This window comes from Panthera pardus, unplaced genomic scaffold (assembly GCF_024362965.1).
Source record: "Panthera pardus isolate Hobbes unplaced genomic scaffold, ASM2436296v1 HiC_scaffold_18, whole genome shotgun sequence".
NCBI classification, from domain to species: Eukaryota; Metazoa; Chordata; class Mammalia; order Carnivora; family Felidae; genus Panthera; species Panthera pardus.
Window position 1 is genome coordinate 14364979 of NW_026526743.1, and position 278483 is coordinate 14643461.

General features: G+C 50.6%; 12 protein-coding genes and 4 long non-coding RNA genes across 35 annotated transcripts; 10 read left to right on the forward strand and 6 right to left on the reverse strand.

Moving 5' to 3' along the window:
* Nucleotides 1-703: 703 nt before the first annotated feature.
* SERTAD3 (SERTA domain containing 3) lies at nt 704-4060 on the forward strand. 6 transcript variants are annotated; one of them, XR_002075735.2, is made up of 3 exons: nt 704-836; nt 2825-3616; nt 3720-4060. XR_002075735.2 is itself a non-coding variant. In XM_019432181.2 (3 exons), the coding sequence occupies exon 3, from the start codon at nt 2831-2833 to the stop codon at nt 3425-3427; it is 597 nt and encodes a 198-aa protein (XP_019287726.2). In that variant the 5' UTR covers nt 715-836; nt 2211-2232; nt 2825-2830; the 3' UTR covers nt 3428-4060. The 6 variants fall into 6 exon arrangements, 5 of the variants coding, with proteins under 5 accessions (XP_019287723.2, XP_019287726.2, XP_019287725.2 ...); XM_019432181.2 differs by adding an exon at nt 2211-2232 and having other exon boundaries at nt 715-836; nt 2825-4060; XM_019432178.2 differs by having other exon boundaries at nt 2825-4060.
* A 7966-nt stretch (nt 4061-12026) lies between these two features.
* On the forward strand, nt 12027-15303 carry SERTAD1 (SERTA domain containing 1). Its single transcript, XM_019432185.2, has 2 exons — nt 12027-12141; nt 14233-15303. Exon 2 carries the CDS (start codon nt 14233-14235, stop codon nt 14956-14958), a length of 726 nt encoding a protein of 241 aa, XP_019287730.1. The 5' UTR covers nt 12027-12141; the 3' UTR covers nt 14959-15303.
* A 5709-nt stretch (nt 15304-21012) lies between these two features.
* On the forward strand, nt 21013-35592 carry PRX (periaxin). 4 transcript variants are annotated; one of them, XM_019431992.2, is made up of 7 exons: nt 21013-21092; nt 25329-25372; nt 25456-25554; nt 25678-25803; nt 27808-27964; nt 30850-31046; nt 31686-35592. In XM_019431992.2, exons 1-7 carry the CDS (start codon nt 21050-21052, stop codon nt 35385-35387), a joined length of 4368 nt encoding a protein of 1455 aa, XP_019287537.2. In that variant the 5' UTR covers nt 21013-21049; the 3' UTR covers nt 35388-35592. The 4 variants fall into 4 exon arrangements, with proteins under 4 accessions (XP_019287537.2, XP_019287542.2, XP_019287543.2 ...); XM_019431997.2 differs by lacking the exon at nt 21013-21092 and adding an exon at nt 22046-22097; XM_019431998.2 differs by lacking the exon at nt 21013-21092 and adding an exon at nt 22064-22097 and having other exon boundaries at nt 25460-25554.
* Nucleotides 21687-37581, reverse strand: LOC128778026 (uncharacterized). Its single transcript, XR_008423343.1, has 4 exons — nt 37450-37581; nt 26281-26569; nt 22394-22531; nt 21687-21820 (listed from the first exon to the last, which is right to left on the reverse strand). It is a non-coding gene; the product is annotated as an uncharacterized LOC128778026 (long non-coding RNA).
* A 179-nt stretch (nt 37582-37760) lies between these two features.
* HIPK4 (homeodomain interacting protein kinase 4) lies at nt 37761-44207 on the forward strand. Its single transcript, XM_019432012.2, has 4 exons — nt 37761-38377; nt 41047-41403; nt 42133-42981; nt 43726-44207. Exons 1-4 carry the CDS (start codon nt 37913-37915, stop codon nt 43903-43905), a joined length of 1851 nt encoding a protein of 616 aa, XP_019287557.2. The 5' UTR covers nt 37761-37912; the 3' UTR covers nt 43906-44207.
* Nucleotides 44208-44957: 750 nt separating this feature from the next.
* Nucleotides 44958-63627, reverse strand: PLD3 (phospholipase D family member 3). 3 transcript variants are annotated; one of them, XM_019432005.2, is made up of 12 exons: nt 63519-63627; nt 52762-52854; nt 52587-52661; nt 52356-52498; nt 51668-51851; nt 50192-50312; nt 49987-50114; nt 48674-48874; nt 46814-46953; nt 46164-46329; nt 45541-45640; nt 44958-45456 (listed from the first exon to the last, which is right to left on the reverse strand). In XM_019432005.2, exons 2-12 carry the CDS (start codon nt 52786-52788, stop codon nt 45269-45271), a joined length of 1473 nt encoding a protein of 490 aa, XP_019287550.1. In that variant the 5' UTR covers nt 52789-52854; nt 63519-63627; the 3' UTR covers nt 44958-45268. The 3 variants fall into 3 exon arrangements, with proteins under 3 accessions (XP_019287550.1, XP_019287552.1, XP_019287551.1); XM_019432007.2 differs by lacking the exon at nt 63519-63627 and adding an exon at nt 62260-62283; XM_019432006.2 differs by lacking the exon at nt 63519-63627 and adding an exon at nt 53415-53542.
* Nucleotides 63628-63802: 175 nt separating this feature from the next.
* On the forward strand, nt 63803-99796 carry CUNH19orf47 (chromosome unknown C19orf47 homolog). Of its 6 annotated transcripts, XM_019432004.2 has the most exons (10): nt 63803-63914; nt 65266-65372; nt 67963-68014; nt 72079-72166; nt 72322-72436; nt 74273-74354; nt 78560-78697; nt 81374-81526; nt 82899-82969; nt 84614-85144. In XM_019432004.2, exons 3-10 carry the CDS (start codon nt 67996-67998, stop codon nt 85106-85108), a joined length of 1161 nt encoding a protein of 386 aa, XP_019287549.1. In that variant the 5' UTR covers nt 63803-63914; nt 65266-65372; nt 67963-67995; the 3' UTR covers nt 85109-85144. The 6 variants fall into 6 exon arrangements, with proteins under 6 accessions (XP_019287549.1, XP_019287548.1, XP_019287544.2 ...); XM_019432003.2 differs by lacking the exon at nt 65266-65372 and having other exon boundaries at nt 63873-63914; XM_019432002.2 differs by lacking the exons at nt 63803-63914; nt 65266-65372 and adding an exon at nt 99590-99796 and having other exon boundaries at nt 67838-68014; nt 84614-84962.
* Nucleotides 74236-77212, reverse strand: LOC128778027 (uncharacterized). Its single transcript, XR_008423344.1, has 2 exons — nt 76950-77212; nt 74236-74580 (listed from the first exon to the last, which is right to left on the reverse strand). It is a non-coding gene; the product is annotated as an uncharacterized LOC128778027 (long non-coding RNA).
* LOC109256572 (uncharacterized) lies at nt 99495-100939 on the reverse strand. Its single transcript, XR_008423345.1, has 3 exons — nt 100640-100939; nt 99961-100066; nt 99495-99626 (listed from the first exon to the last, which is right to left on the reverse strand). It is a non-coding gene; the product is annotated as an uncharacterized LOC109256572 (long non-coding RNA).
* On the forward strand, nt 100152-150278 carry AKT2 (AKT serine/threonine kinase 2). 4 transcript variants are annotated; one of them, XM_053905935.1, is made up of 14 exons: nt 100153-100308; nt 120178-120307; nt 128773-128901; nt 130526-130641; nt 140570-140719; nt 141133-141264; nt 142720-142785; nt 143789-143857; nt 144677-144799; nt 146255-146383; nt 146610-146824; nt 147302-147389; nt 147492-147594; nt 148628-150278. In XM_053905935.1, the coding sequence occupies exons 2-14, from the start codon at nt 120262-120264 to the stop codon at nt 148705-148707; spliced, it is 1446 nt and encodes a 481-aa protein (XP_053761910.1). In that variant the 5' UTR covers nt 100153-100308; nt 120178-120261; the 3' UTR covers nt 148708-150278. The 4 variants fall into 4 exon arrangements, with proteins under 4 accessions (XP_053761913.1, XP_053761910.1, XP_053761911.1 ...); XM_053905936.1 differs by lacking the exon at nt 100153-100308 and adding an exon at nt 116822-116951; XM_053905937.1 differs by lacking the exon at nt 100153-100308 and adding an exon at nt 119309-119443.
* Nucleotides 150279-154746: 4468 nt separating this feature from the next.
* CCNP (cyclin P) lies at nt 154747-158729 on the forward strand. The gene is made up of 7 exons (XM_053905939.1): nt 154747-154856; nt 154941-155138; nt 156424-156513; nt 156591-156746; nt 157289-157447; nt 157524-157675; nt 158526-158729. The coding sequence occupies exons 1-7, from the start codon at nt 154851-154853 to the stop codon at nt 158689-158691; spliced, it is 927 nt and encodes a 308-aa protein (XP_053761914.1). The 5' UTR covers nt 154747-154850; the 3' UTR covers nt 158692-158729.
* Nucleotides 158730-161054: 2325 nt separating this feature from the next.
* Nucleotides 161055-163355, forward strand: TTC9B (tetratricopeptide repeat domain 9B). The gene is made up of 3 exons (XM_019432141.2): nt 161055-161523; nt 162072-162254; nt 163132-163355. The coding sequence occupies exons 1-3, from the start codon at nt 161109-161111 to the stop codon at nt 163257-163259; spliced, it is 726 nt and encodes a 241-aa protein (XP_019287686.1). The 5' UTR covers nt 161055-161108; the 3' UTR covers nt 163260-163355.
* A 180-nt stretch (nt 163356-163535) lies between these two features.
* On the reverse strand, nt 163536-180776 carry MAP3K10 (mitogen-activated protein kinase kinase kinase 10). Its single transcript, XM_019432140.2, has 10 exons — nt 179136-180776; nt 175212-175392; nt 172005-172153; nt 171378-171553; nt 170077-170323; nt 168364-168480; nt 166354-166525; nt 166137-166249; nt 165125-165778; nt 163536-164137 (listed from the first exon to the last, which is right to left on the reverse strand). Exons 1-10 carry the CDS (start codon nt 179815-179817, stop codon nt 163815-163817), a joined length of 2814 nt encoding a protein of 937 aa, XP_019287685.2. The 5' UTR covers nt 179818-180776; the 3' UTR covers nt 163536-163814.
* Nucleotides 180777-193235: 12459 nt separating this feature from the next.
* On the forward strand, nt 193236-237680 carry LOC109256651 (zinc finger protein 780A-like). Its single transcript, XM_053905933.1, is given in 6 exon segments — nt 193236-194561; nt 219021-219093; nt 222502-222634; nt 224267-224362; nt 233098-235802; nt 235804-237680. Coding segments are annotated over 6 exon segments (3198 nt in total). The 5' UTR covers nt 193236-194466; the 3' UTR covers nt 235900-237680.
* Nucleotides 237681-239220: 1540 nt separating this feature from the next.
* On the forward strand, nt 239221-255217 carry LOC109256644 (uncharacterized). Of its 2 annotated transcripts, none has more exons than XR_002075727.2 (3): nt 239221-242491; nt 243133-243191; nt 254969-255217. It is a non-coding gene; the product is annotated as an uncharacterized LOC109256644 (long non-coding RNA). The 2 variants fall into 2 exon arrangements; XR_008423346.1 differs by lacking the exon at nt 254969-255217 and adding an exon at nt 249337-250405.
* PSMC4 (proteasome 26S subunit, ATPase 4) lies at nt 250961-259835 on the reverse strand. Its single transcript, XM_019432156.2, has 11 exons — nt 259704-259835; nt 258796-258894; nt 258473-258659; nt 256445-256591; nt 256247-256356; nt 256057-256150; nt 252099-252266; nt 251939-252015; nt 251627-251795; nt 251375-251430; nt 250961-251197 (listed from the first exon to the last, which is right to left on the reverse strand). The coding sequence occupies exons 1-11, from the start codon at nt 259737-259739 to the stop codon at nt 251084-251086; spliced, it is 1257 nt and encodes a 418-aa protein (XP_019287701.1). The 5' UTR covers nt 259740-259835; the 3' UTR covers nt 250961-251083.
* Between the last annotated feature and the right edge of the window lie 18648 nt (nt 259836-278483).

Consider the following 278483-nt stretch of genomic DNA (forward strand, 5'->3'; position numbering starts at 1 on the left):
GGAGTGTGTTTCAGGGACCAGACCGTGAAGGGCTTTGTGGCAAAAGGGAGGAGTTTGGATTTTGTCCCCAGGGGAGTAGCGAGCAAGTAACGAGTTCCCAGCAGTGCCATCCTGAGAGGGGAAGGATGGGGCGTCGGGGGTTGCAGGAGAGACCACCACAGGACGTGCTGAGAAGTCCTGAAGATTAAGAAAGGGGCCTCGGGGTAAAGTACTGGGGGGCGGGAGCACAGGAACTGGGCTGCGATCGCCCAGGCAACGTAGGCCGCGCCAAACTATTGGCTGGTCTTCAGCTACGTCATCCTCCGCCCCGCAGCGTCCGCCCTCGGAACCCCGGGGGCGCGGCCTCCGCGAGTGGCTCAGCCCCGCCCGCCTGGAAAACAGGGTGGGGAGGGGCGTGCCGACCAGCCTCGCTCCCCGACAGGGTCCTCACCTGGTATAAAGGCATCGCAGAGATCAATGTTGACGACTTTGGAGCGAGGACAGTGGCTGAATTGAAGGAAGCAGTTCTGACGTCCCCGCCACCCTCCACCCAAGAGACGTGGCCCCTCCCCCGGGCGAGTCGGAATCCTTTAAAAGGTCCGGGGTGTAAGGAAAGGGAGGGCCGGCCGGGTGTCTCCTGGCGACGGACCGGTGGCTCCACCCAACCAATCCGCGCCCCGCAGCGGGCAGGGCTCCAGCCAATCGCGGCTCGCAGTTCGGCTCCTGGGCGGAGCGGGGTGGGCCGGAGGCCAAACCGAGAGGCCCTGGGGAGGTGAGCGAGGCTCGTACCCAGCACTGTTGGGTTGTAAAAGCTACGGACGTTCCACGACTTGGTCATTGCGAACCTGGCAGCTGAGGTGAGAGAGTCCACCTGGCTTGAGATTTGCCTTAGTTTAGGGAAGGTGGAGGCGTGCCCCCCGAGAGTCCTGGAGGCGGGGTCTGGGCGTGAGTCGGGGGCGCAGATAAGGGTGACTGATAGGGTTGGTGGGGCTTCGAGACTGAAATCGAGATCCCGGACTGAAGGCGAAGTTGTTGGGGTAAGACCTTCAAGTGGAGGGAGTTTGAAGCTGGGACATGGGGTGTTTGGAGAAGCGAGAGAACCGAGGAAGGAACTTTTGGGGCAGGAAATCTGGAGATTAGGACAATTCGAGTCTCCCGGACGGGTTGAATTCGGGGCTCTAGTGTTCTGGAAAAGGGGTGAGGGGTTGGGGCTGGGATCCTGAGCATTTGGAAAAACGGAGATAACTACGGGCAAGGAATCTTGGCAAGGGAGATGCAGTGGCTGTGAGGAGGTGCTGGTGAGAGTCCCATATTCAGGTCTTGGAGTCAGAGGGAGAGTTTGGAGGTGAAGTCGAAAGGCATTTGAAAGACGGGAGAAAAGGGGAAAGTTGACGGGTGAAGGTATCAGAATTAGTCTCCCAAACGGAATAAATCAGAGAGCATTTGTAGTTTTTGAGCGATGTGTTGGAGTCTGGGTTTCTGGACCCGAGAGCAGTTTGGGGAAAGAATCTAGGACCTCCTTGGGGTGCGAAACCCGAGAGAAAGCAGTTTTAGGGCCGGAGTCTGGGGTGGGGGAGGGGCGTCCCGGGCTTGGAGCTCAGACCCGCAGCCCTAGAGGCAGCAGAGGGCGGGGCTCGGCAGGCGCCGGGCAGCTGGACGTCCGGGTTCCCTTCCCCCACCCGCCCCGGGCACTTGTGCGCATGCCTTAAGGGAGGGCGGGGGAGGTTCGTCCCAAAGGCGTGCGGCACCCTCTGGGTATTGTAGTGCAAGCTCAACGTTAACGCACGTGCCAGGCGGCTATTGGCCCACATTTCCCAGAAGCCCCTGGGCCAAATTGTTGCCTGCCTGGACGTTGAATAGAGATCCAGGGAGGAGGCGGAGTCGGGCGTTGAGTCAAGTTTTAGCAAGTTTCTTGTGGGGCGCGCTTTGGGGGAAGTCGAAGGCGCGGGCTAAGAGAATGAGGGAGGCTCCTTCCCTGCTCTTGGGAGAGCTCCCAGTCGGTTAGGAAGAGGGCATGGTCAGAAATATACTCCCTGTAAAAGAAGAGTTTCGACAAATTGGTGTCCTAACAGGGCTTCGGTGGCAACAGGCAATAATAGATAAATATTGAATGAATAAATGGCAATTAAATTCTTCTTCGTTAAGCGTTAACTGTAGATGGGTACCGTGTATATTACACATCGGATCTCCTTGAGAATACGGTGAGAATTTTTACATTCCTCTTTTTACAGATGGGGAAACAGACCCAGAGAGGTAATGTCACATAACTTACAAAGATCAAACAGCTGAGCAGTGTCAAAGGCAGAATTCAAATCCAGGTTTCCCTGCCTCCAGTCCAGGTCTCCGTACTCCACAGCTGTCATACGTGACACTGTTGAAGAACCGAGTATTGTAAAAAGAACAGTGTTAAAGCTCAGGAACTTGATCCTCATCTTACAGCTGAGGTAATTGAGTCTCAAGGAGGCAAATTCACCATTCAAGGCCACACAGGCAAGTAGGGGGATGCAAACCCACCTATGTTTCAATCCAGATCTTGTTTTCTTAGTCATTTACATTTAGTCTCCTCCTCAGCCCTGTGGAATTCATATCATGTCCATTTTATAGATGAGGAAACAGGTTTAGATCATAAAAATGAACAACAACCGGGAGGTGCCTGGATGGCTCAGTCGGTTAAGTGTCTGATTCTAGATCTCCACTCAGGTCTTGATCTCAGGGTCCTGAGTTCAAGTCCTGCATTGGGCTCCACACTGGGCATGGAGCCTACTTAAAAACCAAACAACCATACAGGAAATTCGGGATCTGAATTATCCCTGCGGTGTCTGACTTGCCCCTCTTCTCTCTACAGGGCATCATGGTAGGAGGCTTGAAGAGAAAACACTCAGATTTGGAGGAGGAAGAGGAGGATGAGAAGTGGGACTGGGGTCCAGCAGGCCTGCGGAGCTACCAGCAAGCCCTGCTTCAAATCTCCTTAGACAAAGTCCAGCGGAGTCTGGGCCCCCGAGCACCCAGCCTACGCAGGCATGTCCTCATCCACAATACCCTCCAGCAGCTCCAGGCCGCCCTTTGCCTGGCTCCAGCACCTGCCCTACCCCCTGAGCCCCTCTTCCCGGGCGAGGAGGACTTCTCCCTGTCCGCCACCATCGGCTCTATTCTCAGGGAACTGGAGACCTCCATGGACGACACGGAGTCCCCTCAGAATCCAATAGCTCCCCCGGGCCCCCAGAACGAAGTGCTGCCCCAGCCTGATCCAGTCTTCTTGGAAGCTCTGAGCTCCCGGTACCTGGGGGACTCTGGTCTGGATGACTTCTTTCTGGACATTGACACATCTGCAGTGGAGAAGGAGCCTGCACTGGCCCCACCGGAGCCTCCTCACAACCTCTTCTGTGCCCCAGGGTCCTGGGAGTGTAATGAACTTGATCACATTATGGAAATCATTCTGGGATCCTAAAACTTCCAGGGGCTGTTTCTCATCTCTGCCTCAGTGGGCGGGATCCCTGGATGCAACTCTGTGTGTGTGTGTGTGTGTGTGTTGCAGGGGCTCTAAGCAGTGACTGTGGCCTCCTTTCCTCCCATTTCAGGGTTCCACAAACCGTCTTGCATGTGTGTGTGTGTCTGGTTGCCACAGCCTTCTGTGAAGGTGGGTCTTCCTGAATTAATTTATCTGTTCCAAATGCCTTAACGTGACTCTTTCTGGGAGTCTGATTTCCCACTTCCCACATTTCTTCTGCCTTTTCCTCCAGTTCCTACTCCCCTGGTGACCACTGGGGCCTCAGGGAAGATAAAGCTGGGCCTGTATGTTGATGACTGGGATGTGCTGCCTGGTTGCTATGGGAACTCAGACTTTGTCACTTGCACCTGGAGGGAGCAGGAGGGACGGACCTCCTCCCTCAAGGCTGATCCCCACCTCATTGGCAAGACCCCAGTCCCAGCAGTCTCCTGATGCATAACCAGGCCGGACCACGTGCAATAGGGTGGAAATCAAACCGCTCCATGCCACATTATTTAAAAGAAAGGCGGGTTTTGTGGTGGGTTTTGTTTTGTTTTGTTTTTGATTGTTTGTAATGACTTTTTTTTTTTTTTTTTTTTTAATAAAAGTATTTTGGAAAGGGTGATGTTGCCTGAAGTTTCTAAACTTCAGCGGGTCGATGAGAGGGACCTGGTAAGTTCCCTGGACACCTGCACCACCTCCCCACACCCCCCGCCAAAGCTGGGGCAGGCATATTATTAAACATAATATTTATAGAGTATTTGTTAAGAGTACTGTTGTATCCACTTTGTTTGGATTAGGTCATTTAATCTTCATGATAATACAGAATTCTGTTAACAGGTTTTACATAGGAGGAACCTCAAGTTCAGAGAGGCCAAATCACTTGCCCTAGGTCACACAGCAAGGAAAGCAAGGACCAGGGAGCTAGGACTCAAACTCAGTTTGCCTCCAGGGATTGGTTTTCAACTATTGTGTTTGTTGCTCCTTGGTAGACTTAGACTCCCCAGCCACGTGGGTGCACAAAGAAAGGAGAAACTAAGTCCCATGAATTACCAAACTGTCAAAGGATAGGTGACTCTAGCAACTAAAAGTCATTTTTTTCATTGCATGCAATGTGTTGCTGGGACCCAGAGGGGAAAGAAAATGCCTAAAGATAGTCTGCATTAAGAGTAGATCTTTCTAGGGGTGCCTGGGTGGCTCAGTGGGTTAAGTGTCTGACTCTTGATCTCAGCTCAGGTCATGATCTCACACAGTTGTGAGTTTGAGCTGTGGGTCAGTTGGTCCCTGCACTGACAGAGGGGAGCCTGCTTGGAGTTTTCTCTCCCTCTCTGCCCCTACCCCACTGGTGTTCTCTCTCAAAAGGTGGGGGGGGGAAGCTCTCTCTAGAAAAATTGGCTAGGAAGTAGAGACCAGGTTGAAGTTAAAGTGCTAAGGATTTGGGGCTTTTGGGTGGCTCAGTGGGTTAGGTGTCCACCTTTCGCTCAGGTCATGATCCCATGTTTCATGGGTTTGAGCCCTGCTTCGGGCTCTGTGCTGACAGCTCAGCCTGGAACCTGCTTTGGCTTGTGTGTCTCCCCTCTCTGCTTCTCTCTCTCTCTCTCTCTCTCTCTCAAAAATAAACATTTAAAGTGCTAAGGATTTATTTGGGAGGTACAAGCCCAGGCCTGTGAGAGGAGAAGAGAGAGGGGGGCCAGGAAGATGCAATGCTTAGCACTGGCTAAGCCTCTTGCAAAGACCTTTGAAGACAATGCAGCAGGTGAGTTTATACAGCACTAGGGACTCTTCTAGAAGGTTTGCAAAGAGGAACTACACCGGTGGAGTCCACAGGCAGGGAAAGGAGGGGGATTTTGCTTGTGCTTTCTGGCCCAAAGCCAAGGTTCTCAGCTTAAGAGGGGCTTTGCATCTAAGTCTGAAAGCATTGGGGTAACTGACAGGTGCCAATGGGGAGAGAGAGAAGAAATGGTCATGAGAGCCTCAAGGCACATGCGTTTCACATCTCATTGTGGATGCCCATGTCTTACTCCTACTTAAAACTCTCAGTGACTTCTCACACTCAGAATAAAACCCCAACTTCAAGGCCTGCAATACAGCAATCTTGGGGCACCTGGGTGACTCATTTGGTTAAGCAGCCAACTCTTGATTTTGGCTCAGGTCATGATCTCAGGGTTTGTGAGATCGAGCCCCACATTGGGCTCTGTGCTGACAGCAATGAATCCCTACTTGGTATTCATTCTCTCTCCCTTTCTCTCTCTCTCAAAATAAATGAATAAACATTAAAAAAAAAACAAAAACCTGTCAATCTTGCTCCTAACTTCCCCATTTGAATCTCCCACTCTTCCGCACCACCAGTCACCCTGGTCTCATTTGACTCCATGCTCATAACCACCCCAGGCCCTTTGCACTTATTAATGGCCCAGAGGATATGTCCCCTCTAGCTTCACCAACATAAATGTCCCTTTCTCAGAGAAGTCTTCTCTGCCCTTCCTAGCTCAACGTGTCTTGCTGCACCGAACATTCACCCCACTGTTTGATTTTCTTGGTAGCATCTATCCTATCTCAAGTTATTTATCACCTGTTTATGGTTAGCCTCCTGGTCTATAAAAACTCTGAGAGGGAGGGGTTTTGGTGGTCTTAGCCCAGCTGTGTGCCCTAGTGTACAAAACTATGCTCAGTACAGGTGTGCACTCAAAAACAATTTTTTTTGGCTATTAAAAAAATTTTTTTTAATCTTTATTTATTTTTGAGAGAGAGAGAGACTGAGCATGAGTGGGGAAGGGGCAGAGAGAGACGGGGAACACAGTATCAGAAGCAGGCATCAGGCTCTGAGCTGTCAGCACAGAGCCTGGCGTGGAGCTCGAACCCACGAACTGAAAAATCATGGCCTGAGCCTAAGTCGGACACTTAACTGACCGACCCACCCAGGCGCCCCTTTTTGGGCTATTGTTGAAAAAATGAACCGACCTTGCAACGGTCAACCCTCCCTCTTACCTCTCTGAATTCACCTTCCTCACAGTCTCCCCACTACTATGCTCCAGCTATACTATTCTCTACAGTTCTTCAAACAAACCAGCATGTCCCAACCTTAAGACTGGATTCACACCTGCCTCCCTGAGCGATTGTGCAAACTGGAAAGGAGGGCCTGATGCATGCGAAGGATTCCAATAATTGCTCAAATTTATTGTCTACGGTGGGCCTGGTGCTCTTCCAGGCATATGAATAAAACAGACAACTCCTGCCCTCATACAGCATGGCAGTTGGGGAAGGCTGCAACACACAAATAACTAAAACGGAGAGTCTGTCGGGTGGTGACAAATGCTGTAGAGAAAAAGAAAGGAGAGCGATGGGGGTGTTAACTATTTCAATGGGATGGCCAGAGAAGGCCTCACCGACAAGGTGACATTTGAGTCAAGACCTGAGGGAGGTGAGAAGTGAGTCATGCCAATCTGAGGGGGAACGGATGTCGATGCAGATGCAGACAGAGGTAACAGCCGGTGCGAAGGCCCTGAGGTGGGAGCCTGAGTGGAGCGTTTGAGGGACCTGAAGAGGTCAATGTGGCTGGAACAGTGCAAGAAAAGAGCATCCTAGGAGATGAGCTGAAAAAGACGTATGGTCTTGAGGGACTGAATTTTACCGAGTGAGATGGAAGCCATGGGAGGCTGTTGAGCAGAAGAGGGATGAGACCTGACTCACCTTTTAACAGGTCCTCCTTGCCCTAAAGATAATCGAGTGAAAAGGAATCAAGTAGCTTTCTAGTACCACAGTGAGGCCACTATAAGGAGCATCCCCACTTTCCAGATGGACAAACTGAGGCTCGGAGAGGCCCGGTATCCCCCGCACCCCGTTAAAGAGGCTGATGAGAGAAGTAGAAAGCCCGGCCCGCAGAGGGACCGGGTATCTGAAGACAGAGTCCACCTTCCCCAAACTGCGCTCTTCCGGCCCGCGGTGGGGGGAGGGGGCGCGGCCGCCTCGGGGCGTGGCCGATGGGACAGGCCCCTCCCACCTGCCCACTCCCCATCCCCAGCCGGCCGGGCGGTGGAATACTTCGGAGGTAGCGGCTGCGGCTGCGGCGGGAGCCGGCCCGGCGCCTGCTCCCTCCCTAGAGGCCGGGTGGGGCGGGGTGGGGCGGCCGGCGGGGGGCGGGGCGCTCCCCGACCCGCTTCCCCCTCCTCCCGCCGCGGGCGGAGCCTCCTCCCCAGGCCTGCCGGGCGGGCCTCCTGCTTCTGGTTTCATTTGCCGAGGCCTGACCTCTCTCCCTCTCCCTTCCCCCAGCCCTTTGAATTCCTGGCTCCTTCTGCACTCTCTGGTCTCAGCTCCAGGGTCACCTCCTCAGGGAGGCTCTCCTGGACCATCCCGCCACAGGCCTCCCTATTATACCGCCCTGTTTTGTTTTCCTCAAGGCACTGAACAGGGGCCGAAATTATCTTCGTCATGTATTCATCTTCTAGGGTCTCAGAATAAAACACAGTGTTCCATAGAGGGCTCTAAACCGCCTGAAAGCTTCTCTGACCTCCCAGGCAACACAGTCCAGCTACACTGGCCTTGCTGCCTGGCAAACTCCCTCCTCGGGGCCTTTGCACTGGCCCTTCCCTCTGGCCAGAACACTCTTGTTCCAGAGCTGTAGTACCTCTCTCGTTTCATTGGGTCTACTCAACGTCACCTCTTCAAGGAACTTCCTACCAGCACCAACCAGCATCCTATCTACACCACGCACCCTTTCACTATTCTCGCCCTGCTCTGTTTTATTCTTTTCCTTTTCACTTCACCTTCTAAGATACTAAGTAATTTCTTTATTGTATTAAGTGTATTGTCCACCTCCTCATGTCAGGGGTTTTTGTCTTTGTAGTTTTACTGCCGTATCCGTGCGGTATCATCCACGGTACCTGGCACACGGAAGGTGTTCAATCCATGAATGTTTGTGAATCAATGAATGTCTTTGTTTTCATATTTCTTTTCTTTGTTTACCTCCTCCCCTGAGCCATGAAAAGAGAGACCCTGTGAGGCTTATCCTCACGTATCCTTGCTGGATCCTTATTGACTGTAACAGTGCCCAGAATATAGTAGGTGTTCAATAAATACGGGTTAATCAAGCTCTTGCGATTTCTGTGAGCTCTCCAGCATGCGATCTGGAGCAAGCCACTTGGAGACTCGGAGCCTCCTGTTTCCTTAGGCCATAAAGATAGGTTATGGGAGAAATTATGTGAACTTGCCTAGCAGGGGCCTGCTTCTAATTAGCATTTTACCCTCCTTTTATTATGAAAAATGGTAAGCATATAGAAAAGATGGGGGGTGGGATGTATTCTCAGTGCCTGTATAGCCTCCCATCTAGATTTAATTGTTAATATTTTGTTTCCTTTATCTACATATGTATATATGCATATGTATATTTTTTCTTTTGCTGAACCATTGGAAAGTAAATTGTAGACATCTTAACATTCTACCTCTAATAGCTCAGCAGGAATTTCTTTTTCTTTTCTTCCTTTTTTCTTTTTTAATAGGAAAGGAGGTTTTGTTTGTTGTTGTTGTTGTTGTTGTTGTTTAAGTTTATTTATTTTGAGAGAGAGAGAGAGAGAGAGCAAGCACTTGCAAGCAGGGAAGGGGCAGAGAAAGGGAGAGAGAGAATCCCAAGCAGGCTCCAGGGGGCCACCCGCATAGAGCCCCAGTGGGGGCCATGAGATCATGACCTGAGCTGAGATCAAGATTCTGATGCTTAATTGACTGAGCCACCCAGGCACCTCGGTATTTCTTAAGATTAAGGACACTCACCTACAAACACAACATTTCACATCTAATAGAATTAACATTTCCAGGGGCGCCTGGGTGGCTCTGTCAGTTGAGTGTCTGACTCTGATTTTGGCATGATCTCATGGTGCGTGAGTTCGAGCCCTACATCGGGCTCTGTGCTGACAGTTTGGAGCCTGCTTTGGATTTTCTCTCTCCCACTCTCTGTCCCTACCCCACTTGTTCTCTCTCTCTCTGTCAATAAATGAAAAACCTTAAAAAAAAAAAAAAAAAAAAAAAAGAGCACCTCGGTGGCTCTGTTGGTTAAGCGTCTGACTTCACCTCAGGTGATCTTGTAGTTGGTGAGTTCAAGCCCCACATCAAGCTCTGTGCTGACATCTCAGATCCTGGAGCCTGCTTCAAGTTCTGTTTCTCTCTCTCTCTGCCCCTCCCTTACACTCTGTCTCAAAAATAAATAAACATTAAAAAAAATAAAAAAAAAAAAAATTCCAGGGGCGCCTGGATGGTTCAATCAGTTAAGGGTCTGACTCTTGATTTCGGCTCTGGTCACGATCTCATGATGGTATGTGAGAACGAGTCCCATGACAACTGGCTCTTCGCTGACAGCAAGGACCCTGATTGGGATTCTCTCTCTTCCCCTCCCCTGCGTTCTGTCTTAAAAAAAAAAAAATGTAATAAGTAAACATAAAAAGAATTAAGAATTCCACAAGTCATCTGATATCCAGTCTATATTCAGATTTCCCCGTGAATATCTTTTGTAGCTGTTTCTCCAACACCGCCCCCCCCCCCCCCAGTCAGGATTTCGTGAAGGTTCATACGCTTATTTGGTTGTAATAAAGACATTATACAGTAATTTTCATTCTGGAAAATCCTCCACCATCAACCCCACCAAAACCTTTTTCTGTTTTCTTGAAATTGAATTGTTGGTGGAACAGCACAGTTGTGCTGCAGATGTTCCACATTTTGTATTTGTCTGATTGTGTTCATGTTTAATTTGTTCCTCTCTGTTTCCTATAAGCTGAAGGTTAGGCTAGAGGCTTTGTGAGATTCAGTTTATGAAATTTAACAGGGAGACTCCACAGGGAGTGTGCGTACTTCCTAACGCATCATATCGGGTGGTGCCCAGTATTGGGGTGTCCCTCTCTTGTGGGTAGAGAGTTTCATTACATGGTTAAGGTGGTGAGAACCACATCTCCACATCATAAAAGGATATTTTCCCCTTGCAGTTAGCAAGTAACCTGTGGGGTGATGTGTTGGAGCCTGCCAAGATCCTGTTAACCTTTCACCCTAAGGTTTGAGCATCCATTGATAATTGATGCCTGAATCGAATCGTTTAGTTAGCATTTTCTAGAGCTTACTTTGGCCAGAAGCTTTATTTACAACTAACAATTCTTCCCAGAACTCCAGAAGAGTTAGCAAATGAGCTACTTGGAGAAGCTAAGTCCCATTGTCAGTTTATCAGACAAGTGTTAAACTCCTGTCTACCTATACCCCACCCCACAAGTCCCCCTCTCCTTGAATTAAGTACCTGTGCTATGCCAACCGCTAGTGCTACCACCAAAAGGACATGTCGAGCACCATTCTGAGCATTTCGTGCGATTACTTTTTTTGATATTAATTAATGAATTAATGTATGTATTGATTTTTAAGTAGGCTCCAAGCCCTACTAAGGGCTCGAACTCATGACCCTGACATCGAGAGTCACATGCTCTACAGACTGAGCCACATAGGCACCCCGTCCCCCCCAACCCCGGCCTTTTTTAAAGATTTTGTTTTTAAATAATCTCTACACCCAACGTGGGGCTTGAACCCACACTCTCAAGATCAAGAGTTGCATGGTCTTCCAACTGAGTCAACCGGGTGCCCTTATATGATTATTCTTTTTAATCCTCAAAATAATCTCATTTTAAAGGTGAGGAAACAGGGGCACCTGGGTGGCTCAGTTGGTTAAGGATCTGACTTTAGCTCAGGTCATGATCTCACAGTTCGTGGTTTTGAGCCCCCCTTTGGGCTCTGTGCCGACAGCTCAAAGCCTGGAGCCTGCTTCGGATTCTGTGTCTCCCTCTCTCTCTCCGCCCCTCCCCCACTTGAGCTCTGTCTCTCTCTCTCTCTCAAAAATAAAATACACATTAAAAAAAAATTTTTTTTAAGGTGAGGAAACTGAGACCCGAGGGGATTCAAACACTCGCCCAAAGTCACAACGTTACTTAGGGTATGAAGCCCAGGATATGTGACTCCAGTGCCATCCACTCCTGCCGCCTCCCTCCACGCCTATAACCACCATATAACTGCCCAGCATTTGCTGAACGTGCTATAGTGCTCTTACAGATACAAACTTATTTTAATTTTCCTAACTCCCAAGGGGTAGGTAAGAAGATGCCCATTTAACACACTGTGTGGCTCAGAGAGGTTAAGCATTTTTCCAAGGTCACACACACATCTAATGAGTGGTTAGAATTTGAACCCATGCCTATCTGGCTTACAGTACAGACCCGTTAGAGTTGGGTGTGTAAGAAGCTCAGTTTGGGTTTGGCAAGTGCATGGGCAGGTGTGAGGGGCCTGCACTTTGAGAGGTTAAAAACCCCTCCCCTCTACTGTCCCGCAGGGAAAACGGCCACCCCACCTGGCCCGGTCCCTTCACGCAGTAGCCGGGCATGCGCCCTGGAGCCAACCTACCCTCCTTTCGAACCTTCCCTCTATAGGCTCCGCCCATCACCGTCCAGGCCCAATCCCTGGGTGGAGGGCGGGGCCGCCACGGGAGTGGGCGGTAGTTAAGGAGAGTCAGGAGCCTGGAGTCGTGCGCCGGAGTCAGAACTGCGTCTCACGACCCAGGCGCCGGTTGCTGAAGGAAAGCGAGCGAGCGATGCTGCCGTCGCCGCTTCCTGATTGGCTGTGCGTTGATCCCTCTTCGTTCTGATTGGCAGCGGGTGAGCTAGGTATGTAAATGAAGTGAAGGGGCCTGAGGAGAGACGGGAAACCCTCGGCGGGGTCGTTTGGCCGGTTCGATCCCCGGGTCCTGCCGGTACGCGCCGGGGCTGCCCGGGATCGAGATGCGCGGGCCTCTAAGTGTCGCCCGGCCGGGTTGGGTGAATCACGTCGCAGCCCAGGAAGGGGGCGGAGGCGCCGGCTTCTGGCTCCGGCTGCGTGACTCACCCGCCCCCGCCGCCGCCGCTTCGGAAGGAGCCACCTCCACTGCCTGCCGGAAGCGAGCGCAGGCAGAGAAGGCGGAATAGTCCTCCGGGGATCCCAGCCCGCACGGTCCTGGGCGGCAAGCTGGAGCGACAGCCAGGACGTGGGGGCAGTGTCGAGGATCCCGGGGTCTGAGGAGCCGGAATCCCCGGGGAAAGCCGGCCTGGCGCCGCTAGGGGGCACCGGGACCAGGGGGCGGAGTCGGGTGGGGGCAGAATTCCTGCGGTTCTGAACTCCCGGGTCTGCGGGGAAGGAGGCGAGGACCGTTTTTAGTAGGGTGGGGGGTTACTTCTAAGGTCCTGTTGGGCAACTCCCCGGGGACTGGACCTTGTAAGCTTCCAGTCTGAAAAAAGCAAGTTGGGGCTGGGGTCCAGAACTCCAGGGGCCCCTACCTCGGGGAAAGTGTGGGTCCTCAAAGTTCTCTCAGTGGCCCCCTGTGCCCGTCAAGATTTCCCGGCAAGCTCTGTCTACTAGGCCTCCCAAATAAATCCTGAATCGATCAACTTCCTTCCACGTCCACTACCAATCACCTTCTACTCCAAGCTACCATCATCACCCCAAGAGTGCACTAGCCTCCAAATGGAGCTTCCGATCACGCTCTTCCCCGTCTCCACTCCTCCCCACTCATCTTACTCCAAGCAGCTGAGGGGGATCTTCTGGAAACCTAATCCACAGCACCACTCTATTCCCTGCTCAGAACCCTTCAGTGACACTCACAGTAAAATCCAAACTTCTTGCCTCTGCTTGCTCTCCAAACCCTGTTCCCTCCCATGTCACTCTGTGCGCTGACCACACGGGTGTTTTTTCAGTTCAAGCTCATCCAGCCTCCAGGTCTTTCTTTGCTTTTGTTGTTGTTCTCTCTTCTCTGAATGCTCTCCCCCTGGTTCTTCTATAGCTGACTCCTTCTCCTGCTTGAGGGCTCCACTCAAATGTCTCTTACTCAGAGGAGCCTGCCCTGACCACCCCCCAGAATCTTTTAGTGTCTTCCTAGCACCATCTGTACATTTCCTGTATTTAAATTTTCTTTTTTTTTAAATGTTTATTTATTTTTGAGACAGAGACAGAGCATGAATGAGGGAGGGTCAGAGAGAGAGGGAGACACAGAATCTGAAGCAGGCTCCAGGCTCTGAGCTATCAGCACAGAGCCCGACGCGGGGCTCGAACTCACAGACTGTGAGATCATGACCTGAGCCGAAGCCGGTCGCCCAACCGACCGAGCCACCCAGGCGCCCCTACATTTCCTGTGTTTATGTATGTATTTGTCTGATTTATAGACATTCAATAAATGTTAGGTTAAACTATGTGAAACAGCTGCTTTCATGGGTTAAAAAAAGGTTGAATATTGGGCATTTCACATGGTTCACTGAAGAAGTACATAATAATAGCTATTAAAAGTACTTGTTAATAAGAATAGTTACAATGTAGGGGCGCCTGGGTGGCTCAGTCAGTTAAGCATCCGACTCTTGACTTCGGCTCAGGTCATGAGATCGAGGCCCGAGTCAGGCTCTGCGCTGATATCAGAGGGACTGCTTGGGATTCCCTCCCCCCTCTACCTCTCTCTCCCCCCTCTCAAAATAAATAAACTTAAAAAAAATAGAGTGTACTAGGCACTGTTGTAAGTGCTTTTTGTATATTATCTCATTTACTCCGGAGAACAACTCTATGAAGTAGATACTATTATCATCCATTATCTTAAAGTTTCCCTAAGGAAGCACAGGCTCAAGAAGTTAAATGACTGGCCCGAGATCACACCAGACACCAGTTACCAGAGCCAGGGTTTGAACTTGCCACGGACTTTCTATAAGTGAATGACTCGCCCCACCCCCCACCCCCTGCAGATGATGCTGAGCAAAGGTCTGAAGCGCAAGCGGGAGGAGGAGGAGGAGGAGCCGGAGAAGGAAGCCTTGGCAGTCGACACCTGGTGGCTGGATCCCAGGCTCCCAGCAGTGGCACAGGCACCCCCGGCTGTGCCCTCCAATTCCCTCTTAGACCTCTCGGTGCTCAAGCTCCACCACAGCCTGCGGCAGAGTGAGCCGGACCTGCGGCACCTGGTGCTGCTAGTGAACACCTTACGGCGCATCCAGGCATCCGTGGAGCCCGAAGCTACCCTGCCCTCCGTGCCCAGCCCGCCTGAGGCCCCTGGCGTGGCGGCTGACAGCCTGCTGGCCAGCTCAGACGCTGCCCTCTCAGCCTCCATGGCCAGCCTTCTGGAGGACCTCAGCCATATCGAGGGCCTGAGCCAGGCCCCCCAGCCCTTGGTGGACGAAGGGCCGCCGGGCCGCCCCAGTGGCGGGGCCCCACCCGGCCTGGGTGCCTTGGACCTGCTGGGCCCAGCCACTGGCTGTCTGCTGGACGATGAGCTCGAGGGCCTGTTTGAGGACATCGACACCTCTATGTACGACAGCGAACTTTGGGCACCAGCGTCTGAGGGCCTCAAACCCGGCCCTGAGGATGGGCCTGGCAAGGAGGAAGGTCTGGAGCTGGATGAGGCCCAGCTAGACTACCTGCTGGACGTGTTGGTGGGCACACAGGCGCTGGAACGGCCACCGGGGCCGGGGCGCTGACCCCCACAGCGGAGATGGTGGTTTGGTGTCCAAACTGAGCCTGGTTGCTGGACTAACTGTCCTTGGAAAGACACAGCTAACTTCCCTAGAACGGAGAGAGGGGCTTTGGAGAGACAATCCATTCCTGAGCAACTTCACCTCTGTCCTCTTGTCTAGGGCTAATGAGGGGAGTCTGGGACTGGCCCTTGGGAGGGGATGACAGGGCCCGGTGGCTGGAATGTGATTTGGACCAGGCCCTGTGCTGGACTGAATCGGCGGAGGTCGTTCCCGGGGATACTTTTTCCGTGATGTGGGACGAGACTGCACCATTTTCTGGAAATTAAAACCAGTCCTGGGTTATTTCAAGTCTGTGTGCTTTGTCTCTGGGCTAAGGCAAGGGTCAGTTAATAACCTCCAAATTTTACTGAGCGTGGACTGTGTGTGCTAAGCACCTGACGTGTGTTCACTCTTTTCATCTTTGAAATTAGATGGCCATTATTACTATCCCCATTTTACATTTTGAGAAAACTGAGGCTCCGACAGGACATCGCATGAGGGGGTGGGTTTCAAGCCGTGAACTTTACTGCTTTCTTGTTCTGGTAAGCGGATGAGTTAGCTCTGGTAACTGGCCCTCTAGAAAACTCCCCCCAACATACTCAGCCAGGTTTCCCTGATTGTGCATGATGATGGTGGTCGTGGTAGCAGTGGAGGAGCCCCAGGCCACCAGAAATCATGGCCTTGCCTGAAGTCTACCTGTGTGTCTTGAGGCTGGGGGTGGGGCAAAAGGGAGGTTTCAGAATGAGCCAGAAATAAAAGCACAAAGCTGAAGGCTTGATGGAGCTTCTCCAAAGAGCTTTGAGAGCCAGCTCTCCAAGAAAATGGGGAAAGGCACGGGAGACTCCAGCAAGTTAAGGAAAAAAAAAAAAATCCACTCGGGGTCTCAAATCTGCCTTTGGGCAGGGATAGGGCAATTTGGAGGGTGCCTCTGAAATAAAGCCACCGGGTTTAGCGGCTTGACCGCAAAGCAGAGGCGGTCCTGCTTTCCTTCTAGAAGAAACCCAGGCCCTGGCGAGCTGAGGCCACCTGCCCCACTGCTCGTGTGATAGGGCCCGCCCGAGCGCCGCGCCGGGTGTCTGCGCCGCCCCCGCGGTCCAGCCGCATTCCTGGCCCGGCTGGGAGGGGCCGCACACTCAGAGGCCTGGCACGGGACCCAGGAGGCGTCCTTCCTGGCGGCTGTGGGGGCAGGGCAGCGCCCCGGGTGCGGGCGGGGGGAGGGGCACGGTGAAACCCACGGGCGGCCGGGGGGCCGGGGGCCGGACGGTGACCTGCGAGGCCCGCTGGGCCTCCAGTGGGGTAACGCCGGCAAGAGGACACCGAAATCGCCGGGCCCCAGAGCCTCCACCCTGGCCGGAAGCTCTAGGGAGGCTGAAGCTGGGGTGGAACTGGGGGAGGCGGGCAGCTTCGGCGGCCCCTCGGGCCGGGAAGGGGCGGGCAGAGCGGAGCTTCCTGGAGGAGGAGAGGAAGTCGTGCCCATTTCTGGAAGTGGATGGGGCGGCCCGGGGAGGGGGAGTGGAAATGGCCCGAAGGGAGCTGGTGCCCTGGCTGAGGGTCTTCGGGTGCCTGACTCCTACACCGGGTGACTCCAATGGGATTCAGACCTTGAGAGTGTGGGTTGAGCTCTGCAATGCCCCCTGGTGCTCAGTCTGGGGGTCTGAGATGCCACTGCCTTAGTTCCCTGGAGATCTGTCCAGTGGTCAAGTAATCTCCCAGTGTAGGGCCAGCAATGCCCTCTGTTTACAACACTCTGGGGGCCTGTTTCCGTTGTCTCTGGGTGCCAAACTGGGGGACAATCTGTGATGCATACTGATGCAGACAGCCTACCCATCTGTCAACGATGCTCGCATCTGCCCCTGTGCCTACTTGGCCAGCGATGCCCCCCCTCTCCCCAGAGCCTCTGTATACAGTTGCACAGGTTGTGGGCTGCGCATAGACTCCATGTTTAAGGGGCTACTATGCGTGTTTCAGGCACCATTCATTTACATATTGACTGCAACAGTTTCCCAGCAGATGGAGGTCAAACGCCTTGGGGAAGGAGTATGCCTTTTGCACAAAAGCACCATATGGGCTGGATCAGCTCTAGTCCCATCCCACTGGTGCCCTCGGGTCTGTGAGCAGCTCGTGCCTGAGGACCTATTCCCCCCCACCCCCTACTCTCCCCATGTCTGCCCCCCAGATGATTGCGCAGGCTCCCAGGCTCTAGTGTGCCCCACCGCCCTCAGGCTCAACCCCAAGAGGCCGCCCTACCTCAGCCAGCAGATTCCAGGGCCCACACCATTCCGAGCTGAGCCACCAGCCCTGGCGCCGTTACTCCTTTTCACAGAGCCTCTGTGTTCCTGCCAGGACACTCCCCAGCCAGGCTAGCTCCCCTCCAGGGGCATTCTCAGGATCCCCCATCACACACACACCTCTGTCCTCAACACCTGGGACAGTTGTCCTTGCTGTCCTTTGCTCCCCTCCCTTCGTTCCTTCTCTTATTCAGAAAAGATGTATGATGGCCTACTGCGTGCCTCGCTAAATCTGTGTCTGTCCTCTGCTCCTCTGAGATCTGAACTCTGCCCCTACCAAGGCTCATCTCCCCCACCTCCCCGTCCCATTCACGCACTTAAGGAACGTTTACTGAGCACCTGCGGTCCCAGTGCAGAAATCTAATTATGCTTTTTTTTTTAACATTTATTCATTTTTGAGAGTGAGAGAGACAGAGCATGAGCGGGGGAGGGGCAAAGAGAGAGGGAGACACAGAATCCGAAGCAGGCTCCAGGCTCTGAGCTGTCAGCACAGAGCCCGACGCGGGGCTTGAACTCACGAACCACGAGATCATGACCCAAGCCGAAGTCTGACGCTCAACCGACTGAGCCACCCAGGCGCCCCCAGAAATCTAATTATGCTTAAGTCGATGATTATTGATGCAATAAGCCATTGAGCAGAGGTTGTGCTGAAAAGCCAGATCACCTGCATTTGAACCTCTCTGCTTTGCCATCCTGTGGCTCTGTGACCCTAAGCAAGGGACTTCACGTCTCTGTGCTCATCTGTAAACTGGAACAGTAACAGCCTACCTCCAAGGGCTGTTGTCCCAAGGTGGATGTGGGGGGGGGGGGGTGTTGTAGGCAGAGGGAACAGTATAAGCAACGGCTAGCCCCTGAGGGACCCTAAAACTTTTTCTAGCATCTGGAAGCTCTGGGTTTGGCTGGAAAGAGGGAGAAGCAGTGAGGTAAGTAATGGGGCTGGAGGGGTCTGCAGGGGGCCAGGGCGCAAGGGACACTGGGTGAGGGACTTTACTGCTAAGGTACTAGGGAATCACGAAGTGAAGGAATCCCTCTGGCTGCCATGTGGACGCAGTGGTACAGAGGTGAGACTAAAGGCCAGGAACCCCGAGGGGAAGCTGGGAAGGGACATCACATCCGTGGCAGGATGGTTGGGAGGAAGGGGAGAGGGGTTTGAAAACCAAGAGGACAGGCTCCGGGATTGATGAGCCTCGATGGGGCAGGGGCCTCACACAAGGCCCAGGGCTCTAACCAGGAGACCCATGGGGACAGTGGGGCTGCCTTGGGATGGTGACTGGGGGGACAAGTAGGTCTGGGGTTGATGCTGAGGCCAGAGAGGGACACAGTGGGTGAGAGGGGCTGGTGGGGGGACACCCAAGGAGAAGGCATCTGGGTCTCGAGGCCTGTGGGACTGGGCTTAATAGGGAGGGTGGGAGGCAGGAGCAGGCAGAGGTGATGTGAGTGAGGGAGAGATATTGGCTGTGTTGCTGGGCACCCAGCTACCACTTGGCTCAGAGTGGATCGGAGAGGGTGGTCCCTGAGGACAAGCTTCCACCTCTTTCCCCAGCCGCACAGGATATCCTGTGTTTACTGAGGTGGCCTTGGCCGGAACCGGGACACTGGTGCCACCCCCTAAACTCAACTTCCCATGGCCACACCCCCTGGGGTGAGGGAAATTGAGAGACACAGAGAGAGACAGAGAGAGGGACAGAGACGAGGAATGAGGATAGAGACAAAGAGAGGAACAGAGAGGTACAAAGACACACAGACACACTGTTCATGACAAAACACGGCAAACTAGAAAAGGAAGCTTCCTCAGCTTCCCCTGCCTCTTTTTCATTCCCCGATTTCTCCAAGGGGCCCCTTGCACAGGCTGTCCCTCTACTTGGAACCCACTCTCACTGACCCACCACCTACCCAGCAGCCTTCCGTGAACTTTTTTTTTTAATTTTATTTAGTTTTGAGAGAGAGAGAGAGAGAGAGAGAGAGAGAGAGAGAGAGAGAGAGGTGGGGCAGAGAGAGAGGGAGACACAGAATCAATCCTTAGCAGGCTCCGTCCAGGCTCTGGGCTGTCAGCAGAGAGCCTGACACGGGGCTCAAACTCACAAACTGCAAGGTCATGACCTGAGCTGAAGTCGGACACTCAACCAACTGAGCCCCCCAGGTGCCCCTCCAGGAACTCACTCCTACATATCCTTCAGGTGCCAGTTCAAATGTCACTTCCTCCAGGAAGCTCTCCCTGCCCTTTCTGGTAGTACCAGAGTGCCAGGCCCCTCTTATAGACCTAGATCTGTCCCTCATAGTGCTTAGCTCAGTATGTAAGTATACACTCATTTCACTGATCACTTCTTTAATGTCTGCCCTCATACCCCCCCGCCCCCCCCCCCCCGCCCCCCCCACACACACTGGGAGTCTTGTGAGGGCAAAATCAGGGTCACTGCTGTGTCCTAAGCACCACTGAGCCCAGGGTTGGATACAGAAGAGGTATCTGTGAACAGCTGCTGAATGAATGTATACATGAGGAGGAGATATAAGGGGCATGTTTGGCCCGGGGACACAGCCATGAACAAGGAAGGACATAGTTGTCAGCTCCTAGAAATTTCACATGTGCTGACCTCTCTCTGGATTCAGATCCTCCTCACAGGCTGTTCCCTCTGCCCATAAAACTTCCCCTCCCTCTTCTCTTGCCTCGCTCCTGTAGGTCATCCAAGTCTCAGTTCACATGTCCCCTCCTCCAGGAAGCCTTACCTGACCTCCCTTGGGACCTTTCCTGGGCTCCCCCGTCAAGGCCCTGACCTTTTTCCCTGTGACTCTCTCACCCCAATCCTGGGCCATGCTGGGTCTGTGTCCCTGTTGGACTGTGAACTTTGTGAAAGCAAGCCCGGGCTATCTCAGTCACACTGTGTCCCCGGCACCATCCAGCGTAGGGCTGGACTCACTAACTGCTGACACTGGATAAAGACTGCTCCCTTTCTCCCCTCTGGTACACTTTGCCTGCATTTGTCCCCTCTCCCTGGAAGCCCCTTCCTACACTTTTACCTGACTCCCCGCTTCTCCACCATCCAGTTTGACTTCAGAGGTCACGCCTTCCAGGAATCCTTTCCTGAGCCTGCCCCCCACCCCCACCCCATGGTACACGGTAAATGTAAGTCTGTCGGTATCTCCAATGCCCAGCAAAGAGGCTGCTGGCAAGGGCTTGTGAATGTTTGTTGAATGAATAAATGAACAGGTGAATGGTTGGATGAATCAATGAGAGAGAGAGAGAGAGAGAGAGAGAGAGAGAATGCACTGGGGTGAGGGGCTCCTCAGGACCATCAGCAGCCCCATTCCTTCCTCCCTTCCCAGGAGAAGGGTTCTGGCAGGGTTCTGGCCACACCCCAACCCTTGGTGGCTGCCAGGCCTGGATGGCATTTCCCAGAGCTCAGCACATTCCTGCCTTCCCTGGCGGCTGAGAGTGGGCAGGGGGCATTTTGGAGAGAAGGGGGGAGGCCCCTAGAATTCTGGGATCCTGCCAACTTGTGCCGGGTCCCCATGCCCTCAGGGAAGTAGGCCCCAAACTCTCGGTGTGGCGGGGAGGGGTACAGGTCCACAGAGGGGCCAGGGGGCTGGTGTGAGGGGCAAGGTTGACAACTGAGGGGAAGGCCTGGTGGCCGTGCCTGGCCAGACAATGGGACAGAAGCTGCTGACATGCATTTTGGGGGTAATCCCCAGTTTCATCCCAGCCCTGGCCCCAGGCCTGGGCTCAGAGAGCCCGGAGCATCGGAGCCAGCGGCCGGGTGGGCGCAAGGGGCATGTGGGGGTACTTGTGCTCTCTGTGCCGCCCCCCGGGGTCTGGTGAGTCAGGGCAGGCTGGGGCCGGGGGCTGAGGGATCAGGGTGAGGCCTGGGGGCCTTGGTTTGGGAGTTGGGCAGGTCGGGGTTCAAATCCTGGGGCTACCAATAACTTGCTATGGGTGACTTTGGGTTTCAGTTACCCTCTCTGAGCCTCCTTGTCTGTTTTATGAAGGGGACAGAAGAGAGTTGCAGGGTCTCTGGGCCTAATGTGTTCCCCGTGTACCCTGGATTCTGGGAGCAGAGCTCTGGGTGCCCAGCACATTCTTTAGCACATGATGGGTGTCCCCCCAGCAGAGAAACTCCATTAAACAGAGAAGTGGGGCTCCCCTGTGCCCAGGCCAAAAGCCCCTCCCCCAACAAGTCTAGCCGGCCCCCTAATTTGTGTGACTAATAATGCAAAATTCTTATAAGGAGCACTCACTCTGTGCCAGGCACTTTTTCAAGTTTTTAGCCTCTTTTAACGCATCTCATCTTCACAACAACCCCATGAGGTGGGCGCTTTTTATCACCCCTGTTTTAGAGACAAGGAAAAGGGGGCCCAGAAAGATGCCGTGGCACAGCCAGGAGGTGACTAGACTGGGATCTGAACCCAAACTGACCGGGAGAAGGAGTAGAAGGAGTTTATTTTAGGGGCCCCTGGAACCAGTGGGGCCATGCCCGGGTCTGGAACCAGGAAATAATGCCTGTCGGGTGATCAGCCTCCCAGTGGCGGGAGCAACGTCCAAGTCCCTGGAACAAGGCTCCTGGTGAAGGTCTCAGCCCAGTCCGGGGCGCGCAGCCTGTCTGAGCCGTCTTATGGCTCCCCACCCCCTTGCCTGTGGATGTAGCTGGGGGGGTGGGCAGGGATGTTTGTTTCCCCACCACCCACTCCCTGGTGATGTCATGCCTCAGGAGCCAATGGCTGGGGTCTCTCCCTCCTCCCCCTCCCCATTCCTTTTCCCCCCCAGCCTGGGGCTGAGGCTGAGCAGACGGACTGGGAGCTCTCGAGGTGTCTGGAGGCTTAGGGGTAAGAGATCAGCCTGTCTAACCCGATCCTTGGCCAGGCTGAGAAGCCAAGGGAATGAGACCCAGGGTCCTGGGAGGTGCTGGCAGGTGCTGGCAGATACTGGGAGGGTACCTGGGCTCAGGAGGCAGTGTGGTGTAGGAGTTAAAGGCACAGACTTTGGAGCCAGACCCTGGGTTCGAATCTCAATGTTCCCCTCTTTCTGGCTATGCAGTCTTGGGCAAGATGCTGCACCCTTTGTACCTCTGCTTTTCCATCTGTGAAATGGGCTGATGGAGAGTAGATGAATTGCTGCTTACAAAGAGCTGGGCAGGATGCCTGGGGTGGAGCAGGCTTTTTGGTGCTCGGAATAGGGCGCTGGGGAGGCGGCACTGATCCCGTTGGTAGGAGGCAGGTGCCTGAGCTGGGTTTTGTCCCTCACCCAGAGTTCCCGTTGGCTAAGAGAGAAAGTGGGGCCACTGGTTAGCAAAACCTGGATACGAGACACTTGAGATGGACAGCGTACCCTCCAACTGCTGTCAGAGACTAGTGTATATTACCTGGGCACTTACTCTATACCAGGAATATCCTAAGCACCTGCTGTTATTTTGTGACTCCTCAAAGCCACTCTTAGTGGCTCCATCTCACAGATGAGGAAACTGAGGCCCTGGGACGTGAAATACTTTGCCCAAGTATTCAAACCTGAGAAATGTTAGAGCGGGGACTAACTGAGGGAGCTGGGAGGCCCCTGCCAGCACGCCTCCCCCTCTGCCTCACAGATGGTCTAGGGGCCAGGATGAGTCCGGTCAATTCCTCACTCCCACTGCTGAGGGCACCAGATCACTGGCAGTTAGGGAAGCTGAGGCTCTGGGTAGGCAGAGCTCCTAAATGGGGTTGGCACCAGCCATGGGGAGAAGAGGGTACAGAGGGGCAAATCTAGGGATTTCCTCAGCAGGCCCAGCTCAGCTGAAGGGCCCAGGGCCCAAATGACAGGCACTCACCCCAGCCGCTCTGAAGGGCATTGGCGGCATCGTAAATGGGAATCTAAGTGGCACCTTCCTCCGGGAGGTATTGTGAGGATTTAATGAGCCACGGTAGGGAAGGATCTTTGCACATAGTAAGTGCTCAAGAAATGGGGACTCCGAGAATTCTGGAAGCTCAGGAATGTGCCAGGGGAGTGCCAAAGGAACCACTCAAGAATGGCTCTTGGCACCTGGGAGGCCCTGCCTGGACTTGATTCACCGGGGGAACCCCATTAGATCTTCCCCTAACACAGTCAGGGACCCCCAGGAACCTCCCCCTCCCCTCCCCTGCCTAATGGGATGGGTAGGGCTGGGAACAGAGAGTGCCCAGGGTGGACGGGGTTTCCTTCCGAAGCCACCCCCACCCCATGCCAGGACCTGGGTATGTGGCTCAGGAAGGGCACAGTTAGGCTAAATATAACCTGGGTTGGGCGGCTGTCCCAGGCAGGGATGAGGAAGGAGGGCACTCTCTCTTGCTCCCGCCCCAGCTAAGCTTCCTGTGCCAGCCTCTGGGTGTGACCCTCGCTGCCCTGGCCTGAAACCGGGAGCTTGCGGTCCAGGAGAGCCTCCCCTCCATCTCTACCACCTCCTACACGTACCAGGCTCTCCCACCTCCAGCTCAGGATGCTATGTTGTGTCAGGGACTCAGTTTTGCAGACCCGAGTTGTCTGTTACCGTCATATCCTGTCACTGTGCTATCTTAACCCTAATTTTCTCGTAAGTAAAATGGGGGTACTGAGGCCACATCTGTAAAGTGCCTGCCCAGCCCAGAGTTGGCACCAAAGAGGTCCTTCTAAAAATGCCCGTTTCGGGGCACCCTCAATCCCCATGCCCTCCCCAGTTGTTTTGCTGCTTGGGCTCCTCCAGTGCTCAGAGCCATCAATACGAGTTCAGTTACAGAGTTGGGGGTCAAGGGCAGGGTCTTGGCTGTGTGACCCCAGACAGGTCACTTCCCCACGCTGAGCCTCAGTTTCCAACTCTAAAACAGCCACCGCATTCAGGGTGATTTTGAGACTTATGGGTGCCAGCCCTGGGTCCTGTTCAGAGGAAATGCCACAGATGTGGGAGCTGAGGGCTCAGAGGGGAGCCTGGGGAAGGCCATGGAGACCAGGACTCCTAGGAGCACCAGAGAGGAGCCCTCTGCTACTGTGGGGTGCCTGCCAGTGGAGTGGGTACAGCTGGAGCATTGAGGGGTCCCTGTGTCCTCTATCTTGGCCAGTGGTGGGCTATGAAGAGCCATTGTGCGGCTGGGGGTGGGTGGGCAGGGGCGGAATGTGACTGGGCCCAGCAGATGGGCCATTGTTTGAGGGAATGTGCCGCGTGAGGCCTGACCTTTCCCTGTAGAGTGGGGGTTGGCGGGTTGGCATGCCAGGTGGGGGCTGGGAGGACAAGGCCAGCGTTGGCATGAGGAGGGGTAGAGAGACAGTATCCACTCCCCAGAAAGGTCTGTTGGGGAGTCTGCATGGGAATCCCAGTTCTGCCTCCTTCTCACTGTGCTGTGTGACCTTATGCAAGGTCCTTGGCCTCTCTGAGAGGCTAGGGTTTTCTGCAGTGAGGAGCACAGGGCTGATGAAGAGTAACCACTCCAACACCCATTAGTTATTATCATCCGTATAAGAGTCTGGAACTCTCAGATAAGTTCAAGTCCTGGCTTAGCCATTTGTGACCATCCGTGCATGGCTTCCCTTCTCCCAGCCTCAGGTGTCTTTTCCGTTAATGGGCTCAACGATTGTCTTGACCTCACAAGAGTGTTCTGAGGTTTATGTGCCATGACCCCTGTGGGACATCTGACGCAAGATCGGGACCATGGGAAGTTCTTAGTAACAATGATAGTAAGTGCTTCTGAAGCCCCTCCATGTACCTGGAATTTTATATTTGCTAGCGTATTTGACAAAGTAGGTGCTCTCCTTCTCCCCCATTTTATAGACGAGGAAGCTGAGGCACAGAGAGATGAAGTGATTTGCCCACAGGGAGTATGTGGGAGTGGTTAGGATGGGTTTATACTGAATGTGGCTCCCTCGCTCAGCCCCGGTGTTTGGTGGAGTGGCTCTGCTGTCGGACAGTCCTAGGAGTCAGCTCTGGCTTTACTGTTTGCTGTAAAAAAGTCTTCTAAGCCTCAGTCTCCCTGCCTGCGCTATGGGGATAGAATATTGACAGCACGCAGGAAGGGGCAGACACGTAGGAAGCAATTGGTGGGGTCAGCTGATGGTAATGCTCACCTTCTTCTTCTTAGAGCCCCGGACCCAGGAGGCCCAAGGAGCTGGAGGTGATCCTGAGGTGAGCATTGGCCGGTGCCACATGCCCCTCCCTGTCCCTCCCTGGCCTGCTTGGAGCCTCATGCCCTGGTCTCTTCCTGGCAGGCAGCAAGACCCCAGAGGAAGGGCGCGAGCCCCGCAGACGACTGCGCAGTATCCCAGGCTGGGCTCCTGTTAGGAGGGGGTGCCTGTGCTCAGGCAGCGGTGAGAGGGCAGGGGTGGGGGGCCCTGCTCCCCTTCTGATACCAATTTTGACCTCTCCCTCCATGCCCAGCCTCCTTCTCTCATCCCTTCCCGGCCTCAAGCCTCCACCCCTGCCCCCCACAGGCTCAGAGGCAGCTGCTCCATGCAGAACTGAAGCTGGTCCTGCAGCAGAAGGGAGAGAGGAAGCAGGAGCCTGGGGCCCAGGTGACTCCCAGCAGCGCCATGGAGGCCAGGAGCCGGAGTGCTGAGGTGAGTTCCAAGGGGGACTTATGGGGCCTGGTGGCGGGGCTGCACAGGCTAAGGCAGCTGGAAGACGGACACTTCCTGATTTCTCTGTGCCTCAGTCTCCCCATCTGTGAAATAGAAATAGCAACGGTGCCTATTTTATAGGTCGCTGTGAGGGGAAAAATTAACATATGTAAAGCACTTAGCACTGTGCCTGGGAGAGACTGAGAGTCAGAGGAGCTCATTCATCTGGAGATCATGGAGTTACAGTAATAACGGGCTAAAGACAAGTAGGCAGGATAGTAGAGGGGTTGTTAAATGCATGAGCTTTGAGCCCATGGGCTTAAGTCCCAACCTTACCAGTTTAGCTCTAAACAGGTGACCTGACCATTCAAGCCCTGCTTCCCCATTGGTGAAATGGGACAATGGTCCTCACCTCTAAGGGTGTTGAGGACTCACTCTTGAGCCATGTGCACAGGGCCTGGCATCCAGGAAGCCTACCTGAATGTTAGCTGTGGTCACTGTTAAGGAGATAGAGGACTGGTACCAACTGCTTCCAGGGGATGCTAGGCACAGAGCGGGTCCGCTTTTACAGGAGCCAAGCTGAAGCTGAGGGGTGGCCGGCAGGGAGTTAAGGGCAGGGCCACTGCCTCCAGGCCAGCCTATGGGCTCTGAGGTCACAGACCTGGGGTTCAGGCCCAGCAGCTTAACTTGCCGTGCGGCATTAGGCGAATCACTTTGCTTCTCTTTACTTGGTGTCCTCCTTTGAGTCTGTCCAAGCTGTGGGAGGCTGAAATGAGATGCTGGGCATAGAATGCTTAGCCCAGGCCCTCAGGGTGGTGGTGATGGGCATGCCATTCCCTGCTGCCGTTACAACATGTTCCTCCCAGCTGTCTAGTCCCGGGACCACTGCTGGGCCCAGACTTGCTTTCCCCTCTCCAAGCCCTATGCTCAACCCCAGACTATACCAGCCTTGATGCCCTGCCCATTAGAGGATCCTCTCAGATCCCTGTGGCTTCAGGCCTCAGCTCACAGAGACTCCTTCCGGTACACCCGGAAGGGAGTAGGGAAATGGGCCCAGAGAGGGCAAAGTTCTCGCCTAGAGACACACAGCAGATTGAGTTCTAAGATGGTTGTGGAACTGAGGTGAGAGTCACTGCCTTTTCTAAGCCGGGAAGTGAATCCCGGAGTGCGTCGCTGGGCCGGGGCCAGGGCAGCACCATTTACAGTGAATACCAGGAATGCCACGTCTGCTAGTCCACCACTCATTACCCACGCACCCCCCCCCCATCACTTGATTCCCTCTCCCAAAGGCGTTATGCAGGTCTTGGGGTCACAGAGTCCACAAAAGGGAACACTCTCACATACATTCAAGCCTCCAAGAGCCCAGTCCCATCCTCACCCCTCCGTCCTGCACCACTTAAGACGTCCAGCCCTTTCCCCAGAATCCCCTTCTCACACCACCCCTTGTTCTGCTCTTATTAAACCCCCTTCCCATACCTCAATCCCATCCTTAGACTATGGGTCGCCGCCTTACTTCCAAGTATGGCTCTCTAGCCACACCCCTCTCAGATTTTTGGCCCCTCCTCTGTGACTGTCCGCGCATGCAGTCTGACTAGGCGCCAAACCCCTAGTCCCGCCCCGAATTGGCCCCGCCCCCCGAGGGCACAGCCCCGCCCTATCAGGCTCGCCTCTTTACATCTCAGGTTCCCTCGGGCCTACCTACACCGCCCCTCCTCCATAACCCCGCCCCCTAACCCCGCCCCTTTAGACGGCGGCCACAGGGCTCCTCCCGGCCAAAAAGTGGACGGAACCGTTGAGCCTTGCAGCGGTTCCGAGAGATCAGGCGGCCCTCGCGCTTCCTTAAAGGGAAGATGCCGGAGTGGGTGGGACCGCATGGCCGGCCTGAGTCGCGCCTAGGGGCTTGTAACTCGAGGACTCGTTTAAGAGCCGTTTTTAAGCGCGATGCCGGGCTCTGGGTGAGGTCCGGTCATAGCGCCCCATGCGATGCCTCGCCGTCCTCCGCAGGAGCTGAGGCGGGCGGAGTTGGTGGAGATCATCGTGGAGACGGAGGCGCAGACCGGGGTCAGCGGCATCAACGTAGCAGGTGGCGGCAAGGAGGGAATCTTTGTCCGCGAGCTTCGGGAGGATTCGCCCGCGGCCAGGAGCCTCAGCCTGCAGGAAGGTGGGCGGGGCGGATGCATGGGGCGGGACGTCTCTGAGGGGGCGGGGTTAGGAGTGGGCCCTTGGTCCGGGGCGTGGCTGGCGGCCAGGAGGCGGGGAGAAGGGCTTGGGGCGGGGCTTTGTGTGTAGGCCTTGCAGTGGCTCGGAGCGGGCTCTGGAGGTTCATAGTGTCGGTTTGACTCCCAGATCTGCAGTTTAGTAGCTTGTGAATTTCTGTGCCTTGGTTTTTTTCATCTCGAAAGTGGGAATGATTTTAGTACTCACGTCACAGGGCTATGACTCGGATTAAATGAGTCAGTATTTGAAAACAGCGCTAAGTGGCACATAGCACCATGTAAGCATTAGTTATTATTTTTGTTGTTGGGACTGGAGAAAAGAGGTGGAGTTAACAACTTGGAGGGGTGTGGAGGGGAGCTTAATAAGTAAGGGATGTTTTAGGTGACATGGATGAGGCTGATGTGGTATATTCATGCAACAACTATTTACTAAGTGCTTGCTATTTCCAGATATTATTCTAGGGGCTTGGGCTACTGCAGTGAACAAAACTCTCTGCACTTAAGGAGATTACCTTCTAGTAGGGAGAGACATATTTGAGCAAAGTTTGTAAAATACATAGTAAGTTAGAAGGCAATATGTGCTATGGGTGCCAGGAGGACAGTTATTATTTTTTTTCTTTTCTCTTTTAGAGAGAGAGAGAGAGCACGTGAGAGAGCCAGCAGGGGAGAGGGGCAGAGGGAGGGAGAGAGAGCGAGAGAGAGAGAGAGAGAAAGAGAGAGAAAGAATCTTAAGCAGGCTCTGCACTCAGCACGGACCCTGACGCGGGGCTTGATCCCAAGACCCTGGGATCATGACCTGAACCCAAATTAAGAGTTGGATGCTCAACTGACCCAGGTGCCACCCAGGTGCTGCAGGACAGTTGTCTTTTTAAATAGGGTGAGCCAGGGAGGGAGAAAAGGCCTGGTGGAGGACGGGGAGTGAGCTCTGTGGCCATCTGGAGGAGCATTCCATGCAGAGAGAATGGCCAGTGCAAACATCCCAAGGTTGGGGTGTGCCTAACTTGATGGAGGAAAAGCAAGGAAGCCAGTGTGGATGTAATAGAGTTAGAGAAGAGGAGAGTAAGAAAGGAGGCCAGAGAAGTAAGGAAAGGGCAGTTTTTAGAGGGCTACATAGACCATGGTGGGGATTTTGGCTTTTAATCTGGGAGGGTTGTGAGTGGAGGAGGAACATGAGTTGGCTGTGTTGAATAGCATGCTGTGGTAGCAGTAGGCTGAAGGCAGCAGGGTGGGGAGCAGGGAGCCCAACAAAGAAGCTATTCCGGGGCACCTGCTGGCTCAGTTGGTAGAACATGCGACTCTTGATCTCAGGGTCATGAGTTTGAGCCCCACATTGGGTGCAGAGGTTTACTAAAATAAAATAAAATAAAATAAAATAAAATAAAATAAAAAAGAGGCTACTCTGATTATCCAGGTAAAAGATGGTGATGCTCAGGACCAAAACAGTGATAATGGAGTTGAAGAGAAAGGTTTGCATTATGGATGTATTTTGAAGGAGAGGAGCCTTCAGGGCTGGATATGGGGTATGATGAAAAGAGAGGGGTCAAAGATGTGTCCAGGGATTCTTGACCTGAGGATGGAGTTGGCAGTTCCACAGATGGGGAACACTGGGGCTGGAGCTTGCTTGGGGTAAGACCACATTTGCAGTTTGGATCTGTAAAGTGAGGGGTATCTATTGGATACCAAGGTGAAGATGCGGAGGGGTAAATGGGTATATGAGTCCTGGATGGAGGGGAGAGTGCTGGGCTGGAGACATACACTTGGGAATTGTCAGCCCATTTCTGTTCTTTAAACTCCTGAATCTGGATGAGCTTCCTAAAGAGGTACGTGTAGCATGTAGATAGAGATGAGAAGAGGTCCCAAGCCTGAGCTCTGGGACAGTGTGTCTTTAAGAGATTCGGGAGATGGGAAGGTGCCATCCCAGGAGTCTGAGAAGGAACCTCCAGGGAGGTTCTAGAGGGTGTATGGCACAGGGGGGCCTGTCTCGTAGAGGGTATGTGGCACCCTGGAGGCCAAGCCAAACAAGTGGATGAAAGGGAGAAGGTCAAGTTGGGTCGAAGGTTGTGAGGTCCACTCAGATGAAGTCTGGGACTTGCCCATTGGACTTAGCTACACAGAGATATGGGACCTTGAGAGGAGCAGCTCAAGGTTCTGGAAGGGGGTGTCAGAAGTGTGACTGGAGATGTGGAAACAATGCAGCTGGATAACTCAATGCATTTGCCATTAAGGCGAACAGATATGTGGAGCAGGAGCTCCAGGAGTGAGGTCAAGACAACTTTTCTTATGGGAAAAGTAATGGTATGCTGATGAGAATAACATACAAGAGAGGGACAAAATGATGATGTGGGGAGAGAGGGGAGAATTGCTCGAGGATGTCCCTGAAAATGTGGTGGAAAGATTGACCTGGGGGAGAAGTGAGGACAGGTGGAGTAAATTACCACAAGGGCAGGTGGGGGGGGGGGTGAGTAAGGGGGTGGGAGTTTCTAGAAGTTCTTTTCTGATTCTGTTCTCTCAGTAAAGGGAACAAAGTCTAGTGTCTAAAAGGTGAGAATGGGAGAGGGAAGTGGAAAGCAATGGGCGTGGTTTGAATGGGTGTGGATTTGCTGGGGGAGGCGGAGCTAAGGCCATGGGGCGGGGCTTCACGCTTGAGTGTCTGCACCTTAAACTGGGAGGAACTTAGCTTCTCAATTCTGGGCTGGGGGTGGGCAGGATAGGCGGGGCCAAGGTTTGGGGCTGGGCCTCGCTAGCTCCAGGGAAGTGGGTGGGACCAGGCCTGGATGGAGCCAAGCGGATGCCCAGCCCACGCCCTGCCCATCTCCCGCCTCACCTGCAGGGGACCAGCTGCTCAGCGCCAGAGTGTTCTTCGAGAACTTCAAGTACGAGGACGCACTACGCCTGCTGCAATGTGCCGAGCCTTACAAGGTCTCCTTCTGCCTGAAGCGCACTGTGCCCACCGGGGACCTGGCGCTGCGGCCTGGGACCGTGGCTGGCTACGAGATCAAGGGCCCACGGGCCAAGGTGGCCAAGCTGGTACGCGTGCTTAGCCCGGTCCCAGCTCTGGACTGCCCCAGCGATCCAGTCTCTGCGCCGTGAGCCCCACTCTTCCACACCCTGGGCCAGCCTTGCCCTCTGTCTTGTCACTAACCCAACTCTAATCCCACCTTCTGCCTCCTGTTCCCCACTCCTAAACTCCTCCCTGGGGAGGGAGACCCGCCCATCTCAGACCTTCACTCACTTTGGAGAGGAGGCAGCTCTAGGCATGCGGGGGGTCCTGAACCGAAGGGACTCCAAACCAGGGAGGCCAGGTTCAAACCTGAGTGCTGCTCACTTACTGCTGAGTGACCCTGGACAAGTTTCTTTCCCTTTCTGGGCCTCAGTTTCCCCATTTCTAGAATGAAGGTATTGGGGAGAATCCTGGATGAGGACCTAGAAGTCTTGGGTCCCAGTTCCCACACTCCTGTGGACTCATTGTCAGATGCTAAATGAAAGTCTTTGCCTTAGGGGGCTAGTAATGGTGAAATGACAGGAAGGAAGTGGGGATGGTGATTTGGGGACGAGATGCTTCGTCCGACACGTCCCCAGCCTGGTGTAATACCAGATGGGGATCCCCCCGTCTACCCCGAGCCTCCCACTGTCCCACCGCCTCCCGCATCTCTCCTCTCTCCCCAGAACATCCAGAGTCTGTCCCCTGTGAAGAAGAAGAAGATGGTGGTACCCGGGGCCCTGGGGGCCCCTGCAGACCTGGCCCCTGTTGACGTCGAATTCTCCTTTCCCAAGTTCTCCCGTCTACGTCGGGGCCTCAAAGCTGAGGCTGTCAAGGGTCCTGTCCCAGCCGCCCCCACCCGCCGGCGCCTCCAGCTGCCTCGGCTGCGCGTCCGGGAAGTGGCGGAAGAGGCCCAGGCAGCCCGGCTGGCCGCCGCCGCTCCCCCACCAAGGAAAGCCAAAGTGGAGGCTGAGATGGCAGCAGGAGCCCGTTTCACAGCCCCCCAGGTGGAGCTGGTTGGGCCCCGGCTGCCAGGCGCCGAGGTGGGTGTCCCCCAGGTCTCAGCCCCCAAGGGGCTGGGAGAGGTGGCCCTCCACCTGCCAAGCCTTGGACTAGGCGCCCCAGCCCCACCTGCTGTGGAGCCCGCGGCCCTAGGGATCCAGGTCCCCCAGGTGGAGCTGCCCGCCTTGCCCTCGCTCCCCGCGCTGCCCACGCTGCCCTGCCTGGAGACCCGGGAAGGGGCTGTGGTGGTGACAGTGCCCACCCTGGACGTGGCAGCGCCCGCCGTAGGGGTGGACCTGGCCTTGCCGGGTGCGGAGGTGGAGGCCCGAGGAGAGGCACCTGAGGTGGCCCTGAAGATGCCCCGCCTCAGTTTCCCCCGCTTTGGGGCTCGAGCAAAGGAAGTTGCTGAGGCCAAGGTGGCCAAGGCCAGCCCCGAGGCCAGGGTGAAGGGGCCCAGACTTCGAATGCCCACCTTTGGGCTTTCTCTCCTGGAGCCCCGGCCCGCTGCCGCTGAAGCTGCTGTCGAGAGCAAGCTGAAGCTGCCCACCATCAAGATGCCCTCCTTTGGCATTGGGGTCTCGGCCCCTGAGGTCAAGATGCCCAAGGGGCCGGAGGTGAAGCTGCCCAAGGCTCCTGACGTCAAGCTCCCGAAGGTGCCCGAGGCGGCCCTTCCAGCCGTGCAGCTCCCCGAGGTGGAGCTCCCCAAAGTGTCAGAGATAAAGCTCCCGAAGGTGCCAGAGATGGCCGTGCCCGAGGTGCGGCTTCCAGAGGTGCAGCTGCCGAAAGTCCCCGAGATGAAGCTCCCCGAGATGAAGCTCCCGAAGGTGTCCGAGATGGCCGTGCCGGAGGTGCGACTCCCGGAGGTGCAGCTCCCGAAAGTCCCCGAGATGAAGCTCCCGAAGGTGCCCGAGATGAAGCTCCCGAAGGTGCCCGAGATGGCGGTGCCCGAGGTGCAGCTCCCAGAAGTACAGCTCCCGAAAGTCCCGGAGATGAAGCTCCCGGAGGTGAAGCTCCCGAAGATGCCCGAGATGGCCGTGCCCGAGGTGCGACTCCCGGAGGTGCAGCTGCCCAAGGTCTCAGAGATGAAACTCCCGAAGGTGCCCGAGATGGCCGTGCCCGAGGTGCGACTCCCGGAGGTGCAGCTGCCCAAGGTCTCAGAGATGAAAGTCCCTGACGTGAAACTCCCCGAGATAAAACTCCCCAAGGTGCCGGAGATGGCCGTGCCTGATGTCCACCTGCCAGAGGTGCAGCTGCCAAAGGTGTCCGAGATGCGGCTGCCGGAAGTGCAGGTGCCGAAGGTCCCAGATGTGCATCTTCCAAAGGCACCCGAGGTGAAGCTGCCCAAGGCTCCGGAAGTGCGGCTGAAAGCCGAGCAGGCAGAGGCAGTGGAATTTGGCTTCAAAATGCCCAAGATGACCATGCCCAAGCTGGGGAGGGCAGAGTCCCCACCACGAGGCAAGCCAGGCGAGGCCAGGGCTGAGGCCCCAGGGAAGCTGATAACGCTCCCCTGTCTGCAGCCAGAGGTGGGCGCCGAGGCTCGGGTGGTTGTCCCCTCTCTCTCACTGCCCTCGGTGGAGCTAGACCTGCCGAGGGCCCTCAGCCTGGAGGGGCAGGTCCCAGCAGCCGAAGCGGGCAAGGTGGAACGGGCAGAGAGCCCCGGGGCAGCGGCAGGGGTCGGGGAAGTGGCCTTCCGGATGCCCTCCGTTGAAATCGTCACTCCTCAGCTGCCCACGGTGGAGGTGGAGGAAGGGCGGCTAGAGGCGATGGAGATGAAAGCCAAGCCCTCCTCCAAGTTCTCTTTGCCCAAGTTTGGACTCTCGGGGCCCAAAGTGGCCAAGGCGGAGGCTGAGGGGGCTGGGCGAGCCACCAAGCTGAAGGTGTCCAAGTTTGCCATCTCACTCCCCAAGGCCCGAGCGGGGACTGAGGCCGAGGCCAAAGGGGCAGGGGAGGCAGGCCTCCTGCCCGCCCTCGATCTGTCCATCCCGCAGCTCAGCCTGGATGCCCATCTGCCCACGGGCAAGGTGGAGGTGGCCGGGGCTGACGTCAAGCTCAAGGGGCCCAGGTTTGCCCTGCCCAAGTTTGGGGTCAAAGGCCGGGACACTGAGGCGGGAGAAGCAGTGTCAGGGGGAGCTGAGTTGGAGGGCAAGGGCTGGGGTTGGGACAGGAAGGTGAGGGCGTCCAAGCTGAAGATGCCCTCCTTTGGGCTGGCTCGAGGGAAGGAAGCCGAGATCCAGGGCGGGCGTGGCAGCCCCGGAGAAAAGCCAGAGTCCCTGGCTGGCCAGCTTAAGATCCCCGAAGTGGAGCTGGTCACCCTGGGGGCCCAGGAGGACGGGGGCGCCGAGGGGGCAGTGGCCGTCAGTGGAGTTCGGCTACCAGGCCTGCAAGTATCCACGACCAGGCAGGCAGGTGCCGAGGGCCAGGAAGGGGGGCTGAGGATGCCCCTGGGTATCTCCCTGCCCCAGGTGGAGCTGGCCGGCCTCGGGGAGGCCGGCCTGGGTGCCACCCCCGGGCAGCAGGTCAAGGGTGCAGCCCCTTCAGCAGAGGGCACAGCAGGCTACAGGGTCCAGGTGCCTCAGGTGACCTTGTCTCTGCCTGGAGCCCAGGTGGCAGGTGGTGAGCTGTTGGTAGGTGAGGGCGTCTTCAAGATGCCTGCTGTGACAGTGCCCCAGCTTGAGCTGGACGTGGGGCTGAGCCGGGAGGCGCAGGCTGGGGAGGCAGCCACCGGCGAGGGTGGCTTGAGGCTGAAGATGCCCACACTGGGGGCCAGGGCCGAAGCTGGGGAAGAGGGGCCTGGAGACCAGCCCCCAGGGGCCGAGCGCACCTTCCACCTCTCGCTGCCCGACGTGGAGCTCTCGCCACCTGCTGTGGGCAGCCATGCGGAGTACCAGGTGGCAGAGGGCGAGGGGGATGCCGGACACAAGCTCAAGGTGCGGCTGCCCCGGTTCGGCCTGGTTCGGGCCAAGGAGGGCGTGGAAGAGGGTGAAAAGACCAAGAGCCCAAAACTCAGGCTGCCCCGAGTGGGCTTCAGCCAGAGCGAGGCAGTCACTGGGGAAGGCTCCCCCAGCCCCGAGGAGGAGGAGGAGGAGGGCGGCGGGGAAGGGGCCCCCGGGCGCCGAGGCAGAGTCCGAGTCCGCCTGCCCCGCGTGGGCCTGGCCACCCCTTCCAAGGCCTCTCGGGGACAGGAGGGCGACGCAGCCCCCAAGTCCCCTGGCGGGGAGAAGTCACCTAAGTTCCGCTTCCCCCGGGTGTCCCTAAGCCCCAAGACCCGGAGTGGGAGCGGGGACCGGGAGGAGGGTGGATTCCGGGTCCGGCTGCCCAGCGTAGGGTTTTCGGAGACAGGGGCTCCAGGCCCTGCCAGGATGGAGGGGGCGCAGGCTGTCATCTGAAGCCCCGGGGGCTGAGGGAGAGTTCCCTCCCATCTTCCCATCCCTGCCTCGTCCTCGTTTTGTGTGTGACATAACTAGCACTAACCCTCAGAGGGCCGGGAGGTGGGTGACTGACCAGGAGAGGGCCGGGGAGGCCTCATGCCCGGCTCACTGGCTGGACTGCCTGTATCTTGCCAAGCCATGTGAATAAAATAATCCAGAGGTAGGCTTGTGTTCTGTTTCCTCTGTGCGTGTAGGGGGGTGGGTTGGGGAGGGATGGGGGACAGGGGAGGGTGGAGAGGGTGCAGGAAAAGAGGTCCCCAAGGAGGAAGAAAGGGGACTTGAGCCTGCCCTGCGGAGAGTCTGTGTTCGGGAGAGACACAGGCCACCCCTGGTCTGAAGAGAGTCAGGGAAGCCTTGCGGTGGGTGGGTTGGGAAGGGGCCTGCCCTAGCCATTCCGAATTCCCTAGGGCCTCTGAGCAAGACCCCTCTGCTGGGAACTCTGCCAGTTCTGGGGGAAACACTCCCACCAGACCTCCCTGGGGTCGTCCTAAGAGAGCACAACGATTGCTACCCATCTGCCCTCTGCTGGCCACCTTCACATCCACAAGAGCGCTTCCACATCCTGGCGATCCTTTCCTGTCAGGCTGGTTTGACTGCCCCGGCCACCCGGGGCCCCACCCAGGGAGGCCCCTCCCTGTCCCCTCTCCCGGCTCATGGGTTCAGAGCCTCCACCCCAGATACCCGGCTGCCTCTTGGGACTAGGTCCCAGGGTCCTCAGCTCCCATCAGGGCTGGGCCTCGGCTCCCGGGGACCCTTCCCCACTCAGGATCTAAGCTCCCCACCGAGGCTTCCAGACTCTCCCTCATCGGCTGTGCCCTCCAGTTGTCACAGACCCTTGATGTATCCTAGCCCCTTCCCCTTTAAAGCTGGCCTCCCTCAGGTCCCTGCCTGGTCGTGCTTTCTCTTCATTCCCACCAAACATGGCCAGACACGGCAAGAATTTACACTCACGGTGTGCACCCTTTGCCTAGCGCCCCGGCATTTGGGGTTTCCGTCCCACCACGGCCGTCCTGTCAGGGTTCTTAGTGACCTCTCTGTGGCCACGCTGAGGGCTTCCTCTGTCCCCCTTTTCCGGACTTCTCAGTGTCCCTTCCTCCTCCCTGAACACCCTCTCCTGTCTCTTCCCCACTCCCTCTCTCTCTCCTCATGCCCTTTGGGCCCTCAGGACTCCTCCCAGGCCCTCATTCACCCCCATACACTCCCAGGTCATGTCACCCCTCCCCGTGGTCCACATGGGAATGCAGTGCACCACCCGTGGATGTCTCCCGGGCACTGGGAGCTTGGCTCTAGAACCAGACTGCTGGGGGGTGGGGGGGAGGCGGGGGTGGGCGGTAAGCCTGTATCTGGCACCCAGCTGGGTGACCGTAGGCATTTGTTCAACTTCTTTGTGTCTTGATTTTCTCTTTCATAAAATAGAGCTATTGAAACGTATGTCATTAGGATCGGCTAAGGCTTGTAAAGCACTCAAGACATGTCTATATGTTTCGGTGTCCAAGCTTCTAATCTGACATCAGCATCTTCTCCCTTTAAGTGCTCCTTATCTGAGGGACCGTGTCCCTGTCTGAGGGACCATCCCTGAGCCCTGGGCCTTGTTCTGGATGGTTCCCTCTTCCCCCCCTCCCCCAACCCGTCAGTCCCACAGCTTGGCCTCCTGTCTCATACACCAGCCTCCTCCCCGACACCCCACCCTCTCTCACCTGGGCCCCGCTCCAGGCTCAGGGTCTCCAGTTTCGTCCCCTCCACTCTTATTCACACAGTAGCTTTCTGATACTTCAATCTGATGCTGTCCTGCCTTGCTCACAGCCCTTCTGTGGCTCCCCAGTACCCTGTACCCAGTACCCCAGGACCCTAAATGACTCCAAACTCCTTAGCCTGTCAGTGAAGACCTTTTACCACCTGGCCCTGCTTCAGTCACACCTCTCCTACTGCAGCCACCGGCAGGGGTGGGTGTTTGCTGAACACAGACACACACACACACACACACACACACACACACACACAAATCCCCCCAGCCCTTCACCTCTGTTGAGGAATGTCCCTGCCCTCCGGCCTAGAGGTCCAGGATCAGACTTCCTTCTCAGTCAACCCTTCACCCGTCCAGCCCCTCCAGGGTTCCGCCACTGGGTGGGGGAGGGGGCTCTACCTGCCACCCCACCCCCCATTCCAGCCTGGGGCTCAGGTCTCCGACAACAGAACCAGAGCCACTCAGCAACGCCGGAACCCATTCAGGGGCGCCTGGGGCCCCTCGTCCCAAGCCAGGAGGGCTTCGGGGGAGGGGTGTGGCCCCTGGCAGACTGGCAGTGAGGCCCAGGGGGCTGGGGGGTGCCAGGGAGGTAGGGACGAACCTCCCAGCTGGAGATACAAGTGCGGTTCTCTTTCCCCCACTGGGGGGGCCTCGGAGCCGGTGGCGGGGCCAAAGGCTTCAAAGGCAAAGCCTGTGGGGTGAGGGCGACAGCAGGGCAGTGCCCGGTGGCAGGGGCACCATGGCCACCATCCAGTCCGAGACCGACTGCTATGACATCATTGAGGTGCTAGGCAAGGGCACCTTCGGGGAGGTGGCCAAGGGCTGGCGGCGAAGCACGGGGGAGATGGTGGCCATCAAGATCCTCAAGAACGATGCCTACCGCAACCGCATCATCAAGAATGAGCTTAAGCTTCTGCGCTGCATGAGAGGCCTGGACCCAGAGGAGGCCCACGTCATCCGCTTCCTCGAGTTCTTCCATGATGCCCTCAAATTCTACCTGGTCTTCGAGCTGCTGGAGCAAAACCTCTTCGAATTCCAGAAGGAGAACAACTTCGCACCCCTCCCTGCCCGCCACATCCGCACGGTCACCCTGCAGGTGCTCAGAGCCCTGGCCCGGCTCAAGGAGCTGGCGATTATCCATGCCGATCTCAAGCCCGAGAACATCATGCTGGTGGACCAGACCCGCTGCCCCTTTAGGGTCAAGGTGAGTGGGGTGGCCCTGGGGTGACGGTGTCCCTCGTTCCGGTCTTCTCCTGGCTTTCCCAGCCCTAGACGCCCTCCTGTCACCATGGGCTCCCTTGTCCCGCCTACCCCACCCCCACGCCCCTGAAGTCTCCCCTGCCCTACCCTGCCCTTGATGCCTGTCCCCACCTCCTAGTCCTAAAATCCTCATCTCCCTGTCCCGATTCTGACATCCTCTCTCTCTCAGACCTGAGGCCTCTCGTCCTTGTCCAGTTCCTAGTTCACCTCCTCGAGGCCCAGTCTTGTCTCTGCGGGGCTGACATTCTGGTGGGGGAAACGGAGTCGCCAAGACAAATGAGTCAAATATGGTATATGAGTGAGAAGGAGAAAAGATAAAGTAGGGAGGAGGATGTGGGGTGTTGACTGGTGGTGCTGAGTGAAACTGTCGACAAGGAGGTCAGGGAGGCCTCATTGGGAAGGTGACATTTGAGAACAGTCCCAAAGGAGGGAGGTAGCCATGTAGACATCTGGGGAAAAGCATCTGGGTAGAAGGAAAAACTAGTGCAAAGGCCCTGAGGTAGGAGTGATCTGAGTCTATGTGTTTGAGAAGCACCCCAGAGCCCAGGGTGGCTGAAGCAGGGTGAGAAGAGGAAGGAAAGGGGATCAGGGAGGTGACGGGGCCTGGTCACACAGGGCCTTGCAGGCCACAAACCCCTGGTCCCCTCCATCTCATTCCCAGCCCCTCTGCCTGCCTGTGTCCCCTCCCATCCCAGCCCCAATCCCTCTGCCCTGGCCCCCCTGTCTGTGCCCCCCAATCCCAGCCCTGGCCCCTCGGTCCACTTCTGGGTTTGCTACTGTCTGGGATGGGTCTGAACTAGAAGCTCCGTGAAGGCAGCCACGTCAGATCTGTCGGCATCTGCCAGCACAGCCCTGTGGCGGAGACAATGCTAAATGAATGTCAGAGTCACAGGGAGATATAGAGACATGAAAAGGCAGATCATTTTGCCCTAAGAGATGGAAGGACAGAGACCCAAGGAAAGAGAGACTCCCACGAACACAGCAGGAAACAGGACAGATTCACAACACCTGGCCAGTGTTGGCACCCCTCCCGTGTTTGTGGAATGGATGGATGGATGGATGGATCCCATGAACACTGAGTGCCCAGGGTCCCTCAAGCTCTGAGATTCGGGCCTCAGCAGTCTGTATTTAGAGTCCGGATTAAGAGCCATTTCATCATACCACCTCCTGCACCTAGAAAGTGAGGGGTAGCTGAATGAAAAGCAGGGAAACTCGGAGAGGGAAACTGAGGCAGGGACCAAGATAGAGTCTTGGACATTCAGAGTGAAAATGGCCCATGGCCCTGAGAGAGACAGACTTTCAGCCACATTCCCAGTGCTGGTTCAGCAGGTGCTCGTCGAGCCCCTGTCATGTTCCGAGGGCCTGCGAGGGATGTGAACAGTGTCTGATGATAAAGACAGAAGAGGGTCAGGGCTTCAGGGAGGTGTCTTCCTAGCAGTGACACAGAGATGGAGACAGAGAGACGCTGAGAGATGAGAGGCACGATGAACAGGCAAACAATGAAAAGGCAAAAAAAAAAAAAAGAACAAGAGAGTTACAAACAAGAGGCAGAGAGAATGGCAGGGACATAAAGCTGATTCATTCATTCATTCATTCATTAACTCACTCTTGACGGAGCCCTAGCTGTGTGCTGGGTACTGTTCTAAGTTTCTAGGGAGGCAGCAGTGAAACAGACAAAATCCCTGCCCTGATGGGACTGACATCCTAGCTGGGTAGAGAGACAATGAACTCAACTGAAAGGTAAAATGTATGGTGTGTGAGGTGGTGTTCAGAGCTCTGGAGAAAAGCAGAGTGCTGGGAAGGAGGATAGGAACGGTGGGGGAGGCTGTTTTTCATAGGATGGGCAGGGGAGTCTCACTGAGAAGGTAACATTTGAGACCTGAGAGGAGGGAACTGTGTGGACATCTGGGGGAGGAGCATTCCAGGCAGAGGGATCAGCCAGTGCAAAGTCTCCGAGCTGGGAATGCACCTGGCTTATTTAAGGGACAGTGAGAGGCTCATGCGAGGGGGAAAGGGGGAGGAGCTGAGAGCAGAGAGGTGATGGGGCAGATTGCTCAAGCTTTGGGGGCCACACTGAGGACACTGGCTTTCATCACAGGATGTGATAAAGCCACAGGGGGGTTCTGAGTAGGGGAAGGACGTGATCTGAGTCAGGTCTTCATAGGATCTCTCAGGGTGCATCTGATGCAGAGATTGGGGCACCGAAGGAGGAGCAGGGAGACCAGAGAAGAGGCCCTTACATTGGCCTCAGTGGGAGACGATGGAGGACAGGACGGGGCAGCGGGGGGGCGATGAGGCTGGGATATAGAGCGGGCAGATTCTGGATCTGTTCAGAAGGCGGAGCCAACAAGATTTGCTGATGGCCAAAGAGAGGGATCCTAACCCTCACAGACATAGGTTCTAGTGGAAAGAAACAGACGGAGAGACCAACATGCAAACCAGAGACACAGACTGGCAAAGGCAGGGACATAAATGAGAGATAAAGACTCCCAGACACGGCGATGGCCAGGTGGCAGCTGCAGAAAGACACTGGCGAGAGACACCGGGGAGGCCTCGATCGATCGGCTGTCCCTGTCCCTCGCCCTGCCCACCTGCCTCCCTCCCCCGACACAGGTGATTGACTTCGGCTCAGCCAGCATTTTCAGCGAGGTGCGCTACGTGAAAGAGCCATACATCCAGTCGCGCTTCTACCGGGCCCCCGAGATTCTGCTGGGGCTGCCCTTCTGTGAGAAGGTGGACGTGTGGTCCCTGGGCTGTGTCATGGCCGAGCTGCACCTGGGCTGGCCCCTCTACCCGGGCAACAACGAGTACGACCAGGTGCGCTACATCTGTGAGACCCAGGGCTTGCCCAAGCCCCACCTGCTGCACGCCGCCCGCAAGGCCCACCACTTCTTCAAGCGCAACCCTCACCCCGATGCCAGCAACCCCTGGCAGCTCAAGTCCTCGGCCGACTACCTGGCTGAGACCAAGGTAGGGGCGCAGGCGGGGCGAGGGCAGCGGTGGCGGCGGGCGGGGGCTGCCGCATCGAGAAAAAAAGCAATCTAGGTTAGACCTCGGAGAGGACCGGAAGTTCGAGGGTCAGCTGCGGGAGTGGTCACAGCATGAGAGACGTGGGTGAGACCGAAGGCAGCACTGCAGGTGGATGGTGGCTCCTCGGAGTTTCGTGGCCGGGGGCAGCACGCTAGTGTGGCAGGGAGGTTCGACCACTGGGAGCCCTGGAGGACCGGGCTCGGGGGTGGAGGACCAGAGGTTTCGAACAGCCCCTCTGCTAGCAGCTGGTAGGGGCCGGACCCATGGATCTGGGGAGGACTACAGGTGTGTGGGGGGAGTGAAACTTGGCTCAGTGAGACTCTGGGTTAGATGACAGGAGGACCACAGAACACAGGTACCTTTCCTGCAGCAGTAGGAGGGCTCTGGGTCAGACCAGGGTGGGGGGGGTCTGGTATTGGGGAGTAGGTGTGGCCCTCCAGCAGCAAGAGAGCTCCGAGTCAGATCACGGGCAGAACCGGAAGCCTAGCTTCAGGCGTGTGGACTTTGTAGCAACATGAGCGCCCTGGACCAGCCTCCAGGGCACACTGGGAGCTGGGGGTGGAGGAGGGTGGGTCATGTGTGGGCCCCGCTTCGGGAGCACCCAAGGCCCAAGGCCTGGATTCAACGTCAGCCTCGTGCCCCACCCCCCCCTCCACCGGGTCCCACCAGGTGCGCCCCCTGGAGCGCCGCAAATACATGCTCAAATCGCTGGACCAGATCGAGACGGTGAATGGCGGTGGGGCGGCCGCCCGGCTGACGTTCCCGGACCGCGAGGCGCTGGCGGAGCGTGCTGACCTCAAGAGCATGGTGGAGCTGATCAAGCGCATGCTGACGTGGGAGTCGCACGAACGCATCAGCCCCAGCGCAGCCCTGCGCCACCCCTTCGTGTCCATGCAGCAGCTGCGCAGTGCCCACGAGACCACCCACTACTACCAGCTCTCGCTGCGCGGCCGCCGCCTCTCCCTGCAGGCGGAGGGCAAGACGCCCGCGCCGGTGGTGGCCGCTGCGGAAGACGGGCCTCCCTACTACCGTCTGGCCGAGGAGGAGGAGGCCGTGGGCCTGGGCAGCGTGGTGGGCAGCGGGCCCTTCTTCTGCGAGGAGAAGGCACCGGGCATGCAAAGGGCCATCGACCAGCTGGATGACCTGAGTCTGCAGGAGGTGGGGCGTGGGCTGTGGGGGGAGACCCGAGCCGATGTGGTTCCCGACATGCTGGTCCCGCTGAAGGCAGCCGCCGCTGGCCGCCGGGCGCCCGACTCGGGCCCTGAGCCCATCCTGGCTTTCTACGGCAGCCGCCTGGCAGGCCGCCACAAGGCCTGCAAGCCCCCCGCAGGCTCCAAATCGGACTCTAACTTCAGTAACCTCATCCGGCTGAGCCAGGCTTCGCCTGACGACGATGGGCCATGCCAAGGCAGCGGCTGGGCCGAAGGAGAGCGCCGCGGGGCCTCTGCCGAGCCGCCTGCCATCCCGCAGCGGGATGGGGATGGACCAGACATCGAGGATATGACCATGGATGCTGACGTGAGTGAGCCAGGTGGGCCGGCGGGGTGCAGGTGGCTCTGGGATCAGGGCCTCCCCGAGCTCCAAGATGGGGGTGTCCGTGAACCAGGCCTTGCCCACCACCCCGCCCCCGCCCCCCCTCCCCCGCCGCCCCCCCCGCACGTCTGCATTGCCTGCGGCTGGCTCAGGGCTCAATACATACTAGTCCACTCTCAGGATGTGATAAGGTTCAGCAAACACGAACCCATGTTCAGGATACGATTAGGATTCGATACAGCCTGTGTTCAGGATGTAACATTCAGCACACCCTAGCCCACCCTTACAAGGCGATGAGGCTCAGCACACGCTAATAACTTCAGGTTAAGAGGCTCAGCACACACTAACTCATACTCAGGACGTAAAGTTCGGCACACATTAACCTGCTCTCATGATGTGACAAGGCTCAGCACATACTAATGCACTTTCAGGCTGTGTGAAAACTAAGAACGTAGTAGTAATCCATCTACAGGAAGTGATAAAGGCCCAACACTCGGAACAAGGCCTTAGTAGGTGCTCACCCCCCCTCGGAAAGAAGTTCCTTCAGAATCCCTTAAGGTCTCCACATACGCTATTTCAGGCCCCAAAGTTACAACGTGGGTCCAACAAAATCGCCCTCAGGAAGTGAGAAGGGTTCATTCAGGACTGGAGAGAGTCCGTGAGGGGCAGGCTGGTGGTTCCCAGGGGTGGGGGGCTTCTTGGCTGATGGTCCTTTCTTCTCCCCCACAGAGGCCGGGCCCTGAGCTCTTCGACCCCAGCAGCTGCCCTGGGGAATGGCTGAGTGAGCCAGACTGGACCCTGGAGGGTGTCAGGGGGCCCCTGGCTCAGGGGCTCCCACCCCGCCACGTTCACCCACATGGTGCACCCCGGACCACCAGCTTCCTGCAGCACGTCGGTGGGCACCATTGATGGTGACCCCACCCCTGCCCATCACCGGGGGGTGCGCTAGCTGGGCTGGGATCCCCTCCTTAGAGCCATTTCCTGAACCCACAGATTATTCTTACAGAAAGATAGTTATCCAGAAATTCCCCATTACCCTCGCCCATGGTGCATGCATGCCAGCACACACACGTCGAACACAGGAGGGCCTTGGGGTCTGGCCCGTGGCCCCCTGGGCCAAAGGGACACAGGAAGGGGGCTGTACCCCGCTGGCCCCGCGCATGCCCTTGGCCCCGCCGCCTCTGCCTATTTCAATAAAGAACTGTTCAGCAGCCCTGCGTGAAGCCTGGTCTGGTGCCAGGGTGGGGTTCAGGCCGGTGGCCAGGGCCCTGCTCTCCGATCTGCGCCCAGTCGGCTACCGGCTCAGGCTGGAGGCTGGGCTGCCGTCGCACTGGGAAGGGACGGGCTGCGCTCGCTCGCTCGCTGACCCACCCCCTAAATATGCTACGTGCTTGGCACGGGAGAATCCACCCTCAGATCATTCCCGGTGTCCAGCAGCTGCCAACCCAAGCTCGCCAAATGCCCAGGTCTCATCTGTTGACCTGCCCTTGCCACGTGCACAGGCTTGGCATGCACTCACCCATGCTTGGGTCACGCTAAGTGTCAATTCACTTGGCAGGCAGAAATTCACGCTCGGTGCACACTCAAGCGTTCAGACATGCGAGCCCACCCTGGGGGACACGGTGACGGGTCAGCGTGTGCCCGTCTGGCCGGGAGGCTGGGAACGCCACGCCGAGTGTGCGGCAGCGTGGGGCTGGCCACGTGGGGGTCAGCTCGTGCCAGTCCACGTGGTCACACGCTACATGCTCAGCACGTACTGGTTCATGTGCACTGCACGCCGAGAGCCCAGCACGTGCCAAATACATGCTAAAGGCACAGCACGTGCTGTGGGTTCAGGATTTGCCAAGCCACACCGCGGACATGCTGAGGGCTCAGCAAGCACTACGTCTCCAGGAGAGGCCCATGCCAGCCGTCCCCGACCCCGACACCTCACTTCACATCACTGAGCCAGGCACAGGCTGTACAGACAAGTTATTTACTTCTTCTTACAACCTTGAGCCCTCTTTGCCCTGGAAAGGGGGGTGGGCCAGGGGGCCGGGCCCAGCATGCACCCCCATTTCTTCGGGGGCTGATCCCTCCCCCAGCTGGGCCGGGTCCTGGGGCCACAGCGTCAGGCTGGCAGGGGCGGAGGTAGAGGTGGGAGAGCAGGGGAGAGCCATTGGAGCCACAACGGGACACACAGAAGCGGGGGCACGGGGACAGGGGCCGGGACCCGGGATATCTGGGTCCGTGGGGGCCTCGCAGGCCTCGGCCTGTCTGCGGGACCGCGGCCTCACAGCAGGCGACAGGCATTGCCCACGCTGTCAGCTGAGGTGTCAAGGTCATGGCTGTAAGGGGAGTCCCAGTCCCTTAGGAAAACGGCCTCCAGCTGGCTCCTCAGGCCACCACGCCCATTCTGTGTCACCAGCAGCGAGGTGCCCGCCGTCTCCGTGAAGTAGCTGCCAGACCAGTTGGAGGTTCCTGCCGGGTGGGGTCAGAAAGTCAGAGCCCACGGCTGTGACCGGACTCCCTTTGCATCCCCCTGGCGGAGCTCAGGACACTCACCGATGTAGGTGGCGCGTTCGGTCACCATGTACTTATTGTGGTTGACGCGGGCGTATGGGATCCGGGTCTGGGCCTCGTCCGCAGGGACCACAAAGAGTTTCTGAGGGCGAGGGGAGAACGGGAAGGAGCGTGAGATGCAGGGTGGGGTTGGGGACAAGCCAGGGTCTGGGGTGGGGAGTGGAAGCAGGTTTGCAGGACTAGGGACTCAGCTGTTTCCCACAGAACTGTGAGAGCCAGAACGGGGCCCAGCGGAGTGGGTGTCTGCTACCAGGGAGGAACCAGCTGCCTTGTTTGCCATTCCTTCTAGAACAGCTCCTGTTCGTCCCTTAGGTCTCATCACAGATGAGACCTCACCCTTTTCCAAAAAGTCCTCCTTGACACCCCCCCACTGGGGCAGATGCCTCCCGGGAGGATCCCCCAATGCTGGCCATGATGCCTCCGTCCATGTCTCCTCCGTCTGGGCCCTGCCCCCTCTCCCTGTGCCCTGTCCTCCTGGCTGGACCCGCCGTCTCCCCCTCATGGCACAGCCCTGTCCATCTGGGTCGTCCCTGTCAGGTGACAGGTGAGCTCCTTGAGGGCTGTCTTCAGGTCCGAGGGGTAGGTCCGGGGGGGGGGGCACTTACCACCTGGATGTCGGAGTGGGTGTGGTTGTCACGCAGCGCGGCCAGGGAGTGCAGGAAGGCCCGCATGGATGGCTCAGAGTGTCCCCAGCAGCTGACCAGCAGGCGCACCTTGACGCCCCGCTCATAGGCAGCCCGCCGGAGCCCGTCGTCAATGGCGGGCCAGAACCTGGGGGATTCAGAGGACAGCTTTACCTACGGCCTCACCCTGAGGCCTGCTCCAGCTTCCGAGCGCCCTCAAATCCCAAGACCGCCCTGTCTCTGGCTCCCAGTTCTGTTCCCGCCTCCTTAAATCCCACGTGCCCCATCCCGTTTCTGGCTCCCACTCCTGCCCCCCAAGCTCCTCATCCTGTTTCCAGCCCATACTCCCTGCTCCCTAACTTGAGAAATCCTACACCGCACAACCCCTGCCCCAGGCCTCAGGTCCGCCGCCCTGTCCCCAACCCCCAGTACTGTCATCCTTTCCTCTGTCCCCCCCGCCCCACCCCGTCTTGAGTATCCAAATCCCCCATCCCTGTCTCCTCTGCCTCTCCCTGTGGTTTCCCTTTGCCTGGGTCCCCTGCCTGCTTTGTGGCCTCATCACTCTGTCTCCCACTGCCTCTTCCATTCATGGTGGTTGCCTGCCTCAAGCCCCATCCATGCAGCAGTGGCACCTGCGTGGGTGGGAGAACTCCATGGTGGGCAGGTAGTTCATGACCGCAACGTAGATGAAACTCCGGGCGCTGTCCACCACATTGAGCAGGGCCTTCAGATCTGGGGTGCGGCCACTGGGACACAGTGGTGGGGGCGCACTCTGCAGGGAGGGGGCAGTCAAGACACGTGCCTTGCCAAGGGTGCCATCGTAGTGGACCCCAGGCACAGACAAATTGTCCCAAGCCAGGTCCTGTGGATTGCACTGAATTCTCAGCCTCCGGGAAGGGTTGGGATAATTACCACGTCCATTTTATAGGTGAGGAAACTGAGGCTCAGAGAGGGTAAGTGATTTGCCTAAGGTCACACAGCTGACAAATGGAGCCAGGATTTGAACCTAGGCTGTCTGGTTCCAGAATTCATGCGAGGGGCACCTGGGTGGCTCAGTCGGTTAAGCATTGGACTCTTGATTTCGGCTCAGGGCATGATCTCACAGCTCATGAGTTCAAGCCCCACATGAGGCTCTGCACTGATAGCACAGCCTGCTTGGGATTCTCTCTCTCTCTCCCTCTCTCTTTGCCCCTCCCCTGCTTGTGCAAGCTCTCTCTCAAAAGAAATAAATAAACATTAAGAAAAAAGAGAATTTACGCTCTAACACAGGGGTTCCTGACATAAGGGTCCTGGTCCAGCACAGACAACATCACCTGGAACTTGTTAGAATTGCAAATTCTTGGCTGGGGGGGGGGGTGGCACCTGGTGGCTCAGTCAGCTGAGTGTCTGACTTTGCCTCAGGTCATGACCACACGGGTTCGTGGGTTTGATCCCTGTGTCCGGCTCTGTGCTGAGAGCCTGGAGCCTGCTTCACATTCGGCGTCTCCCTCTCTCTCTGCCCCTTGCCTGCTCATGCTCTGTCTGTCTGTCTCTCTCTCAAAAACAAATAAACATTAAAAAAATTAAGAGAAAAAGAATTGCAGATTCTTGGGCTTCACTGTCCCCGGCATACTGAGCCAGGGTGCTGGGATGGGGCCCAGGAGTCTGGGTTTTAACAGCCACCCTCCCCGCCCGCCCCCTGCCCCAGCGCCATGCTTCTGATGCATGCTCAGGTTTAAGGACCTCTAATCACTCTTGTCCCCGACTTGCTCATTGCTGACCTTGCCTATGTACCGTACCACACCATGCCCTTTACCTATTTCCCTCCATCCTCATGACAGATGAGCAAACTCAAGCTCTGAAGGGGACGTGGTAACAGGGGAACGCTTAACCTTCCTGGCGAGGCCACCGGAGCAAAGGACCCCGGTAAATCATGGGTCCCTGCATCCGTGCCTTTGTGTGGCCCTCCACCAGAACTCTGGGCTTGGCCAGGTCACTTGCTCAGGGGGACCAAAAGGCACCCGGACTGGCCGCCCCAACTGGTGAAAGTCTCAGCAGCTGAAAACAGCAGCGCCTCGTCTACAGTGCTCAGCGTCTGCCACAGGCAACCGCGGATGCTGTCCAAGAGAACCTTCCACAGCGATGGAAACGTTCTATATGTATCTGCACCGTTCGGTGTGGTAGCCGTCTGCCGCATGTGCCTACCGAGCACTTGAAATGTGGCTAAGGCAACCAAGGAACTGAGTTCTTGGCCATGTTTAATCTTAGCCGATTTAAACGCAAAGAGCCGCTCGCTATCTGGGACAGCATAGAGGCACCGGGGGCTTGCATGAACACAGCTGTACCTCCCTAGAGGTGGCAGGAGAGAAAACCGAGGCCTAGGGAGGTTGGGACACGGCCCCGGCCCCAGACCAGGCAGAGTGAGCCAGAGTGAGTGGCCAGGACGCCCCCTCCCCATCACTGGGCAGGGTTAGACAGAGACTGAGACAGGGCCCCTCTTCCCAAAGACTCACTGCCAGGTAGGCCAGAGCAGGGGTTCCGTTGAGACAGATCTCCATCGGTGTCTCTTGATTGTAGCGCGTGTCATAGGGCCGGGGCCAGGTTGACGGGATGGAGCTGCCCGCCTGGCCCAGGTACCAGTAGGCCTCAAAGATCTTGGTCAGGTCCCGAGCCAGGCAGCTGCAGTTGTACATGACCACGCCTAGCTCCTTGACCTGTGGGAGGGCAGTGCTGAGCCTGGGGGTGGTAGCCTGGCACCCACGGATGGCACGAACACCCACGGCCCCCTCTTCCACCCCCCTCAGCCTTCCTTCCTGCCCCTTGCCTCTCAACCTCCCCATCTTTCTGCCCCTCCGTCCCCAGCCCCGCCGCCACCACCAGGACTAAAGTCCTAAGATGGGCGTGGATTTGACTCAAGCCTAAGAAGTCGTCAAGTTCTGGCAAAAATCCTTTGGTTATTCTGAAGTGCCAGGTTTCCCAAACTTTTGCCCATGCTTTTGTTTCTACCCTCCACAGAACCAGCTCCTACTCATTCTTAGGGCTCGGCTGACAGCCTCCTCCTCCAGGAACCCTCTCTTGATTGCCCAGACTGTGTCGGGCATTCCTCTGGGCTTTCACGGTCCCTTGGACTTCCCTCATTTCTCTCTCTAGTGACGCTGGACTGGGAAGACAGCCACCAGGGATGTCTCAGCCACGGCTGTATCTTCAGCATCTCCCCCAGAGCTGGTGCTGTTAGGGGCTTGGGAGTTATTTGCTGAGGAAATAAAGGATCATTGCCTAAGCCGTACCTTCTTTCCCGTCTCGCGCTAATTCTTACAGCTCTTTCAGCTATCATATTAGCTGTCACCTCCTTTGGAAGACTTTCGCTGATACTCCGGACTGGGTCCCCCATCCTGGCCCTGACCCTCTGGGCTGCCGCACTGCCTGGTGACCAGCCTGCCTCTGCACTGGACTGACAGTTTCCAGAGGTCCATCGCTTACCACCATGTTCCCAGTATCTCCCGGGACAGGCCTGGGCTTAGAGCAGGCACTCAGGGAATGAATAATGAAGGGCAAATCGGTGGACAGGGCCTTGAATGCAGAAGGGCTGGCAGCTGTCATCGGGGATCAGAGGAAACCCCAGGCTTCCGCGGGCGGGGGGGAAGGCAGTGAGGGCTGGGCTGGATTTGGGGATGTTTAGGGAGGCCTGGTAGGAGGTAGGAAGGAAGCCATTGCAGAGACTGGACACAGAAGATGCTGGGATGGAAGAGGGGTGTGGTTGGAGGCCGGGCGCCCTGTGGGGGCGGGGAGGGGCTGGGAATGGAGGGCGGGTAGGGTGCAGGCAGACCTGGGTCAGGGAGCGCCAGTCCATGTTGGCGCTGCCGATGTAGAAGTGGGTCTGGTCCACCACCCAGAACTTGGTGTGCAGGACGCCATGGGTCAGCTTCTGCATATCCACCATGCGGACCTGGGCACCTGGGACAGACAGGCTGTCAGGAGCCGGCTCGGACGGCCCCCGGCCCGGCACCCCCCACGGCTGCCCCTTGGCTCACCACTTTGCAGCAGGGTCTGTAGGTCGGCCTGTGGCTGGGGCCCGTTGGGCTTGCTCACAGCGATGCGGACCTTCACGCCTTGAGGTGCCAGGGCCTGTAGCTGCCGGAGGACCTCCTCACCCTGTAGGGAGGGGAGAGCCTCTGAGAGGCTGGGCCCGCCAGCTCTCCCACCCCATGCGGCACCCCCCAAAAAAGGCCGTCTTGATTTTGCATTTCAATTTGTGATCAGGACTGAACAGGCTTTCCATTAGCCGGGACACGGAGAGATGGCTTTACAGGCTAAGCTATGAAAACCTTTCATCTGGTTAATTACTGGTGCTCTGGGCCACACCAGGGCCTCCCTGCCAGTCCTGTCCTTCCAGGGACTTCCCCAAGATCTTGCCTTGGAAGCATCAAAGCTTGGCACCACAGGGGCCTCCATGCACCCTCTCAGATGTTGGGGGCAAGGCACGGGCTGGGGATCCAGGAAGGTATAGGGTGAGGCCCGATGGTGCCAATAACTGTAAGAACGACAGCCAAGGATTCCCTGGTTCCTACTGTGAGCCGGGCCCCACCCTAAGCCCCTTCACATCTGAACTCACAGACTCCTCACTGCTCTCACTGATGAGGCAGGTCTGAGTAAAATCCCGGAGGTGCGGAGGAGAAAGCTGGCATCGGAGAACTCAGTGGTGAAGTGGGATCTGAACCCAGGTCACCTGCCTCCTATGTCTGTGCTTTGAACCACTCCAGGGGGAGCCGGCGGGGAGGGAGCACTCCAATCATTTTTAACTTCTGTGATTATGTTTTCAGGCAGTGCTTGAGGAGCCCCGCAATTTTAATAAATGTTAAGCCCGCTTCTGACAAAAAGAGGCAGCAGGGGGAGGAAAACAAGAAGGGACCAAGTCAGTGTGTCTTTCAAGGAAGGGGTTACCCGCCTAGGCTGGTCTTTTTCACATCCTGAGGTTTTATGTTTTTTAAGTGTGTCTGTAGACCTTGACAAGGATACAAAGCAAACGCTGATGGGGGGGCCGATGGTTGTCAGAGACCGTGCTGGAATCTGCATGGATTTATTTTTGTAACCGGCAAGTGCTAGCTATTGGCCCCATTCTATAGATGTGGAAGCTGAGGCCTGAGAGCGGCGGTGACCTGCCCAAGGTCACGTGGCTGGGAGGCGGCAGGCTGGCTTGAGGCTGGGCTGTTACCTACTCTTCCATTTCATTGTGTGACAGGGTCTGGGCGAGCAACATCTGTCAGCCTAATCCCTGGTAATCAGACCCACACCCTGACCTTCAGAGGCCTCCAGATGACCGTGACAAACGCCCCCAGTCCAGAGCGCCATGTGAAGACAGTTGCTTTCAATCACCTGTGTCCAACCCACTGTGTGAGACGTGCCCATCTGTCTCCTGGGCTGCAGGGGAACCCCCTTCACTCCCCCCCACCTCCCCCCAATGGCTCCCACCACCCCTGGTGCCAGCCAGGGCCCATGTTGCCAGGTACCTGCTGGGCAGAGGGCTCCTGAGTGTGGGTGTCATTGTTGGTGAGAGTCCAGTAGAAAGAGGCGATGTCCAGACTGCTGTGGGCACCGGCGAGCAGGCCCAGCCAGGCCTGGCTGGTGGACGGGTTGCTCGTGGAGGCATTGGGGAAGTCCAAGCCCTCTGGAATGCTCTCCACCAGCACTGCTCTGGGGGGTGGGGGGTGGTATCAGCCACAGGGGGCCAGAGACAACTGGCTGGAACATGAGTGCTCCCCTGTCCGTCCACGGAGGATATTTGTGTGTGCCTGTACTCACGATTCTGTGCGTCTGTGCATTTGTTCGTCTAGACGAGTGGAAGGCAGGCTGTGCATGCGGCTATTTGTGTGTGTGTGTGTGTCTGTCCACACATGTGTCGGAAGATGCCGTGTGTGTGTGTGTGTGTGTGTGTGTGTGTGTGTGTGTGCTGGTTTGCTCACAGACACGGACAGAAAATGATGCTGTGGCTGTCATGGGAACAGTGTTGGGGGGAGGGGTTGGGGATGGAGGGAAGGCCCTGTGACGGTGCATTTGGGAATCTGCGATCAGATCACTTCCCCCTGTCCCAGGCACCCGCTGTGGCTCAGGGCAGTCCCTGCTCAATGTGTAAGCGTCCCGGTCCTGGCAGGGCTCTTTCCCCCCACTGCCCGAGACCCCTCCCCCGCCTCAACTTACTCGCAGGGGTCGTAGCAGGGGGCTGGGCGCTGGTTGGGCCCGAAGAGATGCAAGTCGCCGTATTCCCATAGAAACAGCTGAGTCATCAGGGCTCCGAAGCCCACGACCGCCAGGATGAGGACCAGCAGGACCCAACGAGCTTTCTGTGGGGAAGAGGAGGCCATCAGCCAGCCCAAGGCTACCAGCCCAGCCCACACCTGAGACAGGGTGAGGGTGGTGGCGAGCTCCTACCTTCTCCGCAGCCTTCCAAGCCTCAATCTCATTCATGGGCAGCTCATTGGCGGGCTCCTCAGCAGGCACCTTTAGCTGGGGAATGGGTATGGTAGGGGGGTGACAGGGCAGCTTGGCAGGGTCTCTGCCCTCCACTGCACCCAGCCCCAACCCACGGGGCCCCAGATCCACCTACCTCCTGGTACATCAGTTTAGGCTTCATCTTGCCAGGCAGCCAGGGGATATGTGGAGCCCAGGCGGGGCAAGTGGGTGTGTCAGGGTCTCCAAACTGTGGGGAACAAAAGCTGGCACTGTGGTGGGGTTTCCGGGCTTTGGGGGAACATCACGGAAAGCAGAGTAGTGTCGGGCTCACGGGATCCATTGGGTCTCCTTGTCTGTAAGCACGGGATCACTGGCATGGGGCCCGCCACCCCAAAAGGAGGAAGCTGACCGCTGGTCAGCAGGGTTTTCGAAATCCCTCAAAGTCTAACGCCTTGCTTTCTTCCCATCATTCCGTGGTGCCTACACTGTCCCCCTTAGCGCCCACCCTGCCCCCTCCCCCTTAGCGCCCATCCTGCTCCTCATTATTACGCTCCCTATTAGCATCTTCCCTTCTCTGAGCTCTAATATAGACATTCCCAAGAAGACCACTCCGGATGGGGTCAGTGAAGCCCCAAATCTTTGCCTGGCTTCACGCAGCCCGAAGACCACCCAGGGAGCATTTTCCAGGTGGCTCCTCTGCCATCACCATCAGGTACCCACCAGAAAGCTCAAGCCGGGAGCCCGGAACCATCGGGGCCTCACCGCCAGCCCCCAGCCCATCCCCCGAGCCATCCTCTGCCACCTTACCCCGGAGGGGACTCGGTCTCACTCCGCAGGCGGCAGCTGCTACCTCCGCGGGGCCCCAGCTTCTGCCCCAACAGGCTAAGCAGGGGCGGGAGGAAGGGGGGCGGGGCCAGACGGGGCTCCGCCCACTGCAGCGGGGAGTCTGCGCAGTGCGCAGGCCGCCCCGGCTCACCGCAGGGAGAAGGGGGGCTCCGGTCCCCCAGATACGGTCCCGCCAACCTGGCCGGGGTGCGGAGAGTACATGGCTGGGGGATGGGCTTTGCCACCCATCTCCCCCAGAGCCCCGGGGTGGGGTAGGGAGGGTACAGGTAAAGAGAAAAAGAAACCCCGCATCTTGTCTACAAACCTTGTGAATTTTTGTACCATGGGCATGTATTACCTAGTCAAAAATAAATAAAATTGTTAAAAAAAACCCCGTATAAAATGTCAATTATACTCAAAAAAATTTAAAAGCCTTATAAAATAAAGTGGAGCGATCAAGGTTGAATAATATGATTTCCAGAGGTAGCGAAAAAAATCAGAAGACACAACTCAAGCTATGGTGTTGGGAAGGGGGGGGATGAGCGGGGTGGTGGAAGTAGACTGTGGGTTTTCTGTTGGCGTCTGTTTGGATAACTATTTAATTTCTTTAAAAAAAGCCAACTGATATTTTGATAGGGATTTTTAAAATTTTGTTTCGGAAATCCAGGCTCCGGCTGGAAGATTAAGCAAGATTTCCCACTTCCCATCTCCTTTTTCCCAAGCAGGATTTAAGACCACCGCTGACGAAAAGAATTGAAGAACCCCTCCCCGCCCACCTTTCCCAATACAACAGGGGTAGGACGCCCTCCCCTCCGTCCTCGCAAGAAGTCAACAGATGAATGCAGAAAAGGATGATCACTGAGAGATGCGACAACGTCAGAAGGGGTTGCCTCGAGTGGCATCTGGGGTGGGTGAGGATTGCTTTTTATTGTACGCCTATTTTCTTTTTAAAAATTGTGCAATATAAGCGACTTACAGAAAAGTAGAGGAAAAAAATCTCTGTGCAGATTAATAATTGTAAAGCCAACACAGGTGTTGCGTCCCACGGCACGCATTACTGAGATTTTAAAAAAGAAGGAAAGAAGAAAATTGCAAAAGGGAGCTAGGTCCCCCCCGCCCTCCCGCGTTACCGGAAGATCCAGCCTACACGTGAAAGGATAATTTGGAAACCCCTTCACCCACAACGTCAGATCCCAGATTGGCAAGGGCTGAGCACAGCTAGATCCCCTCCTCTCATTGCAGGGAGACAAATGGGGATGGGCCAAATGGATCCAGCAAGAAATGGTAACAGACCAAGGTTATTTGGAACTTCAGAGGTCACCAGAAGCAGCAGAAAACAATCTTAGAGGTGGCTGACCGCAGGGTTGCCAGGTGGGCGAGGGGAGGCTTGGGGCAGGAAACATTTGCCTTTTATTTATTTGCAAAAGCCTTGGTGAGAAAGGTTTTATTGAAGAACATGGGGTTGAGGGGCGCCTGGCTGGCTCAGCCAGTAGAGCCTGTGACTCTTAGTCTCGAGATTGTGGGTTTGAGCCCCACTTTGGATGTAGATAACTCTAAAACGACAACAACAAAATATGGGGTTGGAACCGCAAGCGATGTAAAATTAGGGAAAATAAAGTGAACAAAAACAAAACTGGGGGAGAGGTTGGGCACGGAGGTGCGAGGCATGGGATTGGGCACAATGAGGCCGAGAATTGGAATGGCCATTAATACACCAAAAGTAGGTAGAAACTAGCATGCACTTCATTCAGATTATTAGTGACATTTTGGCTTTCAACTTGTATGGTGATTACAGGTCTGAAACAAAGGGTTTACTTTTAATTTCTGCTATATTTTTATCAAAATACACCTAAGGAGCAACTGGGTGGCTCTGTTGGTTAAGTGGCCAATTCTCGATTGTGGCTCAGGTCATGATCTCATGGTTCATGAGATTGAGTGCTGCATTCATGAGGTGGAGCCTGCTTGGGATTCTGTCTCCCTCTCTGTCTCAAAATAAACTTAAAAAATACACTTAAGGTGTTTAGAAAAAAAAAAAAAAAAGCAACCAAAAAACTAGTAGGGTGCTCAGGTGGCTGGGTCGGTTGATTTAGAGTCTGATTCTTGATTTTGGTTCGTCATGATCTCAGGGTTGTGAGATAGAGTCCCGAGTTGGGCTCTGCTCCCTCTGCCTCTGCTCCTCCCCCGCTCACATTTGTGCTTGCTCGCTCTCTATAAATAAATAAATAAATAAATAAATAAATAAATAAATAAATAAAATGGAGAGGTAGGTTAGACTGTAAGGCAGTTAATACTGTGGATTCCAGAGCCAGATGCCTGACTTGAATATGATCCTCAGTGCTCATGTGACTGTTTGACCTTGAGAAGTGACAATGAATCTGTGCCTTAGTTTTCCCATCTGTAAGATGGGCATGGTGACAATAGTACCTACTTTTCATAAGGCTGTTCGTTAATTTTACACATACTTACTGAGTATCTATGTACCAGCTATTGTTTGAGGCACTGGAAATACCACTGTGAACAAAACAGACACCAGGGAAGACAGATACAAAAATAAGTAAATTATGTTAGAAGGTAATACATGCCACAGAGAATCAGGGAAGTGGGACGGGGTTGGGGGGGAGGAGTTGGGATTGTCAGGAAAAGCCTCACTGAGAAGGGGATACCTGGAAAAAACTTCAAGGAGGGGAGGGAAGGAGCTACATGGACTTCTTAGAGAGTGTGTCAAGCAGAGGGAATAGCCAGTGCAAAGGCCCAGAGGCAGGAGTGTGCTTGATGTGTACTGGGAAGAACAAGAAGGCCAGTGTGTCTGTAGTGGGGTGGGCTGTGAGGAGGAGAGAACAGTCAGAGGGGTGACAGGGCCAGATTGTGCAGGGCTGCCTGGACTGTGGTGAGGTCGGGGCCATGGGTAGGCTCTGAGCAGGGAACAGACATGATCTGCCTAGGGTGTTGTAGTTGGTTGACTGCTGGCCTCAAAAGATATGTCCAATATGGCCATAATCTCCAGGACTTGTGAATGTGACCTTAGTTGGAAAAAGGGTCTTTGCAGAGGTCATTAAGGATGTTGAGATGACATCATCCTGGATTATATGGGTGGGCCCTAAATCCAATGACAAGTGTCTTTAAGAGACAGGAAGAGAAGAGACAGAGAAGACCACGTGACCAGGGATGCCGAGATTGCTGAGATATGCCCACAAACCCAGGTATGCCTAGAGTCATGAGAATCTCCCCTAGAGCTTCAAGGGGGGTGTTGGCCCCATCAACACCTTGAGTTTGGATGTCTGGCCTCCAGAATGGTGAGAATACATTTTGGTTGTCTTAAGCCACTCAATTTGTGGTAATGTGTGATAGCAGCCACAGGAAACTCATTCATGTGTTCGCAGGCTCCCTCTGGCTGTGTGGGGAACAGACGTGTGTGTGTGTGTGTGTATGTGTGTGTGTGTGTGTGTGTGTATGTGTGTATGTGGTACAGCCAGGGGTTTGGGCCCAAACAACTGCCACGGATAGTGCCCCAATAGCTGATCTGGGGAAGGTCAACTTGGGGTAAGGCCAGAAAGAAATGAAATGAACGAACGAACGAACGAATGAATACCTACACTGCGTGTGTGTGTTCTGAACATACACAATTTGAGAAGGGACTCCTTTGAACTAAAGGGATCAATACCTCTCAAGTGTATACAATGGACACGTGAGAGGTTCTCAATAAATGTGATTGTGTCAAGGCTCCTGACAAAAAAAAAAAAAAGAAAAGAAAAGAAAAAGAAAAAAGGCACCATTTTCCCCCTGCCACCCCCAAGACAAGATGCTTTTCATTGTAGGGTTTTAGTGACCATTTAATTTTTTAAATGCATAGGACTTGTGTGGAAATTAAATTATGAGGCTCAAGCTCCTAGCTGGGGTGCCCTTTCCTCCATATCACAGTCTCAAAAAAAAAAAAAAAAAAAATCTTTAGCTGGAAGTATCCAGCATCCCTATCCTGATCCCTGGGAGGAGCGGGGCGCAGGGCAGGGTGAGATCAAAGGTGGGAGCAGACAGCTAGACTGACAGAGCTAGGCTGGCAGGTGCTGGGCATTTTCCTCAGCTTGGCTCAGTTCCTGTGGCCAGTAACCTAGAACCCCTACGGGGTCCCTGGGCAGTGCCCAAGTTGATCGTTATGCTCTGCTTCCTTGGTCATGGGATGTACCTCTGTCTGCAAGGGTGCCCCTCCCAGCCCAGAGGATATCCCTGGTCCCTTGGCTTGTGCCCTGCCTGCCTTGGAGTGTGACACTACAGCCCACAGAAAAGGAGGAAGCAAAACCCACTGGGTTTCGGAGACACGTGCTAGGTCACAGCTCCCTGAACACCCCTCCCTTGGGTGGGGGCAGGAGATTTGATCCCTCCTCCATACCAGTGCTTTACGTTGCAGAGTCTAGGGTTCAGATCCCACTTGTCACTCTTACTGAGTGACCTCAGGCATGGGGCTTTACCTCTCTGAGCCTTGCTGGCCCATCTATAGAATGGGGATCGTCTCATGGGGCACAACTCATGGGTGGCTCAGTCGGTCGAACGTCTGACTTCGGCTCAGGTCACGATCTCATGGTTTGTGAGTCTGAGCTCTGCATCGGGCTCTGTGCTGTCAATGCAGAGTCTGCTTTGGATCCTCTGTCCCCTCTCTCTGCCCCTCCCCAGCTTGCACGCATGTGTGCATGCACTCTCTCTCAAAATAAATAAGTAAACTTAAAAAAAAAAAACAAAAAAGGGTGGGGGATCATCTCATACTCATCTAGGGGGTGGAGGCTTGGCGAACTCTGAATGGTTTAAGGGGTGGGTCTCAGAGTCCTACCGCCCTGGGTTCAGAGCTTAGCCATGTATTCCTGGGAACCAAGGCTCCCTTCTCGGAGCTTTACTTTCCTCCTCAGACCAATGGGGAAACAAATATACCAACCTCACATTTGTCAATGCACCCATCCATGGGAGACAGGCAGCACAGCAAATCCCCCAAACAAGCTTCTTGGTGACATCCGTGTATCCCCTACTACTCTGTACACACTTTTAGCACAGATAGACTTGTGTGTCCCTTAAAAAGCTAAGTCTGTGCCCAGCACATCACAACCACTCAATAAATGTTTGTTGGGAACAGAAGAAATGGGGTAGAATGGAAACCTTTGAAAAAAGACGTTCACAGGGGTCTCTCTAGACCCAGTGACATTTTTTTTTTTATACACAATGATAACCAGCTTGTGCTCTAAGCCCAGAGCAGATGGGTGGGTGCAGATTACAGCCTTTCAGCCTGAGAGTAAAATTCAAGGTCAGTTTAAGTTTGATTCAAGCCACCTGAGAGGGCAAAGGAGGGTGCAGGGCCAGTTGGCTGCTGAAGCACCAGACTACACCACAGGAAACATTTACAAACCTACGGGCCTTCCATATGGTTCAAAACAGAAACGTTCTTGTGTTTGAAGGAGCTGATTTTCACTTGATTGTGCAGACCCCTTCGGACTGAACAATCGCCTGAGGTCAAGTCTACAGAAAACGGAACAGAGCACTGCTTTTGTAAACTTTGTTTTGTTTTGTTTTGAGCAGTAGAACCTTTATTTCAAAGGACCTTTAGAAGGTGCCCTTCCTAGGGAGAGAAGATGCTTGGTCTGAAAAACAAATGGGTAAAAAACAACAAAATACATCATGATTGGTGAATATTTCTGAGTTGGAACTCAAAAATCTAAGCCGTCTCATCCCTGCTCAAAACCGTTCTGTGGCTCCCCACTGCCCTCAGGGCCAAGGGCAAACTTCTTACCATGTCCTCTAGGGCCCAAAGCTGTCTCCAGCTCTCACTTCTTCCCTGAATTTCAGCTTTGGAAGCTCCCTGGCCTCCTAGATGTTTCTCTCCAGGGGTCCCCAAGCCCCTCACGCCCACCATGTCCTCAACTGTCCTTAGCATCTCTCCCAAACCTGCTGCTCTTCTGGGTCCCCATCTCAAGGACAGCTATCCTGTTCATCCTACGGGTCTCAGCCTACGTGTCACTTCTTTCAGAAAGCACCCCTCCCCCCCACCGCCCTGACTCCCCTGGAGTCCTGGGCATCGTCCTGGACCCTCCACAGCTTGTCCACATGGCATCCTGAAGGTCTCTCCCGCACACACCCTTTTTCTCCCCTCCACAGCCTCGACCTGCCCTCTGGGATTGAGGGATCCCACTCCCACTGGGATCCCCACTCCCGCCACCTCCCTTGGTTCCCAATCTCTATCCAACCCTTTTAGTCCCCCTCCATCTGAATGGAAAATTGTTCCTTTCCCGCTCAAAAACCTATGCCCCCCACCACCCCTTGGTATCCTTAGGACAAAGTCTCAGCTCCTCACTGTGCTTCCCAGAGCCCTGAATGATCTCCCCTTAATAACCTCTTTGGTTTACTGTCTCATTTATGTCCCATCCATATTTAATATCTTTCAGTTCCCTGAACTGAAACCACACTTTTACCACCAAACACTCCCACAGCTGCTCCTCCTGCCCAGCACACCTTTCTCTCCTCTTCCTGTTGCTCATTCCTATCAGCTCATGTGCCACCTCCCCTAGGCAGTCCTCCCTGACTCCCGGGCTGGTCCAGAACCACCCCCCACTTTGGGTTCCAATAGTCCCTGGGCTTCTCCATCCCACATGACCTTTCTGTTTCCCCAGCCCCAGCCCTGACCGCTCTGTGCTGTCACGGCCTGGTGATGGGTTTGTTTCTCCCACTGGACTATGAAACCCATGAGGGCAGCGCTGGGCTGTCTCAGTCGCTGCAGTGTGCCCATTACCACCCAGCACAGGGACAGTAGGTATCAGTTCATTCATCTAGTCATTCAACTAGTATTCAGTGACTACTCACTGATAAGGCCTGTGTAGAAACTGGAAAGATAGCACAACACAGAAAAAAAAAAAATCCTAGTAAAGATGACATTCTTTTTGGGGAGTGAGACAATAGATAGACGCATGAAGCATATAGTATGTGCCTTGGAGAAACACAAGTAGGGGAGGGACATAATAGCCTCACAATTGAAAATGGTGGATGGGGGGGCCTGGCTCATTCGGTAGAGCATTCGACCCCTGATCTCAGGGTCATGAGTTCAAGCCCCGCGTTGGGCGGAGCGCTTACTTAAAAAGAAAAAAACCACTAAGTGTTAGGGGCGCCTGGGTGATTCAGTCGGTTAAGTGTCCAACTCTTGATTTCGGCTCACTGTTCGTGAGATCGAGCCCCACATTGGGCTGTGCGCTGGTGGCTTGGAGCCTGCTTGGGATTCTCTCTCTGCCCCTCCCCTGCTCGTTCTCTCTCTCAAAATAAATATTAAAAAAAAGAGAGAGAGAGAGAAAGTGGTTGATGTCTCAGTTCAAAAATAACACCGCCGCACATCTGGGGGCAAGGCACTGTTCTCCCCATTTCGGATGAGGCAGTAGGGTTCAGGGAAAACTCTGCTCGGGTTGTACAATGTCAAGTCTGTCGGTATGGAGTTCGAACCCGGGGCTCAGTTCTGTTCCAGGATACCGCGATGTCGGAAACCGATTCATGAATGTAACATACAGGCAGAATGTCTTTTCCTTGCCACCCGGAGGGAGGGCAGGAAGTGGGGTGAGAGGGCAGGGCCCCTTGTTACTGAACCGAGCGCTGCTGGAAGCACTTTACGTATTCGGTTTCTCACCAAATTAGCCCTTTCCTCAGCCCCATGTGACGGATGAGGAAACTAAAGACCCAGAGAGGTTAAGTCATTGGCGCAAAAGGACACAGCCAAGAAACAGTGGAGCCAGGATTTGACCCTGAGCTGCCTTGGGGCCCCAGGGGTAGACAGCTGCCTCTCCTGTTGTTCATCATCTGTAGATCCGTGGCTGTCCCCACCACCCCCAGCAGCACGTGAACCAAGAGGTGGCACTGGCTTCGCAGACACTCTAGCAACATCTCCTCTCCCTCCCCGTCTTTGAGGGGGACGTCGGAAGCTTTCTCCAAATATAAAGGATATGTGAGTGCAGCTTTAAGCAGACAGCTCTGGTGCTCCTTCTGGCCAGGCTGCTCTGGCCGATCCATCCTTGGTCGAAGTTCTGGAGCTGCTGCTGCTGCCGTTTCATGTCACATGGTGTCACGTCACATTGAGTCTCTCTTCTCCAAATCCTCCCATGGCTCCCGTCTCACTCAGAGTAAAGCCAAAGTCTTGTCCACGGCCCATGACGTCCAGATGATCTGCCGCCTCACTCCTCTGGCTTCATCCCCACCCCTCTCCTCCCTCACTGGCCTCTTTGCTATTCCTTAAGTATTCTACGTGTGTCCCCACCTCAGGCCCTTTGCACGTGCTGTTTTCTCTGCCTACGACGCTCTTCTCCGTAGAGCCTCGTCACTCTCTCCCCTCCTTCATGTCTTTGTTCAAATATACCATCTCAGAAGACCTTTCCTGACCACCTTATTTGAAAGTATAACCCTTACCATGCATTCCCATCCCTCTTCTTTTTTCTTCCCCCTCCTTCTAACACATCATAGAATCCACTTACCTGTCTGCTTGTCTCTGACCCTTGCTAGAATAGAAACTTCATGGGTGCAGGGATCTCTTGTCTGTTTTGTTCACTGATGTGTCCCACCATGCCTAGCACAGTATTGGGCATGTAGAACATGCTTGAAAAATATTTGTTGAATGAATACCTTGTGTTTCTATCCCCATATTGCAGATGCAGCAACTGAGGCACAGGGATGTTAAGCCACCTGCTCAAAGCCATGCAACTTTTTAAGTACTAAGTGCTACAGCCAAGACTGGAACCAGGGTTCCAGCCCCCAGGCACACATTGCTAACCACTGTCTCACACTGCCTCCCCAAGGCAAGTCGAGTGAATAAGATACTTACCTCTCTACCTAGGCATTCAGGGTTGCTGAGGTTGGACTGAGGTGTGCTGGGACCTGCCTCATCTCTCTGTACCCCCGATTCTAAAAGTCAAGGGAACCTGGGCCTAAGCTAGCTAGTCTCCCCCCACCTCATACTACTCCTGGATTCCCACTACAGCGTCGGCTCAATGCTCTCGTTTTGGGGGTGGCAGATCACTCAATCCAACAAGGTAGAAATAGGGATTAAGTATTTACCCAAGCAAGGTTTGTGATGGCCGATGGGCCACCCCCTCAGGTGTGGTGACGTGGCAGAGATGAGAACATGGAGACTGTGACGTGGGGTTGGCGTGGGTGGTTGCCATGGCAGAGGGTATCATGCATGACACAGGGAGTGTACCGACACCATGGGAATGATGAGGGCACCTGAGGGGAGGGGGGGAGGTGACAATGAAGAGGTGATGAAGGGGACCGCATGAGGGTGAGGGTGACATGGTTAATAACATTATTAGTCCAAATCTCCACATCAGGATGAGCATATCACAAGAATAAATTTGCAGAATCCTCATAATCGTCCTTGACGTAGGTGTCCTTGTGTGCGTTTTACAGATGAGGAAGCTGAGACTGCAAAGGTGTGATCAGGTGGTCAAGGTTACCCAGGGTTTAGCGGTGGAGCTGGGATTCTGGCACACGCCAGGATGGGACTCTAGCCCATACGGTGGTGAGTATGTGAGAGGTGACACGGAGAAATGACGGCAACACGGAGGCAAGAGAAACAACTGGAAGGCAGAGTGGCTCCTTATCGGGAAAACTAGAAGCATGAGGCATGGACGGTGACTGTTAGGAAGCAAAGGTGACATGGGAGGAATGGAGTGAAAATGACACAAGGGAAGGGTGACTGCGATTTAAGGAGATGGTGACAGGAGGCGTGTGAAGGTGACATGGGGGTATGATGACGACTTCAGTGAGGACTTCATAAAAGAAAAATAGCAACAAAAGAAGAGAGCAGGTGACGGAAAGCAATGGTGACTTAAAGGTGGAAGACTGCAACGTAGGGTGGCAATAGGGACTTAGAACGAAAGCGAATTAAGGCGGCTGACAGCGACATAAGGAGGGTGACGCCGACAGAAGCGGGGTGGTGACGATTTAACCGGGGCGCGACACAAAGGGGAGGAATGGCTACATAAAGGAGCACTGGATGACAAAAGGGAAGAAATGAATTACGGCGGGAAGGACAACATGAAAAGGATAACAGAGGCGCCGCGCCCCCAGATCGCACAGTACCTGCACTCCGCGTCTCCCACTCCGGGACCCAGCCCCGCACGCACCTTGCCGGCTGGAGCCCCGCCCGACCACCCCCGCCTCGCACAGGCGCACTCCGGCAAGACTGCGGGCTAGCGGGGGCTAGGCATGTGCGTTTCTCATTGGCTGCGCTCCTCGCTAGAGCGGGGCGGAGCGAAGCGCCTGGGAGACCGTGGGAGGTCACGTGACGGTTGCGGCCACACTCTCGCTGGTGGCGGCCCGGTGGGCTAGAGCGGCCGCGGGCGGGCGGTCCGGCTTCCGGCGATGGGGGCGGTGCTTCCGGGGCGGGCAGCCGGGCCGAGGGAGGAGGGTCTGACAGTTGGCGCCGCCGGGGAGGGAGGGCGGGCGGCGCGAGTGGGCGCGGGCAAGGAGGGTCAGGTGAGGCGCGGGCCATGGGTGGTGGGACTGGGCCGGATGCGGAAGGGATGGATGGCGTTCTGGTTCTGGAGTCATTCTCGGCGTCGCTGTGCGGCCCGGACAAACGACTTCTTTCTCTGAACCTCAGTTTCCTCCTCTGTAGAATGGGGGCCAGAATCTGGCATAGCATCCTCCCTCTGGGTTGGAGTGAGAGCTCAGCTCGTGCATGTTGGAGACCCTAGTTCAGCGCTTAGCACACTGCACACTTCGTACTATACTTTTGTTAGTAATGTACTGATGAAAATGTTTGCTCTTGGCATGGAAGATCTGGGTGTGGGGGCATGAAATTGGAGGCCGGCAGATTTCGGGTCAAGTCCCAGCTCAGCTTTGTGGCAGTGAGCCTGTGCCTTAACCTCTCTGAACCTCATTTTCCTTATCTGCAGAATGAGGGCTAATAGTACCAATATCATAGAGTCGTTGTGAGGATGCTAATGAAATGTGCATGTGAATCCCTTAACACAGGGCTTCGTACAGTATTGAGTAAGAGCTCCATGTATTGGGACTATGATAATAATGATTCTGAGAGTTGCCGGTGTAGCTTGGACTTGCAACGGAGTAAAGGGTTGGAGGAAGCCCAGAGACAGCAACAGGAAAAACTGGAATCTGGAATTGGGCAAATCGACGTCCTGCCACTTCCTATTTGACCACTTTTGCCGGATCTCCTAGATTTAAGTTTTTCTTTTTTTTTTAAAACCACTAATGCATTTTCCTCCAGTCAGTTCACTTGAGATGGACATTTTGCATTGCTGTACTAATGGAAAACCAGCATTGCTGGCTGTGAAAAGAAGGAAAACTTAACCTAAAATGCAACGGAAGTAGTATAGTCTATTAAATTGTAGACAGAAGCTGAAAGAGATTGAAATAACCTGTGCTTTGCGATTCCACAATGCCACGGACCCTATCAAGTTATACTCTGTTCTTCACTTGCATTTGGCACGGGACTGACAAAAGTCAGTGACTGTCCTACCCTTTCTCTAGCTCACCGAAGGTGCATTTATTTAATGCGTATGTACATAGCACTTATCTCCTGCCAAGCATTGTTGTAAGCGCTTGGTGTTTATGAACTTGCTTCATCCTTCTAACCACTGTAAGAATAGATACTCCTATCCTTCTTGTTTTAGAGTTGAGGGGAAGTGAGATCCAGAAAGGTTCAGCCACTTGCCCCAGGGTCAGGGTTCAGAAGTGGTAAAAGGATTTAGGTCCAAGCCTTTTAAAAAAGGGCTTAGCAAGGGAGTCTGATACGTGGTAATTTCTTGAGTTTGGGGAATTGTCATTTTCTATTATTATTAACATTCCAATTTTCACTGTTCAGAAAGTCAGCGCTGGAGATGGGCTTTTAATGAAGGAGAGAGGCAGTTGAGTCCAGCAGGGTGACCTCTGCAGCTGTAGGGAGAGGATACCAGTACTCAAAGGCTTCTGGTAAGCATTAACTGGAACCTTGCCAAGACTGAGCACAGTGCCTGGCTTGTAGTAATCGCTCAACCAGTGTTAAATCATAGTCATTGGACTGACTTGGGTTCAAGTCCTGGCTTATAGTTAACTTGCTGTGTGATCCCGGACCTGCCACTCTCGTTTGTAACGTAGGGATCATTTTAGGGGCGCCTGGGTGGCTCAGTGGGGTAAGCGTCCGATTCCAGATTTCAGCTCAGGTCATGATCTCATGGTTCATGGGTTCGAGCCCCGCATCGGGCTCTGCGCTGATGGTATGGAGCCTGCTTGGGATTCTCTCTCCCCCTCTCTGCCCCTCCATTGCTTGCGCGCGCTCTCTCTCTCTCTCTCAAAAATAAAAAAACGTTCAAACAAACAAACATGGGGATCATTTTAACTTTGTTCCCCAGGTGGTTGTGGGGAGACACTGAACTGTGTATATTCAGTGCCTGCCGAGGAAACATTCAACAAGAGCTACTGAATGGGCCCTGGAATCCGGGAGAACTTGTTTTCAAATCCCAGTAAAGTCACTTGCTAGATGTGGCATTTGGTAAATGACTATACCTCGACAAGTCGGTTTTTTTTCATCGATTAAGATGGGGCTAATAATAGTGCTCAGTCATGAGGAGGTTGTGAGGTGTCGACACGATGCCTGGCTCCGGTCCTGGTGCATAGTCAGTGCTCGGTACGTGAGATTTGTTTTCCTGTCTGACATATCGAACCCTCGCCATGCCCTGCTCTTTGAGAGATGCTGGTTGTGCGGTCTTTGGCCAGTGGCAAAATCCAGAGGGGAAAGTAGATCTTAGGAGTCAAGTACGGGGCAGAGTGATGTCTGTGGTCACGTTCATCAATAAGACATGCAACCAAAGCCAGAGGTGGTCAGGATGAACCCTCGCTGGAGGTAGAGGAGAGAGTCTCACATCTGGTGACTTCAGGAGAGCTTCACAAAGCAGGTGGCCAGGCCAGCAGAGTGAAGGAGAGCTTGCCAGGAGGACAGGATAAGAAAGCATTCTGGGCCCAGGTGACCTGCTGTGGGAAAACCAGGGGGGCAGGCAAAGCCCTTGGGTGTTGGAGGACAGGCTAAGGCGGGATCCCTGGGAGATAAGAACAGCCACTGCTTCTAGACGAGTTGGAATGCGCAGGCACTGCCTCAGGTGCCCCGTGCATAGAAACTCACCTGGTCTTACAGCAGCCCTTCGAGGGTAGTACCATCTGGACCGTCCCTGTCCCTATTTACAGATGAAGACGCCAGGTTGACTAGTGAAGTGACCTGCTAAGACCACACAGCTAGCATGTGGTCGAGCCAGATTTGAACCCTGCAGTCTGGTTCCAGGGCCCTTACTCTTCTACTGTCTCTCCTGTACCGTCAAAATGGGGACAGGGAGGGGCAGATTGTGGAGGACGCCGAGAAGGGGTGAGGGAGAAGGATCAGAATCGGGGGCTGAGGTGGGTAGAAGAGGGCAGAGGGGCTGGAGGAGAGGGCAGGGCTGGAGGAGAGGGCAGGGCTGGAGAAGGACAGGAGGGCTGAGTGGGAGGTTTGGGCCCGGGCAGCGTGGGACGAGTGGTCCTGGAGACCAATAATGTGGACCCATCAGGCAAGGAAGTTTTTCCCTTTAGTTTCCTTTCAGCCCTGCTCTTAATGTTCAGGGGAAAGTCTCCTCCGTTGGTGCTGGTATGTCTTTAACAGCTTCCGGGGACCTGCAGTCTTACCTAAGTGGACACTGGTTTCCCATTTCTCCTCCGAGGCCCCTCGTGAGGCGGTGGGCCACCTGTCTGCGCTCAGCTCCCCCTCCTCTCCTCCCCTCCGCTCACTCACTGCAGCGCAGTCTCAACGGCTCCGTGCGTGCGGTCCCCCTCACATGCCAGATGGGCTCCTGCCTCGGGGCACTGGACTTGCTGTCCCTTTTCCCGGAACACTCTTCCTCTACAAAACCACGTGGCTCGCTCCTCCACCTTCTTCGGGTCTCTGAATGTCACTGTAGAACGGTCTCCCCTGTTCACCCTGTTTAGAGTTGCAGCCCCTCCCTTCCTGGTCCTCCAGGTTTTCTCCATGACACCGAAGGCTTTCTGACTCACCGTATCCTTATCTGTTCTGCCTGTTTACTTCTCTGTCTTCCCCTCTCCCCAGTCTCCACCTAGATGCCACACTCTGTGTTTTTGTTCCCCTCCGTATCCTTAGCTCCTAGAATAGTGCCACACGCAGAGTAGGTTGTCAGGAAGCAGTTTGGGAATGGCTGACTAGTGGGCATTTATGGTTAAAGTCTTGAGCGGGGGTGTCTTTTGTTTTCTTTTTCTTTCTTTTCCTTGCTCATTCCAGCCAGAAACTCTTGAGGTGTGTGGGAACAGAGCTGCGGACATTTGCCGTCCCTGGGCCTTGTCCCAGGCAGCAGTGATAGTTGTGGTGGCAGCTCTGTCCCAGGCTGACTTCCTGCCAGCTGTTCCAGGCTATTCCTGGGCTGTGAGCCCCCAGCCCAGGAACGCTTCTCTGGCAGGCAGACCGACAGGCAGCAAGGGAGGGACGTACGTACACTCACAGCCCGTGGCGACTCATGGGCCCTTCTCCCCTCGTTCTGTCTTCCAGGCTCCCGGGAGCAGCACCAGGGCCAGGGAGACAATGGTCTCAGTGACTATGGGTGAGTCTGTGGTCTTCTCTCTGGGCTCCCTCTCCCCACTGTCCTTTTTGAGGTATGACCTTGGTGAGGGGAGACGAGGTGGGGGAGGGAGGGCCAGGTCACTGGCAGGAACAGCTGTACCCTGAGGAACGTGGAGGTGGGGCCAGGGCCTCTCCGCTCTGTGTGTTGGCCTCCGGACAGCATGGTCTAGCCTTAAAGAACTTGTGTCATGAAGTCCAGCAGCGCCTGGGTTTTCTCACCTATAAAATGGAGATACTAACAGTTCCTTACATCCTAGGATGTTGTAAGGAGTAGAGAGCTTGTTGCACATCAGATCTTGGGCATGGTTCTTGACAAATGTTAGCCATTATTATTCTCATGAGCTGTGTCTCTGTATTCTCTAAGCCCGTATTTTGGGATTGCCCAAGCACTGAGGTCAGCTGGCAGCTTTGCAATTTTTTGAGATTTGTACATCTAGAAAAGTACATAAAACGTCGGAAGAGCAATTAAGAAGCGAACATCGGAATGCACCCTTCGCGATTCCATTTACGTAAAGCACAGAAACAGCCCAAACCAATCTGTACCGTTAGAAGGTGGTGGTTGCCCTCGAGACGCCACTACATAGGGAGTTGGGGGGTGGGGGGGAGTTGGGGGGTGGGCGTGGCTTCTGGGATGTTGGAAATGTTTTATTTCTGGATCTGGGTGCTGGTGTGTGTTGGTTTGTGAAAATTATCAACCTATGTGTACTCTTGTATGTGGGTATGTTCTAGTTCAATACAAAGGTTTTAAAAAGGAACCATCCAGGCCAAGAAATACAATGTTGCCAGCCTCCCCAGAGCCCACCCCAGTCACAACCCCCTCACTCCTCCAGATGGAATCAACCATTATCTCATCTTTGTGATCATTTCTCCTTGCCTTTTATAGTCGTACCACCAATGAGAATATTCCTATTCTTTAGACTTTGGTTTTGAACTTGGGGGAACGAAATCGTGCCTTGTGTTCTCTCGTGTGTGGCTTCTTCTGTACCACACAACATCTGAGCATCCCCTCTGTTGCCACCACACAACATCTGAGCATCCCCTCTGTTGCAGTGTGTAGCTGTGGTTCTCTCCTCTACACTGCTGTGTGGTATTTACTGTGTGAGTGGCCGCCCTTTGTTTACCTGCCTCTGTCCGTGGCCACTGCATTGTTTCTGGGTTGGGGCTGTTACAGACAGACTGCTCTGAATATTCTAGTGAATGTCTCCTGGTGTGTATAGCAAGTCATACCTCACTGAGTCCATGACCCACGCTGTTGCCCATCTTTAATATTTCGGAAATGGGGGTGCTTATGACCATTTTTTTGGCAGTATATTTTCCTCTGCAGTAGGACATAAAATGATGGTGGGGGCCTGATGTGGGGATGGTGGCAGTTCCTTGACTTTCTGCTTCAGGCAGCTAGCTACCCCCAAATGATGTGGCACCTTTTTCCTCCTTAATAAGATTTTTTAAAAATTAGTTTTAGAGAGTGGGGCTCCTGGGTGCTCAGTTGGTTAAGGGTCCAACTTTGGCTCAGGTCGTGATCTCATGGTTCATGAGTTCGAGCCCTGCCTTGGGCTCTGCGCTGAGAGCTGGGAGCCTGGAGCCTGCTTCAGATTCTGTGTCTCCCTAGTTCACTGCCCCTTCCCCACTAACACTCTGTCTCTCTGTCTGTCTCTCAAAAATGAATAAACATTAAAAAAATAAAAAAAATAATTTTAGAGAGAGTGTAAGCAGGGGAGAGGGACAGAGAGAGAGAGAGAGAGAGAGAGAGAGAGAGAAAGAGAAAATCTTAAGCAGGCTCCACACTCAGCGTGGAGCCTGATGCGAAGCTTGATCCCACAACACTGGGATCATGATCTGAGCCGAATTCAAGAGTCAGACGCTTAACTGACTGAGCCACCCAGGCTCTCCCCCTAACCTTAATAATAGTTTAATTAAGATACAATTCACATTTTATACAGTTCACCTATTTAAAGTATACACTTCAATGGTTTTGTGTTTTTAAGTAAGCTCCACACCTATTATGGAGTCTAACATGGGGCTTGAACTCCCAACACTGAGATCAAGAGTCGGATATTTAACCGACTGAACCAGTCAGGCACCCCCACTCAGTGGTTTTTATCCACAGAGCTATACAACCATCATCACAATCAATTTCAAAACCTTTTCCTCGCTCCTCCCAAACGCCCATACCCATTAACTGATAGTCAAGTTACCCTCTTCCTCATCGGCCTCTCAAAACTACTAATCTACTTTTTTTTTTTTTTTACGTTTATTTATTTTTGAGACAGAGAGACAGAGCATGAACAGGGGAGGGGCAGAGAGAGAGGGAGACACAGAATCTGAAACGGGCTCCAGGCTCTGAGCTGTCAGCACAGAGCCCGATGCGGGGCTCGAACTCACGGACCGCGAGATCATGACCTGAGCCGAAGTCGGACGCTTAACCGACCGAGCCACCCAGGCGCCCCTACTAATCTACTTTCTGTCTCTGTAGTTCTCTGTAGATGTTTACCTGTTCCAGCCATTTCATATAAATGGAATCATTTTGTGGTGCCTTTTGATATTTAGACAAAGTTGCCTGCTTTTGGCTAACAGAACCCAGGGCCCCATGCCTGGGCAGGTGGATGGTGCCTGTGCAAGGCAGCAAAAGCCCCCCTTCTCTGGGCTGGTGGGGGAATCCTGAGGGCATGAGCTCCTCACCTGCCTCAGTCCTGGGGAGATGGGCTTGTGGCCAGGTGGGCAGGGGCCTCCCTGGGAGAAGAGTGGTCCCTGGGCTTGGCCTGAGTTCTGGATGGCCACCAAGACCAGAATCTCTTTCCCCACTCCGAGGCTCAGTTGTCTGATAAGCAAAATGGGCCTAGCAGTAACAGACTTCTTCTCATCTAACATAGCATGGATTGTTGGGTGCCATGCTATATACCTTGAGAAAAAGTTTCACCAGTTAAAACCATGGCACACCATTGATTCTGAGGTGGATCTTAGTTTCAGAGGTGTTAAAATGTGAAAAAAAAATCTTTTGGAATTAGTGATCTTATCTAACACACATTGGCCACACCTAGTTTGAACGTCACACCCAAGAGTCCAACGAAGAAGTTTCCAGACAATAAACTTTCATGGGTGGGTGCCTCCTTGGTCTTGACCTTGGCCTGGGTAATGGTGGTAGAATAGAATAATAATAATGATGCTACTAATAATAATAATGGCAGCTGCTATGAGTTGATGTTGTCCCCTGGCCAGGTGTCATTCAAGGCCCTTTATGTGGACTTTCTCATTGAGTCTGCACAGTGATCTGAGGATGTTAGTGTTATCACTAGAATTCGAACTCGATGAAGGAAGGGATGTTGTCTTGTGCCTTGCGGTATCCCCGGTGGCTCGAATGGGACCTGGCCCGTGCCAGTCCTCAATAAATACTTACTGAGTGTATTATCGTAAATTCACAGATGAGGGAACTGACACACCAGACGTTAACCTCCCATTGTCTCTTGGCCCGGAAGTGGCAGAGCCAGAATTTCAACCCAAGCTCCAAAGCCTTTACTTGCTGCTCCTACAGTGAGGAGAGGGCTTTATTGACGCTCACAGGCCAGCTCTGTGTCCCTTCTTCCCATTTACCTGTGGACCCCGTCACTCTCTGGAGCTGGGCCTGTCAATGGGGACCAGGGCGGAGAACGCAGAGTCCCAGCTCCCTGAAACCTGGCACTGGCCAAGCATGGGGACGACCGCTGCGGGTCACATCCCAGGGCAGGGCAGAGCTTATAAGAAGGGCGGTACAGCAGCACATGGGTTGGGGACTCTGCTTCCTGTTAGCGATGTGGCCTGAGGCCAGCTGCCCAACCTCTCCCTGCCTCAGTGTCCTCATTGGCCAAGTGTGGGAGTCCTAATGCTGCTGAGCTCACAGGGCTGTCGCGGGCCTAGTTCCACTGTCTGCGTGAAGCGCTCAGCCAGGGTTTGGCATGCAGTGAGCATTTAATTTGTGGGAGCTGCTGCTGTTGTGGCTGCTGTTGTGGCTTTTCGGCTGCTCTTCTCTAGAGAGAACAATGGGAATAATGAACCCTGTCCACCCCTCAGCCACTTCCGAGTGGATCCAGTTCTTTAAGGAAGCCGGCATTCCTCCGGGGCCTGCTGTCAATTACGCCGTGATGTTTGTGGATAATAGGTAAGGGGGCCCGAGGGGACAGAGCTGAACCTGGAGAGAGGCGGAGAGAGGCGGGGAGAAGTGGGGGGAGCCTGGGGGGGGCGGGGGGAGATGGGAGCTGGCCGGCCCTTCCGTCCTGGCGCACTGGCGGCCTCACCACTCACCCTCCCCTGTAGGATCCAGAAGAGCATGCTGCTGGATCTCAACAAAGAGATCATGAATGAGCTGGGCGTGACTGTGGTGGGCGACATCATCGCCATCCTCAAGCATGCCAAGGTGGTGCACCGCCAGGTGGGTGTCCCACCCCACCCCTCGGTCCCCGGGTTTAGGGCGCGGTGGAGCAGCGGTAGCAGAGCCAGCAGGAGGCTTGGAGGCAAAGACAGGCAGACCTGAGCTCCAAGGCTGGCTGCACCATTTGTTGTGTGACACTGGGCGTGTTGCCTAACCTCTCTGAGCCTTTCTTTCTCCATTTGTAACATTAAAAAAAAAAATGTTTATTTTTGAGAGAGAGAGCACACACAGGGTGAAGGGCAGTGAGAAAGAGGGACAGAGGATTCAAAGCGGGCTCTGTGCTGACAGTGGAGAGCCCAATGTGGGGCTTGAACTTACGAACTGCGAGATCATGACCTGAGCCTAAGTCAGATGCTTAACCGACTGAGCCACCCAGGCGTCCCTCTCTCTCCATTTGTAGAATGCAGATAGGCAGACCTATCTCGCAAAGTTGTTGTATTACGTTAAATAAAGCCCCAGTACAGTGTAAACAGTAGGGCCTCAGTAAAGGCTCTCTATTACCATTACTAGTTCTCATCTTCCCCGTGATAATAACATCATTAGCAGGATTCTTGTCTGTCCCCAGGACAGGAGCTCCCCGCTTAGGACCCAGGTGCTGACTTGGCCAACAACATGGCTGTTCCATTCTCGGCCCCTCCACTTACGGTGACCCTAGACTAGTGATCTTCACTTCCCTGAATCTTCTGAAACAGGCTTCTCCCACACCACTCCTGCTGCGGCCACCTACCAGATAGTATGTGGTACCGAGCTCCACACTGGGAATGAAGAGCTTGTTGAGCTTTGATAGCTGACATTTACCGAGCGCTTACCATAGCCTGCCAGGTGCTGTCTCCATCCTTCATCCATTTTAACTCATTTCCTGCTCACTCCACTTGACGGAGAAGGAAACTGGCTCTAGAGCGGTGCTCTCAGACTCCCCACTTTACCAAATGGTAGCTGCTTCCCCCACCCAGGGACGGGCCTTCACCTGTCCAGCCAGCCAGGCCCCCGCAGTGATGGCTTTCTCACGTCAGGGACCTGAGTTATCACAGAGAAGGTCACTGAGCAACACTTTTTTTTTTTCCTTGAAACTTTTAAATTTGGGAATGATTTTAGATTGACAGAAAAGTTCCGACAGCAGTACAGAAAGTTTCTGTGTCTCCTTCACCCAGCTTCCCTTAATGTTAACATTCGTAGTAGCCACGGTCCATTTGTCAAAACTAAGAAATAAACATCAGGACACTACTATTAACTAAAATACAGACTACTTGGATCTTACCAGTTCTTGTATTAAAGTCCTCTCTCTGTTTCATATACCACATTGAATTTATTTATGTCTCTTTCTGTCTCTTAAGTCCCCGTTGATTTATACCAGTTTCATAGTCTTCCCAGATAATGTTCGATGACCTTGACAGTTTTGAAGAGTACTGGTCAGTTGTTTTGTAGAACGTCTCTCCGTTTGGGTTTGTCTGATGCTTTCTCATGGTTAGGAGTGAAATGTTTTGAACTCTCTTCTGTAGCAGCTCAGACTCTGATCCCCCTATGTTGCTCAGATTTCTCAGATTATCCTTATCCGCGTGGTATCCCAGGCACCTTTTTTTTTTTAAATGTTTATTTACTTTTGAGAGACAGAGACAGAGCACAAATGGGGTGGGGCAGAGAGAGCGAGAGAGAGAGAGAGGGAGAGAGGGAGACAACAGAATCTGAAGCAGGCTCCGGACTCCGGGCTGTCAGCACAGAGCCCGACGTGGGGCTCGAACTCACGAACCATGAGATCATGACCTGAGCCGAAGTCTGAGGCATAACCGACTGTGCCACCCTGGTGTCCCATTATTTTATTTATTTATATTTTTACAGGACATGTGCAAAGCTGCCACTGAGTCCGTGCCCTGCAGCCCCAGCCCCCTCCCAGGCGAGATTCGCCGAGGCACCTCTAGCGGTGAGTTCCACCTACCCAGGGTTCCTTTCCTTCAGTCATGCGCTTCAGCTGTAGAGGGGATACACCTGAAATCTGCAGAGGTGAAACAAAGCCATCTGAGGTTCTCTTAGGAAAAAAATAGTCTGGGTAGTGAGGTGGCAATATGTCCCGTCGATTTTCATTGGTGGTAGTTCTGCTCCATAACGTCACTGTGACCACTGAATTAGTGAATATTGAGTCACTGCTCCTAGAGGAAGTACAAAGTTAGGTTCCTGTAAGCCTCTAGTCACAACATTTTTGTCAGTTGATTAACACAGATCTTACTATTATTTTCTTTTACTGTTTATTTATTTTTGAGAGAGACAGAATGCGAGTGGGGCAGAGAGAGAGGGAGACACAGAAGCAGAAGCAGGCTCCAGGCTCTGAGCTGTCAGCACAGAGCGCGACGCGGGGCTCAAACTCACGAGCCGTGAGATCATGACCTGAGCCGAAGTCGGACGCTCAACTGACTGAGCCACCCAGGCGCCCCGACACAGATCTTATTTTATGTGTATTTCTGTTTAGAGACCTTTTACTTGTAATACATTGTTGATACATTAACATCAAGCTCACAGCCAACAGCACTGTGACTCCTGCCTGGACGAAGCTAATCTAACATGTATTTTCTCCATAAGGCACATCACCTGGGAATATGAGAAAGCACGTTGTCACTATGCTTGGGCGCCATTTTAAACAGCAAAATCACTATCCAAAAGCACAAAAATGTAAAAAGGGGATACAAAATAGACCGTGAGAAGGATACTTGTTTACCGTGAGAGCTGAAGGCAGAGAGTCCCCTTGTTTGACTTCAGTTGGGAGTGTGTGTTGGGTGACTCGAGTGTTTCACTGTTCAGCGCATGGCTGTGAATGGCACCAAAAGCACCACAAATACTGGTTTTGGGGTTAGAAATCAATTATAGTGAATAGGCGAATTTGCAAATATGGAATCCGTGGATGGTGAGAATGGTATTTATACATTTGGTTTTTTAGCAGTGTGGTACCTTTTTTAAGAAAAATAAACTTTAGAAATTTAATATGCATATTAGCTTAACAAGCCCCAAACTGGTTTAAAATACAAGCTTTTATCTCTCGTGATTTTTTTTTTAATGTTTTATTTATTTTTGAGAGAGAGAGAGACAGAGCACGAGTGGGGGAGGAGCAGAGAGAGAGGGAGACACAGAATCCGAAACAGGCTCCAGGCTCCGAGCTGTCGGCACGGAGCCCGACGCGGGGCTTGAACTCACAAACTGTGAGATCATGACCTGAGCCAAAGCTGGACACTCAACCGACTGAGCCGCCCAGGTGCCCCATATCTCTCGTGATTTTATGACATGGCTGGTCACTTCTGCTCTGGGTCAGCTCAGCTGATCTCAGTGGTCACCTGGCAGTTTGGTTGAGGCTGGGTGATCTAGGATGGCCTCACTCACACGTCTGGTGGTTGGCTTGATGTCATCTGGGCCAACAGAGATGACTTGGCCACGTCTCTCATTTTGCAGCAGGCTAGCCCGGGCTTGTCCACGCAGTGCTGATTGCAGGGCTCCCCAGAACAGCATAAGAGGGCAGACCCCAGTGTGCAAGGCACCTCTTAAGCTTCTGCCTGTATAACACTTGCTCTTGCCTCATTGGCCAAAGCCAGTCACGTGGCTAAGCCCAGAATCAGTGTGGGCAGTGCCTACCCAAAGGGATGGACAGAGGGAGGCTGAAAAAATTGGTGTTCTTTCCTGCAGCAGTCTTCCTCAACTTACACACAGGAAAGGGTTCCAATCATAAAGGTACAGCCGAATCACTTTTCACAAGTGCAACACTCGTGTAGCCAGCAGCATCCAAATCCAGAAACTGAAACATGACCAGCATCACTACCCGCCCCTCCTCTCCAGGGTACCCATTACCTTGATGTCTTTTTTTTTTTAAGTTTATTTATTTATTTTGAGAGAGACAGACAGTGTGAGTGGGGGAGGGGCGGAGAGAGAGAATCCCAAGCAGGCTACGCACTACAAGCGCAGAGTCTGACATGGGGCCTGAACCCACGAAACTGTGAGATTGTGAGCTGAGCCAAAACAAGAGCCGGACGCTTAACCCACTGAGCCACCCAGGTGCCCCTTATTGACCCTGATTTCTAACAGCATTGATGATCTAGTTTTTTAGTCTTTTTGCTCGTCTTTCAAATGCACATAAATAAAATCAGATAGTATGTTATTTTTATACCTTTTTGAATGTCTTAGTGTCAAACAAGTTAAAAAAAATTAAAACTAACAAAAATGCTCGTGGAGAAAATAGGCAGTTAGGAATAGAGGAAGCAGGCAAAGAAGGAAAGGGGTGGGGAAGAATGTTCCAGAGAAGCATTCCTGGTACACTCACTTGTATACACTTTATGATATACACCTTTGAATACGCATGTCTGTATCTATGTGTCTGACACCTGACTACAGTTCAAATTCGTTAGGGCGAAGATAGTTGTTTTTCTTGCACCCAAATGGCGCTTACCTGTCGTGACAAAACATCATATGCCTTATCCCTTTTAAGCAAGACATCTCCCTCTGGGTACACTGCAAGAGGCAGGGCCTCTCAGCTGCTTACCTTTCATAGCAGAACGTCCCGATCATCCCAGGACAGATTTTGTGCAGCCACATGGTTTACAGCTGGTCAGAAAGCCACCCCTATCCGGCTTCAGAGCTGTCTGAAGAAATGTCCTGGGGAAATTGTGGAGGGGTGTATACCGATCGTTACCAGGGCAGTGAGCAGGGCTGAAAACTGACCGTTTCTTTCTGGTGAGGGGCAGGGAAGAGGTCTGATTGGGAAGGGCCAATCCCCAGACTTCCGGGTGACAGTAAAGCTCCAGTTCTTGACCTGGGTGGTGGGTATGTGGGAGTTCACTTTTTGTTAAGTGGTCTCTGTGGGTTTGGTGTATTTTTCTGTATGCTATAGTTATAATTTAAAAAATCAACCAAGTAACATATAATTGTGATAACATATTGAGGGTCATTATGGGGAACTTGAGCAGGTTTTGAGAGAGAGCACAGAGCAGAAAAAGAAAAGACTTTTGGGGAGTAGGTAGGGTGGAATACCCAAATCTGAAAGCCCTTGGTGGAGGGTCTGGGGATTACTGGGACGGTGGTACAAGCAGGGACAGCATGGAGACCCCCTCCCTCCCCTGCAGGGCTTCCCCAAGAGCTTTTGAAACCTGTGCCCTAAACCCAGCTGTTCTGAAGACAAGACCCATGTCCTTCCCATGCTGGGGTTGACCCTCTAGAGCATGCTGTAGCTCCCACCTTGCACCCTGAAATCCCTCCTTCTGCTCCACAGAAGACAGGGGCGCCAGAGCCTGCCCTCACCCCCATCCTCCATCCCCAGAAGGGGGTTACCGCTTATCTCCCCTCAGCCCAACTGGAGCCGGACCCACCACTGCTTAGGGACCTGGCTGAGTGACCCCCCTCCTGGAGTCACCATTTCCTCGTCTGTAAAATTGGCTTGCAGTAGATCTGTCTGGTAGGGATGTTGGGATTTTCAGTGATAGTGTTCATCTTTGCCAGTAGATGTTCCGTGAGGACCTCTAAAGCACCAGAAACTGTGATAGGCACTAGGGATACAGAAATAAATGGGCATTGTCTTCTCATGGGGCTTGCATGCTCGTGGGAGATTCCACCAGCAAACAAAAACGTGTAATTTGATGTCAAGCAGCAATTAGGGCTACTTAGAAAAAGAGAGCCTTGCGTAGGGTCAGGGTGGTAGAGGTGATGGAGAGGTCCAGGAAGCTTTTTCTAAGGAGGTGCTGTCTGAGAGGAGACCTGAGTAAAGAGCCAGAGAAGGCCCGTTGGTACTCAGGGAACTGCATGCCAGGCAGAGGGAACAGCATGTGCTTTGAGAAGGTGCACACTTCTGGGGGAAGAAGATCCCCAGACCAGCTGGGCTGAAGTGGAGCTGGGAGAGGAGCTCAGAACAGGGCTGGGTAACTGTTGGGTGAAGAGTGACAGGAACCAGTCTGGTCTAGGCCCTCAGGAAGGACCCCTCAGGCAGTGAGGAGCGGGCTAGCTCCTGTTTAGACTGGCTGATGCCCAAGCATCCCCATCATGGCAGTGCAGCTACAGGGGGACCCCAGCTGCCCCTTCCCCATGTAGTCCCAAGGCTTGTCTTCTGTGTCCTGGCCTCCATTCCAGGGACGATGGGACTCTCGCCTTTCCTCCCCGCAGCTGCCTCTCGAATGATTGCTAACAGTCTGAACCGTGACTCCCCACCCGGCACTCCACCGAGGCGGCCGGACACCAGCACCTCCAAGATCTCAGTCACCGTGTCCAACAAGATGGCAGCGAAGACTGCCAAGGCTGCCGGTGAGGGGGTTTGGGCAGATGGCGGGAGGAGCTGGGGGTGAGTGTGGGTTGGCAGATGGTATTTGGGGATCACGTTCCAGATATCTCATGGTGCTTTGAAGGCCTCAGGGTGTCCAAAGCATTTGGATTTGGTCAAGCCCCTGTACCTCTGTGTGCCTTGCTTTCCAAGTCTATAGAATGGGGACAGTGGGAAGCTGTGGACGTGGTGTACTTAATGGCACAGGGGCACGGCGGTTCTCACTCAGGGGTCTGTTCAGTCTTTTTAAATTTTTTATTTTATTTTATTACGGAAAGAATGCTTAATATGGTGTCACCCTCTTTTTTTTAAATGTTTATTTGTTTGTTTTGAGAGAGAGAGAGAACAAGTGGGAGGAGGCAGAAAGAGAGGGAGAGAAAGAATCTCCAGCAAGCCCTGTGTTCTCAGCACAGAGCCCGATGCAGGCTCGATCTCACAAATTGTCAGATCCTGACCTGGGCCGAAACTGAGTCAGATGCTTAACCCGCTGAGCCACCCGGGCGCCCCTGACGTCACCCCCTTAATTAAGTCTTAAGTGTACAGTACAGCTCTGTGGACTATAGGTGGCTCAGTCTTTTTTCTTTTTGGTAAATATATTCTTTTTTTTTTTTTTTTAATCATTTATTTATTTTTTAAATTTACATCCAAGTTAGCATCTAGTGCAACAATGATTTCGGGAGTAGATTCCTTGATGCCCCTCCCCCAGTTAGCCCCCCCCCCCCCACAACCCCTCCAGTAACCCTCTGTTCTCTCTATATAAGTCTCTTATGTTTTGTCCCCCTCCCTGTTTTTGTATTATTTTTGCTTCCCTTCCCTTGTGTTCATCTGTTTTGTATCTTAAATTCCTCATATGAGTGAAGTCATATGATATTTGTTTTCCTCTAATTTCGCTTAGCATAATACCCTCTAGTCCCATCCATGTAGTTGCAAATGGCAAGATTTCATTCTTTTTGATTGCCGAGTAATACTCCATTATATATATATGGTTACCCCATCTTCTTTGTCCATTCATCCATCGATGGACATTTGGGCTCTTTCCATACTTTGGCTATTGTCGATAGTGCTGCTAGAAACATTGGGGTGCGTGTGCCCCTTTGAAACGACATACCTGTATCCCTTGAGTAAACACCTACTAGTGCAGTTGCTGTGTCATAGGGTAGTTCTATTTTTACTTTTTTGAGGAACCTCCACACTGCTTTCCAGAGTGGCTGCACCAGTTTGCATTTCCACCAGCAGTGCAAAAGAGATCCTCTTTCTCTGCATCCTCGCCAACATCTGTTGTTGCCAGAGTGGTTAATGTTAGTGTCTCAGTCCTTTTTAACAGATGTTCACTGAGGCCTGCACTGGTGCCGGGCCCTGTGCTTGATGCAGGGGTCAGAGGTCAAGAAACTACCATTTCCTCTCAGCAGCCAGAAGGATCCTTTCAAACCTTCAACCTGGCCCTTTCACACTCAGCTAGAACTCTCCAGGGCTTCCCATTGTCCCAGTAACAAAGTCATCTTCCCACGTGGCCTATAGGCCGTGCATAATGTGAGCCCATCTCCTGTGTCTCTCCCTGGCTCCCTTCCCTAGGTCCCTTCTAGGCTCCTTCCTGTCGTGGTATTTCTGCCCCGATGTTCCCTTCTCCCAGCACATTCTTCCTTTACAGACCTTTTATGCTTGGCCTCTGTTCCTCTTCCAGGTCTCAGCTTGAAATCTGGGAATAGGACCCTGGCCTTTGGGCTTCCAAGCCGTCCTTCTGTCTGCCCCACTGTCCTGCCTTTGTCGGACCCACCCCCACAGCAAAGATCTTGGCACAAGTGGAAACTGAGGCCCAGGGAGGGGGCTTTGTTATTCTGATGCCCAGCCCCTTCATGCTCTGTCCACCTCCGTTGCACATGCTCCCTTTTTGCCGTGTGTGTTTAGAAGTGCCTCATCCCCTTCTTTGGACCCTTTACTTCTTGGGGCGGGGGGAGGGGCAGAGAGAGGGGGGTAGAGGATCCCAAGTAGGCTCCGCGCTGTTAGCACAGAGCCTGACGCAAGTCTCGAACTCACGATCCATGAGATCATGACCTGAGCTGAAGTCCAATGCTTAGCCGACTGAGCCACCCAGGTGCCCTTCTGGCCTTTGGATTGATGTCATGAGTAAGAAAGTTTAAATTGATTTCTAAAGTATTGAAAAAGTGATGAGCCTGGGAGTGACTAGCAAATGTGTCGAGGGGATTTTGTTTTTCTAATTGAGATATAATTTACTTAGGCATGATATACAAATTGCTAGTATACGGCTTGATTCATTTTAAAAAAATTATTACACCTGTGAAACCATTGCTTAGCTGGAGCTCTTGAACTTTTCCATCAGCCAGCAGTTTCCCCTTCTGAGGGGATCCTGACTGGGCTGGGAAGTCAGCCTGCTCGGGGCAGGGACAGAGGCAGAGAGAGCCTGGGAGGCCCGCCACAGCGTGGGGATTCTGAGCACCGTCGGCAACCCCGTCGTGCCCAGACCTCTGAATTTCTTAGTGGTTCAGAGTCAGTGGTAATGGGGTGGTTGGAAAGATAGGGGATTGCAGTCATTTGAACGTATGGAGATAAAGGGCACATTCGTGCCCTTCGTTGGGCATCTAGCCCCCACCCCAGGAGAACATTCCACCCCAGAAGGTACTCACCACCCCTCTCCTCCCCAGCAGCCCTGGCCCGCCGCGAAGAGGAGAGCCTGGCCGTTCCCACCAAGCGGCGCCGGGTCACTGCCGAGATGGAGGGGAAATACATCATCAACATGCCCAAAGGCACCACCCCCCGGACCCGTAAGATCCTGGAGCAGCAGCAGGCGGCAAAAGGTACTGTGCTGGCGGGGGCACACGCTTTGGTGTGGAGACTGCCTTTCCCTTTTGCTGCTTTGTGCGGGGTTGGTCATGCCCTATGGGCATTGGCCAAGAAGTGGGCTCTAACGAGATCCAGGGGGCCTTGGACCAAGGGGACAGTGAGGGTGGCCATAGAGGAGGAGAGCACATCACCACCTCCACCCTCGCATCCTGCAGTTAGTGTAGCAGGTGCTTCACCTGGCACCTCTTCCCCAAGGGCAGGGGCTTGGATTCCGTGACTGCCTGACTGTAAAGTGGTGTCCGTGTCTGGCTGAGGGCAGGTGCCCAAAATGGTGGGAACCGTCATCATGAGCCAGAGGAGTCTGGTTGAGGTTCAGTCCGTAGCTGGGGTTTGCATCTGGTAGTGCAGAGATGGTCTTCCTCACAGTGTTCCTTTTAGAATGTTGTACGCATTCCCACGGGGAAAGCATTCATATGGTGCAGAAGAGCATCCGATGTCAACTCATTCTTTCCCTCACTCCCGTGTCCCACGCCGTCATTAACCTTTCCAGACCGGCACCTGTGGACTTGCATGCGTGTATCTATATATAAAAACATAGAGAGGTGTTTGTTTCTATTTCAACACAAATAGCAGCAGCCTGTAGGTATTATTGTAGAATTCTTTTATTGAGATCTTTTCACATGAATACTCGTGGATCTGCTTCATTCTTTTTTTATTTTAAATGTTTACTTTTGAGAGTGAGAAAAAAAGAGTGCAAGTGGGGGAGGGGCAGAGAGAGAGGGAGACACAGAATCCCAAGCAGGCTCCAGGCTCTGAGCTGTTAGCACAGGGCCCAGCATGGGGCTTGAACCCACGAACCGTGAGATCATGACCTGAGCCAAAGTTGGACGCTTAACCGACTGAGCCACCCAGGTGCTCCTCTGCTTTGTTCTTTTTAAAGGTTATTTAAATTTAATATTTGCATCGTATTCGTATATCACGATTTAGTAAACATTCTCCCATTGATGGCTATTTAGGGTGTTATTTAGGGAGAGGGCTTATCCGTTCAGCAGACTCTCAGAGGCCCATGACCCAGAACAAGACTGAAGGGAACAAGTAGGGATTTAGAACTCTTCCCGCACACGTTCACGAACTCGTGCAAAGTTTCCAGGAGCCCAAGGGTCAATTTTAGTGGATCTTTCCCACATTTGGCACTAGCCAGAAACACGTGGGTCAGGTCCGTGTCAGCCAGCGCTCAGACACAGAGTCCGTGCCTGCCTGGGCCGGAGCTGCCTGGGCCTGGGCCGCATCTCCCCTCCCTTGTCTGCACGATGCATGATGCTCGGCCGGGCCCAAGCTCCGCGCGTGGCTCAGTGGGTGCTGGCTGAGGGCTCACTTCCCTCCCAGGTCTCCACAGGACGTCCGTGTTCGACCGCCTCGGCGCCGAGACCAAGGCAGACACGACAACAGGGAATAAAGTGAGTTGGAAACGGGGAAGCCAGTTGGGGTTCTCTGATTCTTGTCTTCCTGCGGGTGTTGATCCCACATCCAGCCCCTCGTACTCCCTGGGCCGCCTCCCCTGTCTTAACAGTCTCCGTTGCATTCTTTGCACCTCAACGTCTCTCCTGATTTCCAGTCCTCGGGGTCTGGCCAACTCCTGGATGCTGCCCTTGGGTCCTCCCACCAGATGTCCCAGACTGGCCTCGGCATCTTCCCCCAGAGTAACTCCCCTCCCGGGCCCCGTCTCAGGGACACCCCAGTGCCCCATTCCGGGCAGGCTCTAGTGATGGCTCCATCTGTCTTCCCTTCTCTGCCACTTTTCCCTGTCTGGATAGGGCGGTGGCCTCCTACCTGGTCTGCAGCTCCTGTGAACCCCCTTCTGGCCCTCCCCCCATAGCAGCAGTGTGTGCCACCCACAGGACAGGCCACCCACCCCCCACCAGATGCTTTCACCGTGGTCAGGATGAACGCCACCCTCCTCGCCTTGGCCTGCAGTCCTGCGGGCCCCAGGGACAGTGTGTGTTAGGAGCACGCAGCCTGAGCCCTGCCCGGCACGAATCCAGCTCCGTCACCACCTGGCTGCATGGCTCTGGCCACGTCACTTAAGCTCCTGGTACCTCAGCTTTCTTATCCGTGTAGTGCACACCTCATGGGGTGCTTGTGAGGATTAAGCGACACACACCGGCACAGTGCTGGGGGTGTCTGGTGCGCAGCAGGCACTCTTTAAGTGTCACCTTTGACTAACTGCTCCGGAGCTCCCCAGCTGCGTTTCCTGCCTCTCCGGCCCTCGCTTGCCAGGGCTTACCCAACCGTTTCCTCGCTTCTTAGAGTCTTATCATGAGCAGGATAATAACACTCAGGATTGTGTGGCTTGAAGATGTAGCCGTGTAAAGAGCTTGGCACAGAGCGAGTGCTCCATCAGTATGATTCCTATTCCTGCCTTGGGGACTTAGCCCTTGCTCTTTTCTCTGCTGATTCATCCTTGAGGGCCTGGCTTAAACATCAGTACCTCGGAGAAAGCATCCCTGAAGTCGAGAGGGGTCGAGGCCTCCCTGTCTCCTGTCCACCTGTGCTCCCATCTCTTCCAGAGAACGCAGCACTGTCGTAATTAGGGAATCGTTGGGTGTCATTTACCACGCCAGGTCTGTCTTCCCCACTGGACTGGGAGCCCCCTGAGGGGAGGGCCAAGGCTGTGCTTAGTCACCACGGTTTCCCCAGCACCACCCAGCACGGGGCCAGGGACAGTCGGGACTCAGGAAATGTCTGTTGAGTGAATGAGCAAATTTTTCTTCTCTCATGTTCTCCTGCAGATCTCTGCAAATGGTCTTCTCTCCGTCTTCTCTCCCCCCCACCCTTCTTTATTAGACCCACCTGCCGTTACTTTCAGATCTCATCTCTGAGGTCTCTTGTCCAGGGAGTCTCTCCTGAACTTCAGCCAAGGTCAGGAGTCTTCTCTGGGCCCCACCAGGTCCCTGAATCTCCCCTGTCGTGGCTCTCACCACTGTGTAGCGTGTCGCTGTTGGGGATTTCTCCCAATGAGGCCAGGCACAGATGGGGCAGCTCTCCGTGCATGCGTGTTGAGTGACTACATGGCTCACTTGTCCCGTCTCTGACCCCTGCAGCCCACAGGAGTCTTCAGCCGCCTGGGGGCCACCCCAGAGATGGACGAGGATCTGGCTTGGGACAGCGACAATGACAGCAGCAGCTCTGTCTTGCAGTATGCCGGGGTCCTGAAGAAGCTGGGCCGAGGCCCGGCCAAGTCCAGTCCCCAGCCAGCACTGACTGTCAAAGCTAAGGCCACAAGTTCGGCCACAACGGCTGCCACCCCAACACTGCGGCGCCTGGCCCTTTCCTCACGCCCTGGACTCGAGAGGAAACCAGAGTCCCTGTCCAAAGGCAGCATCATCCAGAGACTGGGCAAGGCTGCCCTTGTGCCTGAGGCCCAGGACAGCCAGGTCACGAGCACCAAGAGTAAGTCCTCAGCCGAGGTCAAGGTCACCATTAAGAGGACTCTGGTGGGGCCCCGGGGGAACAGCTCCAGCGAGGGCCTGGGTGCCCAGATGGACCATGCGGGCACAGTGAGCGTGTTCAAAAGACTGGGCCGCAGGACCTTCTAGCCTCTGGGTGGGGCGCAGTCCCCTCTCCAGGCTCCTGGCTCCTGGCTCCTGGCTCCGGCAGAGGCTCCAGTGAGGGCGCGCCCAACCCTCTGCCGGCTTCCGGATGACACTGCTTGTCTCCCTCGGCATTGGAGCCGGCCCGAGCTTTCTGGGGACTCACCCCAGTTTTCTGAGTCTGAGATGGCCATTGTGACCTGGCCTTGCCGCTCCGGTCTTTCCTTTCTCTCACGTCCTCTGTTCTCTCCTCTCTGACTGTGGCCTTGGCAGGGCACACTCCTCTACCTCTCCCAGAGCCAAGTGCCCTTTTCCCTCCCCCATTCCCCTTCCTGCCTCTCAGCAGCATCTGCTGCCTCAGCCCCAGCTCCTCAGCCTTCCAGTCCCCCAGAGCAGGTGTCACCTGCAGGGGCCGACTTCCCGACTTCCCGACTTCCCCTCGCCCCTCTGCCCCGTCCCCCTGCTACTTTAACTTCTCGGTCTCTCCCTCTCTTCATGCTGTTCATTTCTCTTCTGTTTTCTGTCCCTGTGGCAAGGCCCGACTGTGCGCTGCGTCCTGCCTGACCCTCCTGCGCCTCCGGCCTCCCAGCGGCCCCGTCGACGGTGGCGTCGAGCCTGTAGAGACTGTTAGCCGCCCTCGCTCCCAGACCCTGGGCTGCAGCAGGGCCCCTCTGTTTTCCGGCCCTGGGCGTCTTTTTCTCTGAAAGCCTGTGGCGGGTGGCGAGCAAGGGTCACCGGGAAGGGAGGCCAGTGCCGAGAGAGAAGAAAACAGCTGTTTTAATATATTTTTGTGGCTTTCAAACTGTTTCCCTCCCCTCCTTCAGGGTGAGTCACAGGGTTGTTTTTCACACAAAGCACAATGTGGGTGGGGGTGCCAGTGAGGGGTTGGGCTCTGTCTCTGAAGGTCAAGGCTCCACGTGGGCCATGTCTTTGCTGCAGGCCCCCAGTGGAAGGGAGTAATGGTCACGGTCCCTGTTCAGTTGGGCTTCCTCTCCCCATCAACCAACTGCGGTGGTCCTGTCTCTGTGTCTGTCCCCCCCACCGTATATTTCACCTGTGCCTGCCATTCTGCCTGTTGGCAGCTTTCCAGATTGCTGGCTTCCTGGTGAGGCAGCTCCTGCCGATTTGATCACACACCCATTCACTGCTGCACAGCCCCCTACCCTGTGCCAGGCCTGTTTGAGGAGCTAGGGATCCGTTGGGAGCAAGGCAGACAAGCTCCTGCCAGCACGGCTGACCTCTCTGGCCAGGGAGATGGCGGTAAAGTGATCATGCTGTCGGAAGAATGGGAGTGAGGAGCAGAGGCGACCCAGGCCTCTTCAGAAGTTGGGGGTAAGAAGGCCTTTTAAGAGGAGGTGAGGCAAGGGCTGAGCCGGGAACGATCAGAAGCGGCTGCGTGAAGTGCAGGAGGAGAGTGTTCGGACCGAAGACAAGGCCAGGGCAGAGGTTGAGCGAGGAGCAGGGAGAGGCCAGGGGGCCGTCAGGTGTCAGGGGAGCCAGGGGCTGAACGAGGGGCCTGCCATGTAGCACAGGTGGGGGCAGGTGGGCGGGGACCAGGTGACTTAGGGCTTTGTGATTCATGGTGAGGAATTGGACATCTTCCCTACTCTCTGAGAAGTTGGGGAGGGTAAAGCCGGCAAGTGATGGTCTGGATTGCCTTTTGTGAAGATGGCTTTGGCCCCTGTGAGGAGGATAAATTGTCGGGAGGCAGCCGTACAGGAGCTGGGGCAAGAAAGGAAGGTGGTGTGGGGTGACGCGTGGGGAGGAGGAAGGTGAGTGGGCTTCGGTGGAGCAGCGGGCAGCGCGGATGGATGGGAAGCTGGGGTGCGGGGAGCAGGGGTCACCTCGACACCGGAGCATCTAGCCAGAGGTGCCGTTTGTGGAAACCAGGAGGCTGGGGGTAGAGGAGCGGGGGTGGGAGGGCACGTGGCCGCTGGGGCTTGAGGGGGCCACCCGGGGAGCTTCGAGGAGTGACACCAGTCTGAAGGGAGCATAGAGACAGGAGAGGGCCCAGATGGGAATTGGGGGCCCTTTTCCCATTTAGAGACCAGGACTGATAGGATTAGCGGGAGTGGTCTGGGGGTTGGGAGGCCTAAGAGCAGGTGAGCGTGAGATTAGACGTCACCCATTTTTTTTTTTTTTTTTATTGTGATAAAATAAACCTAACGTAAACTTGACGATCTTAACCATCTTAAAGTGAGCATCCTGTCCAGTGGCATTAAGTATATTCACACCGTCATATAACCATCATCACCATCGTCCCCACATCTGTGTCGTCTTCCTGAGCTGATTGTCTGTTTGTAGTGTTTCGGTTGTGTCGTGTTGGGGGCTACTGTGTGTTGGGCAGCGAGCCAAGCACAGGGCCTGGGTGTGAAGGGTGGGGCTTCAGTGTGAAGGACACGGTAGGGAGGGCTGAGGCTAGACCTTTTGGGGGGACTGTAGGAGGTCGTACCTCAGAAGGACAGCAGCTGTTGGCAGCGGTGATTCCGGAGGCTGCACCCTCCTGGTGGCGCCACAGGGAGGGGCTCACACGCCGTATGCTTTCCCTGCTGCTCTTCAACTCTTGGGGTTTTTTCCCCAGTCATTTCCTCTGGTTCCACCCCATGGACAATTCTAGCAACTGCCAGGGTTCAGAGGAAAAGTTCCGGTTACTAAATTTAAGAGCACTGGATAATTTCTTGATGTGCAATGATGTAAAAAACACGTGTCGCTCACTTACCCACGAAAGGCTCACCTGCGTGAGGATAGTCACGTCACTGTGGCTCTTTATGGAGGCCCAGAGGGGAGTAAGCTGCCCCGCATCTCACCCAGCTGGCAAGTGGCAGGTCAGGGAGCCGACCAGGAACCCTACCTTGTGCTGATTGTGGGTTTGAAACAAGGACCTTTTGGAAAGGGGAGGGTGGGGTCCTAGGATAGTAGTTTTGGATTTTCTCGAGTTATTTACATGCACATGTCCCCCCCCACCCAATCGACTTGTTGTGAAAAGCATTTGCAGCTTTGGGATGCTGTGGCCCATGAGAGTCATGCCCCCTCCTGCCACCGTGTGCTGGGTGGGCCAGACCAGACACCTCCTATGCCTCCTAGCTGCTCCAGAGACACAGTGTGTGTCCCCACTGTTTGACTTGGTGATTCCCCCAAACCAACCCCAGCATCTGGGACCCACAGAAGTGTGTTATTTTTCCTCTGGTTCTATTAAGTATTTTTTTTTTTAATGTTTATTTATTTTTGAGAGAGAGAGAGACAGAGCATGAATGGTGGGGGAGGGGTAGAGAGAGAGGGAGACCCAGAATCCGAAGCAGGCTCCAGGCTCTGAGCTTCAGCACAGAGCCCAACGTGGGGCCTGAACCCACAAGCTGTGAGATCACGACCTGAGCTGAAGTCGGAAGCCCAGCTGACTGAGCCACCCAGGTGCCCCTCTATTAAGTTTTTTTTTGAGCAGAATACTTTCATATGGTTCAAGATTCCAAAGGCTTTATGGTGAAAAGTTTACACACACACACTCATATATATATATACAGGCAGAGGAACATACAGTACACATATACAGGCACACACGCATATTTATGGCCTAATTCACTTCACCAACCCTTTTTGAAAGGGAATTCGGGTTGCTTCCGGTCTCTTACTAGTGTAAGCTGTGCTGCAGTGGGTAAGTTTGTCCCATGTGAAGTCAGGTCAGGGGTGAATATGAAGAATTCCAGTTATATCAATACTTCAGTGCGACTACTGATAATTGGGTCAGTAGGAAATCTGAACCAGGCTCCCCACCCCCTGCCCCAAGATTATTGGCATTCCTCACACGACTTATTCGAACACTCATCACCCCATTCCAGAAAGGAATGGAGAGCCGTTGGACTCTTCTGGTTGGAGACCACTGGAGGAAGCAGGTCAGGGAATGCTGAGAACTAGCACCAACCACACCTCTGTGCCAGGAAATACTAAATAAGGGCTTTGGTAAGTTGACAGACTTCCCAAATCCTTAGGGAAAGGGCAGCAGCATGGAGGTCAGGGACCTCCTATTCTCCTCCCATAAACAGATGTCATAGGGAGGGACAGGGAACCTAGGGCTCATGCTAAATGATAGAGCCAGATCTGAGCCATTCCCGGTGAAGGATTCTGTTTGGCTGGTGGTCTTGGGATGAGGTGACCTCCTTAGCTCACACCAGTAGACGGAAGAGGCGGGATGGGAACTTATAGCACCTGTGGGGGCCAGCCAGCGTCCAGGCAGCCCCACCGCCCCTTCCTCCAGAGTCGGAGCCTGGTGCCACCCAGATGGGCCAGGTATCAGGCTGCGGCGGCCTTGTTCCCTCCTTTCCCTCCTTTGGGGATCTGAGCTGACTTAGACTGGTGAACGTGACTTCTATATACCTCTGTCTTTGAAGGCCTGATGTTTACCTACACAAAACTTCACCTGCTTTGCGAACTCCAGGCCTCTGCAAACTTCATCAAACAGGCGAAGCCTGACCCAGCTGGCAAGTGGGAGGACTAGGTCTGCTGTCAGGAAGCTGGCCAGGAGCCTTGCCTTTTTAAGTTGTTTTTTTTTTTAAGACTTTATTTTTTAGAACAGACTTTATTATTTATTTGTTTTTTTAATTAAAAACATTTTTTTAGTTTATTTATTTATTTTGAGAGAGAGAGAGAGGGAGGGAGCATGCACAAGCAGGGGAGGAGCAGAGAAAGAGGGAGGGAGAGAATCCCATGCAGGCTCCATGTTGTGAGTGCAGAGCCCGAAGTGCACTCAATCCCGTGAACTGTGAGATCACGACCTGAGCTGACATCAAGAGTTGGATGCTCAACCGACTGCCACCCAGGCGCCCCAACAGACTTTATTTTTTAGAACACTTTAGATTTGCAGAAAAATTGAGAAGTGCACTTCTGCCGGCAGACTTCCTGCATACCCCTCCTCCAATTTCCCCTATTATTAACATCTTACATTAGCATGATTTCATGTGTTACAGTGAGTGAACCAATATTGACACATAGGTATTAAATAAAGTCCATAGTTCTTCACATTTCCTTAGCTTTTTCCTTAGTTTTAATATCTTTTTCTGTTCCAGGATAGCATATTACGTTTATGTTGTCGAACACTTGCGTTGACAAATAGGGAATTGTCGTGCTTCCTCAGGCCCCTTCTGGTTGTGGCAGTTTTTGATGACCTTGACAGTTTTGAAGAATAGTGGGCAGGTCTATTAGAGATTGTCCCTCAGTTGGGATTTGTCTTTCTCCTTATTAGACCAGGGTTATGTGTTTTTCAGAGGAAGAGCTCCGAGGTAGAGTGCCATTTTATCACATCGTCCGTAGGGTGCATGCTGGCCATGTGATTTACCACGGTCTATGTTAACCTTGGTCACCTGGCTTCATTACCTACTATTTGCTGGATTTCTGCACTGTCAGTTTGCTCTCTCCCTTTCTATATTGAACTCTTTGAAGGGAAGTCACTCTGCACAGCCCACACCTAAGGAGTACAGGGCTTAGGCTTCACTGCCTTGAGGGCAAAGTGCTGACACAAATTAGAAATAAACCTGGGAGGACGCCTGGGTGGCTCGGTCTGTCGAGCGTCCAACTTCGGCTCAGGTCATGATCTCACAGTTCGTGAGTTCAAGCCCCACATCGGGCTCTGAGCTGTCAGCACAGAGTCTGCTTCATATCCTCTGTCCCCCTCTCTCTCTGCCCCTGCCCTGCTTGCGCTCTCTCTCTAAAAAAAAAAAAAAAAAAAAAAGCTGGGAATTCTTCTGCAAGGAAGATGTGTCTCTTTTTTCTATTAACTTATTCAATCATTTATTTTCATCAGTCTGGACTCCTGGGTATATTTATTTTATACTTTGGGTTATATAATCCAATACTACTTGAATTATTTTGTGTTCACATTATTCTAGCTTTGGCATTTGGGGACTCTTTCACTTGGCTCCTGTGTCCTTTGACATACTTCCACTATTGGTCCTAGAGTCCGCCATTTCTCCAAGGAGCCCCAGAATATTTTACCTAGAATGGTAACTGGGAATTGAAACCAAGGCCTAGGCTCGAGATGTGCTCCTTGCCACTGGGGGAGCACCTCCTTTTTAGAAAATGTAATTTTAATATGAAATGCCAATATATAAAGCATGTTTAAAATAGGAAAATGATAAATATTTATTTGGGATCCATTCATGCAAACAGTAACAAATTCAAAGGCACCAAAAGATACGTACCAGAAGACTGTTTTGTGCCCAGTAGATTGGCAAAAAACTTAAAGTCTCCAGCGTTGGGGAAGATTTGGAGTATTGGGAATATGGTACGCTGCTTTTGGGATGTAAGTTGGGATCAACCATTTTGGAAAATAATTCGGTAGGTTGTAATATAAATGAAGATGTTATACTCCCCAACCCAGCAATTACCATTCTGGAGACACTTACACATACAGAGACATGAATAAGAATGTTCATGAGATCACTGTAATCGCATTCACTTGGAAGCAACCCAAATATCCATTAACTGGAGAATGGACAGATTGTGGCAGAGTTGTTTCAGTTATCTAACGCACAATGAATCGCCTCAAAACTTACCGGCTCAAATCAATAATTATGATCTCGTATGGTTCTGGGGGTTGACTGGACTCAGACCGTGTCACTTGGGGGCTCTCATGGTTGCAGTCAGATGTTGGTTGGGGCTAGTGTCCTCCTGAAAGCTTCGTCGGTTGTTTGGTGGTTAACCAGTATTGGCACTCAGCTCAGACCTCAGGTTGGGCTATCAGCCAGAATGCCTGCATACGGCTTCGCCGCGTGGCCTGGGCTTCCTTACAACATGGTGGCTGGGTTCCAACGGCGTGCTGCTGAAGAGAGCCAGCAAAAACCGTATTGCCCACATTGGTTCACTTCCGCCCAGATTCAAGGGGAGGGACCATAGACCCTACCTCTCAATGACAGGAATGTCACTGTCTCCTAGTAAGAAGAGCGTGGGGGATGAGCGATTGTTTTGTGGCCATCTGGGCAAATCATACATCAATATAGGATGTACGGTCTGATGTATTGGGTGTGGAATATTATATATCAATGGAAATGAACGAACGTCGCACATATCAATAAGAATAAAGCAAAACGCTGACTGAAAAAAATTGCAGAAGAATATGTGTAGTTCTGCAATATGCAAAATATTTACTACTTAAATATCTACTCACTTAACAATTCAATCAGTTTGCTCTTTAAAATGTAGCAAATGTATGAAATGCATAGGATGGACGCACTCCAGATGTGGGAGCATGGTTCCCTCCAGGGGTAGGATGGGATGTGATTGGACCTCACATATGCAACAGCCTAGGAACGGTTGGGGTGCCTGGCTGGCTCAGTTGGGGGAGCATGCGACTCTTGATCTCGGGGTCGTGAGTTCAAGCCCCAAGTTGGGGTATAGAAATTACTTAAAAATAAAATCTTAAAAAACGAAAACAGTATAGGAATGGTTTTTAAAGCTGGGTGGTGGGCACACAGGTGTTTGTTGTGTTATTCTTTATATGTTTTTGGTATCTCTTAAGAATTAAAAAACAACAATTCTCTCTCCTACTCTGGGTCATCAGTTCCACTCTCCAGAGGCAGTGGGTGTTACTGGGGTTATGTGTCCTTCCAGAAGTATTTCATTTGCAAACATAACTCTGTTTTCCCACTCAGATGGTCGCATATATGGCAGTTTTGCGCTTTGCTCTTTTCACTAATATATCCTGGAGATCATTTCATATCAATACATGACAAGCTTCTTTAAACACACACACACACACACACACACACACACACACTGGGGTGCCTGGGTGGCTCAGTTGGTTGAGCGTCCAACTCGATTTCGGCCTCGGTCTTGATCTTTGGGTTGTGGGATTGAGCCCCGTGTCGGACTCTGTGCTGAGTGTGGAACCTGCTCAGAATTGTCGCTCTCTCTGTCTCCTCTGCCCCTCCCCCCCCCCCGCTCTCTCTCTCTCTCACATTAAAATACACACACATACTTTATTGAGATATAACGCACATCCATTCACTCATTTAAAGCACACAATTAGCGGCGCCTAGGTGGCTCAGTCGGTTGGGCGTCTGACTTTGGCCTAGGTCATGATCTCACGGTTCGTGGGTTTGAGCCCCACGTCGGGCTCTGTGCTGACAGCTCAGAGCCCGGAGCCTGCTTTGAATTCTGTGTCTCCCTCTCTCTCTGCCCCTTCTCTACTCATGCTATGTCTCTATCTCTCAAAAAAAAATAAACAAACATTGGAAAAAAATAAAGCGCACAGTTCGATGGCTTTTAGTTACTCACAGAGTTGTGCATCCATCACTAGAATTCCAGGATGTTTTCATTACTCCGGAGAGAAAGCCCACACCCCTTAACCATGATTCTCCAAGTCCTCCCACACTCTGCCCCCCGGCTCCAGGCCCGTGGCCACCACTAATCTGTCTGTAGATTTACCTTTACTAAACATTTCATGTAAACAGAACCATACAGTACGCGGCCGCCCCGTCTGGCTTCTTTCACTTAGCCTGTTTCTGACATTCATCCATGTTACACCATAGATCTTCCATTGTACTCCATTTTGAAACAACTGATGAGTGATGTTGCAGTGTATGAGTTCCCACATCTCGTTTACCAAGATGACAGACATTGAGGTGGTTGCCGCTTTGGGGCTGTTATGAATACTAAGGCTCTGAACACTCGTGTATGAGTGTGTGAGTGGACATGTTTGCTCTTGGGTATATACCTAGGAGTTGAATTGCTGGGCAGTGTGTTAATTGTATTTTAACCACTTGAACTGCTGGGCTGTTTTCCAAAGCTTCCTTTTAAAGTAGCTGCACGATACTCCCTTGTGTGGATGTACCTTGATGTACTTAACCAGTCCCTTACTGTGGACACTTAGGGCTTTCCAGGTCTTCTTCTATCACAGTCAGTGCCTCTAGTTTGCACTGAATTTTGCTTACGTGCGGACATATCCATTGGGCCAATACCTAAGACTTAAATTGCAGGGGCAAAGGGAATGTACCTATGTTTTATAAGTTTGAATTTATGCTATTCGTGTAATTACAAGTACGTATCGAGAACGATCAGATTCGTGTGAGGAACATTCCAATTTTTCCTCCAGTGTTAATGGCCAGCAGGTGCAGTCACCTTAGAACCAGCAGCCACTGGATTTCCCAGTTTTATTTTGGTTAAACCTTGCATACTACGGGACCGACGTTGGCATAGATGTGACATCAAGTTGAGGCAGGTGCTCAGAGCACATAAACCTACATTCATTTTTTCCAACGTTTCCCCTAAATCTTCCTTCTCTGGTCCCTCACATTTAGTGCAGTGCTTGCTCCTAAATGGTCCTTGTAGCATATCGTGGCTATCGTTTGGCCTTCTTGATGGCCTGTGAAGGTTAAAAGCATGAGCTCTGCGGCTGTGTGATCTTGGGCAAGTTACTCAGCCTCTCTGTGCTTACTTCTTCTCCACTGAGATGGGAGTAATAGTAGCATCTGCCTCACAGAATAACCGGGAAGGGCTTCACAGAGCCTTGGCACTGGTTGCCATCTAATTTCATCTCTGAAATTGGTGACTTTCAGCACCACTACTTAAAGAACTCTTTCAGACGTTCTCACTGGCTACAAAGAGAGCTTTTTGAGTAACTATTTAATGTAATTGTAAACCTCTAGGAAAGTAGCAAGAATGGTCTAAGGGATTTCTGAATATGCTTTATCTGGACTTGCCAGTTGTTGGCTCCATTTGTCTTATCGTTCCCTCTTCCCCGTCCCCCCTCTCCACAGGCATACACACACACACGCACACACACACACGCATACGCACACATACATACATATATGGATGTTGTGTTTTGAAGCGTTTGAAAGTTAAGTTGGAGAACGTCATGGCCCTTAACCTCCTAATTCCCCGGTGTGTATTCCCCCAAAACAAGAACATTCTCTTCCATAAGCACAGTATAACTATCCAAACCAAGACATTTAACATACAAGACTCATCTAACTTCAATCATACTTCAATTTTATCAGCTGTCCCAATAATGCTCCTTATGGCCATTCTCCCCACTGGCTCACAATCCAATTCTGGATCATGTGTTGCATTTAGCTGTCACAGTTTTCTTGTAAACAGAGAATGTTTAAATAACGGCACCAAGGAAGGCCCCCCTCTTGCTCCTGGAAGGCTCCATGCCTGCAAGCAGGAATGGCCAGTTCATGTGGCGCCATCTTGTGGCAACAGCGGGAATAGGTTATAAACCACTGCGTTGGGCAGCTGTGAAATGATTCCCTCCTTGGTGCCCTAAAACATTAGGTGATATTCGTATCATCCCAATTTTTATTAATCATGTAGGACACTATGTTTTAAGCATTTCGTTGTTTCAAATCCATATACTTCCGCATAAAATGAGACTTAGTTTCTCAAGTCTGGACCCAGACGGGTGAAGCACAGCGCTCTGTCTAAAAGTAGGGGCTTGGCCTGAGACACCTGTGGGAACGGATCTGGCCGCCACAACATTCCAGCGGTGTGGTATTTGGTAAGAGACTTCTCCTTGCGCCTATGTTTATTTCTGCAAAATAAGCCTTACAGAGACTTCCACCTGTGGGAACATTTAACAAGGTCATGGGTATAGTTCTTAGCAATGTACCTGATAGGTGGGAATTCATTCATAAAGGTTAAGAGATGATTATTATTCAAGCTTTTGTTAGTGGACAAGTTTAGACCTGAAGTCAAATTCACCCCATTTGCTATAACCTTCTTAATCAAAACCACATTCAGTCAACAAGTATTTTACTGATCCCCAAGTCCTAACTATGTGCCAGGCATTGTTCTAGGAGGTAGGGATACCGTGGTGCCACCCAAGCCAAGGTAGTCACCTTCGGGGGCAAATTTCTATTCTGGTTTTGAGGAAAGACAGCTACACGAGCAACAAGAATAGTGTTGAGTGTTAGGTGCTAGGTAGGGAATTCAAATGTGCTACAGAAATAGTAACGGTGTGGCTCTTTTGGATTTGGGTTGGCCAGGGAAAGCCTCTCTAGGTGAGGTGAGATTTGGACCGAGTTCTGAAAGACAAGAAAGAGCCAGTCATGCAAACATGAGGATCCGGGGAGTGAACAGTCCAGGCCAAAGAACAGCAAGTGAAACAGCCCTGAGGTGGGAACAAGCTTGTTTTTTTTGGAGGGGCAGAGGTTACCGTGTCTAGGACATGGTGGTCAAGGGCAAGGTAGGCAGGGGTAGCTCGCATAGGGCCCTGATGAAGCCTTCAGCTTTTATTCCACGTGGGATGGGAAGCCATTTGTGTGTTCAGATCAGGTGGAAAAAGTGTTCAATCTTTCTAAGAGTAGAAAAAGCTTCGTCCCATGGTCTGCGTATAAGTGCATTAGCTTCGCATGACCACTTAAACGTTTTGGGAATCTCTGATGTGTTAAAAAGTCGAATGGGCACGATGCATGGTGACTTCCATTACAATTTTTGAAACAGAAACATATTTTACAAAGAGGAAACCGGAACCAACATTTACAGAATCCCTGAGGCTTATCTGTACTTCTGCCAACCACTTAAAATCACTCTAATAAGATCTTCCCAAACAGTAGCATCGCTGGGCTTAGTATTCTGGCTGAGGAGTCAAAGATATTTCAACATTTCTGTATAACGTGGGAAACTCTTTTAAAGAAAACCTTTTTTTATCTTTTATTTTTTTATTTAAAAAATATTTTTTTTAACGTTTATTTATTTTTGAGACAGAGAGAGACAGAGCATGAACGGGGGAGGGGCAGAGAGAGAGGGAGACACAGAATCCGAAGCAGGCTCCAGGCTCTGAGCCATCAGCCCGGAGCCCGACGCGGGGCTCGAACTCACAGACCGTGAGATCGTGACCTGAGTTGAAGTCGGACGCTTAACCGACTGAGCCACCCAGAAGCACCCCCCCACCTTTTTTTTTAAACAGTTCCAGACTTCTTTGAGAATCTGATCAGTGCTATGGACTTTCTCCCCTGAAAATGCTCTGCTTAAGATGAAGAAGGGGGTACATCTGAGTCCTCTTGGAATCCTCTCTAGATTCCCCGTGTGACAGGGAGGGCTCCCCCTTGTGGCCAGATCCACCACTGCCATAGACTCCCCGCCCCCCCACTCCGCCCGCGCCCCCCCCCCCCCCCCCCCCCCCGCATGGGGAAGGAGTGGAAGCTCCCCATCTGGGGCTACTAAAGAGGTTCTTTCTGGCTGGCCCATGCACTGGCAGCCCAATCTCTGATAAGGGTTGAAATGAACTCTAGGGCCTGATTTCTGCTCTCTGGGGACAAAAGGGGATTTGGAGGAGATACCCTCTCCTTCCCTCAGGGAAGGGTTTGGCTTTTTGTTTTTGTTTTTTACTGTTTGTTTATTTTTGAGAGAGAGAGAGGAAGGGGCAGAGAGAGGGGGAGAAAGGATCCCAAGTGGGCTCTGTGCTGACAGCAGAAAGCCTGATATGGGACTCGTTGGGACTCAAACTCACGAACCAGAGCCTACGGAGCTACTCAAGGAAGGATCCTTAATCACTGTTTTCAGATTCAAGAGGCCTTTGGGCAGCCTTCAGATGAGAAGCTACTGGCCCATCTCCCCAGAACTGCTTGTGCCGCCCATATTTACAGTTATAGGCGGGGAATTTGCTGAATAGATGAAAGGGTATAGAATGATTTGGGGTTTTAGGGAATTTTTTCCTCAATCACCCTTGATTTGGAAATTGAGAGACTGAAGCCCCCAAATTAAGATAATTAAGAAGCAAGATGGGGCAGAAACAGGGCTATCACTTCCCATTTTATAGCATGATATGAATTCAAAGCACAGACTCTTGTATCAGACTGCTTGGGTTCAAATCCTGCCTTACCCCTAAAGTGTCCTGGGATCCTGAGCAAGCCCTTTAATTTGCACCTAACCTCCAAGATTGTGTTGACAGCAATAGGACAGCATTGGTGGGACTGTGTCAAGAACAGAAACTGGCCTGTTACAATTGCTAAATAAATTTTTTTTTAATGTTTATTCATTTTTGACAGAGAGAACGCGCAGGTCGCGCGAGCTCAAGCGGGGGGAGGAGGCAGAGAGAGAGGGAGACACAGAATCCAAAGCAGGCTCCAGGCTCTGCGCTGTCAGCACAAAGCCTGACGCCGGGCTCAAACTCGCGAACTGTGAGATCATGACCTGAGTTGAAGTCAGACAACCGACTGAGTCACCCAGGCGCCCCTAAATAAATTCTATTGATACTGTTTTGCAGTGAAGAAAGGCAGGCTCAGAGAAGTGAAATTATTTTGACAGGAAAGGATGCAGGAAGAGCAGGATTAGAACTAGGGCCTATCTCCAAAGCCATTGAGTGTTGTTCACCCCCAAACCAGTGTTTTTCAAACTGAAAGGCAAGACCCCGTAAAGGGTCAGAAAATCAGTTCAGCAGGGCCTCAAAAAGCACTGAAAAAAAAAAAAAAATCCGAGTGTATGGTGCCTATGAGTAAATAGTATTTGATGGCACTTACATTTCATACAGGTATCTATCTATCTATCTATCTATCTATCTATCTATCTATCTACAGGTAAGTATACCTATGTGTGTACTAGGTCATTACTCTTGACTACTGATACCCCAAGGAGTTTGTACACAAGGCTTCAGTGAGATCCTCCATGTGTTGTAAACCATCCCAGGAGGGACAGGGGTTCCAGTTAGCTCAAGGAAGACTCAGAAATAGGGGAATGGGCCATGAACTGTTGGGCATGGAAAGGGGAAAAGAGGGTAGGCCACGGTAATCTTGAATCTAGATGAGAGCGGAAGGGTTAATTCTTGAAACAAAAAATCCGCAAGAGCATACTCTGTGCCAGAACTTTGGCTGGGCAGTGTTAGCTACACAGTGATGACTGGGACGGTCCCGGTCTTTTCCCTGGTGGGGCGCTCTGTGCAGTGGAGGAGACAGACCTATCACCAGACAGTAAGACACTAAAATGGTCAGGGCTGTGATGGGGGAAGCCCATGAAGAAGGAATACAGAACAGCAAGTTCCAAGCTGAAAACCCATTAGCTGAGGTCGAGTTCCAGTATTAGGTTTACCTCTGGGGAACCTAAGGCCCGCCTCTGAGCCGTACTTGCTTCTGCATCACTCTCACAGACTTAGGTGGACCTAAGATTTTTCACTTCCCAGCTAGGCCTCCTAGAAGTATGCACTAACCAATGTGTTACTTGCCAAGCTCCGTGGCACACTGGAACCCAAATTGAGGACAGCAGGCCCTACCCAACCTATGAGAAAGTTCTAGGAGACAGATGTCTCATAGGGCCTAGTACACTAGCTAGCAAGTGGGCCAGGATCTGTGCAAAGCTCTTTTCTTACAGGGCGATTTTAAGGCCTTTGCAGGCCCAAATTACCCCATAAAAGTCCAATCCCTACTTAATTGCACATACTGTATATGATGAGCAGGTAGGGTTAGTATTTGGAGTCACAGAATGTTTAATTGATATAAAGTGTTCTGTTTGACATTAAAAAGTCCAATAGCTTGGTGACACAGCTCTGTTTCCATTTTGCAGATGTGGATTCAGAGGCACAGAAAACCGGTCAAGTCTTCTGCCTACAATCACCAGCAAGGGAATGAATGCAAAGCTGGGTTTGTGAGGCTTCAGAGCCTATACTCATCATGAGGGGACACACTGAAAAGACAACTCTCAAAACCCCCGCTCCGGGGCTCTTTAAGAGCCTCGGAACTGGGAGGAAAGGCGAGATCACAGTAAAGCGAGATCAAAGCGTATGTAAATAAAGACCAGGGGCTGCCGGGAAGTATCACTGCGGCGAGACATTAGGGAAAGCGGGTGTCAGAGTCCTACTGCGCCTGCGCCATCCTGTCTCTTCTTTCCGTCGGGCGCTTGCGCGTGGCACCTCGGTAACCCACATCGACCCAAACTTGCCTACTGTACGCATGCGTCCTGCTCTGAGTCAGCCTCTTGCCCGTTCTTGCGCTTGCGCTCTAGCGCTCTCCGAGTTCATCTCTCGCTCTTTGACGTCAGTTCCTGTTTGTGGCGGGAGAGGGCGGTATTTCCGGCCAGAGGGTGGGAGGGGGCGGTAAGCGGGGGCCGGGGGGAGGGGGCGGGGGGGCCGCGCCGCGCGAGCCGTTGGGCCTGGCTCGGAGAAGGCGTTGCCGCTGCCGCTGCAGTTGCCGCCGCCAGGAAACACAAGGAGCGGGACCAAGCGCAGCGTGGCGATGGGCGGGAGTAGGGCCCCGCCGGAAAGGCTGGGCGGTCGCCGGTGACAGGTGAGTGCGCCAGCGCGTGTCCCCGAGTGCCTCCCCCCCACGATGGTCGCGTCCGGACCCCCCGCAGTGCGGCACTGGGCCGTACCACCAGTGCCCGCCGGGCGGGGACCGCGGTCCTCGGAGGCCCCCCTTCCGGAACTGAGTTGGGGGCGGACGCGCCGGGGGCGGTCAGACCAGCCCTGAGGGGCCGGGGGCGGGGGCGGCCGGCCGTACCACTGAGGCGGCGCAGGGGGGGGGGGGCACACCAAAGTGCGTTGACCGAACCACTGAAGAGCTGGAGGCTGAGGCAGTGGGATGGGAAGGGAGAGCCCGACCGGTGTGCGTGCCTTACCGAGTGTAGGGGGCCGTACCTATTCGGGGCTGTGGGAGCAGTTCCTTGAGCGTGTTTGGGGGAGGTGGGGGAACTGCTGGGGAGGGAGCCGTACCAAGTGCGGCCGGGGTAGCGCCTTGTGGGTTATACCACTGAAGTGCTGGCGGGGGGGCATCCCGAGAGCGTGGAGGAGCTCTGTATCAAAGGAGGAGGGTTGTGCTGTTTATAATCTTTGAGAGGACGGGCGGGGGTGGGGGACAGCCCCCAGTGGGTGTTCTGTGGAGTATCTTGGGAGGGCTGTAACGCGGAGTGTTGAGGAAGGGCTTCTGCCTCCAGAGTTTGGTGGGTGGGGCTTGGGGGTTTACCCTGAGCTAGAGCACGGAGGATCGCTGTTGAACTTGTTGATGACTTTGGGGGGAAATTGTATGGTCACTGGGATTGTTGTTTGGTCACTGGGACTGTTGTCTACCGCAGAACCTTTTCATGTTATTAAGCTTTATTTTAAGGTGTGTGGGGTACCCCTGGAGCAAATCCTTTGATTCTGTGGGCAGGAGATGTCTTGGAAGCCACTGTCTGAAGGTTCCTGAGCTTTCTGCTCCGTATTAGGGAGGGGAGGAGGTACTGAGCTTAGATTTGAGGAGCCATGTCCGCTGGATCTGCTTGGTAAGCCTTAGGAGGAAGGAGTGTTTAGAAGAACACCTTTTCTGGCAAGGCAAGGTGGCTGGGGACATCTTGATCCTTGGGATTCTGCAGACCCGCATCCTCTCATTTGGTGGCCGCTTGGGCTCAGCAAGAGGCCTCTGCTAGAGTAATCAGGTGGGTCCTCTGTGGTCTGCCTTTCAACCTTGTTCACTTTTCTCCTCACAGAGAAGCACTGGGAGTTCAGTCCTGGCCAGACCTTGTGGTGGGGGTGGGGGTGGGGGTGCAGATGAGCCAGGTGCCCATCAGGCCAATGCAGATCATGGTGGGCTCCTCCATCCTGGCCACGAGGCTGTTTGTGTCTCCCCTAGGGTAGCTGTACAGCCTTCTGTCGCGTGCCATGTTTACGCTCCCCACCAGGCGATAACAGTTGGCTTCACCATTAGGCGGCCGTGAGGCTGAGTGCTGTTTTCCCAGCTGTTCCTCTCTGCATAGGCCAAGGGGATTTGGGCGGGGGGACCCTGGCCCAGCCTGACCCTTCAGATTTCTCTGAAGGACTTCGGGTAGCCAAATCCCCCACAGATCTAGTTTCTCACTGTGGTCACTGGGTGGGTGCTTGGAGCCACTGCCCCTGCTCCCTAGGCCAACTTGTGACCTTGGCTTTCCTGGTAACCTTTGCCCTGGGTCTGGAGTTCCCGGGAGGGCTGGCTGTAGTCCCTGATTGACCTGGCTAACGTGGGCTGGTGATACGGTCAAAGGGGGCAGATGGTTGCTTCTGGTCTACATCATTGGCTTCCAAGCTGCCTGGCTTCTGTGGTTGTGGTTCCTAGAGAATGGCCCTGGAGTCTCTTCGAGACCGTGGTGGCTCTGTAGAATTTTTCTCCACCTGGGGTTTGTTTCTCTGGTTTCCTGCCAACTTTTAGAGGGTTTGCTGGATGGGGTTGACAGCAGCAATAAAAACAATAATCATGAGATTGATGGCTGATGTTTATCGAGTGGATTCTGTGTGCCACACACTATTCAGAATGCTTCACATGGATTAGCGTGCTGAACACTCACATCCTAGAGCCACACGTACTGTTGTCACGATCTCTGTTTTAGAAGGGGAAACAACAGACAGGCAAATCTTTTCCAGAGCCAGTGAACACACATCCACTGTTATGTCAGGCATGCGGCAACCCTTTTAGACCCATGACCTCATTTAAATCTCAAAACACACTTATGGGGTAAGTATGAAAATGCCTGTTTTTTAGAGTCCTAAGAGCTAGGTAGGCGTGTGATGCCCATTTTACAGATATGGAAACTGAGACACTGAAGTGAAATGATTTTCCTGCTGTGTCACAGCCAGAAGTAGTAGAACCGTGACGGGAACCCGTGGGCCTGGTTGGCCTCAGTGAACCTCTTGTTGACAACATAACTAGAGCGGTGGGTTAGTTGCCCCCCCCCCCCTCCCCCCAGGGGTGGATATGGTGTCTCTCTCCATTTTGAGGAATGAGACACTGGGGCTCAGAGGAAGAATCGCTTTGCCCTCTGTCAGACCCTAGGCGGCAGGCTGGGCTTTGAACCCAGGTCAGCTTGCCCCTGGTGTCATGCGTTCTTTGTTCACCAGGTGCCAAGCTGGAGTGGGTCTCTGTCACCTCCAGAGCCCTGCCCTGGACCCTGCCAGCTGCACCCTTGGGCCTGCCCTTCCGTTTAGCCTGGGAGCCCAGGACTCTGGGGCAGCCAGTCCAGCGGTTCTGGACTTGCTGGTGAAACTTGGTCCCCCCACTCAGAGTTGAGCCAGAGCGTCTTTGAAGCTGGTGCATAGTGTGTGCTGGGAGCCAGGAGAGAACAGCAGGGGAGACATGCAGGGGATGACCTAGCTACCAAGGGCCCTGGTGTTAGATGTCCCTGCACAAGATGGTGTGGTGGGCCTGTGTGCAGGTTCTGGTGCCGTCACATTCTTGCGGTGTGACCTTGGGCCACAGTGTTCACCCCTTGTGCAGTGGGCTCGGAACGGCCCCCACTGAGGCTGCTGTGCGGATTTCATGAGTCAAGCCACGAGAAGCTTCCAGAATGGTGCGTGGCACTGCGCAGGTGCTCAGTCGGCAGTCCTGAGGGCATCCTCAGGGTGTCCTTCCCCCCACCCTACCCTCAGTCCTCTCAGGTGTCCGGGTGTCCAGCTCCCTAGCCTGGCCCAGCCAGAATCCAGGAATCCGTGTCCTGGTTTCTAACCCCTGTAAAGAGCTGCACTGAAGTGATTATCTGAGCATGGGGTTCCGACCCGGCCCTACCACTCCCTGGCTGTGTGACCTTGAGCAGGTTCCTCAACCTTTCTGAGCTTTCATTGTCTGTGTCTTGGGATGAGAATTCCCCTTGGTAGGTTGTTGTGAAGGGTAAATGGGTTGATTTGTGGAAAGCATTTATAGCCCTGCTGGCCTAACAGTCTCCAGCAAACGTTTCCTGTTCTCACTATTTCAGAAGAGTGCCTGACACACGATGAGCCCTCAGATTATCTTAGCAATTGTAATTCTTCATTATTTCTGCTAGGATTCTGAAGGCCCTTCCCCGGTTACAGATCCCTTGTCAGGGAACACCGGGAGGAGGGCCTGGCTGAAATTAGCATCTCCATTTTCCCAAGGAGGAAACAGGTTTTGGAGGGTTGGGGCGGGGGTGGGGACGTATAATCAAATAAAGAGTGGCGAATGCAGTACCCAGGCTGCCTCCTCCTCCCACACAGTTGCTGCCCAGAGCTCCTCCGAGGTCAGACTCTACCTAGCTCCTTTTCAGACGGCAGGCTCTTTCTAACCCTCCTTCCTGTATGTGCTTTTATTGAATCTCCGACACAGCCCACCAGGAGTAGCAGGAAGGGCCTTGACCCAGGTGAGAACAGCCCTTTTGAAGGCTGAGGCAGAAGGTTGGGTGTGAGCAGGGTGAGTAGCAGAAGTGCTGGAGGGAGTCACCTGTGCAGAGCCACGTGGGGGGGCGGGGGGGGGGGGGAGAAGTGTGCATTTGACCCCTAAGGCATTGCAGAGCTGAAGCTTTTCGGTGATCCGCTATCATTTATCGAGCACCTGCTGTGTGCAGGTGCCAGGGTCATGGTGGTACACTCAACAGAGGCGCCACCTCCATGGAGCTGAGGGAGACAAGTCCTAAACCTGGTGAAGAAATGACAGGTTAAAGGGAGGTGCCGGGCAATGGGTTAAAATGAGGCGTGACTGGGAGCTTCCTTAGTTGAGCTGTCAGGAAGGCCTCGGAGCTGATCCCAGCTGATCCCAGATCGACCAGGTGAGCGAGGAGAAGGAACAGCCTTGGGGCATGGTGGAGGGGAACCACAGTGCCAGAGTTGAAAGCTTGGCGAGGCCAGGGACCTGTGGCACAGAGGCCTCAGTGAGGGGGCGGGTGTGGGAGGGGAGGCCAGGGGCTGCGAGCGGGCAGGGGTCGGAGCCTTGCAGACTGCTCTGAGGAGCAGCGTGGTCAGATTTAGAGGGTGCCTTTTGCCATAAGAGGTTCTCACTCAGACTTTTGCCTGGGGTGGGGGGTGGATTTTAGAGCCGGTCAGGGAGTTTCACATGCCTCCCACTTCCCCCTTGAGTAGAATCACTGCCTTAGAAACGGCCAAGGGTGATGGTGGCCTCCCTCCTCTGTGGTTTTCACACCGCATTCCCCAGGGCCCATGGCTGTTCCGTTTAGGGACAGATGGGGGGAGGCTTGGTGAGGTGATTTGTGCCTACCCCTCCCCAATGCAAACAGCTGGGCTTAATATTAAATAACCGTGCAGAACAACGGTGATACCTGATGAAGCCTCGACTGATTCTACCTTCCACTCAGCTTGTATGCCAGAGGGCTTGCCACATTCCTGGTGTGGCTCTAGAACTTGGAAGACCGGACCTTAGGGGCCTACCTTCTAGTGGCGACAGGTGCCCAGCAAACAAATCTGTGGCGGGATATCAGTTTGTAATAAGTGTTATGAAGGCAAACTGAATAGGGATCAGGGGAAAGAGAGTGTGGGGATATTACTGTGTTTTAGCTGGGGTGATCAGGGAGGGCCTCCTGGAGGAGGTGACATGTAGGTAGGGATTAGAGTGCTGTAAAAGGAGCATGGGAAGACTTGAGTGAAGGTCCCTTAGATTGAGGAGGAATCGGCTCTGATTCCCACCTCGCAGAAGCCTGGAGAACCTTGGTAACCTGTGCCGGGTCTGGCAGTGTTGGGGACGGGCTCTGAATTTGGGCAATGTGGCTCCAGAGTCTTCCCAAACCAGCAAGGTGCTTGGTAATTGTGGGTGAAAGTGGCTTCTAATCCTGCACCTGAGCCTCATACTTAGTGCAGTAAGAGGGGCCAGGCTGTCTCTGAACTGTCTTCCTGGAAGGAGTGGAGACCCTCAGAGCAAACCTCCTGGGGTCTTTCTCCTGGGGAGAAAGCCTTTAGGGTGGGAAGGGATGGAAAGGAGTGTCTTTTGCAGTTGATCTCCAGGCCTCTGGAGGACTAGGGACACCCCTCCCTGGGCCTCTCTTCAGCTTCCCAAGAGCTCTCAGTGGAAGGCTCTCAACCACCAGGCCTCTGGGCTGCACGGTGGGGTGGTTCCGTGGCAGGCTCTTCTGGACAACCAGCCAAGCAGCAAGAGGCCCAGCTAGGGGAGACAGCCCTGGGAGCAGGACCAGGAGGGAGGGAGCGAGGGAGTGGGGGGGGGGGTGGAGGGGCGGGGGGGGGGGTGGGAGCTTGGGCCTGGCCCCCCTTGGGGGGCAGGACCCACCGCCAACTCAGCACCCGCAGCAGAGCCTGGCTGCACTGGGTGCGTGAAGCAGGGGACAGCAAGACGCTCCGGGGTTGGCTAAGGGAAGACCTACATGTAGAGGTCCATGCAGGAAGTTCCTCGAGCCCAGCCGTTCTGCCCAGGAAGCTCGTCCGCAGATGTTGTTTCTAAGGGTGAGGCCAGAAATCCAAGCCTGCCTTGGTTTGCCACCTCGTGAGCCCTTTCCGAAGGGACTGGGGCAGCTGCCGCTCTGTCGCCTCTCTCCCTAGCCCTCCCTGGCCTGATTTCAAGGTCTTCATCATAAGGTGGGTTGTTGCGTCGTGGTCCGGGCTGACCTGGGTTTGCACCCTGCTCCTGGCCTCTCCCTTGGTTGCTCTGGAACCCTGGGTCCTTGTGTCAACTCTTTGAGGTGCATTTTGCTCAGTGGGAAAGGGAACATCCCCTCCAAGCGGGGCTGTAGGGTGAATTCAGGGATCTCATTTGTCAGAAAGTGCTTGACGTGGGGCCTCCTGGGACGGTGCTCCAGGGGCTCCTGGGACGGTGGATCCGTGCTGCTGCTGGAGATGGTCAGCCGGGGTCAGGTTGGGCATCTGAGCAGCCAAGGGGCTCTGGATGCAACCAGCCTGGGCTTGTTGGTGGACCGGTGGGAGGAGGTGGCAGGCCGATTAGCTGAGTGAGGTTCCTGCCGGGGAGGGCTAGGGAGGAATATTCATCACACCTGTCACCAAGGCCCCCTGGCCCCCTCAAGCCAGACATGATGCTGAGCAGCCTGCGCATGTGTTGAGCTCCGGCACAGCAGCCTATGAGTGGGTAAGAGTCACTGCCATTGGTAGTTAGGAAACTGAGGCACAGAAAGCTACATAGAATGCTGTGTTGCCGAGAGCTAGCAGGGTGGCCTTTTTGTGCTGGGCCCTGCTCTGGGGCCTAAGGCCTGAAGCGCCTGCTCTCACCTGTCCTCACCATGACCTGGGAGCTCAGTGTAACTTTCCTCCCATTTTACAGATGAACAAATGAAGGCCCATGCGGGTTATTAGATTTGCCCAAAGTCACAGTGTTAGTTGGTAACAGACATGAAATTTGAACCCAGCTCTATCTGGGGTTAAGTTTGCTTCTTTAAGACTGACTCTTCTGCCTCTGATCAATGCCATGGCCACTGTTTCTGAGGTCATTAGTTGTGGTGGTGGTGTTTTTAAAAATACTTTATTTTGGGGGGCGCCTGGGTGGCTCAGTTGGTTAAGCATCCAACTTTGGCTCAGCTTATGATCTCACAGTTCGTGGGTTCGAGCCCCGCGTCAGGCTCTGTGCTGACAGCTCAGAGCCTGGAGCCTGCTTTGGATTCTGTGTCTCCTCTCTCTGTTCCTCCCCTGCTCACCTTCTGTCTCTCTCTCTCAAAAATGAATAAAGATTTTAAAAAATTTTAAAAAATATTTTATTTTTTATTAAAATTTTTATTTTTATTTTTTTTTTTTTTTGAGAGATAGGGCGTGAGCCGGGGAGAGGCAGAGAGAGAGAGAGGGAGACACAGAATCTGAAGCAGGCTCCAGCTCCGCATTGTCAGTACAGAGCCTGATCTAGGGCTTGAACCCACAAGTCTTGAGATCGTGGCCTGATCCAAAGTCAGACATTTAAATGATGAGCCACCCAGCCGCCCCTAAAGATTTTATTTTTAAATAATCTCTACACTCAATGTGGGACTCGAACCCACAACCCTGAGATCAAGAGTCGTACGCTCCACTGACTGAGCCAGCCAGACACCTCTCATTACTGTTGTTCCAAATGATCTTTTTTGTTTTCTTTTCTCCTAGACAAAGCCAGCACTAAGTAGGCCTCAGTTGTTCTGGAAATGACTGGATTAGCTCTGTTCGATCCCTGCTTTGGAGATGGGGTACAGCTGCCTGTCTCCACCCCCTAATGCCCAGAGAGCCCCGGCCTTGGCCAGCCTCTTCCTTTCCCTGAGCCGAGGGTGGGGGTGAAGGTTGGGAGGTACTCCCCTACCCCTGCCTTGGGGTCTGATTCCTGAAAGGCCTCTGGAGCCAGCCCGTGGCTATTTTTGATCATTTGTGTATCCCATTCTTTCACCAGATAATTTATCGAGTACGTACTATGTGCCGTGTATAGTTTTAGGTGCCAGGGAGTGGCATCCAGTCTGCTGGAGGAGGCAGAGAAGTAGTGTTTGTTGTACAAGTGCTTGGTGCCGCCGAGGAAGGGAACAGAGATCTGGCCGGACTTGGTGGGAGGGGAACTTGGGGAAGGCTCCCAAGGTGAGGCATTCAGGCCTTGACATGAAAACCCAAAGGAACGGGCCAGGCAGGGGTGCAGCATAGGTAAAGGTCCTGAGGTGGGATATGCCTCAGTGTGGTGACGCTTGAATACTTGCCACTGGAGCTGGGAGAGTGGGGTGGCGGGAGAGGAGGGTGGCAGGGCTCAGCTCTGGCAGGCAAGTCTGTGCTTCTCAGACTGGTGTCCAAAGACCTGGAGGGGGTGGGGGTGGTGGCGGGTGTTAAGCATGTGTTTTTGGGGTAGTGTCTGCGACTTGTCTACTTTTTTTAGCTGTTTTCAACAAGTTAATATGGGCATGTCGTGAATCATCTGGATGATTCCTTTTAACCAACTAGTGACAGTATTAACATAGCTGCTCTTCCATAGCTCTGATGAACTAAGGCTCAGGCTGGCCCTTGACTTTGGAGTTGGCCTTTGTGTCATTACCACCTCTTTTCCAAAGTGCTGGCTCCATCCCCAGCTGTGTTTGAAGCAGGTATCGTTGGGTCCCCATGATGACCCTGGATTGCCCCCCCCCCCAAAAGACATCTTTTGAGATAACATAAGCACATGCTCAGGTTCGTAGTAACGTCCTGTTTTAGAGATGAGGACCCTGAAGTTCAGAGAAGCGACCTGTGTGGCCTGGAGGTAGTAGTCAGGATTTGACTTGACCAGCCCTCTGGGGGTGGATTTGGGCCTCTGAGCCCTGTCTCAGCTCTCTGGGCTGAGTGGGTCCGGGCTGGCAGTGATGGAGCCACATGGGAGCTTCTCTTCGGCAGGCTGGGGTCATCCAGCCCCTTGGGCCCCTTCAGCCTCCCACTGCTTCATCAGAGAGGTCCCGGACAGCTATACCTCCAGGAGGCCAGCCACTAGCCGTGTGTGGCTGGTTACGTTTTAGCGAATTAAGTGTAAATACAAGTAAAAATTCAGTTTTTTAGTTGCACTAGCCGCTATAGCTACATTTCCGTTATTACAGAAAGTTCTGTTGGCTAGATCAGCCATCTCCTGCACTCACCCACTGCGTGATCTTGGGCATGTGACGTATTCTCCCTGGGCCTCAGTTTCCTCTTCTGAAGAATGGGGATAGTAATAGCATCTGCCTCCCAGGGTTGCTAGGAGAATTGATAGGAATCCAGACCCGGCACGTTGTGAGCACTCAGTAAATGTTAGCCATGGGTCAGACTGCCTGTTTGCTCCTAGGTGCCCTAGGGATGAGGAGGGGACTCACGCCACCAGACCCTGCCTCAAAGCTGCTGGCCAGGGAAACAGGCAGATGATGATATGGAGCAAAGCCTATGAGGCCAGAACCCCTCAGCCAGACCGGAGGGGGGCCTGGTGTACTTGTGCGCGCCTGTGTTTGTGTACAAGGCGGGGGGGGGGGGGGGGGGGGGGAGGGCAGCGCCCGGGTTGCAGGGCGTTGGGGATGTGGGAGGGGATGTGGGAGGTGGGAGGAGACTCGGCCTCTTGAGTGTGGGCAGAGGGAGGTGGAAGAGGCACAGGGCTGGGACGGACGTGATCCAGTTTCCTCGCCTGCGTCCTGGCTGCCCAGCATTGGGTACTCAGTCGTTCTGTCCTCAGTTTCCTCTTTGGTAAAATGTGGGTCCTTGTGGTCCCCAAGTGAGCCAGAAGGTGAGGGTGTCGGGCCAGTGCATAGGGCTTCTTCCGGGGACAGCTGGAGAAGGCGGCTGTGATACAACCCCCGCCTCAGTGGGGCCAGGAGCTCCGCATCCCGCCTCACCTCCAGCCAGACAGTTCCCCATCTGTCCCTAAGAAACAGCCACAGCCCTTACGGTGAACTCCCAGGCCCTGCCCAGCCAGGCACCCCGGCTTCCGCAGTCACACGTGCCCCGTTCCCCTCCACCCTCCTGACTGGCTCTCGTGCAGGCCACCCCTGGCCTTGGTGCCACCCTCCTTCAGCCTGGAGTGCTCTTCCCCTCTCCCCTGGCCCCGTGGCTACCTCATCTCTCAGGTTTCTGCTCCCATTTCACCATCTCAGGGAGCCGTTTTCTGACCACCCTGGATAAAACTGGAAACCCTTACCCCTTCCCACAGACCTAGTCCTCGGTGTGCTGCTTTTATCCGTGACATTTGTCAACTTCTGTTACAGCATGTAATTTGCCTATTCGTTTAGCTTCATTTTGAGGCCTGCCCACCCTCCCCCCCTTCCCCCCCAAACTCCCCCAGGGCAGGGAGTTCTGTTTTGGTCACTGCTGCCTCCTGGTGACTAGAGCACTGCTGACACGGCCTAAGTGCCAGGTTTGTGGAATGAATGAATTCAGGACTTTTTTGTTTTGCCTTTACTTGACACAATTCTGGCCCCAAAAGCTGGGATTGTGTTTGCTACCGCTACCCTTAGTTAATGAAAGCTCTAGGCCCGGCCTGTGGTGGGGACACAGTGGGGACCAGGACACTCCCATCCCTGCTTTGTGGAGCTCCCAGTCCAATGAGGGAGGCACCATTACCCAGATAATTGTACAGGTGACTGAGCACATTAGACGTAAGTGCTGTGAGGGGACAGGTAAGGCTAAGGTCTGAGGATCTGTGACTCATTGTGGGGCAAGGACAGACGGGGGAGGCTTCCCTGAGGAAATGAGGATTTAGCAGGTAAAGATGGGTGAGCAGGGCCAGGTAGGGGACTAGTATGTGCAAAGGCCCTGGGGTGAGAGAGAGAGAGCGAGCAAGGAGTGTTCAAGGGACCAGGAGAAGGGGAAAGTGTGTGGGGGGGTGGTGCTGCTGATCGATGAGGCAGGAGAATAGGCAGGGGCCACTTCAGGTGGGCCCTTGTCTCCACAAAAGCCTTGGATGTGATCCCCAAGCAGGGGAGGGACAGGGTCAGAGCTCTGGTTGGAGGGTCTCTCACAGCTGCAGCCTGGTGCAGTCGGTGTGTTTGGAGCCCATGACCAGGCTGACTTCGATATCTGCCATGATTTCTGTGGGTGCTGCAAGGCCCTAGGTGGCGGGGTGAGGGGGAAGGTGTGGGGCGGGGGTGGCGAGGAAGAGAAGGAAATCTGCTCTGTGCTTATTCTTGTCCCGGTATCTTTTGCAGCCCGCCTACTCTTCAGTCTGCTTCCAGTCCTACCTGCTCCAAGCAGACAGATGGGGCAGCTGAGGGGAGTGTGTGGTGTTTAAGAGAAAAAAAAGTATCTTTAATGCTGTCTTTGTACCAAGGAGGTAGAGTAGGTAAAAATTCACGTAGTACAGAGATGTGCGACGTGGGAAGTGAGGGTCCCTGTGTCTCCACCCACCAGAGGAAATAATAACACCTGATAGGTGTTGATCGTTTGCCACACTGGCAAAGTTCAAAGGACTTTATGTGGATTAACTCATTTATGCCTCACAGCAGACTTGGAGTGTGTACTGTTCTAATTTACAGATGGGGAAACTAAGGCAAGGAAAGGGGAAGTGATTTGTCCAAGGTCACACAGCAAGTGGCAGAGCTGAAGTTGAGGCGCATTTGGTCCCGGAGGCAACTTTGACTCCCGCCCCCCCTATGCGTGCAATGTTTTGTTTAAACACGTACCTCCTCCTGGCCTCCAGCCTAAGGTACTCTTCCCTGGAACATCCACTGTCGATGATGGGGTGACGGCTTTTCTGAAGACGATGCTGTAGAAGACAGTTACACTTGGACGGTGACAAGGACGACTGGCTCAAGAATGTCAGTGTGTGAGAAAGAATCAGAATTAGGCCGTGTGCTGTGTACTTGTTGGTGTTGCAGAAAAGGGATGAGGGGGCGGGGCGCCTGGGTAGCTCGGTCAGTTAAGCATTCGACTTCGGGTCAGGTCATGTGAGTTCGAGCCCCGCGTCGGGCTCTGTGCTGACAGCTCAGAACCTGGAGCCTGCTTCGGATTCTGTGTCTCCCTCTCTGTGTACCCCTACCTCACTTGTGCTCTGTCTCTCTCAAAAATAAACATTGGGGGGGGAGAAAGATTATAAAAGTGCCTGGGAGGGTCGAATTCACAGGTACCGAGCGCTTAGGTCGCCTGGTGTGTGCTGTGTGCTGAGTGCGACACAGGCGCTCATTCACTCTTTGGTGTGGTCACATCAGCCGCTACTACAGAGCCAGACCCCTGTGCAGGCACTTAGGTTGCTTCCGGGCTCTCACTGTTTCAGCAGCTACACCTTCAGTCGGGGGTGGGGGGGGGGGTGACTTTGCCCCCAGGGAACATTTGGTAGTGGGGGAGGACATTTTTGATAGTCACAACTCGGGAGGGTGTGCCGTGGGCTTTAGCAAGTAGAGACCAGGAATGCTGCTAAACCTCCCTTGTGCACAGCGGTCCCCGTGACAAGAATTCTCGGGCCCCAAATAACACTCCTGCTGAGATTGAGAAACCCCGCTTTAGGACGACCTCTGTACGTTTTCCGAACCTCCTAAGCATTTTTTGCAGGAGAATTTCCGACAGGGACATTTTCCACTTCGTTAGTTTTGTTGAAGTGCCCTCCCAAAACGCGGAACCGGTTCACAGAGCTGTGGATGGCACATGAGGGAGTTGTTTCCCTCCGCTCGCCCCGTGAGCCTTTCCTTCCAGATTCCCATAAGCAGGTGCCGCCTGTTGAAGGACAGGTTCCTGTTGTCTTTGGATTATAATTTTTTTTAATGTTTATTTATTCTTGAGAGGGAGAGTGCAAGTGGGGGAGGGGCAAAGAGAGAGGAAGACAGAATCCTAAGGCTCCGAGCTGTCAACACAGAGCCTGATGCAGGGCTCGAACTCATGAGCCCAAGTTTGATGGTTAACCGACTGAGCCACCCCGGTGCCCCTGTTATCTTTGAATTTAATCTCCTGAGCAAGTCCTCCTCCAGGAGCTGTAGGGAAGGCAGACTAGAGGGCAGGCGACAGGCTCCTGGGGCTTGCAGCACAGGGAAGGAGCCCCACCTTGCTGTCTCCAGCTCCAGGAGATGCAGAGCCTCGGCTCCCCTCCTGCCTCCTTGTGCCATCTGTGCTGTCTGGCATAGAAACCAGGTCAGGGAGAGGGGGCCAGAGAAAAAAGAACTTGATAAATGGCAAGGAAAGGAATCTAACTTACTCTGAGCCTGTTCTGGGCACAGGGCTTCACTCTGCACATTCATTCCACAAATACTTACGAAGCACCCACTGTATACCCGGCACCCTGCAAGGCTCAGAGGATCCAGCAGGCCCAAGACAGGCAAGAGCCCCTGCCCTTACCATGCTGACATCATAGTGGGGGGAGGTCGACAATAAGCTATAATAACTAAGTAAATACATATGGTCACGCCAGCAATAAAGTGCTTATAGAGAAAAATAAAGGGTAAGGGGAGGTAGGGTGGGTGCTCCCTTTTGTCTAGGAGGCTTCTCAAAGAAAGTGACCTGAGCAGAAGCTGAAGAAAGTGGGGTGGGGCCCTGCAGATACCAGGGAGCAGAGCATCCCAACTGAGGGGCAGCAGGTGCAAGGGCCCTGAGGTGAGGGTGTGCTGGGGGAGCCACAGGAGTAGGCATCGTCGAAATGGAGTGTGTTTAGAGAAGTAAAGGGAGGACCGTGCAGACCTCCTAGTGTTCAGAGGCTCCTGTAAGGCCTCTGACTTTTGCTCTGTGTAAGATGGGGACACGGGAGCGTTTGAGCACAGGAGGGATGGGCTCTGACTCAGGTAGTCACAGGATCCCAGACTATAGATGTGAGGACAGAAGCACGAGAGCTCAGCGAGGCTTTACAACAGCCCTACCCCCTCGCCAAGCAGCCCTACTCTTACAAATGAGGAGACAGGTTTGGAAGGACCCTTCCCGGGGCCTGGTCCCTTCCCAAGGCTGCCACTAGGGCCTCTCCTCAATGGCCCTGCATCGTCTTGTAAGTTGCCTCTCATGGATCTGACTCCAGCACTGTGAGATGAAGCTTCTGAAGGAGCTACTACAGTTTGGAAACCACTGAGCAATACATAACACCCGTGAATCAAATAGATGGGAATAAAAATATCTTAAATAGGTTTTTTTAATGGTTTTGTTAAGTTTATTTATTTCGAGAGAGAGAGGGGGGGGGGGGGACACAGGGAGGGGCAGTGAGAGAGGGAGAGAGAGAGCCAAGCAGGCTCTGAACTGTCAGTGGAGAGCCAGATGCGGGGCTTGAACTCACAAACCGTGAGATCATGACCTGAGCCAAAACCAGGAGTGGTCACCTAGCCAACTGAGCCACCCAGGTGCCTCTTTTTTTTTTTTTTTTTTTTTTTTAAATGTTTATTCTTGACAGAGAGAGAGAGATAGAGCATGGGCAAGGGAGGGGCAGAGAGAGAGGGAGACATAGAATCCGAAGCAGGTTCCAGGCTCTGAGCTGTCAGCACAGAGCCCGACACGGGGCTCTAACTCACAGACCGTGAGATCGTGACCTGAGCCGAAGTTGGACGCTCAACCTACTGAGCCACTCAGGCACCCCAGGTGACTCTGTCTTAAAGAAGTTTTAAAATAAATTATCATAGAGCGTTTGAGACATAACGATAGAGTAAGTCAGTGACACTCCTGTAGTCAGCGGCTATTTAAACAAACAAAAGCTTGCCAGAGTGGTCCGAGCCTCCTTGGAGACCCCTGTTCAGTCGCCTTCCCCTGTCACTGTTCAGAACAGATCACTGCGAGCAGCGGTTTTCATTCCCATTCAGCTTGCTTCTGTGCAGAGCTGAAGGTACCCTGCCCCCACGCCAGCCTGCTCCGCAGGCTGTGGGGCTGGGGATGTGCTGTCTGCTCCCTCCTGGGGTGTATGTCCCATCTCCAGTGGGATCATTGTAGACATGGGAGCACTACAGTCACAGAGGGTGTCACTTGCCTGTGGCCACACAGCTGGGAAGCCAGCAGAGCCTGGGGTTGAAATTCCGATCCTCTGGACCCCTGGTTGCTCCTTCTTACTCAACTGGTGACGCGGTGTTCTTGAGGGGGAAATCCAGGCAGAGCATCCTTGGGGTGGGCGAGCCCTGGAAGCCAGGAGCCCCGATGTCGGCTTCCCGCATTCTCTGGACTGTCTAACCCAGCTTCTTTTTTTAAGCGCTGTGTGTGTGTGTGTGTGTGTGTGTGTGTGTATTTTTGAGAGAGAGACAGAGAGAGCGTGCTCAAGCATGGGGTGGGGGGTGGGCAGAGGGAGGAGACAGGATCTGAAGCAGGACTGTTCTGACAGCAGAGAGCCTGATGCAGGGCTTGAACTCACTGTGAGATTATGACCCGAGCCAAAGTTGGATGCTTAAACAACCAGCTGAGCCACCCAGGCGCCCCCCCACCCAGCTTCTTTTTTTATAGTTGTTGTTGTTGTTATAAAATACAGAAAAATACATTAAGCCCATTTTGTATGGTACAGTATAACAAATGGATGCAGAGCAGAGGCCTGCGTAACCACAAGAGAGTATGGTCAGCTCCCAGAAATCCCCCCTCCATTGCTCCCAAAGCTACCTGCTCTCCTGACTTTTGCAGATTTGTTTCCTTGACGTTCTGCACTTTTTTTTTTAATGCTTATTTATTTTGAGAAGGGGGGGTGAGTGGGGAGGGGCAGAGAGAGAGAGGGAGAGAGAGAATCCCAAGCAGAGCCCAGTGCGGGGCCTGAACTCACACAAACAGTGAGATCATGGCCTGAGCCGAAGTCAAGAGTCAGGCACTCAACCGACTGAGGCACCCAAGTGCCCCATCTGCATAGTTTTATGAGTGAGAAGCGCACCCCTAAACAAGTGGTGTGACGTTGTCTGTTCTGAACTTGCTGTGAATGGACTCACACTTGATGTGTTGCTTTGTGTCCGGTTTCTTTTATTTCACTGTGACCTGCTTACACTCTGTCCCTGTTGTATGTGTCCGTAGTAAGTGGAGGAACGTTCTGCTGTATGAATTTACCACTGCTTGTCCATTCTCCTGTGGGTAGGCATCCGGTCTGTTTGCAGATGGGGGGGTACTGTGAGTGTTGCTGTTGTATGTGCCCTTTGATAAATACACACACTCCTTTCTGTTGAGGGTTTGTGGGTTAGGGATTGCTGGGTCATGGGGTAGGCATATACTGAGTTTTAATTTTTACTGCGAGTTTTCCATGGTGGTTGAACCATTTCATACTTAACGCTGGGAGGTATTCCTTTGTATCCTTACCAACTCTTGGCATTGTCAGTCTTTAAAATTTCAGCCATCCTAGCAGGCGATTTTAATTCACATTTCCCCCTAACTAATGAGACGGTGTGCGTTCCTTGGTTGTGTGAGCGTCCTCTCTTGTGAAGTGCCCTTGCTCTTTTCGCCTTGCCTCCCAGGCGGCTCACCTTGAGCCTACAAGCTGCAGATCTGGTCCAGGCCCTCAGCGGACTCAGGCCTGGACACTCAAGGAAGCAGCTAGTGGAGATGGGGCCATACAGGCACTCCCTGCCGTGGGGTGTGTGGCCTGCGGGCCAGTGGCCAGGGCAGTCCCCTGCGGGCTGACACCTGGCTTCCAGAGGCTGTCCTCTGTCCTCCCGCCTGGGCGTCCTCCATCGGCAGCTCCCCAGGGAGCAGGCCATCCTCTTGGCTTCGGTGCCTGGTGTTTCATCACCTCTGGACTGCGTCACAGACACCTCAGCCGAGGCGCCACCCTCAGTGGGAGGACGGGGCAGGATCCAGGCAGGACGTAGGGGATCTTCCAGTTCCTCCCCCTGCCCTTGCTCAAGCTGCTGCGGGCTTCTTAGTTGCTGAAATGAGAATGTAAAACGTGGCCCCGGTGTGCCGAGCAGCGGCCAGGGCTTCCACCACTCCTCAGCTGGGAGACCCAAGGTAAACGGCTTACACTCTCTGAGCTTCTGCCCTCCCCCAGGCACGGTCACGGCCCCCCTGCTGGGGTGGTTGGGAGCGTTCAGGAGAGACTCCGTGAGGGCACCGACACCCTGCTTGTTCAAGGCCGCCCAGCTGGCAGTGGCTCTCGGACTCTGTAACCCTGACCACTCTTGGCCACACCTGGCTGCCTTTGCTTTTCTCTGATCACGGTGGCTACGTGTTGTCTGTTCACTGGGGGCCAGGCAGTAGGCTGAGCCTCTGCGCACAGCAGGTGCTTCAGTGTGGCCGACCGCCCGAGACGTGCAGAATCATGGAGGTAAAGTCGCGGGGCTGGTGGGGGGGGGGGGAGGGCGGAGATTGGACACTAGGCCCCCCGTCCTGTCTTTCTGTGCCCTCCCTTCCTTTGGACTTGGGTTCTCCATCCCGGTTCTTTGGAACTTCCGAACTGAGCTGGTCCCAGGGAAAGCGCAGTGTCGGCCCCTGCATCAGGGAAGGAATTCTCTAACTTGCCACCACCACCTCACGCAGGCCCCCAGCATTCTCCCCTCCCCCCTCTCATGGCTCCTTACCCTGTAGCCACACCGGCCCCTTGGCAGTTCTTCACGCTCTACAAGTACTTCCTGCCTCCGGGGCTTTGCACTTGCTCTTCCCCTGCCTGAAATTCTTTTCCCTTCTGTCAGCATGGCTCACTCCCTCCTCATGAGGCCCCCACACCACACGGCTAACGGCTAACGTAGCACCCCGTATTCCCCGCCATCCTTTCCTCTGCTTTACTTTTCTCAGCGCCTCGCCACCGGCTGATAGTGTTCTGCATGTGCCTGTGTGTTACCTGTCTGCCCTACCACAACGTGAGCTCCGTGAAGTCAGGGGCTGTGTTTTACTGATGATTCATCTCTGGTACCCAGGGCAGTGTCTGGAGCTTAGGACATGCTCGGAGAAGATTGGTGGTGTGAATAGACTCTGGAGATGTTTCCGTGGCCGGGAAGCCTTTGGGGAGACTTTGGTTCATTTACTGTGTTCTCGGCAGATATCCACATGCTGTGCTGGTCCGCAGAATTAGCACTTTATAGGTGTTGGGAGAATTGGCCGAGGAGGTGCAGAGAGAGCCCCAAGACAGCCTCTTGAGGTCAGGAAGGCTTCCTGGAGGAGGGAAAACCCACAGAAGGTGCAGGGGATGGAGGCCAGAGGGAAGGGTCTGAGGGACAGAAGGCTGGTAGAGGGAGGTGGGGAGGAGGGGCTGGAGAGGTGGGTAGCGCTGGCTGTAATAGTCATTGTTATGGTCATTAGGTGTTATTGAGAGCTTTCTAGGTGACATTAGACTCATGATGGAAGGGATTTTGTTCTCTGAGCACACTGGGGAACCCTGGAAGGGTTTTTAACCTGGAGGGCTGGGGCTGGATTTAGATGGAGTATACGGGTTGAGAGCAGAGGCTCAGGGCCCAGGGATAAGGCCAGGGCAGTTGGGAGGGGTGTCAGGAAGCGGGTGGATGGACAGTGGGGACGACTGGGGCCGAGCGGGGGCGGGAGGCAGCTGGAGTGAAGGTCAGCAGAGGCCGGGTCCTGAAGGGCCTTGAATCCCAAGTGAGGGAGCTTGGCTCTTTCCCGAGGCCAGCGGAAAGCCACGGAGGGTTTTCGAGTGGGGGAAGGACAGGGTCAGGTTGGGGGGGTCTAGCTGCTGAATGGGGGGGCAGATGAAAGGGAGCAGTAACAGAGCAGGGATCTGGGGTGGGGGGACTTGAGGGAGAGAGCAGCACTGGACGTGAACCAGTGAGCCAGGCCACCAGGAGGGCGGGAGGCGGGGCAGGGCAGATTCAGAGACCGGTCACCCTGGAGGTGGAAGCCCGGGCTGGTTGGATGTTCAGGGTGGAGGGTCTGCAATGCTGAGCGTTCCGTCCGTGGGGTGTGGGCCACTCGGTGCTGGTCATGCCTGCTGTGGGAGGGAGCCCCCGTTGCTTGCTCCTGGCCCTGCCTTTGCAGCTCGGAGTCCAGAACGTGATTTCTCACCCCGCTGTTTACTTCCCCGTCACTGTCCATCTTGTCTTTCCTTTCGCTTCCTCCCACTTACCTCCCTACCCGGCCCGGGCCCGGGCAGCCTGCCACCGTCACATGCCAGGCAGTAGTGTGTCCGGCCCACCAGCTCCCCTGGGGCATGAGAGAAAGCTGATGCCCATGGTGTCCCTAGAGCCAGCTGCCACTTCTCCGGGGGCCGCTGTGGCTCCTGACCTGCTGTCCGCAAATAACCCCAGGCCGGGAAAGGCGAAAGGCGCCTTGGGCTCCGTGGCCCCTGTCCAGGCCTGTGGCTCCAGGTAGGGGCCCAGCGGGCGGCTGCCTCCTGCCCTTCTCCCTTCCACCCTGGGAACCTGAGACGAAGCCGGAGGCCTCGGCGTCTGTCAGTCTGTCGGCTGCTGGTCCCTGAGGACGGAAGTGCAGGTCTTGGGGAAGGGCCCACGGCCTCGGTTGAGCCCCCAGACTGACTCCTAAGCCCCAGACAAGTGCGTATGCAGTAGGTTGTCGTCTCCTTCAAGATCCTGAACGTTAGAGACTTGTCTTCCCTCAGTCATCTGGTTGGGGGCAAAGAGGGGACCGAGGCTGAGAGAGTGACTTGGGGTGGCTTGGCGCAGGGGGTTTGGGGCACTCGGTTTGCCGGGGGTGGTAGGTTGGAAGGAGGGGAGGGGTGGAGGGAGAGAGAGGGTGCCTGTGTGCGTGCGTGTGTATTGGGTGGGGGTGGGGGGGCAGGCAGATGCTGGTGGCTTTGAGCAATCCCTCCGATGCCCAGGGCTGTCTGATTCATCCCAGGTTACCTCAGCGTGGGGGCCTGGGAGCGACATGGGGTGGAGCCGTGGTTCCCTTTCCTCCAGCCCAGTGTGGGGTGAAGGTGGCTGGAAGGGCTGCCTCTGCTCAGCAAGGCCTGCACGTGGGCCAAGGAGCCGCCCAGGAGCCGCCAGGCCCTCCAGAGTGAGGTCCCGAGGGTGGGGGCAGGCTCCCCCCAGTCCCCAGTTGGAATCCCTGAGGACAAGGCCACATCTTCCCCCCTCACACTGGGCTGTCCTTGTGGCTCCACCCTGCAGAGCACCCCGAGCACAGAGCACAGCCAGCTGGTGGGGTGGGGGGTGGGGGGTGGGGGGTGGGGGGCAGAGCCTGGCCGCCCTGAGGGTAGGGGCTGCGGGCCCGGCTCGGCCGGCCGAATCCCTCTCGCACTCTGATGGGCTCTTCTCTTGTCTTGCAGACTGTGCTCTGTCCACCGCACCTCCTGCATGTCCTGCTGCCCTGAGCTGTCCCAAGCTAGGTGACAGCGTGTTACGCTGCCACCATGAATGAGGTGTCTGTCATCAAAGAAGGCTGGCTCCACAAGCGTGGTAAGGGGCTGCTTTCGTCCACCGGATTGCGTGTCTCCCCTTCTATCTTGGCTTTCCTTCTGGCGGCTGGTGCCCGGGGAGGCAGAGGTACAGGGTCTTTACAGCCCGAGGAGCCTGCGTGCCGAGCCCCACCTGCCTGCCCCAGGCCAGGAGCTCCTTACAAGCCTGTTTCATGGAATCTCCTTCAGCAGCAGCCTGGGGAGCCACAGATCTGCCTGGGCCCCCCGCATGGGCCCCCAGGCCAGATCTCGAGTCTGCCTCTATATTAGTGGTCTCATTCATAGCCCCATTTTATAAATGAAGACACTGAGGCTCAGAGAGGGGAAGTCACTTCACTGAAGTAATACAGTGGGGTGACATCCCCCGTTCATTCTTTTAAGCATATACTCACTGAGTGTGTGTGGTGCGCCAGGCCGTCCCAGGGTCCCAGGCTCCTGGGACATGTGGTGTCCTCACGGAGTTTATATTCCAGTGGGGGCTGGGGACAGTGAACAGAGAAGCAGATCTGTGATGCCAGGAGGTGATAAGTGCTGTAGTGAGAAGTAAGAACTCTGAGGTGAAGCCGCTCTGAGGAGGGGACAGTGAACAGAGCCCCAGAGGAGGGGAGCGAGTGAGCCACACACAGAGCTGGGCAAGGGGGTCCTAGGGAAAGGGGCAGCAGGGATGAAGGTGGGAATGTGCTTGGTTGAGTTGGCCTGGGTGGCTGGAGCAGGGGGAGCGAGGGGGAGCTGAATGTGGCATCCAACCATGCTGGGCCTTGGAGGCCACGGGAGGGACCTTGGCCTTAACCCTGCAGGAGATCTGAGCCCAACGTATCAGGAGCCAGGGCATGGCCTCCTCTGCTCGTACTGGTGGGCAACTGAGGCCCAGGGAGATGAAGTCATTTACAGCGAGGAGACTAACATCCTACATTGTAAGACCCCCGGGCCTCCTGTGCCCAGGAGCGTGGTGCTTACCGGCTTAGGGGGACAGCTGTCCAGGCGCTGCGGAGTAAAGGAGGCCGACTGTCTTGGCTTCTGTGGACCTTCTTGGGAGGGAGAGGGCCAAGCTTGGTGGCAGCGGTTCTCTGTGCACATCCATTCAGTCAACAAACACTTACTGAGCAGAGCCACTGTGTTCCAGGTACTGGCAATTCAGCAACGAACCAGACAGGCACAGATCCCCCTCCTTGTGTTGGTGTCACATTTAGTGGGGAGAGGTGGGTGGCACCGATGGATGAGCGTGGACAGTGGTGGTAAGGGCCGTGGAGAAAAATGGAGCAATGTGAGAAGGGGGTGTGGGAGGCAGTGGGGGGAGCTGTCGTAAACAAGGTGGGCAGGGAGGGCTTCACCGAGAAGGGACGTTTGATAAAAATATGCAGGAGGCCAGAGAGCGAGCCCCACAGCTAACTGGGACAGGAGAGTGCAGGTGGAGGGGCCAACTGTGAGTCCAGAGAGGGAGTGGGCCGGGCGTGTTTGAAGAGGGCAAGGAGGCTGATGGGGCCAGCCCCGTGGGAACTGGGAGAAACACTCACCCGTCCTGCCTTGTCCCAGGCTGCAGACACAGCAGTGAGGAGGGATGGAGGTGGTCCCCAGAGCCAGGCCTCCACCATCAGACTGAGCAGGGGAGACCCGTTTCCCACTGCCGTTTCAAGGCAGGGGTGGTATTTGAGTCACCTTGGTCCACCTGCCCAGGGTGGGCCCTGAGTCTGGGGCTGTCATTGGAACTTTCTGAACCTTGGCAGATGTCAAAGTTCTAACCCTGGTTCTGCCACTTCCTCTTGGTGACTGCAAGCAAGCTATGTCACCTCTGAGTCTTGGTTTCACATCTGTAAAATGGGTTAACAACCCAGACCTCTGACATACTCGGTTCCATGAGGGCAGGGATTTTATCTGGCTTGTTCCCTGTGGTATCCCCAGTGCCTAGAAAAGTTCTTGGCATGCAGTGGGTGCCCAGTAACTGTTGAGTGAATGTGTTGAGATTGTGTGTAGGTGGTATATACGTTAGGGTGTGCCAGGGTCTCAGGCTCCTGAGTCTCTCCAGGCCAATGGCTCACGGGGCTGCTCTGTGAGGGGCTTTGGAAGTGGCCAGAGAACTGTTGCCAGGGCGGGGCTTTGTCTCTGGTCTAGGGCTGCCCATGGCATTAAATGGGCTTCAGCCCCTCTTAGGCCTTCAGGGTCTCCATTCATGCTGCAGGGGGCCAGATGAGCTGTTGGGATGGCCCAGCTGGGACACAGCCATCTTGGGTTTGCACCAGGCACACGTGGATGCATGTTGCTCCTGGGCCATTCTCCCCCCCCCCCTCCCCCCCCCCCGCCCCTAACGTAAGCTCTAGGCCCAACATGGGACTTGAACTCACGACCTCGTGGTTAAGAGTTGCATGTTCTACCGACTGGGCAAGGAAGGTGCCCCCCATCGCCCACCATTCTGAGCAGAGGCAGGCAAGGAAAGGTGGGCACCTGTGCCATCGCACCCTGCCTCTGGTGGTTAAAATAATAGAGCCCTAGTTTATCATGTGCCCATTCTGTCTGTGCCAGGCATGGGCTCTGCTCTAGGCAAGCCCAATTTTGATGCATTTCCAAGCTGCCCTGTGAGGTGGGCACCATCTTACAGGCGAGGAAGCTGAGGCTCAGCAGGAAGACTGATTTGCCCCAGGTTTCGGCAGAGAGGTGGCTCTCTGATTGCAGAAACTGTGATCTCCAGGCCTGGCCCACAGGCTACCTCTTGCTGAGCAGGGTCTGTTCAAGGAACAGGCAAAGTGAGAGCACGACTCTTGGAGTCACTCATGCCATGTGTTGGTCCCCTTTCTGACACAGCCTCAGCACACCCTCTGCCAGTGCCCACCAGGCCAGCCCCTGTCTGCCAGTTTTGAGGCAGACAGTGTAGTGGTCAAGAGTGTAGACTCTGGATGGAGCAAACCTGGGTCCAACCCTAACTCTCCCAGTTGACAACTGCGAGCCTCAGGCAAGTAATAAAAACCTCTGGGCCTCAGTTTTCTCATCTGTAAAACGGGATTGTTGCGAGGATATTTTTCCTGGCCTTCTAGGTTTCTTTTCTTTTCCTTCCTCCTTGCCTCCCTTCCTCCCTTCCTCCTTTCCTCAGCTTATTATCAATATGTAAAACACCACAGGTAAGTACCTGGATCATAAACTCACTCCAAAACCAATGTGCAGAAGTCCTCTGTCCTTCCCAAGCAGTAACATTTTTTCCTAACTTCCAGTAGCCTTAGGTGAGTTTTTCTGGGTTTTTTGTTTTGCTCTTTAAAATAGAGGTGAGGGGGTGGGGTGCCTGGGTGGCATAGTCAGTTAAGCATCCGACTTTGGCTCAGGTCATGATCTCACAGTTGGTGAGTTCAAGCCCCGCATTGGGCTCTGCACTGACAGTGTGGAGCCTGCTTGGGATTCTCCCTCTCCCCCTCTCCCTCCCTCCCTCCCTCCGTCTCCCCCCTCCACTTGCATTCTCTCTCAAAATAAATAAACTTAAAAAATAAAGTTGAGGTGAAATTTACATAACACAAAATTAACTCTTTTAAAGTGTACAATTCAGTAGCCTTTTAGTACATTCACAATGTTGTGTAACCACTACCTCTGTCTAGTTCCAAAACGTTTTCATCACCCTAAAAGAAAACCCTGTACTTACTAAGCAGTCACTCCCCATTCCCCCACCCCCACCCCCAGCCCCTGGCAGCCACCAATTTGTTTTCTGTCTTTAAGGATTTACTGATTATGGCCATTTCGTATAAGTGAATCATACGGTAGGTGGCCTTTTGTGCCCAGCTTCTTTCGCTTAACATTACACCTTTGAGGTTCATCCATGTTGTAGCGCAGATCAGTATTTCTTTGCCGCTTCTGGCCGAACAGTATTCCGTTGTATGAAATTACCACATTTTGTTCATCCATACATCAGTTGATGAACATCTGGGTTATTTCTACCTTTTGGCTATTGTGAACAGTGCTGCTACGAACACTTGTTTGCAAGTATTTGGGTACTTGTTTTTAGTTCTTTTGGGTACAGACCTAGGAGCGGAATTGCTGGATCATATGTTCTCTGTAACCTGTATTTATACAGGTGGTATAAACTGGGTCATACGTTCTATAATCATAACTTAATGTATTCTGTGTGATTAGATCATATACATATTTGCGTTTGTGTATCAGGGTTGTGTATTCCATACTTATAACCTATAATATATTCTATTTTTTATTTTCTTTCTTTTTGAGAGGCAGAGAGAGACAGAGCGTGAGCGGGGGGAGGGGCAGAGAGGGAGACACAGAATCCGAAGCAGGCTCCAGGCTCCGAGCTATCAGCACAGAGCCTGATGCGGGGCCCAAACTCACGAACCGTGAGATCGTGACCTGAGCTGAAGTTGGACATTCAACCGACTGAGCCACCCAGGCGCCCCTCTATTTTTAAATTTTTGAGGAAAACACCAAACTTTCCCACAGGGCTACCTCATTTTACATTCCCACCAGCAGCGCATAAGGATTTCTTTTGTTCCACATCCTCACCAGCACTTGTTCTTTTCTTTTCTTTTCTCTCTGTTTTAAATTACAGTTCTCCCTAGTAGGTGTGAAGTGGTACCTCATCATGGTTTTGATTTGCATTTTTCTAATGACTAATGATCTTAAGCATCTTTTCATGTGCTTGATGGCCGTTTTTATATCTTTATAGAGAAATGGCTATTCAAGTCTTTTGCCCATTATTTAATTGGGCTAATTGTCTTTTTGTTGTTGAGTTGTAAGAACTCTTTATATATTCTGGATACTAGACCCTTGATCAGATCTATGAATTGCAGATATTTTTGCCCAGTCTGTTGGTTGTCTTTTATTTTCTTGATAACATCTTTTGCACAGTTTTATTTTATTAAAAAAGTTTTTTTTTTCATGTTTATTTGTTTTTGAGAGAGACAGAGACAGAGCATGAGTAGGGAGGGGCAGAGAGAGAGGGAGACCCAGAACCTGAAACAGGCTCCAGGCTCCGAGCTATTGGTACAGAGCTGTTGGTACTGAGCTATTGGTACAGACGTGGGGCTCAAACTCAACGGACTTCAAGATCATGACCTGAGCCGAAGTCAGACATCCAACTGACTGAGCTACCCAGGCTCCCCAGAACTTTTATTTTTAATGATCCACTTAATTTTTTTTTTAAGTTTATTTCTTTGGAGAGAGAGAGAGAGCGTGCGCGCACACACATGCACACACACACAAGCAGTTGAGGGGCAGAGAAAAGGAGAGACAGAATCCTAAGTAGGCTCCACGCCATCAATGCAGAGCCCGATGAGGGGCACACACTCACAAACTGTGAGATCATGATCTGAGTCGAGATCAAGAATCAGCTGCTTAACCGACTGTGCCACCCAGGTGCCCCTTAATTTTTTTCTTTTATTTCTAGTTCTTCTGGTGTCATATCTAAGAATTCATTGCCAAATCCAGGGTCATGAAGGCTTGTTTCATGTATTCTTCTGAGAGTTACCATTTTAGCTCTTATCTTTAAGTAGATCCATGTTGAGTTAATTTTTGTATATAGTATAATGTGTGAGGCTGGGGTCCAGTTCTGTTCTTTTGCATGTGAGTCTCCAGTTGTCCCACACCATTTGTTGAAGAGACTGTTTTTTTCCCCATGGGCTAGTCTTAGCATTCTGGCTGAAAATCGATTGGCCATAGATATGTGGGTTTATTTTTTGACTTTCAGTTCTATTCCATTGGTCTATATGTTTATCCTTAGGCCATGCTGACTGGTGACTGTAGCTTTGTAGTAAGTTTTGAAATTGGGAAGCGTGAGTTCTTTTACTTTGTTCTTCCCCCCATCTCCCAATATTGTTTTTGGCTCTTTTAGACCCTTTGCCCTATGAATTTGAATTCTGTGTAAATGTAAAGATGGGCTTTTCTGTTTCTGCAGACTAGGTTGTTGGAATTTTGATAGGTGCCGTGTTGACTCTAGATTGCTTTGGGGAGCATTACCATCTCAACATAGGAAGCCTTCCAATCCATGAACACAGGATGTCTTTGTATTTGTTTAGGGCTTTAATTTCTTTCAGCAGTGTTTTGTGGGTTTTAGTATGTACATCTTTTGCCTCCTTGTGCTATTATAAATGGAATTTTTAAAAAATTTCCTCTTTGGATTGTTCATTGGTGATGTGTAGAAACAACAGCTGGTGTTTTTGTGTTGATCTTGCTGAGGTTATCAGCTCTAATCATTACTTTGTGGCTTCCTTGTGATTTCTTATACATAGAATCATGTTATGTGCACATAAAGATCATTTCACTTATTCCTTTTCAAGTCTGATGCCTTTTATCTTCTTTTCTTCTTTTTCTCTGGCTAGAACTTCCAGTGCAGTGTTTAACAGCAGTGGTGGAAGCAGTAGACCGCTTCGTTTTTTCCTGATGTTTAAGGAGAAAGTTTTTGGTCTTTCATCATTGAATGGTGTTAGCTGTGAGTTTTTTATAGATGCCCTTTATCCTGTGGAGGAAATTCTCTTCTGTTCCTAGCTCGCTGAGTATTTTTATCATGAAAGGGTATTGGGTTTTGTCAAATACTTTTCTACAGCAGTCAAAATGGTCATGTGGTTCCCCCCCTCATTTGATTAATGTAGATTACATTGATTGATTTTCATATGTTGAACCACTTTTGCATTCCTGGGATAAAACCCACTTGGTCATCATCCTTCCTTTGTGCTGTTGAATTTGGGATTTTTGCTAGGTTTTTTTTTTTTTTTTTTTAAACTTTATATAGATTGAGTCATTTAGTATCCACACTGGAAGGAATTTAATAAGTTAAAACCCATAATATACTTAGGACAGTGCCTGGCATAGAATGTTACCTTATCATTGTCACCAATTAACAAATATCCCCGTGAGAGGAGACAAAGACTCAGAGAAGTAAAGTGACTTATTGGAGGCCACACAGCACACATGGCTTGGAGCCCATCCTGTGATCACGTCGTGTGAGTTGAGGGCCTGGTGCAGTCTTTGCTTGCTTGCACAGTGGACTGATGGTAACAGAGCATCTGCTGAGTCCCTGTGGTGTGTTGGGCCCTAAGCTGGATGCTTTATGGTTGCCGTCTCTTTTAACAGCTTGGGCTGTAATTCGCATACCATACAATTCAGCCATTTATACGGTTCAGTGGCTTTTAGTGTATTCAGAGTCATGTATCCATCATTGCAATCCATTTTAGAGCATTTTCACTACCCTGAAAAGGAACCTGCCCTTCCCCTTGGCCATTCCCCTCCAGTCTCCCTCCAGACTACCTCCTCCCCTGCTCCCAAGTCCTAGGCAGCCACTAATTTGCTTTTCACCTATAGATTTGTCTACTCTGGACATTTTATATAAATGGAATCCTATAATTTGTGGTCCTTTGTGATAAGCCCTTTTCACTTAGCTTAAGTTACGGTTCATCCACGTATTAGTAATTTTTATGACTAATACCCTGTTGTATGTATATGCCACGTTTTGTCTATCTGTTAGTTGATGGACTTATTATGGGTTTCTACTTTTTAAAAAATTTTTTTTTTTTTTTTAATTTTTTTTTCAACGTTTTTTATTTTATTTTTGGGACAGAGAGAGACAGAGCATGAACTGGGGAGGGGCAGAGAGAGAGGGAGACACAGAATCGGAAACAGGCTCCAGGCTCCGAGCCATCAGCCCAGAGCCTGACGCGGGGCTCGAACTCACGGACCGCGAGATCGTGACCTGGCTGAAGTCGGACGCTTAACCGGCTGCGCCACCCAGGCGCCCCTAAAAAATTTTTAAATATTTATTATTTTTGAGAGAGAGAGCGAGAGCAGGGGAGGGGCAGAGAGAGGGAGATACAGAATCCGAAGCAGGCTCCAGGCTCCGAACTGTCAGCACAAGGCCCGACCCAGGGGTTGAACTCATCAACCACGGGATCACGACCTGAGCTGAAGTTAGACACCCAGCCGACTGAGCCACCCAGGCGCCCCTCACCATCTTACTTTAGTCCTTAGCAGCCCTCTGAGGAGTGGGTCCTTGCAGTGTGGATGTGTGTACGCGGGGTGCTTGGATATTCGTGGTTAGAACAAATGGAGGCAATCAAGGGGCACTCAGAGGGCACAGCAACAGTTATACCCTGCCTGGCACAGTGTTTTGACATTTGATCCACCTGCACGGCTGTCCTGGTGAATACCAGCCCATGGGGTTTGGCCTTACAGGGCCACAGGGCATGTGTGTTTAGAAGCCTGGGCCTCCCCTGGGACTGTGCCACGCGCTGGCAAGGATGGCTGGGATGGCTTGCTGCTGGCCACACGCTGAGGCAGCTGGTGCCCTGGGGCACTGCAGCAGGCGCCTTCCTGCCAGGCATGACCTCTGGATCACTGGGGCCCAGCCCAGCGCCCAGTCTGCGTCAGCAGGGGCTGCCCGGAGGTTTTCTCCTCCCTGCCCTCTCATCAACCCTCCTCCCACCCAGGTGCCCTTTATGAGGTGCTGTCAGCCTGCCCTGACCTCTCTCCCTTCCCCCTGCCTCTGATCAGGTGAATACATCAAGACCTGGAGGCCCCGGTACTTCCTGCTGAAGAGTGACGGCTCCTTCATCGGATACAAGGAGCGGCCTGATGCCCCAGACCAGACCCTGCCCCCCCTAAACAACTTCTCTGTCGCAGGTGCGTCTCAGGGCAGGCCATGCCAGAGTTCAGGTGCTCAGAGAACCGCTGGCAGGTCCTGGGGGCACATGGAGGTTGGCCTTTCTTGGGTGCGGGCCTGTGCAGGGCCTGCGTGCCCTCGGGTCCCTTCCCCACCCTTCCCCACCCTTCCCCTCTGCCTCACCTTTGTGTCAGCTGGGCCTCAGGAGGGAGGGCTGAACTGGTAGCCAGTGGGGAGGAGGAAGAAGGGAGAAGCCAGGCATTTCCCCAGCCCCTCGCCCCAGGCAGCACGCCTCTGCGCTTCTGAGTCTGCTGGCCAGGCCCCATGGTTCTGGCTGGTGTCAGGTGCCTGCGTCCTGCGCTCTGGTAACAGCACACTTCTCTGTCCCTCTAACCTACGACAGCGTGGCTTCCCACTCAGCTGATCACAGGGCCGACTTGACGTCCTCCGTCCCCCCTGTGGTACCCCAAGTGGTGCCTTTCAGTGGACCGTGGCCAGGGAAAGCTTGACCGGCCCAAATCCCTTGCCTGGCCTTGCAGAACCACAGTCTTGCCCCTGACCCTCTGCTTCCTTCCTTCCCTGGTGACCTAATTGGTCACCGTGTCCTCATCATCCCGCCTCCTAAGAACATTTCAAAGAAACCCCCATCTCTTCTGCAGCTCCTCAGCCCCAACCACTGTCCTCTCCCACCGGCTCCCTGCGCCAGCTTCTTGCCCGGCGTCACCCCTCGAGGCTGCTCCTACCTATGCTCTCTGAAGCCAATTCTAGTTCCCTCTCTGTCCTGCTAAGAGCCTGTCTTGGTCACTTTCCCTGCGGTTTGGTGACTCTGATGTGGCTATGCCCTGCACCAGTTTTTCACCTGAACTGCCAGCCTATCCTGAGAAGCTTCCTGTGCGTTTCTCCCTGGATGTTCTCTAGGTCCGTCTCACCCACCGTGTCCCAAACTGGCCTTCGAGTCTCCCCTTCCCCAACTCCATCTACCCTGTCTCCATCTCAGGGAGGGCCCTATTACCTCCTAGTGTGCAGGCCAGAGATCTGGGCCTCATCCTAGTGGCCCCACTCTGCCATAGTCCCGACCTCTTCCCCAGGCTCCCAGTCTCCCTTTTGTCACTGTCTGCAAGGCAGCTAGCGGGATCTGTCTAAATCTCTTCATGTCCCTTCCCTATTGAAAGCCTTTCATGGCTCCCTTTTGCCCTCAAGCCACAGTCGAGGTTCGTCACCACACCCCCCAAGCTCTGCAGTCTGGCCCTCTCTTCTCCCCTCCTCACATCTAGAGCAGAATTTACCATTCCCTCACTGTGCTGGACTCATTACCTCTGGGCTTCTGTATACGACGCGCCCTTCTGCACGACTGACTACATTCCTTTCTCCTTGAGGGCTCGGTGCAGAGATGCCCCTTCCTCTGGGATATGCCTGAGTTCTCTGCTAGGTCGGCTGCCTCCTTGGCTTCCCCCATGACCACTGAGCTGTCTTCCCTGACACACACTGGACCTGGAGCCCCGTAGGGACAAGGCCAGGGCTGACTCAGTCACTAACGTATCTCCACACCATCTGGCATCCAGGAAGGTGGCTCGGGGATTGTAGGCTACAGGCCGGCGGGGCTGTTCCCTCACCCTCCTGCCTCTGTCCTCTCTCTGCCTGCAGAGTGCCAGCTGATGAAGACTGAGAGACCACGGCCCAACACCTTCGTCATACGCTGCCTACAGTGGACCACTGTCATCGAGAGGACCTTCCACGTAGACTCTCCAGACGAGAGGCGAGTGCGGGCCTTCGTGTAGCCGCCCTTCGAGAGTGGCCAGGCCTAGTGTGAGGAGGAGGGCCCCTGGGCCCCCTGCCCAGGAGTTTCCGGTCTCAGCCCTTCTGAGAGCTAGAAAGAGCAGGGGTTCTTAGTCTGCAGACCTCATTCTCTGTTCTTATGCTGGAGCGTGCATTGGGATCATGGGCAGAGCTTAACAGTACGGAGCTTTGGGCCTACTTCAGGGTCTCTTGTTGGCTGCAGATCCCTGGAGGGTTGGGGAGCTGCATTTTTAATTTTTTTTTTTTAATGTTTTATTTATTTTTAAGAGAGAGAGAAGACTGAGCATGAGCGGGGGAGGGTCAGAGAGAGAGGGAGACACAGAATCCGAAGCAGGCTCCAGGCTCTGAGCCGTCAGCATAGAGCTCGACGCGGGGCTTGAACCCATAAACTGCGAGATCATGACCTGAGCCGAAGTCGGACGCTCAACCGACTGAGCCACCCAGGCGCCCCCAAGGGAGCTGCATTTTTAATGAGCATGCCATTGATTTTGAAGCAGCTGGTCCAGAGAGCCAGTGTTAAAAAGATCAATTTAATCATCAGAAGAGATGATACAGACTTACCTAGTTCCACAATCAAACAGTGTAAGGAGGTTTCTCTCACTTCTGCCCTGTCCGCCCCCACCCCTGCCCTCGGGTTAACTGCTCTTGTCCTGTGTCCTCGGAGAGCTTCACGGGTGGACGAGCTCATTCAGGGAGACTTTTGCACCCTGCTCTGGTCTGGCTCCCCTGCTTGGTTCTTTTTACACAAAAGGTAGCATTGTACTCAGAACTTGCTTTTTTACTTAACATATATTAGGGAATCTTTCTGGTCCGAGATATAGAGAGCCACCGCAGCAGCTGCTGTATTGGGTTTGGTTTTTGTTTGGGAGAGAGAGAGCACGCAGGGTCGGGGAGAGGGGCAGAGAGAGAGAATCTTAAGCAGTCTCCACGCTCAGTGCAAGCCCATTGTGGGGCTCCATCCCATGACCCAGGGATCACGACCTGAGCTGAAATCAAGAGTCGGACGCTTGACAACTGAGCCACCCAGGCTCCCCATTTAGTTTCTCTTTTAAACAGCTGCACACGTATGTCCCCAAGGTCACCTAGCAGTTTTTTATGAGTGGTGATTGGTGAATATTTCCGGGCTTCGGCTCATTACAGGCAGTGCCGCAGCGAAGTACGTTGTGCTTATCTCGCATGATACGTGTGCGGGTGAATCCGTAAAAGGAATTCTTAGATTTGGGATTCCTGGGTCACCGGGAATATGCACTTGTGATTTTGAGAAGTGCTTCTCTTATGTGATATCTCAGAGTGTCCCCACGGCCTTTTGTTTTCAAACGTTTAGATTTTTACCAGTCCGATCAGTGGGAAATGGCACCATAAGGTGGTTTTCACTGGCCTTTTTCTCTTTGTGGGTGAGCTTGAGCATTCTCTTCCCGTGTTCAGGAGCCACGTGAGTTTCCCTTTCTGAACTGTCTGTTCATATCCTTTGCTTATGTTTCGGTTGCATAGTTGGTCTTTTTCTTGTTTCTGAAAGCTCTTCACGTATGAGGGAGCTTGGGCCTTTGTAATGCATTGCAAATCTCTTTCTCCCCACTTTGTCCCTTTGGGACTCACTTTGAGAAACACTCCTTTGGCTTGTCTGGCGGGTGTGGCTTCAGCTAACCCTCCAGTGAACTCATTAAAACAGTGCCGTCCACGAGAAGTTTCCGCCATGATAGAAGATTTCAGTACCTGTGGCGTCTAAGAGGGTGGCCAGTAGTCACAGGTCCTGTTGAGGTTTTAAAACATGGAATGTGTCTAGTGCAGCCGAGAAATGGAACATTTATTTAAATATTTAAGTATTTATTTATTTATTTCCTGAGAGTGTGCACAAGTGGGGGAGGGGGAGAGAGAAAATCCCAAGCAGTCTCCACACTCAGCGCAGAGCCCGACGCAGGGCTCGAACCCACAAACCATGAGATCATGACCTGAGCTGAAGTCGGACGCTTAACCGACTGAGCCACCCAGGCGCCCTGGTCCCCCTCCTCTTGGACAGTGCACATCTAGAGCACACACAAAACAATATCATAAGACGTGTTTCCACAATATGTATTATAACTGTCAGTGCGTAGCTTCCCAAAGTTAAAAATACACCTGCTCTGCTGAAGGCAACAGAACTACCTCCCATCTTGGGCCGTGAGGTGTTACTCCCTTGAAAGCTGGGGACAAAAACTGTGGACTGCCACTAAAAGCAGACAGAGACCATTAGGTATATAGGGCCTGGGTGTCGGAAGGTGTCGGGTAAGAAGGGGAAGGTGACTCAAGGAAAGGGGACCAGTATATGCAAAGGCCGGGAGGTGAGACAGCTTGTCATCACAGGGACCACAGTGGGTTCTGTGTCACTAAAGAATCCAGGGTCAGGGGTCTTGGAAGAGGGGAAGTGGAGCTCAGCCAGGTCCTGGACTCCAGTTGGAGATCCTCCCCAGGGCTTGGCAGCCCGTGAATTAATTGGGGTTTGTCACAAGGTTGCTAAAAGATTCAGGGGGATGATAAACAGGAAACCCTTGATTCAGCAGTACCTGGCACACAGTTTGCAAGCCTGGAGAAGGAGCAGTGGGGAGCCGGCAAAGCATTTTGGTGGTCCACTCTCCGTTTCAGCGGGATTCTGTGCCGTTTAGCGTCGGGAAGAATCCCTTTACCAGGACTGGGAAGGGGTGGGTGGACAGCCCTCACCTTGCTCCTTTTCTTAGCACCTGCCACTGTTGCTGCTGGAGAGAAATCTGCTGGGGCTGCTCTGAGACCAGACTCCAGGGGCCTGACCTTAACCCTGGGGGACGTGTGAGCTAGCGAGAGGAGGGTGCTCATTTGTGGCTGTCCGCACTGGCCTGCCCCGCGTAGGCCTGAGCCTGGGGAGAGGTGGCAGGGGAGGGCCAGCGACGGCCATACTGGCCACTGATGTTGTCTAGATGTTGAAGCAGCCTGCTCTCTGGGCTCCTGGTAGCCTCCCCTGCCTTCCCCAAGATTCCCCTGCATCCCGCCATCTTGTATCAGATGTATAGGAAAGTGGAAAGACTAGTGCAAGAAATGGACATCCAGATACCCTACAATTCCTAGACTCATCAGTCCGGCCATTTGCCAGGTTTGCCTCCTGTGGCTTTGTTTTATGCTAAACTGTGAACTTCCATGCATATCTCATGACGCTTTGCTCCTTAATAACGTCGGCAGACATCTGACTTTCTCCTACAGAATCATGATGCCATTACCACACCCGAGGTGACTGTTCATAGTATAGTATTTACCAGTCTGTCCGTATCCATGTCTGCTGGAATTTCCCCAGTTGTCCGCAAAATGTATTTCAAACCAGGATTCGCTCAAGGTACCTGTTGTCTCTTTGGCCTGTTTTAACCTCGTTCAGCCTTGTCTTCCGTCTTTGCTCTCCCCCACCCCCTTGTTTTTTGTTTTTTGTTTTTTTTAAACAAGCTGGGGAAACTGTCTTGTAGAATGTCTCCACTCTGGATGTGTTATCTTACTGCTTTTTGGCATTGTTTACTTTGTTCCTCTCTGCTTATATTTTCTGTATGCTGGAAATCAGGGTTGGCAAACCACGGCCCGGCCTCCTGTTTTTACAAAGAAAGTTTTATCGGAACATGCCACATCCATTCATTTACAAACTGTCTATGGCTGCTTTTGCCCTACTCGGGCAGAATTGAATAGTTGTACCGGAGACCAGGTGGCCTATGAAGCCTAAAACATTTACTATTTGGCCCTTTATAGGAGAAGTTGGCAGATCTTTGGCCTTAGCAGGTATACATAATAATGCGTCATGTTATTAGGATCTTCTTAATGTAAATCACTAAGATAAATGTAATTTCTCTGCTTAGAACTCTGAGTGGCTTTTAGTCTCACTGGGAGTGAACTCCAGAGTCTATGCCATATTCTGCAAAGTGCTACATGATCTGGTCTCCTCTCCAGAATCATTTCCTACTGCTAGTTCCCGCACTTCAGCCACAGCAGTCTCTTTGCTATTCCTTAAACATGCCATACACACTTCTGCCTCAGGTCCTTTGCACTTACTATTCCCTCTGCTTAGAAACCTCTTCTCCCAGGTATCATTACGGTTCTCTCCTTAGCTTCATGAGGTCTCTGCTCAAATACCACCTTCTCAGAGTGTCCTGCCTTGCCCGCCATGACTCTGCTGTTCTTCTGCTTTATTTTTCTTCATAGCACCTGTCTACCAGCTGTGACACTTTCTATTTATGTATTTCGGTCAGGAACACAAGTAGGTGTTCAGTAAGTGTTTGTTGAATGAGTTAAAAGAATAATTAAAACTAATTCTCTCTTGAGCCAGACTCGGTTTTAAAGTATTATTTTTAAGGGAGTGAGTTGCTTCATTCATTCATTCATTCATTCATTCATTCAGAGAGCACGTGTGCGGGAGGAGCAGAGAAAGAGGGAGAGAGAGAATCCCAAGCAGGCTCCATGGTATCAGCGTGGAGCCTGACATGGGGCTCGATCCCACAAATCGTGAGATCATGACCTGAGGTGAAATCAGGAGGCAGACACTTAACTGACTGAGCCAGCCAGGCACCCGTGTTCTAAGGTCTTTACGTATATTAACTCAGTTTATCCTTACAGCATTTCTAGGGATATTGGTAGTGAAACAGACACACAGAGGTGGAGGACAAAGGAGAGGAGAGCTGAAGGGCGTGGATTTTCCCCGCCAGGCAGCCCATCTGAGGGTGTCTAAACAGAAGGGGACCCCAGAGGCCCTCCAGCTGTCAGTGTCTCTCTGGATCAGAGGGGGTCCCTGGTGAGGGAGAGAGGCCCCCCGTCTGCCGTGGGCCAGGCTGTCGGCTCTTCTGAAGCTGCGCTGAGGACAGGCCTGCCACCTGCGGTTCAGTGGGCTTCCCTCTGGGGTGTCTCTGGTGCCACTCAGCAGAGTAGCGTGGGGCTGGGCCCGGGTTGCAGAGTCTGACCAGCGCTGTGCCCCGTCTTGCAGCGGAGCTCAGGTCCTTGGCTGTGGTGAGGAACAAAGGAGGACGCGTCTGGGCCGGGCTGCTCCCGTGGAATTGCGGTTGCTGGTGCCTTTTCTCTCTTCTGTCCCCTCTGCCACCACCGGGCACTTTGTCCTGAGGACAGCCCAAGCCCCCTGATGCTGCTTCTCCCTGCCCCCAATCCGCAGCCCACGGCAGCTGCAGACTTAAAACAGAAATCTGATCCCGTCAGAACTCCCAAGGGGAGGCTTGCCTTCACTCCACTCCTGGGCTCCCGGCTTTGTGTCCCTCGTCCCCTGAGTCTTCCGGCCAGAGCGCCCGTGTGACCCCCTGGGTCTCCTCTGGGAAGGAAGCTGTAACTCTCAGCAGGGAGTGGTAGCGTGGCGCCAGGTGTAGGGGCCTGGCTGCGAGTCTCTGCTTGGCCCCCTCCTGGCTGTGTGACCCCCACAAGTGACTGCACCGCTCTGTGCCTCGGTCTCCGCATCAGAAATGCCCGCCCCCCTCCGGTGTTCTTGATGAGTATGGAATGAGCTGGTGTCTGTGGAGCTTTTATTTTTTCCATAGTGTCTCTGGGGAAAGGGGGTCGGTTCCCCTGGGGGCTCTCCTTTGAGGAGTGGAAGCACGGCGGCCCCAGCTGTGGGTGGCAGCTCCCCTCTGCCCCAGACACCATGTTGCAAACCCTTAAGGAGTATCCTGGACGGAGGCCCTTGCTTTTTCTCTGGAATTCTGTGCCGCAACCTTGCAGTCTTGGCCCAGTTGGAACAGGATCGGGGGCTTGTCCGGTAGTGGGAGAGCCCCAGTTACCCCTGAACAACCTCCTACATCTCTGGGGGTTCCTTGGCTCCCTGTGGGGCTGGGCGGTGTGAGCCAGGGTGGATGGGACAGGCCTCCCCCGGCGTCCTTGACACCTTCCTTGGGGCCGGCACTTCCTGTGTGCTGTGCCCTGTGCGCAGCAGCTCACCCGCGCCTCAGCGTGCCTGGTCTCCCGAGGAGGGAGAGGTGAGCTCGCCCTGGTGGCGGAGCGGCTGTTCGAGCCCCGGCTTGTGCTGCTCTGAGGCCCGTGCTCCTCGCCACCAGCTGTGCGGCCCAGAGAGACTCCTTCCAGCTGCCTCTGGTGCTCCCTGCCGGGGATGTGTCATTTCTTTGCCCGGCTTCTGTCGATGGACTGTGTTCTCCCCGCTTACGAACAGAGATGATGGCACACTCTGCATCTTTGTCTTTACCTTGCCTTTTGGTTTTGTTTTTTTCAAGAGAGATAGCGAGTGGGGGAGGGACAGGGGAACAGAGAGAGAGAGAAGGGAGAATATGAATCTTAAGTAGGCTCCACGCTCAGCGAGCAGCCCAACTTGGGGCTTGACCCCACTACCCTGGGATCATGACCTGAGCCGAAATCAAGAGTCGGTGGTTCAATCAACTGAGCCACCCAGGTGCCCCTTTAACTTGCTTTATTCATGTGACAATCCCTCAAGATCTCTGTACGTGAGCTATATATGTATTTTTTTCTTTTTAATATATTTAGTGTGTCTCTTAGGAGATTGGTGATTTGTTTTTTTCAATCCATGGTCTTACACCAGAAGTCAACATTTAAAAACTTCTAAGAGGACAGTCATGATCTGATAAAGCAGATCGTGGGATGTGCCCCCCACCCACTGCCCCATTTCTTTGGAAAAGAGAAATATTAATGTGGGGATAGGGATTTACACTGTAATTTGTTCCAGAGAGGTCATGGGTTAAAACAAGTTGAGAAATGGCAGCCTGAGACATTGGCTCAGAGAGGGAAGAAGCCAGTGTTGCTCTGCGTGCGTGTGCATCGGGGCTCCGTGTGCCCCGGGTCTGGGGTCACTTGAGCTTCGGCCGCCTTGCTCACTCATTCCCCAGATACCACCTGAGTACCCACCCACGTCCAGACAGACGAGATCCCTGCCTTCATGGGACTGACGAACATGGGCTATGGGGCCCCCGGGCTTGGCCTCGGGAGGGCCAGTGTGCCAGCCCTTAATGTTTGCGCTGGCAACATTCACACCTCTGTCTTCTGAAGCATAATCTCCTGTGAGCAAGGCCATGTTGAGACTCCGAGCTTCCAGGTGTGAACTGGTGCCTCTGGGCTTGGTGACGACTCGGTTCAGACCAGGTCGTGGATCTAAGCGAGAACAGCCCTGCCCTTCGGCTCTCGAAGGTCACGGGCCCTCTGTGATTCCAGCTACCAGGCTCAGAGCACCGACTTGTGTTTTTCCTGAATTTTGTTTTTTAAATCTGCGCCTCCGTTTCCCTATCTGTAATGCACAAGGAAGGGTGAGTGGCCTGGGAGTGTTCGTAATCGGGGGACAGTGGAATCAGACTCTTCCTTGCCCCTGACTCCCAGCTCCCCTCCCTGGAGGCAGCCAGGGCCCTGCGTCGGCGCCCTTCCAGAGGTGTTCGTGCCGGTGTGCATACACGTGTCTGTGCGTAAATCCCTCTTTTCTACCTCCAGTAGTGTCACATTCCACACTGTTCTTTTTTTTTTTAAGTTTATTTTTATTTTGAGAGAGAGAGAGGGGGAGAGAGAGAGAGAGAGAGAGAGAGAGATCAAGCGGGGAAGGGGCAGAGAGAGGGAGACAGAATCCCAAGCAGGCTCTGCACTGTCAGCACAGCCCAGCAAGGAGCTCGAACTCATGAACCGTGAGATCATGACCTGAGCCGAAGTCAAGAGTCAGACACCCAACGGACTGAGCCACCCAGGCGCCCCTCCGCACTGTTCTGCACCTTCTTTTTTCCGTTAAGGTATCTCCGGTCACCCCAAGCCCACACATGGATCTGCCTCCTCCTTCCTGGATGCTGCAGGGGGTCTCCTTGCATAGATGTTTCATGTGCGTTCTCTGCAGCTGCCAACGGCTGGCCGGCTGGCGAGCACAGTACTGCTGCCACCCTCCATTCGGTCCCAGGTGCCGTCACCCAGAGACACACTGGGTCTTTATAGAATACCAAGCAAAAGCAATGCCCACCTAAATTGAGATAGGCCACCGACTAAGATGCACCCGGATTCCAGCAGCGTCAGAACCTGGGGACATTGGTGCCACAGGACTGGTGGACTGTAGTCGCTGGGGGCTGTCAGTATGTGAGGAAGCAGAGACTGAGTGCAGCCCAGCAAGGTGGTTCCAACTTCTCAGGCCACTTGCACTCTGCGTGACACTGGCCAGGGGCCTCGGTGCCTCGGGTGTGCAGGAACAGTTTCACCTGCTGCCTGGGGCTGGGGGTGATTCTGGAAGATGTGTGGCTGACTGGCTGATCTCACTGAGGCTTATCTAAAATTTTTTTTTCTTTTTTTAAAAAAAATGTTTTTTTAATGTTTTATTTATTTTGGGGACAGAGACAGAGCGTGAGCAGGGGAGGGGCAGAGAGAGAGCGAGACACAGAATCCGAAGAAGGCTCCAGGCTCTGAGCTGTCAGCATAGAGCCCGACGCGGGCCTCGAACTCAAAAACTGTGAGATCATGACCTGAGCCAAAGTCAGACGCTTAACCGACTGAGCCACCCAGGAGCCCCTAAAAATTTTTTTTTCAGTTTATTGATTTATCTTGAGAGAGAGCAAGAGGGGCAGAGAGAAGGAGAGACAGAACCCTGAACAGGCTCCGTGCCATCAGCTCAGACAGAGCCCAATGCGGGGCTCAAACTCACGAACTGTGAGATCATGACCCAAGCCCAGATCAAGAGTTGGACACTTAAACGACTGCGCCACCCAGGCGTCCTGCATTGAGGCTTATTAAATTGCTGTAATTTGGGAGGTTGCCTCTTTGTGCTTTTTGAGTTTTCTCATTCTTTGTGAACATTATGTTTTTCTCCCTGTTCATGTGGCTGTTTTGTAGACATAAGCAAAATCCATAGGGGGTTCAACTTATATTGGGTCGAACTGCCTGAAATTGTGTGGTGGGTTCAGAAATGGGAGGGGTACGGAAATGTATCTTTCAGCCTCCTGGTTTCTTTTTTGTGGTCTCTGGTCATTTTTACTTTTTTTCCCTAGATATATTTTCCCTTTCTAGAGACAGAAAGTAGGTATCAAAAGAAAGTTATTTCCGAACAAATTCTAAATCATGAGTGACAGAAATAGTTACTTTCAAACCAAGCTCCCTTTTGCTGGGACCTGCTTCCAGGTCCGCAACCTTCTGTTCTGCGTCCCTGCCCCACCAGGAACCTCTGTCCCTGCGCCCTCCTGGCAGACAACCCCCTCCAGGGATCTTGCCTTATGAGATCTTCAGCTTTCTTTGGCCGATGAATTCTTCCTCTTAACTCCTGGTTTGCTTTTACAAAACATTGTGCTTGAGGTTGTTCTGGAGGAATCCCTAGGAGCACTGTCTCTCTCTTATCCCAGGCTCAGGGTGGTGGTTCATTTTCAAGGCAGCTGTGAAGAAAGGTGGTCTCCTTCTTTGGTCATTTAATTGCTGCCTGACTTCAAGTGGTGCTCAGGCCAGGCCACTCCTGGGACATAGATGGTCTCTGTCCTTATTCCATTCTTGCCCTCTCTTACCCTCTGCAGCCAGAAAATTTGTAAAATTGCAGTCCTGTTCCATCGGCTTCCCTTGGCTCAGACAGATCTCGTCAGAAATTTCCAGGGCTTTTGGCGCGCCTGGGTGGCTCAGTTGATTGAGCATCGACTTCAGTTCAGGTCATGATCTCGCAGTTTGTGATTTCGAGCCCCGTGTCAGGCTCTGTGCTGACAGTTCGGAGCCTGGAGCCTGCTTCGGATTCTGTGTCTCCCTCTCTCTGCCCCTTCCCTGCTCGTGTTCTCTCTCTTGTTTCTTAGAAATGAATAAACGTTAAAAATTAAAAAAAAAAAAAAAAAAGAAAGAAAGACATTTCCAGGACGTTTGATTATTTGCTCCCACTGGAGAGGTAGGGGCTCAGTCCTTCCTGCCCGGGCTCCCAGGATTCACAGCTCTTTGGATGTGTCCCCACACAGGGAGGAGTGGATGCGGGCCATTCAGATGGTCGCCAACAGCCTTAAGCAGCGGGGCCCAGGTGAGGACCCCATGGACTATAAGTGTGGCTCCCCCAGTGACCCTTCTGCGGCCGAGGAGATGGAAGTGGCAGTTAGCAAGGCTCGGGCCAAGGTGGTAAGTGCTGGGGGGCCGGTGGCCAGGCTGTGAGTACCCCTCCCCACACAACACTGGCCCTGCCTCCCCTGGTTTCCACACGGTGTGTGCAAAAGCGTAGCCGGGGATGTGTCCTGACTGCCCTGTGGGATGGGCCTACATGGGTGCACTTGGGGTGAGGGGCAGCCGCATCATGGGAGGTTGTCAAGACCTGTCTGCCCCCACATCCGAGCCTCCCGGGGCCCCCTGCCTGGGAGAGCCAGGCCGAAGGCCACTTCAGAGCAAACAGTCACTGCCCAGAGCCTCCCTTCCTGCTCCCGCCAGAGCGTTTTGGCAACAGCGTCCTTCGATGTTTCCTTTCTCTTTGTTAAAATGTCTTCCCGTGGGCCACGTGCCAAGCACCGACTGCCCCACTCTCTCCCCCTCCTGGGCAGACCATGAATGACTTCGACTATCTCAAACTTCTGGGCAAGGGCACCTTTGGCAAAGTGATTCTGGTGCGGGAGAAAGCCAGCGGCCGCTACTACGCCATGAAGATCCTGCGGAAGGAAGTTATCATTGCCAAGGTGGGCGCTCCCAGGGCTACTTCTGGCTGGCCTCTGCGGTGGGGAGTGCGCACTGGGCAGCACGCTCGCCTGTGCCTTCGGGGAGCCTGAGGCCCACCCCACCCCACCTTCTGGGTACCTGGAGGACTAAGGTGGGGAGTGTGACAGGGCTTCACCCCACAGGCGTCATCAGGGCCTGCAGGCAGGTCTCTTGGGGCATGAAGGGCTTGTGGGGAGGCCCTGAGGGTCGGGGCTTGGCTCAGGGCCTCTCACTAGGAGTCTAGGCCAGAATGGAATTCTCTTCTTTTTTTTTTCCTTCTTTAAATAAGTTTTTAAAATGGAAAATTCCTGACATGCACAAAATTTTTAAAAGAAAAATAAATACTGTGGACTCCCATGTAGCCAGCATCCAGCTTCCCCAATTGTCAACATTTGGCCCGTCTTGTTTTATTAGCTCTGCCCTCCTTTTTGTCCTGGAGCATCTTAAAGGCATGTTCTAGATGTCATATGGTTTCACCCAGAGGTACTTAGGTATGTGTCTTTAACAGATGAAGATCATAAAGACTGTAATGGAACAACGATCTCACCCCAGCAAAACGAACAGCCCCCTATGTGCCTGGTCCAAGGCAGGCTTCCACAGCCTCAGCACTGTTGGCATTTGGGGCCAGATCATTCTCTGCTGTGGGGCTGTCCTGTGTACTGTAGGATGAGTCGCCACACCCTGGCCTTCACCCCTAAAGCCAGTAGCACCCCCCCCCCCAGTTGTGACAATCAAAAATGTCTTTAGACATTATTATCAAGTGTCCCCTAGGGACAGACTCACCAACCCCTGCCCCGGGAAGAGCCAGTGTCTGGGAACCGCAGGCAGGTCAGGATTTTTAGCAGCTCGGGTGACTGCTGTGTGTTTAGAAACCAAACTTGAGCCCATGTTAGAGTGGCCCCAGGGGGCCTGTAAAGCTGGTGCTGGGCCCCACCCCCAAGTGTCTGGGAGGGGCCTGAGAATCTGCATTTCCCCAAGTTCCTAGGCGACAGGCTGCCAGTCGCTATGGGGACCACACATTGCCGTGGGTGGAATCCTGATTAGATCCACTTCCCTTTTTCAGCAAGAACGTTTATACGTGGGGATTCCCACGGCCTGTGGCATCACCTCAGGAGTCTTACAATGCCTGCTTGTCCCTCCTTAGGGGTGTTAATTTTAACATTGGCAGTCTGTCACCTCCTTCATAAAGTCCCCAGCGACTTCTCACCTCATAGCTTTGAGATTGAGCCACTGATTGATTGGCCTTGTCTGGGGCCATCGTTTCCTTGTGGCCGGAGGATGGTAACATTCCACTCCCGCCATGCCATTCGGTGTGTGTTTAGGACTAGAACTGCATTTCACCAAAGCATTGCTCCCCCCTCCCTTAGGTTGGGCCGGGGGTCGGGGGGGCAGGTGTGGTGTTGCCCCCCAGCCCCTCACGCAGCCTCTGTCTGCAGGATGAAGTTGCCCACACGGTCACCGAGAGCCGGGTCCTCCAGAACACCAGGCACCCATTCCTCACTGTGAGTGGTACTTCCCTCTCAGGCGGGGCCTGGCCTCTGCGTGCGCCATGTGGGAAAAGAGCCCAACCCTGCCGCGATGAAGCACAGACTTCGTGTCAGCCAGGTGGCCAGGGCTGGGTGTTGTTGGGCTCCCCCAAATGACCTGAATCAAACCCCGGGGGTGGCACCTTCTTCACAGATGGTGGCTTCGTGGCTTCAGCCAACTGATGATACCACATTACAAGATGGTTCCGGGAGAGCATGGCTACTGTATGAGTTAGAGGCATTTAGCCCAGCTGGTCGAAGTGGGAACGTTATTTTTTTGTTTCTGTTTTTAAATGTAATTCTAGAAGGACATGAATTCTGGTGCTGCTTTTCAGCTTAGTCTGAGGAGACGCCTTTTTGGGCTACAGGCTCCCATCAAGGCCAGCAGCCATCAGTTAAATGGATCACGTATAGGATGGCTTATGGGATGGGTCATTTCTTTAGCTCAGCTGTTGTCCAGTGTCCTAGTAAACCATGACACTGTTCATACTTTTACAAGGTACTTCGATGTAGAAGACAGAGAATAGTTAGACTTGTCATGAGCAGAGGGGTCACTCGGGGTCCTCTAAGGAACTTTCTGTTGGGCTTCTTAGAGCATAGTTTGAGAACTGCTGTTTACTGGCACATCATTTGTCCATCCTGTCTTTGGGGTTGGCTCCCAAGCCACTGCCTGCTTCCGGCCAGCAGACCTACAACGACTGTGGAGAAGAGGGGTAAAATGGCCCTGGTTGCTCAGAACTGGATATCTCCCTGGCCGCACCTCTCAGAAGCTTAGCTGAAGGCTGAGGACAGCCTCCTTCAGCCCAGTAACCCTTTCCCTGCCCTCAGAGCCACAAGCTCGCTCACACACCCCAAAAGGGGAAGCTGACGTTTGAGCCCCGGCTGCCAGGGTGGGGAGCGTGCCTGCAGAGTCCGCAGAGAGCCTGCCTTCTTCCCACTCCCACCCTGGCCGCCTTCCTGCCCCCACCCCCCTCCCCAGGCACTGAAGTATGCCTTCCAGACCCACGACCGCCTGTGCTTCGTGATGGAATACGCCAACGGTGGTGAGGTGAGCATAGCCCGCGTCAGTGTTCCCACGTCTCCTTCCCAGGTATCATGGGAGGCAGAGGGCAATTGTAGAGGGGGCGGAGGGGGCCTGGCTGGATGTCCCCTCATTCTCGAGGCAGGCATCACCATCTCCATTTCGCAGGCGAGGAAACTAAAGCTCAGGTTAAGCGGCTGGGCCCAAGTTCACACAGCTAGTGAGTCAGTGGGCAGGGGGCACACGCAGGCCCAGAGAGGCCTGGAGAGGCTGTGGGAAGGGGGGCGGCCAAACGGCAAAGGGCGTCCTTAACGGCTGCCAAGAAAGTGTGTGCGGGCCAGGGCCTGCCAGCGCTCCGCCTTCCCCCGTGTTCTGACAGGAAGAGTCTGCCACTCGTTGTGACTGGGTTGCTCAGGCCTGGGCTGCCACCTGCCCCTCAGCCCCCGCACCCTGCTTTCTGCGTGTGGCGTCACTCACCGGCTCCTCATTGTTGGCTTCGTCTGTCCCACTGGTCCGCAGCTTATTGTCACTTGCTCATGACGTGTTCCTGTGCTTTCTTGCTGTACCCCCCTCCCTCCCTCACCTGTCCCCTCATGCTGTCCCCACTTAACTCTCCCCTTGGCATCTCCTGGCTGTCCTTCGTTCTTCATGCCTCACTCCGTTTACTCACCTGAGTTCTTCCCTGCTCACTGTCTCTCGCTTGGTTCTTCTTGCCGTCACTTGCAGGTTCATGGTAGGTGTCACCGTGTCACTGGGCTCGGTGTTGGGGGCCAAGGGGCAGGCAGGGTCCTATTTCTTGCTCCTCTGGGCCGATATCTGACTTTCTGCTCCTTCCTCCGCTGGCAGCTGTTTTTCCACCTGTCCCGGGAACGTGTCTTCACGGAGGAGCGAGCCCGCTTCTATGGTGCAGAGATCGTCTCTGCCCTTGAGTATTTGCATTCGCGGGACGTGGTGTACCGCGACATCAAGGTGAGTGTGCGGTTGCCTCCTGGCCTGTGGCACCTGTGGGGCTCGCACCGGGGAGGCCGGGCCTGTGCCCTCAGGCCCACACTTCCCCCTCCAGGGAGGCTCTGACTTGTGGGTGTTCCCGAGTCCACTCACCCTCTGGCCTAGGCCCCGGCTGGCTGTCCCACACTAAGGTCCCGCAGGCCTCTCTGAACCTCTGGTGAACACACCCCTCTGTGCGGGGAATGGGGAGGGGTGGGGGGTGGAGGTAATATTAGTACAAGCACCACAGGAGATAGTTTGGCCAAATCCACCAAAGCCGAGTGGACACATCCCCGTGAGCCAGCCGTTTTGCCCCAGGTTTATGCACGGTGGGAACCGAGCACGGATGCGCGCACACTGCCGGCAGTGCTGTTCACGCTCGCCCCGAGCTGGAAGCCACCCGGGTGTCCGCTGTCGGAGAACGGCTAGAACGCACTGCGGTGGCGCCCCGCGGCCGGGCTTTGCACAGCAGCCACTGAGTGAACCGCAGCCCTGCAGCCGTGCTGCACCCCTCATGGGCTCACGCTGAGGGGAAGCCAGGACAGACCGTACAAATCTGTGTTATTTATTTATTTTTATTTTTTTATCATTTTTTCAACATTTATTTGTTATTGAGAGACAGACACAGAGCATGAGCAGGGGTGGGGCAGAGAGAGGGGGAGACACAGAATCCGAAGCAGGCTCCAGGCTCCGAGCCGTCAGCACAGAGCCCGACGCGGGGCTCGAACTCACAAACCGCGAGATCATAACCTGAGCCGAAGTCGGACGCTTAACCGACTGAGCCACCCAGGCGCCCCAGATCTGTGTTGTTTAAACATACAGTGCATACGTAGGTGGGGAAACTAAAGAAAAGCAAAGGAGTAAAGTTCTTCCTCAGCTGAGGGGACGGTTAATAACAGGCAAGGGGCCCCTAGAGGGTTCTAGGGGTCTTGGTAACGTTCTCCCTTGGCCTGGTAGGGGTTACACAGAAGCCCACTAAATTGCCCATTTGTGTTAAGTTTGGTTAAAAGTCGAGGAAGAGGGGCGCCTGGCTGGCTCAGTCGGTAGAACATGTGCCTCTTGATCTTGGGGTGGTGGGTTTAAGCCCCCCATTGGGTGTGGAGCCTACTTAAAAGAAGTGGAGGAAGAAAGCTGGCGTTGCTCGGAGAGTTGGGACGCTGCAGCCCACGCTGTGGGGAGCCCGTGGGCAGAGCCTGGCTCCCGTCTCTCTCTGCCTGGCTTTTTTCCAGCTGCCCTTGGGGGCTGGCCTCCCTCTGAGCCTCACGGGCCTGACTTTGTGCTAGGGGTGTGCCCGGTGCCCGGCCTGGAGCCCCTGGCACGACAGCTACCACCCCGGGCCACAGCTCTCCGCGGGAACGGCCAGGGGGCGTGGGATTCAGGAGCGGTGGTGGGAAACCCTGGGAAGACGCGTCCCTGATACGTCGACTTTTCCTACAGCTGGAAAACCTCATGCTGGACAAAGATGGCCACATCAAGATCACTGACTTCGGACTGTGCAAAGAGGGCATCAGTGACGGGGCTACCATGAAAACCTTCTGTGGGACGCCCGAGTACCTGGCACCCGAGGTGCCTGAGGCTGGAGGTCCCGGGGGCGTGCGAGGCCAAGGGAGGAGAGGCCCTCGGACCCGTGTGGTTTCCCCAGCGCAGACCCTGTGAGGGCCGTGCTGCGATTCCTTAGATGGCCCTCCGTGGCCACAGGCAGCGCCATGTCCCTCCGTGGGTCCCTCTCAGCCCCGCTGCCCGGCAGGCGTGTGCCCGGCCCCTCACCGCCCCTCCCCGCTCACCTGCTCAGGTGCTGGAGGACAACGACTACGGCCGCGCGGTGGACTGGTGGGGGCTGGGCGTGGTCATGTACGAGATGATGTGCGGCCGCCTGCCCTTCTACAACCAGGACCACGAGCGCCTCTTCGAGCTCATCCTCATGGAGGAGATCCGTTTCCCACGCACACTGAGCCCTGAGGCCAAGTCCCTGCTTGCTGGGCTGCTTAAGAAGGACCCCAAGCAGAGGTGAGGGCTGGAGTCTGTCCCGCCCGGCCCCGTGCTACCTGTTGCGCTGTCCCCTCGCTCGGAGGGGGCCAAGTCCACAGGCGCACGCCTGTGTGTCATCCCCACGGTGCCTCCACTAGTCCCCACAGCTTGGGCCCTGGTGGGGGACTCGCTTGGGGCCAGGCCGTCCTTAGCGCCCTGTCCGCACTGCCTCGTTCTTTGGGCATGCCGAGGGTCACGGCAGCCCTGAGCCTCGCCGAGGGTGGCCGAGGCCACCCTCTCGGCTCCTGTTCTGGACTCGGGGTCCTGGGTCGGGATCCCCTGGGGCTGTGACCCAGGGCTGAGAGCCCCTTCCCTGAACCATGGTTTCCTCCTGTGTGGAATGGTGGTCTGTGGCCAGGACAGAATCACTAGAGGTCGCTCAGGGCCTGCGCTGAAGGCCCGTCTCCCAGAAGCCGCTGGCCCGGGAGGCGGGTACTCATGGCCATCTCTGCCCAGGCTCGGCGGGGGGCCCAGCGATGCCAGGGAGGTCATGGAGCACAGGTTCTTCCTCAGCGTCAACTGGCAGGACGTGGTGCAGAAGAAGGTGAGCCCCACGCCCACCCGCTCCTGCAGTGCCCCTCGAGGGTGATCTTGGCCAAGGCCTCCCATCCCCTGGGTCCTGAGTCTGGGTTCCTTCCCTCCGCAGCTCCTGCCACCCTTCAAACCTCAGGTCACCTCTGAGGTTGACACAAGGTACTTTGACGACGAGTTCACCGCCCAGTCCATTACAATCACACCCCCGGACCGCTGTGAGTGTCTGAGGCCCTCCCCCCGTGGGCCCGGCTGGGTATGGAGGGGTGGGGTCTGCCCTTGACCCAGTTCCGGGGAGGAAGCTTGTAGGCCCCCTCGCCGTGTCTGGGCAGTTCGCCAGCGGTTGGCTCGAAGGGCTTTTGGCTGTTGGTCTGTGCACCTTTACACCCAGTGAGGGTCGCCGGGAGCCATTGGCCACGGCACATTCCAGAGCTCAGCGGGGAGGGGTCTGGGCAGGAGACACAGGAAGTTGTCACTGCTGGGATGGCACATTCATTAATTGTCTTTCCAAATTGCCCATGTCTTTGGGGCTGGATTGGTTCATTGATTCTCACCCACCCAGTGCTGGGCTGTGCTGGGGACAGCAGTGACTGAGTCGGCCCTGGGCCCTGCCTTGAGGGAGCTTCAGGCCTGGTGGGGTGACAGCCCAGAGTGGTCAGGTCGAGGGTATAGAAGCCCAGGGACTGGGGAAACCCAGAGGAAATGCCTGACCTGGCCTGCGAGTGAGTCAGCGGGGGGCTACCTGGAGGAGGTGCGGTGGGGGTGGGTGGGGGGGGTGGGAGGCCTGGGCAGCGGAGCCAAGTTCCTGGCGGAAGGAATGGCACTCGGGAATGAGAGTCCAGGATGGAGTGTTGCAGAAGCTGGGGTAGAGGGGGTATGGGGCCAGAGTAAGAGGATCTTGGGGGCCGTTGGAAGGAGTGGGAACTTGCTTCATGGGGAGCGACGGAGAGGTTTTGTGCAGGAGGGGGACAGGGTTGCCTCCGGGCCCTCCGAAGCCCCTCTGGCTGTGCGTGGGGGCTGGATCGGCGGGGACGGCAGCGGGGCGGGGGCCAAGGGTCTAGGCTAGACCAGAGTGTGGCACCGGAGGGGAGGGTCTCACCGATGGCCCACCGGCTGGGGGTTCCCGCCACCTGCACCCCTTCCTGAGGCTGGGCCCCCGCGGCCCCCTTGCCCGCTCCCGGGGGTGTGGTCGGGGTGCCGGGCCATCTGCAGGCCCGTTCTCTCCGATCCACCTCCCACTGCCCCCCACAGATGACAGCCTGGGCTCCCTCGAACTGGACCAGCGGACCCACTTCCCCCAGTTCTCCTACTCAGCCAGCATCCGCGAGTGAGCAGAGCCGTCTGCTGCCACCACCGCCGCGGGACACGCACGGCTGCCATCACCGCCCGGGGGCTTTTCTCTTGTTTTTAAACTTTTTATTTTTGCCTTTTTTGTTTGCATCCCCATCTCTCACCTGCTCACCCCCATTTCCAGTTTTTTCTTCAGCCCTCTGCCAAACTCACCTCAGCGGTCCCAGCGGCCCTGCCTCCAGGATCCTGTCCTGTCCTGTCCTCACCTCTGTGCTCAGACCAGGCTTTGGGAGACTCTCCGCTGGAGGGATTCCGGTTTTTAATCAACACGAGCCCCAGGGAGGGGCGAAGCGTGGGGCTGTGGGTCCTGCCTGAATTTCTGGCCAGGCGCCTGCAGGCAGTCTGCCTCTGTCAGAGGTCGCCTTCTCGTGGGACACCTCAGGGGACACCTTGTGGGACATGATGCCCCACGGACAGTGCCCCGGTGCTGCCTTCCGTGCCCTGCTGTTAGGCTCAGAGCGGCCTGGCTCGGGTAGCCCAGCCCCTCATCCCACAGGGGCAGAAAAGCAATAATGTCTAGGGACAGGCTGGGGCCTTTGGAAGGTACGGGATTGGGGGTCCAGGGCTCCCTCGTGTGGTTGGGGGATGGGCACTGCCTCCTTGCCCCGCCTTCCCCAGCCTCCCAAGCTGCTCTCCTGACCCTGTGGATGAGGCAGGAGGAACATTTGGGGACTGGCCTCCCCGCCACCCAGTCCTGTGCCTTACTAGGGCTTCCTTCCAGCTGGCCTTAACTCCCGCTGCACCCCGGGCCCAGCCCCAGCTCTTTCCAAGGATGGGGGCTGGGATCACCCCCTTCTTTCCGCCTGGGGCGGAGGGGTGCCAGCCCCGGCTGTTACACATCTCGCACCAAGACAGTATTGGGCCCCATGGACTGGGGTCGAAGAGGGGGTGGGGTGGGGGGTCTCTGGTACGTACTGGGGTGGGGGCCTCTGAGAAGGGGAGGCTCCAGGGCCCCTTTCTACCCCCCCGCCTCTGGGCCCCACGTTCTGCAGCCTTAAGGTGAACATGTGTCAGTGCTGTGGGCACGGGGGTACGTGCCTCAGACTGTGTGTGTTTGTGGATGTCCCTCTGCATCCCGGACTTGGATGCACACGGGCGTGTGTGTGTGTGCGTGCGTGCGTGCACATGTGTTGGGTATGTGTGCGTGAGGGCAAGCGTGTCTCGGCCTTGAGTGTGTGGTGTGTGTGGGCTTGGGCCCTGTCCCCGGGCCTGAGCATTTCATCCCGAGGGAGGGGTGCTGGCCCAGCAGGAGGACCACACCTGGGATCCATTTGCTGCCCACTCTCCCTCCCATCCCCCCCCACCACCCAACATCTCTCGGTGTGTGGAATTTAGTTGTGGTTTTGATCTCCCTGCCCCACCTCCTGTACTAGGTAGTTCCGAGAGAGACATCCTAGGGTGGGGTGAGGGTTGGTTTGGGTGGGTGGGGGGTCTTTTTCCTTTCTGTGTGCGTATGTCCTTCTATCTGACAATTCTCTGTCCTCCCCACTGGCCTTCCCCCTTCCTCCCATTTGTACGGTACAAGCAATAAAGACACTCGTTTCAGACCGGGGCCCACCGCCCTGGGCCGTTACTTGCCTGCGGAGCCCGGCCCCACTGACCTGCCCCTAGGACCTGTCTGTCGTGCCCGGGCCTGGCCATCTGGAGCTGTGTCCCCTCGGGCTGCAGGGCGCGGGCGGGTGGCTGGGCCTCCGTGTGGGTGCCGCTGTGGGTGGGAGCCGCTGAGGACTTTGGGAAGCTGCCTGGGCCTGGGCTGTGGCTCCGGCGGGCAGAGGCCATTCCCAGTCTTCAGAAGCTGCCTGGGCTAAAATGGGGAGGGGGCGGTTTGGAGGGATGGGGGGGGTGGTTGGCTGGCTCTGAAAGGGGAGGGCATGCGAGGCGCCCCTGAGCCCTGGGAGTGCAGGTGTGGGAGTGGATGCCCTTCCCGTGACCCTGGAGTCCCAGGGCCGGGCATCGCATGCAGTCCCCTTCTCCCCATTTATGCCAAACCAGGGAGCCTCGAGGCCCCCCGATTCCAACACAGAATCCTTGGCGTATGAATGGGAGTCGAGGTGGATGCCTCTGGTTTGGTCACAGCCCTCCCCCAGCTCTGGGACCCTCTGAGAGCTTGTCCCCTTTACCTTGTGGTTCCCGAGCTTGAACCGCCCTTCCCGCACCTTGGGACCAGGGCTGCCCTGGCACAGATGAATTTGGTGTCCGATTTCGCCAGGCGTTAGGGCTGCTTCGCACGCGTGGAGTCCTTGAGATCTTGAGTGAGGGCAGCAGAGAAAAGTCAGGGCCAGTTTAGACTCGGGAAGGCGTGGCCGTTTCTTACTTCACGTGGACTTTATTTATTTAACTACAAAAGCATGTGCTGGTGCTTATAAGACCAGCAGCAGTAGAAGCTTCTAAAGAAGAGCCTTCTACTTTTCCCTCCAGTCAAGGCTCCGGAGGCAGCCGGTGCCAGTTCCTTCTCTCCTCCTCTCCCTGCCCCACTCCAAGGAAATCCTGAGCCTACCTCAGTCCGATAGATCACCTCGCGGTCCCTGGTCCCTGGTCCCCGGCTCTGGGCCCACAGGCTAGCGAACACTTCCCTCGGGCGAACATAGATTCCCCAGATGTAGTGGTGCTTCCTTCTGTAGAACTTTTTCCCAAAGGGAGTTTCAGGTGGAAGAGTTTTAATAAAATTTTACCAATTGGAAAATTTTAATTTTGAGTGGATTACTTTGTCTTTTGTCATGTATGTGTGTGAGAGTGAATAATGCAAGCAACACCGAAGTACGAGGAAGGAAAAGCGAAAATCCACGCAGATCCCAGGCCCTGCATGCCCTTCCTGGCATTCTCGTTGGCACCATAAAAAGGCTCTTTCCCTTTGGTGTTGTGTTGTCCCAGTTAATAATGCCAAGTCCCCGGGCTACACCTGCCACCTTTTCCCAATGCTCCTGCCGACACATGAACGTTACTAGGGTGGGCTGGTCCCTGGTGAAATGAGTCTCTCCCTCTGCATTTTGGGGACCTTGCTTCATGAGGCTCCTCTCACGAGGCAGGTATGCCTCACCCGATCCAGACCCCCCTAGTTGACAATTTACTCGGTCTGCAGATGTTTTGCTGCTACTGACGGTGCTGTAATAAACCTTAAGGATCCATCTTTCTGGCACTTTTGTGGCCCACGTTCCCGGGTGGCTGTATTTTAACACGTGTCCGATAGTTTTCCGGAAAACGTGTGGTGATTTACAGATTTTTAACTTTATTTTGTAAGCAACTGCAGGCTCATAGAAGAACACTTTCAGAAATAGTACTAAGATGATTCTAGGCCTGGGGCACCTCGTAGTGCCCCAAAGTAAGGGCTTGCTCAAACCCCAGAAAAGCAGGGGCGCCCGGGTGGCTCAGTCGGTTAAGCGTCTGACTCTTTCTTGGTTTTGGCTCAGGGCGTGACTTCAAAGTTCGTGAGTTCGAGCCCCCAATCGGGCTCTGTGCTGACAGCGAGGAGCCTGCTTGGAATTCTCTCTCCCTCTGTCTCTGCCCCTCCCCACCTCACGCTATCTCTGTCTCTCTCAAATAAATAAAGAAACTTAAAAAACCTGCAAAGCAGAGCCTTACTGATAGGGGTATGTGAAGGCATACAGGAGCGGATGGAAAGTGCTCCCACTGGGCAAAGTTGAAAGTACGTCCAGCAACAAAAATAGCACAGTCCTGGGTTACACCCAGAGTCACAATAAACAAGTTGGCATGGAGATAAATGGTAAATGGTGCAAACGGACACGTGTACAGAATTCCAGGTCATTTCTGTAGAATTTCTGTAAGTACCGTGCCTTCAAGGAGGGGGAGCATAGCCCCCCATTCCTTACGTGTGGGCTGCAAAGTGACTTCCTTCCGCAGTGGATGGTATAGAAAGGGGGGGAGCGACTTCTCAGTGGAGAAACCTGACAAACACTGTATCAGTGTTTTGAAGGAGAGAGAGAGAGAGAGAGAGCATGGGCGGGGGAGGAGCAGAGAGAGAGGGAGACCGAATCCGAAGCAGGCTCCAGGCTCTGAGCCATCAGCACAGAGCCCAACGCAGGGCTCGAACTCACGAGCTGTGAGATCATGATCTGAGCCGAAGTCGGACGCTTAACTGGCTGAGCCACCCAGGTGCCCCCAAGTGTCTGACTCTTGATCTCAGCTCAGGTCTTGCTAGATCTCAAGTATTCAGAGTTCAGACCCCGTGTTGGGCTCCCACACTGGACATGAAGCCTACTCAAAAAAAAAAAAAAAAAAAAAAAAAAAGTGCAAGGAATTCTCATCTACCCTTCATGCAGGTTCCTGTGACATTTTATGATTATTCCCTCCTTCTTCCCCTTCATATTTACATGTGCTCCCTAAAACAAGAACATTCTCTTACATGACCACAGTTCAATTATCAAGGTCAGGAAGTTAATATTGAAACACCCCTCTTCTCTCAGATCTTTATCAGATTTGACCAGTGGTCACAGCAAAATAAAAATGACCTGGCTAACGACTGCCATGTTGCGTTCAGTTGCGGGGACACTTTACAGAATGTCCCCCACTGAGAGTTTGTTGCCCGATGTTTCCTCACGGTTCTATTCAAGCTAGACAGGGATTTTGACAGGGATTGACAGGGATTTTCAGAAATGATGTGCCCTTCTCGGTGCACCTTCTCGAGAGGCACATGAGATTCTGTCCCATGACTGAAGGTGGGGTCTGTCACATCTCTCTGCTGTAAAGTTACTACATGCCTTTTGTAGTTAGTGTCTTGTGTAGAGATGCTCTGAAAATGTAAATATCTAGATTTTGTCCAAGTGTTCAGGCAAAGGGAACGACACGCACAAAGGCCCTGGGGCCGGCGGGTGCCTGGTGTGTTTGGGGAACACGAAGAGGCCGGGGGCGGTGGGGGTGCGTCAAAGGGAATAGAGGGGGATGGGGAAGGAAACGAGGTTAGAGAGCTAACAGTGGGCCGAAGGGGTCTTGTGGCCAAGGTATGGAGCTTGGGTTTTATTGTCTGACAGGGAGCTGTTAGTTCAGCATCTCACAATCCTCTCTCTGCTCATGTTTCCAGGCTTTCTGCCCTTCCAGTGCCTGAAAATAGCAATCCCTTTCCTGCCTCAGTGCCTTTGCTCATGCTGTTTCCACCACTTGGAATATTCCGGTCCTCCACGCACCCCACCTTTGCATTCCCGGCTCGTCTTTCGGGTTTCACTCCAACATCACCTCATCAGGTCCTCGCAAGCCACTGTTTGTAAATTATATCCAGCCTGTTCACTTACTCATCCAACAACTATTTCTTGAGGACCTGCCACGCGCCAAACCCTGTTCTAGGCACTGGGAATACAGCAATCAACACAAAACAAAACAGAAGGCAAGCCTTGCACTCATGGGGTTCCCATCCTAGTCAGGAGAGAGTAACGAAGATGAGGCGGTAAGTGCTCACGAGAGAACAAGTGTGAAGAACGGAGATAGGAAATTCTCAGGATGGCGTTTTTCACAGAGGAGGTAACATCTGAGTAAACACCTTAAATGAGAGATGTGAGGGAAGCGCATTTCAGGCAAGGGGAACAGCGAGTGCGAAGGTGCTGGGGTAGGAACGTGCCTCGCGTGGGTGAGAACGAGCCAGGAGGCCGGTGTGGCAGGAGACATGAGGCAGGTGGGGAGGTTGGGCGACGAGCTCCAAGGTGCGTGGGGCTGGTGGGGAGGTTAATAATATAGGACCTCATGGACTTTCCCATTGAGATGGGAGACTCGGTGGAGTTGTGAACAGGGGCAGGGTGGGATCTGACTTGGGCGTGCACCGGATCCCTTCTGGCTGAATGGGGGTGACAGACTACAGGGGATGGGGACCGGGGAGCAGCGAGGAGGTGGCTGCGCCAGCCCAGACTGACCACTTACACGTTTGGAAACAATCCCTACTTTGCAGCTGAGGAAAGGCAGGCTCGGAGGGGCTGTTCCCGATCACATAGTTAGTAGCAGGAAGAGGATTTGACTCCAGCTGCCTGACCTTAGGTTTGGAGGGGCGTTCGCCATTGCCTCCGCACCTGCCCGGGTGCTCGGCACGCATGCGTGCAGGCACGTTTAAAGCGCCCGCCACAGGTCCTCAGCTCCGGCGGGAAGAGGTGGGCGCTGGGCTCGGGTCTCGACGCCAGCCTGGAGGATGCTGGTGAGAGGCAGCAGTTAGGGTTCCCCCCCCTCCCCCGGGCCTGTCTCCGGGGCGCTGACTCCAGACCCCTCCTCTCTCCTGCAGAGTCCCGCTGCCTCGCCCGACCCCGAGCCTCCGAGCGTCCCGGTCCCCGACAGCATCCGCGAGGGCGCGAGCGTGTCTCCAGGACGCCAGGCGCGGCCCCCGGGGCCCTGCGTGCCGCCCGGGCTGGCGGAGGCGCTGAGCGCGCTGGGACTGGCGGGAGAGCGCGAGTACGCTGGGGACATCTTCGCCGAAGTCATGGTGAGCGCAGCAGAGGGGTGCGGGTTTGACGAGGCTCAGGCTGGCCCACCCCACGAGCCTTCCGGAACGCCCGGCTGCCTGCAGCCCCTCCTTTGCTAGTGCACGGCCCCTCCCGCTTGTCTCTGACATGTATTCGCTTACAAACACTTAGCGGTTTCTCACCAAATGTTTTTGAGCATATTCCCGGCCCTGGGGATGCTGTCATGAACAACATAGTCTGCTGTCATTGTGGACAGCCAAGCCGATGTAGGCAGTCACTGCAGAAAGGCCCCCGAGTCCAAAGTGCAGGCTTTGGACAAGTGAGTCCAAAGTCCGCGGTGAGTCCAAAGTGAGGCAAGTGAGTCCAAAGTCCGCAGATACCTGTGCAAGATAGGCGCTGTCGGGAGAAACACCGCAGGGATGAATTTATTCAAGAAGCATCTTGTGAGTTGTCTCTCCCCAGCCAGGGACTCTTCTAGGAACTGAGATACAGCTGTGATCCAGAGAGAAATCCCTGCCCTTGTGGTGCCAGCAGCCTAGGGAGGCAAACAGACAAAACACACAAGGAAACACCAGGTTATCTCCAGACTGAAAATACCGAGAGGGAGTGCAATGGGTGTAGGGAGAATTCTGTGTAGGAAAGCTGAGCTGAGGTTTGAAGGGCTGAGGAATCGACAATGCAGGGAGCTGGGGAAGGATCGTGAAAATGCCCTGGGGTGGGAATGAGCGTGGCATAGTCTAGGGCTAGAGAAGGCTGAGGTAGCTGGAGTGTGGGTTGTGAGGGGAGACAAGGGAAGAGGTGGTGGTGTTGGTACTGGGGGGAGGGGGGTCAGCGGCGGGGGGGGGGGGGGGGGGGGGCGGGGGTCAGTGCCTGAGAGTCAGAAAGCAGTTAGGGTTTTCTCCTGAGGGTCCTGGCAGCCATGAAAGGGTTTTAAGCTGGGGAGTTCCTTGGCCAGTTTTGTATTTTAGAAAGACCCTTGGGGGGAGGATCTGAGAATGAGTGGAGGGCTGGTGACCACTAGTGGTCTGGAAACCCAGGGGTTGATGCTTAGGAGGACCCGTGGCCATGAGGGCTACAGACTGGAGAGGTGGATAGGGAGGCGTCCGGAACAAAGTCCAAGGCTCTAATGGGGACAAGGAATAGAGGCACATTTGGAGAAGACTGGAGGCCGGTTTCGGGGGTGCGCGGCGGGGCACTCACGCTTCCTCCAGTCGGTGCGAGGAGGCTGCTGCACTTAGGGCCGGAGCTCAGGCGAGAAGCCGAAGCACAGGTGTGGAGAGTGAGGCTGTCCCTGCCCAACCCCAGGTGTGCCACGCGCTGCCCCGGAGGGCCCTGCCCCGCGCTGTGACCCCGGAGATGCGCGCGCTGGTGGTGGACTGGCTGATCCAGGTGCACGTACGTATCCGGGAGGGGGCAGGGCTGGGCCGGCGTCGCAGCCTAGATCCCCGGTGGTCACTCACGCCCCTCCCCAGGAGTACCTGGGCCTGGCGGGGGACACGCTCTACCTGGCGGTGCACCTGCTCGATGCCTACCTGCGCGCCGGCAGAGTGCGCCTCCAGCGCCTGCAGCTGCTGGGCGTGGCCTGCCTGTTCGTGGCCTGCAAAATGGAGGAACGCGTGCTTCCCGAGGTACTTCCGGAGTGGGGCCTGGGAGGGTGGAAGCCTCTCTCGCCTCGTCGCGGATGAAACGCCTAGCGTGTGCCGAGCTAGCGCTTTACTCACTCTTGGAATCCCAGCGTATCTGTATGAGGTCAGGGCTACCACGGTGTCCCTTTACCGGAGGAGGAGACTGAGGCCCAGGGAAAGACATTTTGCCCAAAACAGGTGGGACTTGGAGTCAGTCTTGAACGACGGTCGTTGTGGCCCTTGAGTAGTTCCAGCCGGTGCCTTATCAGAGCTGCCTGGTGAAGTAGAGAGGACTATTTCCGTTTTATAGACGAGGAAACGGAGTCTCAGAGCTTCAGTGATGTCCTTGTCACACAGTAAGACTCGAACCCAGGTCTGATTCTGAAGCCTGTGCTCTCCATGGCTTCCAGACAACAAATCAATGGCCCCACTTTACAGACTAGGAAATCGAGGTCCAGAACGGAGACTGAAGCGCTGCAGGGCAGGGGTCCGAGACTCCCCCACGTCTTCTCCCCACCCCACCCCCCCACCCCCCCAACCCGCAGTGTGCCTCCCTCTGCCTCCTGGGCGCTGGCTCCTTCTCGCGGGCCGAGCTCCTGCGCGCAGAGCGCCGCATCCTGAGCCGCTTGGATTTCCGGCTGCACCACCCGGGCCCGCTACTCTGCCTCGGGCTCCTCGCCGCGCTGGCCGGGAGCGGCCCCCAGGTGCGGGGCAAGGGGGGCAGGGGCGTGGCTTGTATGGGGGTAGGGGCGTGGCCTCATCTCCCCGGGGCTTTGGCAGGTGACGCTCTTTGCCACCTACTTTCTGGAGCTGTCTCTGCTGGAGGCCGAGGCAGCGGGATGGGAGCCGGGTCGGCGCGCAGCTGCGGCGCTGAGCCTGGCGCATCGCTTGCTCGACGGGGCGGGCTCAGGCCTGGAGCCGGCGCTTTACAGGTATGGCTCCAGGGACCTACATTCCTGGTCAGTCTTTATTTTTTTACTTAAAAAAAATTTTTTTTTAATGTTTATTTTTGAGCGAGACAGAGACAGAATGCGAGTGGGTTGGGTCAGAGAGAGAGGGAGGCACAGAATCCGAAGCAGGCTCCAGGCTCCAAGCTGCCAGCACAGACCCTGACGCGGGGCTCAAACTCACAAGCTGACCTGATCATGACCTGAGCTGAAGTCGGACGCTCAGCCAACCGAGGCACCCAGGCGCCCCTTCCCGGTCACAGTCTTTACCGTCTCAGAGAATGAGAGACCTTGGAGCCAGGGGAGGGGGTGCACCCAGACTTGATTTTTCTGGATGTGAGAAAATGGTGTGCCTGTCTAGTCTGGGGGTGTCCGAGAATGAGGTGTTTGTCTAGATTTGGGGACTCTTAACCTTGCCCCAGGGTGGAAGATAGAGCATCTTCCCGGCCTCGGAAGATCCTAACTGCGTCCCAAGGTTGAGAATGAGAGGTTGGCCAACCTCGAGTCCCCCAGCTGCCCCTCTGGCCGCAAATGGGGTGTCCAGAGGGGCGCCCCCCACCTCTCTATTAACCATTTAACTGGATGCCAGGGTGACTCCTCTTTTCGCCCAACCCGTCCCTCTACCCCCCCACCCTCCGGGGTAGAGCTGGATGTCTGTCCACCTTCAGCCCCCCTCCTGCTCTCTACTGGCCTCGTCCTGCGGGGGAGAATCGGGGGTCTGCTCGTCCTCGGCGCCCTCCAGGCCAACCTCCCGAGATCCCCTGATTGGTCCGAGGACAGGTCGTCTTCACCGCTGCCCCTGCCCCGCCTCAGTTTCTCCGTCTCCCCGCCGCAGCCCCGCGGAGCTGCGCCCGCTCGAGCCGTGCATGGCCCGCGCCGCGCTCCGAGGCCCCGCGCCCGGCCGCGCAGCGACCTTCCTCAAGTACGCGCGGCCCCAGCTCCAGGGCACCAGCCTCGCCGCCGCCCGCTTGCTCCGCCGCCCCCAGCCCGGGCCTCCCTGAGTCTGGACACCCCATCAAAAAAAGACTCTCCTTGTTTATCCTTCTCCCAGTTCAATAAAAGAGGTTTTTTTTTTTAATTCTGAGCGCTCTCTGTCCTCGTTGGTCGAATTCCGACCCCTCTCTCGCTTTTGATTGGTCACTTTCCGGGCCTCTCATCTTTCTGATTGGATGTTCTTTACCAAGTCTCTTAATGGCGGCTGGGAGATACGAGGCGAATTCTGGACCTCTCCGCCAGGGGGCACTGGCGGCCTTCCGCAAGCGCGGCTCCGAGACCTAAAACTAGCATCCCAAGCGTAACCGCCTACTGGAGATAAACGGACAGAGACGCTGCAATCTGAATGGCTCTTGGTCTCAAGCTGAGAAGAAACTGGGAGGGATGGGGACTGTGGGAAGCTGAAAACACCTGTCCCAGCCATAAGGAATGCTACCTCGATGTTGCCAGATTTTCAGATTTTGTTCAAGTGTAGCTGAACATCTACGGTTCCATAAGTATCTCTACGTTTATAAGTTAGCAACAAATTCACTATTTTTTAATGGTTGGACAAGCCCAACACATCACATATAATATGCTGGCCTGTGAGAGTCATCAGTCTGGGGTAGTATGGGTCTTTGATAGCAAGTGTTCTATAAATAGGATCTGATTTACTTAACCCCTGAAGTGCCACAGTGTCAATGGGTATATTTATAGCACTGGCCTCATAGAGGTGTGATGAGAATGTGAGTTAATAAGTACATAGAACTTTAGGACAGTGCCTGACGGTAGGTGTTATGGAAATTGTTAGCACTACATCCTAGCAGAACTGTGAGATAGGTATGCTTGTCCCTTGTTTCTGCCGAGCCCCTGGCACCTAGCTATTTAGTAGGTGCTCAGAAAATATTTAAGTGCTGAGTTCAGGTTTGGACCTATAGGGTGGGACCTGCCATGTGGCCTCCAGAAAGAGGATGTGTGGTGGCAGGGTGAGGGGAGAGTGGAAATATAAGCTTGGTGCTTGGAGCTGAGGCCCAAACCAGGGTCTTGCAGGTGTGGGGGAAGGTGGGAATATATACAGTACCCGAAATTATTCATTCACTCATTCATTCAACAACTATACCTGGGTGCTGACTCGGGGCCAGGCTCTTGACTGAGCCAGCCAGGTGCCCCTGGGGCCAGGCTGTTAAGATCATACACCTCACAGTCTCATGGGTGATAAGAAACAGGGGTTGTTAATTGCCCATTCCTGTGCCAGGCCCTGCGCCAAGTGCTTTACCTACATAACATAATTCAGTCCCAACAACTACTCTGAAATACACTCACGTAGTATCCCCAGGTCACACAGGAGGAAGGCAGGGTGGAGGAGGATCAAGGAGCTTGGCCAAGGTCCCACCACCAAGTGAGCAGCTAAGGACAGTGGAAGATCAACCATCCCGCTCACCTGTTCACCCTGTTTTTCTCTCAAAAGCCTCTCACATGCTTCCTTCTCTGTGCATTATTGTGCCGCTCACTCCGGGCTGTCCCTTGTCTGCTTTCCCACTGTGTCTCCTCCCCAGACAGTGAACTCCGGACAAGAAGCAGATCTCTTTGGTTCATAGAGTGATCCCCTCCTCCAGGAAGCCTTCACTCACCGCCTCAGTCTAGGGCAGGCACCTCCTCTGGACCCTGACAACCTGTTGTGTCTCCCCCATCCAGGGCTTGACCCCCTGCCTGTGTCTCCCTATCCCACCCTGGCCACTTTGTCTGAGCTTCCCAGGTGAGCCCACTCTGGGCTGTCACTGTCGGGTCACTGGTCTGTCTCCCCATGAACTAGGGGCTCAGAGAGAGTAGGGTCCAAGGCTCTCTCAGTAGCTGCTCTTTCCCGGCATCACCCAGACCAGAACTGGTCACAGAAAATATATCAGTGAGTATTTGTTGCATAGATGAACAAATGGGTTTCCAAGCTGCTATCATTGTCTTATGTTACTGACGAGGATATAGAGTCCCAGGTAATTTGGGTGATGTGTCCAAGTGCTACAACTAGTGAGAAAATAAGCAGGGAATTGACTCTGGGCAGCCTGAGTCCATAACCTGTGTTCTTATCCAAATATGGGAAATGACTAGGGGTCTGAAAACCAGCTTTCCAACGAGGTTGATATCTTCCTGCTCTTTCCCCAAGACTTGTCTTTTCCTTCTAGAAAGCTTTGGGAGCTTTGGGCATGGGGGAGGAGAGCAGGCAGGAGGGTGGGAGGTAAGGGGAGTGGTGGGAACAAGGGAGAGGCCGGCTGAAGAACTAGGGCTGGGGCTGATTTGGAGGATAGAATGGGAAAGTCCTGAGGGGGTTCTCTAGACCCATAGGGGGCAGGCGGAGTCGACTGCCGGAGGTGCGGGGGCGGAGAAAGGGTGGGGACCGGCCCCGCGGGGGGCGATGCGGTAGCTGCAGCGGCGGCCGCAGGAGTTTCCCACAATGCAGCGCGGCGCGCTGTCCCCGGTGCTGATGCTCAGCGCTGCCCCGGAGCCTCCGCCGCGCCCGCCTCCCGCCCTCTCCCCGCCGGGCCCGGGCCCCCGCCATGGCTCGGCTCGGCCCAGCCCTGCCCCAGAGCCGTCGGGAGGCCTGGGCGCGGCGCTCGACAGCAGCCTGCGGGCCGCCGTGGCGTTCAAGGCGGAGGGCCAGCGCTGCTACCGAGAGAAGAAGTTCCGGGAAGCCATCGGCAAGTATCACCGGGCACTGCTGCAGCTGAAGGCGGCGCAGGGAGCCCGCCCTGGAGGTCTGCCCGCCCCCGCCCCCGGGCCCGCCAGCAGCCCGGGGCCAGCCCGCCTCAGCGAGGAGCAGCGGCGCCTGGTGGAGAACACGGAGGTGGAATGTTATGACTCTCTCACGGGTACGGGGCCGTCGGGGGACGCATACGGGAGAGGAGTAGGGAGTGACGGGCAATCATGAAGCCTTGAGCGGGGGACTGGAGGCTTGCATGAAACAGACCTGGGGTCTGTGAAGGGAGACCCCAGAATTTATCAAGGAGAGGGGTTGGGGACGTAGGGGAACACAGGGATGGAAGGGCTGGGAGGCAAGAAATGGGCTCTGGGCTGTCACCTGCGAACCTCAGATGAGAAAATCTTACCCTGGATTACCGATTCAAGGCCCCACCCCTCACCTGAGATTGTGTTTAGTACTCTCCCCTGCAGAAACTTCCCAGCTAATTGCCCGGGAGCGCTTGTCTGTTTTCGCGCCCTCTAGCGGCGGCGCAGGACGATTCTATCCCAATTGGTCAGAAGATTGGCGGCCCCGGTGGCCTGAGCAGTCCCTCAGGCCCGGCTCAGCCAAGGGAAAGGGCTGGGGCTTCCTGCAGCCTGAAGGCCAGGCTCCTAGCAGTCAGATGAGCTCTGGGGGTGCCGTCAGGCTCTGTGAGCACCGGTTCCGGTGTCCCCGCAGCCTGCCTGCTGCAGTCGGAGCTGGTGAACTACGAGCGGGTGCGCGAGTACTGTCTCAAGGTCCTGGAGAAGCAGCAGGGCAACTTCAAGGCCACCTACCGCGCTGGCATTGCCTTCTACCACCTGGGCGACTATGCACGCGCGCTGCGCTACCTGCAGGAGGCCCGCAGCCGGGAGCCCACAGGTGAGGGTGGACAAAGCAGGGAAAGGGGCTGGAGCAGAGGAAACAAGGGAACAAGGGAGGATCAGAGCCGAGCTGCTTCAAGGCAGTGCTGTGCCTCCTCCCCAGCATTCACCTCTCCATCCACCTACTCCTTACCCACCCACGCAGGCGCTCACCCCCCATTCACTCACCCATGTTCCTCTGACATCCACCCAACCACCTCCCATCGGTTCAGTCACTGACTCATCCTCAGCCTCCCACTCACCTACTCAGCCACTCCCTATCCACTCACCCCCCCACTCATTCATCCGCTCACGAACCCAACTCACTCACCTCTTCACCCCGGCGCTTCACCCACCCGCTACTTGTTGAGCACTCGCAGGGAGGCAGACCCCAGGGTGGGCAATGACAAGACGTTTGCAGGGGCGGGGGTGGGAGGGGCAGGTTTGGCCCAGGTGGAGGCTTGTTGCTTGCCCTCTGGGACATCACAGGGTGCACGTGTGTGTGTGGGGGGGGGCGGTGCAGAGACAATAGTCTCGTATTGAGAGCCAATGAAAAGGGCGCACAACAGGTACAGGACACAGGGCTGTGGGGGCAGAGGCAAGACTGGTTTTCCTGGTGAGAGGTTTAGAGAGAACAGGCTTCTTGCAGATGTTACGGGAGGCTGGCAGGGGCGGGGAGGGAGTACGACAGAAGTCTGTGAGCAGAGGCATTCCTGGCAGAGGGCACAGCAAAAGCAAAAGAAATGCCCCCGTTCTGCCTGTTGTGGCTGGGGTTTTGGGGTAAAGGCTTTGGCAACAGTAGCTGTGCTTGGGGTTGGGGGCACTGAAGGCTGGGGACCATGAGGTGCGAGCTGCCCCAGGACACCCAGATAATGCTGTGCCCGCCTCCCCTGCAGACACCAATGTCCTGCGCTACATCCAGCTGACCCAGCTGAAGATGAACCGTCGCAGCCTCCAGCGGGAAGACAGTGGGGCCGGGGCTGGGGCCGGGGCGGGGCCAGGGAATCGGGATGTCATAGGCTAAGGCCAACCTGGGGGACTGTCGCTACCCCCACTCCCACCTCACCATGTAACTTCCCCTGACTCACGTGTTTGCTGGTAAAGCACTTGTCACTGGTGACTGTAGCCTCTGTGTGGTGTCTTGTGGGGACGGGGAGGCGGAGAGGGAATGTGCACCTGGGCTTCACCCCCTGGGCCCCAGAAACCCAGAGGCTCAGGGAGGAAGTGTGGGATGGGGGGGATCCTAGTGGGGTGCCCCAGGACCAGGGCCTGGGCTGGGGAAAGACACAGCCAAGAGCGGTAGGGGGCAGGGGTTACCTTTAATGCTGCATTTTGTGCCGAATCCCTATGATGTGCCCTGTCCCTGAGTATCCCTGCCCACCCTCCCCCCTCACTGCAGGGTGGGCACAGGGCCCCACCCTCTGGGGTACAAAGGAATAAATTAAGTGACCCCCTCCCCCCTTCCCCAATAAATAGAGTATCCTGCCCAGGGCCTCCCCTGCCTTGTGGCGCGGCAGGCTGGGGCGGGGCCTGGGGCGCTACATTCATGGCTGCCCAGGCGGGCGGTGGGGGGCAGGCCTCAGCGGGAGCCGTGGGCCCCGCACAGGGGCACTGTGCTGTCTTGGCTCTGCCCCTCCATGTCCATGTCAAGCAGCGTGGGCTGCATGCCGGGGGGTCCAGGGCTCTCTGGGGTGTCCGGCCTGCTGGGAGGCGAGATGCTGAGTGTCCAGCCAAAGGAGACCAGTTTCCAGGGGTCCAGGCGGGGCCGGCTGGCAGCCGGCCGGGGTCTTGGGGCGAAGGTCAGGGTGGTAGGGCGGCCAGGGAACTCGGGGGGCCGGCGGTGGGTCGGGAACAAGGTCTGGGGGTCGGGCAGGCGGGGGAAGTCCAGGGGATCTCGAGGGCCTGGTAAGAGAGGATCAGATGAGGTCAACGGGGTGGGCCAGAGGATGGCATTTAAAAGCCAGGATTGTCACATGAGAATTGGGGTCTCTGACATCTTTTGAGGTATCTGCTGCTCTTCTTGGGCCCACTTTCCAGGAGGGGTGGGACCTTCACCTAGGCCCCTACGACTCCGAACTGCTCACTCAACTGGGTGCAACTCTGGGCATATTCCTTAACCTATCAGAGCCTGTTTCTTCGTCATCCCTCTAGATACAGAAAGCCCTCATCCGTCTGAAGCCTCTTATGCATGTGGCACTGGGTGTGTGCGCACACGGAGACCTGAGGCATGACACTCTCTCTGAATGGTGATGACAGCAGCTCACTACATAGGTGAGGGTTAAATAAAACAACAAAGCACGTAGCACAGTGCCTGGTAGTAGGTAGTTAACTCCTGTCCTAATCACCTTTGTCTTTGTTAACGAATTATAGAGGGACGCCTGGGTGGCTCAGTCCATTGAGCACCTGGCTCTTAATTTCGGCTCAGGTCATGATCTCACAGTTTGTGAGCTGGAGCCCCCGACTGGGCTCTGTGCTGACAGCATGGAGGCTGCTTGGGATTTTCTCTCCTCTGTCTCTGCCCCTCCCTGGCTCAGGCGCTCGCTCTCTCTCTCTCTCTCTCTCTCTCTCTCAAAATAAAAAAAATGTAGAGAGAACAGTGTCTAGCACATGAGTGTTACCCATAGTTGTTACTGTTGCCATTAATGCCACCCACCTGGCCCCTGGAGGCATTAGTTTGCCACCTCTCCTGCATTCCTGGGTCTCAATCATCTGGGGGCCCGCGGTGCCTCTAGCAGTGAGGACCATGGGGACACAGACCCTTCCCCCCATGCTAAGCAAGAGGCCACCCTGACATCTAGGGCGTCGCCGCTGGGCTGGGACCTGGGACTTTGGTGGGGTTAGAGGAGAAGGGTCGGTTTTCTGCGCCCTGGGTGTAGGCGCCTCACTCACCAGGGCGGGGAGCCGCGGGCTCAGGCGCCCCCCGCTGCCCCAGCGCCCCATCAGACGGCGTCCGCCGGTGCCCGCGGCTCACTGCGCGCGCGGCCGTGACGTGGGTGGGCGTGAGAGACTGGCGGGGGTCTTTCTTGAAGCTCTCCAGCTCCAGGTCCACCAGGGGGTTGGTGCTGGGCGGGGAGGGCGGCGGGGAGGGCGCGGCCGGCGCGGCCTCGTCGCTGTCGGAGCGCAGCAGCGAACGCGTGGAGTTGCAGTCGGACACGGACGACAGCGACACCAGGGTGGCCGAGGGCGCCAGGCCCGGGCCGGGAGCCGCGTCGTCGCGGCGACCGGGCGAGCGCCCGGGCGGGCTGAGGCCCCGCGGGAAGCGGCCGGCGCGCGGGAAGAAGAGGCCGTCGAGCCAGCGCCTCTGCTCCTCGCCGTCGGCCGCGCGCGCCTCGGCCACGTCGGCGCCCAGGCCCACGGCGCCCAGCAGCGTGGCGCAGCCCAGCAGAGCCAGCTCGCAGCGCCGCCGGCCGCCGTGCCCGGGCCGGGAGAGGGGCGCGGGCGCCCCCGGGGAGGGCTCGGCCGGCAGCGGCACCGTGAGGTAGGACGGGGTGGTGTAGGGGGAGGGAGGCACGCTGCTGCCTCCGTCCGCCTCCGCGAACTCCTCTGCAAGTGGGAGAGGGCCGTCAATCGCCTCCAGGGCTGGCCTGGCCGCAGCCCCCGCCACCCCCGGAGACTTGGTGGGCAAGGGGCTACCCAGAAAGACCCTTCTGGCGTGAGGCCACCAAGTCCCATTAAACGTGGTTCTCAAATCATTCTCCTCCCAAAGCCTCTAGGAATGACCCTGCACCCTGGGGCTGCCCTTCCCCCATTTTGGGAATGTTTCCTACCCCCTGGTCCAGTGAAATCGGATTCCTCCTCCCAGTGCGGGGGAGGGGGGGGGATGGTCACCTCTTCGTCTTGAGTTCTGTTTCCCTCCGGATGCCCCTCCCTCTCCATTTTAAAGGCACCCTCACCCTCTTACCCATCTCATTGAGGCTGGCGAAGCCTGGGGCGATCGGTGTGTGTTTGGGGGATTTGCCCAGGTTGGGGGCACTGGATGACCACTGTTTGCTTCCTTCCCCCAGGGCCTTCAGCCTGCAGGGGGCGCCAGAGATAGGGGCGGTTGCAATGCAGGCCTTCTGGCTGCCTGGGCCTGGGGGCAACGTGCAGGGCCAGGGGTGGGCTCCCAGTGCCTATACCTCTCCTCCCCTCCAGCCCGCTCCTTCTGCAGGGTGGAGCTGGGGCCCCAGGTCCGGCCCTTCTTCTTGCCTCCAACCAGCTCTTCCTTCTTTGGGGGCCCGCTGCGGCCCCATGTCCCACTGCCACCACCGCTGCCACCACCGCTGCTGCCACCGCCATCCACGGGAGTCACTGGGCCAAGAAAAGACACTTGGTTACTGGGTGTTGGACAGTCTGTCCCCACTGGGCTCCCCCCACTCACTCTCACATCCACTGTCCACCAGAAGTCCAAGGGATCTTCAACCCTTCCCTTTTCTAAATCCTTCCATAGCTCCCTACTGCTGTCAGGACAAGGTCCTAGCTCCTCAGCCTGGCAGTAGAGGCTCTGCATGTACTTCCCTGCCTTCCCTCAGCCTTGTCTCCCGTCACTCCTCACAGCCAAGCCCATCAGCCATCTATTCATTCCCACATGTCTGCTGAGCACCTGCCATACGCCAAACCCCACGGGAGGTGCTGAGAAGACAGTAGTGGGCAAAGCTGACAAAACCCCCTGCTCTTGGGAGTTTACATTTTAGGGGTGAAGACAGATGACCAACAAGAATCATACTAGGTGAGTAATTTGTGTAGGGAGTTGATAGGCGGTAAGTGCTGTGAGGGAGACGGAGCAGGAAAGGAGTCTGAGAGGTAGGAAAAGTCATGTTTGACAAGGAAGAATCTGAGCAAAGATGCGAAGGAGGTGAGGGGGTGAGTCAAGTGGATACAAGGGAGAAGAACATTTCAGGCAGAGGGAGTAGCTTATGCCAAGGCCCTGTGGCTGGCCACGCCTAGAGTGTTTAGAGCAGCCAGGAGGCCTGTGGGGCTGGTGTGGAGGGAGGGAGAAAAGGAGGAGAGAGAGGAAATGGAGTCTGGGTATGCAGGCAGAGGGCAATGAGCGCCTTGGTTGGGACCCCATGTCTATCATTTCCCAGGTGGGTGTTTCCACACCGCCATGCCTTTGCACAGGCTGTTCCCTTCACCTGGAACTCTGTTCCTTTCAGTCCTTTTCCCAGCCTCGTTGCCAGTTTTCCCTTCAAGCCTCCAGCTCTGGAGGAGTTTGTTCCCTGGAGAGTCTACTGCTCTCATTTCCACACTTTGAAAGTACCCTGACATTAGTACTGTCAGCATATGGTCATTGTCTTTGTTGGTGTCCCCATGAGAATGACCTCTGGGGCCTGGTACAAACAGGGGTCCCAACAGAGGTGGGAAGGGGGTGATATGTGGGGCAAAGCCAGGGGTGACCGATGGGGCAGAACAGATTTGAGGGGATCAGCCTTGTATCCTACCCATCAGCAAACCGGGCTGGCTGTGCCTCTGCCACGTAGCCCTGTCTCCCGCCCACAGCCCCAGTCCGGTCCTCTCCCCTTGTCTCCTGTCTTCCCCTATCGCTCCAGCCTCCCACAATCCACACCCTTCACAGCAGCCGGAGGGACAAGGTGCATTTTATCACATTACTGCCCGGCTCACGACCCCTACCACATTTAGAATAAAATCCAGTTCAGGTTCCTTAGCGAGCCCGGTTCTCTAGGCCCAGCAAGATCTGGCCCCCTGCAACCTTGACCACAAACCCACTCCTCTCCCTGCCATTCACTCCAGTCCAATCGAGCTGGCCTCCCAGGACCATACACATGCCTTGCTTATTCCCACCCCTGGCCTTGGCCCTTGCTGTTCCCTCCTGCAGGGACACGCTTCTTTTGGATCTTGACCCTCCTCGCTCCTTCTTACCACCCGGGTCCCTGCTCAAACCCCAGCTCCTTACACAGGCCTTCCTGATGTAAAACAGCACCTCTCCTCTTTTATTTCCCTTCCCTGCTTTCCTTTGTAGAGCTTATCACTATAGTATATGTACCACTCTAGTGTCTGTTGACCCCTGATGAGAATGAGGGAGGGGACCCCGCCTGTCTTGTCCCTGTTGTTCCTCCAGCTTGGTGCCCAGTAAATGTTCACAGAACATTGTGGACTACTGACTGGTCAGGGCCTTGGGAGATACTCACGGCGAATGGCCCTCAGCCGGGGGATGATGCTGGGGCTTGCAGGGGGGCTGGCCCCATCGGATCCTTTCCGCTTGTCCAGGGTTGGAGAGGCTTGGACTGTGATCTTATGCTCGAAGCCTGTGGAAAGAAAGAGACTTTCCTGAGCAAGATGCTCCATGGGTAACCGGAGAAGTTCCCTTTGTGGGATAGAAGGAATGCCAGAATGGAATGCCACTGTTTTCATTCCTTAAACGGGGGTTCGCAAACTATGGTCTCCAGAGCGGTGGCATCCACGTCAACTGCAAACCTCAGGGGCAGCACTCACTCTCAGGCCCTCTGAATCGGCAGCTCTGGGGTGAAGCACAGCCATGTAACCGTGATGAGCCCTCCAGAGACCTCGGGCGCACGCTTCAATTGGGGAGGAAGGATCCTAATGGGGTCCTTAATTAACTAAGGATTGACTACGGATCTAGGCCTAAGTGTCCAGTGTGGCAGCTATTAGCCACAAGTGGCCACTGAGCACTTGCAGTGTGGCCACTGCATCTGAGCTGCTGGAGAGTTTGAACCTATCTGTGTAGTCGCAATTAATCTAAATTTAAACTTAAAAATGGATCCTCAGTTCGGTTATTGAAAACATTTAAGCATGTTTGATGCAAATCTTGGGGATGTGAATCAACTTTTTTTCAACTATAAATTTCACGAAACCCAAATACAGGTCAAGTATTTTTGAGGAAAATTAAGCATCTGGACCAAGGTACACTGTAACCATAACATATACGCTGGATTTCAAAGATTGGGTGTGAAAAGAAGAGGTTAAAATCTCTAACAATTTTTCTTGTATTGATACATGTGACACTGTAGCATTTTGGATATATCAGGCTAAATAAAATATATTGTTAAAGTCAATTTCACCTGTTTCTTTTCCATTTTTTCCCTTTTCCCTTTTTTTTTTTTTTTTAAGGTGGCTACTAGATTTAAAATTAGCCATGTGGCTTGCATTAGATATCTGTTGGCCAGTGCTGTGCTGGTCACTGCATGATGGCTTATAACATTACAAAGAGAGGGTTGAGCAGACATCATGTGTCTTATGATGGGTGAGCGGGGTCATGTTACCTAAGAAGCAATCTTTGGGGGTGGGGGAAGAGACCCAACCGGAACTTGAAACTGATTATGCCTTGAGACAAACCTATTGGGTTGATCCACATGAAACTTGTTTTGGTTTTGGTCAAAAAGGGCCGGACATCCGCAGTTTCACATAGTTTAACTTAATACCAGTTAATAGGAAATTTAGGGGACAGAGGACAAGGTAAGTCATACTGGGGAGACGCAAGCAGCAGCCTCCAGACTGTGGGAAGTGCTGCAGAATAAATGATGCAAGGAGAAAAAAGCTGATTAAAAGATTAAAAAAAATAGAAGACAAAACAATAACAATTTTTAAAAAGCAAGGACGTGAATGCCCTAAAAGTGAAAAGAAAGGTTATTCTTGGCGGGCAGCCGGGGGTTTGTGCTGGGAGGGAGCGCGTGGCGGGGCATGTGGGGTGGCTGTGGGTTCTCTCTGCTTGGGTGGGGTGATTATACTAACTCAGTAAGCTAGACGGGTTTCTGGTCCCTTTCCACATGTGTGATACATTCAGCAATAGAAAAGTTTTCAAAAAAATAGGAGGAGGAGGTAAACCCCGTGTTAGGAATGCTCCCAGCAGCCCCTGGGGGCCGCGTAAGGCGTGTGGGCGGTACCGGAGGGCAGGCTGATGTGGCTGCCGCCTTCCCGCAGCTTGAGCAGGCGGCTGCGCTTGAAGTTGCCCTTGCGTTTGCGGACCCTGGGCTTCTCCTGGCTCAGCTGGCACATAAGCAGGTGCAGCTCACGCTCCACGATGTCCATCTCGCGCTCGGCCAGCTCCTGCTCCCGCCGCCGCAGCTGCTCCTCCTGGAAGCGCTGCTCCTGGGCCGCCCGCAGCAGCTCCTCCTCACGGCTCCGGAGTTCCTGGAAAGAAGATGGGGCGAGGGCTCACCTGTCAGCCCCTTGGGGATGGACCTGGGGGCTACTGGGTCTGCTTGGGGCACAGCACAAGGACGTCCTGCTAAGGGGCAAATTGGGGGCACAACCTAACTCACTCTTCACCAGCCAAGCTGGGCGCCGGTGCTCCAGGCTGTATTAGCCCAAAGAAAGGGGTGGTTTTAGTTTTCACCTTTAAGTTTTTGACTCTTCAATTTGGAAAACTTTGAACATCCACAAAAGCAGAGACAGAATAGTGCCCCCAATTCTCATCATTCCACCTAAACAACTCTTTTTACTTAGCAAACCTTTTTTCACGTATCTTCTTCCTTGTCTCCTCCCTTTTTCCCTCCCTCCCATTTTTGCTGTTGTGTTTTAAAACCAATCTCAGGGGTGCCTGGGTGGCTCAGTCAGTTAAGTGTCTGAGTTCGGCTCAGGTCATGATGTCACAGTTCACAAGTTAGAGCCCGGCATCTGGCTCTGTGCAGACAGAGCTTGCTTCAGATTCTGTGTCTCCCTCTCTCTCTGTCCCTCCCTTGCTTGTACTCTGTCTGTCAAAAATAAATAAAACATTAAAAAAATTTAGGGGTGCCTGGGTGGCTCAGTCAGTTAAGCATCTGACCCTTGATTTTGGCTTAGGCCATGATCTCACAGTTCGTGGGTTCAGGCCCTGTGTCAGGCTCCGTGCAGACAGTGCAGAGCCTGACAGTGTGGAACCTGCTTGGGATATGCTCTCTCTCCCTCTCTCTCTGCCCCTCCCCTGCGTGCTCTCTTTGCCTCAAATAAATAAACTTAAAAAATTAAAAAAAAAATTTTAAGCCAATCCCAGACATCAGGCAGTATCACTTGTAAGAGCATCAGTGCAGGGTGCCTTTTTCTTATTAATCTGCCAACAGGCCCCTTTCTTAATATGCAAAAGAGGCCCCTTTAGCCCTGCATGGACCCAAAGACTGGGGCTCAGGGGAAGGGACTCTGCCCCACCAAAGGCATCAGAAATGCAGGGGTCTTGCTCCATCCCTCCCACTGTGCCCCCTGCCTTCACCTTCTCTTTGGTCCGGAGGTCATCAAACATGTGCTGAATTTCCAGCTTCCAGTCTTCCTGCAGCGAGTGGAAGGACTCCAGTGGCATCTGGAATAGGGCTGACTGCTCGATGACTTCAAGCTGCTTCAAGATACTGCCGAAATCTGGCCGCCCATGGGGGTCTGGGTCCCAGCATTCTGGGGTGGGGGTGGGGGGGACAGCAGGGGGGTGGAGAGGTCAGTGGCCATGCTCTAGGGCATCACCCTGCTTTGTGGAAGACAGGACTTCAGGGGACTGTGGACAAACAACTTCCATGGAACTGAGGGAAGGAATTCAAAGCCAAATTCCTGGCAACATTACAGTGAAACCTGGCTTCGGCTCCCTCACTTGTGGCAGAATCAAGGATCAGGGAAGAATCCCAGGGCCAGCGAAAGCTAACAGGTGCCCTCAAGGGCCGTGGGCCTGGCTGGAACAACAGTTTGGGGGACACAGAGCCAACTGTAGGGGAGACAGTTTGTGGTCCAATGGTTGCAGCCCCTTCTCCCTCACTCCTGGGCCCACCGGTATGGATGGATGTGAAGGGGTGAGGTCTGGCCCGAGGGCCCCTGCCACCCAAGCTGAGCCTATCTCCACAGGGCCCTGGCTCACCCTCCAGTAGGCGGGCAAAGGGCTCGGGGCACGTGGAGGGGATGGGCAGCGTCAGCTTGTTCATAGCCACGCCATATGCCACGGCCAAGGCGTCGATTTCACGGTAGGGGACCTCACCCGTCAGCAGCTCCCAGAGCAGCACCCCGAAGCTGCAGGTGGGGAAGAGGGAGGGTGATGCCGCAGCCCACCCCCATGCTCACCTACACCCCATCCCTGCCTCCGGTCCCGTGGTGGGCCTCCCTCACCCCCACATCCGGCGCTGGTTCATGAGGCCACGAGAACATGATTGACCTCCGCTGGCCTGATCTCAAATAGATGTGGTGGGGTTGGCTGTCTGATGTCTTGCCTTTGCTCTCTCTTCCCTCACCCCTGTCTGAAAACTTTCAGTGTCTCACCTGTACCCCCTGGACAGAGCCACTTTTCTTAGCCCTGACCTTTGACGTCCCCTGCAGCTTTGCCTCTAAGCCCTCTTGCCCCCGTACCAACCCCAGCTTCGCTGAACAAGTTGAACAAGCCCTAAGCCCTGTTCTTCCTAACCTCTGGCTTTGCACATGCTGTCTCCTTCATCAAGAACATCCTTCCCTGTGTGTAACTGTTCTTTCAGTCAAAACTCAGGTGTCCCCTCTCCCAGGGAGGCTTCCTTGATTCCACAGCCTCCAAAGCTAGATGAGAGACCCCCCTCCTCTATGTTCCCACAGAACCCTCAGCACTTACCTCTAAAAACAAGTTAACACTATTTAACATTTATAAAGCACTTACTCCAGGCCAGCACTGTGCTAGGCGCTCTCAGTAATCCTCACAACAGCCCTGTAAGGCAGAAGGTATTGGTATGACCCCCGTTTTAGCCGGGGGACAGGTGCAGGCACAGAGAGGTTAAACTGTCTGCCTAAATGTCACACAGCTAGTAAGCGGACTGGTCTCAGTCCACACTTGGGCTCAGGCCTGCTTGATGCCCATGACGGTGTCCTTGATGGATACACAACACTGGAGCACGCACCACTGTGCTACGGTCACCTGCCGGTCCACCTTCTCCAGTAAACTGAACACCATTTTGTGCGGTGTCCAGCATGCAGTGAGTCCCCGAGCTCCCCCACATCCACGCATGCATCTGACATATAAATGTCTGCCGTGTGCCAGACACTATTCTGGGCACTGGACCAAGATGGACACCACCTCTGCCCTCCTACGGCTGACGGCCTCCCTGTCATTCTCAGTGCCAGCACTGGTGAATGTGACTGGGCATCTGCTGCCTGGAATCATTTCCCATCCTCCTTTGCAGCTAAGCATGCCCATATGGCGATGGTTCTGGCCAGTGGGGTGCAGGAGGACGTGTAATATGCAACTAACTTCCAGGAAGTTAAAGAGAGTCCTCGGAGTCCCGAAGTTTAGAAGTTTAGAGTCCTTAAGGAGAATTGGTGTCCTTTCCTCTTTTCCTGCCTGCTTGCTGTGATGTGGACATAAAAGCCGGAGCTCAAGCAGCCGTTTTGGATGATGAAGTGAGCTTTGGAATGGAGACCACACAAGGTGGAAGAAAATAATAATGGCTCTCAACTGGGGGTGGTGTGAACCCTCCACCTGACCTGTGTTGCTGGAAACCTGTGAGGATGTTTTGATTGTCACAAGGACCGGGGAGCGCTATGATGTTTGGTGGCTGGGAACCACATCCTAAAAAATACACGGCAGTACCACACAAGAAAGAATTACCTTGCTCTAGGTCAGTGACGCCCCTGTTGAGGAACCCTGACATAGGACCCTGAATTCCTGTCACCGGGACCACCACATCAGTCCTGGGCTTTACAGGAGAGTAGAAACTTCAGGCTTGTTTTTATTTGGGGATTTTCTGCTCCTTGCCACGGACATATGGCTCTGTGCAGTTTGGTACCACAAATGAATGCCTAATGGAAAGCCAGTTAGAACCTTCCCCAAAGAGCTGCACTGCTCTAGTGGAGACTTCCTGTCTGATTTGTCTGCCCAGAAGCCATGACTTTGCTACTTGGTCCATCTGGAGCCTTAGCTGGGGACTGACCTGGGTTTGGCTCCCTCCCAGTAGAAGGCCCCAGGCTGAAGAGTATCTGCTGTCGCCATCAAGTCTCACTGGTGATGGCAACAGCCTCCTCGCGGGCCTCCTGCCCCCACTCCTGTCCCCCACAATCCATTCTGCATCCTACAGCCGAGGGAGCCTTGCAATGCTAAACCAGATTGTGCCATTCATAAATGCTCCTAATGGCTTTCTGCTGCACTTAGAATAAAGCCTGGCGTCCGGTCCCTCATCTGCGGGGTTCCCCGCTCTCTCTCCTATGTCATTTTCTACCACCTTCCTCCTTGCCTCCTCTGCTCCAGTCACCTGGCCTCACGGCTGTGTCTGGAATAGACCAAGCTCGTTCTCACGTCAGAACCGCCTTTGTGGGCACTGTCCCCTCTGCCTGGGAAGCTTCTTCCCCCAAACTTTGCATGGGTGGCTCCTTCTTATCATCATCCAAAACTCAGCTCAAGTGTCATTTCTCAGAAAAGCCTTCCCTAACATCATCCTCCAGCCCTCAGAGTGCTTTCGATTTACCTCCTGGCTCTTAATACTATCTCATACTTTGTTCTGGTGGATTAACTCTTTATCTTTGGAAAATTATTTTACAACTTTTTAACTTAAAACCAGCTCCCCCCCCCCCCCCCAGCTTCTTGTGTATTTGTTTATTTATTTACTATTCCTCTGGGCAGGAAATGTGTCTAGATTTTTTTTACTGCGGTATCCCTAGCACCCAGTGCTGATGGATGGATGGATGGATGGATGGATGGATGGATAGCTGGATGAATGGATGGATAGATGGATGGATGGATGGCTGGAAGGAAGGAAGGAAGGAAGGAAGGAAGGAAGGAAGGAAGGAAGGAAGCAAGGAAGGAAGGATGAAAGGATGCCTCCAAAGCCTCAATTTCCTATTGACAAATGGGGTGGTGTACTGGATGGTGTCTGAGGGGCCCTTGGTGTTGACATCCTATTTCTATATCTTCGTAATTTTCCACTCGAATCCAAGTCCTTCTCAGCTGCCACTTCAGCAAGCAGACACCTGCTTTGGTACTTTGATGGTCTGACCTTGCCAGGGAGCCTCTCTGTCAGGCCTGGATCCTAGCTTCTGCAGGAGACTGTCCCTCCCACTCTGAAACACCCTCCTCCCCTCCCCCATTTCCGGGATTCCCCAGCCCCACCATCAGCACCTCCAGACATCACTGCTTTTGGAGAAGAGGGAGAGACGGATAACCTCCGGAGCCATCCAGGCATAAGTCCCTGCAGCGCTCATCTTCGTGGTCTTGTGCCACTCGCGGGCGAGGCCGAAGTCCGTGATCTTGAGCACCGTGTCTGCGAGGTTGTGGTTCTCGATGGCCTCCAGAATAAGAACTGTGGGGCAGGAAGAAAGATGGGTCACCCCAACCTTCTGGGCTGCAGACCTGAGCGTCCTGCCCGCCTGCCTCAGCTGAAACCTCCTACTTGTTCTCTCCCTCTAACCATGAGTAACCATGAGTTACCCCCCTCTGCAGCAGGTCCTTTCCTGGTCTGGAATATCATGGATGCTTCCATGCCAGTCGGATCCCTGCCCCAAGCTCCCATGAAGGAGGAGGAGCTTCCTCTGGGTCTACTTCCCTCCTGATTCTAACCTGGGCTCTGGGGAGCTCTGTGAAATGTGGGTAGCCAAAGCCCAAAGCCTTGGTTCTCCTTTGTTCAGGGCTTGAATTCTTGGCCACCAGTGAGGTGGGAACTAGACTCTGAGCAGAAGGGATGAATGTGCTTCTCCTTTGCCTTTGTCACCCCCTGTGGCAGACTGCATTCAGGGCCCCAGATCTACCCCTTTCTGCATCACCTTCTTCACCACCTGACTCTGCACTCCTTTCCACGGAAGGGGAAGAGTCTATTTCCTCCTCCTTTACCTTGGGTTGGCCCTAGGACTTGTTTTGGTCAACAGAACAAGGCAGAAGTGACAGAATGCCATTTCCAAGCCTAGGCCTTAAGAGGCCTCACCTATCTGCCTGCCATCACCACGAGACCATGCCTCGGCCAGCCTGCTGGTCCAAGGTAGATGGGAGGTACTCAGAGTAAAGTCTTCCCTGCTGAGGCCCGCCTAAGTCAGCTCACGCTCCAGCAGGCCCATGTGTGTGTGAGCAGCAATAAATGACATCAAGTTTTAAGACCCTGAGTTTTGGGGGTGGTTTGCTACGCAGCATTACTGTGACAAAGTCTGACGGCTATATCCCCCAAGCATCTTGAATGGTTCCAACTTGCTGTCTAGGGCTATTACTAACAACAATTATAATCATGGCTGGTGTTTATCAGCGGCCTATGATATGGCAGGCACTGTGCTAGGCCTTTACATGGATTATCTAGAAAGCAACCCATTTTATCCACTGGCAAACTGAGGCTCAAAGAGATGAAGTCCCTTGGCCAAGAGTGTATACCTAGAAAACTGTGGGGCAAAGGCCTGACCTACATCTGTCATTAGAGCCCAATCTCTTAACTGCTATGATATTCGACCAGCATGTATCAAACAGGCCCCAAAGTGTACAGGCCTGCCTGGGCATGACTCCCAGCTCTGCCACTTATCAGCTGCATAACCTTGTATGATTTATTCTTCTTAACGCTAGGATTTCTCCTCTGTTAAGTGGGGATGGTAATAGTATTTACCTTATAGGGTTGTAGTAAGGTGAAGCACCAGTAGGCCCTTTAAAAATGTTAGCTATTATCATTAGTGTGTGATATGGCCATAGTTGGCCTTTACTTCTCCCCCCAGATCTTTGACCATTCCTGGTGACTTCTCCTGTCATAACAACAGTGAGCTAATTCTACTATCATCAAAGCCCAGAAGCCTCCCTCGACTCTCTAGCATGTGACTCCATGCTTCCCTTCTTGGGTCCCCACCTCTTCTGTTGGTGGGGTGACCCTGTGACAGACGGAACACACTATGGTCTTACATTTCATTTCTGCATCATCCCTTGCTTAAAATCTTCTGATGGCTTCCACTATGTAAAAAACAAAACAAAACAAAACCCCAAATCCTCATCATGGCCCCCAAGGTCATCATGATCTGGGCCCTGCCTACCTTTCTGACCTCATCTCCTACCCCTCCCTCGTTCCTCCTCTTCCAACCCCTCTGGTCTCCTGGCTGTTTCTCCCGCAAGGCATGCTCATTTCCACCTTAGGACCTTTGCTCTGCCCAGACCTTTGCAAGGCTGGGTTCTCTTTGTTCAGGTCCCTGCTCCAGTATTGCCTTCCCTGACCATCTGATTCAAAGAGCTCCTTCTGCTTGTTTTATTTTCTTCAGAGCCCCCTGGTCTTATCTGGAAATTTTATCTACCTACCTACCTACCTAATATCAGTCATCTACTTCTGTTTACTAGACCATAACTTCTACGTGGGGAGATCTTGCCTGGTTCACTTCTGTAATCCCAGCACTTAAGATAGGGCCTAGTATATTTAATTTTGCTTCAGAATTATCAGTTGAATGAACCAATGTACGAGCGACACCAGACGAGGGGCTCCTAGGGAAAGATGAATGGAGGAAGCTGTGCTGTGGAGGCCCTGTGATCTGTCCTGGGCATGGACTTGTCCCATTGACTGAGCAGGAAGCCCTGGCCTAAGGAGCCCCAACAACGCCACATCCAGGTGGCACTGGCTACAGGAAAACCTAGAGGCCTGGGGGCATGTCCTTACACCCCACCTTCAGGCTGTGAATCAGAGGGGTGAGGAAAGGCCAGGAAGGCACCCCAGCCTTCAAGGGGAGCATGCTGGTGGTCCTGCCTCTATTTGCCCAGCATGTCAGAGGAGTCTGAGCATCAGGGAGGCAGGAACCATCTGTGTCTGTCTTTGCTCAATTCCCTGGCCCCGCCACAGGGCTTGGCACACCTTGAGCACCTGGCAGCTCGGTTGGTGTACAAGTGTAAGGCCTGGAAGATAAGGAAGACCACTCCCTCTGTTCTAGGGGCTTGCAGTGGTCGTGGCTCTGCATAGCAACAACATTGCAGAAATAGCGGGATGGATTCAAACACATTTCAGGGTGTGGAACTGACAGGAATCAGAAGAGATGTGGGAGTCCAAATGTGAGAACAAAGGGGAAATCCTCACATTTCCAGGGAGGGCAGGGAACATGCTGGCCTCATTCACTGTTGATCCCTCTCCTTAGCACATGACTTGGCCCAGCAAACACCAAATGAAAAATGAAAGAATAGATGCATGCAGAAATGAAAGGGAGTGAGATGGGGTAGAGGAAGCTTGGGAGAGCCAGGAAGGTAGGATTCTTCCCCCGCTATATCCTTAGGACGCAGGACTGGGTGTGGCACACAACAGGCGCTCCGGAAATGGGTGAGGCCACTGCGGTCTTGGTCCCTGTTGGGCTCCTGTTAATAGGTGCTCAACTAATACGTGCTGACATCATGAGAAGCTCCTTGATCTAGAGGTGGGTCCTGGGGAGCTTTCTCTTCCTGCTGGCCCCAGTCCCCATTCGACCAACCAATCAAGTTTTGAGAGCCTGTGATAAGCCAGGCAGCCTGGAAGCTTTTACATAAGGCACATCCCTTTCCCTCCTCCCTCACTCTGGCTGGGGCAGAGGCCTGAGAGGACTCCAGGAAGTGGTTCTCAACCCCGAGGAGACACTTGCCAATGTCTGGAGACAAGTTTTGGTCTTTGGTGGAGAATGTTAATGGCATCTACCAGCTAGAAGCCACGGATGCTGCTAAACAACCCACAAGAGAACTGCCTCCTACAATCATCCAGCCCCAAATGTAAATAGTGCCAAGGTTGAGAAACTCTGACTCCAGGCTAGATTCTTTCGGTCTCTGCCCGGTGGACCCTGGCATCATGGCTGGACAGTGAGTGCCATGAGGGCAGGCCCTGTGCTGTCCATGCTAGGAGTTCGGGGCCTGTCACAGTGTTCATGGATACATACTTATTAAGCTACTGTGACTCTTAGCCTGGGAGACAGGCGGTCCTTCAACCTTTCCAAGCCTCCTTTTCCTCCCTCACTTGGCCCGGAAGGTATACCGCTGCCCCTTCTTGCCCTAGGCAATATCTTCTGGTGTCCCCATTTCCCACCACCTAGGCTTGACCTCCTAAGATTCGGTGGAAGCAAGTTTTGGGGGGAGGACACCACTTACTGTTGATGGACTTGAGGTCCCGGTGGATGATGGGCACAGGGGCATCATTGTGTAGGTAGTTCATGCCCCGGGCCACCTGCACAGCCCAGTTGACCAGCACATGAGGGGGCACCCGGCGGCCCGCCAGCACCCTGCTCAGTGCGCCCCCCCTGGCATACTCCATCACCAGGCAGAGGTGTGGGGGGCTGAGGCAGGCGCCTCTGAGGGCAATGATGTTGGGGTGCTTCAGGGCTCCGAAGAGCCTGGCCTCCTGGCGCACCTGCTCTGCTGTCACTGCCGGGTCCCGCTCAGGGTCCAGCCGGGCGGCCTTGACAGCCACCTCCTCGCCGCGCCATAGGGCCCGGTAGACCTTGCCAAAGCCCCCTACACCGATGATCTCTTCTAGCTGCAGCTCGTGGAAGGGGATCTCCTGGGGCAGCTGGAGGCCCGCGGGCGCGGCGGGTGCGCCAGGGGCTACGTAGTTGCTGGGGAAAACGCCCACACGGCCGCTGGGTAGCTGCCCGGTCCACCAGCCCTCGTCGCCCGACACCGCACAGTCCTGGGAAAGCACCTGGACGCGGTCGCCCCTCCGCAGGGTCAGCTCCTCATCGCCCGCCGCCTCGTAGTCGAACACCGCGGTCCAGACGGGCCCCGTGGGGGTCGTGCCCCACTCCTTGGCCGTCCCCCCCTCCTCCTCCTCCATGGGGGAGGGGCCGGGGGCTGCGGGAGGCCGCTTCACACAGGCTGCCCGCGGGATGCAGAGGGCGGGCCCCGGCGGCCAGGATGGGGGGCAGTCCCTGCGGGTTCTAGGGGGCTCCTGGAGGCCATGGCTGGGGGCGGGGGCCCTCCACAGGAGCAAGAAAAAGCCTCCTTAAAAGGGCAGGGTCGTCCCCTCTGATTCAGCTGCCCAGGCGGGGCGGGGTGCGGATAGGGTGGCGGGTTCACCTGTCTCCCCCAAATGTCAGGGCGCTAAGAGGGCCTGGCCGCGCGGCTCCCCAATTCCTGCCGGGGCCCGCCGGTGGGGGGCGAGGGTGAGGGAAGCAGGCAGCCCCCTTCCCCACGCCTCTCACCCCGCGCAGCTCCACCGGCGGCCCCCGGCTCCGCATCCCGGGCCACGACCGCCGGGCGGGGTGGGGGTGGCGGGGCCCCGGGGGCGCCCGCCCCGGGATGGGGTGGCGCGCCCCTCGGCCTTCTCACGCGCGGGGCGGCCGGGCTGCCCCCATCCTCAGCACCTGCCTCCCGGTCGGCCCCAGCCCTGCCCCCGCCCGCGCCGCTTCCCGGGGCCGCCGGCGGTGCCTGAGTGACGTGCTCGCCGCCGCCGCCGCCGCCGCCGCCGCCGCGGTGCCGCCTGGGAGTTGTAGTCTCCGGCTGCGCGGCCTCGAGGCTGTTCCCCTAGCTTCCAGAGCCCCGCTGCCAGCCTCGGGCCGCAGTGGGGACCCCACGAGGCCGAAGGAATCCTCCCGAGGAGATAAGCTTGGCCTCGGACCCTCCCTGGGACTCGGTGGGCCAGATGCCGGGAGGAGGGAAGGAGGCGGGGGCCAAGCGCTCCTCACAGACCCTACGGGTCCGCGGCTCAAGATGGGGTTGACGGTGGCGGACCGGTTTCGCAAAGCGAAATAGAGGAGCTGCGTGAGTGGTGGTTACTGGCTCCAGCCTCTAACGCGGCTGGAGCACGGTCCCCTTGGCTGCCCGTCCCCTCGGGCCCCGACCCGAGGTGCACGCCGGGAAATGTAGTCCGTTCTGGGACAGGCGCCGCGGGAGGCGGCCTCAAACGTTGGAGAAAGGTTGGTGGCTCCTGCCACCTAGGGGATTCGGCTGATGGCGAGGCCTCAGCAGGGAAGATGGGGCTGGCAGGACGTGTTCACTGTCCGTTGGGAAATCACAGCCATGTCTTTCCCCACCAGCTCTGGTTTCTTCCACCTCAGCAGTCAGAACTCCCGCCTCTCGTAATAGGAACTTCAATCTATTGGGGCTTAATGCGCATCTTGTGCTAAGCGCTTTGCATGGTATCATCAAATTCTCGCAAAGCCCCCATTTTACAGATGATGCATTGAAAAGCAAAGTCACTTGTCCAAGGTCACAGAACTGTAAATGGCAAAAGCAAGCCTCAAAGGTAGGTTTTAAAATTAAAAACAAACATGATTTAAAAACAAAACACTGCCTTCCCATTTAAAGAATGAGGATATTGAGTCCTGCAGAGGTTCAGTGACTTGCTCAAGATCTGTAAGCTTGTAAACAGCAAAATTCTGGGCCTTTTCACGTGGTTTCTCCCGAGTGGCCCGGAAGTCTGGAGGGAGGAGATAAAAGAGGTACCATGAGGTGCTCTGCTTCCCAAGTTCCAGACCCCGCCCCTGCTCCTGGGAAGTTGTTCCACTCTTAGAAGTGGGTACCTGGTCTCTTGTCTACCCATCAGGAAAACATAGGAACTATCAAGAATGCTTGTTTGAAGACAGAGTCCCCCCTTATTCTGAGTTATAGGCAGTTCTGCCATGAGTGATATATGCGTTCCTGAAAAACCCTGGAGTTCTACAAAACAGCTCACTAAACATAACAAGAATTTAAGGGGAAGAAGAAAAAAAAAAAAAAAACACCCCAGGGTTAGATTGCTCAAAACACTGGCAACTTCATAATCAGAGTGCTACGAGACCAATAATGATTCTCGAAGAAATACTAGCACAGTTACTTCCACGGAGGTTTGCGCTTAGCAACATCTTCAGTGCCTTCTTTGCAATCTTACGGGGCTTGTGCTTCCTTCTCAGAGATGCTGGTCTGGATATATTAATTTCCTTTTCTTTCCTTTTCTTTCTTTGAAAACTTTCTGGCTTTATTATTATTTTTTAATTTTTAAATTTTATTTAAATCCAAGTTAGTTAACATATAGTGTAATAATGATTTCAGGAGTAGAACCCAGGGATTCATCACTTACATAGAACACCCAATGCTCATCCCAATAAGTGCCCTCCTTAATGCCCATCACACATTTAGCCCATCCCCCCCAACACCTCTCAGTTCTCTGTATTTAAAGTCTCTTATGCTTTGCCTCCCTCTCTCTTTTTATCTTATTTTTCCTTCCCTTACCCTATGTTCATCTGTGTTGTTCTTAAATTCCACATATGAGTGAAGTCATATGATATTTATCTTTCTCTGACTGACTTATTTCGCTTAGCATAATACATTCTAGTTCCACCTATGTTGTTGCAAATGGCAGGATTTCATTCTTTTTGATCACCGAGTAATATCCCGTTGTGTGTGCATGAGTGTGTGTGTGTATGTGTATATATGTGTGTGTGTATATATATATATATATATATATATATATATATATATATATCTCACATGTAGATATTAATTTCTAATGGAAACCATTTGCATCAAAATTAAAAATCTGATTTAAGGTGTTGCCTTCATCAACCTGTCATTTTAATATGAGAAAATATCATTGTGGTTTCTTCATCTGCATTCACAGCTTTACCACATACCATAACATTGTAGCAAGCATTATGATCCTTGAAACCACTAAAACAAGTCACTGTGGATCTAAAGGAAGACAGTTCTGCAGATTTTTAGCTTTGTGTGTGTGTGTGTGTGTGTGTGTGTGTGTGTGTGTGTGTGTGTGTGAAGATCTTCTTTGATCACCAAGGCTTCCCTTTTAACTCTGAGAAAGCTTGTCACTGATTGCTTCAAAATATTAACTTCCCGGAGAAAAATTGCATATTAACCAACATGCTTCTGTTATGCCGACGTTGTTACTCTGTTTACCAACTGCTTATGGGTTCAAATCAGAGAGGCAGGTGGGCAGCGGAACACGTGGTTTCCCAGTGAATGCCTAGACTCGGGTGAGCAAGGAGCCTTGACTTGATTCTAAACCTGGTGGGTCCTGCAGTGGGAATGGGGAGTGGGATGGACTCCATATGGATGGGATCCATAACAGATGGTTTGGATTTTGATTGGGGTTGTAAATGAATAAGTTATTGATTTGGGGGAGAATTTGTGATTTAGTAATATTGAGCCTTCCATCTTAGACATAGGTTTGATTTTCTCCTGGGATATCTTGTACATGTTTCTCTGGTTCACTCACTGGGACTTTACTATTTTTACTTATTTATTTATGACTTGGATCTTTTTTTTTTTTCCCCCTAATCAATTACTACTCTTGCATTTTTACTGCTGATCTTGGATCTGGCTAGTTTGTTGAACTCACTCTTACTTGTTTTAGAATAGCTAGACAGCTAATTCTCCATACTTTCCTGGCTAGATGATCCTGTTAGGGTAACAAAATGCCAGTTTAGTTCTTTCCAACCTTTATAACTCATTTCTCACCCCTTCCCCTTTGGCGAAGAGTTTCAATACAATGTTATTGGTAGTGGTGATAATAGACAATTCTTGTGTTGTCTGAGATTTTTGAAGGATTAACGCTAAGGTTTCACTATGAGGTATGGTGTTTTCAGATTTCGAGTAGAAGTCCTTTATCAAATTCTATTTCTGATTTGCTAGTAGGTTTTTAAAAAGCAGGTGTTGACCTTTACCAAATGCTTTTTATGCACTTATCAATGTGATCAGATGGTTTTTCTGCCATCTACATTATTCTTATGGGAAATCATTTACCTTATTCTGCAATCTGGAATGGCTTGTGATATATTGGAGTTACCTGCTCTTGAGACATTTGGGGGAAGTTGACCTTAAGATCATCCATGCATGATGCCTTTTTCGTAGGTCTCTGACTATGATTTCAACTTCTTCTGTGGATGTTGGTTTATTCAGATTTATTGCTTTTTCCTGGAATAATGTTTGTAATTTATATTTGCCTAGAACAATATTTTATCTAGGACTTCAGATTCATTGGCATAACTAGGCCATAACATTCATTGGCATGATGTTTTTTATGATTCATTTGCATCTGAAGGTATATTTTCTTCGGTTTTCCTGATTTTCATTTGTTTCTTCTCTAATTTTTCTGGATCAATTGCCCCAAATTTTATAGTCTTATCAGTCTTAAAAAAACAAACAAACAGCCCCTGGTTTGCTGATAATCTTTCCTACTTATTTGGGGGGAAGGTTGTTTCATTAATTTCTGCTTTGTTGATTCACTGCCCTCCCCCCATTTTAGTGTTTATGCTGTATTCTCCAGGCTTCGGTATGGGGTGCTTTCTTTGTCATTCAGTTCCCCAAAGATGTAATGTCAGATTATTTCCACCAATTATTTAGAAATGTATTTTTGAACGTATGTGTACCTGGATTGTTCTTTGGTTGTCTTTTTGCAGTTGATTGCTAATTTTATTCAATGAACATGTTCTGAACGATATAAATCCTTAGGAATGTGCTGAGATTTCCCTTTTGACCTAATATGTGGAGGTTTTTTTGTTTTGTTTTGGAAGTGTTCTGTATGTTTTTAAAGGATGTTTTAAAGGATACTGGTTGTTGGGATCAGAGAGCTGACTATGCAAGTTTATTAATTCTCTAATTCTTGTTCCTTACTTTTTTTTTTTTCTGTTTGATATTTTGCCTTCTGGAAGGTATAATAAACTCTCTCATTATTAGTGACAATATGTTAGTTTCTCCTTTTAGGTGTATCAGTTTTTGCTTTACATATTTTGAAGTTATATTGTTATGTGCATGAGGATTTATTATATTAACATGACATCAGTGAATTATTCCTTTCCTCAGTATGAAATATCCTTTGTTTTCCTTCCTTATGATTTTTGCTTGTATTGCTTCCTTTTCTTAACATTTCTCATTTATTCATTCATTCTTCTTTTTTTTTCTTGAGAATTGATTTTACCATACTGTTTTATTTCTTTTTAAAAAAATTTGTTTACATGTATTTACTTTTGATAGAGACCGAGAACAAGTGGGGGAGGGGCAGAGAGAGAAGGAGACACAGAATCCCAAGCAGGCTACAGGCTCTGAGCTGTCAGTACAGAGCCCAACATGGGGCTCGAACTCACAAACTGCAAGATCATGACCTGAGCCAAAGTCGGACGCTTAGCCGACTGAGCCACCCAGGTCCCCCATACTGTTTTATTTCTGACCACTATTAGCAGTAACTGGTATAAAGCTATTCTTTTGTGTCATTTTTTTCCTCCCATATCTCCCTTCTTACTTCTATCTCTTCTTCCACCTTATAGACACAGTTTCTAATGTGTTTAATTTCTGATTCTTGGATATGTCTATATTCCTAAAAAGATGTATAGTGCTTTATGTATTTTTTTGTTTTTCATATGTTTTTAATTTACAAAAATGGTATTAAATGAATTTCTACTTCTTTTTGCTCCATGTTTTTTTTTTAATTTTTTTAACATTTATTTATTTTTGAGACAGAGAGAGACAGAGCACGAACAGGGGAGGGTCAGAGAGAGGGAGACAGAATCCGAAACAGGCTCCAGGCTCCGAGCTGTCAGCACAGAGCCCGATGCGGGGCTTGAACTCACGGACCGCGAGATCATGACCTGAGGTGAAGTCGGCCGCTTAACCGACTGAGCCACCCAGGCGCCCCATCCATGTTGTTTTTTTTAATTTAATTTTTTATTTTTAAAAATGTATATCCAAATTAGTTAGCATATAGTGCAACAATGATTTCAGGAGTAGATTCCTTAGTGCCCTTTACCTATTTAGCCCTTCCCCCCTCCCATAACCCCCCCCCCCCGCCAGGAACCCTCAGTTTGTTCTCCATATTTATGAGTCTCTTCTGTTTTGTCCCCCTCCCTGTTTCTATATTATTTTTGCTTCCCTTCCCTTATGTTCATCTGTGTTGTCTCTTAAAGTCTTCATATGAGTGAAGTCATATGATTTTTGTCTTTCTCTGACTGACTAATTTTACTTAGCATAATACCCTCCAGTTCTATCCACAGTGTTGCAAATGGCAAGATTTCATTCTTTTTGATTGCTGAGTAATACTCCATTGTGTGTGTGTGTGTGTGTGTGTGTGTGTGTGTGTGTGTGTATGTATATATACCACATCTTCTTTATCCGTTCATCCATCGATGGACATCCATCGATGGCTCTTTCCATACTTTGGCTATTGTTGATAGTGCTGCTATAAACATTGGGGTGCAAGTGCCCCTTTGAAACAGCATACCTGTATCCCTTGGGTAAATACCTAGTAGTGCAATTGCTGGGTCGTAGGGTAGTTCTATTTCTAGTTTTTTGAGGAACCTCCGTACTGTTTTCCAGAGTGGCTGTACCAGCTTGCATTCCCATTCTCGATATTGTTTTAAGACCATATCATGTTATTATTTATATGTCTGGTTCATGGCTTCTTTTTAAAAAGATTTTATTTATTGGGGCCCCTGGGTGGCTCAGTCGGTTAGGTATCCGACTTTGGCTCAGGTCATGATCTCAGTTCGTGGGTTCGAGCCCCATGTCATGCTCTGTGCTGACATCTCAGAGCCTGGAGCCTGCATCGGATTCTGTGTCTCCCTCTCTCTGCCCCTCCCTGCTCTTGTTCTATCTCTGTCTCTCTCTCCCAAAAATAAATAAGCATTTAAAAAAAGTTTTTTAAGATTTTATTTATTTATTTTTTAAGTTTATGTATTTAGTTTGAGAGAGAGCACAAATACACAGGTAGGGAAGGGGCAGAGAGAAAGAAAGAGACAGAGAGAGAGAGAGAGAGAGAGGGAGAGAGAATTCCAAGCAGGCTCCATACCACCCGTGCAGAGCCCCATGGGGGACTATGAACCATGAGTTCATGCCCTGAGCCGAAGTCAGATGCTTCACCCAGGAGCCCCAGATTTTATTTATTTTTAAGTAATCGCTACACCCAACTCGGGGATCAAATTCACAACCCCAAGATTAAGAGTTGTATGCTAGGGGCGCCTGGGTGGCTCAGTCGGTTAAGCGTCCGACTTCAGCCAGGTCACGATCTCGCGGTCCGTGAGTTCGAGCCCCGCGTCAGGCTCTGGGCTGATGGCTCGGAGCCTGGAGCCTGCTTCCAATTCTGTGTCTCCCTCTCTCTCTGCCCCTCCCCCGTTCATGCTCTGTCTCTCTCTGTCTCAAAAATAAATAAACATTAAAACAAAAATTAAAAAAAAAAAAAAGAGTTGTATGCTTTACCGACTGAGCCAGCCAGGTGCCCCTGATTCATTGCTTCTGATTACTGCATAGCTCACCATCTCTATTCACTGGCTAATGAAGATCTACATTGCCTTGAATTCTTTGCTACTACAAATAATACTTCATCAGTCTTGTAATTGTATCCTCTAGGACTTGTGTGAGCGTTTTTCTGGATTATACATCTAAGGTTGAGATTGCTGGATCATAGAATATACATACTGAATTATACCAACTGGAGGTGCGTGATAGTTCCAAATAACACACGTCTTCACTAACTTCCTCTAGCTTAGGTCCTCTGGTTCCACTAGTTCCTTTCTGAGCTTCTATGTAATTTTTAAAATTTAAAATTTTGATTTTATTTCCTCTCTGCGCTTCTCAATTTGGCTACTCTGATGGATTTAAACCAGCACGTTGTTATTTCCTAACTGACTATGAATGGGGTTGAGCATCTCTTCAGACTTGTCAGCCATTTGGATTTTCTTTTGTGTTAATTGTCTATTCATATTTCTTGCCAGTTTTTTTTCAGTTGATTTTCCATTCCGAAATATTTGCAGGATTTTGTTTATTCTGGAGATTAATCACTTTTTCTTTTGAAGCCGAAAATATCTTCTCCCAGTCTTTCCCTCATTAGTTAACTTTTTCGGTTATGTCTTTGTTCGGGAGAAATCTTTAATTTTAATACGTCACGGGCGTCTCATTTTCATCATGTAGCTTACGTTTTCTAGATTTAAGAATCTTTAAAAAAATGTTTATTTATTTATCTTGAGAGAGAGCATGTGCGTGAGCAGGAGAGGGGCAGAAAGAGGGAGAGAGAAGCCAAAGCCGACTCCACGCTCACTGCAGAGCCTGACTTGGGGCTTGATCTCACGACCGTGAGATCATGACCTGAGCCGAAATCGAGAGTCGTAACCTTAACCTGCTGAGCCACCCAGGCGTCCCTAGCCTTAAGAATCTTTCTTCATTCCAAAGTCATAAAGATATCCTACATTTTTCTACTCGCTGTTATGGGTTGAATTACATCCCCTATCCCAAATACACTGAAATTCTAACCTTCGGTACTCCAGAACATGATCCAATTTGGAAATAGGGTAGTTGCAGATGTAATGACTTAAATTAAGATGAGGTAATACCGGAGTAGCTTAGGCACCTACTGCAATGTGACTGGTCTCATAAGATGACAGCCACTTGAAGATAGACACACGCGGGGACAAGGCAGAGATGGACGTCATGGGGCTGCAAGCCGTGGGACTTCAGACATCGCCAGCAAACCAGTAAAAGCTAAAAAGAGGCAAAGAAGGATTCCCTGCAGGTTTCAGAGGGAACATGGCCCTGCTGACACCTTGATTTTGGACTTCTAGCTTCCAGAATTGGGACACGATATGTTTCTGCTAGGTTAAGCCACCCAGTTTCCGGTACTTTGTGCTGGCAGAGCTGGGAAAGTAATATACTAGCTTTATAGCTCTAGCTTTAATATTTAGGTCTTTAATCCATTTATTTGGCCTTTGTATTATGGTGAGAGGGAGGGAACCCACTTTTCTTGTAAGGAGCCAGTTTTCCCAATATCCTTTAGCAATCCGTGTCTTCCCTTCTGATTAGGCTGCTTATTCTGAAAAAAGTCACTGGTTCTTTCAGATACATGTGTCTAATTCTGGCCTCTCCGTTCTGTTCCTTTGATCAGTTTGTCTGTTCGTGTAATCTTTGCCTTCTTTTGTAAACTCTAGCTTGTTAGTGTACCTCATCTGATTCAGAAGATCCCCACCCAGCCCCCGCCTTTGGCCAATTCTCATCTACTTGTGGGCACTGATTCTTAAACATGCGTTTTTTTTTTAATCGAGTTATCGTTTCTCAGAAAAAAATATTTCTGGAATTTGGGCTTGCTTGAATTTATAGATTGATTCAGGTGGAAGAGCCATCTGAATAATCTTAATTGTTGCATTCCTAAACATGGCCTACTTCCCCGTTTGTTTGATTTCTTTTGCGTCCTTTAATCACATTACATTTTTTTTCTTCATAAATGTCTTGTGAATGGATGGGTGAGTACCTAGATTCCTTTATAAGTTTTTTAAAGATGGTTTTATTTATTTATTTAGAAGCTTATTTATTCTGAGAGAGAGAGAGAGAGAGCATGAGCAGGGGAGTGGCAGAGAGAGAGAGAGAGAGAGAGAGAGAGAGAGAATGCCAAGCAGGATCTATGCTGTCAGTGCAGAGCCTGACTTGGGGCTTGATCCCACGGACTGTGAGATCATGACCTGAGCCAAAACCAAGAGTCAGACACTTAACCGACTGAGCCCCCAGGCGCCTGGTTTGGGTTTTCTGTATGGAATATGCCAAATCACATCCAAATAATGACACTTCTGTCATCCTCCCTCCCTTTCCTTATGTACATATTTATTTATTTACTTATTTTTAAATGTTTAAAAAACTTTATCTTGAGAGACACAGAGACAGTGCAAGTGGGGAGGGGCAGAGAGAGAGGGAGAGAGAGAGAGAGAGACAGAATCCCAAGGAGGGTTCGTGCTACCAGCACAGAACCCGACACGGGGCTCAAATTCACCAAACCGTGAGACCATGACCTGAGCCGAAACCAAGAGTCAGATGCTTAAACGACTGAGCCACCCAGACACATCTTATGTATATATTTGTATTCATAATAATATTTATAACGACAGGACCCCCAGGAGTGAACAATAGTGGTGATGGAGGCCAGCTATGTCTTCTTACTGTCCTTGGAGGGAATAAACTTAAGGTTCTATATTAAGTATGAAGTTTGTGGTAGATGAGTCTTTATCAAATTATAGACATTCCTTTCTCTCCCTAGTTTTCTGGGAGCTTTTGTCATAAATAGGTGTTGAACCTTGTCAATTTTTTGTTTTTTTAATCTGTGGAGGCAAACACGTGACTTTCCTAGTTTACTCCATCGTATAGTGCCTTATGTTATTAACTTTCTGGTGTTTATTTAAAACTTTTTTTAATGTTTTTATTTATTTTTGAGACAGAGAGAGACAGAGACAAAGAATCCAAAGCAGGTATCCAGGCTCTGAACTGTCAGCACAGACACTGACTCGGGGCTCGAACCCACCAACCGTGAGATCATGACCTGAGCGGAAGTCGGATGCTTAACCGACTGAGGCACCCAGACACCCCGATGTTTTAATTTTTAGACTCAATTGTTATTTGTATTCTATTATTGAAGTTTTGGGGACTCTATATTTTTGCTTTTTAGAGCTGTCTGCAGTAGAGTTTGGACTGAGGTACAACAAAGAGAGTCCAGAGCAGAATGCTTCAGAAGACATTTATTTCACACACACATAACCCCCTCCCCCCACAGAGTGGTTGGGTGGCCCCATTTTAAGAGGTCAAAGATCCCAACTTTCGTCTGGCCCAGCTCTGAGCATCCTCCCAACTAGCATGGCCAAAGCCATCCCACTGTCCCCACAATTCCTGCGCTCACGTGTGCGAGAAGACACAACTCGCGAGTATGGAGCGATTCGTTTCATTTTAAGGACATGACCGGAAGTGGCCACCTTACTTCTGCTTACATCCCACGGGTCCAAATTACTCGCGTGGCTACCGGAGGCAAAGTGCAGCAGCAACTGGGGTTTGGTCAGAAAACCAGAAACTGAACCAGTGATGCGGAACAGTCTGCCAACCGAGGAGAGAGGCCTCGGAAGAGCCCAACCCTGCCATCACCTCCATCTTTGCATATATAGCTTCCAGAACTGTGAGAAAATTTCGTTTCTGTTGTTGTTTGAGCCACTCAGTCTGTGGTACTTCGTGGCTGGCCGCTCTGGTGAACTAACACTGTCTCCAGGGCGATGATTTCAGACACATCTTAGCCCTAGAAGAAGGCACTGCGGGGACGCCTGGGTGGCTCAGTCCGTTGAACGTCCGACTTCGGCTCGGGTCATGATCTCGCTGTTCTTGAGTTTGAGCCCCACACTGGGCTCGTCGCTGTCAGAATGGAGCCCGCCTCAGATCCTCTGTGCCCCCCACCCCCTCCTCTGCCACTCTCTCTCTCAAAAATAAATAAAACATTAAAAAAAAAGAGAGGCACTAAGCTTCGAGGGCCTCTCCAAAGCTGTTCATGTCACACCCACAGCACAGCCTGGTTTGGCAGACAGAGAAACCCAGGCCTGGGATGTGTCTCACTGATATGTCAGGACGTTTCTTCTTTCAGGGTGTCATTCAAATCCTTCTGCTCAGCAAGGAATCTGAGGACAGATGACATCTCAGGGAAGCTGCAGACTCTTCCAGCTGAGTTGGCTGGCAGGACGTGTGGGATGCGCGGGGAAGGACTGGGGGAGAGGTGAGAACAGCAGAGGTGAGGAAGAGGGGAGGAAACACTCTCGCAGTCATGAAACCAGATTTCTTTCAATGGGCGTGGGTGAGGAAGGCACTGCAGGAGGTCTAGAAGCTTCGAGGGAAATGCAGGAAGGGAAGGGTGTATGGGGGAGTTCATGACTAAGGGATCCAGAGGTGGCACAAATGTCCCAGCCTCTTCTGCCTCTCTCGATTAGGTCAGGAGGCTACTTTACTCATGGCTAATTGCATCCATTAACCTTGATGATTTCCTTCCCTCAGTCTCTATGTATGACAAATTCATTCTGTCACTGGAAAAATATTTTTTTTTAAATATTTTTGTTTATTTATTTTTGAGGGAGAGAGACCCACAGAGCACATGCAGGGGAGGGACAGAGAGAAAGGGAGACACAGAATCCGAAGCAGGCTCCAGGCTCTGAGCTGTCAGCGCAGAGCCTGACGCAGGGCTCGAACCCACGGACTGTGAGATAATGACCTCAGCTGCAGTCAGATGCTTAACTGACTGAGCCATCCAGGTGCCCTGAAAAAATATTTTTTTAAGTTTATTTATTGGGGAGCCTGAGTGGCTTGGTCGGTTAAATTTACAACTTTGGCTTAGGCCATGATCCCACGGTTCACGGTTTATTTAAACCTGACCACACTCTCCTTCCCAAATATCCCTGTGAAGAACATACTGTTATCACTCTCTTGTTACAAATGAGGAAACTGAGGCACAGAGAGTTTAAAATTACTCATCCAGGGCCCACACCAATCATCAGTGGAGCCAGGATTCTAACATGGGCAGCCAGATCCGTAATCATGTCTGTTCTGATGAACAGTCTGTCTTCCATCTTCTGTCCTTATAAAAAATACTCCTTAGGGGGCGCCTAGGTGGCTCAGGTCATGATCTCCCTGTTCGTGAGTTTGAGCCCCGCATCGGGCTCCGTGCTGACAGCTCTGAACCTGAAGCCTACTTTGGATTCTGTGTCTCCCTCTCTCTCTGCCTTTCCCCTGCTTGTACTCTGTCCCTCTCTCAAAAATAAATAATAAAATTTTTTAAAAGTTTATTTATTTTTGAGAGAGAGAGAGAGCAAGCAGAGGAGGGGCAGAAGAGCGAGAGAGGGAGAGAGAATCCCAAGCAGGCTACGGTTCCGTGCTAAGCCCAATGCAGGACTCAATCCCACGAACCGTGAGATCCCACAAACTGTGATCTGAGCTAAGATCAAGAGTCAGACGCTTAACCAACTGAGCCACCTGGGTGTCCCTGAAAAAGTATTTACGGAGCATGATCACTATACTGTCACATAGCAATGGCACAGACAGCCACTGCTTTCACGCTGCTCCAGTCTGGGTGGGCAGGAGGGGCACTGAGCAAGTGAGGTGGGTGGGTGGGGGGGAGTGTTAAGTATTTCAGAAGGGGCAATAGGGGCACTGCAGGAGTACTTGTACAGAAAGAACCTGCTGGATGTAAAGGCCTCAATGAGGAAGTTGAGACCTGAGAGATGAAGTGGGGGTGGGTAAAGAGAGTTCCAGGCAAAGAGAACTGTGTTGTGAAAGCCCTGAAGCAATTAAAGTATCAGTGGCTGGACTGCGGAGTGACCAAGGCAGTGGCAGGACCTGAGGCAGCAAACAGAAGCCTGCTGGGAAGAGCTTTCTAGGAAAAGGTGAGGATTAAATTAAATTAAATTAATTAATTAATTTATCTATTAAAAAAAATTTTTAATGTTTATTTGTTTTTGAGAGAGAGAGAGAGACAGAGCATCAGCAGGGGAGGGGCAGAAAGAGGGGGAGACACAGAATCCAAAGCAGGCTCCAGGCTCCGAGCTGTCAGCACAGAGCCCGACGCGGGGCTCAAACTCACAAACCACGAGATCATGACCTGAGCCCAAGTTGGACACTAACCGACTGAGCCACCTGGCGCCCGTATCTTATTTATGTTGCTAAAATTTATTTATTTATTTTGAGAGCGAAAACACACAATCAGGGTAGGGGCAGAGAGAAAGAGAGAGAGAGAGAAGAGAGCGAATCCCAAGCAGGCTCTGCACTGACAGTGCGGAGCCCAATGCGGGGCTTGAGCCCACGAACCATGAGATCATGACCTGAGCTGAAACCAAGAGTCCAATGCTTAACAACTAAGCCACCCAGGCATCACAAGATAAGGATTTTGGACTCTCTCTGGAGGCCGTGGGAAACTATGGAGGGGTTTAGGCGGTGTGGCTGGACCTACCCTGTTCGTGGGCAAAATGATGAATTAATCGTAGAGTAAGCAGGCCGTTGCAGCTTCAGGCAAGAAGTGATGGTGGCTTGGAGGAGGGCCGCTTCTCTAGGGACTGAAAGAAATGACAGAGAACTTCTGGAACATTCTAAAGGATCTGATAGGGGGTGAAGGAGAAGGAAGAGCTGAGTGTGACTGTCAGATTTCTCAGGGGACTGTGAAAAGCTGGAAGACAAGGGGGTCTGGTTGTCATTCTAGGACATCCGTCAAGGGCAAGCAGGGTGAAAAAAATAGGAGTCTGGAGAGGGAATAGTATTATCTGGAAACAGCCAATATGCCAATATGATAACACATTATATTACTGTTCACAATATTTGCTGTCTCTCCTGAAGGATACCCGGTTGATACGAGGCTCGGCTGTATGACTCACAATGAAATGTGAACACGAGTGACGTTGTACCTTTTCTTTTCGTTTCTTTTTTTAACTTTCTTTTTTTTTTTAATGTTTATTTATTTTTGAGAGACAGAGAGATACAGAGCACCAGCAGGGAAGGGGCAGAGAGAGAGGGAGACACAGAATCTAAAGCAGGCCCCAGGCTCTGAGCTGTCAGCACAGAGCCCGACGCGGGGCTCGAACCCATGAACTGCGAGATGGTGACCTGAGCTGAAGTCGGATGCTTAACCGACTGAGCCACCCGGGTGCCCCAACGTGTATCTTTTCTGAGTGGAAGATTCAAAAGCCAGCTCACGGCTGTCCACACGTCTTTTCCCTCTGCCAGCGGATCGGCGATGTTTCAGAGGCTGCCCATGAATGAAGAGCCTGGGTGCATGAACAAAGACGTGGAGCAGAGCCCAGCCAACCCGTGTCGGACAAGGAGACACCGGTGAGTCTCTACCTTTGTTTGTGTGAACCACAAGATTTGGGCTCATTTGTTTCTGCGGCATATGCTGACTACCCCTCTCCTCCTCTCGACCTTGTTCGGCGAGTGGGGGTACTAAAGAGCCTTCAGTTAGGATTGTGGGAATATCTTCGGGGAAGGAGCTGGTTTTCCTTAGGGTGAAAGTTGGAAGGAACATTCAGGGAGAGGTTTGTAGGGGTCACCGTGGAAGAGTTTGGGAAGGGTGGAGGGAGGCAGGAGATGGGCAGAGAAAGACAACGCAGAGAGCAATGCGGATGAGAGAGGGAGCCTGGGATGATGGGAGAGAGGGGGGCCTGTATTGGGGGCGATTCCCAAGGAAAGCAAGGACAGGAACCATGATGAATTTGGTCATGACGCCCCCGGGAGGGCACTGGGCTCTCAGGCTCAGAAGCACATATTTCTGTGAAAGCAGCCCCCCAGTTCCTCCCTCGGTCCCATGATGAGATACATCTGGCCCGAGTTGTTCGTCACTCCACCCTGAATGCCAGCTCTCTGTGGGATGAACAGAGGAATGAAATTTATGCATCCACGCTCTCGGGCAGATTCCCCCCATCCCCCGCCATCAGCAAAAGGCCATCTGTGAACCAGGATCGACTCTTGGCTCACGTTAGTGACTGTGGACAAGTTACCCAACCTCTCTGACCTTGGTTGCCTTAGCTTTATTTATTTATTTTTTTAATATTTTTTTAACGTTTATTTATTTTTGAGACAGAGAGAGGGAGAGCATGAACGGGGAAGGGTCAGAGAGAGGGAGACACGGAATCGGAAGCAGGCTCCAGGCTCTGAGCCATCAGCCCAGAGCCCGACGCGGGGCTTGAACTCACGGACCGTGAGATCGTGACCTGAGCTGAAGTCGGACGCTTAACCGACGGAGCCACCCAGGCGCCCCGGTTGCCTTGGCTTTAAAATGGGATGATAATAGTAGGGGCATCTGGGTGGCTCCGTCGGCTAAGCGTCCGACTTCAGCTCAGGTCACCATCTCACGGTTCACGGATTCTGTGTCTCCCTCTCTCTCTCTGCCCCTCTCCCACTCCTACTCTGTTTCTCTCTCTCAAAAATAAATAAACGTTAAAAAATTTAAAAAATAATAAAATAAAATGGGATGACAATAGCTATCTAATTCATGGGACTGTTCTCAGAACTGAATGAGACGCTGGACAGCCCTCCAGATTTTTGGCAATTGTTTAGTCCTAATGTTAGTAATGACATCTATGCTGGTGCCCAGTGCAGACAAATGCGTCCCTCCTCTCTGCTCGAATGCCACACATTTTATCCAGTCTTCCTGCCCCCAGCCTTAGCAGAGAGGAAAAGGGACTTGTCCAAAGACCCAATCTAGAGCTTTCCCTACTATACTAGAGAAGGAAGTGGTTCTCTCAACTAGTGAGGAATGCAACTCAAAGAAACGTCCAGCAGGCAAGGGAGTGTATTAGTTTCCTGTTGCTGCTGTAACAAATTACTGTAAACTTAGAAGTTTCCACCAATATAAATTTATTATCTTCTAGCTTGAGAGGTCAGAAATCTGCAATGGGTCTCACTGGGCTAAAAGCAAGGTGTCCCAGGGCTGCATTCCTTCTGGAAAATTGAGGGAGGGCAGAATCCATTTCCTTGCCTTTTCTAGCTTCTGGAGGCCACCTGTATTCCTTGTGTCCACCTCCACATCTTCTGACCCTTCTGCCTCCCTCTTTCACTTATAAGGACGCTGGTGGTTACTTTGGGTCCACTTGGATAATCCAAGGTAATCTCTTCAGCTCAAAATCCTGAACTTCATCTCGTCTGCAAGGTTCCTTTTGCCAGGTCAGATAATACACTGGCAGGCTCCAGGGATTAGGACATGGGCATTGGGGGCGGTGGGAGGGGGGCATGATTTTACCTACCACAGAAGGCAAGTTGAAGATTGGCTCTCAGGCCTCAGAGACTTTTTATGTCCCTCCTGGTCTCCCCAGCAGTGTGCTGATCTCTTCTTTATTTCCCTCTTTTTCCCATTTATTTCAGCCCCTACAGCTCATTTTAAAATAGGTATCATCAGCTAGAGGTATTTCCTCCAAATCCCCTAATCCTTAGGATTGGTGGTCCCAGTTAACGCCCCCTCTGTTTCTGTCCACCAGAATGAGCTTGATCAGACAGGGTTTCCAGGTGGAGCCTTGTCTAGGACAGCACAGTCCAAGAGGAATTGAATGTGAGCTATAAATGTGAGTCACATATGTAATTTCAAAATTTCTAGGAGTCTCGGTTAAAGTAAAGTAAAAGGGCTCCTGAGTGGCTCAGTCAGCTGGGCGTCTGACTTCTGCTCAGGTCGTGATCTCGCGGTTCATGGGTTCGAGCCCCCAGTCGGGCTCTGTGCTGACAGCTCAGAGCCCGGAGCCTGCTTTGGATTCTGTGTCTCCCTCTCTCTCTGCCCCTCCCCCACTCACGCTCTGTCTCTCTCTCTCTCTCTCTCTCTCTCTCAAAAAATGAATAAACATTAAAAAAAAATTTTTTTAAGTAAAGTAAAGGGGCACCTGGGTGGCTCAGAGGTTGAGCGTCCGACTTCTGCTCAGGTCTTGACCTCACAGTTTGTGGGTTCGAGCCCTGCGTCAGGCTGTGTGCTGACAGCTCGGAGCCTAGAACCTGCTTCAGATTCCGTGCCTCCCTCTCTCTCTCTGTCCCTCCCCCACTTGTGCTCTGTCTCTTTCTCAAAAATAAATAAACATCAAAAAAATTAAAAAAAAATAAAGTGAGAAGAAATACATGGAATTAATTTTAATAATATATTTTTGTTTAATCAAATATATAAAAAACACCATTTCAGATGCATTCAATATAGAAATTATTAATGAGATATTTTATATTAAGTCTTTCAAATCTGGCGTGTATTTTATACGTTAGCACATCTCGGTTCAGGCTAGCTACATTGCAAATGGGTAATAGCCAACCATACCGGTGGCCACCATGTTGGATGGTACAGGCCTAGAACAAAAGCTCTGCAGGGGCCCCAGGGCCTAGAACAGTCCCTGGCACAATAGGCCCTCAGATTTGTTGAATGCAGGAATTAAAGGCTTAGGTTCTTTTCCATAGTGCTGAGCAGCTGACCCACTGAAGGAACCCTGAATAGGTGGGTCATTTGCATCTAATTTGCATAACACCTCCGAGGCATTTATTCTTCCTGGTTTTTTCTCTCTGCTGTTTCCCACTGGGTCTGTTCTTACCTGGACAACTTTGAAAAGGCTGATTAGTCCTATCTGGAAAGTAAAGGACAGAAAGGGGACTCTCCGTGAAGCCAAATCCCTGGGGACCTCTGGAGGTGGGTGGGTGAGGAAGAATGTCCCCAAACATGTCTCCGAAGGCTCTTGTGATCTGTTTCTGGTCTCTACTCATCTCCTGTCTTATCACCTTGTTATGGATTGAACTGTGTCCCCCCAACCCCCCCACCAAATTTGCTTCTTCTCTCACCCATCCTTAGTGCTGCCCTTGAACTACATTGCTGTCCTTCAGCACTGAGGATGGGTGAGAGAAGAGGCTTGTATTAGTTTTTTGTTTTAATTTTTTTAATGTTTATTTATTTTTGAGAGAGAGAGAGAGAGGGCGCGTGTTCAGGAAAGGGTCAAAGAGAGAGGGACACACAGAGTCTGAAGCAGGCTCCAGGCTTCAAGCTATCAGCATTGGAGCCTGATGTGAGGCTTGAACTCACGACCATGAGATATGACCTGAGCTGAAGTCAGACGCCCAACCAACCAAGCCACCCACGTGCCCCAAAGCTTGTATTAGGTTTCTGTTGCCATTTCCATAACAGAAAGACCACAGACTGGGGAGCTAAACAACAGACGTTTATGTTCTTAGAGTTCTGGAGGCTGGAAGTCCAAGATCAAATGGTCTCCTGATTCCATTGGGAAATAATGTCCAAGAGAATTGAACAGATGTTCACACAAAAACCTGTCCATGAATGTTCACAGCGGTGTTATCTGTAGTAGTCAAAGAGTGGAAATAACCCCCATGTTCATCAGTTGATGAATGGATAAACAAAATGTGGTATAAAATGAAATATTAGGGGTGCCTGTGATGAGGTTTTGGAGTAGTGGGCGTTCGGTCAAGAAAGATTTCTTGAGATGTCTTTTGGTGCAAAAAAGGTGATTTTATTTTTATTTTTAATGTTATTTATTTATTTATATTATTTTTTAAAGAATATATCTAGTCTTTTTTTCTTTTTTAACGTTTATTCATTTTTGAGAGAGAGAGAGACAGGTTTGAACTCATGAACCGTGAGATCATGACCTGAGCCGAAATCAAGAGTCAGATGCTTAACTGACTGAGCCACCCAGGTGCCCCTATGTATTTTTTATTTTAGAAGAAAGAAGATTCTTTCTAAGAGAGTTACTAAAAATCTGAAATTGAAAAAAAAAATGATACTTGGGACACAGTGACGGATATGTGGATATTCTGTTTGGATCTACACACTGCAGGTGGGTGAGTTGTCATTTGAAAGACCCTAATCACACTCCAGAGGTGGCTATGACAGGGATTTAGTGATCTGCCTCTCTAGGCGACACAGAGAGTTTGAATTCGCATAACAGATGTCAGAACTGCTTTCACTTCGGTAAAATGGGTGATAGCCAAGATGTGGGTTGGGTAGATACACCATAGGCTCCAGTCCCACGAACCAAGGAGCCTCTGCTCTTGGCAATGGCACCCTAGCCCTAGAGTTTTCAGACCCTGCACCTCCCCCCCCCACCATGCGAGTTGCTGCCACCTGATCCTGATGAGATGGGCTGACCCATGGCTAGTGAATGGTTTCATCTGTTTCCAGTGAAGCTTTCATACAAGGTGCCTAACATGGCGGAACCTGGGCCTCACTGATCTTACGGAGTGGGTTGTATGGGCTATTTTATTGTCAGCCTGCTAAGACAGTGCTGGGACAAGTCCTGTTTCCACGAGGCACACTCCATGACAGTGAGTTGTGGGATGGAGACCTAGAGCTCTCCATGACGGTGTGACTGACGTCTCTAGTGACTGTGAATGGCCAAACTGGCTGTGATGGATGAATTGTAGCCCCCCCCCCCCATTATGTGTTCAAGTCCTAACCTAAGCATGGGACAGATAGGTCTTTACAGAGGTATCAACTTAGAATGAGGTCATTAGGGTGGTGCCCTAACCCAGTATGGCCGGTGTCCTTAGAAGAAGAGGAGATTTGGGGGCGCCTGGGTGGCTCAGTCGTTCGAGCATCCGACTTCGGCTCAGGTCATGATCTCATAGTTCGCGGGTTCCAGCCCCTCATCGGGCTGTCTGCTGTCGGCACAGGGCCCGCTTCGGATCCTCTATTCCCCCTCTCTCTTTGCCCCTCCCCTGCACGCGCTCTCTCTCTCAAATATAAATAAACATTTAAAAAAAGAAGAAAAGCAGGAGATTCGGACACAGGCACACACAGAGGGAAGAGGATGCGAAGAGGCAGGTAGAAGATTCTGGAACAGATCCTTCCCTCCCAGCCCTCAGAAGGAACCAACCCTCCTGACACCTTGCCTTTGGACTTGCAGCCTCCAGACCTGGGAGACAACACATTTCTGTTGTGTGAGACTCCCAGCCTGTGGCACTTTGTAACGACACCCCCAGAAAACTAGTACACTGGCCTTGTGGCAAGGTGACATCTGTCAGCTGTGGTCACCAGGGTTGGTGACCCTCCTGTCACCCAAGAACTGCTCCTTCTTCCTTAGTCTCAGTCCTCGCCAGGATGGTGCTGGCACGGGTCTGACCGCAAGCTTCTCCTTTTATAGCAAAGGCACTGTGGTCTCTGCTACTGCTAGGTCTCTGAGGGTTCTAGATCACCCCCAAATGCAGCAGCTGAGGCACGGCTGGGCCCCACGGTCACACAGCCTTGCAGCTGCATGCTTGGGGAAAGGAATGTGGGAAGCACTGCAAATCAGCAGGGCCTGGGCCGTTGACCCGAAACCTAGAGGGGCGACTTGGCATTACTACTCCTTCGAGCGGCATTTGCTATTATGAAACCCGAGGCCAGCACTTGACCCCACTTCATCAGCGCTTTCCTATGTGGTGTGACCCCAAGGTCTGGGAAAGTTACTCTGGTTTTTCAAACAGCGCAGCAGGAGTCAAGAGAGATAGTGTAGTGTGGCTGAATGACTCTTTGTGTGTGTGTGTGTGTGTGTGTGTGTGTGTGTGTGTGTGTATTTTGAGAGAGAGCGTGAGCAAGCAGGAGAGGGACAGAGAGAGGGACAGCATCCCAAACAGGTTCTGCACCATCAGCACAGAGCCCGATGCGGGGCTCGAACTCAGGGACCATGATCAGGACCTGAGCTGAAATCGAGAGTCGGATGCTTAACCGACTGAGCCACCCAGGTGCCCCTGACTAGCTCTTCCCTGGGTCCTTCTTTTGGAGAACATTTGTTCCTGGGGGATGCACAAGATGTAGCAAAGCTAGCTGGTCAGAGGGGGTGCATTCCGGGGGAGACGGAGCTGCCCCAGAACAGTTTACGGAGACACAAGGAGTCTGAAGTCACGGTTAATCACTGAACACATCACTGCTTTTAGTTCTTCCAACTACGAAGTAAGGGGCGCCTGGGTGGCTCAGTCAGTTAAGCGTCCGACTTCAGCTCGTGTCATGATCTCGCGGTTCATGAGTTCCAGCCCCGCGTCGGGCTCTGTGCTGACAGCTCAGACCCTGGAGCCTGCTTCAATCCTGTGTCTGTGCCTCCCTCTCTCTCTCTGCCCCTCCCCTGCTCACGCTCCGTCTCTCTCTCAAAAACAAATAAAACATTTTTAAAAATAAAGAAAATAGCTCCAACAGTGACCATTTAAATTCTGTCTGAAGCCTCAAGCCCTGTGCTCCGGACCTAACGCACATCACCTCACTTAATCCTCACTGGGATGGATGACGTAGGAACCCTCTTTACCGTCGCCCCTGTTCTGTGGGAAGAGCAGGCAGGCCCCTGGCAGTTCAGTCACTCACAGGAGGCCACAGATTGGGCAGCTGCCCAGCAGAACAGTCTGACTCCAGAGCGCCCACTGCCACCCACTGCCCTCCGCCTTCTGTCCGTGAGTCAGCTGAGACTCAGGTAACCACAGACTTGCTCAAGGTTAAAATAATAATCATCCGGCGCTGCCTTGGAGCTCAGTCTTCTCCAAAGTGCTACCGTGGGCGCCTGGGTGGCTCAGTCCATTAGGCGTCCGACTTCAGCTCAGGTCATGACCTCATGGTTTGTAAGTTCGAGCCCCGCTTTGGACCCTCTGTCTCTCTCTCTCACTGCCCTCCCACTCACACTCTCTATCAAAGATAAACATTAAAAAAAAAAAAAAGTAGCACAGTAGAGAGAAAAAAAAATCACTCTTAACCACAAACCACACCAGGAGCTTAATTAATAGCCTTTGAGTTTAAAAACAAGCTTAGGAGGGGCACCTGGCTGGCTCAGTTGGCAGTGTGAGACTCGATCTCTGGGTTGTCGTGGGTTCACACCCCACACCAGGTACAGAGATTACCCCAAAACAACAACAAAAAACTGGGCTTAGCAAACTACTGTTGAATCTTTTAAATCATCAGATATGATTTTATAAACCATCTCTAATTTTCAAACCAACATTGCTTTTCCTGGATGGAATTCATCTAAAAATGTTTCAGGCCTTAGAAAGAATTCAGGTATAAATATCTTTAACAGGAAAGAAAAACTAGCAAGTTTCATTAGCACGGGCAGTCTTATCATCCTTTTTCTCCTCAGGTGTTAGAAGCTTGAGAACAGTAAATACTGTGGAATTCAAAAATACATTTGCTTTGAGATTTTCTTTGGCCTTCAAATCCAGCTAAGACTTCATCGATTGAAAACTAACCCCCATTTTTAAAAGGGGGAAGCACATGTTCTGATCCGACGTTTTCCTCTAAAACATCAGGGTTTATGTCCTTTTCACTCAGATGGGGGAATAGCATATTCAAAGCATCGCGCCTTGAGAATGTGATTCGCTTTAGGAATCTTGAAGATTCATATATCTCTGGGATATAAAGTTCAGGAAAGGGGATGAGGCTAAACTGTAACAGAAAGTAACTTTCACGAACTGTTCATGCTGCACGAAATTGGCTGGTAGGCAGCGAAAAGGATAAATTCTGTGACTTTGTCTACTCATGGCCCTACTCTCAATACTGGTCACTGGGGGCGCCTGGGTGGCTCAGTCGGTTGAGCTGAGTGTCCAATTTCAGCTCAGGTCATCATCTCACACTTCGTATTCAGAGCCTCCCTGCCCTCTCCGGGCACGCACCCTCAGCCCAGAAGCCCTTAGAAGGTCTGAGTGAGGCTCACTACCTAGGCATGATTGCTTGTCATTGGCCTTTGGGGATTAACTCAACCTCCAGTCTCTCTTCCCTTCCCGGAGGTCAGAGTTCTCCAAGGTGGTTCTCTGACAAACAGCTCTCATCCTAGGGGCTTTCTAGAAGTCACCCCATTAACCTAAACCCAGATGTGGTTGAAACAGGCTTGTTACGAAAAACAAAAGATGCTCCTTTCTCTTTATCACTCTTACCACCTAGGAAATCCAAGGGTTTTAGGGACTCTGTCTGGAAAGGGGACAAAGATCCAATATCTGCTTCTCGCTACAAATCACAAAGTCACCGGCACCTATTGCAAAGCTTCTGGCAAGAGTCTGAAACGATTGGTTTTCCCTGTGTGTAACGTGCTCTTGATGGCACCCCCAGGATGGACGGAAGAGAACCAGGGAGACCATGATGAGTCAGAATCAATGATGAAGTTACTCTCTCTGGGCTCCAAACCCACCCTCCTCTCCTCCGCACTGTGATGCTGAGCCGGGAAACCACGTTTCTGCTTTGCCAGATGGTTCTCTGTGAGATCCTGGCAGTAGGGCTTGCTAGACTGCACAAGTCGGGTGATCAACTCGTTCCAGTTTGCCCAGGACTTTCCCAGCATTAGCGCTGGAAGTCCTGCCTCCCAGGAACCTCTTCCCGGGAGGGCTGGACACCCCACGCAGAAGGAACTTGCCTGCTGCTCTGGTGTGAGTTCCCCCAGCAATGCTTCTTCCCTGTGGTGGCGGCCACGGCAGGAGCACCCGAGTCCAGTGTGTAGTGTGCTAGCATGTGGAAACTCAGTTTTATCACAAACATCAGCACCAGGAGGCTGGTGCCCTCTCTTCTGTGCCCCCCAGCTCTAGCGGGGCTAGCTATGGTATATGGTATACCGGGCCGCGGTTCTCAGAGTGAGGTCCCCCCTCCCAACAGGGGTCAGCATCACCTGGGAGCTTGTTGGATACGCAGAGTTTCAGGCCCCGCCCCAGGCCCATCAGAGACCCCTACTCAGGCCCAGCAGTCTGTGTTTTAATTTAATCTGGGGGAGGGACAGAGGGAGGGAGAGAGAGAATCCCAAGCAGGCAGCGCAGAGCCTGACTCAGGGCTCGAACCCACGATTGGTGAGATCATGACTTGAGCCAGAATCAGGAGTTGGGCACTCAGCTCACTGAGCCACCTGGGAACCCTAGAGTCTCTCTGTTAAAGTAGCTGGTGTAGTTTCTGTCTCCTCACTGGACTCTTATGGGTCCAGAGCTTGCTGCCATAATACAGCTTAAATGTGAAGATTGTCCAAACCAGAGCAGTGGGAGTGAGGTGAAGAAGTGACAGAAGGTATTTAAATTTTTTTTTAACGTTTATTTATTTTTGAGACAGAGAGAGACAGACTTCATAAATACTGGAATACCATGGATTCCTCTAAAAATGTGGCTTTATGCTTTAAGTGTAAAGTTGGAAGTTATCATAACACCAAAAGTAGTATGCTATTTGGAAGATATTTAGCTTCACAAATAAATTAGCTGTAGGTATTGAGACAGAGAGAGACAGAGCATGAACAGGGGAGGGTCAGAGAGAGAGAGAGAGAGAGGGAGACACAGAATCGGAAGCAGGCTCCAGGCTCTGAGCTGTCAGCACAGAGCCAGATGCAGGGCTCGAACTCATGGACCGCAAGATCATGATCTGAGCCAGAGTCAGACGCTTAACCAACTGAGCCACCCAGGCGCCCCGATGGAAGGTATTTAAAAGGCCTGATTAGGGGTACCTGGGTGGCTCAGTTGGTTAAGGTTCTGACTTGATTTCGGCTCAGGTCATGGGTTCGAGCCCAACATTGGGCTCTGTGCTTTTTTTTTTTTTTTTAAATACTGGGTGTATGTGTGTGTGTGTGTGTGTGTGTGTGTGTGTATTTATACATATATAAATAGTGTATTTTCAGAGAGAGAGAGAGCACAAGCAGGAGAGGGGCAGAGAGAGGGAGAAAGAGAATCTCAAGCAGGCTCCATGCCGTCAGCACAGAGCCAGATGCAGGGCTCGAACTCACGGACCGCGAGATCATGACCTGAACCAAAATCAAGAGTTGGACACTTAATCGACTGAGCCACCCAGCCACCCCATCAAGATTCTCTTTTATATTGCTTCTTTTGATGAATTTTTGGAAAGTCTAGGCATAGTTTGGAAAATGTATCCGGTTCCCAGGTCATTAGGAGACTCAGCAGTGTTTCCTTGTATTATGGGAGGGTTGTAGTTTTTTGCTTATAACTTTGATACACTTCGAATGTAAGGTGGTATCCAGTGTGAGGAGTGATTCCAGCTTTCCCCTGGGTTGTCTATTTGTTCCAACACTAGTAAGTTAGATATGTGCCCAAAGTCCTTTCCTAAATTAAAAAAAGGTTATATTATCATACAAATGTACATGAACAATTGGTTCTATTTCTGGATTTTATAAATTTTCCCTTGATCTGTATGCTTATTCGCACACCAATACCACATTGTTTTACATGGGTTTTAATGTCTGGTAGAGCTATTCCTTTGTTTTCTCCTCCTCCTCCTCCTCCTCCTCCTCCTCCTCCTCCTCCTCCGCCTGTTGTACTCCCAAATAAACCTCATAATCAAGTTGTTTGGGTCTAGGAAAAAGCCCTGATGACATTTTTATTAGGGTTGTGGTACATTTATAAACTAACTCAGGGGAATTGACCTATTTATAATGTTGGCCGCAGCTTTGTTTCCATCCTTGGAATCCAGGCGCCATCTGGTGGCCAGTGTGCACAACAGCAACATTGTCTCTTAAAAAGACACTCAAAGCCATCAACGTTTATTATTATCACACACACTTTCTATGGGTCAGGTAGTGGGGAGGCTTTGCTGGACGGTTCTGGCTCAAAGCCCTGGCAGTGAAGACATTTTCCAGGGCTGCAGTCATCAGACGGCATGATTGGGGCTGGGGGATCCCCTTCACACACGTGAAAGACAGTGCTGGCTGTTGGTGGGAGGTCTGTTCTTCAGCATGTGGCCCTCTCCGGAGTGTCCTCATGACGTGCATCTGGTGGACCCAGAGACAGTGAGGTGGGTACTGCAATGCTAGATGATTTTAGATTTGGAGGAAAGTTGCAGATAATACAGAGAGTTCCCATTTGTCTCCTCCCCTTGCTCCCGCTGATATTAACACTATAGTACAATGATCAAAACCAGGAGATTAGTTGCTCCTGGGTGGCTCAGTTGGTTGAACATCTGACTCTTGATTTCAGCTCAGGCCGTAGTCTCATGGTTTGTGAGTTCAAGCCCCATGTCGGGCTCTGTGCTAGCAGCTTGAAATCCTCTCTTTCTCCCTCTCTCTTTGCCCCTCCCCCCCCAATAAATAAATAAACTTAAAAAACAAAACAAACAAAAAACCCCAGGAGATTAGCACTGTTATTATTATCATATTATTATTAACAAAGTATACTGTTAACTAAACTGCCAACCTGATTTGAATTTCGACAGTCTTTCCACTGATGCCTTTTTCTGTTCCGGGATTGAACCCAGGATTCCACACTGCAGTTAGTTGTCCTGTCTCCTGGGCTCCCTATAGTCTATGACAGTTCCTCTGTATCTCCTTGCCTTTCATGACTTTGACACTTTTGAAGAGTACAGCTGCTTTGTAGAATGTCCCTAAAGTTGGGGACTGTCTGCTATCTTTTAGGTTGAACTGAATTATGCATTTTTGCCAAGAATACCATATGAATGATTTTGCGTTCTTCTCAGTGAATTATATCCGGGGCTTCCTGGTGTCCGTGTGTCTTATTATTGGTGATGCTGACTTTGATCACTTGGTTACAGTGCTGTCTGCTCTGCTTCTCCACTATAAAGTTACTGTTTTTCCCTTTGTAATTAAAAAAAAATTTTTTTAACGTTTATTTATTTTTGAGACACAGAGAGACAGAGCATGAACGGGGGAGGGTCAGAGAGAGAGAGGGAGACACAGAATCTGAAACAGGCTCCAGGCTCTGAGCTGTCAGCACAGAGCCCGACGCGGGGCTTGAACTCACGAACTGCGAGATCATGACCTGAGCTGAAGTCGGACGCTTAACCGACTGAGCCACCCAGGCGCCCCTCCCTTTGTAATTAATAAGTGTATTAAGGAAGATACTTTGAGACTATACAAATATTGTTTCCTCATACTTTTGCCCGGTAATATTAGCATCCATCTGTGGATCTTGTCTGTAGTGCTTATTAGTGGTTTATTTGCCTAATAGAGATATTTCGATTGCTGTTTCCTTCTACGTTTATTTTATTAAAAAATTTTTTAATGTTCATTTTTGAGAGAGAGAGAGACAGAGCGCAAGCAGGGGAGGGACAGAGAGAGGGAGATACAGAATCTGAAACAGGCTGCAGGCTCCACACTGTCAGCACAGAGCCCAATGCGGGGCTTGAGGTCACGAACCGCAAGATCATGACCTGAGCTGAAGTTGGACGCTTAGCCAACTGAGCCACCCGGGCTCCCCTGTTTAAGTCAATTTTATTGCAGTATAATCCACAGACAGGAGAAAGCACAATTATAAATACATTGACCATTATAAGGTCAGTGCATTTTGCCCAATGTATACATTCATGTAACCAACACTACAGTCAAGATATAAAACATTTACACCATCCCGAAATGTTCTGTCATGTTCCTTTGCAGTCAATTGCACCTTCTTTCCCAGCTACAGGCCACTAGGCAAACATTGATCTGCTTTCTGTCACTATAGATTAATTTTGACTCTTCTAGAATTTCATATAAGTGGAATCATACAATACGTGCTCTCTTGTGCCTGGCTTATTTGTTCAGCAAAATGTTTTTTTGAGATTTATTGTAATTGTGTCAGTTGTCCATTCTTGAGCAGAATTCTGTTCAATCATATCATTGTTCATTGCTGAACAGTGTTCTATTCTGCGACTCTGCCATAATTTATTTATCTAGTCACTGAGTTGTTTCCAACTTTTGGCTATTATGAACAAAGTTCCTATGAACATCATGTATAAGTCTTTGTATGGACATACTTTTTCATTTCTCTTGGATAAATACATAGAAGCAAAATTGTTGAGTAATTATATTTCATAAGAAATTGCTGAACTATCCCCCAAAGTGGGTGTTAGCATTTCACACTCCTGCCCGCAGTACAGGAGAGGTCCAGTGCTTCCTGATCAATTTTAACAATTTCCTTCCTTTCAATTTTAACAATTTGAGTAGTTATATAGTGATATCTTACTGTGGTTTTATGTTTCCTGATGTCTGATGGTGTTGAACATTTATTCAAATGTTCATTGACCATTTATTTTTGGGAAGTGACTGATATTTTGCTCATTTTAAAACGGAGTTGTTTGGGGCACCTGGGTGGCTCGGTCGGTTGAGCGTCCGACTTCGGCTCAGGTCATGATCTCGCGGTCCGTGAGTTCGAGCCCCGCATCGGGATCTGTGCTGACAGCTCAGAGCCTGGAGCCTGTTTCAGATTCTGTGTCTCCCTCTCTCTCTGCCCCTCCCCTGTTCATGCTCTGTCTCTCTCTGTCTCAAAAATAAATAAACGTTAAAAAAAGTTAAAAAAATAAATAAATAAAACGGAGTTGTTTGTATTCTTATAGATTTCAAGAGTTGTTTATATATTCTGGATACAAGTTAATGTGAATATTTCCTTCCAGCCTGTGGTTTCTTTTCCTTCCTTCCTCCTTCCTTCCTTCCTTCCCTCCCTCCTTCCTTCCCTCCTTCTTCCTCCTTCCTTCCTCCTTCCTTCTTTCCTTTCTTTCTTTAAAAAAAAAAAAGGTTTTTTAATGTTTATTTATTTTTGAGGGAGAGAGACAGAGAGACAGACAGACAGAGTTTGAGTGGGGGAGCGGTAGAGAGAGGGAGACATGGAAACTGAGCTGTCAGCACAGAGCCCGACGCCGGGCTCAAACTCACAAACAGTGAGATCATGACCTGAGCCGAAGTCAGACTCTTAACAAACAGAGCCACACAAGTGCCCCATAATTTTTATTTTAAAAATAATATTTTAAAGAAATTAATGATGACAAAAACTGCTTTTACGTTTACCTACATTTTTCCCATTTGCAGCTTACATTTTTTGTGTAAATCTAGGTTTCCATCTGATATCATTTTTCTTCTATTTGAAGAACTTCCTTTAACTTTCCTTCCAGTAAAGATCTGTTAGTGGTAAATTCTCTTATTTTGTTCATCAGAGAAGGTCTTTATGTTATTTTTATTTTAGAGAGAGAGAGAGAGAGAGAGAGAGAGAACGAGCATGCACAAGTGGGGGAGCGGGACAGAGAGAGAGAAAGGGAGAATCAAGAAGACTTCATGCTTAGGGCACCTGGGTGGCTCAGTCAGTTTCAGCTCAGGTCACGATCACACAGTTCTTGGGTTCAAACCCCTCGTCAGGCTCTGTGCTGACAGCTCAGAGCCTGGAGCCTGCTTTGGATTCTGTGTCTCCCTCTCTCTCTGCCCCTCCTCCATTCGTGCTGTCTCTCTTTGTCTCAAAAATAAATAAACATTAAAAAATTTTTAATTTGCATATATTTTTATGCATTTGACATTTTCCTGTTCTGAGGTCATTACAGTCACCAGGCAAACACTTATCTTTGTTGTCTTGTTATTTCTGTGCCAGCTTCCAGCACAGATGAGATTTATAAAAGTTCCAGGCTCTTGCTTGCTCGACCTGATGTCTTTTCTTCCCCCATAAATCTTATGGCAGTATAACATTCATAAGGAAAGAAGCCCAAATCATAAGTGTACCGACTTATATTTTCACAATTTGCACTTTCTGATGAAATCAAAACCGAGATTAAGAACAGACTAATGCCAATATCCCAGGATCCAATTTTATGCCATAATGAAGCCACTAATCCCAGAAGTAACCACTACCCAGATTTATTTTTTTTTTAATGTTTTATTTTATATTTGTGAGAGAGAGAGAGAGAGCCGGGGAGGAGCAGACGGAGACAGAATCTGAGGAAGCTCCAGGCCCCAGGCTCCGAGCTGTCAGTACAGATCCTGATGCGGAGCTTGAACTCGTGAGCAGTGAGATCATGACCTGAGCCAAAGTCGGATGCTTAACCAACTGAGCCACCCAGGAGTCCCAAGGAGATTCTTTAAAAAATTAAAAATAGAACTACTACACAATCCAGCAATTCCACTTCTGGGTATGCATCAACAAAAAAAAATTAAATCACTATCTTGAAGAGGTGCATTACATTTACATGTGCATTACAACATTTACAATAGCCAAGAAGTGGAAATGATCTATGCATCCATCATCGGATGGAGGGATAAAGAAAACGTGGTATTTCATACCACGTGGAGCCCCTCCACTACCCAGATTTCTAACACTATAGGTTAGTATGACTGTATTCCAGCTCTGTGTAGATGGAGTCAAGCAGTATGTACATTGCACCTGACTTCTGTGGTTCAACATTGTGACTCTGCACTTGATCTTAGCCAAAAGGCCGAGAAGCGATCAACATTGTGACTCTGAAACTCACATGTTATTGTGTGTAGTTGAGGGTTTTGTGGGGGTTTTTAAAAGATTTTTTTTGGTTTTTATTTCTAAGTAATCTCTACACCAAAGGCGGGGCTCGAACTCATGACCCCAAGATCAAAGTCCCATGCTCTACTGACTGAGCTAATCCGGCACCCCTGTAGTTGAAGTTCTTTTATTCTCATATCTGCGTATTCTTCCATTGTGTGAATACAAGGCAACTTAATCCTTCTAGCGTACATGTTCATTCGGCTTGTTTCCAGACTTGGCTATTAGAGTAGGGCTGTGGTAAATACGTTTGTACGTGTCTTTTGGGACATTTATACATGAAATTCTTCTGAGAATATAGCGAAAAGTGCCGCCTTGTTTGGAAGGCATATTTTAGCTTTCACAGACAATACCAAACAGTTTTCCAAAGTGGTTGTAACAATGAATTGATATTTCCACCAGCATTGTATGAGGATTCTGTTGCTCCAAATAGTCCCCCAGCAAGGGCAACTGGGTGGCTCAGTTGGTTGAGTGCCTGACTCTTGATTTTGGCTCAGTCACGATCCCAGGGCTGTGGGATGGAGCCTCGCATGGGGCTCCGTGCTGAGTGTGGAGCCTGCTTGAGATTCTTTCTCTCTCTCCCTCTGCCCTTCTACCCTGCTTGTGTGTGCTCTTTCTTTATACAATTAAATATATATATATATATATTATATAAATATATATATAATGTATGTAATAAATAAATGTATATGTAATATGTATATACATTCCCCCGACATTTGATATTGTCTGTTTTCCCCCCATTTTGGCCATGCTGATGAGTGTGTAGTGATATCACACCGTGATTTTAATTTTCATTCCCCTGTGACTACTGAAGTTAAGACTCTTTATGCTTGTTGGCCTCTTGGCTGTCTTCTTTTATGACGTTCTTTTTCAAAATGTTGCCTTGTTTTTCTATTGATTACCTTTCTTTTTCTTATATATTGTTAAGAGGTCTTCACATAGTCTCAGTATGAATCCATTGTATCTTCTCCCATTCTTTCTTATCCATGTATATTATAAATATAATTTCTTCTTTTTGGGGAGTGGGGGCACCAAATTACTTAATTGAAGGAATGGTACAAATGAAAGAAGTTAGGTAGATGTTTTGGCAGAATTTCTTAATTTTAAAGTAGTCCGTTGTATTATTTTTCCCTTTAAGTTTGTGCCTTTGGTTTCCTGTTGAGCAAATCTTTGCATACTCCAAGGTCATGATCATAGTCTTATCTGCTTCCATCTAAAACTTTCTTGTTTATGCATATATATATATATATATATATATATGCATATATATATATGACATGTGTGGTCTCATTGTTGTGGGTGAGGTAGACATCAAAGACTTTCTTTTCTTATGGATACCCAACCCATCCAAGCACCATTTTTGTACCCCCAGTGCACTTCCATGTCTCTTCTGTCATAAATCAGGTGGGATATACTTGCAGGTAAGTTCGTAGACTTCTCCACTCTTTTCCATTGCTCTATTTGTCTATCCTTGTACCGCAGTCGTGCTATCATAATTATAATGGCTTTGTAATAGACCCTCCAGCTTTGTTCTTTTTCTTCAGTTTTGCCTTAGCCATTCTTTGCTCTTTTTGTTTCCACATACATTTTTAGAATCAGCTTATAGATCTTCATGAATAATCCTGCTGGAATTTTGCCTGGGGTTGCATTGATGTATATGTCGATTTAGGAGAATTGATGTTCTAAAATGGAGATTTCAATCCATAAACATAGTATACCCCCCATTTATTTGGTTCTTAGTTCATTTTTCTCAGGAATGGTTTGTGGTTTTCAGTGTGGAAGTCTTACACATTATTAGATATTTTCCTAGATATTTGACGTTTTTGATGCTATCTTAAATGGCATAACTTTTTTAAGAAGATATTTTTAAGGTCATCTCTAAACCCAATGTAGGGCTCAAACTTACAACCCTGAGATCAAGAGTCACATGCTCCACTGACTGAGCCAGTCAAGCACTCCTAAATGGCATCACTTTTAAAGTTTCTTTGTTGGTAGTTTTTAGAAAGTACATAGAAATAAAATCAGCTTTGAATCTGAATCCAGCAACATTGCTAAATTATGGTATGTACCTTTAGATTCCATTTTATTTTCCATGTGCATGACCATGTTATCTGTGAATAATAACAGGTTTATTTATTTTCACCCAATCTATGTCTTTTATACATGTGTCTTGCCTTAAATGCATTGGGTAGAACCTCAACAAAGTGATGAGGGTGGGCACACTTGCTTAATTCTGATCTTAGTGGGGAAAGCTTTCAATTTTTTACCCTTAATTATAATAATTCATCATTAATTGTGATTTGCTGTAGAAATTTTATTTTTTTAAAGTTTATTCATTTTTGAGAGAGTTGAAATCAAGAGTCAGATGCTTAACCAACTGAGCCATCCAGGCACCCCTGCTGCTGTAGAAATTTTAGATGTTATTGTAAGAATAAGGAACTTTTCTTCTCTTCTTAGTTTGCTAAGGATTTTACATTTTTAAATTTCTTGAACAAACCCTATTTGGTTTTGATATGTTTTTAATTTTTTTTGTGATTTATTGGGATTTCTTTTTTTCTTAAATGTTTATTTATATTTGCAAGAGAGATGGGGGGCAGAGAGACAGGGAGACAGAGGATCCAAATCAGGCGCTGCACTGACAGCAGAGAGCCCCGTGTGGGGCTCAAACTCATGAACTGTGAGATCATGACTTGAGTTGAAGTCAGACACCTAACTGACGGAGTCACCCAAGCACCGCAATTTATTGGTATTTCTTTTTTATATATATTTAATTTTTTAATGTTTATTTATTTGAGAGAGAGAGAGAGCAGGAGCAGGGTAGGGACAAAGAAAGAGACACACACATAGAATCCAAAGCAGGCTCCAGGCTCTGAGCTGTCAGCACAGAGCCTAACACGGGGCTTGAACCCACAAACTGTGAGATCATAACCTGAGCCGAAGGTGGACACTTAACTGACTGAGCCACGTAGGCACCCATTATTGGTATTTCTATAAGGATTTTTACATCTGTTTACGAGGTGCAATAAAAACCTTCCTGCTTAGAATTCAGTCTCCAAATCTCATGAAACTAGAAAAGGGCTATCACATCAAGCCTAAACAAATTAGAAGGAAAGAAATAATAAAGGGCAGAAATCGGTGAAGTAGAAACAAATGTACAATAGAGAAAAACTACATCAAAAATCTTACTACTTATGAAATTGGTTAGTGCAAGACAAAAAGAGAGGGAACACAAATGAACAATATCAGGAATGAAAAAAGAGGCATTAATATAGATTATACAGACATTAAAAATGTAAGGTATTATGAAAAATGTTAAGGTGGTAAATTGGACAATCAGGTGAAATAGACAAATTCATTGAAAAAACTTTGCAAATTCACTAGTGGAAGAAGACACAGAAAATCTGAGTAGTCTGTTTAAAAATTTATCATATCTTGGGGCGTATGGGTGGTTCGGCTAAGCGACTGACTCTTAATTTTGGTGCAGGTCATAATCTCATGGTTGATGAGTTCAAGCACCGCATTGGGCTCTGCACTGACAGCACGGAGTCTGCTTGGGATTCTGCCTCCCTCTCTCTCTGCTCCTCCCCATCTGCTGTCTATTTCTCTCTCAAAATAAATAAAAATAAACTAAAAAAAAAAAAGTATCGTATCTCATGGTTCTTGGAATCAATCCCTGCCATCAGGCTTGTGCTCACAGCATGGAACCTGCTTGGGGTGTTCTCCCTCCTCTCTCTCTCTGCCCCTCTCCCAACTCATGCCCCCCCTTTCAAAATAAATAAACTTAAAACAATAAAAGTTTATCATAAAGAAAACCCTATGTCTAAACACAATGGAAGAAATTGCATCAATCTTGCAAAAATTCCCGCAGAAAACATAAAAGGGGAACACTTCCCAACTTTTTTGTGTGTGTCTGGAATAAACTTGATTCTGAAATCTCATGACGATATTAAAGAAAACAATATAGACCAAGCTGTCATAATCACAGATGCAAAAATATTTAACAAAATATTAGCAAATCAAATCCAGTGATATATAAAAGGATATTACATCATGAGCAAATGAGGTTTGTTCCAGGAATGAAATGTATTTTTAACATTCAATGCATTTTACCACACTAATGAAGAAAAACAAAAATTATACAATCCTCTTGGTAAATAAAAAAGTAAAGAATATTTGACAATACGCAAGACCCATTTATGATGAAACCTGTAGAAAACTGAAACCAGAGGGCAACTTCCCGAGTCTGTTGAGGGATATCTCTTCACGTCCCCCCGCCCCCACCCCGCCCAACAAATCAACAAACACCATACTCAATATCAAAATGTTTAAATGATCCCCCTAACATTAGGGTTAAAACAAAGATGTCTGCTGTTACAACCTCTATTTGAAATTTTACTGGAGGTCCTAGCTATTGAAATAAGGTGAGAAAAAGAAGTAAAAGACATACAAATTAGAAAAGACTGAAACTGTTATTACTTGCAAATCATATACTTGCTTTGGGTTTTCTAGGTACACAATCCACATAAATTTAGAATTCATGGATTTAGCAATGTTGTTATGTATATGTCAATAAATAAAAGCCTACTGTACTTCTATATACCTGCGATAAGTAAGAAATAGAAGACATCATACCATTTACATTAAAATACGACAAATACCTTAGAATGAATCTAACAAAATGAACAAGTCCACTACACTGAAAAACACAAGATTCCTGTAAGAAATTAAAGAAGCCCTAAATAAGAAAGAATATAGCATTCATGGGCTAGAAGGCTCAATATTGTAAATATATAAAAATTTCTCCAAATGTGTTTAATGCAGTACTGATTAAAAATTACAGAAAATTTTGTGGAAATTGACAAGCTGATTCTAAAACTGCATTCTGAAAATGCAAAGGGCCCCAAATCACCAAGGTAAATTTACAGAAGAATAATAAAGCTGGAGGACTTTTGCTGCCATTTTTAAAAATCTGTTATAGAGCTACAGTGTTTAAGACAGTGAGATACCAACGCAAGGACAAATGGAGCAGTGGAACAGAACAGAGTCCAGTAATAGGCTCATACATATGTGGTGACTTGATTTTATGACAATCTACTGCAATGCAATGATGCTGCCCCAAATCAATTCCAGATAGTTGGAGACTCTGCAATGTAAAATAAAAATTTTAGAGGGAACGGAGAATACCTTCTTGACCTTGGAAGACACAAAGATATTTTCAACAGGACACAGGAAACATTAACCGTAAAATTAAAATATTGCAAGTTGTAATATATTAAAATCAAGAACAGTTTTCATCAAATAACATTAAGGGAGTGAAAAATCAACTCAAAGAATGAGAGAAGATATTTTCAATAGATATTATATATATATATATATATATATATATATATATATATATATATATATATAGCTGATATGGGATTTATATCCACAATATATGAAAAAAACTTCTAAAAATCAGTAAGAGAAATGCATCTCAAAAGAAAAAAGGGGCCAAAAATGCGCTAAGCCACTTCACTAAAGAGGATAGTCTACAGGTCAGTAAACACGGGAAAAGTTGCTCAAAGAGACTGCTACTCACACATCAGAATGGCTACACTAAGAAAGAAAGAAAATGCCAAGTACTGACGTGGATGAAAAACAATGGGAACTCCTCTGTACTTTCTATAAGACTGTGAATTAGTGCAATTACTTTAAAAATTACTTTATTGAGGTATGATCAACAGGTAAAAAGCTGCACATATTTAATGTATACAACTCTACGAGTTTGAGGATAAGTATACATCTGTGAAACCATCACCATCATCAAAGTCATAGACATATCCGTCACCTACCAAGTTTCCTCCTGCATTATTATTATTATATTTATTTTTGAGACAGAGACAGAGCATGAACAGGGGAGGGGCAGAGAGAGAGGGGGACACAGAATCTGAAACAGGCTCCAGGCTCTGAGCTGTCAGCACAGAGCCCGACGCGGGGCTCGAACTCACGGACCGCGAGATCGTGACCTGAGCTGAAGTCCGCCGCCTAACCGACTGAGCCACCCAGGCGCCCTGCATGACTGTAACTTTGTACTGCTTGACCATCGCCTCCCTGTTTCCCCCTCCCCAAGCCCCTGGCAACCACAATTTTACTCTCTGCATCTATGATTTTTTTTTTTACTATTTTCAATTCCAAATATAAGTAAGAGAATATTTGTCTTTCTCTGTCTTATTTCACTTAGCATAATTTCCTCCAGGTTTACCCATGTTGTCACAAATGGCAGGATTTCCTTCTTTTTAAAGGATGAATAATATTCCATTGTATATATATGCCACACTGAACATCCCTCCATTCTGTTTTCCACAGTGACTGCACACTGGAAATTTACATTTCCACCAGCAGTGCACAAAGATTCCCTCTTCTCCACATCTTCACTAACACTTATTATCTTTTCTTCTCTTAATAATAGCCATTCTAACAGATGTGAGGTAATATCTCATTGGGTTCTGATTTGCATTTCCCTGATGATTAGTGGTGTTGAGCATCCTTTCATGTACCTGTTGATCATTTATATGCCATCTTTGAGAAATGTCTATTCAGGTCCTTTGTCCATTTTTAAATCAAATATATATATTTGAGCTATTGAATTATAGGACTTTTTTTTTGGGATATTGACCCTGTATTATAATATGGTTTACAAATATTTTTTTCCCAATCCATAGTTTTCCTTTTCATTTTGTTGATTGTTTCTTTTGCTATGAAGTTTTTGAGTTTAAATTAGTCCCACTTTTTTATTTTGCTTTTGTTGCTTGTGTTTTTGGTGTTATAGCCGAGAAATCATTGTCATGACCAATACCAAGGAGCTTTTTCTCTGTTTTCTTCTAGGGTTTTGTGGTTTTAGGTATTATGTTTCTTTAATCCATTTTGAGTTGATTTTAATTCTTTTGCATATGGATATCCTGTTTTCCCAGCACCATTTATCCAAGAAACTATCCTTCTCCCCTTATGTACTCTTGGCTCCCTTGTTGAAGATTGTATATGTATGGGTTTATTTCTGGGCTCTCTATTCTGTTCCATTGATCTATGTTCTGTTTTTATCAGCACCATAGTGTTTGATTACTACGGCTTTATAATATAATTTGAAGTAAGGAAGTGTGATGTCTCCAACTTTACTCTTTTTGCTCAAGATTGCTTTGGCTATTCGAAGTCTTTTGTGCTTCCATATGAATTGTAGGATTTTTTTTTCCTATTTTTTGTGAAAAATGCCACTGGAACATTGTTAGGGACTCCATCCAATGTGTAGATCTCTTTGGGTGGTATGGACATTTTAACAATATTAATTCTTCTAATCCAGGAACATGGGATGTCCTTCCATTTATTTTTTGTGTCTTCTTCAATTTCTTTCATCAAGTGTAGCTTATGCACCTCCTTAGTTAAATTTGTTCCTAAGTTTGTATTGTTTTTAATGCTATTGTGAATGGGATTTTTTTTCTTAATTTGTTTTTCAGTTTGTGGTTCGCGTGCAGAAACATAATCAAGTTTTGTATGTAGATTTTGTATCCTGCAACTTTACTAAATCCATTTATTCTGAGTTTTTTGGTGGAGTCTTTTGGGTTTTCCATATGTAATATTCCACCTTCTTTAATAGTTGTGTTCATTTGCATTCTTCTCCACTAAGAGAAAAGTAAGTTACACCGACGGTCTAAGACGCAGCAATACTCCTTCCAGGCGAATCCTCAGTCAGCAGCAGCCTGCGGCTGCGCACTCAGGGAGACTGGAATTCCCACAAATCACTGGGCACCCTTAGGGGCGGGCCCAGGTTGCCTGCCGGGATCAATCGATCCGCCCAACCCTAGGCTTCCGAGTCATTTCCTCTTTGGGACTGCATTTCCCAGCGGCCACTACGCCGAGTTAGCGGCCGCTTCTGGCATGCGGGGGTCGTTGTCCTGGTAGGGTGAGGCCCTAAGGTGGAGGAAGAAACCAGTGGCTGCCTGTGCTCATCAGGACCCCAGGCGGAGGGACTGCCAGTGTGGGTGGGCAGAGAGAGGACCTCAGGACCGGGCGCTGACAGGCACGCGAAGGAGCCTCGGCGGCCCGTGTGCGAGCGTGCAGCGAGGAGGGGGATTGTGCGAGCGCGAGTGGCGGACGAGGAATGTGGGAGTCTGTGCTTGGGGGCGCGCCTTGTGCTGCGGTGAGGGGAGAGGGGGCGTGTGGACACTGAGTAGTGCTTTGCTGTGGAGGTGTGTGTGTCAGTGGGACCATTGGCCCGCTGCTTCCTTCGTCTTCTCTCCCAGCCACGTGGCTGCAGCAGAGCAGTGGCCCCTGTAGGGAGGTCAGATACTGAGCCTAGAATGGAAGTTTCCTCAGGAGAGTCCAGACCTGGACCTGGGATGGGAATATTAGAGCTGGAAGTGCCTCTCTGGGGCCCCCACGAGGGCAGCTACTTGCTGAGACCCACCGCATTCTCCGAGTTCTGTCCCCAGGGACCAGCTTCCAGGGACCAGGGAGACTGATTCCTCCTTTTACTTCCGCCCCTTTTGGGGCGAAATAAGGGAGGTGTGGCCCCGGAGTGTGCTCTCAGATTTAGTCTGCACTCCCAAGAAAAGCCTGGGGTCTCATGCTTTCCATCTCCTTCTCCTTCCCCAGAGTCGTTACCATTATCCCAAAGAAGGACCCCCAGGAGGATGAGAGTATTATTGCTGTACATCTAAAGTCAAGGGTGAGTTCGTGATTTATTTGGCTTAAGAAAAAAAAAAGGTTTTTTTGGTTTTAGACTATATAGGTTCCAGTAAACTTTCAGGAAATGTAGGGGAGACGTGCAAATTGATACCCCGCCATTTGGTCCCCCATTGCCCTCACTTCTTCACTTACTACTCACTTAGCCATTGGGTAAATTTTTCACATCTGCTTGGGCACTCTGTTTTTCTAAGATGACACGGAAATAAGCCTCCAGCGATTGATGTTAAAGCTTTATTTTCGGGACTCCGATTTGGTAAGAAAGAGATTAGTGTTTAAGTGGAACCACACACCTTATATCTTTTGCTCTTTAAGGGCCTGCTTTTCAAAGCAAGGGCAGAACAGAGATCATTAGCTTATTTCATTCAGTATGTGAGGCTTTCAGAAATGGGAGAAGTGATAGCAACAGGAGGTGGTATCAGTAAGAGCCAGGATTTTTCTAGCAAGTTCCATCAGTTGAAATTTGCATTGCTGGCCACATCTTGTGGAAGTTTGGCAGCTTGAGTTGTGTTTGGGGCTTCTTTTTGTGTGGACCTTGGGAAGCAGTGTAGTGTGGTTGAAACTAAGGGCTGTGGATCCAGAGTGCCTGGGTTGGAATATTGGTTTGCTTCCTGGCTGTCTCAGGTTTGTAATGAATGTTAAATGAGTTAATGTGTGGGGCGCCTGGGTGGCTCAGTCAGTTGAGTGTCCGACTTTGGCTCAGGTCATGATCTCCTGGTCAGTGAGTTCGAGCCCCGTGTCCGGCTCTGTGCTGACAGCTCAGAGCCTGCTTTGGATTCTGTCTCCCTCTCTTTCTGCCCCTCCCCTGTTCACGCTCTGTTCTCTCTATCTCATTAAAAATGAATAAATGTTAAAAAAAAAAAAAAGCTGTTTTAAGTGAGTTAATGTGTATAAAGCCCCTTGGAGCAGTGCCAGGCATACAGCAAGTGCTTGATACGTTTTAGCTCTTGTTTATGCGTGGTCATTTTACCTCATTCCTCTCACCTTCTATACAACAGGGACATTAGGAATATGTGATATATGGGGGCACCTGGGTGGCTCAGTCAGTTAAGCATCCGACTTCGGCTCGGGTCATGATCTCGCAGTTTGTGAGTTTGAGCCCTGCATTGGGCTCTGTGCTGACAGCTCAGAGCCTGGAGCCTGCTTCGGATTCTGTGTCTCCCTCTCTCTCTGCCCCTCCTCTGCTTGTGCTCTGCCTCAAAAATAAATAAACATTAAAAAAAAAAATTAAAAAAGAAAAAAGAATTACATTCTCCAGGCTAGGCTCTGAATGTTTCAGGGTAGCGTTCTAAGAAAGAGCAGGCCTTACGCCGCATTTTATTATATGATTTACACGAGAAAAAGGGAAACAGTAGAGTTCCTTTAACAAATGTAATCTTTATCCTCAATAATAATGATGGCACATATCAAGCAGTTCGTGTGTGTCATTGTGCATTTTCATTGAATTTTCTTAGTATTCTTCCTGACGACCCTCTGTGCTCCTTACTCTATTCCTGTTTTACTAATGAGGAGACAGAGGCACTCAGAGGTTGTCTTAGTTCAGATTCATATCCTGAATATGAAAGTAAAACTTGTGAGTTCTTTTTACTAATGACAGGATACTATGTTTGAAATTAGATATACTTTTTTTTTTCCCTAAAGTTTATTGATTTATTTTGAGAGAGACAGAGACAGGACAAGTAGGGGCGGGTTAGAGAGAGAAGGAGAGAGAGAATCCCAAGCAGGTGCTATGCTGTCAGTGCAGAGCCCGATGCAGGGCTCGAACCCACGAAACCGTGATATCATGACCTGAGCCGAAACCAAGAGTCAGATGCTTAACTGACTGAGCCACCCAGGCACCCCTAAATGTTTATTTATTTTGAGAGAGAGAGTGAGCGAGCGAGCATGAGTGGGGGGAGGGGCAGAGGGAGAGAGAGAGAATTCCAAAACAGCTCTTTGCTGTCAGCATGGAGCCTGACGCAGGGCTTGATCTCACGAACTGTGAGATCGTGCCCTGAGCCAAAAATCGAGTCGGTCACTCAACCAAATGAGCCACGCAGGCACCCCTATACACACATATATTTTACAGACATAGTCATATTCTGCATCCTATTTTGTAACCTGATTTTTCCTACTTCGTATTCCATTACGTGGATGCCCTGCTGTATTTAACCAGTTGGCTTTGTTGGACTTAGAAAACCGAACACTGCCGAGCAGTTCCATCTACATCCTTTCCAGTTTTCTTGCCTTGCCCCACTTCTCCCAGTCCTGAGTTCACAGAGAGGTTCTGATTTGGATAATGTGACCCCTTCTTAGTCCTGAAAGGTGGGACCAAGGGAGGAGAATCTGCACAGAGTGGGATGAGTAGCCCAGTCGTCCTAGGCCTAGTCACATATCCAGAGAACGGAGGATCCCTCTTGTTGAGATATTTTGGAGGACAACGTGTTCCTTGTGGCTTGAGGGAAGAGCTTGATTTTGTCCGGACTCCTCACATTTGATGCCAGTTTGTATGGCGGACGGGAGAGAGGGAAAAGGAGAGTGTGTGAAGCAGAGAGGGACAGAAGAGGGATTTTAGGAAGTAATTGGAACATAGAAATGGAAGAACAAATTGTATTGTTTTTATTTTTTTAATGTTTATTTTTGAGAGAGTGACAGAGAGAGAGTGAGTTGGGGAGGGGCAGAGACAGAGGGAGACACAGAATCCGAAGCAGGCTCCAGGCTCTGAGCTGTCAGCACAGAGCCCGACGTGGGGCTCCAACCCACAAACCGCGAGATTACGACCTGAGCCAAAGTCGGACACTCAGCTGACTGAGCCACCCAGGCACCCCTATTTTTTTTATTAAGTTTATTTATTTTGAGAGAGAGAGAGAGAGAGAGAGGCAGGGAGGGGCAGAGAGAGAATCCCAAGCAGGCTCCCCATTGTCAGCACAGAGCCCAATATGGGGCTCAGAGTCACGAACCGTGAGATCATGACCTGAGCCGAACCCAAAAGTAAGACGCTTAACTGACTGAGCCACTCGGGCTCCCCAAAAAGAGTTTTGTATTAATTTAAGTCACTTGGCACCAAGGCACAGCTTGGCTTAAGCCCTTCTCTTATTCTCTCTAGGAGTGGAAGCGTGAGGAAAATGGACCAATTTTGTCATTCTAAAAACATGGCCTATGTAAGTTGGTATCTCCTCTCCTTGAAATATGACTTTACATTTTCTTTATCCATTCCAGACGTGCCGGGGTAAGTAGGTTATCCCGCGGCACACAAGAAGTTTGCTCTGCAGCAGCGGGACACCGCAAGAACTTGCAGGCACCCTGCACAGTTCCCAGTCACTCCTTTCCTGCAGTGTGGTTCTTCACCCCCCTCTGTGTTCCCCTTGAAATAATTTCCTTCGGTTTCACCATGATGCATGTGTGTGTGTAGTTTCAGGGATCTGTGTCATTCAGGGACGTGGCCATCAGCTTCTCCCAGGAAGAGTGGGCGTGTCTGGACCCTGCTCAGAGGGCTTTGTACAGGGACGTGATGTTGGAGAACTATAGCCACCTGCTCTCACTGGGTAAGACTATTTCCCCTGATGTTAATTAATTGGAGAGATTAATTCGTTTTGCAATAAAATTAGTATTGAGCAATTGTAATTATTAATAAATTGTTAGTGTCTGTTCTCTGGAATATCAGCTTTCTTCACCATGAATTTCAGGACTGTGTTTTAAGAAATAGATGTGTTCTGGGGTGCCTGGGTGGCTCAGTCTGTTAAGTGTCCGACTCCGGCTCAAGTCATGATCTCACGGTCTGTGAGTTTGAGCCCCGCATCGGGCTCTATGCTGACAGCTCAGAGCCTAGAGCCTGCTTCGGATTCTGTGTCTCCCTCTCTGTCTCTGCCCCTCCCACCTCCTGCTCTGTCTCTCTCTGTCTCTGAAAAATGAATAAACCTTAAAAAAAAATTAAAAAAAAAATAGATGCGTTCAGGGCTGCCTGGGTGGTTAAGTGTCCAACTTCAGTTCAGGTCATGATCTCACGGTTCTTGAGTTTGAGCCCCACATCAGGCTTCACGCTTCGGATTCTCTGTCTCCCTCTCTTTCTGCCCCTCTCCACCTTGCGCACTCTCTCTCAAAAATAAATAAATAAACATTAAAAAAAAAAAAAAAAAAAAAGCCAAGTTCCTTCTTGTTCCCAAAGGAAATAGTTTGGGATTGGTTGGGTTGAAAATGGGCATGTGCATGAAATGCCTGCATCTTGCCCACCCCTCTGAACTTTCTCCCTTACGCTTGCCCTCTCTGTCACTGCCCCTTTCTTAATGACCAAGGGACAGAATTAGGAATCTTGGACATGTATTGTATGATCATTCTCTAAGACAGGTTTCATATTGTGTTTGATCTCAGAATTACTGTAGATGTTCTGGGTTTTTTCTGACCCACTTGGAAGAAGAACAGTGTTTTGAGTTTTTCTATCAAAAGAGCCTCTATGATTTATGTGGTATTGATTGGGTCAACCAAATTCATTTAAAACCAAAGCAGACACATTCCATTTCCTTTAACAGACATTCCTTTACCTGCTTTGTAGTTTCAGGCTGTAAAGTTTGTATTTTTCACGAAATGAACATATTAAGAATGAACTAGAATGTTAAGGAGGCAAAATAGAGAACAACAATAAAAATACTATTAACTTTGTAGTACTATATGCTAGGCAATGTTGGAAGTGTTTTACATATACTAAATAATTTTAATACCAACCCTATAAAGTAGGTATTATTATCATCCCCATTTTAGAGATGGGAAAACTGATGGACACAGTTTAGATGGCTTGCCTGGGGTCCTGTTGCTACTGGGTATCAGGACAGGGTTTTCACCAGGCAGTCTGGCTTGAAGGTTCATGTTCTCAGCTACTGAATTGTACTTCTTCTCAAAGGACAGACCCTATGTGAGTTTAAATGACATAAGTCCTAAAAATAAATAAATAAATAAATAAATAAATAAATAAATAAATAAATAACGTGAGTCCTTTGTCTAACCTAGCTGCTCTCATACAATCTTCTCAACCCTTCTCTGAAGTCTTTTCTTAGTATCATTTTGACTTTTAAATTATTACAAATTTAACCAGGTCTTAACCAAAGTTTTGTTTTGTGAGGTTTTGTAGATTTAAAAAATTCTTTTTCTATACCATGTATCATTTTTTTTTTTTTTTTAAGCAGGAAGGTCCATTTCTAAGCCAGATGTGATTACCTTACTGGAGCAAGAGAAAGAGCCTTGGGTGGTTGTGAGGAAAGAAACAAGTGGATGGTACCCAGGTGAGTAGGGGAGAAGCCGGCAGAGAGGGTCAGGAGAGGGTCAGAGATGACTCACATCCCTGAGATGTGGTTTGGAAAATTCCTTCAGAGACCCAAGACCTGTTAGATAAAGATGCCCGAGACCCGGGAAGGAAGTAAAGCTCACAGCGTGGGCTCTCCAAGGAACTTCATCTGTTGCCAGTCACCTCTCATTTTTGTTCTCTTATTTCCTCCCCTTTCAGCGGAGTGCCTGATTTCTTTCCCAGTATGATCTTTTAACATGTATTTTGCATCCAGCTGTTTTCCAGCTCTACTTTTGCATTTGAATTTCTACATGTGTTTCCAGTGTCTAAAAAATGCATTCATATATTCAGCAAATATTTATTGAGTGTCCACTCCCAGCAAAGCACTGCTCAGCATTGTCTGTACAGTGAAATGAACATGACTGATGAGTCCCTGCTCTTGTGGACTTTACCTGCAGTTGGCAAGACGTGGGTTAAACAAGCCCATGAGCAAATCTGTAATGTCAGGAATCATGCTGTGCAGACAAGTATATAGGAGTAATGGGGTAGGAATGACAGAGCTCGGTTGGGGGGGCGGTGCTGGGTGGCTCAGTTGGTTAAGTGTCTGACTCTTGATTTCAGCGTAGGTCATGATCTCATGGTTTGTGAGTTTGAGCCCAGCATCGGGCTCTAAACTGACAGTGGGAGCCTGCTTGGGCTGCTCCCTCTCCCTCTCTCTCTGCCCCTACCCTGCTTGCTCTCTCTGTCTCTCAAAAATAAATAAATCGGGGTACCTGGGTGGCTCAGTCAGTTGAGCATCCGACTTCAGCTCAGGTCATGATCTTGAGGTTCCTGAGTTTAAGCCCCACATCGGGCTCGCTTCTGTCAGCTCAGAGCCCACTTCAGATCCTCTGTTCCCTCTCTCTGCCCTTCCCCAGCTGGCACTCTCTCAAAAATAAATAAAAAACATTAAAAATAATTAAAAATAAAATTAAAAAAAAAAAAAAAAGAATAACAGGGCTTGGGTGTTCAGAGCGCATGTCCTGAAGTAGGCATGCTTGCATAGAACTGTGAAGGAAGGTTTCGGGCCACAAAGATGGGACAGAGCATTCTGTCTGCTCAGACTAAGCGGGAGACACAGAGGCCCTGAGATGGAAGTGATTTCTGTGTGACTGGGAGCTGTAAGAAGGTTAGAACAGAATATGGGAAGGATGGTAGGAAGGGCGGTCTGGGAGTTAGGCCAGGACCAGATCATACGAGGTCCTGATTGTTATTGTGAGGAGTATAGAATGTTTTCCCCAGAGTTACTTACAGCCGTGTTCTGATCTGTATTGAAAGTTTTCCTCATTTCTTACTCTTTAAACAAAGGATGACAAGAATACAGAAGACCACATAAAACAAAGGATTGCATGATTAGTTGTTTTAAGATGTACATATATGAAACACCAGGTTGTGAGTTAGGATTTTGCCAGCTGTCCCGGAAGCCTGTTTTGTGTCTGTTTGCACGCACAAACCTTTCCTTCCCTGAAGGAGAGTTTTTCTCTAGAGGTTTATTGTCTGAGTGAGCATCTCCAGTCTGATTTTGTGTGGCCTTTTGTTTTAAAAAGTCTTAAGTCTCTTTCAAATTAAAGGTTCTTCTTGATTTTGTTGTTAACAGTTTTTTCTTGATTAAGTCAGATCATTTGTCCTGTAGTTTCACACCATCTGGATTTTGCTGATTGCGTCTTGGTGATATGGAGGAACATGTTCCACTGTCTCCCATTTCCTGTAAAATGATAGTTGAGTCTAGAAGCTTAATCAAACTTTTGAGGGAATTTTTTTTTTTTGGCAAGACTGTTTTCCTAGATAATGGTAATATTCTTCAGTCCATCGGCATGTGGTATCCGGGTTTCTTGTTTTAATGTTGTTAGCAGTCATGGATAGTCAGTTACTATGTCCCTTAATTCACTAGAGGTTGTAAATTGGTGATATTATAATTCTGTCATTTATTCTTTATTAGCTAGGATGCATCTGTAAAAAGAAATATCACGTTATTTACTACTTGGTTACTCAGATATACAGATCAGATAGAAAATTGAAGATATTGGGGTGCCTGGGTGGCTCAGTCGGTTGATCAGCCGACTTCGGCTCAGGTCATGATCTCATAGTTCGTGGGTTCGAGCCCCATGTTGGGCTCTGTGCTGACAGCTCAGAGCCTAAAGCCTGCTTCGGATTCGGTGTCTCACTCTCTCTCTGCCCCATCCCCCTCTCCCTCTGTCTCTCTCTCAAAAATAAATAAGTGTTTAACAAAATTAAAAAAATATATAATAGCAATCTCACATTTAAAAAAAATTAAAGGTATTCTTTTCCTTTGCTCACTAATTTTCTAAATAATGAGTTGGTTTCCTAGCGTCCTTTCAAAGGTGACTCCTTTTTTATGATGATTAGGAATACATGGAATTATAATATTTGATGTACTTCCCTCTGTTGTTACTATGTTTGCTGACTGTCAAATTGTCCCACCAATTGGCCAGTGCGAACCTCTTCGAGTTGGCTCTGGAGCCCTTTTAACATGACCCTGGTGGCCTTTGAGAGACTCCTTCCTGTCTAATAAGACAGCCTGTTTCTAGGCTTGTCTTGTACATTTCCCCCACCCCCCCCCCCCCTTTTTTTCCCCTCAAAAAAAGCCCTGCTTTTTTTAATGGAAAATAGTCAATATAAATAGTCAATATAAACCCTGATATTTTTATTATTTTTTTTTTTTATGGTTAGGTTTCTTCAGTCCCTTTTTATCTAAAGAGGTTTTGTGCCTTAAAATTTATTTTAATTTTTTTTACTTTGGTTTTTCTCTCTCACTCTTCTTTGGAGTCTAAGTACAGGCTAGTTTACTTAAAGCGTGGCATTCTGAATTCATGTGCTTTAAAGATTTTTCTCATGACTTGCTTCCGAAGGCTCCACAGTGGATTCCAATAGCATCATGAAGAATCACATCACATCCAGTCTCTTTAGAGATTGCTGTGGTTTTCGTCAACCAAGTATGCCTTTCCATTTCCAAAGGAATGAATAATCTCTGAGTTGAGCTTCAGCAGGATTTTAGTATGGCCAGAGACTGTAGTAAATGATTTCACTCATTTAAAATATGTCGAGACTGCTTTATTTTATAACCCAATATATGGTCAGTTTTTATAAATGTTCTGTGTGATTGAGAAAGGAATGTGTATTTGTAGTCTCAAGTTTGTTTTGTGTGTGTTTTTTTAAATGTTTATTTTTGAGAGAGAGAGAGAGAGAGCAGAGGAGGGGCAGAGAGAGAGGGAGACACAATCTGAAGCAGGCTCCAGGCTCAGAGCTGTCAACAGAGAGCCCAACATGGGGCTCAAACCCATGAACTGTGAGATCATGACCTGAGCTGAAGTCAGATGCTCAACCGACTGAGCCACCCAGGCGCCCCATGTTGGAGCTATTTTCTTTGAAATGTGGTCAGTGGCACTCACTTCATAGTTGTTTTGTTTTGTTCTGTTTTTAATGTTTATTTTTGAGAGAGAGAGAGAGAGTGAGTAATTGAGGGGCAGAGAGAGAGGCAGACACAGAATCCGAAGCAGGTTTCTGGCTCCCAGCTGTCCATATATTGGGTTATACTGACCATATATCGGGTTATAAAATAAAGCAGTCTTGAGTCAGCACAGAGCCCCACGTGGGACTGGAACTCAAGAACCATGAGATCATAACCTGAGCTGAAGTCAGATGCATAACTGACTGAGCCACCCATGTGCCCCTCACTTTGTAGTTTTAAGTTTTGTGGCCTAACATGTGATCTGTTCTGGAGAATGTTGCATGGGCACTTGAAAAGAATGTGTGTTCTGCTGTTCTGGGATGGAATGTTCTGAATATATGTGTCATTCAAAGCCACGGTTTCCTTGTTGAATTTCTGCCTGGATGATCTATCCATTGATATAAGTGAGGTGTTAAAATCCCTAATTTTTTTAAATTATTTTTTAGAGAGAGAGAGCATGAGTCGGGGAGAGGGACAGAGGGAGAGAGAGAGGATTTTAAGTAGGCTCCACACTCAGCGCAGAGCCTCCTGTGGGGCTCAATCCCACAATCCTGGGATCATGACCTGAGCCGAAATCAAGAGTTGGATGCTCAACCAACTTAGCCACCCAGGCACCCCACCTACTATTATTGCATTATTGTCAGTTTCTTCCCTTATGTCTGTAAACAGTGGCTTTATGTATTTAGGTGTTTCCATGTTGGGTGGATAAATATTTACAGTTACTATATAGTATTGTTGGATTGTCCTCTTTATCATTATGTGGTGTCATTCTTTGTCTCTTGTTACAGTCTTTACGTTAAAGTCTATTTTGTCCAATATAAGTATTGCTACCACAGCTTTCTTTTTGCTTCTATTTGCATGGTAGATGATTTTCTATACATTCACTTTCAATCTTTATGTGTCTTTATGTCTGATATGAGTTTCTTCTAGGCAGCATGTAGATGGGTCTTGCTTTTTTATCCATTCAGTTATTGTAGGTCTTTTGTTTGGAGCATTTAGTCCATTCACATTTGAAGTAATTATTGATAGGTATGTAGTTATTGCCAGTTTGTTACTTGTTTTATGGTTGTGTTTATAGTTCTCTCTTCCTTTCTTCTCTTGCTGTCTTCCTTTGTGGTTTGATGGCTTTCTTTAATGTTATATTTGGCTTTTTTTCTCTTTATCTTCTATCTATTATAGGTTTTTGTTTTGTGGTTACCATCAGGGTCATATATAACATCTTGGGTTGCCTGGGTGGCTCAGTTGATTAAACAGCCACCTTTGGCTCAGGTCATGATCTCACAGTTTGTGGGTTTGAGCCCCATATTGGGCTCTGTGCTGACAGTTCAGAGCCTGGAGCCTGCTTCGGATTCTGTATTTCCCTCCCTCTCTGTCCCTCCCCTGCTCATGCTCTGTCTCTCTGTCTCTCAAAAATGAATAAATATTAAAAAAAAATTTTTTAGATAACATCTTATGTGTATAGTAGTCTATATTAAGTTGATGGTTGCTAAAGTTTGAGTCCATTCTAAAAGAACTAAAGTTTTACTCCCCCCATTCTGTTTTATGTATATGATGTCATACTTTACATCTTTTTATTTAGTGAATCCCTTGGCTGATTTTTATAGATATAATTGATTTTTCTGCTTTTGTGCTTTAACCTTCATACTGGTTTTATAAGTGATTAATCTACTACTTTTATTATATGTTTGCATTTACCTGTGAAATTTTTTCCTTTCTTAACTTTCTTATTCCATTAAAAAAAATTTTTTTTAATGTTTATTAATTTTTGAGAGAGAGAGTTTGAGCAGGGGAGGGCAGAGAGAGAGGGAGACACAGAATCTGAAGCAGGCTCCAGGCTCTGAGCTATCAGCACAGAGCCTGATGTGGGGCTTAAACTCATGAACCATGAGATCATGACCTGAAATTGAAATCGGATGCTCAACCAATTAAACCACCCAGATGCCCCAATAACTTTCTTATTCCTAATTATGGTCTTTTCTTTCCATTCAAAGAATGCCCTTTAATGTTTCTTGTAAGGCTGGTTTAAATGGTAATGAGCTCCTTTAATTTGTTTGTATGGGAGACTCTATCTCTCCTATTCTGAATGATAGCTTTGCTGGGTAGAGTATTCTTGGTTGCAGGTTTTTTTCCTTTCAGTACTTTGAATATATCATACCCCTCCCTTCTGGCCTGTAAAGTTTCTGCTAAAAATCAACAGAACAGCCTTAAAGGGTGTCTCTTCTATATAACATTTATTTTTCTCTTTTAAAATTCTCCCTCTGTTACTACTTTTTTGCTATTTTGATTACTGTGTGTCTTGATGTGGACTTCCTGGGGTTAATTTTATTGGGAGTTCTCTGTGCCTTCTGGATCTGGATGTCTGTTTCCTTCCTCAGATTAGGAAAGTTTTCAGCTATTATTTCTTCAAATAAATGTTCTGCCGCCTTTTCTCTCTCTTCTCCTTCTGGAATCCCTATAATGTGAATGTTATTATTCTTGATGATGTTGCTGAGTTTTCTTTATCTATTCTCATTTTTTATTCTTTTTATTTTTTGCTGTTCAGCTTGATGCTTTTCACTACACTGTCTTCCAGGTCGCTGATCTGTTCTTCAGCTTCTTCTAATATGCTCTTGAGTCCCTCAGTGTTGTTTTGTTTTGTTTTGTTTTGTTTATCTCCGTCATTGAGTTCTTCATCTCTGAGTGGTTCTTTTTTATATTTACTGTTTGTTTTTGAAGGCCTCACTGAGATCATGCACTTTTTTCTCAAGTCAGGTGAATATTTTTATGACCATTGCTTTGAATTCTTTATCAGACATATTGCTTATCTCCATTTCATTTAGCTTTTTTGCTGTGGTTTTGTCCTGTTCTTTCATTTGGGACATATTCCTCTGTCTTCTCATTTTATATAACTCTGTGTGTTTGCTTCTGTATATTAGGAGAGTCAGTTACAGCTCCTGATCTTAAAAGTAGTGGCCTTAGGAAGAAGAGAAGTCCCATGGTGCCCTGCAGTGCAGGGTCCCCTGTTCACTAGATCCATATGCTTTTCAGCCTCTGCCTCACTGTTGTGGCAGAGCCTCCTCTGTCAGTCCATTGGCCTCAGTGCCCCACTTTGCCTGTTTTGGACAAGATTTGATCTCGGTGTTGTTAAGGGGTAGTCTGGGGCCTCCAGCGGCTTATAGTGTGGTGGTGTCAGCAGTTAGACTAGATGCCTGCTCTCAGCCTGTCTGCTGGGGCTGTAGTTGAACCAACCTGCAAGGCACCCTCTATGCCTTGTCCCCTGAGAGGCTTTCCCTGGGGGGCAGGGCCGGCAGTCAGACCAGATGCCTGCCCTCAGTCCATCTGCCGGGGCTGCGGTCACACTATTGCTAGCTATGAGGTTCAGTTGCCAGAACCGCAGGCATACCCATGTGTGTGTGTGTGGGGGGGGGGAGAGGGGGGTGGTTATCTTCCCCCCTCCCCAGAGCAGGAGTCACTTTGGAGTGGGGCGGGTTTGATGGGGCAGATCCACAGGAGAATGTGGAGGTGGGGCATGCAGTGCTAGCAAGGTCGGTGTTGTGTGTTTGCACTGGTTCCCTGAAGCTCCCAACTGTCTAGGCAAGTGTTGGTGGCACAGGGAATGGTTCCTGCCAGCTCTTTTGTTGTTGGAGAAGTTTCTTAAAGATCCCTGCACCTCCAACACACATTCTGAGATTGGTAAATAAATGTTTTTCATGTATACCGCAGGCACTTTTCAAACTGCCGCTTCTGTGTTGTATCTTAGCAGGTTGTTTGTTAATGCTGGCTCTTTAAGGATGGGGACTCAAATTTCCCATTAACCTCTGGCTTTCCCAGAACTAAGCCTGCTGATTTTTAAAGTACCTAGAGTTAAGTACAGTTTACCCACTGATTGTAAAAACTTGTGAAGTTAAGCCCCACTGGTTTTCTTTCTTTTCTTTTCTTTTTTTTTAAATATTTATTTTTGAGAGAGATAGAGCATGCAAGTTCGAGAGGGGCAGAGAGAGGGGCAGAGAGAGGACAGAGGATTAGAAGCAGCTTCTGTGCTGACAATAGATAGCCCAATGTGGGGCTTGAACTCACAAGCCATGAGATCATGACCTAAGCTGAAGTTGGACGCTCAATCAACTGAGCCACCCAGGCGCCCCTGTACTTAAACTGTTTTGAATGGTTTGCCTTTACTCTTACAATAAAATCCAAAACCCTTGCCACAGATAATGAGACCACCTATGAAGCCACTGCCATCCTTTGGATCCTGTCTCTACCACACTGCCTTCTTTCAGCGCTTAGAACATGATAGAACCTTTTTTCAATAACTTCATGCTTCACTTAGACTGTTTTCATCATACGAGAGTCCTGTGGCCTGAGGTGCTTATAGGAGACACCATTTTCATTTTTTAAGACTCAAAAGAAGGGGCGCCTGGATGGCTCAGTCAGTTAAGTGTCCGACTTTGGCTCAGGTCATGATTTGTGGTTCGTGGGTTTGACCCCTGTGTCAGGCTTGTGCTGACAGCTCAGAGCCTGGAGCCTGCTTGGGATTCTGTGTCTCCCTCTCTCTCTTCCCCTATCCCCCCCAAAATAAATAAACATTAAAAAAAAAAAACAGTTTAAGTACAGACCCTTAAACTTTGATATGCATCAGAATTATCTGATAGGGATGTTAAAAATACAGCATTTTAGGACTTATTCCTAAAAATTCCGATTCTATGCATCTGAGTTGCTTGAACATCAGCTTTTGTAACAAACCTACCAAAGGATTTTGACTTAATACCTAAATTTCACAGTTAATCTCTTCCCTATTATGAGTATCACCATCTTATTTACATAAACTTTCTTCATTTTTGGAGGTTTTCTTATCATTTTTCAAATTCTCTGAAAGTATATTATATGTACTTTCAATATATATCTTTTTTATTTTTCTTGCTCTATATATTTTTAGAGTTATGTATTCTTTTTTAAAAATTTTTTTAACTGTTATTCATTTTTTGAGAGAGAGAGACAGAGCGCAGGTTGGGGAGGGGCAAAGAGAGAGGGAGACACAGAATCCGAAGCAGGCTCCAGGCTCTGAGCTGTCAGCAGAGCCTGACGCAGGGCTTGAACCCACGAACCGTGAGATCATGACCTGAGCCAAAGTTGGATGCTTACCCAACTGAGCCACCCAGACGCCCCTAGGGTTATGTATTCTTTAATGGATTTTGTACATGTGTATGTACAGACAAATAAAATGTGTTTGCTCTCTCCTTTTCTTTCAGATTTGGAGTCAAATTATGGAGCTAAGAAGTTATCTCCAGAAAATGATATTTACGAAATAAATTTGCCCAAACAGAGTATAACGCAAATAAGTAAAACTCCTGGCCTCAAGGCCTCCAATTGTAGAAATGACTCAAAATGCAGAAATAGATTTAGGGGACGACAGAGACATCAAGAGGGGTATATCAGTCAAAAGATAATAAGCTATGAAAAAATGCATACTTATACTCATCATATTTCTCTTATTCACAATACAGATAAGCCATATGAATGTAAGGAGTGTGGGAAGTACTTTAGTCGTGGTTCAAATCTTATTCAGCATCAGAGTATTCATACGGGAGAGAAACCCTACAAATGTAAGGAATGTGGGAAGGCCTTTAGACTTCTTATCCAGCTTACTCGCCATCAGAAATTTCATAGTGGTGAAAAACCCTTTAAATGTAAGCAATGTGGGAAAGCTTTTAGTTTTCCCACCCAGCTCAATCGCCATGAGAACATTCATACAGGTGAGAAACCATTTGAGTGTAAGGAATGCGGTAAGTCCTTTAATCGTAGCTCAAACCTTGTTCAACATCAGAGTATTCATACGGGTGCAAAACCCTATGAATGTAAAGAGTGTGGGAAAGGCTTTAATCGTGGTTCAAACCTTATTCAGCACCAGAAAATTCATTCTAGTGAGAAACCCTTTGAATGTAAAGAATGTGGGAAGGCCTTTTGTCTTCCAGTAGAGCTTGCTAGACATCAGAACATTCATACTGGTGAGAAACCATTTACATGTAAGGAATGTGGCAAGGCCTTCAGTCGTGGCTCGAATCTTGTCCAACATCAGAGTATTCATACTGGTGAGAAACCCTACGGATGTAAGGAGTGTGGAAAGGCTTTTAGACTTCACCTACAACTTTCTCGACATCAGAAAACGCATACTGGTGAAAAACCATTTGAATGTAAAGAATGCGGGACAGCCTTCCAATATCAGTACCAACTTATTGAGCATCAGCGAATTCACACAGGTGTGAAACCTTATGAATGTAAGGAATGTGGGAAATTGTTTCGTCGTGGTTCAAACCTCATTCAACATCGGAGTGTTCATACTGGAAAGAAACCTTTTGAATGTAAGGAATGTGGGAAGGCCTTTAGACTCCATATACAACTTACTCGACATGAGAAATTTCATACCGGTGAGAAGCCCTTTGAATGTGGAAAATGTGGAAAAGCCTTTAGTCTTCTCACCCAGCTTCATCGCCATGAGAACATTCATACAGGTGAGAAACCATTTGAATGTAAAGAATGTGGAAAGTCCTTTAATCGTGTCTCAAACCTTGTTCAACATCAGAGTATTCATGCTGGCGTGAAACCCTATGAATGTAAAGAGTGTGGGAAGGGCTTTAATCGTGGTTCAAACCTTATTCAGCATCAGAAAATTCATTCTAGTGAGAAACCCTTTGAGTGTAAGGAGTGCGGGAAGGCCTTTAGGTATCATTACCGACTTATTGAACATCATAGAATGCATACTGGGGAGAAACCCTTTGAATGTAAAGAATGTGGGAAGGCCTTTACTCTTCTGACACAGCTTACTCGACATCGGAACATTCACACTGGTGAGAAACCATTTAAATGTAAGGAATGTGGCAAGGCCTTCAATCGTGGTTCAAATCTTGTTCAACATCAGAGTATTCATACTGGCGAGAAACCCTACGGATGCAAGGAGTGTGGAAAGGCTTTTAGACTTCACCTACAACTTTCTCGACATCAGAAAACGCACACTGGTGAGAAACCGTTTGAATGTAAGGAATGTGGGGCAGCCTTTAGACATCAGTACCAAGTTATTGAACATCAGCGAATTCATACAGGTGTGAAACCCTATGAATGTAAGGAATGTGCAAAGAGCTTTAGTCGTGGTACAGACCTTAGAGTACATCAGAGAATTCACACTGGTGAGAAACCCTTTGAATGTAAGGAATGTGGGAAGGCCTTTCGACATCATTATCAGTTTCTTGGACATTCCAGAATTCATACTGGTGAGAACCCCTATGAATGTAAGGAATGTGGGAAATGCTTTATTTGCAGTAGTGAACTTAGAGTACATCAGAGAATTCATACTGGTGAGAAACCATATCAGTGTAAGGAATGTGGGAAGGCCTTCAGTCGTAGCTCAAACCTTATTCAACATGTTAAAATTCATACTGGTGAGAAGCCCTATGAATGTAAGGAATGTGAAAAGGCCTTTAGCAATAATTATGAACTTACTGTACATCAGAGAACTCATACTGGTGAGAAACCTTATGAATGTAAGGAATGTGGGAAAACTTTTAGACTTAGTTCAGTCTTTACTGCCCATCAGAGAATTCATACAGGTATGAAACCCTATGAATGTAAAGAATGTGGAAAGAGCTTTAGTTGTAGCTCAAACCTTATTCAACATGAGAGGATTCATACTGGTGAAAAACCTTATGAATGTAAGGAATGTGGGAAGGCCTTTAGACTTAGGTCAGTGTTTATTGCCCATCAGAGAATTCATACAGGTCTGAAACCCTATGAGTGTAAAGAATGTGGGAAAGCCTTCACTGTGACTGGTCAGCTGACCCGACATCAGAAAATTCATAATCGTCAGAAGTCCTATGAATATAAGGAATGCGGGGAAAAAACCTTCCCTGGTTATGAACAGCTTACTCATCATCAGAGAGTTCACAGTGGCAAGAAACCCTATGGATATAAAAGAATGTGGGAAGACCTTCCATCGTGGACTGAGATTTGCTCAACAGCACAGTATTCCTACTGGTGAGGAACTCCTTGAGTATAAGTAATGTGGAAGGATTGACAGTCACAGCAAACACTTTAGAGTAGAGAAGACATTCTGATGAGGGAGTCTTTAAACGTAAGAAATACAGGGTGGCCGTCGTGTTCATTGTTTACTAATCATGAAAGATATTTTACTACGTATGTTAATTTCATGCATTTAGAAAAGCCTTCAAACTCCAACTGGAGAAAAACTATCCTTGGAACAAATATAAGCTACATCTACCTGAGGCATGTGCTTTATTGCTATTTCACTACCTATGTGACATTAGACTAGGTGCCTCGCCTCTTTTTGCATCATTTATAAATGGCAATGGTAGTGAGTACTAGTGCAATTATAGGAATAAATGTGTTACAGTACACAGAAAATCCTTGAAAAAGTATTTGGCACATGCTTGTGCTCATAAAGGATAGCTTTTACATTGTTCCATTAGCATTACTGTTACTGAGGACAGGAAAAGTGTATTATTGTGAATCATTTAGAAAAACCTCATCCATTCACTATTAAGTTTTAAATAACTTCCGTATAAAATTTCATGGGAGGTAAAGAACACGTGAGGATTTTCATTAAGAGCTCATCCCTTAAGTTACATCAGAAAGTTAATTTTGGAAAGAAACCCTATGGATTTCGTGCGTGAGGAGATATTGAGAAAACAGCTGTAGAAGACTCAAGGAGAGTTTTTGAAGTGACTTGTCTATAAAAGGCAACAGGCAGAAAATGTATAATTTATATTCTCTGTCCAGAAGTTAAGATAAATTAAATATTAGTGAAAGAATAGCAAACTAAAAGCTATCCATTTATGTTATCCAACTCTTTATCATGAAAATTGCCACACGTATGAAAAAGTTGAAAGAATAAACACCCATATACCCCTTCTAGATTCAGAGTTGTTAACAATTTGACATTTATTTTTCTGTATATTTTATGTTGTGCCATTGAGAATATGTTTTAGACATCATGTACTTTACCCCTTATTACATCAGTATGTATCTCCCAAACATAAAGACAATCTCATATATAGCCATAGTACCATAATTACCCTTAAGGAATTTATCCATAATTCCATATTACCTATCTTCATTGGCCTCTAAAATGCCTTTTTTAGGAGTTCATCTTCTGAATAGCATGCATTCCAGATTATGTATTATATTTGGTTTTAAGCTCTCTTTAGTCTTTTTTAGTCTAGGATAGTAACTCAAATTTTCTGGAGTACCAGAATCATCTGTGACTCCTAGTAAAAATACAGAGGTCCAGGCCCACTGAGCCTCTGTATCTTTACTAGTTCTGCAGGGGATTTTGGTATGTGCTACAGAGAGTCACTGGTCTAGAAACTTTCTCCTTAATTTTTTAAAAAATTTTTTAGAATGTTGACTTCATGAGAAGTCCAGGAAAATTGCCATGTGTTTAGATTTTCTGTTTCTATATGTCATTTAGCTTTGTTCTGGCTTTTGTATTTTCTGTACAAAGGAAATTGGGTCTAGAGGCTGCATTAGGTTCAGATTAAATGTTTTGAGGGGAGAATACTTGGTAGGTTATGTCTGTATGTCGTATTGCAACATGTCAGAAAACATGTAAGGACAGGTCATTACTTTGTTAGTAAAACTAAATTTGATCATTTGGGTAACATGGTACCAGATCTCCATTGTAAAGATCTTTGGAGAGACTGTCACCTCTTTGGAAATTTATACTCATGTATTTAAATCCTAAATCAAATAGAAAATAAAAAATGAAAATAGACTGTTCAGGAATGAATTGCATTAAAATGCAAACATGATTGAACTTGTAGAATGTGCCTGAAGCTATACTCTGTACAAAATTAATACTCTTCAGTGTATACAAGGTTATTTTGACCAGAACCTTATTTTGTTGTTGTTCAGCACTTTATCCCCAGCACCTTTATTGCATCTGGTACATGAGAAATTGATAAACTTTAGGGGGGGGGAGGGGGGAATTGAGCCTGCAACTCAAGAAGCTATAAAACAAGAGAATAAACCTTAAGCCAATACAAGGAAGCAACACTAAAAATGGGAATTAACAGTTGGGGAACAGATTTCATTTTTTACTTTTTTTTTAAATTTTATTTTTTATTTTTTAAAATCTACATCCAAATTAGTTAGCATAGAGTGAAACAAGGATTTCAGGAGTAGATTCCTTAATGCCTCTTAGCCATTTAGCCCATCCCCCCTCCCAGAACCCCTCCAGCAACCCTCAGTTTGTTCTCCATATTTATGAGTCTCTTCTGTTTTGTCCCTGTCCCTGTTTTTATATTATTTTTGTTTCCATTCCCTTATGTTCATCTGTTTTGTGTCTTAAAGTCCTCATATGAGTGAAATCATATGATTCTTTGTCTTTCTCTGACTGACTAATTTCACTTAGCATAATACCCACCAGTTCCATCCATGTAGTTGCAAATGGCAAGATTTCATTCTTTTTGATTGTTGAGTAGTACTCCATTGTATATATATACCACATTTTCTTTATCCATTCATCCATCGATGGACATTTGGGCTCTTTCCATACTTTGGCTATTGTTGATTCATTTTTTACTTTTAAGTTTTTTCCAGCCTTGGGTCATAATTGACATATAACACTGAGTAGGTTAAGGTGTACAAAATAGTGATTCCATATATGTATATATTGCTAAATGATTACCATAATAAGCTAACACATCTGTCACCTCACAATAGTTACCTTTTTGTGTGTGATGAAAACTTTTAAGATCTACTCCCTTAGCAACTTTGAGGTATATGATATAGTATTATTAACTAGTCACAATGCTATACATTACATCCCTAGAACTTATTTATCTTTTAAGTGGAAATTTGTACCCTTTCACCACCTTTGCCCATCCCCCAGCCCCACCCCTACCACTGGCAAGCCACCAATCTGTTCTCTGTATCTGAGTTCCAGGTGTTTTTGAATTCTACATGTGAGTGAGATCATACAGTATTTATCTTTATTTGACCTACTTCAGTTAGCATAATGCCCTCAAAGTTTATATGTGTTAAAAATGGCAGGATTCCCTTATTTTTTATGGCTGAATAATATTCCATATGATATATAATATTCCAATACAAAATACCACGTTTTCTTTATCCCTCCATCCAATGATGGATGAATAGATCATTTCCACTTCTTGGCTATTGTAAATGTAATGCACATGAGAGTGCTGATACCTCTTCAAGATAGTGATTGATTGATTGATTGATTGATTTTTGGATACATACCCAGAGTGCTGATACCTCTTCAAGATAGTGATTTATTTATTTATTTATTTATTTATTTATTTATTTATTTATTTATTTATTTTTGGATACATACCCAGAAGTGGAATTGCTGGATTGTGTAGTAGTTCTAGTTTTAATTTTTTAAAGAATCTCCTTGGGACTCCTGGGTGGCTCAGTTGGTTAAGCGTCTGATTTCAGCTCAGGTCATGATCTCACAGTTCATGGGTTGGAGTCCCGCTACAGGCTCTGTGCTGACAGCTCAGAGCCTGGAGCCTGCTTTGGCTTCTGCATTTCCCTCTCTGTTCCTCCCCTGCTTGCTCTCTCTCTCTCTCTCTCTCTCTCAAAAAATAAAATAAACAACAAAAAAGAACCTTACTGTTTGTCAGATTGGGTGTACCAGTTTACACTTCCACCAGTTGTGAATGAAGATTCCTTTCTTCTGCACCCTTACCATCCCTTGTTATCTCTTGCCTTTTTTATTATAGTCATTATAATAGGGGTGAGGTAATATCTCATTGTGGTTTTGATTTGCATTTCCCTGATGATTAGTGATATCGAGCACCTTTTTCATGTATCTGTTGACCATTTGAACATCTTTGGGAAAATGTCTTCAGGTTCTTGGACCATTTTTAAATTTGATTATTGGGGGATTTTTTTTTTCGTTATTGAGTTGCATGAGTTCCATATGTGGTTTGCAAATTTATTCTTCCTCCATAAGTTGCCTTTTCATTTTTTTAATCTCGTTTATTTTTCTGTGCAAAAGCTTTTTAGTTTGATGTAGTCTCCCTTAATTTATTTTTGCTTTTGTTACTTGAACTTTATATGTCATATGTAAAAAATCATTGCCAGAGCTTTTTGCCAGTGTTTTCTTCTCGAAGCTTTATGGTTTCAGGTGTTAATATTTAATTCGTTAATCCATTTTGAGTTACTCGTGAGTGATATAAGAAAGGGGTCTACTTTCATTCTTTGGCATGTGAATATCCAATTTCCCCCGCAGCCTTTATTGAAGAGACTGCCTTTTATTTATTGAGTATTCTTGGCTTTGTTGTCAGGTATTAATTGACTATGAATATATGGGTTTGTTTCTGGGCTCTCAATTCTGTCCCATTGATCTATGGGTCTGGTTTTATACTGATACCTTACTGTTTTGGTTACTATAGCTTTGTAATATAGTTTGAAATCAGGAAATGTTATATCTCTAGCTTTATTCTTCTGTGTCAGGATTGCTTTGGCTCTTCCAGGTCTTTTGATTTAAGGTCTATTTTGTCTGATATTAGTATAGTCACACTTACTCTCTTTTGGTCCTTTTTGCATGGAATATTATTTTCCCATACTTTCAACCTGTTTGTGAGTTTTGAGCTCATGTAGTTGGATCATGTGTTCTTTATCCATTCTGCCAATCACTGTCTTTTGATTGGAAGAGTTTAACCCATTTACATTTAAAGTAATTACTGATAAGGAGAGACTTCTATCATTGTGCTATTTGTTTTATGTATGCTTTATGAATTTTTCCCCTCACTTCCTACATTACTCTTTTGTGTTTAGTTGACTTTGGCGGGGGGTGGGGGGGAGTAGTGAAATGTTTAAATTCTTATTTTCTTTTGTGTATAGTGTCTTTGTAGTTACCATGGGGATTATATTTAACATCCTAGTTTTAATCTATACCAGTTTAATTTCAATAACGTATAAAAATTCTGCCCCTTTACAGCTCTGTATCTGCCTCTTTGGGTTGTTGATGTCACATAATTATGTCTTTATACACTGTGTGCCCCAAAGTATAAGGTGGTAATCTTTTAATGTGGAAAGTTTCTTAATGTAGAAAAGACTTGGAGTAACAAACCAAAGTTACAGTAACATTAGATGTCCTGTTATTCCCAGCCTATTGATAGTGATGCTGTGGCCGAGAATGCCTGAGACACTTGCCCAAGCCCATAGTCCTTGTAGCAAGCCCTCCCAGACATTTCCCCTGCTGGGGCCAATGCTGTGGCTGGACCATCCCTTGTGGTTCTTATGATTGCAGAATATACCTCAGCAACGACCATCAGAGAACTTTGTTGAAGAACAGGTGTTATTACTCACAGATCCCAGATGGTAGTGCGTGGCATACCTGAAAGCCGCACAGTGAGGTTGTACCTATAGGGAGAGAGAGTGTAGACCTGGGGCTCTGCCTTTATTAGGAACAGAGGGGAGGGGAGGGTGTCTAGAGTTTCACAGATGTACTCCTTATTGGCTAATTTATTTTTTTTTAATTTGTTCAACGGTCATTTATTTTTGAGAGAGAGAGAGAGAGAATGTGTGTGTGTTGAGCGGGGGAGGGCAGAGAGACAGGGAGACACAGAATCCAAAGCAGGCTCCAGGCTCTGAAGTGCCAGCACAGAGCCCGGCGCGGGGCTCGAACCCACGAACTGCCAGATCATGAGCTGAGCTGAAGTCGGACACCTAACCAACAGCCCCCAGGCGCCCCTCCTTATTGGCTAATTTAAAGCCTTGGGTGGGAATTAAGGTACTGGAAGGGAGAAGCAAGGTTACCGAAATGGTCAATTATCTAGGTTCCGCAGGGCTTTCTGGAACTAGGCGCTTCATGAGTGAAGATGGCCCAGTCCCTTCTTTGGTTGTTTTGCTAGTACTTGTGTCAAAAAGCTGGCAATATTTCTATTATTTAGAATGGATGTCTTTTGAAATGGATGCCTCAGTGGTCAAAAGCTTAATGTCAGGTACTTATTCCTATGCTAGCTTTTACGCTAGTAATTGTGTGGGTTTTTTTTTTTTTAATGCATTAATCTTTTGGGGCGTCTGGGTGGCTCAGTCGGTTAAGCAACCGACTCTTGATTTTAGCTCGTCATGATCTCACAGTTCATGGGTTCTGGCCCCGCATGGGGTTTGCTGCTGTCATTGCGGAGCAAACTCTGTATCCTCTGTCCCTCTCTCTCTGCCCCTCCCCCGCTCGTGCTCTCTCGAGCGCGCTGTCACTTTCAAAAATAAATAAACATTAAAAAAATAATAATAATAAAATACACTCAGATAATCCCGTCAGGACTATCTCACAGGAAGAGACAGCCGAAATTCCGCCTGGTGGAGTTCGTTCCCACTCACACCCGCTCGGCCGCAGGGTCGTGCCTTCGGCCGTTCTGGGGGGACCCAGCGCCAGGGCGAGCAGCGAGGCTCCCCGAGCGCCGAGACCTAGGCGCGAGCACGCGTGGGTTTACCGCCGGGTCGCGAGACCTTGGCTGCGGCCGCGGGTTCTGCGCTTGCGCCTGCGCATTCGGAGCCCGGCGCTCTGGCCGCGGGAAGGTGTGTCCCGAAGCCCCGGGGCGGTGGTCGCGGAGGCTCCCGGGACTGGGATGGTGCGCCGTCGGTGGTTCCGCCCCCGCGGTGAGTTGGTGGCAGTCCGGGAAGGAGTCGGCTCTAGGTGAGGCTGGGGGGCGGACTCGTGGCGTGGAGCTGCCGCCTAGTGAGGAGCCCATGGCGCGTGGAGTCCAGAGCCTCACACCCGTGCGCGCGTGAGGACCGGAGGAGGGGGCTACGAAACCCATTGTGACCGGCAGTGTGTGTGTATGTGTGTGTGTGTGTGTGTGTGTGTGTGTGTGCGCGCGCGCGCGCGGCAACGCCGGCTGTGTGGTGTGTGTTACTGCCCCACGTCCCTGCTGCTTGCCCCGCAGCCCCGAGTGTCTGCACAGAGCACTGTGGGCACGTTTCCCCAAGAGGACAAACACTGAGCCCTGGGATGAAGGTTCCGAGCAGGAAGGCAGAGGACTGGTCTTGGGGTGGGACTTTTAGAGCTAGAAGTGTGCCTGGGACGAACTCCGTGCAAGAAACGATGGGAGAGCCCCTACTTGGAGGCGCTGTGGGTGCAGCTACATTTTCCCGAACCACAGCGTTCCCATACCTGCAGCCGCCCTCTCACATGTGGTTGTGTGGGTGACGTCAGGGCAGATGTGGCCCTGCAGGGGGATTTTCTTAGTCTGCACGACTCTAACAAAGGCCTGGCGTCTCAAGGTTTCCTTCTTCCCCAGCCCTGCCATTCTCCAAACGAAGGAGGAAAAGTGGTTGTACATCCGAAAGTCCAGCTCAGGTGAGTTTGTTTCCTCTTTGTTTATAAACAAACACGCTTTTGTTTTTAGTAACGTTTGCTTTTCTTTTCCCAAATTGCCCGACGGCTCATCCTAGGCCCGCCTTCCCAGTGAAAGACAGGCCTTGCCCATGAGTCCCTCTCCTCACTGTCCCTCTGCCAGATACCCCTCTCCTCATCTTTCGTATCATTCCTCAGCATTCACTTTTTGTAATAGTAAGAAATGCCCACTCCGCGGTCTAGTTAAAGCTTTGTTTTACTGAGAGTAATGTTTAGATGGAATCATCTTCCATCTCCAAAACCTCAGTTTAAAAAGTAAGGCAAGGGGCGCCTGGGTGGCTCAGTCGGTTAAGCGTCCGACTTCAGCTCAGGTCATGATCTCGCAGTCCGTGAGTTCAAGCCCCGCATCAGGCTCTGTGCTGACAGCTCAGAGCCTGGAGCCTGTTTCGGATTCTGTGTCTCCCTCTCTTTCTGACCCTCCCCCGTTCATGCTCTGTCTCTCTCTGTCTCCAAAATAAAAAAGTGTTAAAAAAAAAAAAATAAGGCAATATCAGAAGCGGTTTGACTGGCGTGAGTGAGAAATGACATGGTCATCTGCTTTTTTAAGGCTTTTGGGAGCAGGAATGTAATTGGAGGGCTTAGCGTGGAAATCTGTGTCATAAGAGGCAGGGATTTCCCCAACGAATCAATGGATTGAGATTTATATTGACAAAGATTTGTCATAAGACAACAAAAAGTACATATGAGTGAAGTAATATTCAGTGATGAACAGTAATACTCCAATTTTAAATTTCATATAAATTTCACTTACTAATATTTGGGATTGAGACATTTTACAAGGATTATATCCAAAGCGATATTTCTGTTGGTTACTCGGTGGAGAAGTAGAGGGAGAATCAAACGCTGCTTTGTCAGCTTTGACCAAATTTTATTATTTAGTCTGCAGATGCTTTTCACCTGATGTATGTCCACTTAAAGAAGAATCTTGGCAATATAAAGATCTCATATTGAAGAAGAATGTTCAAGAACTGGTAGGCTCTTTATAACGGTCCCACTGATTTCTATTCCCACATATGTCAAAACTGTTTGCTTCTAAGACTTAAAAATTCTTTTTAATTGGATATAGATCTATTATATACTTAAGATTGTGGGATTAATACTCACTTTTTGCAGTTAATCAGTTATATGCATGAGGGAATTACAAAGAAGAAAATTAAAATAGCCCCAGCATCATACTTTGGGGAGGTATATTTTAGCAAAACTTGTCTTTGCACCTGTACATATATGTGATGTGTATGTTTGTTTCTGCAGAATAGAAATTGTGCTAGTGGAACACAGGTCACAGAGACACTCCAACTCCTATTTAGAAAAGGTTGTTCTACCTAAGCAGAAGTTTCTTATACCTCTGAGGAAAGTGCCAGTGAGCCTCTCTATTTGATACCTGCTAGGTGTTTATACCTTTTAAGGTTTTATTTGATAAACCAACTAAGGATAATTATTATGGCACAGTTTATCAAATAAAGTAGCTCTTCAAGATTATACTTTTTTTACAGATTTTTTAAAATGTTTATTTATTTTTGAAAGGGAGGCAGAGCACGAGCGGGGGAGGGGCAGAGAGAGAGGGAGACACAGAATCTGAAGCAGGCTCCAGGCTCTGGGCTGTCAGCACACAGCCTGACGTGGGTCTTGAATTCACAAACTACGAGATCATGACCTGAGCCGAAGTCGGATGCTTAACTGACTGAGCTACCCTGGTGCCCCTACTTTTTTTAGATTTTTAAGGTTATTTTCACAACCTTATATCTATAGCCCGAGCAGGGTGAGGAGGGTGTTCACACAGGGGGTGGCCTGGTGCAGGGCGACAGAACTTACTAGGGGGCAGTTCAGTTGGTGGAATGGACCAGCATGGGGTGTCAACCTGATCAGGGTAAGGCAGGGTCCACACAGGAGGACTATGGGTATGAGATTTCAAAGCCCAAGCAGGGTGAAGAGGGCATCTGGATACGAGTACTGCCTGGCTTTGGGTGTCAGGGCCCAAATGGAGTTGGGCACACTCGTGCGGGCCAGGTAGGAGGTGCTGAGTGTCAGAACCCAATCCAAGTTGGGCGAGGAAAGCATCTGCAGGAGGGAGGGGGCCGGAGCAGCGATGGGAGTTTGTTACACACAGGGGGCCTGTCAAGCGAGTAAACACATTAAGAGGCACTGGAGCCGAGTTTCTCTCCCCGTCCCAGCAGGGAGTAACAGGTCTGGAAAGGGAGAAAATGAGAAGGGACCTTGTGACGTTAGGTTAACTAGACGTAATAGTATGAACTTAACAGTTTTCTATATGGGTAGGTAGAAAACATAGAAGCAGGCTCCGGTGGCCAGGCTCACTTCTGGGGCTGTTCCACTCTGCTGTTCCTTGCAAGCGCCCTGAGTCCCAGCGTCTGCCTGGCCTGATAATGTCACTGCTCGAGTAGGAGTTGGCATGCCGAGCGACTCTGCTTGGGCCTCCTGTCCTATCACATCAGACAGTATATACACCTTAAGATCCTAAAGATAAGGCAAAATATCCAAGTAATGTTTAGGGATGATTTGTGAGCGTGACTCAGAAAAATGATGCGGTCCATCAGGATGTTAAGCACCAACTTCTGGCTTCTTCATCCTCCTCCTCTTGCTCTGTGGCGGCCATGGAAGACAGCGTTTGCGTAATCTGGGTTGGCCACGCTGTGATCCATGCCATCAGCACGTGGCTTCTGGTTTGTGCACACTGTGGTGACATGTGTCACGCTGCTGAATTGGTACTCTGTGACAATCGAGAGCCATCTGTAACTCCTTAGCAGTAACTGCCCGGTCATCTCATCTGAGATATGTTTACCAACCCTGGGGAGCACCCAAAGGAAACGTTACCAAGGAATCCGCGTGACCTGTAGACAGGTTGGAAATGATGGACAGGTGTCCAAAGTGTTGCTGTTTTCAGCCAGAGCGCACGCGCCTTTGCGGTAACTGCAGGGGACGCAATCCGCCATCACCGCCTGTGGGTGTGGGAATTTCTTTTTCAGTGGAAACACCCCCCCCCCCCCGAATCTGGACAATGTTTACACACGTGTTCTATTTAGAAGTTGTTACGTTCTGTATTTATATTGTTTATATTGTGGGTACTTTTTGTGTTTTTTTTAACTTTTAAAAAATGTTTATTCTTGAGAAACAGAGACAGAGCATGAGCAGGGGAGGGGCAGAGAGAGAGGGAGACACAGAATCCGAAGCAGGCACCAGGCTCTGAGCTGTCAGCACAGAGCCCGATGTGGGGCTCAAACCCATGAATTGTAGATCATGACCTGAGGTGAAGTTGGACACTCAACCCACTGAGCCACCCAGGCGCTCCTGTGTTATTTTTTTACAATTAAAAACAAACAAAACTATTTACATGTAGTGACATTTTTTTCTTCTCCCAGTCTTTGCAAAGTGGAACACAGAAAAGATATATGTGCAGGAAAACACTTGCTTTAAACACTCTAGGGTGCCTAGGTGGCTCAAGCATCTGACTCTTGATTTCAGCTCAGGTCATGATGCCAGGGTCATGGGATCGAGCCCCGTGTTGGGCTCCACAGTGAGCATGATCCTGCTTGAAATTCTCTCTCTCCTTCTGCCACAACCCCCCCCCCCCCCCCGCCTAAAAAATAAAAAACAAAAAACCACTTCTAAGATGGAAGAACACCCAGGCTGGTCAGCAAACCAGCCTTTTCCCCTCTTGACCCAGTAGCATGTAACTGAGCATGGAAAAAGCAGCTGCTGGTGTCCAGGAACCATCTGACAACTACAGGTAGGCCTCGGTGGCATAAAGCTTTCCCGGCGCTCACAGTTAGGCCACATTATTCTCCTGGTGCACATAAGCAATCTCCTAGAACACCAACATCAAGGTCACTCTGAGACCATAACGAGAGATGGAACAAGGCCACTTCATCATTTTGTCTAAGCACAGACAAACCAGGTCACAAAACAGACCAAATACCCCCTCTCCCAGCTAATGGGAGTGGCCGCTACTTCTCACCCAGTACAGCTTCAGCCTCACCCTGGTCTGCCTTCACTGCAGCTAATGTCCCACCCTAATAAAATTCCTCTTGTATCCTGATAGCCTCAAATCCAGAGCGAAGCCCCGCTTCCTGAAGCCCTCCCCAAGGTGTGTCTTTTCTGTCACCCTCTTTCTAAGACGCCGCACAGCTCCCCATGGTGTGTGTTCTCCCTCATAACGAGTGCTAAACCCAGAATTTTCGACTACGGGTGTGTTCCTAGGGGTCTCTGGCTGGACAGCACAGGCAATAAATGCAGTTAATCATGGCATTATTGTGGCGGCTTTTACTCTCAGTGGTCTTGGCTTATGCTCCCTTTCAAAATGCAGAAAGTAATTTTGAAATGCGGAACTGTGGTCAGCAGGCCTCGGACCCCTCGAGGAATGGGGGTAACCAAGGTCACTCTTCACTAGTCATTTGGGGTCATTTCACCTGAAGGAAATGGAGAAAGGCCCTGTAAAAGCATCATATGGATGAAAAAGAAACATGGTCTTCACTTTGTGGGATCTCCACATCTTCTCAAAGATACTCCAGGAACTTGAAGTTGGATGGGCGGTCAGGGAAATGTAAAAATGAGAACATTAGCAAACCTATCCTGATCATCTTCCAGATTCCTAATTTTTCAAAAGCCACAAGGAAATGCCAACTTCCTCAAAGCAGAAAAAGTAGACCCCTTTATTAAAATATAACTTGGGGGTGGGGGGCGCCTGGGTGGCTCAGTCAGTTGGGCGTCTGACTTCAGCTCAGGTCAGGATCTCGCGGTTCGTGAGTTCGAGCCCCACATCGGGCTCTGTGCTGAGCACTCAGAGCCTGGAGGCTGCTTCGGATTCTGTGTCTCCCTCTCTCTCTGCCCATCCCCACTCATGCTCTGCCTCTCTCTGTCTCTCGAAAACTGAGTAAAGGTTAAAATATATATGTAACTTTGGAATTTACCTAATGGGCCTCCCTTCTGCACTGCCAGGTCTTTGACCACAGGGACTGAATCTGCATCATCCCTGAAATCCCGGTCACTCCCGCCAGATGGCAGTGTTGGGGTGTTGAGCGAACAGTTCTCAACAGCAGCAAAATAAGACAAACCTCCAGACTGCAGGCCTGTTGAGGGCACAGTCTGTCACGTGGACTCAGGGAGAGACTATCTTGCAAGAGGAGAAGCTTTCATGAAGGATTTGGGTTTTCTGTCTCGCCCTGCTAGCGCTTTATGCTGTCCACATGATGTGCATGATTTCACATGCTCCTCTCACCGTCCCTCGGTCTTGGGTGTTATGCCCATTTAACTGATGAGGACCACGAGTGACAGAACTTAAGGCAGATGCTTCGAGTCGCACCACCACCCGATGGGATGGAAGCAGGAACCCGCAATTGTGACTCCCAAGAAGGGTACTCCGTTCAGATTGTGGCAGTATCCCCTCCACCGCACCCCCCCCCCCCCCCCCCCCGGCCCTGCCCCGTTATTTTCTTTGCTGTCATTTCTGGGGCACTTGGCTTTGTTGTTTCCAATTTCTTTGCCCTTTATCACTGATGTTTTGGGTGCGTTCTGTCACTTCTGCGATTTCCCTCCCTTACCTTCTCGCTTCCAAGTTATTTCCTGCCTTGTACAATCCCCATTTTTTTTCCCTTGGTTTTTTTAAATTTCAGTGTTTTAATTTTTTTTGAGAGTGTGCAGGCGTGCCAGTGGGGGAGAGGCAGAGAGGAAGGCAGAGGATGCAAATCAGGCTCTGTGCTGACAACAGAGAGCCTGATGCAGGGCTCAAACTCATGAGCCGGGAGATCATGACCTGAGCCAAAGTTGGACGCTCAACTGACTGAGCCACCTAGGCCCCCCCTGTCGGTTTTTAAGTACCTAATTTAAAAGGTTAAATATTGTATAAAGTGTGTATAAAGCGTGCCCATGGCACCCTCACCCCGTATTTCCCTACTTCCAGGAGTCAGCCGCTTCCCATCCTCTTGTCTTTTGAAATTTACTTCCATATTTCTAAATTCTATGCTTTTGTAAAATCATTAGTTTTAGGTATTAGCTGCTACCGAGCATGAAAGATGAGGACTTACGGTGTCTTAACCCATTCTCTCTTTTCTCCCATGCTGCCCGGTTTCCTCAGCAGAAATCCTTCAGCTGCCTGCCCGGGGCTCTCCCTGAATCCTGTCTTCCACACAGCAGCCCCCCTCTCATCCGAGCTCCAGGCCTGCCAGTCTGGGGACCCGCAGTCCAGCCTTTCCTGGAATAAACCTCCAGCCAGGCTGCAGGAGGGTCACGGGGCCTGGAAAAACAGCTCGTTCATTTACAGCTCCAGGGTCTAGGTGCACTTGGTGTAGGAGTTTGGATTTCTGTAGCCTTTCAGGTAGTGCCTGTTTTCCAGCCCTCACCTTCAGAACGTGGCACCTGTGACTTCTGAAGCGGGCATCTGTTTCTGGGTTCCGCTTCACGTCTGCTACGTTAACGAGCAGCTATCTGCCTCTTTCCGAAACCGTGTTGCTGCCAGATCCTCTCTCCTCCTGATCTTGTGAATGTACATCCTACTCTCTTATCACCTCTTATTTTAGTGAGGTCCCGGGGAGGAGAAGTTAACTTCCCTACTCAACCTGCAGTGGTCGTCTACAGAGGAATCACCCTCCGTCTCTTCAAGGACCTGTGACTACCATTTTTCCTTCTTCCTATCTCACTTCCAAATAGATACTGACATCCTGTATTTGTTCAAGAAATACTAAGTGAACGTCTACCATGCGTAGGCTCTGGGACTTGAACTGTGATCAAGCAGAGCACGGGCCTGGCGCCAGTGGGGTGCAGAAGGGTTCCCTCCCAGCTTGGGGCACCAGAGAGGGCTGTCCAGAGGGAGAGGTGTTCAAAGAGAGACCTCAAGAGACGGAGTTGGTCCAACCAAACACATTTGTGCTCCAGTAAGACCGTATGGAGTAGGACCAGAGAGACTCACAAAACCCAGCCATCCAACCTCCTCCCATCAACCGTCATCCCTGCTCTTGGGGACTCTGCAGGGCTGTTTCCCTGTTCTTGATACTCCGAGTGTGAGGAAGGCAGGAATCATCAAAGACTCAAATGATCTACCTACTCTAGGAAATGCAGGTGGGCAGGTGTGCAGAGGCTTTATTTTGTGGCCAAGGGCTGTGGTCTAAGGTTCAGTTTCTATCCCTTTCCTCCAATATTTTTAAATGTTTATTTTTGAGAAAGAGAGCACAAGCAAAGGAGGGGCAGAGAGAGGGAGACACAGAATCCAAATCAGGCTTCAGGCTCTGAGCTGTCAGCACAGAGCCTGATGTAGGGCTTGAACCCACGAACTGTGAGATCATGACCTGAGGTGAAGTCGGATGCTCAACCAACTGAGCCACCCAGGCGCCTCAATGTTTGTTTATTTTTGAGAGAGACCCAGTGTGAGTGGGGGAGGGGGAGCGAGAGAGAGAGGGAAATGCAGAATCTGAAGCAGGCTCCAACTGTCAGCACAGAGCCAGATGTGGGGCTCGAACCTATGAATTGTGAGATCATGACCTGAGCTGAAGTTGGACGCTTAACTGACTGAGCCACCCAGGTGCCCCTCCCCTTTCCCCAAATTTCTATAGTCATTTGGTTTGAATTCGTTGCTTCTCTCCCAAACTGTAACCCAGGACATGTACCTCACCCACTCATCTGTCAGGAGAGCAGGAGGGGACAGAACATCCTATTCCAGGCCCAGTTTTCTCTGAAAGAGTTAAACTTTTAGGAAGAAATTAAACAGATTCAATCTTGTATATTTACTGAGTAAACCAATCCCAGGTAAAGAAAAAAGAACACTAGGTTTTAGGACAGAGGCTGGGGAGGTGAGAGAAGTCTCCGGCCCCTGTGGTGGGGCGGGGGAGGGGTCACTTATAAAACTCATGCTCCTGTTCATCCTTCTTGATGACTGTCTTGTATGCTTTCTCGAAGTCCTTAGCCAGAACAATGTAGCGGTTCTCACGGACAGCCAACATTCCACTCTGTTGAGGAATGAGAGTTAGAAATCTACTCCCCAACCCTAGTGATGGTGGAAGAAGAGGCAGGGCCCCAAGCCCCGGGGAGGCACTGAGGTACATGAGGACTGCAGCAGAATACTCTCAAAGAGGAAGGGTCCCCACATACCCCCTGCCTGGATCCAGGGAGAAACCCTCACTCACCTCCTGACAGATGGAGTTGATATCGGCTCCTGAAATCTTATCTGGTCGGGCCACATCTGCAACAGGTGAGTTAAGGCAACCATTCCCTGAACGAGGGGGTGAATGCCTGGAGCCAGAAGTCACCCTTGAGCTTTGTCACCACCCCCTTCCCTGGACCCTGGTCTCCCAACCTGTACAAGAAGGCAGAGGTGGAGATGAAGATCCGGTCCCCAACCCAGCTGGGACCATCCCCTCACTTCTAGAGCAGGATACAGTCTTCCAAGTCAACCTCCTCAGAGAGATTCATCTTGCTGGTGATAGTGGAGAAAATCAATCTCTTCTGGCGGCGGTCAGGGAGTGGAAATTCAATTTTACGATCAAGGCGTCCTGGCCGCAGCAGGGCAGGATCCAGAGTGTCTGCTCTGTTCGTGGCCATGATCACCTGGCATTGGGGACAGGCCAGCTGAGACCTCTGTCCCCACTACACCCTCTTTCCTGTCATGATACCTGCCCCCTTACATGCCAGCCACCACTCTTCCCGGATTCCCACACCACACCTCCCCTTGCCCATCCTGAACCCCGAACCTTGACGTTAACGTTCTGGTCAAATCCGTCCATTTGATTCAGCAGCTCCAGCAGGATTCTCTGAACCTCCCTGTCAGCTGGAGAGTGTGCCACTTGGTCAGTCCAGGGCACCCCGTAAAAGGCTGCCCAAGATCCCAGTCCCTGATTAGGCATCACTCACCCCCCGTCTGGGCATCAAATCTCTTGGTGGCAATGGCGTCAATCTCATCTATGAAGATGATGGCAGGTGCGTTCTCCTTGGCCAGGCGGAACACGTCCCGGACCATGCGGGGGCCCTCGCCCAGGTATTTCTGTACAAACTCGGAGCCCACGACCCGGATAAACGCAGCTGATGGCAGGAAGACGAGGGTTAGATGAGGAAGGGCCTCCCACAGGGCCCATGCCGCTTACTGAAACCGAGAACTCCCTGCAGACAGCCGTTCCTGTGAACATTCACTCCAAGTGGCCAGGTTACTCTCTCGTGCCCCAGGGACTGGGTCTCAGATCCCGCTGGGAGGACCAGCCACCTGCTTGCACCCCATAGCAACCTAGCAGCCCATATCATGAATCCTACCACAAATGTGTCATTTTCTGGCCCAACATTTAAAAACCAGGACATTCTAAATAATAATAATGCATCTGTGCTTCAATATGCCATATAGGGGAGAGCAAGAGACACTCACAGAATCCAAGATAGAAAAAAATCTGGATTTCCAGAGTGTTGGAAAAATCAGAGAATAAAGACAGGTTGTCCGTACACTAAGGCATCGTACTGCCTCCCCAAGAGCTCAGAGTTCCATTTGGAGTTCCGTATGGAATGGGAAAAGACCCACTTTTGAATATCATGAAAGAACCAGGGACCTTGGGCACGTATTCTGGTATAATCAAGCGGCAACGTGGCTAAAGACAGGTTTGTTCTGGGCCTCTCCTTTTTTGACTTCTTAGAGTTTAACTTATTTGTTAAATGCACGTGGCTTTGTGTTGCCTGGAGCAACCCTCAGAACCCTCCTTCTGCCCACCACACGGGAGGGAGACCCGCAGTCTGTGACGCAGGCCTGGTGTTTTACGTCATAAACCAGGAGTCGTGCAAGTGGCGGTCCTGATCACACCACTTCTCTAATGCTGGCCATGCATGGCTGTTGGGGAACTGAAATGTGCCTGGTCCAAAATGAGACACGCTGTAACCGTGACATACTCAGAAGTCTTAGGTTTCAAAAGACTTTGTACAACAAAATGTAAAACATCTCAAGAAATGTCCCTCAATAAATGGCCAGATAAATAAAACACACTATATACATACAATGGAATATTATTTGGCCTTAAAAATGAATGATATTTTGATACCTGCTCCAACATGATGAGCCCTGAAGACAACAGGCTAAGTGAAAAAGCAAGTCTTAAGAAGACAAATGTAGGATTCATCTACTTACATGAGATAACCTATGAGAGCCAAATTCATAGTCACTAAGAACAAAGGTTACCAGGGGCTCGAGGGGCAAGGGGGTGTGGAGAAACAGGGGTATAGAGTTTCCGTTCAGGATGATGAACAAGTTCTGGAAATGGATACTGGTGGAGGCTGCACAACAGTGAATGCTCTCAATTCCACTGAATTATACACTTAAAAATTGGCTAGGGGCACCTGAGTGGCTCAGCTGGTTAAGCTTCTGACTTTGGCTCAGATCATGATCTCACGGTTTGTGAGTTCGAGCCTGTTATCAGGTTCTGTGCTGACAGCTCAGAGCCTGGAGGCTGCTTTGGATTCTGTGTCTCCCCCTCTCTCTGCCCCTCCCCTGCTCATGTTCTGTATCTCCTCTCTCTCAGAAATAAACATTAAAAAAAATTTTTTTTAATTATTTTTAATGTTTATTTATTTCTGAGACAGAGAGAGACAGCATGAGTGGGGGAGAGGGAGACACAGAATTCGAAGCAGGCTCCAGGCTCTGAGCTGTCAGCACAGAGCCTGACGCGGGGCTCGAACTCACAAACCGTGAGATCATGACCTGAGCCGAAGTTGGTTGCTCAACCAACTGAGCCACCCAGGCGCCCCCCAAAAAATTTTTTTTAAATTACAGATGTAGCGTGCATATATTTCTATCAAACCCTGCCTGTCTAAAACCACCCCGCTCTCAGTACAACATGTAAACTCTCTGAGAGTAGTGCTAAGACTATATTCACACCCTTTCTGATCTCCTCAGCCTCACCTCCTAGACCTGCCAAGCACAGCCCTCCTACAAACATTCGCTGAGCAACTACCACAGTTCAGTTACTGGGCAGGCACTGGAAATGCAGAAACACACAAACGTATAAGGCCCGTGCCCTCCTGGAGTTTGGTCATGGTCCACTCATGACGCTAAATAAAAAGTGCTTTCCTGTCCCAGGCGTTTGCACATACCATCCCCTGTGCTTGGATGCCCTCTCCCAACGGTGTGCCTGCCAAATCACTTACACCTCGCTTCCTCTGGGAACCCTTACCTAAGAGGCCTGGGCAGCATGGGCCGGCGCGCCCTCCCGTTAGGGCAAGCCCACTACCTTCCCTGCTTCTCCGGGGTATTTGCTACTCTGCAGACTGTTCCCATTCTACCTCACCTCCGACTGTGAGCCCCCTCCCTCACTCGCTTCAGCTGCAGGGGCCTCCCTGTTATTCCTGCCTCACCAGATATTCCCTCAGCCTGATACAGTTCCTCCCCTGGACCTTCCTGTGATTCGCTCCCTCAGGTCTTCCGGGTCTTTGTGTAAAGGTCACCTCATAGAAAGTCTTCCCTGACCAAGCCCCAGCTCTGGCATAAAAGGCTGCAGCCCCTGTTACTCTCTCTCCCCTTGTCCTGCTTCATCTCAGCACGCATTCAGCACCATGGGATATATAATCTATTCACTTGTGTATCTGTTTAAGTACTTCCCTCAACTAAGGCATCACCTCCATGAAGAAAGGAGGCTTTGTTCCGTTCGCTGCCACATCTCCTGCACCTAGAACACAGCGTGGCACGCACCAGGCGCTCAATAAACGTTAACCGAATGACCGAGTTCTAAGTGTTTCTTTTTCTCTTTCCTCAGCCATAGTGGGAGATTCTCCAACACACGGGACATGTCTGATTCATCACTGTATCCATGCTCCGGGCCCGGGAGAGCAGAGGTCCAATGAACTGCTGAGCAAAGGAGCGATCGTGACAATGGCTATCATTTACTGTCCACTCTCTACGTGCCAGGTATGGTTCTAGAAGCTTTATATTGATTCAATCTTCTGAATAACCCAGACAAATACGAAATGGGAGTCACAGAGAGGCTAACTTATTGAGCAGTTACATAAACTACCTTACATAAGCAGTTGTAGGGGAGCCAGATTGCAAACCCAGTCAGCCTGGCCCAGAAAACACTGCTTAACTACGGCCTTCTACCAGCCTCTGGTTCACACATGGTAAGATTTTAAGATGTGCCGAGCCCTATCTTTAGGCTTTACAAACAGTAATATAGTGACTTTAGGACGTTTTTGTCTGGAACCTACAATAAAAAATACATGGGGGGTGGGGGGCGCCTGGGTGGCTCAGTACGTTAAGCATCCAAGTTCGGCTCAGACCATGATCTCAGTTTGAGTTCAAGCCCCACATCGGACTCCATGCTATCAGCACAGAGCCTGCTTCAGATCCCCTGTCTCCCTCTCTCTGCTCCTCCCCTGCTTGCTCACATGCTCTCTCTTAAAAATAAACATCGAAAAAAAAAAAGAAATACGTATATAAACAACCACAAGCATGTGTGTGTGTGTGTACTACAAGTTTCACAAATCTGAGCTCTTACTATGTGGGATGGACTCTGATGTTTTGTTTCATTTTTTGAAATGCTGGTTACACCCATGAATCTGAAGTCACGATTACTCATGGGTCACAACCCACTGTAGGAAAAACACTGCATTATTTCATTTCTCACAGTAACACTGTGAAGAGTCTTCTACAGATAAGGAAACTGAGGTATGAGGATATATAGTCACCTCCCAGGACGGCACAGCCAGTAAGAGGCACACGGGGGCTTTGACCCCACAGCCCCTGTTCTTAATCACCATGCCACTTCCTGGGGAAGATGAGAAAGCAGGGAGCAAGGTCAGAAGAGCCCAGAAGGTCAAGGCTCTGGAGAAGCGCTGAGAGGCTCACCTGTCGTGTGATGAGCCACAGCCTTCGCCAGCATGGTCTTCCCGCAGCCAGGTGGGCCATACATGAGGACGCCTCGGGGAGGGTCGATGCCGATCTGAAACACAGAGGCGAAGAAGGACGAGCCAGGGAGTCCCATCACCAGCTCAATACAGTGGGGCCTCTCCCTTCCCTGCCCCTCCCAGCTCCGCACCTGCTTATACAGCTCGAAGTGTGTAAGCGGGAGCTCCACAGCCTCCCGCACCTCCTGCTTCTGGATGTCCATGCCCCCGATGTCTGCATACATCACATCTGGCTTCTGGTCTGGTGGGAGAGCAGAGCTGGGGCTCTCAGCCTGGCTCCCAGCGTCCCTTAGGACCCGCCCCCAGCCCTGGGCTCCCCTCCCCCACACCTGAGGTGAGCATCATGATGCTGCTGTCAGCCTCAGGAGGCAGCACGTCCACCAGGGCATTGCTGTGCTTGTGCAGGGCCACCGAGGCGTTAGGCTTGAGCAGCTCCCGATCAATGGTGCTCAGGATGCGCACGTAGTAGTTGGAGCCTTTGGGAGACAGGAAGAAGAGGGGAAAATGAGAAGTGCCAGAACCTTAAAACCGTGTCCCCACCCCTCATGGTCGTACATTCCAGGCCACCGGTATCTCTCACTCAGACCCTGCCTGGGCCTCCTGGCCACTGGCCTCCTCCGGTCCATCCCCACGTTCACAATGACAACTTCTCTGCCGTTCTATAGCCCTGACTCCCTCTCAAGCTTCAGCCCGAGGTGACCAGCGGCCTCCTGGAATGCCTCCCCCTGCATGACCCTAGGGTGTCTGTCACTCACTGTGTCCCAATGTGTTCTCAGGATCTTCTCCCAAATTGTGCTGCTCTTCCTGGGTCTCTGTCTCAGGGAGGCCCACAGTCCTTGGTCCCCGGCCAGAGTCCCAAACCTCATCCTAGATCTTTCTCCCCTTCTCTCCATTGTCCATCAGTCACTATGATCTTCCATTCAGCCTCCAGAACGTCTCCAACCATCTCCTCTCCTCCCCTTGGACCCTGCCTGATTCACCCTTCTAGGTCTCTGCACCAGACCTCCCTGCTCGCCCAGCCTCGGGTTCCTCTCTCCCATCCACATTCTCCTTCTACGGTGCTGATGCACACCCCTGTCCAGTGTCAGTCTCTCTCCTGACCTTCAGACCTGGCTGTCTAGCAGCCTCCTGGACCCCTCCCTGCAACATCCTAGACTGCCTGCACGGTCTCCCTCCAAACCTACTCCTCTGCCCATGTTGACATCTCAGGAATAGCCCTACAGTCCCCCAAGTCCTACAGGTCAAACACACAAGCCTCATCCTGGGCGACTCCCTCCCTTCACCACCTCGCCTCCAGCCCATCAGTTCAATTCCAGGCCCAGTCAGCCACCTCTCCCCACCGTTACGAGAACATGGCTCAGTCCAAAGGAGCAGAGGCCAGAAACAGAAAGAGATGGGTAACACACAGAGACAACAACCATCATGAGGGCAGGGCCTAAGCCCATGCTAATAACAGCAGCTACTGTATACCGAGTCCTACCAGAGCCCAATCTCTTCCCACTTCACCCATGGTTTCAAATGGCAGGTCCCAACCCAGTAACGGTCATGAAATCAACTGAGAGGGTCATATCCAGAACATAGTTTGAAACAAAAGCAGGCTAGAACAGAATGGAAAACATCAGAGTATATTGCACATAGTAAGGGTAAACAGCATTTGATGAAATTTCCAGTATATCTGTAATATATGTATTACATACACATAGATAATATATATATAGTATATATACATATGCATATTCAACGTATATGTAGTATATATATGTAGTGTATATATGTATAACAGTTGACTCTTGAACCATGCAGGGGTTAAGGGCACTGACTCCCCGTGCATCTGAAAAATCCATGTATAACTTTTGACTCCCCACAAAGCTAACTACTAATAGCCCACTGTTGACCAGAAGCCTTACCAATACCATAAGCAGTCAATTAACACGTGTTTGGTATGTTTTGCATATTATATACTGTATTCTCACAATAAAGTAAACTAGCAAAAAAAATATTAAGCAAATCATTAGGAAAAGAAAATACATTTATAGTACTACACTGTATTTACCCAAAAACTCCACGTATTAGGAGACCCATCCAGTTCAAACCTGTGTTGTTCAAAAGTCAACTGTACACGTATGTACACACACATACACACACACACAAAATACACGCATACGTACGTGTAGAGAAAGAATGTAAGATATATGTCTACCTTCATATCAGAGTTTGAAAAACACCATTACCCTCTCTTGCCTTGTTTGCTCTTCTAAGATCCTAGCACAATTCCCGGTCCGTGGCAGGAAACAGTTGACAGACGCTGAATGAACAGATGAGTGAATGAGAGGCCCCCTGCCCACCCACCCACGCACCTGTGGTGGAGCCCACAATGGCTGTATTCTGATCCACAGCCTCCAGAAACTGCCCAATGACGAGTGGGATGCTTTGGATTCGCTTCACCTCTTCCTGGGCATGGAGGAATTCCTTCTTCAGGTTCTTCTGCTCATCCTTGATGTATTCCTCCTGCACCTCCAGGAACTCCAGCTCTTGCTGCAGCTTCTGTGAGTGGAGAGGGGAAAGGTGGAGGGTTGGCTCCATGCCCTGCTAAGTGAGGCGGCAGTGGAAGGTTGTGGGGTGGAGGAAGAGTATGGGATGCTGGGACCCTGTGCAGGGTCCGGCTTGGGATTGAATGTACCTTGTAGCGGCTGTACAGGTCCTCCAGGTCCTCAGGCTCCGGCCCCAGGAAGGAAAGGCCAGTCTGGGGCCGAGACACAGACAGTGCTGGGATCTCATCCTAGAACAAAGGAGAAAACTCAAGTTGGAGGAAGAAAGAATACAGAGCATCCTCCCCACTTCATCATGAACCACTCAGCCCCTAACCGGCTCCTGACATCATTCAGCCCCTCTAAACAGACCCTGCAAACGTCTCAGCCCCCTAAAAAGGCTCCTAATGTCACCTAGCTCCTAACAGGGCTCTTATGTCAACTAGCCCTCCGAAAACATATTTTATTAACACGTGCCACTTGTAACATACCCCCAATGTCGCCAGACTCCCAACTAGAGCCTAAATGTCACAACCACTCCTTACCAGCTCCCAATGCTCTTCAACCCCCCTCAACAGGTTCCTAGTGTCACATGGCTAGCTCAATATAGGTTGTTAATGTCACCATGCTTTCAAACATTCTTTTATCATCCAGTTCCCTAGGAAGGCCCCAAACCACAGATTTTACTTAGCCTCCGAACATCGGTTAGCTCCCAGCCCAACTTCAGACATCATTCGGCCCACGGCCGCGTCCCATCTATCACTCACACCCAGACACAGCCCCAGCTTCGCTAGGCCATCGGTCACTAAGCACTTCTAGCTAGTCCTCGAAATCATTCCGTGCCAAGGAACCTCTAACGTCACTCATTCCTGTAGCCGCGCTTTCTGCGCCTTACAGCCCCCCTAACATCATTCAGTCACCGAGCCAGGCCTCGGGGCAGCACAGAGCTCTCCACCGAAGGATCCCAAATCACCCTGACCCGGGCCGGAATTCCCGAAGTCACTCAGCACCCCACTCAGGTCGGCCTCACCCTCTCCCCGCGAGCCAGGCCCCACCAGACCTGAGCTTTCTCTACCAAGATGCCTATCTCCTCCATAGTGACCAAGCCGGCCTCTGTGCGGCCCAGCCAGATCTAGTCACCGCTTCCGCTGACGCTACCGGAAGACTAGGACCTCAGTGGATTCTGGGAAACGTAGTTTAAGACTTCGCTAGAGCGGGCTGGATAGGCCGCAAAGGATGGAGGGAAGGGAAGATTTCGTCCTGAGCTCCGCCCCCAAGGCTTGCACCGCGCGCTCTCGGGACAGGGGTTTAGGGCGGTGCGCGTGCGCAGTAGCGCGTGGTGGCACCATTTCGGGCGGCATCTGCGCTGGGGTTTTCTCGGCAGTAGGCGGCGCTGCTTCATTGCTTTATCAATCAAGGAACTCGCAAATCTGTCTCCTCGATCTCATTTAGTGAAAGGGCTGGAGATGTTTTGGGCGGCGTTCCCCAGAGGGGTTCCTTTAGGTGTCTCAACGTGAGCTGCGCCAGAGGATTCCACCACCCCCCCTCCCGACCCCCAGAGCGACTCCTCACTGGGATCCACCCTGGGAGTTGATGTGACGTGGGCCGGGAGCAAAGGGTGGAGAAAGAATTCTTGAGACGTTTTCAGTGGGAAGGGTGCTTTATTTAAAGCACAGTGCCAGGACCCGTACGGGAAGAGCTGCACTTGTGTTTGTGAGAAATGACTGATTAAATACTTTATAGTTTGGGGCGGGATGGTGGTGCTAAGGATAGAGTAAGTCGGTAAGGAATTTGGAAGTAAAGCGTTCAGGGCGCTAGCTGCTGCTAAGATAAGGCTGTTTACTACCCTCTAGTAAAACATCAGTCTTGAGGCCCTTCAGTTGTGTATCAGTGGGCCATATGCTCAGGATCTAATTGCACATAGATCTTGGGGAGTGCTTAAAGCTATCAGGGAAAGTGACACTAACGAGCAAAATTGTAACACAGCTTTGGTAAAGGAAGTCCTTGAGAGAGCTGGAGGAATGTTACTATCTGTGAGCCTCGGGAATTCTGCTTGGAGACTGCGAGCCTCCGCAAAGTCTGGCCTTTGTTTCTTTTTACTCCAGTGCGAGGTGAGGAGCCCCAAGCCCGCATTACCCTTAGCGAATCAGGTAGAAACGACGCAGGCATCTGGGCTGGAGAGGATGAGGCAGCAGTGCGGGAGTTGCGTCCCGTGGGACACTTGCAGACCTGTGCGAGGCCCTGTGCCTAAGTCCTGGGTGCCTCAACTCGTTGAATCTGAACAGGCATTATGTTCCCTTTTACAGAGAAGGAAATAGGCTCAGAGCTATGAAGCTGCTTGCTGGTCACAAGAGTCCTCAGATCTGTCTGTCCCCAGACAGGGGATACACACTGGCCAGTGGGGATACACTCACACAGTGTTTGTTAAGTAAATTGTTTTATTGAAATATAAATACAGCGAAGTGTACAGATCATTACTGTGCAGTTCAATGACTTTCCACTAAGTGAACACACCTATAACCAGTACTCAGATCAAGAGGCCAAACAGTAGCCACCCCCAAGAGCCCCCCACATGCTCTCTTTCTGCCATCCTATCCCTTCTTAAAGTTATCCTTTACCTGAGTTCTAACAGTGCGGATTACTTCTGTCCGTCTCAACCCCCACGGTGTGTACTGTGTATTTGGCTTTTTACTTAACATCATGTTTGTGACATTCATATTGCACATAGGAATAGTTCTTCATTTTCACTTCTGTATGCTTTCGGTCCCTGTGGATATGCCTAAAACTGGGTATTTTCCAGCCTGGGGTTATCCTGGTGCTACCACTATTCTTGTACATTTCCTCCACAAACTTATGGGAATATGCTAAGGAGTGGAATCACTGGTCAAAGGGCAAGTGTGAGGTTGGCTTTAGTCAACACTGTCAAGCTACAATAACTTACACTCACATCCCTTGTGCACACACTTGATATTGTCTCTCTGAATTTTTTTTCCATTCTGGTCGGTATATTGTGGGTTGTCACACCAGGCACCATTTGTGCATTTCCTTTTAACTGGGCAAGTTCCAAACTCTGAATCCTTACAATACCCTCAGAGGTAGGTTTGCTCTTCCTCATTTTACGGGTGAGGAAACTGAGGCTCAGACAAGGGAAAGTCACGCCCGCTAAGTCACAAAGAGAATTTGTGGCTCCTGATCAATGCCAGCCCTATGCTAGGGGAATTAGAAATCAATCAGATCTGGTCCCTGCCTTCCTTGTTTAAGACCCCAGTACTTTTTTTTTTTCTTATTTGTTTTGAGAGAGAGAGAGAGAGAGAGCGCGCGCACATCTGGGCATATGGGGAGGGGCAGAGGGGGAGGGGGAATCCCAAGCAGGCTCCACACTGTCAGTGCAGAGCCCTATGTGGAGCTCAATGGTACAAACCATAAGATCATGACCTGAGCCAAAACCAAGAGTCAGATGCTCAACTAGTAGCAGGATTCTCGCACAGAGTTGTGACACTGAGGCTTTTCTTTCCAGGAAGCAACTGTTGGCACTGTTCAGTTGGGTTTGTACCCAAAGAACTCAGCCCTGAACGCCACGTGGCATAGTTTTTTTATACGTTTTCTGTTTCCCATTTATGGTAACACACAAACATGCAGTCTGATTAAGTGGTCTCATGTTACAAGGTCATGAGGAATGTTGTCATGTGGCATAGCCAAGTTGCCTTGAGTTTTGTTTTGTTTTTTTTTCTCTTTCAGGGAGGGGACCCTACCACAAGATGATTGAGCCACCCAGATGCCCCCCCCCAGCACTTTTATTTCCACACAAAAAAGGAAAACAATGAGGACAACAAATCCTCCTTTTTTTTCTCTGCATTGACAGTTCATAGTTCTGTCTTCCTTACCTCTGCCTCCCCCAAAAGGCATCCCAATTTCTACTTGAGTCTTGGAATCCATCACCTAAAACAGGATTCATCATCTCCTTCCTTGCCTCCTGTTCCCTATCTCCTAGTTTCCAGATTTCAGACTCAAACTATGTGAGAGCCTTGCTTTTATTCCCCAAATCCTGTCAACCCATCTCTGAAATCTCTCTGCTGTCTTTGGCAATGATAAATCAATGAATCCCTTTGGCATTTTTATGGATAATAATTTTATGGATAATAATTGTAATAGTTATGGATAATAATTGTAACCATTTCCTAAACGCTGACTGTGTGCCTGGCTCTTTGCTAAGCACTTTACCGTATTATCTCATGCAACCCTCACAACAGCCTTCCAAAGCAGGTAGTAGAAGTAACCAACATTTTGCCTTCTGCCAGGGAAGTTCAAGTGTTTTATACACGTGATCTGATTTAAATCTCATATTTATGTGGGATTTGAAATGGGAACAGTTGTCTTACTTCCTACTCTCTCAGGTCCAACAAAAGTCACCAGGCTCAGAGAGGTGAAGTCACTTGTTGGCCAAGATCATGCAGGAAGTAAATGGTAGAGATGCTATTCAAATCCAGGACCTGGGCTTTTACCCTCCCATGATAGTTATCATTTGGATTTGCAGATGACCTTCAAAAAGTGAGCTAGTCATTCTCAAGGAGGAGGACACTGAATCATTTAGGGAATTTTTTTCAAGCTAGATGCACCTTTACCTTATTTTAATGTTAAGATCCTTCCTCCTATCTTCTAGTTAAGAACCACGCATCTAGATCGTTTAACAATGGGCAAACTGGAGCCAGGATCAGCCCAGCTGACTAAAATTTCTCCCTCCTGGTTGAAGCCGAGGGCTTTCTTCCTCTAGACTACACTGCCTTCTAACAGAAGTCCTGAGCAGCTCTTGTGTTCTGTGAGGGTGTTTCCAGATCTGTGTTTTAGAGCTCTGCATGTGGCTGGGTGCATACAGGAGCCAGCAGACCAGAAGGTAAAGACAGCTGGACTGGCAGAGAACCTATTCCTCATTGACAGAGAGTGGCCGAACTCCAGCCATGATAGCCATGCCAAAATGTGGGCCCATTGTTACCAGATCTGATGTTTTGAGAGAAGTCAAGAATCCAGATTTTCTTTTCTTTTTTTAATTAAAAAAATTTTTTTAATGTTTATTTATTTTTGAGTGCGTGCGAGAGACACAGGGTGTGAGCAGGGGAGGGACAGAGAGAGAGGGAGATGCAGAATCCAAAGCAGGCTCCAGGCTCTGAACTGTCAGCACAGAGCCAGATGCGGGGCTTGAACCCACGAACTGTGAGATCATGACCTGAGCCAAACTCAGATGCTCCTGAGTCACTCAGGTGCCCCAAGAATCCAGATTTTCAAGTGAAATCTTCTAATTTTTAAATGTTGATGATAAATTCAAACACTTAGAAACACCATGCAGGGGTGCCTGGGTGTTCAGTCGGCTGAGCGATGGACTCCTGATTTCGGTTCAGGTCATGTCTCATGATTCATAAGATTGAGCCCTGCATCAAGCTTCTCTCTCTCCCTTTCTCTCTGCTCCTCCCCTGCTTGTGTTCTCTCTCTCTCTCTCAGAATAAATAAATAAACATTTTTTAAATCTTAAAAAAAAAAAAACACCATACAGGCCAAACAAAACCATCTGTGGGCTTCATACAATGGATAGATGACCCCTGGTCTAGGCTCATCTTGTCCCCAGTATGGCCATCACAGGCCCAGGAATCAAGGGCTTTACTCAGTCCCAGGGTGGAAGTGGAGGGAGGGGTCTGAAACATTCAGAAGGCCGCAAAAATACGAGGTCAAGGATGAATAAGGATTATATTCAGGGAAAAGCAGGGGCGCCTAGGTGGTTCAGTCAGTTAAGCATCTGACTTCTGCTCAGGTCATGGTCTCACAGTTTGTGAGCTTGAGCCCTGCATCAGGGACTGTGCTGACAGCTCGGAGCCTGGAGCCTGCTTCAGATTCTGTGTCTGCCTCTCTCTCTGCCCCTCCCCAGCTTGCACCCTGTCTCTCTCAAAAATGAGTAAACATTAAAAATTAAAAACAATTTTCAGGGAAAAGCAAAAGTAGATATCTAACAATAGCTGATTTGTTAAATAAACTGAATGATCTTTTTAAATTTTGGAGCATCTGGGTGGCTCAGTCAGTTGAACATCCGACTTTGGCTCAGATCATGATCTCTCAGTTCGTGAGTTTGAGCCCCACACTGGGCTCTGTGCTGTCAGCTTCAGATTCTGTGTCTCCCTCTCTCTCTCTGCCCCTCCCCACTCACACTCTGTCTCTCTCTGTCTCTCAAAAATGAATAAATGTTAAAAAAAATTTAACATCTATCTATTATGGACTATGACACAGTTTTTAAAAGTGGTATAGAGGGGGCCCTGGGTGGCTCAGTTGGTTAAGCATCTGACTCTTGATCTCAGCTTAGGTCACTATCTCAGGGTTTGTGAGTTTGAGCCTGTGTCAGGTTCCTTGTTGATGGTATGGAGCCTGCTTGGGATTCTGTCTCTCCCTCTCTCTGCCCCTCCCCTGCTCTTTCTCTCTCTCTCTCTCTCTCTCTCTCTCTCTCTCAAAATAAATAAACTTTAAAAAGGTGGTATAGAATATTTAATACACCATATGTTCACAGAATATATAATACCTAAAAGAAAAACATAGATGACAAAGTGATAAAATATAAACCCTTTTAAAAAATCTTTTTATTTTGAAATTTCAGTTCCAGAAGATTTATAAGAATGGTGCATAGTGTTTGCCCAGATTCCCCAAATGTTACCATTTAACACATATGCCTTATCATTGTCTTTTTCTCTATATATGCATTCTTATTTGTGTGTCTGTATACAGATACATATTACACATATATCTTGCCATATGTATGTATTTTTCTAAAACTACTACTGGGATTTTTATTTGGATTGCATTAAATTTATAGACTGATTTGGTAAGAACTGGCATGTTAACCACACCGAGGCTTCCCATCCATGAATATAGTATGTCTCCACATAGCATACAGATTCTGCTATGGTAGATTTATACAGGTATATTTGGAGATATTGCAAGTTTGGTTCCAGACCATTGCAATAAAGCAAATATTGCAATAATGTGAATCAAATTAAATTTTTGGTTTCCCAGTGCATATAAAAGTTATGTTTACAGGGGTACCTGTGTGGCTCAGTTGGTTAAGTATCCAACTTTGGCTCAGGTCGTGATCTCATGGTTCATGAGTTTGATCCCTGCATTGGGCTCTGCACCGATGGTGTGGAGCCTGCTTGGGATTCTCTCTCTCTCTCTCTCTCTCTCTCTCTCTCTCTCAAAATAAATAAATAAATAAACTTTAAAATGTCCAGGCTTAAAAAAATTATGTGTAGACTATACTGTAGTTCATTGCGTGTGCAATAGTAGTATGTCTTAAAAATGTGCATACCATAATTCAAAAATACTTTCTTGATGAAAAACGTTAACTGAGCTTTCAGTGGATCACAATCTTTTTGCTGGTGGAGCGTCTCGTCTCAATGTCGAGGGCTGCTGACTCAGCAGGGTGGCTGTTGCTGAAGGCTGGTGTGGCTGTGGCAATTTTGAAAACTAAGACAACAGTGAAGTTAGCTACATTGATTGAGTCTTCCTTTCGTGAATGATTACTGTGTAGCATGCAATGATGTTTCATAGCATTTTACCCACAGGAGAACTGCTTTTTAGAAAAGACAGGCTTCTTGTAATCACCAAGACAGTATGGTACCGCACAAGAACAGACACTCAGATCAATAGGACAGAATAGAGAACCCAGAAATGGACCCACAAACTTCTTTGACAAAGCAGGAAAGAATATCCAATGGAAAAAAACACAGTCTCTTCAGCAAATGGTGCTGGGAAAACTGGACAGCGACATGCAGAAGAGTGAACCTGGACCACTTTCTTACACCAGACACAAAAATAAACTCAAAATGGATGAAAGACCTAAATGTAAGACAGGAAGCCATCAAAACCCTTGAGGAGAAAGCAGGCAAAAACCTCTTTGATCTTGGCTGCAGCAACTTGTTGCTCAACATGTCTCCAGAGATAAGGGAAACAAAAGCAAAAATGAACTATTGGGACCTCATCAAAATAAAAAGTTTCTGCAAAGTGAAGGAAACAGTCAGCAAAACTAAAAGGCAACCGACAGAATGGGAGAAGATATTTGCAAAGGACGTATCAGATACAAGGTTACTATACAAAATCTATAAAGAACTTATCAAACTCAACACCCAAAAAGCAAATAATCCAGTGAAGAAATGGGCAAAAGATATGAATAGACACTTCTCCAAAGAAGACATCCAGATGGCCAACCGACACATGAAAAAATGCTCCACATCACTCATCATCAGGGAAATACAGATCAAAACCACAATGAGATACCACCCTACACCTGTCAGAATGACTCAAATTAACAACTCAGGAAACAACAGATGTTGGCGAGGATGCAGAGAAAGAGGATCTATTTTACATTGTTAGTGGGAATGAAGCTGGTGCAGCCACTCCGGAAAACAGTATGGAGGTTCCTCAAAAAATTAAAAATAGAACTACCCTATGACCCAGAAATTGCATGACTAGGTATTTATCCAAGGGATACAGGTATGCTGTTTCGAAGGGGCACATGCACCCCAATGTTTATAGCAGCACTATCGAGAATAGCCAAAGTATGGAAAGAGCCCAAATGTCCATTGATGGATGAATGGATAAAGATGTGGTAGGGGTATCTGAGTGGCTCAGTTGGTTAAGTGTCCGACTTCAGCTCAGGTCTTGATCTCACAGGTTCATGAGTTCAAGCCCCGCATCAGGCTCTGTGCTGACAGCTCAGAGCCTGGAGCCTGCTTCGGATTCTGTGTGTGTCTCTGTCTCTGCCCCTTCCCCGCTCATGCTCTGTCTCTCTCTGTCTCAAAAATAAACACTAAAAAAAATTAAATTAAAAAAAAGATGTGGTATATATATACAATGGAGTATTACATGGCAGTAAAAAAGAATGAAATCTTGCCATTTGTAGCTACGTGGATGGAACTGGAGGGTATTATGCTAAGTGAAATTAGTCAGAGAAAGACAAATATCATATGATGTCACTCATATGAGGACTTTAAGACACAGAACAGATGAACACAAGGGAAGGCAAGCAAAAATAATACAAAAACAGGGAGCGGAACAAAACATAAGAGACTCTTAAATATGGAGAACAAACAGAGGGTTCCTGGAGGGGTTGTGGGAGGGGGGATGGGCTAAATGGGTAAAGGGCACTAAAGAATCTACTCCTGAAATCGTTGTTGCACTATATGCTAACTAACTTGGATGTAAATTTTAAAAATAAAAATAAAAATAAATAAATAAATAAATAAATAAATAAATAAATAAAAAAGAATCTTCTCAAAGCCTGTTACTGCTTTATCAACCAAGTCTATGTAACATTCTAAATCCTTTGTTTTCATTTCAACAATCTTCACAGCATCTTCACCTGGAGTAGACTCCATCCCGAGAAACCTCTTCCTTTCTTCATCATAAGAAGTCGCTGCTCATCCACTAAAGTTTTATCATGAGATCGCAGCAATTCAGTCCCATCGCCAGGCTCCCCTTCTAATCCGAGTTCTCTTGCTGTTTCCACCACATCCGCAGTGACTTCCTCCACCGAAGTCTTGGATCTCTCAAATTCATCCATGAGGGTTGGAATCAACATCTTCAAACTCCTGTTCATTTAAATATTTTGGCTTCTTCCCAGGAATCACAAATGTTGTTGATGGCATCTAGCATGGTGAATCCTTTCCAGAAAGTTTCCAGTTTGCTTTACGCAGATCCGTCAGAGGCATCATTATGGATGGCAGATGTCACCTTATGAAATGCATTTCTTAAGTATTAAGACTTGAGAGTTGAAATGACTCCTCGATCTGTGGGCTGCAGAATGGACGTTGTGTCAGCAGGCGTGAAAACAGCATGAATCTCCTTGTCCATCTCCATCAGACTATTGGGTGACCAGGTGCACTGTCAGTGAGCAGTAATATTCTGAAAGGAATCTTTTTTTCTGAGCAGTAGGTCTCAACAGTGGGCTTAAGATATTCAGTAAAGTGCGGTGCCTGGGTGGTTCAGTTGGTTAAGCGTCCGACTTCAGCCCAGGTCATGATCTCACGGTTCATAAGTTCGAGCCTCACGTCAGGTTCTGTGCTGACAGCTCGGAGCTTGGAGCCTGTTTCAAATTCTATGTCTCCCTCTCTCTCTCTGTGTCCCTCTGTCTGTCTGTCTCTCTCTCTCTCTCAAAAATAAATAAACATTTTAAAAATTATAATATTCAGTAAACCATGTTGTAAACAGATGTGCTGTCATTCAGGCTGTTTTACAGGCAGACTAGTTTAGCATAATTCTTAAAGGCCAAAGCATTTTCAGAATGGTCAGTGAGCGCTAGCTTCAACTTAAAGTCACCAGCCGCATTACTCCTAACAAGAGAGTCAGCCCGTCCTTTGAAGTCAGGCATTGACTTTTCCTCTCTACCCGTGAAGGTCTTGGATGGCATCTTCTTCCAATATAAGGCTGTTTCGTCGACATTGAAAATTTGTTTCTGACGGCCACCTTCATGGTGATTATTTTAACTAGATCTGGATAACTTACACTTGCAGATTCACCTTGCGTTTTTATACTATGGAGATGGGTCCTTTCCTTAAACCTCATGAACCAACCTCTGCTAGCTTCAAACTCTTCTCCTGTGCTTCCTGCCCTCTCTCAACCTTCATCAAACTGAAGAGAGTTAGGGCCTTGCTCTGGATTGGACTTTGGCTTAAGGGAATTCTGTAGCTGGTTTGATCTTCTCTCCAGACCACTAAAACTTTCTCCATATCAGCAACAAGGCTGTTTTGCTTTCTTACCATTCGTATGTTCACTGGAGTAGCACTTTTCATTTTTCTCAAGGACTTTTTCCTCTGCAATTACAACGTGGCTAATTCTTTGGCACAAGAAGCTGAGTTTTCTCCCTATGTTGGCTTTTGACATGCCTTCCTCACTGAGCTTGATTATTTCTAGCTTTTGATTTAAAGGGAGAGACATGAGATTCTCCCTTTCACTTGAACTCTTAGAAGCCACTGTAGGGTTATTAATTGGCTTAATTTCTATATTGTGTCAGGGAATAGGGAGGCCTGGGGAGAGGAGACAGACAGGGGATCAGCTGGTCAGTGGAGCAGTCAGAACATACACATCTATCAATTAAGGTCTCTTTCTTATGTGGGCAGGGTTCACGGTGACCCCAAACAATTATAATAGTAACATCAAAGGACCTGATCCGAGACCACCGAAACAGATATGATAATGAAAATATTTTAAATATTGCAAGCTTTACCAAAATGTGACACAGAAACACAAAGTGAGCAAATGCTTTGGGAAAATGGTGCCAATAATGGATTTGTTCAGTGCAGGGTCGTCCAAAACCTTCAATTTGTAAAAAACACAATATTTGTGAAGCACAATAAAGAGGATGCAATAAAACCAGGTATGCCCTTACCTATATCATTTTTTTCAAGCTATTTAAAATAGTATCTTCCTAGGGGCATCTCGGTGGCTCAGCCATTTGGGTGTCCAACTTTGGCTCAGGTCATGATCTCACAGTTCGTGGGTTCGAGCCCCACGTCGGGCTCTGTGCTGACAGCTCAGAGCCTGGAGCCTGCTTCGGATTCTGTGTCTCCCTCTCTCTCTGCTCCTCCCCTGCTCGCGCGCTCTCTCTCTCTCTCAAAAATAAACATTAAAAATAAAATAAAATAGTATCTTTCTAAAAACAGGGATAATTAATATATAATAAATTGCACATATTTACAGTATACAATTTGGTGAGTTTCAGTATATGTATGCACACAAGAAACCATCATTAGAATCAAGATAACCCGTGTGTTGCCCTCCAACATCATTTTGGGTCCTTTTGTACTCTTCCTTCAGGCTCTCCGTGCCTCTATCCCGGGAAACTCTAATTCATTTGCAGTTTTTAGAATTTTATGTAAATGGGATCTTACAGTATATACTCTTTCATTCCGCCTAAGTATTCTCAGATTTATGCATGGTATTGTGTGTATCACAGCTCGTTCTCTTGCATTGCCGAGGGCACTCTACTGATTAATAGTCTTCGGCGATGACAAGTATAGTTGCTATGAACATTCATGTACAAGTTGGACACGTGCTTTTATTTCTCTTGGATAAATACCTAGGAGTGGAATGGCCGGGTCCTATGCTAGGTGTAAGTTTAACTTTTTAAAAAGCCTCCACACTGCCTCCCGGCATGGTGGTACCATAGTACATTCCCATCAGCAGCATGAGAATTCTAATTGTTCCACATCCTCGCCAAATACCCCCTGACTTTCAAATCAGTCTTTCAGTTTTAGACATTTTATTAAAACTGGTTTGTTTTTGTTCTGAGAAAGAGAGGGTGAGCAGGAGAGAGGCAGAAGGAAAGGGAAAGCGAGACTCTTAAGCTGGTTCCACACCCAGTGCAGAGCCTGATTTAGGGCTCTGTCTCACAACCGTGAGATAATGACCTGAGCTGAAATCACGAGTCTCAAGCTCAACTAACTGAGCCACCCAGGTGCTCCTGAATTTTAGACATTCTAGTAGATGTGATTTTCAGCTGAATTTACCTAATGACTAATAGTACTGAGCCTTTTTTCATGTGCTTATTTACTATCCATTTATTTCCTTGGGTGGGGTGTCTGTTTAAATATTTTGCCCATTTTTAATTGTGTTGCTTTTTCTCGTTAATGGTGTTTCGACAGTTCTTTATTTATTTTGGTGTCTGACTTGGGTTGGGCAAAATCATGGACTGAGTAGCTCAAACAGAAGCAATTTATTTCTCACAGTTCTGGAGGCTGGGAAGTTCAAGATCAACGTGCTAGCTGTTTTGGGTCTTGGTGAGGGCTCTATTCCTAGCTTATAGATCTTGTATATGGCTGCCTTTTTTTGAGAGGGAGAGAGAGCACACACATGAGTTGGGGAGAGGAGCAGAGGGAGAGAGAGAAAGAATCTTTTTTAAAAAAATATATTTAGGGGCACCTGGGTGGCTTAGTTGGTTACGCGTCCAACTTCGGCTCAGGTCATGGTCTCGTGATCTGTGGGTTTGAGCCCCACGTCGGGTTCTGTGCTGACAGCTGGGAGCCTGGAGCCTGCTTTGGATTCTGTGTCTCCCTCTCTCTCTGCCCCTTCCTCATTCACACTCTGTCTCTGTCTCTCAAAAATGAATAAACGTTTAAAAAAATTTATATATATATATATATACATATATATATATGTATATATATATATATATACATATATATATATGTATTTTGAGAGCGAGAATGCAACCAGGGTAGGGGCAGAGGGGGAGAAAGAGAATCCCAAGCAGGCTCTGAGTAGTCAGCACAGAGCCCAACACAGGGCTTGAACTCACAAACCACGAGATCATGACCTCCATAACAAAGTCAGGAGTCAGACGCCTAACCGACTGAGCCACCCAAGTGCCAAGAGAGAGAGACAGAGAGAGAGACAGAGAGAGGGAGAGAATCTTAAGCAGGCTCCATGCTAAGCACAGAGCCCAATATGGGGCTTAATCCCATGACCCTGGGATCATGACGTGAGCCAAAATCAAGAGTTGGGCCCTCAACCACCTGAGCCACCCAGGTACCCAGATGGCTGCCTTTTTACTGTGGCCTCACATAATGCAGGAAGAGAGCTGTGGAATGTCTTCCTCTTCTAATAAGGGTATCATCTCTATAGGATTAGGACTCCATGCTTAGGGCCTCATTAAACCTTTATCACCTCCTCACAGGACCTATCTCAAGATACAGTAACATTGAGAGTTAGGGCATCAACTACAAGTTTTGGGGGGGGGGAACATATTCAGTCCATAAGACTTACACAAGTCCTTCATCAGAGATGTTATTTACAAATACCTTCCCAGTGTGCGGCTTCCCTTTTCATCCTCTTAATAATGTCTGAAGAGCAGCAATTCTTGATTTTAAGTCCAGTTTTATCAATTTTTAAAAAATGGATCATTTGTCAATGTTGTTATCTAAAAGAATCCTTGCCGAATGGAAATTCACAAAGATTTTCTTCGAAAAGTTTTGTAATATCATGTTTTACATTTAGATCTATAATTCATTTTGAGGTTGTGGGGTTGTGTGTGTGTGTGTGTTTTGTTTGGTTTTGGTTTTGGTTTTGGTTTTTTGGTATGTGGTACAAAGCAGTGCTCAAAGTTCCTCTTTTCTCCTATGGATACTCTGTTGTTCTGGCACCATTTGTTGAAAATATGATCTTTTCCCACTGAATTGTCTTGCAACTTTGTCAAAATTCAGTTGACTGTGCAGGCGTGGCTCTACTTGTAGACTGTTCTCTTGATCTATTTTTCTATCTTGACACCAATACTACATCGTCTTAATTATTGTAGTTTTACAAATCTTGAAATTTGGTAGTAGAAGTCTTCCAACTTTATCCTTCTTTTTCAAAGTTATTTTGACTATTCTAGGTACTTAGCATTTCTATAAGAATTTTGGAATCAGCTTTTCGATTTTTGTAAAAATTATATGTGACAATATCTTGGATCCACAGACTCATCTGGAGGAAATTGACACCTCTGCACTAAATTTTCCAATCTATGAACCCCGTATATTTCTCCATTTATTTAGGTATTCCTTAATGTCTTCCAGAATGTTTTTTTAAGTTTGTAGTGTACAGATATTGCACACCTTTCTTCAGATTTATCCCTATATAGTTCATATTTTTATTATCTTTCTAAAAATTTTTATTTATTTTTGAGAGAGAGAGAGAGAGATGGAGAGAGAGAATATGCAGGAGGGGCAGAGAGAGAGGGAAACAGAGAACCCCAAGCAGGCTTCATGCTGTCAGTGCAGAGCCCGATGTGGGGCTCAAACCCACAAACCATGAGATCATGACCTGAGCCAAAATAAAGAGTCAGATGCTTAATTAGCTAAGCCAACCTGGAGGGTCCTTTTCAATCTGTATGCCTTTTATTTTTTTTCTTGACAGCTTGCAATAGCCCGGACTCAGTACAATATTGAATAGGGGTGTTGAAAGCAAACATTCTTCTCTTGCTCCCAATTTTAAATAGAAACTATTCAAACTTTTAACATCATCTATCTTTCTAAATGCCCTTTGACAGGTTAAGGAAGTTTCTTTCTATTCCTTGTTTACTGACTTAAAAGTCAATTTTGTTGAATGTTTTTTCTTTACCTATTGAGATGACCACACAGAGTTTATTCTTTAGTTTGTTAATATGATGAATTTCATTGATTGCTTTTTTAATGTTGAATGAATCTTGTATTCCCAGAATAAACTCCAGTTGGCCTTTTTATATACTATAATTTTTATGTATTGATGGATTTAACTTACTAATATTTTGTTAAGGATTTTTGTGTCTGTGTTCTGGGGAATATTGATTTATAGTTTTCTTGTAATGTCTTTATCTGGTCTCTGGTATCAAGGTAATATTAGTCTCAAAATTAGTTGGAATGTGTTCCTTCCTCTTCTATTTTCTGGATGAGATTTTTCAGAATTCATGTTATTTTATTTGATGGAATAAATGTGTGAATATTTGATGGAATTCTCCAGTAAAACCATTGGCCTAGAGATTTATTTTTTTGGCAGATATTTAGCTATAAATTCAATTTCTTTAATAGTTATAGAACCTCTCAGGTTATCTTTTTCATCTTTGGTGAATTTGGGTAGTTGGTATATTTCAAGGAATTGATACATTTCATGGAAGTTGTCAAATATGGGCATTGAATCTTCTGTAGTATTACCTAATTACCTTTTAATTCATGTTGGTTCTGTAGTGATAGTCCTCTTTCATTCACAACATAGGTGATTTTGTTTACTCTCTTTTTCTCTTGGTCAGTCTGGTTATAAGTTTATCAACTCTATTGATCTATCAGAGATCGCTTTTCGTTTCATTGATTTTTTTCAATTTTATTGATTTTTCCAATTTTTTCAATTTTATTGATTTCTGCTCTTTGCTATTTTTTCCTTCAGTGCTCTGGGTTTCATTTGCTCTTCTTTTTCTAGGATCTTAAGATAGAGAGTTAGATTTGAGAGCTTCTTTTGTAATGTATGTGTTTACTGCAATAAATTTATCTCTCAAAACTGCTTTAATTGCTCCCATAAATTTTGATATTTTTAGATTTAATTAAAAGGTTTTTTTTAGGGGGCCTGGGTGGCTCAGTTGGTTGAGCATCTGACTTCAGCTCAGGTCATGATTTTACCATTCATGAATTCGAACTCTGCATCAGGCTCTGTGCTGACAGCTCAGAGATTGGACCCTGCTTTGGATTCTGTGTGGGTGTCTCTTTCTTTGCCCCTCCCCTGCTTGTTCTCTGTCTCTCTCTCAAAAATAAATTAACATTAAAAAATATTTTTTATTTTCTATTTCCTCTTAACACTACTTCTTTGACTCATGGATTATTTAGAAGTGTGTGATTAATTTCCAAATATTTGGGAATATTCCAGCTATCTTTCTATTACTGATTTCTACTTTAATTCCACTGTGGCCAGAGGACATAACTTGTATATGCATATTTTGTATGATTTCAATTTTTAAAAATTTGTTACGGTGTTCATTTTCTAACACAGGATAAAGTGTATCTTTTTAAAAATGTATTTATTTATTTTGAGAGAGTGGGGAGCAGGGAAGGGGCAGACAGAGAGGGAGAGAGAGAATCCCAAGCAGACACTGTGCTGTCAGTGCAGAGCCTGATGTAAGGCTTGATCTTGGGGCTCGATCTCTTGAACCATGAGATTATGACCTGAGCCAAAATCAAAAGCCAGATGCTTAACTGACTGAGCCACCCAGGTGTCCCAGGATATGGTCTATCCTAGTAAATGTTCTATGTGCACTTGATACTTATTTTATTTTTGAGAAAGGGACAGAGACAGAGACAGAGCATGAGAGGGAGAGGGGCAGAGAGAAAGGGAGACACAGAATCCAAAGCAGGCTCAGGCAAAGCCTGACAGGGAGCTCAACCTCACAGACCACAAGATCATGACCTGAGCCAAAGTCGGACACTTAATCATCTAAGCCACCCAGGCGCCCACTATGTGCACTTGAAAAGAATGTGTTTTCTGCTATTGTTGGGTGCAGTGTTTTGGAAATATCAATTAGGTCAGCTTAGTTGATAGTATTGTTTATATCTTTTCTATTTTGGCTGATTTCTTATCTATTTTTACTATTGATTACTGAGAGATGGGTGTTGAAGTTGCCAACTATAAACATAGATTTGTCTACTTCTTTCAGTTCTGTTTTTGCTTGATGTATTTTGAAGCTCTGTTGTTAGGTGCAAGCACATTTAGGGTTGTTAAACTTTCTTGGTGAATTTATTTTTGTATCATTATATAATGACCCTGGTAATTTTTCTTGTGAAGTATACTTTTTTTCTGATATGAATAGGGTGACTCTTGCTTTATTTTGATTAGTATTTTAGTGGTATATCTTTTTCCATCCTTTTACTTTTAACCTGTCCACATCTTTTTATTTAAAGTGAGTTTCTTGTAGATGGCATATGTCTAAATTTAATGAGAATCTTTGTCTTTTATTCGGTATACTTTGATTATTTACATGTAATGTAATATTGATACATTGGATTTAGGTCTATCATTTTATTGTTTTGTTTGTTCTCTCCTTCCTCCTTTCTGCCTTCTTTTGGATTTGAATTTGTTTTCTTTTAATTTTTCCTTTAGCCCTCCACTTTGCCCCCACATACTTTCTGTTTATAGGTCACCCTTCCCAGTCGTCTGACCAGAAAGAGAGCATTTCTCAGAATTTTTCTGTCTGCATCTGCTGCCCAGATCTGGGATTTGGATCATGCTCTGGTTAAAGTAGGGAGGTACAGGAGGGAAAAAAACCTATAGAAACCTTACCACTATGTCAGTTGTTTTTCAAACTTTGACTTCCCTCTGCAATCTGCCTACTCTCAATTACTTTTCAGTGTCCTTGGGTAGTTAATTTATGTATTCTGGCCAGAGATTTTAGTTGTAATCCATGAGGGATTACATATAGTAGGCTTGATCAATCTTAATGACAACCATAAGCACAAATACACACACACACACACACACACACACACACACACACATCTTTTGAAAAGAGTGATATTGTTTTGAGTTTTTGCAAATCTTTTTAATCTCCAGCTTAACAGAAAGGAATTGGATTCTGGGGCATCTCGGTGGCTCAGTCAATTAAGTGTCCGACTCTTGATTTCAACTCAGGTAATGATCTCCTGGTTTGTGAGATCAAGTCCTGCTTCAGGCTCTGTGCTGACAGTGCAGAGCCTGATTGGGATTCTCTCTCCCCCCTCTCTCTGCCCCTCCCCTGCTCACACTCTCTCTAAAAATAAATAAACATTTTTTAAATATAATAAAATCTTTAAAGTAAAGAGACATTCTTGAAAAAGGCAAAACTACAGAAACATAGAACAGAGTAGTGGTTGCCAGGGGTTAGGGGGAGAGGGAAGGTGTGACTGAAGGGGATGGCACAAGGGAGGATTTTGGATGATGGAACTATCCCGTATCCTGTGGTAGTGGTAACATAAATCCATACATGTCAATTTTATTGCGTATTAATTTAAAAAAGAAAGTACTCTTGGGAAAACTATTCTCTGACTTGTAGAACTGGTGCTAATCATTCAAAACAAGAGAATGGCAGTGTAGGTGGGGGGAGACCATGAGGTTCCGGATCTACTGAGTCTGAGGTGACTTTGAGACGTTCAGTCGGTATCAAGTAGGCAGTGACACACACCATCTGGAACCCACAGGAGAGTTGTGTCTGCTCTTAAGATTTTCAGAATCCTCACTTGGTATAGAGTCACAGTTTTCTTCTGAACTTGTACATGAGTTATCAAGAGTTACCATTTCATGTTCCTTGTCACTGTTGTTTATGTGACCTAGCACCAGCAGACTCAATCCTTCTATCTCAACGACTATGTGATGATAAATGAATTTTTGTAACTTACTGTGCATGTGCAGGGATGGGAAAGGATGTCTTGTTTACAATAAGAAATAAAACAAAAGCAGAAAGTCATTTAGAACGATCATGGGGCAGGAGTCAGCAGGAGTCAGTGGTTTCTGAAGCCAGGAAAGAGTTTGAGAAAGCTTAGGAAGATTGTAGAATGTAAGAAGAGGCTTGAGAATGAGAGGTGACAGAAGATAAGGAGCTTGAAAGTTGCAGTCGGAGGGGTTGGTGGGAGATCAGGTCGGGATGTGTGTGTGTGTGTGTGTGTGTGTGTGTGTGTATGTGTGTGTGTACATAAGTATGTGCTACCAGAAAAGCCAATGGAGAAAATTTTAAAAAGAGGTGCTTATTCTCTGAAAGCAGGAAATGTCCTCAGGACTTAATTACAAGGAGGTTATTGGCAGCCTTGGCTGGCATCAACTCAGAGCAGTGGTGGGGTGGAAGCTAGCATGGGGAAGGAGGTGGAAAGAAGTTGAAATCAGCAGTGTACTGAGAGGAATAGTATTCTGATGGGGGTGCCCTTCATCTTCAGTCTCTTGAACTTTATGTTGGAGCCATGAGCTCTAACACCAGTTAGAGACATAAGAATTGGAAACTAACGGGCACCTGGGTGGCCCAGTCGGTTGAGTGTCCGACTCTTGGTTTCAGTTCGGATCATGATCTTATGGTTCATGAGTTTGAGCCCCATGTCAGGTTCTGTGCTGACTCTTGATTTCAGCTCAGGTCATGATCCCAGGGTCGTGGGATCAAGCCCTGTGTCGGACTCTGCATGGAGCATGGAGCCTGCTTCAGATTCTCTCTCTCTCCCTTTGCCCCTCTCCACCACTCACACACACACTCTCTCTCTAAAAAAAAAAAAAAGAATTAGAAAAAAACCTCTATTTGATGGTAACATGATTATAAAAGAATCAATGGAAAAGCAACTACAAATAGAACTTAGTTAAGTAG

Bases quoted from the DNA above. Each gene is read 5' to 3' on its own strand.
- SERTAD1 (XM_019432185.2), top strand. From the start codon at position 14,233: ATGATGCTGAGCAAAGGTCTGAAGCGCAAGCGGGAGGAGGAGGAGGAG.
- PLD3 (XM_019432005.2), bottom strand. From the start codon at position 52,788: ATGAAGCCTAAACTGATGTACCAGGAG. The intron at 50,115-50,191 runs GTGAGCCAAGGG...TGTCTGTCCCAG, and splicing joins ACAGACCCTGCTGCAAAGTG to GTGCCCAGGTCCGCATGGTG. The intron at 46,330-46,813 runs GTGCCACTGCTG...TGAATCCCCCAG, and splicing joins GAGTTCTCCCACCCACGCAG to GTTCTGGCCCGCCATTGACG.
- AKT2 (XM_053905935.1), top strand. From the start codon at position 120,262: ATGAATGAGGTGTCTGTCATCAAAGAAGGCTGGCTCCACAAGCGTG. The intron at 128,902-130,525 runs GTGCGTCTCAGG...CTCTGCCTGCAG, and splicing joins AAACAACTTCTCTGTCGCAG to AGTGCCAGCTGATGAAGACT. The intron at 147,595-148,627 runs GTGAGTGTCTGA...TGCCCCCCACAG, and splicing joins AATCACACCCCCGGACCGCT to ATGACAGCCTGGGCTCCCTC.
- PSMC4 (XM_019432156.2), bottom strand. From the start codon at position 259,739: ATGGAGGAGATAGGCATCTTGGTAGAGAAAGCTCAG. The intron at 258,895-259,703 runs GTCTGGTGGGGC...CCTTTGTTCTAG, and splicing joins TCTTGGTAGAGAAAGCTCAG to GATGAGATCCCAGCACTGTC. The intron at 252,267-256,056 runs GTGAGCCTCTCA...TCCTGCCATCAG, and splicing joins TGTGGCTCATCACACGACAG to CTGCGTTTATCCGGGTCGTG.
- CUNH19orf47 (XM_019432004.2), top strand. The intron at 72,437-74,272 runs GTGGGTGTCCCA...ATATTTTTACAG, and splicing joins CCAAGGTGGTGCACCGCCAG to GACATGTGCAAAGCTGCCAC. The intron at 81,527-82,898 runs GTACTGTGCTGG...CTTCCCTCCCAG, and splicing joins GCAGCAGCAGGCGGCAAAAG to GTCTCCACAGGACGTCCGTG.
- HIPK4 (XM_019432012.2), top strand. From the start codon at position 37,913: ATGGCCACCATCCAGTCCGAGACCGACTGCTATGACATCATTGAGGTG. The intron at 41,404-42,132 runs GTAGGGGCGCAG...GGGTCCCACCAG, and splicing joins ACTACCTGGCTGAGACCAAG to GTGCGCCCCCTGGAGCGCCG. The intron at 42,982-43,725 runs GTGAGTGAGCCA...TCTCCCCCACAG, and splicing joins ATATGACCATGGATGCTGAC to AGGCCGGGCCCTGAGCTCTT.
- PRX (XM_019431991.2), top strand. From the start codon at position 24,858: ATGTGCCATGACCCCTGTGGGACATCTGACGCAAGATCGGGACCATGG. The intron at 25,555-25,677 runs GTGAGAGGGCAG...TGCCCCCCACAG, and splicing joins GTGCCTGTGCTCAGGCAGCG to GCTCAGAGGCAGCTGCTCCA. The intron at 31,047-31,685 runs GTACGCGTGCTT...CTCTCTCCCCAG, and splicing joins GGGCCAAGGTGGCCAAGCTG to AACATCCAGAGTCTGTCCCC.
- TTC9B (XM_019432141.2), top strand. From the start codon at position 161,109: ATGCAGCGCGGCGCGCTGTCCCCGGTGCTGATGCTCAGCGCTGCCCCG. The intron at 161,524-162,071 runs GTACGGGGCCGT...GTGTCCCCGCAG, and splicing joins ATGTTATGACTCTCTCACGG to CCTGCCTGCTGCAGTCGGAG. The intron at 162,255-163,131 runs GTGAGGGTGGAC...CCTCCCCTGCAG, and splicing joins CCGCAGCCGGGAGCCCACAG to ACACCAATGTCCTGCGCTAC.
- CCNP (XM_053905939.1), top strand. The intron at 155,139-156,423 runs GTGAGCGCAGCA...GCCCAACCCCAG, and splicing joins ACATCTTCGCCGAAGTCATG to GTGTGCCACGCGCTGCCCCG. The intron at 156,514-156,590 runs GTACGTATCCGG...GCCCCTCCCCAG, and splicing joins ACTGGCTGATCCAGGTGCAC to GAGTACCTGGGCCTGGCGGG.
- SERTAD3 (XM_019432178.2), top strand. From the start codon at position 2,831: ATGGTAGGAGGCTTGAAGAGAAAACACTCAGATTTGGAGGAGGAAGAG.
- MAP3K10 (XM_019432140.2), bottom strand. From the start codon at position 179,817: ATGGAGGAGGAGGAGGGGGGGACGGCCAAGGAGTGGGGCACGACCCCC. The intron at 171,554-172,004 runs GTGAGCCAGGGC...CCCCCACCCCAG, and splicing joins CTTTGCCCGCCTACTGGAGG to AATGCTGGGACCCAGACCCC. The intron at 168,481-170,076 runs GTACCGCCCACA...TTCTTTCCACAG, and splicing joins CCACATCAGCCTGCCCTCCG to GCTTCGAGCATAAGATCACA.